Raw genomic sequence first — 279,749 nt, forward strand, 5'->3', positions numbered from 1 at the left:
GGTTAATTAAGATAAATCAGCGTGGGGGGTGGTGGTGGTGGTGGGATGAATTGGGAGATTGGGATTGACATGTATACACTAATATGCATAAAATAGAGAACTAATAAGAACCTGCTGTATAAAAATAAATAAATAAAATAAAATTCAAAATTTGGAAAAAAGAAATCGGCGTGTTGTGACGTAAATATTTTAAATGATTATGATTTGTTATGATGTTATGGGATGTCAATTGTGATTATTATGATATCACATGGGAAATATTTGTGATATAATGTTCAGTGAAATAATCAGAAGATATAGCTGGTATGTGGCCCAAGCGCACAATTTCACAGCAATATTTCTGTATATGGACTTGCCAAGAGGGTGTCACAGAAAAATGGAATTAGTTGTTTTAAAGTAGTAAGAATATGAGCAAAAGTTTTCTTTGGGGACTTCCCTGGTGGTCCAGTGGTTAAGACTTTACCTTCCAATGCAGGGGGTGCAGGTTCGATCCCTGGTCGGGGAGCTAAGAGTCCCACATGCCTCGAGGCCAAAAAAGCAAAACAGAAAACAGAAAAAAAAAAAAAGTTTTCTTTTGATGGTGCCGTATTTTTTAAATAAAAATGGAAACAAAAAGCAATGCAAATTTTAGTTAGCTCTCTGCATCAATGCATAATAACCCTTTTAACTCACAGGTAGTTCATCTAAGTACTAATCATTTCCATCCTCAGTTCTAGGGCCTAAAGACAGGCTCTGCAGAAGGAAAATTAAAGCGAGAGAAGGGGTGGGGAAAGAAGAGAGAACTGAGGAAGGAGGGGAGGCAGAGGAGAAAACGCAAGATGTCCAACCACCTCATCTTTGGTCTCTATTTGCTTTTAAAGTTTTGTCTTAAGCTGAACTTATTTCTTTAACTTCCTCAATCAATTCCTCCCCTGAATTACACTTTTTTTCTGATTTCATATCTCTCTCTCTCCAACCTGAATATCAGATTCTGTCTTCAATTAATATCATTGTAAACCAAGATCTATGGGTTTTAATAACTACTTGGTTAAAAATCAGCCGGGCAGGGCTTCCCTGGTGGCGCAGTGGTTGGGAGTCTGCCTGCCGGTGCAGGGGACGCGGGTTCGAGCCCTGGTCTGGGAGGATCCCACGTGCCGAGGAGCAACTGGGCCCGTGGGCCACAATTGCTGAGACTGCGCGTCTGGAGCCTGTGCTCCGCAACAGGAGGGGCCTCGATGGTGAGGGGTCCGCGCACTGCGATGAGGAGTGGCCCACACTTGCAGCAACTGGAGAAAGCCCTCGCACAGAGGCGGGGACCCAACACAGCCATAAATAAATAAATTAATTAATTTAAAAAAAAATAAAAAATAAAATCAGCCTGGCAAATGAAAGAGCAAGAAGATTGTCTTCTTTTCAAAGACTACTGCCTTCACCCAACAGTTTACTGCAGTAGAGATAATATTTTAAAACCTGGTAATATTTGATTTCTTACCTTCCTAACTGCATGACCTTCTCCCAGCCAGTCCAGAGCATCCAGGCACAAACTGGAAGAAGGGGATGTCTGGGGGAAGATTAAAAATGTCACAGAAAAAGTACAGAGAGAAAGACTTAGTTTAATATTCAGCTTTTCACATGTAAAGTAGGATTAACTACTAAGGCAATAGTGTTGCAACCAGGCTACAGCTTTAATAGAGGATTTTTAAGATATCTTTCTCTCCTCCACTGGAATATTAACCATCAAGCCTGGATGACTCGGGTCATGGAGTCATCCATCGAATGAAGAAAAGGCAAATCCATTTGTCCGTAACAACTAGGGGGTGGGGATAACCCTACAACTTGTGTTCCTCTATGGTAGAAGTGGAATAGTTAGAAGTTGAACTGTGTCCCCCTTCCAAATGTATATTTTGAAGTCCTTAAACCCCAGTTTATGACTCAGAACATGTCATAAACTGACACACTGCAGAAGTAATCAAATTAAAATGAGGTAATACGGTAGACCCTACTCTAATGCGACAGGTGTCCTTTTATAGGGAGAAATTTGCACACAGACAGCTATACAGGGAGACTGCCATATGAACATGAAGATGGTTATCTATAAGCCAAGAGAGAGGCTGGAGACAGATCCTTCCTTCACAGCCCTCAGAAGGAACCACTCCTGCCAACACCTTGATCTCAGACTTCTGGCCTCCAGAATTGGGAGACAATAAATATTCTGTTTTTAGGCTACTCGGTTTGTGGTACTTTGTTACAGCAGACCTAGCAACTTAATACAGTGCCCAAAGGAAGAGAAAAAGAAAATCCCTGCTTTCCACTCTGAGGGGCAATGGGAAGAAGAACAAAAGGATGCTATTCCCCTCTCCTCATTTGGGGCTCTGGAAAAAGGCCCAGTAGGAGGCTTCCCTGGACCAACCTCGATGCCACCACAGCAAAGCAAACCTGCCACACAGGATGGTCAGGTGAGCAGGCCTTGGGCACATGTTGGCTGGGCTTTCCTCAGTTCAAGTGAAGTATATTGTAGGGGAGGAAAAATAATTTTCCCTCTAACCTTCTAGGTTCTAGGCTGAGATGCCCCCATAATAAAAGACAGATTAGTAGAAGAAAACCAGAAGCTTAGTAACATGTAACTGAATAGCTCCCCGAAATGGCCCAAGCCACCACCTTAAATACCATCTCCACCTAAAGACAAAAGGAGATGTTGGCGGGGGGGTTGGGGGGGGCCAGTTACAGGAGGTTATCAAGCAAAGCACAGAAAACAAGCGCATGGTTGTTATGCAGGTTTAACTTGCTGTTTTCTCCATTGATAAGCGTTTCCAATGATTGAGTCATTCTCCCCTTCCTGGTACAACCTTACAAATGGAGATTTCCCTTGTAAATATAAACATCCCGGAGGACCTTCAAGATGGCGGAGGAGTAAGACATGGAGATCACCTTCTTCCACAAATACATCACAAATACATCTACATGTGGAAGAATTCCTACAGAACACCTACTGAACGCTGGCAGAAGACCTCAGACTTCCCAAAAGGCAAGAAAATCCCCAAGTACCTGCCCACGTGGCTGACAGGGTCTTGGTGCTCCAGCCATGTGTCAGGCCTGAACCTCTGAGGTGAGAGAGCTGAGTTCAGGACATTGGACCACCAGACACGTCCTGGTCCCACGAAATATCAATCGGCGACAGCTCTCCCAGAGATCTCCATCTCAATGCTAAGACCCAGCTCCACTCAAAGACCAGCAAGCTACAGTGCTGGACACCCTATGCCAAACAACTAGCAAGAAAGGAACACAACCCCATCCATTAGCAGAGAGGGTGACTAAAATCATAATAAGTTCACAGACACCCCAAAACACACCACTGGAAGCGGTCCTGCCCACCAGTAAGACAAGATCCAGCCTCATCCACCAGAACACAGGCACCATTCCCCTCCACCAGGAAGCCTACATGACCCACTGAACCAACCTTACCCACTGGGGGCAGACACCAAAGACAGTGCCTGTGAAAAGGAGACCCCAAACACAGTAAGTTAAGCAAAATGAGAAGACAGAGAAACACGCAGCAGATGAAGGAGCAAGGTAAAAACCCACCAGACATAACAAATGAAGAGGAAATAGACAGTCTACCTGAAAAAGAATTCAGAGTAATGATAGTAAAGATGATCCAAAATATTGGAAATAGAATGGAGAAAATACAAGAAACGTTTAACAAGGACCTAGAAGAACTAAAGAGCAAGCAAACAGTGATGAAAAACACAGTAAATGAAATTAAAAATTCTCTAGAAGGGATCAATAGCAGAATAACTGAGGCAGAAGAACGGATAAATAACCTGGAAGGTAAAATAGTGGAAGTAACTACCGCAGAGCAGATAAAGAAAAAAGAATGAAAAGAATTTAGGACAGTCTCAGAGACCTCTGGGACAGCATTAAACACATCAATGTTTGAATTATAGGGGTCCCAGAAGAAGAAGAGAAAAAAAAAAAGGGACTGAGAAAGTATTTGAAGAGATTATAGTTGAAAACCTCCCTAATATGGGAAAGGAAATAGTCAAGTCCAGGAAGCACAGAGAGTCCCATACAGGATAAATCCAAGGAGAAACACGCCAAGACACATATTAACCAAACTATCAAAAATTAAATACAAAGAACAAATATTAAAAGCAGCAAGGGAAAAACAACAAATAACATACAAGGGAATCCCCATAAGGTTAACAGCTGATCTTTCAGCAGAAACTCTGCAAGCCAGAAGGGAGTGGTAGGACATATTTAGAGTGATGAAAGAGAAAAACCTACAACCAAGATTAGTCTACCCAGCGAGGATCTCATTCAGATTCGATGGAGAAATTTAAACCTTTACAGATAAGCAAAAGTTAAGAGAATTCAGCACCACCAAACCAGCTTTACAACAAATGCTAAAGGAACTTCTCTAGGCAGGAAACACAAGAGAAGGAAAAGACCTACAATAATGAACCCTCAACAATTAAGAAAATGGAAATAGGAACATGCATATTGATAATTACCTTAAATATAAATGGATTAAATGCTCCAACCAAAAGACACAGACTGGCTGAATGGATACAAAAACAAGACCTGTATATATGTTGTTTACAAGAGACCCATTTCAGACCTAGGGACACATACAGACTGAAAGTGAGGGGATGGAAAAAGATATTCCATGCAAATGGAAATCAAAAGAAAGCTGGAGTAGCAATTCTCATATCGGACAAAATAGACTTTAAAATAAAGACTATATTACAAGAGACAAAGAAGGACACTACATAATGATCAAGGGATCAATCCAAGAAGATATAACCATTGTAAATATTTATGCACCCAGCATAGGAGCACCTCAATCAATACATAAGGCAAATGCTAACAGCCATAAAAGGGGAAATCGACAGTAACACAATAATAGTGGGGGACTTTAACACCGCACTTTCACCAATGGACAGATCATCCAAAATGAAAATAAATAAGGAAACACAAGCTTTAAATTACACATTAGACAAGATGGACTTAACTGATACTTATAGGACATTCCATCCAAAAACAACACTTTCTTCTCAAGTGCTCATGGAACATTCTCCAGGATAGATCATATCTTGGGTCACATATCAAGCCTTGGTAAATTTAAGAAAATTGAAATCGTATCAAGTATCTTTTCTGACCACAACGCTATGAGACTAGATATGTTACAGGAAAAAAAACTGTAAAAAATACAAACACATGGAGGCTAAACAATATGCTATTAAATAACCAAGAGATCACTGAAGAAATCAAAGAGGAAATCAAAAATTACCTAGAAACAAATGACAATGAAAACACGACAGCCCAAAACATATGGGATGCACCAAAAGCAGTTCTAAGAGGGAAGTTTATAGCAATATAATCCTACCTCAAGAAACAAGAATAATCTGAAATAAACAACCTAACCTTACAATTAAAGCAATTAGAGAAAGAAGGACAAAAAACCCCAAAGTTAGCAGAAGGAAAGAAATCATAAAGATCAGATCAGAAATAAATGAAAAAGAAATGAAGGAAACGATAGCAAAGATCAATAAAACTAAAAGCTGGTTCTTTGAGAAGATAAACAAAATTGATAAACCATTAGCCAGACTCATCAAGAAAAAAAGGGAGAAGACTCAAATCAAAGAATTAGAAATGAAAAAGGAGAAGTAACAACTGACACTGCAGAAATACAAAGGATCATGAGAATTTACTACTAGCAACTATATGCCAATAAAATGGACAACCTGGAAGAAATGGACAAATTCTTAGAAAAACCCAACCTTCTGAGACTGAACCAGGAAGAAATAGAAAATATAAACAGACCAATCACAAGCACTGAAATTGAAACTGTGATTAAAAATCTTCCAACAAACAAAAGCCCAGGACCAGATGGCTTCACAGGTGAATTCTATCAAATATTTAGAGGAGAGTAAACACCTATCCTTCTCAAACTCTTCCAAAATATAGCAGAGGGAGGAACACTCCCAAACTCATTCTACAAGGCCACCATCAGCCTAATACCAAAACCAGACAAAGATGTCACAAAGAAAGAAACTACAGGCCAATATCACTGATGAACATAGATGCAAAAATCCTCAACAAAATACTAGCAAACAGAATCCAACAGCACATTAAAGGATCATACACCATGATCAAGTGGGGTTTATCCCAGGAATGCAAGGATTCTTCAATATATGCAAATCAATCAATGTGATACACCATATTAACAAATCAAAGGATAAAAACTATATGATCATCTCAATAGATGCAGAAAAAGCTTTTGACAAAATTCAACACCCATTTATGATAAAAACTCTCCAGAAAGTAGGCATAGAGGGAACTTACCTCAACATAATAAAGGTCATATATGACAAACCCACAGCCAACATCGTCCTCAATGGTGAAAAACTGAAACCATTTCCACTAAGATCAGGAACAAGACAAGGTTGCCCACTCTCACCACTATTATTCAACATAGTTTTGGAAGTTTTAGCCACAGCAATCAGAGAAGAAAAAGAAATAAAAGGAATCCAAAATGGAAAAGAAGAAGTAAAACTGTCACTGTTTGCAGATGACATGATACTATACATAGAGAATTCTAAATTTGGTACCAGAAAACTAGAGCTAATCAATGAATTTGGTAAAGGAGCAGGATACAAAATTAAGGCACAGAAATCTCTTGCATTCCTATATAGTAATGATGAAAAATCTGAAACAGAAATTAAGGAAACACTCCCATTTACCATTGCAACCAAAAGAATAAAATACCTAGGAATAAACCTATCTAGGGAGACAAAAGACCTGTATGCAGAAAACTATAAGACACTGATGAAAGAAATTAAAGATGATACAAACAGATGCAGAGATATACCGTGTTCTTGGATTGGAAGAATCAACATTGTGAAGATGACTATACTACCCAAAGCAATATACAGATTCAATGCAACCCCTATCAAACTACCAATGGCATTTTTTACAGAACTAGAACAAAAAAATTTCACAATTTGTATGGAAACAGAAAAGACCCCGAATAGCCAAAGCAATCTTGAGAAAGAACAATGGAGCTGGAGGAATCAGGCTCCCTGACTTCAGACTATACTACAAAGCTACAGTCATCAACACAGTATGGTACTGGCACAAAAACAGAAATATAGATCAATGGAACAGGATAGAAAGCCCAGAGATAAACCCACGCACATATGGTCACCCTATCTTTGATAAAGGAGGCAAGAGTATACAATGGAGAAAAGACAGCCTCTTCAATAAGTGGTGCTGGGAAAAGTGGAGAGCTACATGGAAAAAAAATGAAGTTAGAGCACTCCCTAACACCATACACAAAAATAAACTCAAAATGGATTAAAGACCTAAATGTAAGGCCAGACACTATCAAACTCTTAGAGGAAAATATAGGCAGAACACTCAATGACATAAATCTCAGCAAGATCCTTTTTGACCCACCTCCTAGAGAAATGGAAATAAAAACAGAAATAAACAAATGGGACCTAATGAAACTTAAAAGCTTTTGCACAGCAAAGAAAACCATAAACAAGACAAAAAGAGAACCCACAGAATGGGAGAAAATATTTGCAAACGAAGCAACTGACAAAGGATTAATCTCCAAAATTTACAAGCAGCTCATGCAGCTCAATATCAAAAAAACAAACAACCCAATCCGAAAATGGGTGGAAGATCTAAATAGACATTTCTCCAAAGAAGATATACAGATTGTCAACAAACACATGAACGTATGCTCAACATCACTAATCATTACAGAAACGCAAATCAAAACTACAATGAGGTATCACATCACACCTGTCAGAATGGCCATCATAAAAAAATCTACAAACAATAAATGCTGGAGAGGGTGTGGAGAAAAGGGAACCCTCCTGCACTGTTGGTGGGGATGTAAATTGATACCACCACTATGGAGAACAGTATGGAGGTTCCTTAAAAAAAACTAAAAACAGAACTACCATATGACCCAGCAATCCCACTACTGGGCATATACCCTGAGAAAACCATAATTCAAAAAGAGACATGTACCACAATGTTCATCGCAGCACTATTTACAATAGCCAGGACATGGAACCAACCTAAATGTCCATCAACAGATGAATGGATAAAGAAGATGTGGCACATATATACAATGGAATACTACTCAGCCATAAAAAGAAACGAAATTGAGTTATTTGTAGCAAGGTGGATGGACCTAGAGTCTGTCATACAGAGTGAAGTAAGTCAGAAAGAGAAAAACAAATACCATATGCTAATATATATATGGAATCTAAAAAATAAAACTGGTTCTGAAGAACCTAGGGGCAGGAGAGTAATAAAGATGCAGACGTAGAGAATGGACTTGAGGACACGGGGAGGGGGAAGGGTAAGCTGGGACGAATTGAAAGAGTGGCATGGACATATATACACTTCAGAAGGGCTACGTCCTGGCTGGACCCTCACCAGGCAGAGAGAGACCAATTCACAAGTTATGCAGCTGTAGGTTTCAGCTGCAAATGCTAGCAAAGTGAGCAGCTCCCAGATGGACAAGAAACATCACCCCCAAAGACCAGAGCACCGCTAGGCACCCCGATCCCCCCGCCACACGAGGTGTGCGTTAAGCCTCACCCGCTCCATATACCATCGTAGAGAGAGAAGGGGGCAGAAAACATATCTGAGAGACGGAGCATTTTTAGTCAAGAGGCGCTGGGCAAAACCAAATGATCAGATCAGACTAAACTTCAAGCTGGGATGGACATTTAATTATTTTTGTCCCACCCTACCAAGTTGTATTCTGAGTTTAAATCCTACAGCATATACACAAAATGCTTCATGATCAGAGGACTTGGGGGCAGTGGGAGAAGTAAAGTGGGACCATTTAACATCAAGGTCACTATTTCAACAAAACAACTTTAGAAACCCCCTCCGGGGGATGGTCATAGTGGCTCCTCTTGTGGTTTCGAGAATGGGCTGGATGGATTCCAAAGATTCTCAAACTGTTTTGGTGTCACTAGCTTCAAGTCTTGGAGTTTCACAGCCTGCAGGGGTGCTAATTAAAGTCAATATCAGCTCTGCGAACCTGCTGCCACACCCCCAATAAACAAAGGCACGCCCTGGTCTGTCAGCCACATTGGACGCTCAGGCGGGGGACTGAACTGTAAGTGAAAAGCTGTCAGGGCTGAAATTGAAGTGGGCAGAGCTGTGAAGGGCTAGTGAAGCGTGAGCTGGGGATGTGCAGGACGTGGAGGCTGCCCTTTTCATCTGGGCATACCCGGGAGCCCCGGTGCACTTCCTACCTGGGATGAAGAAATCCCTCCCAAGAGGGAAGTGCACTAGCCCAAGGCGTTTTCAGGTAGAGGAGTTGAGTCTTTGATGATGCAACGTTCATTGTAAAGAAACAGAATGGTTTTTTAGATATGACACCAAAGTGAACAGCCTGACTGACAGATGGGTCGCTGTCTTCAAGAGCCCTGGGAATCCCAGCTCTTAACAGAGACCTTGCCCTAAACAGGCCCCCATCACCCAGTCCCACTTCATATTAATAAAGGCAGCCAGTAGACATGGTCATTGCCCAGGTAGTTACCTAGTAACTACTAACAGGCCAAAAGGCAGCTCTCAGTGGCTGGCACACAGAAGGAGCACACAAGACAACAGTTGCTTTTCTTCCGGGCATTTGGGTCTCCCCAAGTGGGAGGCAGTGTGCGGAGGCACAGGAGGGAAGAGAGTGACATGCAGATGTTCAGACCCAAAACCCGAGGAAAAGAGAAGCGCACGGTGCAGTGATTCATTCTTATGTCCATTCGACATGCATTGACTGGACACTGGTCATGTGCTGGACACGATCGAGGTATGGAAGGTACAGCAGCGGACAAAGCACCATCCTTGCCCTCGCGGAGCTGATGCTCTAATATAGGAGACAGACAGTAGCCGACATGGACTCAAGTAGCGACGTGTGTTAGAAGAAAGCCAATCTGCAGGCTAGACCGTGATGGAGTGGAGGAGAGAGGAGCTGCCCTTTTATGAGGTGGCCAGTAACATCTCTCCAAGGGGTGATATTTGAGCAGGGACCTGAATCTCGCTGGGGAGTGAGCCACGAGACCCTCTGTGCGGAGAACATTCCAGCAGGAGAGAGCAGGACCAGGGAGGCTGGGGCTGAGAGCACGCTGGGAGATGAGGACAGACCCAGGGGCCGGGTCCCACAGGGTTTAGACCTGATTCTGGAAGAGAGAAGTCATGGAAGGGTTTTGAGCCACAAGGCTTGTAGTGAACGCCAAGCAGAGCGCAGGATGCAGGGGCAAGAGTGGGAGCACAAGTGCCATTAGGAGACCGTGGCCGTGACTCAGGAGATGGGTCCAGGGAGGCAGAGGGGCATGAGAAGGAGCTGGGCTTCTCGATGGGGTACATTTGCTGAGAGAGGCAACTGCACATACTGATGGATTGGGTGTGGGTGTGAGAAAAAGAGAAGGGCAAGGGTTGGGGGCCTGAGCGTGGAGGGGTACCTGGCTGACGCGGGGATGGGCTGGGGGGCCGTGGTGTCTCCAACGAAGGTCACTGAGCATCCAAGAGCAGAGAGAGAGACAGAGAGAGAGGATTATATCCATGTCTCTCCCCTCTCTTCTCCCCATTCTGCACCAATTCCTCTTCCTTCATCCTTCATCGGTCTTCACTAGCTCTTGCTGTCCTCGCTCTCTTGCCCCCCGCACGCGTTTCTCCATCTCTCTGTGGCACAAGTTCCCCCGGGGACACACCTGTGTCCCCACCCCACCCCGCAGGGCGCCTTCTGTGGTGTCTTCACAGGCGCTTAAAGCAAATTTCCTCTCTCTGGTGAAATACAAATGGTCGAGCCTGAAACGTCCTTGATGTGAACGCTGCTCTTCCCTGTGTACAAGCCCCTCCCCCAAACCTTCCAGACAGGTTTCTAAGCCTCAAGGCTTTGAGGAAGACTTGGTGCCCACTGTCAAAGCATGAAGTTTACAAAGGTGGGAAGACGGGAGGACTAACTCCCTACCCCACCCACAAGACACCAGTCTTTTGATTTTCCTTCATCACCCGTTCCTTTCTCTCTTTATTCCTTCATCTCCATGTCAGTATTTGACAGGAACAAGAGTGAGTCATGAAGTTTCCTTCCATTTCCAAAACAAACCTTTAACTTTGGAATGAAGAGGAAAGAATATTTCTTTTCTAAACCAAGAGTGTAAACCGGCTGGACTGTTTTGTAATATGATCACACCCTCTCAACACTTCGCAGATTTGCCTGCTACCAGATGAGCGTTTTTTCCCTTCTTTCAATCAACTCAAGTAAATACACAACACTCAGCCAAATCACATCCGCTAGCAGGAGGAGAGGTTTTGAGATGTTTTCTTGTGAATTGTTTACCTTCATCTGAGACAGAAAAGGTGGCTCATCAGAACAAAGTTACTAAACGGATTTTCAGGGGCTGGCAGGGGACTGGCGGCAGCTGGAGGTCTGTTATGTAACTTTTGTTACATGTCTCTTTCCAATTTCAAGGTGTTCAGCAGACCCTGACTAATTAAGACAGGAATTGATTTATGTGCTTGGGCATCCCACCCAGCTGCGACAAGCCATTTCAAGCTCTGCGTTGGAAGACATTCTCATTGCTTCTTTGGTAATGCTGAGCCCTCGTTGGATGATAACGACAGTCCTCTGTTGTCACTCTGTGAATAATGCAGTAAATTAGAACATGACCCACGGAGCCTCGGTGCTCATGTGATCCTCTGGATGGAGGGACTCTGGTCCAATGACTTCAATGTATCCTGACTCTCCCTGGACACGTCCAGTGAGAGCCAATTCACGACTGTCGGGTAGCTGTTTGCTGTAGTTCAGCTGGGTCGGAGTCAAAGGCAGTTATTCACACAGGTTATTTCCCCCTTTGGGGATCCCTGTGGGGACACGTAACTCCAAGGAGCAACTGGAAAGATGCCCATCCAAGTCTGTTCTCATCCAAGGTCAGAATTCTCCAATTAGAGCTTGCTCCTTTGAGGTTAAGAGATTGTCACGATCTTTTCATTATTATTTATTGAGCAAACGTTTTGTGCCAGCCATTGTGTTATCTTCCAGGATGCAACTTCAGTAAGACCTATTCTTGGTCCACCAGGGGCTTATAGTCTAGTTCATTACATTTTAATTACTCTGAAATGGACAAAACAGTATCGGTCATTTATAACTTTCATCAATCACACACTAATTTATTCAATGAAAATTTATTGACTAGAAGTGACAGTCTAGTAGGGAGAGAAACATGAGTAAGTCATTGTAACAGGAAGTTACAAGGGCTATAATAAAGCACCACTTATTTACTTGATCCTTTTTAAGGTAACTGGGCAAGGAAAGCTTTCAGAAATGTTAATGCAGAAAACCTAAGGGCACTGAACACCTGTAGCAGTGGGAGAAGGATGCTGCCAGAAAGATCTCTTCCTTTCTGATTCTGGTCAAGGGTAGTTCAGCCTGTTGCCAGCTGATGGACTCCAGGAGTCTCTGCACAAGACCTATAATCATTCTCACCTGTGAAGGTGGTGTGGCTAATGAGAGGTCTTGTGGTATTGGCTTAATGAGGTGAAACGATTAAAATGTAATTAGCACATTTATTATTTTAATATGAATCAGTGCTTCTAAAGCCCCTGAAAAGAATTTAATCTCCAAAATAATTTAAGCCCTTTCTACAAGCTCCTTCATACTATTAAACACACCAATTTTTTTTCTTGGGATAAGTCACAAACTTCAGCCTCCAAATAGTCCCAAGCATATGAACAGCCAGGCTAAAAGTAATTAAGTTTTATTGTAAATTGTTCTTTGGGCTTTTCTGAGAATCCCAAGGAAAGGCAAGGAAGAGCAGACCTCTTGCTAGAATCAAATTCTGATGGATTGGGATGAAAGAACTATGTGTTGGGTAAAACCAAAGATGATGCTTTCTGGCCAGAAGTCCTGCCTGACCCAGCCCGATGCAGGCAGACAGGCAGGCAGGCAGGCAGGCAGGCAGGTTTGTGTTTTCTCCAATCACTTGTTGCCTTTGCACCTTCATGCATCAGGCTGAACAGAGAATCAATAACTAGTTGCCTAGCAGGATTTTTTAAGGTTATCACTCCCAATCCTTCATTTGATGGATGCTTAACGTTGATCATATTGACTGAGTTGAAAAGTTGCCTTCTGCTGCAGGTTTGATGAGTTACCATTTTCTGCCAGTTAAAGAAGTTTCTACAAAGGAAGAAAAATTATTTTTCTGGGATCTTCTCTTGCTCTACAGAAACAGAAATGTAGCTAAGAGGCTTAAAGTGGAAACACCAGACAATTCAGCCTTCACCGAGGGCTATGCCTACTTATTTCTGACAGAAAATTCCTCTTGTTCCATGCATATATTTTGCAAATCACTTTTCCTTTCTGTAAGAAAGAATTTTTAAGGTGTATTTTCTTTGAAAACTCCAAAGCAAACCAAAATCTATTAAATACCTGGGATATGGTCTTAGAATAACCCTAAGCAAGAATCAACATATGTCAAAAGATGTCACTATCAAAATTCTGATTTAATTTACAATAAATTCCTATTTATCCAAAATGTTTCTAAATTCCTGGATATTTTTTAAAATTCAGATTAAAAAGAGATACAGAGAGTGCCAACTTTGGCAATAGTCATGCCTCCTTTCCATATATGTAACTGTTTTCTCCAACAATGAAAAACATGTTTTACTAACAAAAGTAGTGCTTGTTTCAGCTTTACTGCGGTATAATTGACATATAAAAATTGTAATATATGGAAAGTGTACATGTGACAATTTTTTTTTTTTTAATTCTACACTTAGATTTTTGGTTTGTCCTTTTTTTTGAAGGATTGGAAATCTTTTTTTTTTTTAATTTTATTTATTTATTTATTTTTGGCTATGTTGGGTCTTCGTTTCTGTGCGAGGGCTTTCTCTAGTTGTGGCAAGTGGGGGCCTCTCTTCATCGCGGTGCGCGGGCCTCTCACTATCGCGGCCTCTCTTGCTGTGGAGCACAGGCTCCAGACACGCAGGTTCAGTAATTGTGGCTCACGGGCCCAGTTGCTCCGTGGCATGTGGGATCTTACCAGACCAGGGCTCGAACCCATGTCCCCTGCATTGGCAGGCAGATTCTCAACCGCTGCGCCACCAGGGAAGCCCACATGTGACAATTTGATGTACATATATTGTGTTGGCCAAAAAGTTTGGTCCAAAAAACCCGAACGAACTTTTTGGCCAATCCAATACATTGTGAAACGATGCCCACAATCAAGTTAATTAACACATCCATCACCTCATACAGTTATCTTTTTGTGTGTGTGTGAGAACACTTAAGTTCTACTCTCTCAGTAAATTTCAATTGTACACTATAGTATTATAACAATAGTCACCATTTTATACATTAGATCCTCACACATTATTCATCTTATAACTGAAAGTTTGTACCCTTTATTCCCATTTAGCCACTTCTGAGCCCTTGGCAACCACCAGTCCACTGTTTCTATGAGTTTGATCTTTTTTTTAAAGATTCCACTAATAAGTGATACCATGCAGTATTTGTCTATTTTGTCTGGCTTATTTAACTTAGCCCTCAAGTTTTGTCTATGTTGCTGCAAATGGCAGGATTTCCTTTTTTATGACTGAATAAAATTCCAGTGTGTGTGTGTGTGTGTGTGTGTGTGTGTGTGTGTGTGTGTGTGTGTGTGTATCTCATACTTTCTTTATTCATTCTTCTGTCAACAGACACGTTGTTTCCATACCTTAGCTATTGCAAATAATGCTACATTGACTATAAGGACTTGGAGGTAGAGATATTTCTTCAAGATAATGATTTTATTTCCTTTGGCTAAATACCCAGAAATGAGATTGTTGGATCATATATTAGATCTATTTTTAACTTTTTGAGGAACCTCCATACTGTTTTCCACAGTGGCTGTACCAATTTACATTCCCTCCAATAGTTTACTAGGGTTCCCTTTTCACCACATCCTTGCCAACATTTATTGTCTTTTTGATGATAGCCATTCTGACAGGTAGAAGTGATATCTCATTGTGGTTTTGATTTGCATTTCCCTGATGATTCATGATGTTAAGCACCTTTTTATGTGCCTGTTGTCCATCTGTATGTCTTCTTTGGAAAATGTCTATTCAGGTCTTCTGCCTATTTTTTAATCGGTTTATTTGGTTTTTTGATATTGAGTTGTTTGAGCTGTTTATATATTTTGGATATGATTAATCCCTTATCAGACATACCATTTGCAAATATCTTCTCCCATTTAGTATGCTGTCTTTCATTTTATTGATGGTTTCCTACACTGTGCAAAAGCTTTTAAGTTTCAGGTTCCATTTCCCTTGCCTGAGGAGACAGAACCATAAGAAAATTGCTAAAACTTATGTAAAAGACTGTACTGCCTATGTCTATTTCTAGGAGTTTTAGGCTTTCTGGTTTACAATTTGGTCTTTAGTCCATTTTGAAGTTATTTTTGTATATAATGTGAGAAAATGTTCAAATTTTGTTCTTTTACATGTGGCTGTCCAGTTTTCCCAACACCATTTATTGAAAAAACTGTCATTTCCCCATTGTATATTTTTGTCTCCTTTGTTGTAGATTAAATGACCATATGTACATGAATTTATTTCTGGGTGCTCTTTAATTAATTTGGTTCCATTAATCTATGTGTTTGTTTTTGTGCCAGTACCATATTGTTTTGGTAACTGTAGTTTTGTAGTATAGTTTGAAATCAGGAATTATGATACTTCCAGCTTTCTTCCTTTTTCTCAAGATTGCTTTGGCTATTTCAAGTCTTCTGTGGTTCTGTACAAATTTTAGGATTATTTGTTCAAGTTCTGTGAAAAATGTCATGGGCACTTTGATACTAATTGCATTAAATCTGTAGATTGCATTGGGAAGTATGGACATTTTAATAATATTAATTCCTCTAATCCATGAACATGGGATATCTTTCCATTTATTTGTACTGTCTTCAATTTCCTTCATCAGCATCTTATAGTTTTCAAAATATTGGTCTTTCACTTCCTTGGTTAACTTTATTCCTAGGTATTTTATTATTTTTTGATGCAATTATAAATGGGATTGTTTTCTCTTTCTGATAAGTTCATTATTAGTGTATAGAAAGGCAGCAGATTTCTGTACACTGATCTTGTATCCTGCAACTTTACTGAATTCATTAGTTCTAATAGTTTTTTTGGTAGAAACTTCAGGGTTTTCTGTATATAGTATCTGCAAATAGTGATGGTTTTACTTCTCTTCCTATTTGGATGCATTTTCTTTCTTTTTCTTGTTTGATTGCTATGGCTAGGACTTTCATTACTATGTTAAATAGAAACGGCAAGAGTGGTCATCCTTGGCTTGTTCCTGGTTTTAGAGGAAAAGCTTTCAGTTTTTTACCATTGAGTATGATGTTGGCTGTGGCTTTGTCATAAATGGCTTTTCTTATGTTGAGATATGTGTCCTCTATACCAATTTTGTTATAGCAAAAGCTAAGAGAATTCAGCACCACCAAACCAGCTCTACAACAAATGCTAAAGGAACTTCTCTAAGTGGGAAACACAAGAGAAGAAAAGGACCTACAAAAACAAACCCAAAACAATTAAGAAAATGGCCATAAGAACATACATATCGATAATTACCTTAAACGTGAATGGATTAAATGCTCCAACCAAAAGACACAGGCTTGCTGAATGGATACAAAAACAAGACCCATCTAGATGCTGTCTACAAGAGACCCACGTCAGACCTAGGGACACATACAGACTGAAAATGAGGGGATGGAAAAAGACATTCCATGCAAATGGAAATCAAAAGAAAGCTGGAGTAGCAATACTCATATCAGATAAAATAGACTTTAAAATAAAGAATGTTACAAGAGACAAGGAAGGACATTACATAATGATCAAGGGATCAATCCAAGAAGAATATATAACAATTATAAATATATACCCACCCAAAGAGGAGCACCTCAATACATAAGGCAACTGCTAACAGCTATAAAAGAGGAAATCGACAGTAACACAATAATAGTGGAGGACTTTAACACCTCACTTACACCAATGGACAGATCATCCAAAATGAAAATAAATAAGGAAACAGAAGCCTTAAATGACACAACAGACCAGACAGATTTAATTGATATTTATAGGACATTCCATCCAAAAACAGCAGATTACACTTTCTTCTCAAGTGCGCACGGAACATTCTCCAGGATAGATCACATCTTGGGTCACAAATCAAGCCTCAGTAAATTTAAGAAAACTGAAATTATATCAAGCATCTTTTCTGACAACAACCCTATGAGATTAGAAATGAGTTACAGGGAAAAAAACGTAAAAAACACAAACACATGGAGGCTAAACAATACGTTACTAAATAACCAAGAGATCACTGAAGAAATCAAAAAATACCTAGAGACAAACGACAATGAAAACACGACGGAGGCTTCCCTGGTGGCATAGTGGTTGAGAATCTGCCTGCTAATGCAGGGGACATGGGTTCGAGCCCTGGTCTGGGAAGATCCCACATGCCGCGGAGCAACTAGGCCCGTGAGCCACAACTACTGAGTCTGCGCATCTGGAGCCTGTGCTCCGCAACAAGAGAGGCCACGATAGTGAGAGGCCCATGCACCGTGATGAAAGAGTGGCCCCCGCTTTCCGCAACTAGAGAAAGCCCTCGCACAGAAACGAAGACCCAACACAGCCAAAAATAAATAAATAAATAAACAAATTAAAAAAATATTCTAAAAAAAAAAAAAAGAAAACACGACGATCCAAAATCTATGGGATGCAGCAAAAGCAGTTCTAAGAGGGAAGTTTATAGCAATACAAGCCTACCTCAAGAAACAAGAAAAATCTCAAATAAACAATCTAACATTCCACCTAAAGGAACTAGAGAAAGAAGAACAAAACCCAAAGTTACCAGAAGGAAAGAAATCATAAAGATCAGAGCAGAAATAAATGAAATAGAAACAAAGAAAACAATAGCAAAGATTAACAAAACTAAAAGCTGCTTCTTTGAGAAGATAAACAAAATTGATAAACCATTGGCAAGACTCATCAAGAAAAAGAGGGAGAGGACTCAAATCAATAAAATTAGAAATGAAAAAGGAGAAGTTACAACAAACACCGCAGAAATACAAAGCATCCTAAGAGACTACTACAAGCAACTCTATGCCAATAAAATGGGCAACCTGGAAGAAACGGACAAATTCTTAGAGAGGTATAACCTTCCAAGACTGAACCAGGAAGATATAGAAAATATGAACAGACCAATCACAAGCACTGAAATTGAAACTGTGATTTAAAATCTTCCAACAAACAAAAGTCCAGGACCAGATGGCTTCACAAGTGAATTCTATCAAACATTTAGAGAAGAGCTAACACCTATCCTTCTCAAACTCTTCCAAAAAATTGCGGAGCAAGGAACACTCCCATACTCATTCTATGAGGCTATCATCACCCTGATACCAAAACCAGACAAAGATACTACAAAAAAAGAAAATTACAGACCAATATCACTCATGAATATAGATGCAAAACCCCTCAACAAAATACTAGCAAACAGAATCCAACAACACATTAAAAGGATCATACACCATGATCAAGTGGGATTTATCCCAGGGATGCAAGGATTCTTCAATATATGTAAATCAATCAATGTGATAAACCATATTAACAAACTGAAGAATAAAAACCATATGATCATCTCAATAGATGCAGAAAAAGTTTCTGACAAAATTCAACACGCATTTATGATAAAAACTCTCCAGAAAGTGGGCATAGAGGGAACCTACCTCAACATAATAAAGGCCATATATGACAAACCCACAGCAAACATCATTCTCAATGGTGAAAAACTGGAAGCATTTCCTCTAAGACAAGGATGTCCACTCTCACCACTATTATTCAACATAGTTTTGGAAGTCCTAGCCACGGCAATCAGAGAAGAAAAAGAAATAAAAGGAATCCAAAATGGAAAAGAAGAAGTAAAACTGTCACTGTTTGCAGATGACATGATACTATACATAGAGAATCCTAAAGATGCCACCAGAAAACTACTAGAGCTAATCAATGAATCTGGCAAAGTTGCAGGATACAAAATTAATGCACAGAAATCTCTTGCATTCCTATACACTAATGATGAAAAATCTGAAAGAGAAATTAAGGAAACACTCCCATTTACCATTGCAACAAAAAGAATAAAATACCTAGGAATAAACCTACCTAGGGAGACAAAAGACCTGTATGCAGAAAACTATAAGACACTGATGAAAAAAATTAAAGATGATACCAACAGATGGAGAGATATACCATGTTCTTGGATTGGAAGAACCAATATTGTGAAAATGCCTATACTACCCAAAGCAATCTACAGAGTCAATGCAATCCCTATCAAACTACCAATGGCATTTTTTACAGAATTAGAACAAAAAATCTTAAAATTTGTATAGAGACACAAAAGACCCCGAATAGCCAAAGCAGTCTTGAGGGAAAAAAACAGAGCTGGAAGAATCAGACTCCCTGACTTCAGACTATACTACAAAGCTACAGTAATCAAGACAATATGGTACTGGCACAAAAACAGAAATATAGATCAACGGAACAAGATAGAAAGCCCAGAGATAAACCCACGCACCTATGGTCAACTAATCTATGACAAAGGAGGCAAGGATATACAATGGAGAAAAGACAGTCTCTTCAATAAGTGGTGCTGGCAAAACTGGACAGCTACATGGAAAAGAATGAAATTAGAATACTCCCTAACACCATACACAAAATAAACTCAAAATGGATTAGAGCCCTACATGTAAGACCGGACACTATAAAACTCTTAGAGGAAAACATAGGAAGAACACTCTTTGACATAAATCACAGCAAGATCTTTTTTGATCCACCTCTTAGAGTAATGGAAATAAAAACAAAAATAAACAAATGGGACCTAATGAAACTTCAAAGCTTTTGCACTGCAAAGGAAACCATAAACAAGACAAAAACACAACCCTCAGAATGGGAGAAAATGTTTGCAAATGAAGCAACTGACAAAGGATTAATCTCCAAAATATATAAACAGCTCATGCAGCTCAATATTAAAAAAACAAACAACCCAATCCAAAAATGGTTAGAAAACCTAAATACACATTTCTCCAAAGAAGACATACAGATGGTCAAGAAGCACATGAAAAGCTGCTCAACATCACTAATTATTAGAGAAATGCAAATCAAAACTACAATGAGGTATCATCTCACACCAGTTAGAATGGGCATCATCAGAAAATCTACAAACAACAAATGCTGGAGAGGGTGTGGAGAAAAGGGAACCCTCTTGCACTGTGGGTGGGAATGTAAATTGATACAGCCACTATGGAGAACAGTATGGAGGTTCCTTAAAAACTAAAAATAGAATTACCATATGATCCAGCAATCCCACTACTGGGCATATACCCAGAGAAAACCATAATTCAAAGAGACACATGCACCCCAATGTTCATTGCAGCACTATTTACAATAGCCAGGTCATGGAAGCAACCTAAATGCCCATCGACAGACGAATCGATAAAGATGTGGTACATATATACAGTGGAATACTACTCAGCCATAAAAAGGAACGAAATTGGGTCATTTGTTGAGACGTGGATGGATCTAGAAACTGTCATACAGAGTGAAGTCAGAAAGAGAAAAACAAATATCGTATATTAACACATGTATGTGGAACCTAGAAAGGTGGTACAGATGAACCGGTTTGCAGGGCAGAAATTGAGACACAGATGCAGAGAACAAACGTATGGACACCAAGGGGGGAAAGTGGCAGGGGGGTGGTGTTGGTGGTGTGATGAATTGGGCAATTGGGATTGACATGTATACACTGATGTGTATAAAACTGATGACTAATAAGGACCTGCTGTATAAAAAAAATAAAATAAAATTCAAAAATTAAAAAAAAAACTGCCTTTTTTTTTCATGTGGAAGTTTTATCTCTTGAGAATCTAAAGGTAAATCAAGTCTGTCTTTAAAACCAACAATCCAACCCAACATTGACAAAAAAATTAGCCTTTTGTACCCAAATAAGCAAGTGGATTCTGCTTCTATGGATGTTCAAGTTCACAGGTATTCTCATCTGTATTGTAAAGATACCCTGCACCTGGAAAAAAAAAAAAATACGTGTAAAAATGTGCTACTAAGCACTCTCACAGTCTGCAGATTGAAACAGCCTTTTGGAAAGCAATTTGGTTAAACACACCAACAGTTTTCAATGTAATGCTCCTTTGAGTAATTCATTCTTAGGATGTTCTCAGAGATGTGGACAAAGGTGTAGTGTTCATTTATGCTCACACTTTTGTAACCTACAATGGTAAAAAGTTAGAAAGAGCCAAACGTTCCACAAGGAGGAATGGTCATATAAGTTATAGCATGTATTTAGAATAGATTGTTACATAGGCTTAAAAAAATCTTAGAAGAATTTGATTTAAAACAAGGTGGAAAAAAAGTAATATAAAAATAGATATGTATAAGCCATAATGAGACACCACTTTACACCCATTAGGATGGCTATTATCAAAAATAAAATAAAATAAAATAACAAATGTTGGTGAGAAACTGGAGCCCTTGTGCACTATAGGTGATAATGTAAAATGGTACAGCTGCTGTGGAAAACAGTATGGCAATTCCTCAAAAAATTAAACATAGAATTACCAAATGATTCAGCAATTCCACTTCTGGCTATATACCCAAAGGAAATGAGAGCAGGGACACAATCAGATATTTGTACACCAATGTTCATAGTAGCGTTATTCAAAATAGCCAAAAGGTGGAAGCAACCCAAGTCTCTATCAATTAATGAATGGGTATAAAAATGTGGCGTATTCATACAATGGAATATAATTCAGCCTTAAAAGGGAAGGAAATTCTGACATATGCTACAACATGGATGAACATTTTAGACATTATTCTTAAGTGAAACAAGATAAGTCACAAAAGGACAAATACTGTATGATTCCAAATATATGCGGTACCTAGAGGAGCCAAATTCATAGAAACAGAGAGTAGAATGGTGGTTGCCAAGGGTTGGGAGTAGGGGGAGAGGAAATGGGGAGTGACTGTTTAATGTGTATACAGTGTTAGTTGGGGAAGATGAAAAAGTTCTGAAGATGGATGGTGGTGATGGTTGCATAACAATGTTAAGGTACTTAATGCCACAGAACTGTACACTTAAAATGATTTAGATGGTAAATTTTATGTTATGTATATCTTAACCAAATAAAAAATAACACTGGTACAAGGATATATACAATATGTGTATATTATATATATAATATGTATGTGTAGTATATATAATATGTATGTGTAGTTTTATATATACAGTAACATATAAGTCATATTATAAAAGGTATATGGTAAGTAGGTTGATAGGTATAAAAATTGATACATTCATGGTATATTCATTTCCTGTCACTGCTATAACAAATACCATGAACTTTGTGGCTTAGACAACGTACATTTATTCTCTTACAGTTCTGTGGGTCAGAAATCAGTATCACTGGCCAGAATCAAGGTGTCAGCAGGACTGCCCTCTTTCCAGAGGCTCTGGAGAGAATCCATTTCCTTGCTTTTGCAGCTTCTGGAGCTGCCTCACTTCCTTGGTTCATGGCGCTTTCCTCCATCTCCAAAGCCAGTGGCACAGTGTCTTGCTTCAGTGGTGACTTTGCCTTCCTCCTCTGTGTCAAATCTCCCCCTGCTTCCCTCTTCTAAGGACAGGTGTGACTGCACTTAGGCCTCACCGGATTAGCCAGAATAATCTCCCCATTTCAAGTTTCTTAACCACATCTTTTGTCATATAAGGTAATATTCACAGGTTCTGGGGACTAGGATGTGGATATCTTTGGGGGCCACTACTCAGCTTACCCACACATGGATGGACAGAAGGAAAGAAAGAAGGAAAGACTATGGAAAGAAATATAATAAAACATTAATACTAGCTAAACGGGGATTATAGAACCATGAATTGTTCTCCTCTGCATACTTTTATAGAGTTTACAAGCTTTTTGCAATGAACAAGTTTTGTAATGAAAAATGCTACCTATTGTTATATGAACTTTTAAAATAATGCAAATATAACGTAGTGTATTTGGGGTGCTTTTCCACGTGTGCTGTGGATTTCACTAAACTACTCATCATGTCTGATAATTCTCCTCATGACTGGAATAATCCATTTGTAAAACGTCAATCCTGTAACAGGAATATTGTCTATAATTGTAGAACCAAAACAAGTTTCCCACTTATGTCTATTCAGGACTCAATCCAGTCAAAATTAAAATAAAATTTCTATAGAGAAGGTTAATGTACAAAAATGTGATGCTACATTTGATAAGATACTTGACAAAACCCAAATCACCTTCTCTTAATTAGCAATGGCCTTGATTTGCACCCAGTTGGCTCATCCGTGATATTTATAGCTCCCTCTGGAAAACTCCCCATATCATCACTATTAACGTTGCTTGCCCCTGAACTCCCTTTGTGCCTCTGGTATTCATAATTAGAGTCACACACACTGTCTATAAATGAGGTATGTCTGATGTGGTGTTGCATTCATTTTTCCATAAAGCATGGAGAAAATCAAACATCTCCCAAGGGTCTTCATTATCATTCTTCTGTTAATGAAGATTTTTTTATGTTAAGCCAGGCACATGCTGGATGCCTTCTGTGGAGGACTTCATCCCAGCTCCTGCTCTATCCTGCCAGGTGAGTGCCAGCATCACTGTCATCTTAGAGAGGGAGAAGCCGCAGCTTACAGAGGCCATGTAGGCTGCCCAATGTCACCCAGCTGGTAATTGTTGGAGATGTGGGGGGAAGGCATTGCTGAAGAGTACAGAACTTACGCTACAGCTAATCACACACTTGTCCACTGAAAGACAAAACCATTCATCTCAGGCCAGCCAGTTCATTAACAAACACCTAACATCTGCTCTCCTCAATCTCTTCAAAGTTTCAAAACATGCAAAGAAAGCAGAAGAGATGGCTCTTGCCCTTTTATTTTTTAAGTTTATTTTATTTATTTTTAAAAGTCTTTATTTGTTACAATACTGCTTCTGGTTTTCTTTTTTCTTTTTCTTTTTTTTTTTTTACGTTTTGATTTTTTGGCCCTGAGGCATGTGGGATCTTAGCTCCTGGACCAGGGATCGAACCCGCACCCCCTGCACTGGAAGGCTCTAGAGTGCAGGCTCAGTAGTTGTGGCGCACGGGCTTAGTTGCTCCGCGGCATGTGGGATCTTCCAGGACCAGGGATCCAACCGGTGTCCCCTGCATTGGCAGGTGGATTCCCAACCACTGTGCCACCAGGGAAGCCCCATCTCCTCTGCTTTTGAATCTGCAGTGAAGGATGTTCAAGATGTGAATGATACAAAGTCCTGGAGGGAGTCAGTTCACTACTACTCTCCATGAGGCCAGGGAATGTGACTCATTGTATACCCAGCCCTTAGAACAGGACCTGGCCCAATAAATGTTTGATAAATGAACATATAAATGAATGGATTGAATGAATATGAATGAAGGCACAAATGCCACATGACAGTAAATTCTTCCCCTCTTGGGGATCTCAGCCAAAGCAAAAGGAGAGGTCATTTGTGCAATCAGCATTTTCTCTCTCTAATATCATCAGCATTGTTTGAGCTCATGGAAAAAAAAGTTTAAAAGGTAGATATAAATGGTTTTTCCCCTATTATAGCAAATTTTAGCAGTACAAAATAATCAAGGTTTTTCAGATTTTTACCTTTCAGGAGTCAGCGAAGTGGCCTGTATTCGTAAAATCAAAGTGATTGGCAACACACCCATCCCACTAGAGTAAGCACCCACGTCTTTTCCCTACAGAAGGAAGGCTTGGTCCCACTAGAATCCTTTCCACTCTCTCCCCATTTTTAAGGCAGTCGTGACTCCGTTACTCTTTCCTATTTTTCCCCCTGCTCCCCACCCTCAAATGTGCCCACAAATGTTGGCTACTTATACTACCAAACCCTTTGTAAAATTCGTTTTTGCTCTCCACCATCCAGAAATCTCAACCTCCCCACCACACACTTTGTGAGTCAAAATTTAAAGGTGGCATCCAAAGCCAAACCTCACTTTTCACTTAATAAAACCCAATAATTACTGTGCTTTCTGAAGTCAGATCCTCCTGCTAATCCGATACAAACCATCTAAAATTAGCGTTTTCCTTCCCCCTCAATGCCAAGGGTGGTAAGTGACTCAGCCCTGCCAGGCACCAGCCCCTTCAGCTTCCAGGGTCTGTGCTGACACCCCGTCATGACACACTCCCTCATTCTGTGACATTTCTTCTACATCTTTTCATTCACCCCAGTGAACCTCCTTCATGACACACTCCCTCATTCTGTGACATTTCTTCTACATCTTTTCATTCACCCCAGTGAACCTCCTTCACTTCAGCACCCACCCCCCTTCTCTAGTTTAAGCTACGTCAGGCTTGGCTCTTTTGCCACGGATGAGAGCAGAAGATACTCTGTTATCTGACAACGGGGGAAGAATTTCTCTTCATCTATTTTCTGGTTAAAGGAAAGGAATCACCCTTATCATCCTTGGGTGGCCAGCCTTCAAATACAGTAATTCGCACGGTAAAATGTACCTAATACTGAAGCTATACCGAATTTTCATGGGTCTTGGATGATGAAGGCTCTTGTGGGAATACTGGAATACTTTCGGCTCATCATTATGAATATCACTGATCACTGAATTTAAATTGTATTGGTTTTGTAATTGTATTTGTATAACTCTATTCTGGTTGTATATCAGTATAGGTAAAATAAGCTTGAGGAATTTATCCCTGATTTTATGACAGTACACATGCAAGCAATGTCATAATAAAACTAGTTTTAAGTCACGCTGCAGGGGAGGGGGGATTGTCTGTGAGAACATGTACTCTTTCAAAGGGGTCCAGGCTTGAAAGACACTGATCTACATATGCATTTCCTTTTTAAAATACATTTGCTGCTTTTGAATCTTATCACTGGTTTAACAGCAATATCTACGATTTCATTCTAAATATACTGAGTTTAGTATCTTAATAGCAAGTAATTCTAAGAAACAGTTAAAGATGATGACTTTAGTGTGTACTATATGTTTTATGGTGGCTGAATTTTATATATTACAGTATGTATTATAAGATTTTTAAATTAACCTGCTTTTCACTCAGAACCTCAGGGTGTTTATGTGTATTCATGCATTGTGCATTCAAGTAAGTGAAACTGAAAATCTGGATTTTATACTCATTATTCAAATACAACCTATATTAATAAGCCAAATTATATGAAACTAATACAAATTTCAGAAAAAGTATCTTACTGAACTATTAAAGGTTTATCAGTGAAAATAAAGAGTTTCGCAAATACAGCAGACAGTGCTTTGGTCTAGATTTCAATACTGGTCCTCTGTTGCCAGGTACTTAGATTTCTTTCAATTCTTCTGTTTGCCGTCTTCCTTGAGAAGAAGCTGATCTTGGTTATAACAATTGAGGAGGCTAGCTTTACACTAGAGGGAGGAAGAAATCCTTTCATCATACTCCGGGAGAGGCTGTCATATAGAGAAATCTTCGCATGTGTATCCTCTTCCTTTGCTTTTGCTAAGATCCACCCAGCCAATTTTCCACCATCAAATGTTTGTGTAAAACATACTTCTCCTCTAGGTTGAGGTGTCTTATATTTAATCTCTGAGGAGAGTTCACCTTCGTTAACATCAGTCTCTTCTGAATTTTCCTCAGTCTTTCATCTCAAACACCATCATCCATAAATTCTGCATAAATTGTGATAAGAAGATGCAAATGTAGCCCAAAGCCTTGGAAACACTTATTATCTGTCTCGTGCGCCCATTTTCGGCAGGGGCAGTTCAGATGTCTTTGTCGCTGCCACTTGGTCCATGTATCTCCCGAGACCTAAAGTATTTTTAATTAATGATATTTAACACTATTCACCAAGACAACCGGATTTCATATATTTGCACTGAAAACACGCACAAAATAAATGCCTCTTCTTTCCTCAAAGAGGATTATGCCTCATGATTAAAGACAGGTAACCACTGAAATTCTTTCAGATAATCTGGAATGAAATGTCATTTTTCTCTATTCTGGTTTCTCTCTGGGTGAAAGAACAAACAGAACTGTAAAAAGTTCAAAGTGCTTTTCTCAGCTTCTGCAAGCTTCATACTCTATAGGTTGCCATATGTATTTGCGTTATGGAAGGCAAAGACTGTGATAAACATCATTCATGAGTCTGTCTGGTTTTTGTTTCTTCCATTTCATGGCATATCTGCTCTCAAGGTTCTCAAAAATCATTTAATCCAAGATCCTTTCCTAGACAACAGTTCCAGAGATTGCTTGTTTTATGAGTCTCCAAAAGGCTATAATAATACTTAAAAGCAAGGGAGGAGGCAAAAGATATCTTTGAAAATTATATTTGAAGAAGGGAGAATGTAAATGGAATTAGCTATTCCAAGTGTTGAGAAATATGACCAAGTTTAGGAGTTAGTTCACTTAAGTGCTAACTTTTCACTCAGATTATTCAAAACAGCATCTATTTCAAGTTGGATTTGTTGCCGAGCTAACCTTTTTTAAAGTACAGTAATATTTATATCTTTGTTGTAAAAATTCAAAACAGTGCAGAAAGAGTGAGAAATATCCAAACCATGAGGCCCTCACCCCTGGTCCCCCAGTCCTATTGCCCAGAGGGAACCACTTAAGACATTTTGTGGGGCTTCCCTGGTGGTGCAGTGGTTAAGAATCCGCCTGCCAATGCAGGGGACACGGGTTCGAGCCCTGGTCTGGAAAGATCCCACATGCCAAGGAGCAACTAAGCCCATGCGCCACAACTACTGAGCCTGCGCTCTAGAGCCCACGAGCCACAGCTACTGAGCCCACGTGCCACAACTACTGAAGCCTAGAGCCCGTGCTCCGCAACAAGAGAAGCCACCACAATGAGAAACCTGCACACCACAACGAAGAGTAGCCCCTGCTCGCTGCAACTAGAGAAAGCCAGCACACAGCAACGTAAAGTAGACCCAACGCAGCCAAAAATAAATAAATAAATTAATTAAATAAATTAAAAAAAAAGATATTTTGTGTATCTTTGTAGACATTTTCACTGCATGTATTTCCTTAACACACACACACACACATAGAATCATGATATACTCTCTCTTCTGTAATCTGACAATACATAGAGCTGATCAATAGCAACTAAGCCATTGATAAGCTATTGTAGTGAGGTGGTTTTTCTGCAGGGCTGCCAGTGCGTTGTCTTCATGGGCAGGAAAAAAAAAATTGTGAAGATGGGTGTGGAGGGTGCTAGGGCTTTGATGCCCCGGTCTCTTTCTGAGCAAGAGAAAAACATCATGGCTTCCCCTCTGCTCACTTAAAAACCCATGTACCAAACTACATTGCAGGGGCTGAGTTAGACTCTGGGGACTCTGAGCCCAGTCAGAGAGGCATGGCCCTTGCCCTCATGGAGCTCTCAGTCTGCTCTCCTTACAAACCACTGTTCCCAGGAAAGCATCTGCTCATCAACTCATTCAAGCCAACCTTTACTGAGCACCTATCATGAACCAAGTGCTATTTTAGACACGACAAAGATGAACAAGATTCCAAACCTACCCTTCAGGATCACAGTCTAATGGGGAGATAGATTATTGTTACCACAAGAGCACTGTGAAATATGCATGATGCTATTAAGGAGGTAGGATGAGGTGTCACTTCACTTAGCCCTGAGGGGGAGGAGGGGAGGGGAGGGGAGGGTTGGGAAGCTTTCCTGAAGCCCGAGGGTGGAGTTGGGGTGAGGTAATTTCAGGTGGAGGGGACAATGCAAGCAGACACCACCGTTAGGACATGTGGGGAAACTGCAGCATTTTAGGGCTGCTGGAGCGTGTGGAGCAGGGTCAGAACGTGGAGAGCTTTGCACACGTCTGAGGACTTCGGGTATATGTGAGGCAATGGGGGGACGGGGGGCTTGTTTAGGCAGAAGGATTGGGGTGGGCTTAAAGGATCACAGAGCTCACTCTTACAGCTGTAGGAGGCTGGGAAACTAACCCAGAGACTGTGGCAGAGGGGTCCAGAGGAGAAATGATGAGACCCTAAGCCAGGCAGGGGTATTTAGTGGGTAAAACTATCTGGGTGTGAGAACAAATTGGATATGAAGTTTGAAAACAATGGGCAGGTTTCTGGGACTTCCCTGGTGGCGCTGTGGTTAAGAATCCGCCTGCCAATGCAGGTGACACGGGTTCGAGCCCTGGTCCAGGAAGATCCCACATGCTGCAGAGCAACAAAGCCCATGTGCCACAACTACTGAGCCTGCGCTCTAGAGCCCGTGAGCCACAACTACTGAGCCTGTGTACCACAACTACTGAAGTCCACGCACCTAGAGCCCGTGCTCCACAAGAGAAGCCACCGCAATGAGAAGCCCGCGCACTGCAACCAAGAGTAGCCCACGCTCGCTGCAACTAGTGAAAGCCTGTGCGCAGCAACGAAGACCCAACACAACCAAAAATAAAATATAATAAATAAATTTTTAAAAAGGGACTTCCCTGGTGGCGCAGTGGTTAAGAATCTGCTTGCCGGGCTTCCCTGGTGGCGCAGTGGTTGAGAATCTGCCTGCCAATGCCGGGAACACGGGTTCGAGCCCTGGTCTGGGAAGATCCCACATGCCGCGAAGTGACTGGGCCCGTGAGCCACAATTACTGAGCCTGCGCGTCTGGAGCCTGTGCTCTGCAATGGGAGAGGCCGCGATAGTGAGAGGCCCACGCACCGCGATGAAGAGTGGCCCCCACTTGCTGCAACTGGAGAAAGCCCTCGCACAGAAACGAAGACCCAACACAGCCATAAATAAATTAATATAAAATTAAAAAAAAAAAAAAAGAATCTGCTTGCCAATGCAGGGGACATGGGTTCGAGCCCTGGTCCAGGAAGATCTCACATGCCGCGGAGCAACTAAGCCTGTGTGCCACAACTACTGAGCCTGCACTCTAGAGCCCACGAGCCACAACTACTGAAGCCCGCGCGCCTAGAGCCCGTGCTCCGCAACAAGAGAAGCCACAGCAATGAGAAGCCCACACACCGCAACGAAGAGTAGCCCCCACTCGCCGCAACTAGAGAAAGCCCACGCAGAGCAATGAAAACCCAACACAGCCAAAAATAAATAAATAAAATAAAATAAATTTATTAAGAAAAAAAAAGGTCAGGTTTCGGGACAACTCCCAGGTTTAAAATGTTGGTAATTGGTTGATGGAAGTCTAGTCTGTCTGGAAGTCAGATTAAAAGATATTAAAAAAAAATTTTACCTGGTACTCACCCCTCAGCATAAAAGCCTTTTTCTTATCTTAAAATAAACACTGGGACTTCCCTGGTGGCGCACTGGTTAAGAATCTGCCTGCCAGTTCAGGGTACACGGGTTCAAGCCCTGGTCTGGGAAGATCTCACATGCCATGGAGCAACTAAGCCTGTGTGCCACAACTACTGAGCCTGTGCTCTAGAGCCCACAAGCCACAACTACTGAGCCCGCGTGCCACAACTACTGAAGCCCATGCACCTAGAACCCATGCTCCGCAACAAGAGAAGCCACCGCAATGAGTAGCCCATTCGCCGCAACTAGGGAAAGCCCACTCCAAGCAACGAAGACCTAACGCAGCCAAAAATAAATAAATAAATAAACTTATAAAAACTAAATAAATAACCACTCAATTCTACCTTCCCATCCCACCCTGTTAAGATAACCAAGTAACCTGCCTCTCCTCCTCCTGTCTTCAACCCAGCACAGCTAGTCCCCAAAACGCCCCTGAAACTGCTCTAGTGAGGGTCACCCGTGAGAGGGGTCCTGTTCCCAGAGCTCTCGGCAGCACCAGGCTCCGTGGCCAGGCCTTCAACTCTCTCTTCCTTTGCTTTGCCTGACGTGGCCCCCTCTACCAGTCTCCTTTACCCCACACGGCAGCTCCTCCCTTGGCTTCCCCACCTCCCCGGTCCCTGGTTCTAGAATCAAGTTCCATCTTTTCTTCAGATTCTCCAGATGCGATCCCGTCTGCACCTCCACCACCTCCACATGGAAGTCTCCCAGTTGTAACGCCATTCTTCCAAAATCCCAAAGGCAGGCGTCCAACTGCCGGTATTCAGCCACAGGAAACTTGTCCAGAGCTCCTTTCTCCTCCCCGCCTACATTCCCTGCCTGCGCCAACGGCGCCAGCAGCCATCATCCTCCAAAGCCTGGTATCTGGAGCCACGCTTAGCTCTGGCTGGACAGGGCACAGATGCTCCATTCTCTGTCCCCACCTCTGCATTGCTGTGCACTCTGTCCTTCCTTTCTTTAAAAAATACATTTGACACACACAAAACATTATCTACAAAGTCACCATCCCAGATTTTGGCTTATTATTCCCTTTTTCCTTTATTATTTTTATGTTTAATACATTACATACAACATATTTAATACATACAGAATTCTACAATATACATGAGTTATAAAGCATCATATAATAAACCATAAACCTACCATACAACCCAAGAATGAGAGAACATTACTAATAACTAGCAACCACCCACGTGTCCCTCTGTTATCCGTTCCCTCTGTTTCCCTCTCAGAGGTAAGCAGTAGGCTAAATTTTGGTTTATCATTGTTTTGTTTTGTTTCTTACAGTATAGTTTTTCCATTTATGTATGCTTAGACAATGTACTCTTTGGTTTTGCTTGGTTTTGAGCTCAATAAAAATAGTCTCAACCATACCCTGGGACTTGCTTTTTTTTCTTAATATTTTCTGAGATTCATTCTTATTGTCAGGTATAGCTGTAGTTCACCTCTTGTCACTACAGAATAATATCCCTTAGTGTGAATATACCTAATTTACTTAAACATTCTCTTGTAGACAGAATGGCATTTCAGTTTTTCCAGTTATTAACTATTATGAAGATGTTACCATAAACATTTTTGTACACACCTGCTGGTACACAAATGCAAGAGTTTACTGGATACACAACTGGGAGGTGGAGTCATAAGCTAGATCCTAAAGTATGCAAATGTTCAACTCTGTGAGGTGTAGTTGTTTCCTAAAGCAGAGGTGCCTGTCTACACATCCACACAATGATGAGCTCACATTTAGCACCTGGTGCTGCCAGACTCCTTAATTTTACAAATCTTATGGATGTAAATTGCAAGCTCATTGTGGTCTTAATTCATATCTCCAAGGTTTCTACTCATTTATAAGCCCTATGTATTTCCTCTTCTTGTGAAATGTCTTTTCAAGTTTCTTCTATTTTTCTTTTCTTTTTTTTTTTTTGTGCTTTCTGATTTTTTTTTTATTACTCAAAAAGGGTTCACTTTTAAATACAAAAGCTAAATAAAGCTTTCTGACTCTGTGCTTGTACTTTCAACACTTTCACAACAATTTTCTGCTCCTCAATAAGGAAAGTGTGTTCGATCCTGTCACGGACACATTTAGCACACATGGAACCACCATAGGCCCGGCTGACATGTTTTTTTGTTTTAGACGACCTCACAAGAACTTAAAGTCTCACAGTGCGAAATCCTTGAAGTCGGCCTGAGCACACGCCACAGGCGGATTTTGGTGTTTTCCTAACCTTCTTGGTATAAAGGTAAACAATTCTATTACCAGGGGTTCGGGACAGGCTAGTTTTGTTAGAGGCTTATTGTAGGACAGCCTACGATGGTATGTCAAACGCTGGACCCTCCTGAATGCCTCTAGATACCGTCCCTGGAAGAGGAAGGCTATTTTTCTGTTTTTTTAAAAAATAGGAATTCTCTATATATTCTGCTTACTACTCCTTTGCCAGTTAACTGTATCGTAAATGTCAAGTCTTGGTTTGTCTTTCCACTACACTAAATTGTTTGTTAGCTTAACTTAAGTGCTAGTTTTAATATATTTGATTTAATCATCTTTTCTTTTATGATTAGCATATGTCTCAAGAGATTCTTTCCGGCCCTAAGGTTTTTTTCCATGCAAACATTTAAATATTTGCTTTTCGTAATCAAGACCTTAATGTATTTGGAATTGACTGCTCGGTGAGGTGTGAGGCAGAAATCCATTTCATGGTTTTCCACAAGGATAACCGTTGTTCTAGCACTACTTATGGAGCCACCCTTCCTGCCCCCACTGACCTGCCATGCCACCTCATCACATCTCAAAGGGCAGCATTACGCCTGGGCTATTTCTCAGGCTCCTGAGCTCGTTGCACTGCTCAGAGCGCCTACCTCTGCACCACATACAACACAAACTCTGTAATAAAACTTACTGTCTTGTAAAAGGTCCCCTCAACCTCCTCATTATAGTCAGAAGCATCCAGCCATCTTAGTCCTTTGCTATTCCACAGACGTTTAGATATCTGCCTGTCACATCCAACAAAACCTCTGTTGGAATTTCTGCTGGAAATGGCATTGAATCTGTAGATGATTTTTGGGAGGTTTGATACCCTTACAACCTTCATGAACAAAGATACTGTAGTTCTTCATTTGTTTCTACCTTACTTCTTCACCTTTATCCTTCAAATCCTCAATCAAGACTTAACCTAAACACTGCCTGCCTCAAACATGTCTTTTACCTTCTCAACTAAAAGGAAGACAAGCGTGTCTTTCATGTGCAAGTTTTTTAGATAGCTGCAAGAATCCAAGAAAAAGATGGGGTGGGTTTGAGATTTCTCGCTGAGTACACTGAGAATTCGCGAGAAGAGTAAGATGATACTGGTCTGAGACACATTGAGTCTTTGGTGTGCTATGTGCGCTTCAGCACAGAGGAGTCTGGATAGATTGCCCACTGAAACTGTATGACTAAGAAGGTAACTAGTGACAGGCTCATGAGGACCAGGCTTTAAATGGGCAGAGGAAGAGAAAACTATGAAAGTAGCTAAGAAATTACAAGAAACATGGAAGGTAAATCAGAAGAGTGAAGTCAAGGGGGAACCAGGGAAAGGAGATTTTTGGAGAAGTGGTCAGTATTGCCCAAACCCAGAGAAGAAAGATCACTGGAAAGGCCACGGGATCTAACAATTAAGAGGTCATTAACGACAGAAGAGATGGGTAAAACAAACAAACAACAACAACAAAAAAAACTAACTTCACTGAGTTAAAGAGAGAATGGGAGGAGAAGGTGGTTGGCACAGAGTAGACACTCGGATATTTGTCGAGGACAAGCCTGAGAGAAATGGAAAGAGGGCAGACTCTTCTCTAAATGAGCTCAGCTGTGAATAGAGGGAGGCTGATGGCAGAATATCTCAGATGAGAAACGGGGCGCTGTAGGATCTGACCTCAACCACCATCCCACACACCAGCCTCCACGTTACAGACAGCAGAGTAAGCAGCAGAGTGCAGAAGGTTCCGAACAAGTGCTTCTTTAGAGGGAAAAAATAAATATGGGATCCCTAATGGAAATGATGAGAGTGAGTGAGTGGATGTGAGAGCCACGGACGTCGATGCCAAGGAGAGGTTCTGGACGTACCGGCAGAGACACAGAAAAGACCCCGGCTGCAGAATGGTCACCTTCCTGCCTTTGAGGTCACCTGACATAAACTAAGGTAGGGGTTTTCAAGCTATATTCTGTATTATTTAATGAACATATAGGCACCCGAACTTGCACAAATTGTTTTTGTCTTTAGATAAAAGGCATCCATCATGGGATTAGATCAACAATACACTTAAGGAAGCCATTCCGTCACATAACTAGTTGAGAAAAGATATGGTACATACTTAATGAAACTGGGAGACTCTTAGCAACTGTAATTCGGATAAAATACATTAAAATATTTGGAGGGGGTTATTCTTTCTTAAAGAAGGATGTGCCAACACCTAGAATAACATACCTGCTATGGAAGAGAAAATAAGTCCTCCATCTGAGCATCTCGGGGAAAATGAGTCCCAGTCTCAATCTAGCACAGATTAAATGGACCTAAAGAAAGCATATAATTCTCTTCACTTTAAGGGCACGTGATGCCTAAGAAGGCATGTTACTCTGCAGGTAAACATGTATATGCTACAGTTATGCAGGATTATCGTTTGCTAAGTTTTTTTCCCCTTTCACCTGAATGTACCTGAGTGTATATTTGATATAACTGCTTTGGGGCAAGGCCAGCTTACATCATGAGGGGAGGGGGAACTGTCTCACAGAAAATGAGGGCTGATGGTGCTGATGACATAGACATTAGCTTCTCTCTCCAGTCACTGTGTTCAGTGGGGCTCTAATCCCAGAAAGGGTACCTAGTATATTCAACGCGGTCGTTCCCATATGCATTTCCCCAGTATCTTTTCACCTCCATTAATCTCTTATTCTCTTTCCATGAGCACCTACCCTGTGCTGAGCTCGGGGACCCCCTAGAGAGCTCTACAGAAGCTGCCATCTATCAGGCTCTCACTGTGTGCCGCAGCCCATGTTCCCTGCCTACGTGCATCGTCTCCTTTAATCCACACCTCAGGCCTGTGAGAGAGGAGCTAGTCTCGCTGTCTCCATTTCACAGATGAGAAAATCGTGCTGATACTTCAGTCGCACGGCAAGGACGCGGCAAACCTGAAACGCGAGCGAATCTGGGTGTGTCTGACTTCAAAGCCCTGGTTCTTAACCATCTCCCCGCGATGACCACAAACAAGTCCACGCGCTGTTCCCACATCATGCGAGCCTGGAGCTGGGGCAGCGCAGAAAAGGAAGCGCTGAGTGGAGTGGTGCTGCTCACCTATCCACGCTGCAGGGACCCGCGGCTGAGCCGACGGCCTGCTCAGTTCTGCAAAACAACCCGAGGCTGTTAACCACCCTCAGCGGCCACTCTCTCTGCCCACCTCCTTTCTCCCCGCTCAGGGTGCGGGAATATGAGATCACGAGCGGACAAAATGCTTGGAGAACGTGACTGTATCCGACCTGCCAGGGCCAGCAGCAGCCTAAGTACCTGTGATAAGCCGGAGGGGGAGAGCATGCCTCCGGCCGCAGGGACTTCTGCAGGCATCTAATCGAGGCTTCAGAAAAGGAGGTCTCGGGAGAGAGAGGTCTCAGGAGAGCAGAGCTTCTCCCCTGTCGGAGTAACTGCTCTAACCACTCAGATTAAAATGCCCCGTTGCTCACAGCGTCACTCTGCCACAGGGCCCTATTCACATCCCCCTATTCAACTGACTTTCAGGCTTTTCTCTGAGAAATAAGAAAGAAAGAAAGAAAAAAAAAGAAAGAAATGGCCTCCTAGGTCTGCGGTAAAAATGAAAAAAGCAAGTTGACTTGCAAAAGACCTCCACCTCCGGCTTGTCCTAGTCCCCGAGGGACCGGGGACACCCCCGGAGTCTTGCTCACTGCTCTTCATTCAAAGTCCCCTGGAAAACAGCCGCTTGTTTTCCAAGAACTGTAGGAACACGCTGTTCGTCCACAAGGTCCCACCAAACGTCCACAACCTGGAGCGGCACAAAGGTCAACCAGATGCAGATGGGCTCGCGGCCGCTGCGCTGTTATTATTAAGGCACTTTTGACTGTGTTTCCTTGAGGAAACAAGTATAGACAAGGTTAAAAAAAAAAAAAAAAGTTAGTCTGTATCATATCCCAGAATGGGTCCCAGCCATTTCTCAACCTCGGCCACAGACATGTTCTTCCTCAAAGCATAATCCTCAATCTGCAAAAGATTAAAAGCAGTTTATTAAACCAAAATGATAAGACTTTTTGAACTCAAGTTTCCGCAGCATTTGCCAAGATACATTAAGTACGTTTTATGTCTTTTGCCTTAATAGTAATCCACTGAGTTAAATGGAGACAGATATTTATCTATTCATCGAGGTGCCTTATTTTCTGGGCAGAAAAACAACATGTCGTAACTACCTCAGGCTGAGAGCCTGGCTGGGGTGTGTGTGTGGCAGGGCTGTGGGAGGGTTGGTCTCTGTGTAAACGGCAGGGCGAGAAATGGGGCAGTGGGCTGAAATCAAATCAAGACATAAACTGGAGTACATTTCTTCATCCTTTCCCTCTCATTTTACTCTCACTCACATGTAAAATAAAACAGGTTTAACAGCTCCATTCAAAACAAGACAGGCATCTAGGGATGCCACACACAATGAAACAGCTAACCTACCTGATCCTTGGAAATTTTCCCCACGGCAAAATATCTGGACCTCAAATTGGAGAAGTAAAGGCCGGATACTGCTGAAGCAGGTGCCATGGCCAGCGATTCTGTTAACCTAATGCCTGGGGAGAGCAGCATGGGGAGAAACGCTCGTTTATTCAGTGCTGAGACAGGCCTGCCAAGTGGTAGGCTCCCAGTAAATTCTTGTTTACAAGTGAATGAGAGTGAGCGTGTGCCTTCCAGGTGGACACATGACACAGAGTGAAAGATGTGAGCAGACTCGTCTAGCAAATTCCTGCCGAGGGGATGAACAAATTCAGGATGTGCGGCTCTCCTCTAACCTGGGGGGAGAGGCCTGGAAAAGACTCTCTACATTCTTATCCCTGCCCTCCAAGATCAGCCATGGAGGCTACGCCAGGGCCTTCTAGACAAGGACTCCAACCGTGCAGATGGGGACACCACCTGGACCTCCAAGCGCACCTGTGAGGCCAAGGCCACTAGGGGAATGACAGCCAGCCAGGCCCCATTGAGGATGAGCCCACACCAAGGCTATCTAGTCTACGCCATTCACTTTCTGGACAAGGCAACGGAGCGACGTAAAGGCTCGGTGCTTTGCCAAAGATCGCCCAGCAGGCTTACGGCAGAAACGGGTCCCAAGGCCCCGTCTCGTGTCTCCTGGAGCCAGTGCCATCCCTGCCAGCCCAGATTCAAAGAGCCTCACAGCAATTCATGTCCATCTACATTCCTTTAACGTCTTCGGCGTGGATGGCACGCTTTTGACGAACTCCACTGGAAACAGTGCACTGTGTTCGCAGTGGTGTAGAAGTAAAGAGAGAGGGAGTGGAAGGGAAGGGTGGGAATTCTGTGAGACGAGGGTCCAGAGACACTCCTAGAAGTGGTGGAAGGAGAGAGCCACGTGAAATACGTTACTAAAGGTTACAAAGGTCACTTACTAGTGGAGAGACTGAAAACAGTAACACACGTGTAATAGGAAAATGGGGCAGGGGATGTACCGGCTGGTGTGAGTCAGCCAAGCTCCCATCTATTGTAGGTGAAGAGAAAATAATGAAAACTGATAAACCTGAAAATGGTGATGAAAGACCACTACTCAATAATAATGCTACGGGGCCTCCACGTGCACGAACTAAAATGAGTTTCTTTTCCTCCTGTTAAAATAATAATAATATGGAGGTGAAGGACTAGAGCACACTGCTGGAGGTGAGGAAGGGTGGGGTCAGGGGTCTCACTGTAAGCCTCTCCGTGGCTTCCACCTGCTCCCCCCACGCGCCTTCCCTTCGCTACCGTGTGTGTAACACGAGGCAGGATGCGCGCCTGCCCGGCGCTGACCTGTGTGCCGCTCCACGTCCGCCAGCCTCCACATGGTCAGCTTCTCGGTGTGGTCGGGCTGGCTGGGGTAGCCGGGCGCCGGCCGGATGCCCTCGTAGCGCAGCCTCCGCAGGTCGGCCACGGCCAGCTGCTCGTCGCCGCAGTAGCCCCACAGCTCCCTGCGGACCCGTGCGTGCAGCTCCTCGGCAAAGGCCTGGGGCGGAACACGCGGTCAGATGGAGGCGGGAGCCCTTCTCCCGCCCTCCCTCCTGCCCTCCGTCCCGCCCGCAAAAGCACCTCCCTGACCGGACAGCAGGCGGGGGAACCGGCGAGAGGGATGGGCCGGGGGCTCAACTCATGTGTACTGTCATCAGCTGCTCTGCGGCTCGGTTCTGGCCTCAGCCCGGGCTCTCAAGGATCATATTCAATGACCCGAGGATCCAAGGCCCTTCAGACCTTTCCCTGACGCTCAGGCTACAGCTTATGGTGGCCAGAAGGAGGAGCGGGGACCATGACAGCAGCCAGCGGCTCTGCTGTGAGCCTCGGGAAGAGGGGAGCGGCTCCCACAGCTTAGGCTGCCCCACCCCACAGAGGAAGATGAGGGATCTACAGGGGAGCCCAACATCAGAACGAGAAGCTCTGAAACGGAACCTGTTTGGCTTTTTGCAGGCTCCTCTGGAAAACATCAAATCACAAGCACAGGGCGACACCAGAACCAAGACAATGAAGTCAAGGCTCCACGGGCCACTCCAACTACAGCGTCGCTGAAGCCTACTCTGTGCCCAAAGATGAGGCGTGAGAGTGACTCGAAAATACAGGATTTAAGAGTATGTGTGCTGTTAGAGCCAAACACCCCCCACCCCCCCCCCACACACACACACACGTGCGCGCGCACTCTGGCCTCAGGGCACCACGGCTCTACCTCGGCCAGCCGGTCGCCCAGCGCCTTGACCATGATGCTGCTGTAGTCGTCACACTCTTCCTCGTAGGCCTTGCTCAGCTCCTCCACCCCGAAGCAGGCGACGGCAAACAGACCCAGGTAGTCGGGGACGCCCGAGTGCAGAGGGGCGATGAAGTCCGAGAGGCAGAGGTAGGGGTCCGCGCTGGCAGAGTCCTTCTCGGCCTTGAAACGCAAGGAGTGGGCAGAGTGTCCATTAGCATGGAATTGGCACCAACACACAGAGAAGAGCAATCGAGCGCCTTCCAATGAATACAGCTTCAAATGGGGCTGCCTGTCTGTTTTGTTCACTGTTACATCCCCAGCACTTAGAAGAGTGCCTGATATGTAGTGAGTGTTCAATAAACATGTGTTGAATAAATAAATGGAACGAGAGTTTTAGAAAGATATGACATGAAATGACATACACAGTCGAGAAGCCAGTTAACTCGCTCACTCACACACTGACCAAACATTTACTGAATGCCTACAGGAAGTGGAACCCTAAATATTCATATAAAAAGGTTTTCTTTTCCTCCAGAAGTGTTTTCAGTTCAAGACCCACATTAAATCCTAAAGTTATGTTCAAAAGGGGCCCACTGAGTGTGTAAGCCTCTACTTTGCATCGACAGAAGCAGTTCAACAAACGGCTAAGGTCAGCAACACAGGGCCACGTGCTGTCCACCACGGGCGGTGGGTCAGGGGATGGCGAAGGACACTGCTGGGCTGGCCTGAAACCAATCAAAAAATTGAGCAGAATCTGCTTCTGGGGTTCTCTCCTCAGGCCAGGTGGCCATCCTCGCCTGCTTTCCATCTTCAGCTGATGACTGACTTATCCCTGCTACTGAGCTGACAAATAAGGTCTCCAACGTACTTCACAATCAACACATGTTTGCTGAGAAGGTAAATAACAAATGACTAATATTTACTGAGTGCTGACTGTGTGTCAGGCACTGGCCTTGGTGCTTTATACGAATTAACTAATCCAATCCTCTCAACAACCTTGTGAAGTAAGTGATACCACCAGCTCCATTTTATACAAGAAATCCGAGGCAGCGAGAGCTTGAAGAACTAGTTCAAGGTCAGACAGTGGCAGGCCCATGGGTCTGATCCACAGCCAATGCTCTTGACCGCTATACAACACTGCTTAGGATGGATCAATTAATGAGCAGTCAACCCAGAAGCTTCACAGCTATTTGCTTGCCAGCTCTGGAAACAAGTACAGTCTAATGGACACTGGGCAGAAAACAGTTAAGTGGCTGCAGACAAGAAGGTATTTGACAAAGGCACGTGGAAATGTCACAGAGCCAGGGCCAGCTATGCAGGGAGGAGCTGCCTTCCACTTGTACTCTGCCCATCAACTGGAGATACAAAGTTTCCCAGCACCACAAGGAGAGACAGGTCACAGAGCCACACAGCTCTTTAAAATAGACAGCGATCAGAGCCACTCAGAACAGAAGACTCCCGGAGCAGTAAGTCGCTGCAGCCAGAATTTTCCAGCGTACTAGAAAAAAGCACATCCTTAGAAATAGCTATCTGGGTAGGTAATACATGTGCATTGAAAAGTCATTATATTAAATGTCCTAATACAGTCCCTCACAGACTGCCTGGACATGAATGGTGTTGGATGTAAAAAGAGATCAGAGGACACAGGACTTGAAGGATGGAAATTCAGGCCAGGGTGGAGGTTTCTGACCTTAATTACTTCTTTAAAAGAAAAGTCACCAGTTCCCTAGTGAGGAGGGGCTAGAACTTAACATGAGAATCCTCTTGTGTTCTGAGGTGTCTGAGCCTGAGTGCACGGAGTGAGGATGCACCAGGCCTGGGTGCAGAGAGTGAGGACGGACTGGGCCTGGGTACACACAGTAATGGTGTAGCTGCCCCCGTTTAACTTGTTATGATACTGTTTAATGTCCCAAGTTTAAGGATTCCCTCAGACGTTGTTATAGTTAAAATATCTGACATTATGAATTACATTGTGATTATGATTAAAAGCAATGCTACCACTCCTGAATGACTGAAAATGGTAATAAGACCACGCGAGAGTCATTTGTTAATGACTGGTGAATTCTGGCTCCGATTCTTGATCAGGGCAGCTCATTTTTTATAGCAGCTAAAGGGACATGCTTACAGATTTGCACGTTTAAAGGTGGGGTCACAGGAGAGGGAGCCGTGTGGAGGAGAGCGTGTTCTATGAGCCGGGAGAAGCCAGTGGCATGAGAGAACAGCCACTGGGGTGTGGGCAGGCTGGGCTCTGCCCCCCGAGCTGCGCGGCTCAGCGCACTCCCCATCAGCTTTCGTTTTCACCTCTGCAAAACGGAAACACATAAACTGCCCGACAACAGGTTGTGTGGAAATGAAACAAGATGGTCCATTAGGTGCCCTGCTAAGCAGCTGGCCCCCGGTAGACACCCAGCGAAGGTCTGCTCCCCGCTGTCTTCGCCTTGAGAAAGGAGCCGCCAGCCTATTTTAATGGCAGGCCCGGACGCAAACCAATGTTCTTGAGCAAGTGAATGTCCACCTGTGCGTGACCCCCCAAGGCAGCAGCAGTGTTTCTCCTCACCCATCCAACCCCGAGAGGAAACACCTCCCTCCTGCTGGTGCCCGAGAGGCCCATCTTCTAAATCCACACTGGCCCCTTCTCTCCACCACAAATGCCTTGGGCTCGGGGCTGTGACTGGCCATTTGGGGTGAGGTGTGGCAGAGCTACGCGTACACAAAGTTCAAACTTACACCATTCTTATTTATGTTTTTTGAGTGCTTAAACCAAAGAGTAGGGCAATGTGTCCGCTGGCCACACGGCCTCCGCACCTGCTGCCTGAGTCCGTAGAAGGTGGCGATGGGCTCCACGGCCTGGGGTGCCGCACCCTCCGCATACAGGTGGATGTCGTCCTGGCTGCTCTGCGCTGGCCAGAACCCAACCACGCCCCTGGCGTGGAGCTGCTTCTGACGAATCAGTGCCTGCAGCATATTTTGGGCATCATCATAGACTTTTTTGGCCTCTTCACCTGTTAGGAAAATATCGTTAAGAATTCACTTAGAGGTGCCAATAATAACCAGCAAAGAATGCTTCTTTTTAAAACTACTACCTCTCCTCAGTCATCTTCTCTCTTCACCCCTCTCTTTTCCCCTCAAATACTTTAAAAACCAGTGTTTGCCATCAGCACAACCCCAGGTGCAGGAGCTAAGGGTTTGGCAGTTCTGCTACGTGCAGCTCCCGTACACAGTCTGCTTCGCCAGCTCAAACCACTTATTTTTCCGTTCAGCAAAAGGCAGAGAGCCAGCTCTCGGCTCCCCGTAGCAATGTGTCAGACAGAGAGCGAGACAAAGCAGGCCAGACCCTTCCACCACCACATTCCTCGTGCACAGACAGCTCCCCTGACCTCGCCGTGACCCCTGGGGGTGCAGGACAGCCTGAGGAGTGGAGTGTGGCTTCGGTGCTGCTCTTGCACGGCCCAGCCCAGGGCCCGTCAGGCCCTCACCTGGCTACGGCGGGAGCCAGCGGGGTTAGGGTTAGGCTTTCCGTCCGGGCCTGGCCAGCCCTGCTTCAGCCACTCAACTGCTCATCTGTGATCACTCGGGAGCAGATCAGAATGAGAGCCCCTTGCCCACTGCTGCACCCCAGCTAGCCCGAGAGCCGCTGAGTCACAGCACCTAGCACACACCCCAGGGCCCCCCCCAGGAAGCGGGCAGGGGCCACTCTCCCAGGCTCCCCTCAGCCCTAACCCCCCACGTCCACCAGTCCAACCCCACCTCGCTCTGAACTGGCTGCTACCGGACCCTTTGAAGGGCTTAGTGTTTCGGTCCCATGTCTCTGGGGGCAGGGCTGGCAGCGAGACGCGGGGCTAGCAGTTTATCTATCGACTAGCTTGTCACCCCCAGCCCCTCCCCAGCAGGCACAAAAGCCTCCTTGCCGGTCCCCAAATCAGCCCACGTGTCTGCGCCTTCCCACTCGGTCTCCTCGGCCTGGAGTGTCCTTTTCTTCATCACCACCTCACGTTCCCAGTCCCAGGCCCAGTAGCTCCCACTAATCTTCAAAAAGCAGTTCAAACACCACCTCCTCCAGGAAGCCTCTCCTCATGTCCCACTCTGAGGTCTGTCTCATTTCCCTGTGTCCACAGAAGCCGGGCCTTGGTCCCGCAGCAGGAGCTCGGCCTGCTGTATGGGAATCACCCTCCAGTGCTGCACCAGCCAGCCGGGTACCAGATGGCAGCGATGATACGTCTACTTTTGTTTACCCCCAGTGCCTAGCATGTAACTGATGTCAATAAACATTTAGTAAAGAATGGATAAATGAAATGTGAAATGTAGTCCGTAAATAAGGACCAACCCAGCAGTTTAAAAACTGTCAAAGAGCTGAGCGGATGAAACAGTATCCTACATCATGTCATAACAATAAACTCTATCCTGCATAATCCACCCCGCTGCTCACCACCTATTCTTGTCCTCAAAGTCCCAAGACCATGTCTCGGATACCAGAGCAGGATGGAAGGACTTATTGAACTAACCTACAGCTTTGTCGTCAAATATCTTGGGAAAGCCTCGGTTCGGGTATTTGCCCCGGAGCTGCCAGACATCGAAGAACGGCTTCCAGTCAATGTAGTCCACCAGCTTCTGCAGGTCGTAGTCTTCAAAGACCCGAGTCCCAAGGAACGTGGGCTTCACTACAGGACAGAGTGAGAGGCGTGAACCCTGGCGCTGGCCTGGGGCTCAGTGCCGCTCATGCCTGGTGCCGCCTGCGGGAGGCTGTCCCGCTCTGTTGGCTCCCACGCTCCGCCTCCCTCCTGTCACCCGGAGGAGTTGTTTTACAAAGAGGGGGAACTTGAAATTACTGTGGAGAAGGAGTAATTCGTCAGCACATCTTAAAAAAAACTCTTCTTCCCCTGCAGCTGACTGACTGCACCGCCCTTGGAAACTCTTCCCTCAACCCTTCCCACCAACACCTCTGCCCAAGAAATAAGACAGACTGGGGTTGATCTCACTTGTACAAATGAAGACGATACTAAAAGAAAGAGCACTGGAGAAAGACACGTGTAACAGGCCACTTCCATAAAGTTTAAAAACATGAATCAATAATCGATCAATGTATTGCCTACTGAACATATGCACGTAATCAAAGTCTGAGGAAATGCACGGAAATGAGGCATCAAATTCAGGATCCTGCAGGGGAGGGAGGGGCTCACAGGAATTCCCACATGTATGGTTTTGTCTTTTTTAAGTGGGCAGTAGCTTATTCCGTAAGTGCCTGGTGGAGGTACACGAACGTTCAATACAGTCTTCTTTACACCTCCTTGTGAATCTAAAAAAGATCCTAAGTGAAATACTGGTGAAGACTTCAGAGACAGACGGTGCCACTGGGCTTCCTGGGGCACCAGTACTGCCCCACGCCACCAAGCCCCTGTTGGTTAGGCTGGGGTCCAAGGTGACTCCTCCGCTGCCCGCTTCCCAGCCCTCACGCCCTCAGTTTCCTGATCTGCAAATAAGGATCAGAGAACTTAAACTAAAGCACCACGCTCAGGTGCTCAGGGATAACACGGAAGTCTCAAGAGTGTTTTTCCCTCGTTAGGCAGTAACAGTGAGAGGTGAAAGTATAGGAAAAGAAAAGTATGCGCAGCTTCTTAATTTTGCCTGGAAATCTCTACCTTTTGACATAGTTCATGGTAGCTTTTTCCCATGTGTTCCTGGTCATCTTTTTATTATACAGGACAATCCTTTCTTTGTAAATATTCTATTATGCTGGTTTGTTTGGTAATTAAAAAGAAATTACAGCTATTCTCCTGACTGAAGTGTGCCCCTGCCTGGAAAGTCAGGGAAACGCTCTGCTTCCGGGTCACTCAAGGGTGTTATTCTTGAATGAGCTTGTCGGCCAGAGTTGGAGATGTGTTTGAGGCTTTACCACCAAAGACCTAGAGAGAAGAACTTTTCCTTCTCTCTTTATCAACTTCTTGCAACTACGCTAAGGCTGGGTTGTCCTTAGGGGCCCTACAAGGGGGTTAAACAGCCACTTGAAAAGTGTCACCACTGCCACCTGGTGCTGCAAGCCTTCAGTGGACTATTGCCACTGAGATGTATTTTGGACGTTTGGCTTGGCTAAAATGGACTCCCCCTTGTGATATTTTTCCAATTTCATACTGAAAGGAAAAGAGAAAATAATAGTTTGGACTATATAGTGATTTATATTTTTCTAAGGTTTACATGTTTTATCTTATCCTCACATTTCCATAAAGTAACTCCTTTTTTACATATTAGAAACTGTCAAACATGGAAGCAATATGCTCAAGGTCACTTGGGATCAGAACCCAAGCCTCCCAACTCCCCATCTGCCTTCTTCTCACTAAACCGCACTGAACTCAGCAGGACTGAATCTAGAACCCAGCTCACCTATGTTTCCAATTTAATCCACTCTGCTGAGCGTGTGCAGAACACGGGGGTCATGAGCAATGAAAGTGGATTTGAGATGTTACCTGGGAAATACAGATTCAATTAATATAACCCCTGTTCACCCTGTCTCGATTTTGCATTCGTATCACATGCTTCTTTGAACCTGTCAAAACGTCTTACACATTATATTCCTTCGTGAACACCTATGCAAGGCAAGAAAAGTGGCTAGAAATCAGAAGCGGAAGAAACCAAATGAAAGAAATCAAAAGAGGGAAGCATCCAAGAGAGAATGAGAGTGAACAAAAATAGGAGAGCCTGCTTCGCTGCAATGTTTTAAGGTCTGTTCAACGCGCAGGCCTTTTCAATTTCAGACATTCCACGTCTGCACTTGGGCCCGCCTGGGACCTGGGCCAAGGCAGTGACAGCACCACCCAGGCAGGTCTCTAGAACTGGCTTCAACCTGAAGGAGGCCCACTCAAGCAAAGCACAGAGGCAAGAGTATGGGTTTAGAAGACAGATCAGAGATAGAATGCTAGTAACCTCCCAAGTTATTACCCGAAACTCAGTTTCTTCAAGTAAGAGTGGGGATAATAGCACTCTCTGTGCCAAGGACTCAGAGCCGCTGCAGGTCAACCTCAGGACAACGTTTGGTTCTCCATAAACGGCCCCTATTGACTTTTATTTTTGATCATCACTGTCCTTCGTCATCACTACTGAACATAATTAATAGTTTTTAGCTGCCTGTTTGATTCTGCTGCTCAGTAAATGCAAACATCTCTTCAGCGCAAAGTTATCACACGCACTTTTCTCTAACCAATAGCCAAACAGACCTGGGGGAGGCTCTGACAGCCAGTCAATATGGAAACCGCTTTCTCTAGCTTGCCTTAAGGTTAAGTATCTTCTTTCCTATGAAAAAAGGAAAAGTTATTCAGTCAGAGACTCAGCGTTTCAGCTGCTACTATGAAAGCATACCCAAGGAAGCTAGTAAATAAGTTTTGCAAGAAAACATATGCTTTTATTCATGAAAATTCATATCCTAGAAAGCTCTTCCTTTTCCATCTAATATGGCTTCACATTAGCACCAGAACAATAGAGAGTAAAGATGTAATGAGCATCCGTTACATATGGATACGTAAATGCAAGGCGGATCTGCAGCCTTCACCGTGAGGTAAGCGTGCGATGGGGTGGCCTCCTGCCTGTACTTCACGTGAGGCTGGGATTAACTGGTGGCCACTGACCACCCTGAGGCCCAGAAGGCAGAACCAAGAAACAGCCAAAAGTGGGCAAACTAAGGAAGGGAAAGGCCAACCACAGTGCCCTGGTCCAGCTGACACCTCAGAAACTTGTTCCGCTGTCTGTTATCCCATTTCACTTACCTGGCCACCCCTAAAATACACCCCCCGCCTCCCCATACACAAGGCCCGGCAAGCAGATAACCAGGAAGAAAGAAATATCCCAACGACCTCTAAAGAGTAATCATGCCTAGTCTCCATGGATCTCCTGAAGCTAATCTACAGAGGGACAGTTCTTGAAACATTATTCTGCACAGAGAGCTTCGGGCGATCAGGCAGAGAGACTTACAGTGGTCCTGTCTAATGTCTTCATTCTCTTCCATTATTTCCTCATGCATAAGGATCTGTGGGAGTCACCTCAGTACACTCAGTCCCCGTCTCCCTGCTGCCTATGAGCTCATGTTTTATTCATTCTCATAAGTGGTAGCCAGCACAGCACCCAATACCTACTGCTTACTCAGTACATGTTTGGAGGAATAAATAAAATTAACCTTAATATAACCCAAAATTACTGGGAACACTGAAGAACGCTGATGTGAACTAGAAAGTAGGACTTCCCTAAAATGATCCCAAACCTTCCCCTCCTCCAAACAGCAAAGTCACATTAAAAACTGTAGGATCGGACTTCCCTGGTGGCCCAGTGGTTAAGAATCCGCCTTCCAATGCAGGGGATGTGGGTTCAATCCCTGGTCAGGAAACAAAGATCCCACATGCTGTGGGGCAACTAAGCCTGTGCGCCACAACTAGAGAGCCCGCGTGCTGCAACGAAGATCCTGCATGCCGCAACTAAGACCTGACGCAGCCAAAAAAGCCAAAAAACAAAAAACTGTAGGATCGTTTTATTACCCAAACAAGTGGGGACCTGTTTTTGTCACTTACCTTGAGAGACTCATAATGGTCTTGTCTAATATCTTCATATTCTTCCATGATCTCCTCAAAGTACTCATCTTTTAGATTCTCATCTAACAGTTGAGAACACTGAAAATGCAAGATCAGAGTTCAATAACCATAGAGCAGCGAAAGAAGATAAAACATGAGTAATACTGGTCAGTCCTAGGGTCACCTCCTTCAGGAAGCCTTCCCATACTAACATCATTTCCTCTCCCTTCACCAGTTGTGCTAATGCCTGCCTGGCTTTACTGTAAAGGGTTAACTCAGCAGGCCTGGGATGCTCCAATGTTGTACATTACAAAGAAGAGACTGGACTTTGACTGCTCCTGGGAGATAAACTCTAAGCCCTCAGAATATCCTGCCTGATAAAGAATGTCTTTGTCTACCTGGGGCCTCGGGCCATCCCAGAAAGTTTATGCTTACAATGTGAATTATGGGGGAACTTGGCTTACGTGCTATCTAACCTCTGGAGGGGTTGAAGCTTGAGTACCCCATAAGGTACTCAGACAGGTCAGACAGGTGAGCATGCCCTGCCTATGTGACTGGCTTCCAATAAAAGCCCAAGACACTAGGGCTCAGGCGAGCGTCCCTGGTTGGCAACACTCCGTACATGCCGTCACACATCATTAGTGGAAGAATTAAGCTCTGTCCGTATGACTCCGAGGGGAGAGACACCTGGATGCTGGTGCCTGGCCTTTTCTAGATTCCACTCAATTTTAATCTGTATCCTTTCATGGTTATAAACCGTGATTGTGAGTATAACAGTGTTTCTGAGTTCTGTGAGTCCTAGCAAATCACTGAAACTGGGGGTAGTCTTGGGGCCCCAAAACACACTGGTTAGGTACCCCCTCTTCAGGGTTTCAAAGATACTCTGTTCATCTCTCCATCACTGCATTTACCACAGGCTTCCAGCATCTGCCTAGGCATCTACCTCCCTGACTAGAGGACAGGCCCTGTGAGGGTAGGATTGCACCTTAACCACCTTCGTGCCCCTGGCTTCTAACGTGGGGCCTGGCACCTAGAAGGTGCATCCTCACAAAATGTTTGCTGATGGAATGAGGCTGATCTTCACAGTCAACCATGAGCTTGTGCTAAAATAAGGAAACTGATCATCTGAGAAAAGTGAGGCTACTCAGTAAACTGTAAAACTAGAATCAGCTAAATAGTATTTATGACTATGATTATCAAATAGGTAGAATAGCTGCCACCAAAGCTCAAAATAAAATCACAAAGGAAGAGGAAATGGCTGCTGCTGGTCACATCAGTTCCAAAATCACAGCACTGCCCCAACCCTGCATCCTCCAGTGGGATTTTCTAACACACAAAAAGGCACGGAAGTTCAATACCATTATCTGAAATGGAGGAAGTTCGGCTGGATGATGGCTAAGGTGCCCATCAGCTTTAAATGTCTATAATTCTGTGTGAATTGTCTAAGTATCTCTAATAACAATCCAATCACCTGTGAGTTAGTATAAAACCAAATCACTTTATTAAGAAATATAATCAGTAAAGGCCATCGTGATAAGCCTAAAAACAGGCTCCCAAATGGTATGCATACCAGAGTAATTCCCAGTCTTACGTGAACCTCACCTCAATGGAGTCCTCATTTAGGAAATCCAGCAGAGCTCATGAAAACAAGAAGGGATGTCTACTCCTGAGCTCCCCCAAAGTACATGCAATCAATGTTTTAAAACACTGTTGCATTCTGCTAGAATTTAAACTCTGAGAAAGTAACCCCCCGATTTCCAGAACTTGAAAGCATCCAGCACAGGAACTACCTGGAAAATGGAAGGGGTTGCTACAGTTGGCTGGTCCCTTCCACAACTCCCGTGGAGCTCCTGCTGCCAGAGCTGCGGTGACAGGCCCCTCCCTGCCCAGGCTGACTTGCTCAATGGAAACAAGTTCATGGCCAATTATATGGGCTAATCTATGTGGTCCTTCCATCACAAAACCAGAGTCCATCCTGTGTTTTCTTGCCAACCATCAAACATAGTAGGGCTTTTCTTTTCCTTTTTTTCTTTTTTCTTTCTCACGGCAAATTGCAGCACAATTTACATTGGGAATACGGTGAAAATTTATTTTCTAATTTAAAGAGGACTGAATATTCGCACCTTGTTTTTTATTTAAAAAAAAAAAAGGGAAGAAAGTAAGGGGGCATCCATTGTCTGGTCTAAATCTCCAACTACTATGTAGTTGCCACATTTTGGAACCTTTCAAATAAATACATGAGACAGTAGCCAGAGTGTGAGCCTGCGTCATGATCACTGCAGTGAGGTCAAAAGACTCTAAACCAGCAATCAACCTAAACAAACTGTACCAGTGACTCCCGAAATGTGTCACTGGCAATTACCCAAATGATTTACCATCAGACTTATGTCTGAGTAATTTCAAAAGGCGGCTGTTTCTTTGTATATGAGACGAGCCAACTACTGCCAGCTGCCTGCCTGGACCAAACGGTAAAAGGCACAGACACCCACGCCTCATCCTCTGCTGGCTTCCAGCTGGGCCCACGGTGCTTTAGCTCTTCCAGACGGTGGAGGAGTGTCCTCGGAAGAGAATCAAGGGACCAAGTCCTTCCCAGCTAAAGTCTTCCCCGACCTGTGGGGGCAGTATTACCACTGTGCACGCAAACGGGCCCAATGGCCTGGTCTCCAAATGGGAAATGTTCACAGTCATTCATTAGCATTTGAAAACAATGCTTTTCAACAAGGCTTTAAGGAATAAGCCTTAAAGAGAGGCTCACTGGTTACTCAACCGTGGACCTGACACAACCTCTTTATGAAACACTATCCAAATATAAGATCCAAAAAATTGTTTTTAAATTGAGTTGTAGAAATGTAGTTTATTTGCACGTTAGTCTATCTCAATGGCAATTTAAATAACTGCAATTTTATGACTCCAGCCCGATTTAATTTTATCCTTCTTAATAAAGGAGACTCATTAAATATTAATGGAAACAAGTTTAACTAACGCCGCACAGAGTACGAGCACCTGCATTCAAATCCACACCTGTTGCTTCAGGGATGTGTGGCCTCAAGAGTTACTAATCTCTTCGTTCCTGTTTCCTCACCTCTAAAATGGGGATAATGAAAGTATCTACCTCATGAGGATTAAATAAAAAATCCATGTGAAGCACTTAGCACAGTGCTGGGTACACTATAAATATTTAATAATGTTAGCGATTATTGTATAATTTTCATATAAGTAAATTCACAGATCTGAAAGAATTCCTTTGGAAAATGGCTCAGGAAATGTGTCATCCTGGTCCAGGCTGCGTGACAGTGCCTGGTAGTGTCACAAGTCACCAGGCCCCTCGCCTGCAAATGTGAAGGTTGGACTAGATTAGTGGTGTTTAAATTGCGCTCTTTCAATGAGAACCAGGAGTGGGATGAGGGGTGGAAGGGGCCGCTCTTATTTGTATTCTACTGAGTGTGCAGGGGAGACATCACTTGCAAACAAGGTTTCTGTGGCTAAAACAAACTTGGAAACCACCGGACCACATGGTCACTCAGATTCCCACAACCTATTATATCCCATTATTCAATGAAAATAATGAAACACATAACAAGAGATGATGTTAGGCTTCACTGATGGAGAAAAGCAGGAAAAACCACTTAGGTAAGTTGTTTATTATATTTACCGAATTCTGTGTTTTCAACATATACCTGTGAATGCTTTTCTGCCCTTGGGTAGGGTCAACTGGCCCATTCCAGATTAAACGTTTTTCTACCTGGAAATGGGTCATTTAAAAAAATTCTACATTCCTTACTACTCAGCCATAAAAAAGAACAAAATAATGCCATTTGCAGCAATATGGATGGACCTAGAGATTTTCATACTGAGTGAAGTAAATCAGAAAGAGAAAGACAAATACCATATGATATCACCTATATGTGGAATCTAAAATAGGAAACAAATGAACATATCTATGAAACAAAAACAGAATCATGGACATACAGAACAGACTGGTGGTTGCCAAGGGGGAGGGGGTTAGAAGATGTAAGCTTTTATATAGAGAATGGATAGACAACAGAGTCCTACTGTATAGCACAGAGAACTGTATTCAATATCCTATATTCAATAATGCAAAAGATTATTAAAAAAAGAATGCATATATATGCATAACTGAATCACTTTGCTGTACAGCAGAAATTAACACAACCTTGTAAATCAACTATACTTCAATTAAAAAATATATTGATTAAAAAATTCTGCATTCCTTTCAGCTCTGGCACAGAGTTAAGAAGGTGCCCATTCATGTTTGTAAATATTTGTAAATGGCTGAAATCTCTCTTTGGGTTGGTGTCAAGGTCCAAGTGTCCTGGGACCATTCCTATTACTCAGGCCAGCACAGCTGCAGCTGGCTCGGGGAGGGGTGCCGGAAAGCAGAGGACACACTCACCCGTCCTCGTTCAAGCAATGCAGACACACCCAGTGACCACGACAAGAGCCCTAGGATATTCTTCCACATTTTAAAAGCAGAATTTAACAAAAACCAATAGAAAGTCTTGGGCGATACCCTCAACTCTCAGCGCTCTGTGTTTCACCTTCACAGCAACTCTGACTCTCACTGCTCTCTGTTACTCCTTCACAGCAGCTCTAACTCTCAGCGCTCTGTTTCCCCTTCACAGCAGCTCTAACTCTCAGCGCTCTCAGTTGCCCCTTCACAGAAGTTCTGACTAACTCCCAGCGCTCTCTGTTGCCCCTTCAACGCAGCTCTAACTCTCCACACTCTCAGTGGTCCCTTCACAGCAGCTCTGACTAACTCTCAGCGCTCTCTGTTACCCCGTCACAGTAGCTCTAACTCTCAGCGCTCTCTGTTGCCCCGTCACAGTAGCTCTAACTCTCAGCGCTCGGTGTTGCTCTTTCATAGCAGCTCTAACTGTAAGCGCTCTCTGTTGCCCCTTTACCGCATATTCCACGAACTCTCACCGCTCTCCGGATCCCCTTTACAGCAGCTCTAACTCTCACCGCTCTCCGTTTCCCCTTCAAATCAGCTGTAAATCTCAGCGCTCTCTGTTGCCCCTTCACAGCAGCTCTAACTCTCAGCGCTCTCTGTTGCCCCTCCACAGCAGCTCTAACTCCCAGCGCTCTCTGTTGCCCCTTCACTACATCTCTAACGCTCATCGCTCTCAATTGCCCAATCACAGTAGCTCTAACACTCAGCGCTCTCTGTTGCCCCGTCACAGTAGCTCTAACTCTCAGCGCTCTCTGTTGCCCCTTCAACGCAGCTCTAACTCTCAGTGCTCTCTGTTGCCGCTTCAACACAGCTGTAACTCTCAGCGCTCTCTGTTGCCCCTTCACAGCAGCTATTACTCTCAGCACTCTCTGTTGCCCCTTCACAGCACCTTAGATTAACTCTCAGCGCTCTTTGCTGCCCATTCCCAGCAGCTCTAAGTCTAAGCGCTCTCTGTTGCCCCTTCAGAGCATCTTCGACTAACACTCAGCGCTAGCTGTTGCCCATTCACAGCAGCTCTGACTAACTCCAGGCGCTCTCTGTTGCCCCTTCACACTACCTGTGACTAACTCTCAGCGCTCTCTGTTGCCCCTTAACAGCAGATCTGACTAACTCTCAGCGCTCTCTGTTGCCTCTTCATAGCACCTTCGATTAACTCTCAGCGCTCTTTGCTGCCCGTTCCCAGCAGCTCTAAGTCTCAGCGCTCTCAGTTGCCCAATCACAGCAGCTCTAACTAACTTTCTGCGTTCTCTGTTGCCCGATCAGAGAAGCTCTAACCCTCAGCGCTTTGTGTTGCTTCTTCACAGCAGCTCTAACACCCAGCGCTTTATGTTGCCCCTTCACAGCACTCTAACTCCCAGCGCTCTCTGTTGCCCCGTCACAGTAGCTCTAACTCTCAGCGCTCTCTGTTGCCCCGTCACAGTAGCTCTAACTCTCAGCGCTCGGTGTTGCTCTTTCATAGCAGCTCTAACTGTAAGCGCTCTCTGTTGCCCCTTTACCGCATATTCCACGAACTCTCACCGCTCTCCGGATCCCCTTTACAGCAGCTCTAACTCTCACCGCTCTCCGTTTCCCCTTCAAATCAGCTATGAATCTCAGTGCTCTCTTTTGCCACTTCACAGCATCTCTAACTCACAGCGCTCTCTGTTGCCCTTTCACAGCAGCTCTAACTCTCAGCGCTCTCTGTTTCCCCTTCACAGCAGCTCTAACTCTCAGCGCTCTCTGTTGCCCCTTAACAGCAGATCTGATTAACTCTCAGCGCTCTTTGTTGCCTCTTCAACGCAGCTCTCTCAGCGCTCTCTTTGGCCCCTTCACAACATCTTCGACTAACTCTCAGCGCTCTCTGTTGCCCGTTCACGGCAGCTATAACTCTCAGCGCTCTCTGTTGCCCCTTCATAGCACCTTCGATTAACTCTCAGCACTCTTTGCTGCCCGTTCCCAGCAGCTCTAACTCTCCGTGCTCTCAGTGGCCCCTTCACAGCAGCTCTGACTCTCAGCGCTCTCTGTTGCCCCTTCACAGCAGTTCTAACACTCAGCGCTCTCAGTTGCCCAATCACAGCAGCTCTAACTAACTTTCTGCATTCTCTGTTGCCCGATAGAGAAGCTCTAACCCTCAGCGCTTTGTGTTGCTCCTTCACAGCAGCTCTAACACCCAGCGCTTTATGTTGCCCCTTCACAGCACTCTGACTAACTCCCAGCGCTCTCTGTTGCCCCGTCACAGTAGCTCTAACTCTCAGCGCTCTCTGTTGCCTTGTCAGAGCAGCTCTAACTCTCAGCGCTCGGTGTTGCCCTTTCATAGCAGCTCTAACTCTAAGCGCTCTCTGTTGCCCCTTTACCGCATATTCCACGAACTCTCACCGCTCTCCGGATCCCCTTTACAGCAGCTCTAACTCTCACCGCTCTCCGTTTCCCCTTCAAATCAGCTATAAACCTCAGGGCTCTCTTTTGCCACTTCACAGCATCTCTAACTCACAGCGCTCTCTGTTGCCCTTTCACAGCAGCTCTAACTCTCAGCGCTCTCTGTTTCCCCTTCACAGCACTCTGACTAACTCCCAGCGCTCTCTGTTGCCCCGTCACAGTAGCTCTAACTCTCAGCGCTCTCTGTTGCCTTGTCAGAGCAGCTCTAACTCTCAGCGCTCGGTGTTGCCCTTTCATAGCAGCTCTAACTCTAAGCGCTCTCTGTTGCCCCTTTACCGCATATTCCACGAACTCTCACCGCTCTCCGGATCCCCTTTACAGCAGCTCTAACTCTCACCGCTCTCCGTTTCCCCTTCAAATCAGCTATAAACCTCAGGGCTCTCTTTTGCCACTTCACAGCATCTCTAACTCACAGCGCTCTCTGTTGCCCTTTCACAGCAGCTCTAACTCTCAGCGCTCTCTGTTTCCCCTTCACAGCAGCTCTAACTCTCAGCGCTCTCTGTTGCCCCGTCACAGTAGCTCTAACTCTCAGCGCTCTCTGTTGCCTTGTCAGAGCAGCTCTAACTCTCAGCGCTCGGTGTTGCCCTTTCATAGCAGCTCTAACTCTAAGCGCTCTCTGTTGCCCCTTTACCGCATATTCCACGAACTCTCACCGCTCTCCGGATCCCCTTTACACCAGCTCTAACTCTCACCGCTCACCGTTTCCCCTTCAAATCAGCTATAAATCTCAGTGCTCTCTTTTGCCACTTCACAGCATCTCTAACTCACAGCGCTCTCTGTTGCCCCTTCACAGCACCTTCGATTAACTCTCAGCGCTCTCTGTTGCCCCGTCACAGTAGCTCTAACGCTCAGCGCTCTCTGCTGCCACCTCACAGCAGCTCTAACTCTCAGCGCTCTCTGTTGCCCCTTCACAGCACCTCTGACTATCTCTCAGCGCTCTGTTGCCCCTTCACAGCATTTTCGACAAATTCTCAGCGCTCTCTTTGCCCCTTCACTGCAGCTCTAACTCTCAGCGCTCTCTGTTGCCCCTTCACAGCAGCACTAGCTCTCAGCGCTCTCTGTTGCCCCTTCACAGCAGATATTACTCTCAGCGCTCTCTGTTGCCCCTTCACAGCAGCTCTGAAACAACGCGAGGCCCACACTTACCACCACCACGCTCTTAGACGCGTCCAGGACGTGGATCACAGGCGCGCTGTATCTTGGGGCTATTTTAACTGCTGTGTGGGTTCTGAAAAGAGGCGTCAGGGAGAAAAACACATCCGTCAGGCCTGACAGTTCCTCCACAAGTCTTGTGCAGAACCATTAGAGATAATGTGCTCTTACAGTGCTTTTCAGAGAAAGATTTTAAGGTACTTATAAATACTGAACTCCAAATTTCCCTTGGAAAATGAGAATGACTTTCTCCCCACCCTAAGAGGGGCAAGCCAAGGGGAAAAGGCATGGATTTTTGGCCCAGGCTACAAAGAAGCCTAGGAGAAAATGAGAAGGATGGTGTCCTCAGCTCTCTGCACTAGCAGCCTTTCTGAACTAAGGGAGCCAACCGGCCCGGGCAACAGCACTTTGCTGTCATAAAGGTCAAGGGGAGTTTCTTCCTGCAGACGAGCTGGGCCACCAGCCAGGACCCCTGGAGTGCCAGACACTGACAGGGGCCACGGGGCGCCACTCCCCAGCTGCTGCTCACTGCCCCCGGAAGACACCAACACTTCTCCACCCCAAGCCCACCTGGTACTTGTAGGAAGGAACCTCGAACCGTAAATAAATTCAACACAAAGTAACACAGAGAGGCCAAAGCAACAATATCTTATCGTAACACTGGCTCAGCCCAAAATCCCTTTTGCCAAACTTGAAAATGTCAGTTCTGAGGAAGAAACACGCTTTAATCCTTAAAATTACCTAATTTTACCGCAAAATTGCCCTCTGACTGCTGAATGTTTATAGCAATAGCATAGGCTACACATCTGCTATTATTTCATTACGGAACATAACATATTAAAGTGAGAACTGAAAATGTATACACCCTCCCCTACTGTAGTTAAACCAGTACCCTGAAGCTGGGACAGAAGTGTGGACTTTGCCACAATTCCACATAAAAGCGTGACAACAGTAGTTTCCACAATATGGGCAGTGTTTCCAGTCTTTTCTCCTCTTTCCTTCCCCCTTAAAGTAGCAGCAGCTTTCCCCAAGTCAGATCCTTTCATATTCTTTCCCCTCAACTAAAATGTATTTTCATTTGGAAAGATGTCCAGAATATGCTACTTTATGAGGAAAAACCAAAGTAGCAAAACAGTATGTTTAATACAATTTTATTTAAAAAAGAAACAAAACAGGGCTTCCCTGGTGGCACAGTGGTTAAGAATCTGCCTGCCAATGCAGGGGACACGGATTCGAGCCCTGGTCCGGGAAGATCCCAAATGTTGTGGAGCAACTAAGCCCATGCGCCACAAAAACTGAGCCCACATGCCACAACTACTGAAGCCCGCACACCAAGAGCCCGTGCTCCGCAACAAGAGAAGCCACCACAGTGAGAAGCCTGCGCACCACAACGAAGAGTAGCCCCCGCTCGCCACAAGTAGAGTAAGCCTGCACGCAGCAACGAAGACCCAATGCAGCCAAAAATAAAAAACAAAACAAAACACTACCACCCTCAACCTGCCCCAACCAACCAACTTGCATATAAGTGTCTGTATATTTAGAAAACACGGAGAGACAGACATCAAAAAGTCAGCACTGGTTATACGGAGGTTAGAACTGGGACTGAAAGTGGGAAGGGAGAGACTAAATTTTACTTTCCATTCCTCTGAATTGTTTGACATGTTCTAATAAGTGTGTATTACTGAGGTAATTTTTAAAAACCAAGAGAATATTAAAGGTGCATTATTTGTGTGAGTGTGTTTATAAGAGGCTTCTAAGGGAAGGCTGTAAAGACTTATTCATAATGAGACAGACAAGACCTCTAACATTTCACCTGTCCCCTTTCTAAGCATATTTCTGTGCATAAACAGGAAGCAAAGGACTAAAGCCATAATCCACCAGAACTGGGCTGTGAGATGGAAGTTGAGGCCTAGGCCAGTTAGCACAGGAGATGCCTTCTGGACTGGGAGGCCCACCAGCAAGGGGAGCTGCATCTCGGCCCTGGAGCCGCCTAACGGACACCACTGCCTCCTCAGGACCCGTTTTGTGCCTACTGTGTGCTTGGGGACCAAAGATTCTGAAGATACCTTGGGTAGTCTATGAGGGGGTGAAGATTTTCAAACAGTAGGAAAAGTTATAAAGAAGAAGTTGCTTCCAGTTTCAAAACACAAGTTAGACTCTGTATGCGTCCTCTTCCTCAGATGCTTCCTTAGCAACTTGAGACACACAAATATACCTCAGTCTTTCTTCTGCATGAAGTTCCCCCAGGAAACAATGTTTTAAGCCTGCTGTAACTTCAGTGACATTTCTTTTAAAGACAGCCAGTAAAATTTAAAATGTTTAAATCAATATAATTGGTATTTATTAAGTATCCAAGGGTTCTCAGTGTAATTCTGGCCATTCTCTCTTTGATGAACCTCTGGAAAAGGGAACTGAGAAGAAATGGATGGATTTCATGATTGAAAAAGACAAAACAAAACAAATCAACGTGCTCCTTTCCAACGCAAACACTGTCCAAGCTGGATGAGCACAGGCATGAAATTTGAGCTTGCCCAGCTATCAAAGAGTGCTTCCGGGGACTTCCCTGGCGGTCCGGTGGTTAACACTCCACGCTTCCACTGCAGGGGTGAGGGTTCCATCCCTGGTCGGGGAACTAAGATCCCCCATGCTGCGCAGTGCAGCCAAAATAAACAAACAAAATACCTCATCATTACTTAAAAAAAAAAAAAGAGTGCTTCCAGTTTGACATTGATTCCACTTTTTTCTAAGCTTCCATTTACATGAACTTCTCCAGCTGAAAGATTTCTTTCTGAAGTCTGAAAAGATGCAAAACAGTGGAATCTCTCCTCCCCTTCCTATGTACCTAGGGCAAAGGGCTAAATGCTGAGGCTGAATCCCAAATCCATCTCTGCTAAGTCACTAGTCAACATTTAGGATTTAATTAGTCACCTCCCACACTTGCCAAATAGGCATGATCATGTTAGCCTTAGAAGATCTTTTTTAACACTCTGAAAAAGAACAAGCACTCCAAGCACTTATTTCATGTCATACCCTATCTCAGAACTAGTGTTTTACATAAATGCAGCAAAACCAAAACTTAAAATTTGATGAGAAAAAATGAGAGAAAATGGGAAATAAGGATGGGAAAATTAAGATGGAATCAGGAGGGTTTCCCTGGTGGCGCTGTGGTTAAGAATCCGCCTGCCAATGCAGGGGACACGGGTTTGAGTCCTGGTCCGGGAAGATCCCACATGCCACAGAGCAACTAAGCCCGTGTGCCACAACTACTGAGCCTGCACTCTAGAGCCCACAAGCCACAACTACTGAAGCCTGCGAGCCATAACTACTGAAGCCCACACGCCTAGAGCCTGTGATCCACAACAAGAGAAGCCACTGCAATGAGAAGCCCACACACCACAACGAAGAGTAGCCCCCGCTCGCTGCAACTAGAGAAAGCCCGCACGCAGCAACGAAGACCCAACGCAGCCAAAAATAATAAATAAATTAAATTTAAAAATTTATTAAAAAAAAAAGAAAGATGGAATCAGGAGTGAGATTAGCATGTAAAATTCATTCCTTGAAATCCTATACAAAGGAAAATATTATCAGTTATGTAATTCAGCACCTTACTTCATAGCAGTTTAAAAAAAAAAAACAGAAAACTCAGAAAATTACCTCCACCTTTGAGCAATGTGACTTCCTGTTGAATTCTCCAAGTTAAACTACACAAAACATAATTGAAAAAGACATTTTGCAGTTATTGGCTTTAAACCAGTTAAAAATTGAGAGCTAGGGCTTCCCTGGTGGCGCAGTGGTTGAGAGTCTGCCTGCCAATGCAGAGGACACAGGTTCGAGCCCTGGTCTGGGAAGATCCCACATGCCACAGAGCAGCTAGGCCCGTGAGCCGAGCCACAATTACTGAGCCTGCGCGTCTGGAGCCTGTGGTCCGCAACAAGAGAGGCCGCGACAGTGAGAGGCCCGTGCACCGCGATGAAGAGTGGCCCCCGCTTGCCACAACTAGAGAAAGCCCTCGCACAGAAACGAAGATCCAACACAACCATAAATAAATAAATAAAAAAAAAAAAAAATTGAGAGCTAACTGCCAGACTTGTGCCCTTGAGAAGTTCTGTAGCTAAAAGGGCCAGATTTCCATTAAAGTCATTTCTCGTTTGTGATACAAAACCATCTGTATTACAGACAGGAGAATATTCAGTTTTCTAGTCTCTTATAGCTACAGGTTAAAAAGGGCCATTCCAAGCAGATTTCTACCCACATATGACCCCAAATCTGTATAACCCTTTCAGCCTCTCCAAGGATCCATCCTCAAGCCTCATTTCGTGTCTTGGGGGTACAGTTCTAATTCTCTCATGCTACCTACCGCAGGCCCCTGAGGTTTGGAAAAACCATGCTGCTATTCCCCTCACAGATCTGCTTTCATGAGAATTTGGAAGTCCTGAGCCTCCATTTGCTCAAAAACAGCAAAGGAAAGAACTGGGCCTCTGCTGAGCCCTCCATAGGTCTGTAGGAGGTGACGATAAGCGTTCTCAGATGACTTCTGAGACATTTAAACTCCCGAATGCTTTCTAGCAAAGCTGATTCTCCCAGGGTAGAAGGCTTCTTATACAGATGCGAAAAGCACTAACCATAAAGAGATCGATAAATCCGACTTCATGAAAATGAAGAACTTTTGTTACCCAGAATACCACTAAGACAGCAAAAGGTAAGCCATATTGGAAGACTCTATTTGCAATATATATTTCTGACAAAGAGTCTTGTCTCTAATATAAATAAAGAATGCATACAAATCAGTAAAAGAAAAAAAAAGGCAGAATACCTAATTAAAAAAAAAATTTAAAAAGCATATCCAAGTGGTCAATATACACATGAAAAGGTACTCAACATCATTAGTCAGTAGAGAAATACAAATGAAGACCTTAGCAAGATACTGTTACACACACACTAAAATGGATAAAACTGAAAAGGGTGTGGAATAACTGGAAATCTCATAATTGCCGGTGGGAGTATAAATTAATACAATCACTTTGGAATAAATATCTAATGCCGATGACCATATGCATATTCTGTGACCCAGCAAGTCTGCTTCAGGGCAGAAATACATACATAGCAGCATTCCGTGTAATAGCCCCAAACTGGAAAAACCCAAATGTCCACCAACACTAGCATGGATAAATAAGCCAGAGGGCACAATACAATGCAATATTATACCACAATGGGAAAAAAAACAAGAACGAAAACACTACTGTAATAATGAGTTTAGGCCTTAAAGACATAATGTTGAGAGGGACACAGAAGAATGAATATATACAGTAGGAGTCCACTTACACAAAGCTGAAATGCAGACAAAACCAAACTGTGGTGATGGAAGACAGAATGACTCGGTCGGGGGATCCAGTGAAGTTCCCGGAGTGTCATTAATGTTCTATTTCTTGATCTGGGGGCTATTACATGGGTGGTTTCATTTTTGTAAAAATTCATCAAGTTGTTTACCTGTGACTTGTGTACTTTTCTACGTGAGTGCTATACTTCGCAAAAGTGCTTACTTAAATAAGAGGGCTTGACGAAGCAAGCCTCCAGGTCTGAGACCTCACCCACTGTCACCACTTTAAAATGAAGGCAGAAGGGGGAATTTTACACTGACATTCCTGGAGGCTGCACGAGAATCTGTTTTTCAAAGGCTGCTCTTGCACTCCAATGGAGAAGGGGATGGTTACCTGGAAGCACCACTACTGGCTTTTATTTTCTAAGTAATTTTTCAGAAACTGCAACAGGCATGGAAGAGAATAGAACCAGAAAAGCTCAACGAGAAACAAAACATCAGAGAGTTAAAGAGACCTTGGGAGGTCATGGGATCCAGATTTCTGTCTCCTTGGAGGAACACATTCAGTTTCCCAGACGATGAGAACAGATATTCTACAATAGCACTAAGACTGTGGGTGATTTCTGATCTGATTAATTTTAACTTGATATACCAGGTTATAACTGGTATAGAGTCATAGCCATAAGAGTCCTTTATGGCTAAGTTTGCCAATGATGTATCCCGAGAGGCTAGTCATGTTACTTCCGGTTATTTTTTAAGAAACCTCTTTAATCTGGTGGCTCTTACTTGGTAAGAGATATAGTAGAATTAACTATTGGTAACATTCCAACTTGCACAAGTAGCAATATGTGGTTTCCTGGTATTGAACTCCCGAGTGCAGTGTCCACATAAAGTGGTTCTTATTTGGAAACCAGCATCACATTTACATAACTCATAATGCATTTCATTACATCTTTTCATTTAAATATTTATTTATCCTCTTTTACAACCATGATTTTAAAAGGTCTTTCATTTTGACAATAATCTGTAGATTCCCTTACCATTCTCTTTGCTAAGCTAATGAACATTCACACTATAATCATCAATTACCCACAACCACGCTCACTGAAACCTCAGTTATCGATGGTTGGTCAAATCCCTGGAGAACGGTCTGTCAGTATCCTAGTGGGTAAGTCCTTCGTGGAGAAGCAAACCTAGTTTTCTAATGTGAGCAACAATAGCCACACTACTGAGTCCTTCAAGTATGAAAAGCAATTAGTGGATACATGACATAGAACCCTGACTACTCATGAACATGGTCCATTCAGGTTATAAATGGAAGGATGGTCAATTTTATGTGCCAATTTGGGTAGGCCATGGTACCCAGTTTTTGGTCAAACAACAATCTAGATATTTCTGTGAAGGTATTTTTTAGATATGATTAACATTTAAATCAGTAGGCTCTGAGTAAAGCAGATTGTCCTCCGTGTGGGTGAGCCTCATCCAATCAATTAAAGACCTTAAGAGAAAAGACTGCAGTCCCCAGAGGAAGAAGGCCTTCTGACTCCAGACCACCTTTGGACTCAAGATGCAATAGCAACTCTTGCCTGGCCTCCAGTCTGCCCACGTTCCCTGCAGATTTCAGACGTACCTGCCCCCATATCGCATAAGCCAGTTCCTTAAAATCAATCACTCTCCCTCCCTCCTCCCACACCCCCTGTATGGACACACACACACACACACACACACACACACATGCACGCACACACACACCCCTTACTGATCCTGTTTCTGTGGAGATCCCTAATACAGATGGCTTAACATACAGTTGTTTCCAGAGTGAAAGGAACTCTGGAATAGCTTTGTCCCGCATCTACTGTATTTTGTATCAGAAAGGTAAACTGCATGCTTGTGCGACCATCAAGGTCAGTGCTCCTCCTGGGCACTGCTCCCTGCCCAAGTGAACTACATGGGGCATAAGGAATGTGTCATAAGAAGTCTAATATCCATGCAACTCTGCTCAACATTATATAACAACCTAAATGGGAAAATAATTTGAAAAAGAATGGATCTACGTGTATGTACAACTAAATCACTCTGCTGTACACCTGAAACTAACACAACATTGTTAATCAACTACACTCCAATATAAAATAAAAATTTTTTAAAAAGTCTAATACCCATAATTAACATACCTCTCACCAAATATCATTATGATCGTGACCCCAGGAGAAATCCGACAAACTGAATAATAATCATGTGACCAAATTTGAACTTTCTCTTCTTTAAATTATTTGACCCAAAGGTCTCTCTTTCAGAAACAACTTCCCAAAGTGATCCTCTGATTCATTCTCTCTAGGTCAGCTTTCTATCTCAACTATTACAAGGTCGGAGTTTCTTCAAGAGAACCTGTAATTATTCAGTCAGACACCTGCTTCAAGACAGAGAGTGGGCTAAAGTTCAAGCAGTGTTTTTGTGCCAAAAAACACAGCTTCTCCACTCAGTTTGATTTCAAGAGGGTAAGTGTTCGTTAGAAGTCTCAGGAACTGACTGGGAGGTGAGAAGATGAAGGAAAAGAGGACTGCAGGCCAAAGGAATCCAAAAACAGGGAGAGGCGGGTAGATGACAGAGGAGTTTCCTGCAGCAGGCCCCCAAATGATTCTGGCTCTCATGGTGTGAAGGCTGGAAAGTTCGTGTATTTATATGATAAGGAGCCAATGCACTATGCATAAGAAAAAAAGTCAGGTTTTATCACTGTTTATAAACACTGGCATTTAAGAGAATTTAAGGGAAGCACAAAGCTCATTAGCATGACTTACCTCGAAGTGGTAGCTCCTCCAATCAACAACGGAATCTTTATAGCTAATCTCTCCATTTCCTTAGCAACGAAAATCATTTCATCCAGGGAAGGAGTGATTAGTCCTGACAGGCCAATTATATCTATTATTTAAAAAAAGAGAAAAAAGGACAGTGAGAAGGAGGATGAGAGGAAAAGTATGAAGACTCATTTTCAAAACTTTGTAATAAAGACCACAAGACAGAAGATAAATTCCTAATTTCTAATTCTGAGGCTTCTTTTCTGACTGGGGGTTTTCAATGTATTGTTTGCTTTCAGGAGTAAATATGATTTGCAACTTCAAGTTGCGATAATATGCTTGCCACAGTTTCGGGAAGCCACGCAATTGTTAGTTCATGATTTCCCAGACTCAACATGTCACAGTGTCAGAAGAAACATAAAAGCAACTACACACAGAGGAAAAAAATCTAATAAAACTGTTCTCTTTTAAGAAGCCTGTCCCCATTCCCCTTCCTCATAGCTAGAAAGGAGTTTCACGGTTACCTAGTCACCCCTTCGACCTCCATTATAAACGGCAATGACAGCACCCCCAGGCAGAGCTGGCACTTGAATGCCTGAATGTCCCACCATCCCACATGGGCTGCGACATGACTATTCACCGATAGACAGACATTGGGAGGAAATGGTATTTACTGAAATGCCCAGGAACACCGCTGCACAGTACCTGCTTTGTGGTCGAGAGCAGCTTTCAGTATCTTGTCACATGGAGTCATAACTCCTAAGTCAATAACTCTGGGGCACAGAAATGAGATGTGAGAAAATTAATGAGAATCCACTGGCGAAAAAGCTAAATGAACATTTTTATTTAGCCATTAAATACTGCTCTAACGTAAACTGGAATCACACTGAAAAGCTCACTAAATATCAACCACCAACTCAACGACGACTGCCATTTATTAGGAACTGACCATGGGTCAGGGACTATGCTGAGCTTTTTTAAACACCTTTGCCGACTTAATCCACAGAGCATCTAATCCACCTATTTAAAGTAGACAATTCAATAATTTTTGGTAGAGGACACTATTATTTCCTAAGCTCTGGTAAAATACATATAACACATAATCTGCCATTTTAACCTAAGTACAATTCAGCATCACTAATCAGTCAGTCGCAATGTTATGCAATCATCACCAGCATTTATTTTCAAAACTCTTTCATCGCCCCAAAAGAAACTGTAATCTCTCAGCAACAATCCCCGATCGGCCCGCCCCAACCCCTGGTAACCTCTACTCTACTTTCTGTCTCTATGAATTTGCCTAGTCTGGATATTTATACAAGTGGAATCATACATTATTTGTCCTTTTGTGTCTGGCTTATATCACTTAGCATAATGACTTCAAGGTTGCTCCACGTTGTAGCCTGTGTCAGAACTTCATTCCTTTTTAAGGCTGAATAATATTCCATTGTATTAATGTGCCACATGGTGTTTATTCATCCATCTGTCAACGGACACCTGGGTTGTTTCCACTATGCTAAGCCTTCTGTATAAATAATCCTGTTTAACCCTCACAGGAACTCTACATGGAAGCACTACCATAAGACCCATTTTCTGCGGTCGGTTTCATATTTTACTTCATGCATTTATCCAAATATATACACTGGATGGATTATTACAAATGGCATTATTGCATTAAAGAATATACATATTTTTATGATGCTTGCTTGATTCATATTTTAAACTCGATTTTGAGGCAGGTTTTACCAATTAATACTCTCTCTCTTTTTTTTAAATTCTTGAAAACATGAGTTTTACATTTTAATGAGGAAGGGCCCAGAGAAGTGTGGGCCCAGAAGTTAAGCATCTTGTCCAAACAACTAGTCAGTAGCAGAGCTGAGGTTTGAACCAGGATCTGACATCAAAATCCATCTTCTTAGCCATGTAGGCCAATAAAGATGCTGGGTAAGTTCACTCAATAAATATCCACTGAACAGTATACCCTACATGGAAGCCAACAAGGAGGATAAGCAAGAAGAGGTCAGTTCCTGCACATGAAAAGATGACGAGAAGGAATCTGGTGACTTAAGTCGAGGGAGAGGGAGACTGAATCAGAGAGCAGGTAACCACGAGAGATGGAGTGAGACTCAAAGGAAGAGCTGACCCTGGGCCGGCACACGAGAAGGGGGACGCAACTGGGCAGAGGAAGCCTGGAGCCTGTTACGCTCAGAGGACAGAGTAACACCAAGGAATTGTAACTGAGGGAGGAGACCGCTTTCTGGAACTCGGAGAAAATGGGACTTCTGCCCTGGAAGATGTTCTATAAACTACTCTTCTATTCTAGATTTAGAGAGTACACGGAATGTCAGTCATTTTGACAATTTAATTTGATCATAAGTATTTGTTTTAAAGATGTTTAAAAAATTACAGTATGCGTTTTCACTTGCTTCCTAATGTCAACAATTCTTATAACTAAATAGGCAAAATAATTTTAAATTAAAAAAAAAAATCAATGCTTAAGAACTACTACCTGACATCATGTCAGCTGCTAACAGGTGGGTGTAGTTGGACACCAGGGGCAGGAAGGAGCCTTGCTTCTCACTATATAGCTTTTCATACTGTTAGATTTTTTAGCTTGTTGCCATATTACTTAAATTAAAAAAAAATAATAAACTAGCACATATGGAATCCTCAGTAAGTACACAATTTCAAATCAATGCTAACTCTATTCAGGTCTGTTAGCACTAAGCCGGTAGAGAACAAATGCTGTAGGTGTTGATGATGGGGCACTGCAGGTTATAACAGGGGCGAAGTGGAACCCTTTTTTTTTTTTTTTTTTTAGCACATTGCACTCAGTCTGGCAACTGGATTTGTTAAACTGTGACTAAATACAGCCTATAAAACTAAGCAAAATAGCATATTGCTTTTATATCAAGACAAAGAGGCATGTATTTCAAAGCTGACTGCTTTCAGCATTGCATATATTTTAAAAATTCAATTAAAAATCATCAGTATGATGGCAAGAATCATCTTCCTCTCAATTCTTTTTCTTGTTTTAGGCACTGTATCGTTCAGGAACATCGTGTGATGCTTGCTTTTGTTTGAGGAAAAGTAAGGAGACCTCGTGGCCGGAAAGAAATGGAGGAAGGAGAAAGCTGTAGGGAGCAAGGTCAGAGAGGGAGAAGAGGGCATCTTTTTTTCTTTTTTAAATTTTTATTATTTATTTATTTTTTATTTTTGGCCGCGTTGGGTCTTCGTTGTTGCGTGTGGGCTTTCTCTAGGTGCGGCGAGCGGGGGCTACTCTTTGTTGCGGTGTGTGGGCTTCTCATTGCAGTGGCTTCTCTTGTTGCAGAGCACTGGCTCTAGGCGCACGGGCTTCAGTAGTTGGGGCAAGCGGGCTCAGTAGTTGTGGTTCGCGGGCTCTAGAGCGCAGGCTTAGTTGCTCCACGGCATGTGGGATCTTCCTGGACCTGTGTCCCCTGCACTGGCAGGCGGATTCTTAACCACTGCACCACCAGGGAAGCCCCGTAGAGGGCATCTTAGTGGCAGCGATTAGTTCGATTTTCAAAATATTGTTTCTTTAGCTATCCAAATGGAGCCCTTAGGTAGTCGTCTGGATAGGTAAGCCTGGAGTCCAGGTGACAGATCCATGCTGGGGATAAAACTTGGGACTTGACAGCCTATTAGATGGTGTTAAAAAGTCCTCAGACTGTGTGTAAAAGATGTAGAAAAATAAATTGCCAAAAGCGGGTGGAGGGTGGGGAGAAAGGGGGGAGGGAAGGCGGGGAGAGAGGAGGGGAAGGGGAGGGGAGATGAAAGGGGAGAGGAGCAAGAAAAAAAAAAGTCATGAGACTGAATGAGATGATCTAAGACTCTCTGACCAGACCCACTTTAACCCCATCTGACTTTTATCAAGATCCCAGGTGGTCAGAAGGCACATTACAGTCCGAGAAGCACTAACCTAGGTAGTGAGGACAGACAGAGAAGAGGTCCCGGGGCTGAGCCTCGGAGCACTCCCCTGTTCAAGGGTTGCACAGAGAAGGAGAAATCAGCAAGAGAGTGACAACCGGCAGTCAGGCAGGTGAGAAGAGGTCTGGAAACAGTGAGCCAGGGGTCTGGGGTACAAGTTCAACTTCCAATGTATTAGGCTGCCTTAAGAGGTCTTGCTGGGAGACAGTCAAATACATCACTGTATAGAGGAGCACTTCCCAATGTTTTCCACGCATAGAAAGTAGTATTTATGGCACTGGGATACAGGAAGGAGGCTGCTCACCACCAGGGACAACTAATCTAGGCCTGGGGTTGTCCCCAGCCCCACCCCAGAGGAAGGGGATCAGTTTCTGAGCATGTGTGAGTTGAGAAATCAGTTTCTAAGCACATGTGAGTTCATTAGAATATGAATTCTAATTCATATTCTGAATTAGAATATGGTGTGACAAGTGCCACAGAGGAGGCATTTACAGTGTGCTGTGGGAGACCATCTAATCTCGGTAATAACTAGAAGCACCCCAGGAGGGTGATTCCAGCTGCATTTTGAAAAAATACGTAGGTATTAGCTGGAGGAAGGAAAACAGAGGGCCACCCAGGCAGAAACTAGTACTATGATGGTCCAGAATCACAAACAACTGGCCCTGGGGAACCCTGGCTGAAGGACAGGATCTGAAGCCTGGGTCAGTCTCATCCCTGCCTTCCGTGGCGGCCGCCATTCTTCCCACCATCTCTTCCCATTTTCTCTCCCCTTTACTACAACTCCCTGCGTCCCCCACATAGCTCTCCACCTCCTTTGGCTTTCCCTTGGTTTCCCTTCTGTACTCTGAGCTATACCCCGTGTCTGTAGGCCTCTTATACACATTCTTATATTTTGCCACATGAGAGATTAAAGAAAATAAAAATGTTATGGAAAATTTTGTATTTTATAATCATCTTTCTAAAGTGCTTATAACAGAGCTGTAAACACAAGCATTTAATTTGGGTTTCTAATACAGAAAAAAATGTAAGCTGCACTAAATGCCTTAGCAAAGGCATCCAATACTATTTAAGAATTCATACAATTTAGAAAATAAATATTATAATATATAAAGCCCCTTTTACTCTGCAGAAGGAATTAAAATGGAATATAAAGCTAGCTTTGCATCTGCATCCACTTAGGGTGCCTCATATTTGCTGTTATTGTGAAATGAAGTTAAAGGTGGCAGCTTCTTCTGATCCTGCAATTCACATGTACCACCACTAGATGGGAGTACCGTACCAGTCTGCAGCCCCAACTAAGGTTTCCAAGCTGTGGTTAAGAACAGATAAATGGATAAAGCAGGAGTGATACATGCACACAATGGAACCATAAGAAGCCATAAGAAAGAAGGAAATCCTGCCATTGTGACATGGATGGACCATGAGGGCATTATGCTAAGTGAAATAAGTCAGACAGAGAGAGACAAATACTGCATGATATGCTCACACAGGGAATCTAAAAAAGCTGAACTCATAGAAACAGAGAGTAGGACCGGTGTTACCAGGGGGTGAGGGGTGGGGAAATGGGGAGACGCTGGTCAAGGGTACAAACTTCCAGTTGGAAGATGAATAAGTTCTAGGGATATAATGCACAGCACTGTGAATGGAGTTAACAATACTGTATGATATACTTGAGAGTGTTTAGAAAGTAGATCTTAATGTGCTCACCACAAACAAGAAATGGTAATTATGTGATGTGATGGAGGTGTTAGCTAACACTATGGTAGTGATCATACTGCAATATATAAGTGTATCAAATCAACACGTTTTACACTTTAAACAATGTTATATGTCAATTATATCTCAATTAAGCTGGAAAACGACAGACAGACACACACACACACACACACACACACAGACAGTTGAAAGCCTCCAAATAATTATAAAGAGAGCATGTTGAGGTGCTAGGAGAAGTCTCTAGTGCGCCCTTGACTTAGATACAGTCGTTTTCCTCACTCAGCTGAAAGCTCTAACATTATACAGTTTCAAAGTGTCCCCTTCTTAGCCATATATTGCGTATTATTTACCCATACTAGACAATTATATTAAGAACCACTGGTTAAAATGAAAATATGCCTCATTATCTGTTTCATCAGATCCATATTTTTTAAAGTACTAGATGTATATCTAATTTTAACATTTCTGTTAATATATCCTACTTTTTCTTACCCAGTTAAACAGTGTGCATTATCTGTTAAATGGGAAAAGTCCACATTTGTCTTTTTATATAATTATTGTTAAAGAGCATATCTAAAATCAACTTTCATGTAATCAAATATCTGATCAAAAATGTTTTTAAATATTCTAAATTATTTCTTCAGAGGAATTTAACTAGAATATTCATTTTATATATTACAGTTAAAGTTGTTTATAACTGGAATAAATACTGGAAGCTAAACTGACATAACACAGAATCCCGAATTTTGGATTCAGAAGCCCTGAGTACAGCCTGCCACTTGCTTGCTGTGTAAAATGAGAAATACAATAATTGAGGCAGGCAAAGCAGGATCAAAACCATAAAAAGAAAGAATGAACAAAAAGAAAGAAAGAAAGAGAGGGAGGGAGGGAGGAAGGAAGGAAGGAATCAGGAAAAGAATACCAAAAACAAAGAAAAATCAGTTACATAAAAGCACTATATAAATTGTGAAGCAGAAAACAAATGTTAGGTATTAGTAAACTCTTGGTGGACACATCCCCAGATCTATTTAAATTCTCAAATCTGCAAATTCTATTGCATCATCCCCATAAAAAATGTGTTTTCTGTCTAGACAGAACTATCATTTTCAGTCCTCTTTACTTCTTTTTTCCCCCACAAAGAACACGTCTTTTCATGAGATTTACTGCATCAACGACAAAGAACCAGGAATGAGAAAGTTGCATTAATATCTGGTACTGGATGGTTTGCTAGACTCACTCACTAGCTGGGTGATTCACCCAGGCATCAGCTGGAACATGGATACCCAGCAAAAGTATACATTTAACTACATAAAGCAGCTATCAGGGGCACCTGTCTACTAGCTGACGTCATAACATTAAACCCACCAGGGCCAACAGTCTATGTGTTACAAGACATAAGACCCAAAGGGGTGTTTGATCTGATAGAAAAAGTTTGCACGTTAACTTATTTTTTTTTTTTTTGCAAGAAGAATAAAATTTCATCAGAAGATGTTTCTCCAGTTACTCCAGATAAGTGACCCCCAGTGCACAAGCCAGAGGAACTGGGTATGCTGGAGGAAAGCCTCAGGTTTAATAAGCCGCTTTCACTGTTGACATTGGGCTCCAGTAGCACCCTGGTGAAATGCCACAGTTTTCCCTAGCCTCTTTTTTTTTTTTTTTTTTTGACTGCTTTGGGTCTTGGTTGCTGCACGCGGGCTTTCTCTAGGTGCGGCAAGCGGGGGGCTACTCTTCATTGCAGTGAGCAGGGTTCTCATTGCGGTGGCTTCTCTTGTTACGGAGCACAGGCTCTAGGCGCGTGGGTTTCAGCAGTTGTGGCTCGCCGGCTCTAGAGTACAGGTTCAGCTGTTGTGGCGCACGGGCTTAGTTGCTCCACGGCATGTGGGATCTTCCCGGACCAGGGATCAAACCCGTATCCCCTGCACTGGCAGGCGGATTCTTAACCACTGCGCCACCAGGGAAGTCCCTTAACATGTTTTAACTGGAGAAAAAAACATTCCTGGTATGATTCTCTCAGCTACTTGTCCATTTTTCATAATAAAAAATGATAAACACATGACAATGATATCTCAAGAATTGCTGTAGAGAGTTTGCCTACAAATTGCCTTTTCAATAGTTCTTGTCCCACTATCACCACTGAATATGTTCCTGGCTTTTTAGCCTGATAAACAGTAAAGTTCTTGAATGGAGAAAAGTCAACTAAATCACTTCGGTGTCTCTGATACAATGCATGGTATGTAGTAGATGATCTATAAACATTTATCAGCGTAACTGAATTTGAACTAATTGTGATGAATGCAAATAGAAACCAACAACATAGGGTTTGAAAAGATGAGACAACAGAAGAAATGTCAGAGATTTTAGGAAGCAAATACCTCATCCAAATACTTATTCCTCGTCCAAATACTTATCCTATAGGTAAAATCTCATTATAACAACCTCCACTGTATCTCCAGTATTTTTATCTTAAAAAAAAAATTAATATATTCCAAGAACAATATTCCTCATTTCCAGGACCAGGAGAGAATGCTAAGTCTTTGACAGTGAACAGGCAGCCAAACGGAAGTGCCTGTGAAGACAGTCAGAGGGAAGAAGGTGCCGCCCTGACACTGCTCCTCCATCTCCAGCCTTTCTGAGTGGTCCTTAGCTGCATTTAATTAGCCTTGAATGAACGCAGACATGGATAAACATTTTGAGAGTAGGCAGGGGGCTTAGAGGGTAATTATTATCTGACAGTGGGCAAAGACAACTCCAAGGGGGCCCGGCTGTAGCTGCAGTCAAGTCTCTCTTCTCTATAGAGAAAAACGCACATTGGAAAGAAGTCCATGACTCAAAGAGACTGTTGGTTGGACATGGACCAGAGAAGACATTAGTTATATTAGGCTTTTCATTACAAAGAATATGTTGAAATCTGAGCAAAACATGCTCTTACTGTGGGTCATGAGCTCTCACATAGAAATAAATTTGCGCTGAATAATCATTCAACTGTAATGAAAGATATAAGAAAGGGATTTCACTTGTATACAACATTCAAAAACTAGCTTCATCAACACCAGGAGGCATGCCTGGTTCTGTTCCAAGCAAAGCAAAAGGAACGGTACAGTCAAAGCCTTCTTATAAAACTCCATTTAGCCAAGGTCTTAACAAGATCTTGGCTCTAAAAATTTGGCAGTTCATTGAGAGGAAAAGGGAAATATGCTCAATGTCACGGGCCATGGGGTGGGACCCGATGTTCCAGCCTCTGGCCGGAGGTCAAATCCCCAGAAGCCTCTTGTTGTTTTGACCCTGCTTGAATAGTTTTTTCCATTCTTTTTGTCCTTACTGAACATACAACATTAAATAATTACTAACTTGCTTCATTTGAAAAGATAAGTTCAATGTAGAAAATTTGAAAACACAGTGAAGAAAAAGAAATTAAAAATAACCTCTAACATCTACTGCCCTACCACGCCCTTCACACCCAGTAAAGAATTACCCTGTTAATGTTTTTATTTTAAATAAGAAAGGGGGTGAAAATGACGGGTCTTAACTCACCTGAAATTATTGCAGCCAAGGACTACTCCAACTATGTTCTTGCCAATGTCGTGCACGTCGCCTTTAACGGTAGCCAGCACAATGGTACCTTGGTAAGGGTCCTGGAGAGGAAGCCAAGCAGCTAAGCATCGCTGTGGTCACTTCAGAGCAGATCACCCAGTTCTCTAAAGCCAGACAGGTGTCGGCACAGAAAGCAATTCAATACAACCAAGGCAACCTCAAAGATGGACCCGGGGGACTTCCCTGGTGGTCCAGTGGTTAGGACTCCAGGCTTCCAATGCAGTGGGTGTGGGTTTGATCCCTGGTCGGGGAACTAAGATCCCACATGCTGCGTGGCACGGCCAAAAAAAAAAAGATGGACCCAGAAGCCAAGTCCCGTGCTCTGTGAGAAGAAGGCTGTAAGCCCCAGCAGCTCGGAGGAGGCCCGCCCAGCTGGTTAGCTCAGGGGGCTTCAACCAAGATCATGCATTCCATCACCTCAAAGGACAGTTTAAGTTCAAATACAAAACAGTCCCATCGCTGAAGATCATATCCTTAACCCCCAAAACCTGTCTGATAAACGTTTGCTGTTAGCAGTAAAGGGAGAGGAAGGAGCTGGTGAATTGCACCTGTCCTGTCAGAATGGGAAGGACCACAACAGCCCAGTGCAGGGGGGCTTCAACACTGTTGCTCTATACTGTCAGCATTCCTTCCCTCAGAAAAAGGAAGGGAGGGAGGGAGGGAGGGAGGCAGGGAGGGAGGGAGGGAGGGAGGAAGGAAGGAAGGAAGGAAGGAAGGAAGGAAGGAAGGAAGGAAGGAAGGAAGGAAGAAAAGAAGAAAAGAGAAAAAGAAAAGAAAAAGGCACACAAGGCAAATGGGATTTTTATAAACACTATGCAAGAGCCATTCACAAACTCAGATCGATTTTAGAATTCAGAATCCTAGGGGCCAAAGTTGCCTGAGCTTCACACGGGGCTAAACAAGGTCAAAGGCTTAATGATTTACTGTGGTGGTACAGCCAGCAAGAATGGAACTGAATCCACAAGTGGTGACAAGAACATGACCAGCACACAGGAAATATTCAGTTAAGAGGTTAAGAGGTTTTCCAAAACTAAACAGCATCTCAAGGGTAGGGACCAATCTTTTTTAGCTACAGTATCGAGCACAGTACCTGGCACGTAGTAGGAGCTTTGTAAATAGTCAGTAGATGAATGAACAAACTGCTTTTGTCTTGAAATCATGGGCTTTGTTTGAAAAATTATGTTCCTATTAAAAATTTCATGAAGCCACATTTATGGGAAAAATCCCAGGGTATTCTGATATTTGGTAAAAGAGCTGGATCATTTCTCCCTTTCATCTTCAATGACAAACACAGCCAAGCCTGATGGCTTAGGTCCCTACCCACACCCCAGTAAGAGTGTGCAGAGCCGATCCCCACAGGGCCCACAGGCCCGGACAAAATGACTCACCTTGTCTTCTATCGTGCCAGTAAGCACTTTGGTTTCTTCTCTCTCTTTTTCCATGAAGGGAATAAGGTGACCCACGGCCTTCTTCATGACCCGAGCTGACTTTATAACCTGGGGTAAATACACAGAGTCAGGCATATTTACCAGAACACCTGGATGATTGCTACTGGCCACTTGAGAAATTTTAGCACAAATTACTATGCATGCTTTGTCCTCAGGTCAGCCACCCTGGAGTCCACTTATGACAGTGGGTCGGGTAAGGAAGGAGATCCCCGTGAGGAAAGTCAATGAATGAGGTAGAGCAGAAGGAAAACAAGGCTGGAAACCAAATGTTGCAGTTTCTGTCCTCTGAACTTCTGCACGTTATTTTTTCTCTGCCTGGAAGGCCCTCCATCACATCTCCATGTTCTATACATCCTTCAGGTGTCAAGCTTCTCCTCCCAGAGCCCCTTGTCAGCCTTCTCTTCCAATTCACTTACAATTAAGGCTTATGCAAAAAAGGACCTTTTAAAGCTTACAGAATTCGAGAAGAATTTTGCAAACATATATTGGATAAGCGATTAATATCCAAAATATATAAAGAACTAACACAACTTCATAACAAAAAACCAAATATTCCGATTAAAAAGTGGGCAGAAGAACTAAAAAGACATTTTTCCAAAGAAGATATCAAAATGGCCAGTAGGCACATGAAAAGATGCTCAACACCACTAATCATCAGGGAAATGCTAATCAAAACCACACTGAGATATCACCTCACACCTGTTAGAATGGCCATCACCAAGATAAGAAACAACAGATGCTGGTGAGGATGTGGTGAAAAGGGAACTCTTATGCACTGTTGGTGGGAATGTAAATTAGTCCAACTATATGGAAAACAATATGGAGGTTCTTTAAAAAATTAAAAATAGGTCTACCACACGATCCAGCAATTCCACTTTTGGGTGTAAACCCAAAGGATATGAAATCAGGATTTCGATAAGATATTTGCACATCCATGTTTATCACAGCATGATTTATAGTAGCCAAGATATGGAAACAACCCAAACACCCTTCAACAGATGAATGGATAAAAAAGATGTGGTACATATATACAATGGAATATTATTCAGCCATGATAAAAGAGGATATCCTGCCATGTGCAAAAAACATAGATGGACCTTGAGTACATTATACTAAGCAAGATAAATCAGATAGAGATAGATAAGTACTGTATGATATCACTTACATGCGGAACCTGAAAAAGGCAAACAGGAAAGAAAACACAAAACAAAACAGAGAGTAAAATGGTGGTTACCAAAGGATAGGGGATGGGAAGATAAGACTGATGGTATTTAAGGGTACAAACTTGTAACAAGTAAATAAGCCATAGAGATCTAACACAGTATAATGAATATAGACAATAATATTGTACTATAATGATACAGTGTGATAAAAATTACTTCAATGGCAATCATATTACAATATATAAATGTATCACTGTGTACTTTAAATTTACAAAACATAACATGTCAAATTTATTAAATAGACAAAAAAGAACAGGGCCTTTTATAAAATTCATCAACGTATGCTAAAATTCATGAGTAGAAGTAGGATGAGAAACAGGATATTTGCATAGTCTCAAAGTTTCTCCCCACAAGTCAATTTACAGTGGAGAAACATAGCAGGCACCATTAACCAAATGATCAAAGTTAACCTCACCAGTAATGAGACACAGCAACATGATGTGCCTCCTGATATGATCCACCGAGAAGGGCACAGCATTATACTGTGTTATTCTTGCCAAAAATGAGAAAACATCAGACAAATTCAAACTGAGGGACAGGCTACCGTTATCAAACTGTACTATACTATTCAAAAGTCAAGGTCACAAGGAAAGACTCAGGAACTGTTAGAAAAGGCAGGATAAAAGCAATGTGGGGTTGTGGAACACAAAGAGAACAGCAGCGGAAACACTGGTGAAATCTGAATAAGGTCTTTCGTTAACAGTATTATACCAATGTTAATTTCCTGGTTCTGATAACTGTACTATGATCAAGTGAAAATGTTAACATTAGGGGAAGAAGTTGAGTGAGGGATACATGGACACTTTAAACTACATCTGCAACTTGTCTGTAAGTCTAAAGTTAACTCGAAAATAAAAAGTTAAAATAATAAGTCAACATCATGAAAAATAAAGACTGCGGAACTGCCCCAGACGGGGGGAGGCTAAGACAGGACAACTGAATGCTCCTTATTTTGAGTGTGGTTATGGTTTCACAGGTGCAGACATGTTAAAGCTTATCAAATTGCATCCTTTAAATACGTGCAGTTTATTGTATATTAATTATAAAACAATAAAGCTATAAGAAAAGATGAATGCTATGAAGGAGACAGGGGAAATGGGCAATGAATAATTAAATGTAGAATGAGTTTTTAAAAAATCAACTATACTTTAAATTTTTAAAAAACTTAAATAAGAAAAAAAAAAAAAAAGAACAGGGACTTTTCATTTTTTTGTATGCCTCACAGACCTGAACCCAGAAGGTTCAACAAGACTTGTTAACTGATGTGGTCAGTAGCTGCTGTAAGTCAAAATAAGAGTAAGAGTACTGGGTTTACTTGAAATATATCATTAATGTATATCACTATTTAAAATGGTAATGACCTTTTCAAAATATTCATCCTTAAGGATGAGCACTGGCTGGTCAAATCAAACCTTAATATGATAATTTTACATTAATCTTGGGTTTTTTTTTTAAATTTAATTAATTTTTATACAGCAGGTTCTCATTACTTATCCATTTTATACATATTAGTGTATACATGTCAATCCCAATCTCCCAACTCATCACACCACCACCACCACCAACCTGCCACTTTCCCCCCTTGGTGTCCACACGTTTGTTCTCTACATCTGTGTCTCTATTTCTGCCTTGCAAACCGGTTCATCTGTACCATTTTTCTAGGTTCCACATACATGCATTAATATACGGTATTTGTTTTTCTTTATCTGACTTAATGCACTCTGTATAACTTGGGTTTTATTTTAATTTGGGGGTGGAGGAGAGACAGGTGTTAGGGTAAGAAGTGATACAGAAGCCCAGAACATGAAGACTAGAATGCTGGGAATATCCAGATGACCTCTAACCTCCACACCAGCCTAGATGGACTTTTCCAGACTACTCCTAAAAATGAATTTAGAGAAAGAATGACCAGAATCACATCTCAATGCCCCTGAGCTCTTGTCAAAATTAAAACCTGAGAAATATACCCAAACTTACTATGCATTAAAAGATAAAGGCTTTTTCTTTCAATTGTGAAAATTTCCCCCCCGCCGCCCGCCATTTGCCAACCTGAGGTAGAAACATTTTTCCAGCTCCAAAAAGATCACCAACAGTTTTCATGCCATTCATCAGTGGCCCTTCAATGATATTCAGAGGTCGGAGATATTTTTCCTGGTTTAATCTGGCTTCCTCAGTATCCTCAATAATGTATTTTTCAATGCCCTACACACACACACACAAAAAAATAGGAAAAATATCACAGAAAAAATTGGCTTAAGTTCAAATAGCCAACAAAGAATAAATCATGGAAATACTTAAGATTATGGGTTTTGGAATCAGACTGCATGGGTTCAAACCCTGGCTCCTATCACTAATTGAGACAATTCATTAAGCCTCAGTTTCCTCGATTAATATATCACACAGTATAAACCTCATGTGGTTATTCTGAGGGTTAAATGAGATAACCAGTGTAAAGTGCTTAGCCGGCTTTATTGATATAAAGTAAATATTGAGTAAAAGTGAAAAATTAGTGACAGAAGGAGTACTAATAAGTGAAGTTCAAATTCATAATAAAATACACTTTTTTTCCTAGTGGTTTAACAGGTTATATATTAACAAATATCTCCTGTGAAAACAGTATGTTTTCTCACTGTAATGTTACAGGGCTGGGTGGGGGGAGGGATGACAATGGGCAGGACACTTAGACGAAGTTCAGTCCATGAAGCTTCTACTGACTTGTCCTGCCTTCACTGCTCAGGCCCTAATCCTCCAGCATCCCCAGTTCAAGGATCCTTAGAGGTGGCTGACTAGTTCCACAACCTTAAGTAGGTGAATCTCAGAAGGTCCAGGAAATTAAAAGTTAAATCCTAGAGGCAAAAAAAGAACTCTGGGGCTTCCCTGGTGGCGCAGTGGTTAAGAATCCGCCTGCCAATGCAGGGGACATGGGTTCGAGCCCTGGTCCGGGAAGATCCCACATGCCGCAAAGCAACTAAGCCCGTGTGCCGTAACTACTAAGCCCGTGCTCTAGAGCCCGTGAGCCACAACTACTGAGCCCACGTGCCGCACTACTGAAGCCCGCATGCCACAACTACTGAAGCCCGCGTGTCACAACTACTGAAGCCCGCGCGCCTAGAGCCCGTGCTATGCAACGAGAAGCCACCGCAATGAGAAGCCCGCGCACCGCAACCAAGAGTAGCCCCCGCTCGCCGCAACTAGAGAAAGCCCGCACGCAGCAACAAAGGACCCAACACAGCCAAAAGAAATAAATTAATTAAAAAAAAAAAAAAAAAAAACTCTGAAATTTTCCAGACTCACAAATGTGAAAACTGAAGCCAAGAGATTATTTATCTGGCCTAAAATTCCAATTATAGCAGAAGAGCCAGGATTGGCTTGTTGACCAAATGACAGCAACTTGGTCTCGGACAGCATTTCTCAACCTCGGCATTTCTGACAGTTTGGACTGAATAATTCTCTGTGGTGCAGGCCTATCCTGTGCATTGTAGGATGGTCAGTTCAGCAGCATCCCTGGCCACTGGATGCCAGTAAAAGCTTCCACCGCCAGTTGGGAAAACCAGAAGTATGTCTAGATACTACCAAAGGTGCTGGAGGTGGGGGGGTGCGTGGAGGGCAAAATCACCCAGGGTGGTCCAGGGAACCTCCTTTGTCAGCTGCTGCAGCACCTCCCCTCCAGCCACATCATCGGCCCCCAGGACGAGCCCCAGCCTCCAGCCCACACTCACCTTCACAAGAGCGTATGCAAGGCGTTCTTCGATGGGGCCATTCCTCCACTCATCGGTCTGGATGACTTTCTTCCCTCCCTTGCCCTGAGTCTGGATTGAAATTTGGACAGAGAGATGATACAACAGGTCACTTACTCAGCTAATTGGCAGAAAAAAACTATGCCTTATTCTTCTTTTACATTTCAAGGCCCTAGTAGAGTATCCAGCATGAATTAAGATCTTGGTAAATGTTTGAGGTAAGGAGAGATGGAAAGAGAAAAGTCTTTTAGGATTTGAACTTTTATTTTTAAAAAAATGTTTTCCTTCCCGTTTTATTAAAATAGAATTGACATACATCAATCATTGTGTAAGTTTAAGGTATACAGCATAATGAGTTGACTTACATACATCATGAAATGTTTACCACAGTAAGTTTAGTGACCATCCATCATCTCATATAGATACAAAATAAAAGAAAAAGAAAAAGACATTTTTTCTTGTGATGAGAACTCTCAGGAGTTATTCTCTTAACAACTTTCATATATAATATACAGCAGCATTAATTATATTTATCATGTTGTACATTACACCCCTAGTACTTACTTATCTTACGAGGTCTGTATCTTTTGACTGCTTTTATCCTGTTCTCCCTCCCACCATCCCTGCCTCTAGTAATCACAAATCTGATCTCTTTTTCTACGCGTTTGTTTGTTTTTAAAGCATAATCGACCTACAACACTATGTTAGTTCCTGGCACACAGCATAGTGTTTCAATATTCCTATAATTACAAAATGATCACCACTAGGATTTGAATGCTTAGTAGAGAGACAGAGGCTCCATTTTTTTTCTTTCCTTTTTTCCCAAAAGATAGCATCTTAGAACCAAAGATTTCCAGGACAGTAAGAGAAGCTAGCTAAACCTCATATCTGATGAGCTTTTAAAGTTCTCAACAAGGACCATCACTACCCACAGATATGTGCAGAGAGGCTGTAATGAAGCTAAGCCAGAAATCATCCCGGAGGTGGGCACACAAGACACAGACTGTGCTCTCGGGGACTGTGCCGTATCATAAGGGAGGTGGAAATACACAAAGAAAGGTAAGCTAAAGAGAAAGCACGTGCCAAGGGCTGAATGAGGAGATGACACAGACGAGGCTAGGAATTTTGCGGATCATCGCAAACTGGAGTGGTGAAGAGAGACCTCGAAGCAGCTGACAGATTCAGCAAAGGGACAAAAGCACAATGATCACGGTATGGAAGGTGAATGGCATGCTGTTTCCTCCATCTCGACTGATGGCACTAGTTGCCCAAACCATAAACCTAAGTATCACTCTTGACTCTCCATCCATTCCTCACATTCAATCAATCGCCTAGTCCTAATGATTACATCGTCTCAATTTTTCTCTCTACCCCGCTTCCACTTTCATACTGCAAGCAGCTAACTGGTCTCCACAGGCCAGGATCACCCTGGTCTCCAACGCATCTTCCACCCTGTAGCCAGAGGGGCCTTTCCAAAATGCAAACCTGATCAAACTGCGCCCATGGGAAAAAACTCACCGTAAGTTCCCTATTTCTCTCCAGATACGGTACCGACTCCTCTCCACGCCATACAATGCCCTGACCTGACTTCCTCCCAGCTTCACCTTCTGCCACTCCTGAGGAGCTCAGCCGTCTTGGACGTTTCAATTCCTTACACTCTCCATCATCTCTTTCACCGCCCCCCGGCCTTCACTTCCGTTCATCTGACATTTATTCAGCACCTACCAGATGCCAGGCCCCAGCTAGATGCAAATACTCCTCCTCTGGCAGGCAATACCAGTACAGTCCAACCCCAAACCTTAGCCTGGCTAACTCCTATTGAGCTTTCAGGTCTCACCTGACCCAGCATTTCTGGGAGGCTTTCCCTGACCACCTCTACCTTTGGGTTCAGTGTCCTTTCCAAGCAGTCTAGAGCATCCTATACATGCCCTGTCACAGCACCTACCCACCACACTCGATGACAACTGCCTCTACACACTTTTGCATGTCTCACTGAGCTGCAGGCTCTGTAGGGGCACGTCTCTCTTACTACTTAGATCCTCTAAGTACAGAAAGCACAAAACAAGAGTTGGGTAAATATTAGCTGAATGATTTAATCCTGAACAAGAACAGATTTTCCAGAGCAATGTTTGGGCAGGATAGTAGAGGCCAAGTCACAGAGTGCCAGAAATCCATGCTCTGGAGTTTGGACTTAACCTTCCAGGCAGTGGTGGTAGGGGTGGAGGTGGGGGAATAATGCAATACAAAGTTCTGAAGCTGCAGAGTAACATTCAAAGTAGTAATTTTTCTTCTTTTGGCCACATGGCTTGTGGATCTTAGTTCCCCACCCAGGGATTGAACCCGGGCCCTTGGCAGTGAAAGCACCGAGTCCTAACAACTGGACCGCCAGGGAATTCCCATCAAAGTAGTATTTTTAAGAGAACCCTAGAAGGGGGAGAATATTTTAACAGTCCATGATGAAGGCCTGAACTACAGCGGTAGGAACAGGAAGAGGAGGAAAGGACAAACATAAAGGCATCAAGTAATGGACAGTGTGGTAGGAAAGAAGGAAGGGCCTGGAGGGAGCTCCAGGGTTGAGGTCTGGGGTAACTGAATGACGCAGGGCTTTGTCACATGTCGAGAGACCAATGCCTCTCTCGCATGCTGAAAAACCTTAAAGATGGCAATAAAAAAAATATATGTATATATATATATATATATATATATATATATATATATATATATATATATGTATTGCAGCATTATTTACAAAGATGTGAAAACAACCTAAGTGTTCATCAGTGAATGAGTGGATATAGAAAGTGTGGTGTATATATATATATATACAATGGAATATTATTTGGACATGAAAAGAGGAAATCCTGCCATTTGAAACAGCATGGATGGACCTTGAGGGCATCATGCTAAGTGAAATAAGTCAGACAGAGAAAGACAAATACTGTATGATCTCACTTATATTTGGAATCTAAAAAAAAAAAAAAAAATGTGGTGATGGACGTTAACTAAACTTACTGTGATGATCATTTCACAGTAGATGCTGATATCAAATCATTACGCTGCACACCTGAAACTAATGCTACAGGTTAATTATACCTCAATTAAAAAGACTAAAAATTCCAAAATCCATGGACTATGTACTCTGACCTTTATTTAAGAGAAAATATGAAACTAGAGCTGTGTGACACCACAAAAAAAAAAAAAAGGAAAGGAAAAAACAAGAAAGAGTCCTTCTAAAGCTCACATTCACATCACCTGATACATGTAAACACCATTTGTTCTATTAGCCACACAGTCAGGCAATTCCTGCCTGCAGGATGGAGTCTGATAAGTAAAAACAGGGCAGAGTGTTCCAAACACTCTTGGAAAAAAGACGTGGTGTGTTCACAGAAAAACACCAGTGCTCTGCACAGCAGGGGTGGGGAGGGGTCGATACGTGTGTGATTATGAACAGTGGGAAACGAGGATGCAGTGAAGGCCAGTGAGGATTTCACTACAGTGTCAGGGATTTCACTACCCCACCTCATAAATGATAAACATGCTTCAGAAAATCAATATTTTAAATGGTACCATTTAAGAGCAGCTATTTCAGAAGTACGACCTGGCATGCTGTGCCCATCTGCTTTCCAACTAGTTACTCGGTAGGACACCCTCCATGATCTAAACACAAGTTGCTGCAGTTTCACACACTAAGTCAGCCAGACACCAGACACACCGAGGAAGCTCACCAAAACAGAAAGCTTCCAAGCAGAGTGGCCACTCAACTGCCAAGTCCATTGGCTACACCAAAACAGAAAGCTTCCAAGCAGAGTGGCCACTCAACTGCCAAGTCCATTGGCTACACCAAAACAGAAAGCTTCCAAGCAGAGTGGCCACTCAACTGCCAAGTCCATTGGCTACACCAAAACAGAAAGCTTCCAAGCAGAGTGGCCACTCAACTGCCAAGTCCATTGGCTACACCAAAACAGAAAGCTTCCAAGCAGAGTGGCCACTCAACTGCCAAGTCCATTGGCTACTCCTTCAACTCCTTCATCTACTGCTCGAGAGCAGCTCCCGCTTCACAGGGTCCTCGTGGGGACATGTGTTTTGGTTTTGATATTAAACTGGACCAGCATCAAAGGAGGAAACTCCTCGAGAAGAAACCAAAGGGGAGCGTGAGTGCCCACTGGCAGTCAGAAGCACCAAGTCCGGATCAAGGAACAGATGGCCTTTTTTCCAGAAAAGTATCAAGAATACTTCGTCCGATAAACCCATCATAAATTGAAAATACAGTAAGTCGAAAACACAATTACACACCTAACCTTGAACATCATAGCTTAGCCTAGCCCACCCTAAACATGCTCAGAACACTCACATTAAACTATAGATGGGCAAAATCATCTAACACAAAGCTTATTTTATAATAAAGTGTTGAATATCTCATGTAGTTTATTGAATACTGTCCTGGAAGTGAAAAACAGAACGGCTGTGTCGGTCCAGAGTGGTTGTAAGTGTAGTGGTTGTCCCCCTCGTGATGGCGGGCTGACGGGGAGCTGTGATTTGCTGCCGCTGCCCAGCATCAGGAGAGAGGATGGTACTGCATATCGCTCGCCTGGGAAAAGACCAAAATTCAAAAATTCAAAGTATGGTTTTTACTGAGTGCTTACTGCTTTCGCACCATCGTAAGTTGGGGACCTGTGTATTCTCACAATGGATGGCCATTCAAGAGCCATCCCACCCAGAGCAGAGATCCTCCCCGTTCATGCCCAAAGAGTACTGCCTAATAAACTCCACGGGAATTGCATGGTCTCATGACACCTGGAACTTACTCGCCACAGTTCAGCCTGCACCAAATCAGGGGAATTATTTTTCAATAAAGCCCATTAGAGAGTTTAGGAAGATCAGAGACAGGACTCTTTCCACCCTTTTTAATAATAATATTGAATAATCTATCAGATGAAACTTGGGTGCAGAGTTCATCATTTCATAAGAAAAAGAAATAATCATTCTCTTATATAGAAAATAATTCCTCAACCCTTATTTGTCTCATAATATTCCTGCTTTTCACGCTCCCTTTGCACTCGGTGTATCCTGAGGAATGGCTACAGAGCTGACGACTCCTGGCAGTGATGAAAGCATACCTGTTTTGGTTATTAATTCCTTACTGGTAACAGAAGTCACCTTGAATGTAGACAGCCTACTTGACAGAGGGGTCAATGGCTTGTGATAAGTCCTTGTGCTTACATGAAGAGGGAGGCACTTGTTTATACGATGGATTGTTGAACTCTTGCAATTTTTTTTTTTTCTTAATTAATTTATTTTTGGCTGCATTGGGTCTTCGTTGCTGCACACGGGCTTTCTCTAGTTACGGCAGGCGGGGGCTCTCTTCATTGTGGTGCATGGGCTTCTCATTGCAGTGGCTTCTCTTGTTGCGGAGCACGGGCTCTAGGTGCGCGGGCTCCAGTAGTTGTGGCACGCGGGCTCAGTAGTTGTGGCGCACAGGCTTAGCTGCTCCGCGACATGTGGGATCTTCCCTGACCAGGGCTCGAACCCGTGTCCCCTGACTTGGCAGGCAGATTCTTAACCACTGCGCCACCAGGGAAGCCTGAACCCTTGCAATTGTGATGAAGATTTCCCCCTTAATCTTCAGCTGTGCCCCAGGGGCAAAACCTCTCGGTAGCTCAGCAAGATATAGAGAAACAAAAACTTGTAAGCAAATACTGAAAGTGAACAAAGACCGAAAAGAATGACTGATATAAAATACAAGACCAGCAAAACCGTATATAAGAATAGGCTTATGGAGCCTTACCTTTCCTAAGCGAGAGCTGTCTCATCTGAACAGTAGAGAAGATGAAATAGCACATCACTTTATGGGTTAATTAAGAACGCTCTAGTATAACTTCCTGATATAGAAGCTATGATGCCCTTCTGGCCTTCAGCAGAAGCCTGTTTTAGTCAGTGATTCATGAAGGATCCCCCGCTAAGTGGAAGGCAGGCTAAGACAAAAACTGAATAGTGTTTCACACTCACGTCTTGGGCTAAGCACTTTGTCTACCTGAGTAGAAACAATCATGGAAATAGTGAAGGAAAGCTAGGCACTGTTTCTTATGTAATGAGCTGTGATGCAGAACTTGATTATATTTGCAACAGTCAAGACATTCCGTCCTGGGTCCACATGAGAAATCAGAAATGTCCCAAGGAACTGAGAGGAGGGTCATGTGCTCACTGGCACTGAGTCTGAACTCCACTCAGCCTTGCTGAATGAACCTAAGGCTAACATGAGCGGTTTCAGAAATCTAAATCTTGTCTCCCGTGAGGCTAATAAATCAAGGATGCAGTTAATCCTAAATTGTCCTATCCTTCTTCTAGAACATTTCAGTACTCTTCGAAGGAAGAGGAAAAGTTAGGAGTTCTGCCAGAGATGAATTCAGATTTTAACATGGAAAACATTAACACAGGTGGCAACACACACAAAAGCATTCTACCACTTTCCCAACGTGCTTTGTGAGAAAAATGTCTTCCCTTGCTATCACTTTCTGAAATAAATTAAAAAGTAAGTTTTCTTGAGGTAAAGATCTCATCTTTCCTTAAACTGAGTTCTAGGAAGCAGCACCCATAATAGATACTTAATACACCTAGGACTGCCGAACACATAATAAATGGAAACAAGGAACTGATTTTTGGATTAACTAAAATTATTCTCATGTCTATAGATCAAATGTGTACAGACCTCAAACCCTGAACTGTAGAACTGTGCCACAACTGGACTAGATCCTAATATAAACAGGTATAAATACAAATATAAAGCTGTAACAAAATATGCAAAGTAGCCAATTTACATTATGAGGTAGAAAAATATCCAATAAAATGGAAAGATGTTCCCAGTATACTGCTAAACAAACGGGTTATCAAAAAAGCATTGAGAATATAGTTAACATTTTTATTAAAAATGTGAGTGTGCGTGTATGTGTGTGTGTGTGTGTGTGTGTGGACACACCTATTAGCACATATTCGTACTGAAAAAAACCAAAACCATGACTAGAAGGTTGTAACAAAATCTCAACAGTGGTTAAAAATGGGTAGTAGGATTATGAGTAATTTTTATTTTCTTCTTTTGCTTACCTGTATTTTGTACATTTTCTAGAGTTAATATGTGTTACTTTGGTATGAGAAAAATTAATTTTACATTTTAAAATAAACTTAAAGAAATATAAATTAAGAATACTGAAGCAGATGGGTAAGGCCTGCTTCTCCTTCCTTGCCCTAATGAAAACACCTTCTCTAGAACTCTCTGTAGAAACTTTCAATGATTCAAAGACACGGCTGGATCCTTGCTTCTATTCTACAACGAAGGTCTAATAACACTAAGTGAATGAAAGATTCAAAGATAGGAAAAGCCGTCCATCGGAACACCTCTCCCTACCTGGGCGTAGTGTAAGAGCTTCTCGGTGGCCTCAGGGTCTCTGCTCCAGATGAGGTCCTCACAGAGCTGGAGAAGTTCCTTGTGGATGTCATCATACACAGGAAGGCTTCCAGCATTCACTATCCCCATGTCCATACCAAACTAAGGGCAATAAAAAGAAAAATGAGGATTTCTAGGGATACTCTAAATCGGAGTCAGCGACTCTTTCTGTGAAGAACCAGATAGAAAATACTGTAGGCCACAGCTTCTGTCGCAACCACTCAGCTCTGCTGCTGTAGCATAAAAGCATCCATAGACAGGATATGAGTGAGAGTGTGTGACTTTGTTCTAATAAAACTGTATTCACAGAACTCTCTGAATAAAGCAGAGCAGAGTTAGTTTGTGGGCCGAAGTCTGCAAACCCCTGCCCTAAGTAAAAGCTGGTGTCAAAGGGTTAACAGGTGTTCCACTATACCTTGATTGCATGGTAAAGGAAAACCCCATGCATTGCTTCTCGAATGGCTTCCATTCCTCGGAATGAAAAGGACAAGTTGGAAAGACCTCCACTTACTTTGGCTCCAGGTAACGTTTCCTGAAAAAAATTTTAAAATGTGAAAAGATTTCCCTACTTTGCCAAAAGCAGCAATCACATCCCTTAAGCTTTATTTATAACAGTGGAAAGTAAAAAAAAAACCAAACATAGAGTTCAAAGTATTTCAGAGCTTCTTTTAGCTAGACGTAGACCACAACTTGCATATCAGGACATCACAAAGGCAGTGCTTCATAGTTTTTCCTACTAGACTCTAATCTCCCTAAGGGAAAGTAAAAAATTCTGCTTTATCTCTGTATACTTCTGCAGGGACCATGATAGGGCCACAATACATGGTGAGTATGCCATAAAATATTTGCTGGAGAGGGACTTCCCTGGCAGTCCAGTGGTTAAGACTCTGCGCTTCCACTGCAGGGGGCATGGGTTCGATCCCTGGTCGGGGAACTAAGATCCTGCATGCCGCACCGCACAGCTAAAAAGAAAAAAACTTTGCTGGATAAATAACAGAAAAAGAAAGAAACAGAGACAGATAACAGAGAGAGAGAGAGAGACAGACAGAGAGAACAAACAGAGAGACAGAGAGTAGTTGGTCATTCACGGAAGGCACAAGCTACTAGAAGGCTTCCATTGCCTAAATGAACAAACTCCCAGGTTCACTATAAACTTGACTAATTTTAAAAGGGCAAAAGGAAATTGAGGTTCCCACCACACCTTATGACATATCAAGCATTAGTATGCATGTGGAACAACAGGAACTCTTACTTACTGTTGGTTAAAGTACAAACTTGCTCAAGCATTTTGGGAGAGAGCTGGTCACTGTCTGCTACTGTGACCCAACCCTTCCACTTCTGGGTATATTTTATAGGGAAGCTCATGCAAGAGATATATACAAGAGATATATACAAGAACGCTCATGGCAGCCTTGCTCATAACATACCCAAATTGGAAACAAACCAAATGTCTAGGGACTTCCCTGATGGGGAAGTGGTTAAGAACCCACCTGCCAATGCAGGGGGCAAGGGTTCAAGCCCTGGTCCGGGAAGATCCCGCGTGCCGCGGAGCAACTAAGCCCGTGCGCCACAACTACTGAGCCTGCGCTCTAGAGCCCGTGAGCCACAACTACTGAGCCCATGTGCTGCAACTACTGAAGCCTGCATGCCTAGATCCCGTGCTCCGCGACAAGAGAAGCCACCGCAATGAGAAGCCCGCACACTGCAAGGAAGAGTAGCCCCTGCTCTCCGCAACTAGAGAAAAACCCGCAGGCAGCAACGAAGACCCAACGCAGCCAAAAATAAAACATTAAAAAAAAAAAAAAACCCACAAAAAACCAAATGTCTATCAACAGCAGAACAGTTAATTATGAAACAGGTATATGATGGAATATTATACATTAATTAAAATGAACAAAGTACAGCTACAACAACACAGGTGAATCGTTAAAATGAGACTGGGTGAGGAAAAAAGGCATTAGAATCTTAAAGCTCAAAAATAGGCAAAACTATACTGTTTATACAGTTAATTCTCATTATTTGTGATAGTTATGTTCTATGAAGTCACTGCAAACACTGCAAATTGGGGAAAAAAAGCACTGCTCCCATGGGAAATGCAGGGTTAGGTTCGTGAACCTCTGGTCCCAAAATTATCATCACTGATCAACATATAACCCTGTTTTATATGTGTTTCCATTTAAAGACATCTTGTTTAGTATATATTGTTGATTTCCTACCACTGAGCTCACAGCCAACAGCACCACAACTCGTGTCTAAACAAAGTTCATCTAACACACATATTTTCTCCATAAGGCACATAACAGCCTTCTTGCACATAGGAACACTAGACAACACTTCAGCACAATGCATGGGGGCCATTTAAATAGAGAAATCAATCACCAAGAAAAAGCTCAAAAATGTGAAAAACATGGCACTAAACGGACCATGAAAAGGGCACTTGTTTACGGAATGAGGGCTGAACCAAGAGGTTCAACCCTGTTGACTCATCTGGAACACGTGGGTCAGGCACTCAGCTCTCTCACCACTCTGCACATGCATATGCCTGTGAATGATGCAGAAGCACCATCAGTATTGATTTTGGGGTCACAAATAAATTTTAGTGAGTAGGTGAATTTGCAGATACAAAATCTATGGATAATTCAGATTGACTGTGTATACAGAAGTGATAAAATTTTAAAGAAAAGCAACAAAGTAGAATCATAAAACTCAGCCTGTTGAAACATGCATAAAATTCAGAATGAGGGTGTAATGAGAAAGGGAGAGCCATGGGGGCACTACCCATGTTCCATTTCAGGACACAAGTGAAAGTGAAAGCTATTACATGCTTCATAATTAATTATTTATCATACTCTATTATTTTTTCTATATTTCCCGGTATGTGTGCTTTACTTCACAGTATAAAATAACATATAAAAGAAAAACAATAAAGGCCCCTAAATTTCAGAAAACCAATTTACCACCTAAGAATAAGAATGTCAATATTCCTTGCCAATAAATATATATGTTAGCTCAAACTATTCACTGGAGCCATGTGATAAATCTAAGCAATGTCTTGGGTAGAAAGGAGAAAAATACTCATACTCACTTTAATGACTTTTGTTGCATTGATAAAATTAACAGCATACAAGTTGTGTTCTTCCATCCCAGTACCAATGGTGAGGATATTAGGGTCAAAGATGATGTCATTTGGATTGAAGCCCAGTTTTTTCAAAAGGAGATGGTAGGCCCGGGTGCACACTCTGACTTTGGTGTCTGTTTCTGTTGCCTGGGCAAAGGAGTAAAAGATGCAATTTGAAATAGAAAAATGAGGTGTTATCTATGAAAACAGAAGGACAATTCACTTGTTGAAAGAGCTTAAGTATCAGTGCTTGGATTTCATAGAAATCCAAATGCCAAGCAACCTCTAAATGTTTATCAAATTATCTCCAAGGAGGAATTGGTTTAAAGTCCCTTTGTGTTTTCATCAACACAAACAGCTACACTACTTCTGTAAAGATCAAATCTTACACACACGTATGGTATATTAATAAACAGGCTTCTTAAAAATACACACATATGATAAAAATTCTACTACTACTGAAGAATAAATTTAAAAATACGTGCCCTAAAAAAAAAAAAAAAAAAAAAAAAATACGTGCCCTTTCTCTCTGGACCTGCCTGCAGTGCCCTAACCCTGACCCATCACCCAGGCTTTCTTGGACCTTCCTGCAGTAACAGTCTACACAGATTCATAGATGTGTATTTATTCCCCACCTCCAACCCCACCCACCATAGCATTAGCTAACTAACTTGTGCCTTAAGTCGTAAATATAAATATTACTTTTCAAAACAGTGACCCTAGAAAGCCAAGCACGGACTCCAGCAAATCCCAGTTCTCCTGTTGCTTCCCATCATCCTCAGAATCAGGTCCCATGCCTCCAATTCTGTTTCCTACCATTGCCCCCTCATCTACTCCACTCTCCTCACACTGCTCCCTTGATGTTCCTGAAACCCACCAAGCTTGTCCTCCCTCAGAACCTTTCTATTCATTACTGCCACTGCCCGGAACACACTGTGACATGGCTTTGTGCTTTGCATCACTCAGGTCTCCACCCAAATGTCCCCTTTTCAGAGAAGCCTTCCTTAATCACCATCTCTAAACCAGCCCCCTGCCACCCCTCTTGCATCCTCCACTCTTTTTCATGGTATCTCTCCTTCTAGAAAATATATTTATTTGGCAACTTGTTTATTCCTTTTTGTTTTGTTATTTATTATTAATTTGTCATCGTGAGCTAGAATCAGTCTTGCTGTATCCCCAGAGCCTAGGGCAGTGCCTGCCAGAGGATGTGCTCAATATTACTGTTGAATGAATGAATGAATGAGGCTTTGACTCAGGGCATTTTTCTTTCTTTTCTTTCTTTCTTTCGTTCTTTCTTTCTTTCTTTCTTTCTTTCCTTATTTATGGCTGCGTTGGGTCTTCGTTGCTGTGCACAGGCTTTCTCTAGTTGTGGCGAGTAGGGGTTACTCTTCCTTGCAGTGTGCGGGCTTCAGTAGTTGTGGCATGCAGGCTCAGTAGTTGTGGCTCATGGGCTCTAGAGCACAGGCTCAGTAGTTGTGGCACACGGGCTTAGTTGCTCCGTGGCATGTGGGATCTTCCCGGACCAGGGATCGAACCCATGTCCCCTGCATTGGCAGGCAGATTCTTATCCACTGCGCCCCCAGGGAAGCCCCGACTCAAGGCGTTTCTGAACTTGGTCATGGAAACTGTCTTCAGGTCAAATTTACAACCTCAACGCGAGGCTTATTCAACGAATTTCATGCTGAATGATTTCTGTTTGTAGAAAAACAACAAATCTGCTCTGAAGAAAAAATGAATACTTGCAATCACTACAGTGGTTCCAAAAAAATAAGTCACATACAGTTCTGAATCAATGTGCAAAACGTTCTTGAAAAGTGTCCAACACCACTGAATTAAGTGTTGAGTCTTCCAGGCTGACCCCTTGGAGGGAGGATACCCTTGACCAGATGTGAACATGAAGTATGGTCAATAAGCTGCTGATCACACACATCCTGACCTCTAGAGCGAGCTCTCAGGCGACCACAGGGATAAGGGGTGCGGACACTGCAGTAGTTCAAGGACATTTAGTGAGGCCCCAGCCTCCAGAGAAAGGCGTGGCGGGGGAATTATAAAAAGAACTCCCTCAGATCTAGGTTTCTGATTGCTCGCCTACTTTGGTGTTCTTTTTCAACTGTTCTCCGTGATGTCTAATCTATCCCTGCTTCCTGCAGCTGCTGGGGTTAGAGTTTACCTCCTGCTGGGGATGTGTTCCCATGACTTAGCAGACCAAGGGGCCCAGGGAAAGGACCACAAGGAGTGGGCTCTGCAGCCCCACTGCTCCAGGCTTCAGGGAAGGTGGCAGGCTCTCATCTTCCTTAACTGAATGTCTTCAACAAACTTCTTCCTTCTTCCTTCAGTTAGCGATAAAGTTAAGGTTAAGATCAAGATGTGGGCCCAGAAGAAAGTGGCCAAGAGCAGGTCACCCAGGGTCACCTTCAGTCTTGGACTTTATTTCCCCCTTCACAGAGAGCCAAACAGAGTTCTAGGCTCTAGGTTCATGGCCCAGCTAAGCTCACTAAGAGAAAAGGCACAGGGGTTTGGGGCTACCAGTGCTGTTAGTATTTCTTCATCACCTAGTTTGGTTGGTAGGTCCTGGTCATTTCTTTCTCTGAGCCATGAATAACATCTCACAGGACAGGAATTCATTTCTAGGTCAGAACTGAATCATCAACTATCAGCTCTGCAAGGATGAGGCCCCTGTCAAATTGTTCTCCCAGCACCTAGTATGCTACCTGCCACATTAACAGACAAACAGCTACTGTCTTCTGAATAAACAAGCAAATCTAAGAATGCACAGAGTTTCGATGGACAGCCCTTTGCCAGGAGCATATCATGTTAGATTCTCCAAGGTTCTCTTTGTCCTGTTCCTCAGCCAGGGTTGTGAGATAAACATACTAATAAGCTTCAAGGCTTGAGGATTTCAAAGATCCAGAAGCTCTCAACTCTGGTGGCACATTTTAATAACCCAGAGGAAATTTCGTTTTCTAATCCTAATACCTGAACCTCACTCGAGACCAGTTCAATCAGAATCCTGAGACGACCTAAGCAACAGTATTTTTAAAGAGCCCCTTAGCAATACTAACATACAGCCCAGGTGAGAACCACTGAAGAGTGAGAGGCACCTTCTCAGGCTGAGCTAGAAGAAACCTCAGGGACAATACTGCAAATCTAAGGGCCAAGAAGGAGGAATAAATATCTTTTATGATTTTATGATTTATCAGGTTTATTCTTAAGCTGTAGTAAAGCTAGGCAGCCATCAGTAGGTAGGAGGCTTCAGTTAAGAAATCCACTGCTCAGGCTTTGCTAGATTATCAGACACTTAGGGAAAAATGAGATAAGAGTAAAACAATTTTTGATTTAGTCATCGAGGCTGATACTATGAGAAAGAAAGAAAAAGGATCAAAGACACCTAGGTTCTGTGAAAATGCACCCTGACAAGGAGCAGAGAAGGAACGGGACCAACTTCAGAGGCAAGTTAAAGGTTTCAAACTTGACTGAACCAGCTTAACGTGGGCCACGGAACACAGCAGAGTTCAAAACGGAAGTGATGGAAAGGGACGTGTGTGCCACCATCAGAAAGGCACTGACAAGTCAGAAAGGAAAAAGCTGAAGAAGGGAAGTTTCCAAGGGAAAATACAGGACAAGGCACCTGTTGGCTTAAAATCACTCAGGGCAAGGGATTGGTTCAGAAATCCTTGGAGTGACTTCTCTACTGGGGTAAATGTGTGGGCGTAAGCAGCTGCAGGTTAGGGCACCCAGAGGCCGGCAGAAGCAGCAGGCCTGCGGGCAGAAGTGGAGGCGTGGGATGAAGGACAGGGCAGAGCACTGAGCTGGGGTCGTAGGAGACGCAAGGTCACCTTGGAACGCCTCCTGGCTCACTCTTCTCCTGAAAGAACGGAGGCTGTGCCCTGGCAGAACTCACACTTAAGACAGAATGTGGATGCCAGGAACTCAGGATTATAGAGGAAATGGATAGGATTTCAGACATGGAATCGACACCGAGAGGCGATCTGGTGAGGAAAAAGGGGTGTCAGTTGCAATCTAGAAACTGCAGGTGCCACCACACTGAAAACTTCTGAACTCTTTAAAGAAGTCAAGTTGTTTTAAATGTCACCTTCTAGGAGAGGATGCAAATCCCGTGCGGGGTGAAAGGGAGGAAAGAGAAGGAAATTCTTAATATGTTTATCGATCCCTGGATAGAGTGGAGGATGGGTCGGCTTTAGTACATTCAAAGGGAGAGCTAAGAAGGGGATACAGTAGAAAGAGACAGCTCATAGGAAGAGCAAAGAAAAAGACTGACCTACTATCCAGAGATGTATTTAAAACCAATACCCAAAAATATTTAGATAAGACCCATAACCTATCTAATTTTGCCTTCCTTTTAACAATCGAGCTTTAAATATGAACTCTTTCCCTGCCCTTCAGATCTTTCTGGAATCCCACCATGCTAGATTTTCCCTGCTTCATCAGGTCTTTCTTCCACTTTCACCAAAACCTCTGAAAGGCACTGAATCTTGCAAGGAGCTGGGCCTTCTGCTAACCCTTATTTATCCTCAGTGCCCAGAGCCCAAGGCCTGGCACAGAGGATTAAAATACGAAAACCATATTTGTCCTTTCCCCATCAGCCAGACAACATCAGAGAGAAAAACAGGTAGCAGAAAAGAAGCTGCCCTGGGTTAAGAATTGGGTTACTCAACCTTGACACTGTTGACAATCTGGACCAGAGCATTCTTTGCTGCGGGGGCCGCCCTACGCATTGGAGGGCTTTCAGCAGCGTCGCTGCCCGCTCCCACTAGATGACGGAGCACATCCCCTCCCAACAACCCAGTCATGACAGTAAAAAATCTGTCTACACATCGCCAAATGTCCCCTGGGGTGGCAAAATCACCTCCCCCCACTTGAGAACTACTGGTTTAGAGGAACCACAGGGGATACAGCAGGTGAGGAGACCAGAAACCAGACTCATCTGCAAGGTCATTATCATGAGCCAACGGGTGCTCGTGGCTTTTCTCTAGAACCTGCAGAGAGAGCCTGTTTGCTGGAAAATCCTACTCTGCAAAGCCAAATACTAAGGCCTGGATGAAGCAACGCTACGTCCCAGCAGGGGCAAATGAACCCACTCAAATCTTCTCTCTCACAGCGAGGGGTGCCAGGCACATGCCGGGGAGCTGGGACCCTCAGCATAGGAGGTATGCCTACTGTATGCTGTGCTGTTATTCCTGTAGGACAACTGAACACCTCAGGCATGGAGGTCTTGAGACCAGGCATGGCTCAGAGGCCTATGTTCCTCATATCCCTACCACAAACTCCTACCTCTGAAGGCAATCTGGACAAGTCTCCTTCTTACAAACAGAAAATTTAAAATATAACTACCTTATAAGGAAAGGTCCAAGGAGATAAATACTCAATCATGGCATCTTAACCGGAGAGGGGTGACCTCTCTATAGCCACTAAAAAGGAGGCCCCTGAAATGCAGAAATATATGTCGGATTTTAACAAAGCTGGGAGAGCGTCAGAGCAGAAACTCTGAGAATCAACTCCTAGGCTTGGGTCAACTACCTTCACCAAGGAAAAAAATAAAGGGCAAACTAACAACTATTGATTTTGGTTTCCTGCAACTATGTGTTTATCATACTATGGTGCATAACCTACTGGAAAATATAAGATATTCAACTCGAAAACAGTGTCAACTTATCTAAGTTTTAAAAAGAAGTTGCTATGAAATAAAAATCTAAAATATTACTACCAAAGGAAAAATATTTAAGAAAGGAAAAATAAGCCAAAATCACAACAACAAAACAACACAAATACCTAGGAATGTTCTTGAGGTTTCCTATTTAAGAAAAACTATAAAACTTGATTGAATAGTAACCAGAAAGATATATCATGTTCCTGAATGTCTCCCAGATACCAATTCCTCATTATTTTCTAGGTTAGGATTTATTACATTTTAATCAATATCCTAATGGAGTTTTATTTCTCCATAAATTAGAAAATTATGTTCAAATCATTTTAATATAGGAAAATGTGCTGAATATAGTGGATCTTTTATAGGATGATATGGATTATTCTTTTACATAGTTTACACAAGTGCAAACAAGAATAATATAGTCTATTCTACTATGTGATAACTGTATTTCTAAGAAAACTTACATTATCAAAAATTGTCATAAAAATAATCACTTCAATTAGAAAAGGAGAATTAAATCTAGAGGTGAGTAGTAATTTTTCCCACAGAAATTTCAATAATGAAAGTGTTCTTCATATTTTATATATTATTACAGATATTATGTATGTATTTTGTTGTTGTTGTTATTTAGAGTTAAAAGTAACAGCCGATCAAAACTACTAACATCAACAAAAAACACAGAAGTACTTCCTTATTTGCCTTCTAATCCAGAAGTCTCAGGGCCAGTCCTCCCTGTCATATCTGGCCTTGACCTTGCAGTTTTCATTGCACTATGGATCACAAACATAAAGCAAAGACAGTCGCCATGTTCTGGAACATAAGCACGTTGTATGTTCCTCTGCTTTGTTTAGTTGCAACAGTGGTCTTCCATTTAAGACAGCTGTTTTCTCCTTACAACCAGTGGTGTCATCCAAGCAAAGCAAATCTTGGTTCTTACCTGATTGTCACACTCAAAGGTGTTACGAACTCAGTTAATAGAAGAAATGCCTTTGCATCAAAATATCTGTATTGTTGATTTCTGAACTGTTCAAGTATATGAGTTTTTTACTTTGTTCTTTATAATTTTCAATACTACAATCCTTCAACGAGCATATGTACGTCTATAATTATATAGAAAAATTACTTTTAATCAGGAAAAGCAGTTTTTGAAAAGGGACCTTTAATCCCACCACCTTTACTCTAATAGCTATTCTCCTTAACAGCATTTTCCTCCAATCTTTATCAAGTGTGGTTTTTATGTAGTTGCATATACAGTGTCTTTATAGCTATTGGTTTTTAATTTTTTTATTTATATCTTGTAAGCACTGTCATGCTGCTCCATAATCTTCATAATTAATATTGAAATACTCTGGATAATATTACAACAGAATGATAACCTAAGTTATCACTTTCTCTCCAGTTGGGCGTTTAGGTTGTTTTATCTTCAGTAAAAAGCTGGTGAAGGGACTTCCCTGGTGGCGCAGTGGTTAGGAATCCGCCTGCCAATGCAGGCGACAGGGGTTCGAGCCCTGGTCCAGGAAGATCCCACATGCCGCCGAGCAACTAAGCCCGTGCGCCACAACTAGTGAGCCTGCACTCTAGAGCCCACGAGCCACAACTACTGAGCCCACGTGCCTGAACCGCTGAAGCCCTCGCGCCTAGAGCCCGTGCTCCGCAACAAGAGAAGCCACCGCAATGAGAAGCCCGCACACCGCAACGAAGAATAGCCCCCGCTCGTTGCAAGTAGAGAAAGCCCGCGCGCAGCAACGAAGACCCAACACAGCCAAAAATAAATAAGTAAATAAATAAAATTAAAAAAAAAAAAAAAGCTGGTGAAAAACCTTGGCATATATAGAATTCTTATGCTGCTGAATGCTTTTATTGGGATACTTTCCCAGAAATGAGATAATTACCTCAAAGGGTATGAACATTTTCATGTCTCTCAATAGGCATTATGGGGTCTTTCAAAAGGACTGTCAGTTTTTACTACACTTTACAATGAATGAGGCCTTCTGTTTACCACTGCTGTACCAGCACAGATCTTGATCATTTTAAAATTTACTTTTGCTAACTTAATAAGGACAAAACGTCACTTTAATATTGCTCTAATGTGTGTTTCTCTCATAACTAGCAAGTCAAAAAATTTCCCCTACATTTGCTTATTTGTGGACTCATTCAAATCTAAATTGGGAAAGCTTGTTCTCAGCCAAGATCAAGCACTCTGCAGGGGAGGTAACACAGGATTTGGAAGCATGCATCAGTCTTCAAACTAGGCAGACCAGGGCTCCAACACGTCCTAGCCATTTGACCTTGGCTCACTGTAAAATGGGGCGACAGCTACCCCACATGGTTACTACGAGGACTAAATGAGATGAACTCTGCTGGTGGTTTTCAGCCAGAGTATACAGGAAAATCACGTCTAAGGCTTTAAAATTACTGAAGCCAGGTCTCACCCCAGACCAAATGAGTCAGAAACTCAGGGGGCGGAGCCCAGGGGTGTGTATGTGTTTTAACAGCACAAGCAGTGACTACCCTTCCTCACGGGAGTGCTTCTGCTTCACACTTCTGGTAAAGCACCAGTACACGAAGCAAACAACGTTCCATTCTCATTCTCAGGGCGGACCTTGCCTCCTGCTTCACTGAGAAAATAGAAGCAGTCAAACTCCCCCCAGCACTCCCAGCTCTGCCTGCTGCTGCTGCTGCGCTGGGAGCACGCTGCCCCGCCCCCTGCACACTGGCTGCCAGCCCCTCCAGCCACGAGGTCATGGACTGAGCAAGTGCCCCCTTTCTCCTGCGCACCAATTCCTCCTTCTCTCTACCAGGTCACTCCCACCAGCTTACAAACACATACTGTCACATCACCTGTCTTCACACACACACACACACACACACACACACATACACACGCACGCACCCTTTCTTAACCTCATATCCATCTCTGGTTTCCACCCTATTTCTGTTCCCCTTTATGGCAAAACTCCCCCAAAATGGTTTATAACTGCTGCCCCCAATTCTCCTCTTCTCTCGTGAACCCACTGCGATTAAGCTTTCATCTCCTTGGAAACAGCACAGCAAGACCGTAAACTACCCCATTTCTAAATCCAAGGGTAAATTCTTGATCTCCTCCTCCCTGATCTACGCACAGCTCTTTAAAATAGCTCGTCACGCCCTTCCAGAAGCTTCCTTTTCACTTGGCTTCCAGGTGAACGCTCTCCTCTGGTTCCTCTCCTACCAAACAGGCCGCTCCTTCCCAGGTTCTTCTGATGGCGTCTCCTCTTCTCCCTGACCACGAAGCACTGTGGCTCCAAGACTCACTTAGTCCTAGGGCCCCTTCTCTACTGTCATTCCTTTGGTGAAGTCAGTCTCACTGCTTTAAATATCATCTAGGAGTAAATAATTCCCAAGTAAGGCAATCCTATCTTCAAGCCAGACTTTGCCCATGGAGCCCGGACTCATCTACACAACCACATCCTGAGCATACCACTGAAAACATACGGCCAGACCGAACCTCTCCTCAGCCCGGCCCAAATCGGCTGCTCGCCGTCCTCCTACCTCAACTGCCCAGGCCAAAAAAGCTGAATATTACCTGTGGTTCCTCCTTCTTTCACAGCTCACAACCAATGCGAAGGCAAATCCTACTGGCTCTTCTTAAAGACACATCTAGAAATGGATGACTCCTCACGTCTTCTGTTGCTCCCGCCTTGGTCCCGGCCACCATCATCCCTCATCTGCGCTAAGCAACAACCTCCAGTGGCTCTGATTGGTCCCCGCAGACCATTCTCCCCAAAGAACCCGAGTGGTTTTGAAACATAAATCGGACCATGTTCGCTCCTCTGCTCAAAACCCTTCAGTGGCTTCCCAGCTCACTCACAGGGAGAGCCAAAGTGTTAACAGTGGTCTCCCAGGCCCTACACGATTTGGTGGCTGCCTTGTTTTTTTTTGGCTGCGTTGGGTCTTTGTTGCTGCGCGCGGGCTTTCTCTAGTTGCGATGAGCAGGGGCTACTCTTCGTTGCGGTGCACGGGCTTCTCACTGCGGTGGCTTCTCTTGTTGCAGAGCACGGGCTCTAGGCGCGCGGGCTTCAGTAGTTGTGGCATGTGGGCTCAGTAGTTGTGGCTCGCGGGCTCCAGAGCACGGGCTCAGTAGTTGTGGTGCACGGGCTAAGTTGCTCCGCGGCATGTGGGATCTTCCCGGACCAGGGATTGAACCCGTGTCCCCTGCAGTGGCAGGCGGATTCTTTTCCACTGCGCCACCAGGGAAGCCCGCAGCTGCCTTTTTAACCTCAGAACCTCTCGATCTCCTCTTCTCCCCTCTGTTCCATCCCAAACCATCCTATATAAAAGAGCATCCTCCACCCTCATCCTGGTACTCCTACCACCCTTATCCCTTCCATATCCCTTCGCTGTATTCAGTACCATCCAGGGGTGTGTGTGTGTGTGTGTGTGTGTGTGTGTGTGTGTGTGGTGTGTGTGTGTGTGTGTATCTTTATGTTTTTTCATTTCTTATTCCCCTTGCCCCCTAAGAACATAAACTGCACAAGGGCAGGGACTAGGTTTGTTCCCTGCTATCTCCTCAGGGCCTGGCACATAACAGGTGCTCAAGATATATTTCAAGGAATTTGAGAAGATATCTGCCTCCATTAAACAATAACAGGTTGCTATATAAATTTGAAAAAGAACATTTAGGTAACAAAAAAGAGCTCCTGGAAAAAGAAGACATAAATACAGATGTAGAAATCTCACATAGAGCAGAGCAAAATGTCAGCACTGAAAAACAGGAGGGAAAAGGTAAGAAAATTAGGCGATCTTTCTAAAACATCCAGTTTCTGAATAATACACAGGCCAAGAGAGGATAAACAATTCAAGGAAACTTCCTGCAACTGTGGCTATAAGTTTCCTGACTGACAGCGCCTACTGAGTGCCCAGCACAAGGAATGGCTCATAATCACTAGATTTCAGAATACCATGGACACAGAAGATCCAAGAAGTATCCAGAAAATGAGACAATAAATAGGTTTAACAAAAAGAATCAAGGGTTAGAATAGCACTGGACTTCTCACCAATACCAATGGAAACTAGAAGACAATGGATCAATTAGTTCAAAACATAGAGAAAATAATTTCAAGCTTGTACTCCTATACCCACACAATTGTTAATTAAGTATAAAAGTAGAATAAAGCCGTTTTCAGACATGAAAGGTTTCAAAAATATTTACTGCCATGTCTTCTTAACCAGAGGACACAGTTCACTAAATGAGAGATTAAACCAAGAATGAGGAAATTATGAGATCTAAACACCTAAGAGAGAGGTGAGAAGAACTGTCCACATGATGGAGAGGGACATCTTGCAGTGACAGCTGTGCAGGTGGGCTACTGAGCAACCTTTCCAGATTATGTCAGAAGACTTGGAGAGATAATTCTTCAAGAAATTAAAACAACAGTCTACTTAGTGTCTCTGGATACATTGGATATTGGACATTTACACAACTAGGGAACAGTTTGAAAGTACATAAGAAGCAAAGCAAACGCAAAGATAGGTATTAACTTCATAGAAAAGAAAGAGGGTGCAGGAAAGGAAAAGGAATCATGGTATACTACATGGCTCAGCTTTTACACAGCTTAATATAAGTGCCAAAAATAGTTACAACTGAAATTAACCATATTGGAAGGATGGGGGGATTAAAAGTAAAGATGTGTGGAGTGGGGAGTAGAAGATGGAGAAAAAGTCAAATCCTTAGCCACTATAGAAAGGCAACAAATAATAACTAAAACTGTAATTTGAAGTTAAGGAGGTAAATGATACAAGAATCAGCTAACTTGTAAGTGGTTGCCTCTGGGGACCTGGAGGCTTAGGGCTTCTGTTTCTCATTAAAAGAACTATTTGTCTCTTTCACTATCTGCATATATACCTTTGGTAAAAATTAAAATTATGTCAAATGGTCTTACCACACTGAACTAGTAGCAGAAGATGACTAGATACAACTTTTCAGAAGGACAATTTAACGATGTGTGTTAAAATGTCAAATGTGCACACCCTTTGATCCAGCCTTTGACTTCTTCTGTGAACTAAGAAAATCACTCTACGAGAGGAAAACAGCTGCACAAATTAGTATATTCACTGGCCACTGTTCATCCTACTAAAATTTTAGAAACAATCACAAGTTTATGCAATAATAGACTAAGTAAAACATACACACTGGAATATAATGCAACCATAAAAGATGGAGTTATAATCCATATTTACTAAGATGGGAAGACGTCAACATTTTACTGAGTCAGGGCAAGAATTAAAGAACAGTAGTTCATACAGAATCTTCAGTTTTCTAGAACCTCTTCTCTTCCCCTAAATGGCCACGTGGCTTTCTCATTTTATTCAGGTTTTCAAACATTTCCCCCTCAGAGGGGCTTTTCAAGACCACCTTCCCTAAAATAGCCAACTCTTCCCTGACAGCCTCACCCTGGATTCTTTCACCCACCCATTTCGCACAGACCCAGATCTCCTGGGTTTGAATCCGAGCACGACTGCTCGCTACCTGTGTGACAACAGACAGTCAGGTAAAGTCTTTGTGCTTTGGTTTACTCACATGAAATACAAAAATAATAATATATACCCAACATTTATATGTTGGGAAGAAAAACTGATTTAACATGTGCGTGTGCTTGCTTGGTGCAAGTAAAGGTTCAATACATGTTTGTTATCAAAATTAACTCTCTTTTGTCCTCTTCTGGACTATGTGAATTTCTTTTTTTTTTTTTTTTAAAGTGTGTACTTTTATTTACTTATTTATTTATTTTTGGCTGTGTTGGATCTTCGTTTCTGTGCGAGGGCCTTCTCTAGTTGTGGCAAGCGGGGGCCACTCTTCATCGTGGTGCGCGGGCCTCTCACTATCGTGGCCTCTCTTGTTGCGGAGCACAGGCTCCAGACGCCCAGGCTCAGTAGTTGTGGCTCACGGGCCCAGCTGCTCCGCGGCATGTGGGACCCTCCCAGACCAGGGCTCGAACCCGTGTCCCCTGCATTGGCAGGCAGATTCTCAACCACTGCGCCACCAGGGAAGCCCCAATGTGAATTTTTTTCATGAAGAAAATATATATTTTGCACAAAAACAAGACACTTCTGTTACAGTTTTACTTCAAAAACACGAGAAAACAAAGAAAAGAAAGAAAAATAACATATAACCCCACCACTTATCAATTATATAAATAAGAAGTCAATTCATCCCTACCCTCCAGTTAACAACAACCATATTTTTTTCTCTGTTTACAGACACACATATATTCATATAAATCCTTTTTTATTAAATAAAACCAGGATCGTGCCACTTGGTGTTTTGGTTTTTTTTTTACTTTTCAATATATTTTAGGGACTTCCCTGGTGGTCCAGTAGTTAAGACACTGTGCTTCCCCTGCAGGGGGCACAGGTTTGATCCCTGGTTGGCGAACTAAGATCCTGCATGCCACATGGCGTGGCCAAAATATACACACACACACACACACACACACACACACACACACACACACACACACACACACACATATATATATACATATATATATTTTAGACATGGTTCCATCACCTCATTCTTTCTAACTGCTACACAGTATTCTATATGACATGTAGGCAGATTTAAGTATTCCCCTATTAATGGACATTTAGAGCCTTCTCAATTGTTTGCTACTACAATGCTACAATGAGTAGGAACATATGCTCAACCTAATAAAGATTCCCAGAAGAAGGCTGAATTATAAGGTATGGATTTTTTAAAATTAATATTTAATCAAATTAAATATGGAATAGATATGAAAGTATTTATAACATTATAAAACAATACAGTAATCACCACACACCCATCACCCAGGTTAAACAATCATTGTGTTTGAAGCCTCCCATCGCCCCTCCCTGATTCTGTGGCACAGACAACATTGGAGTTGCCATTTCTCAATTTTTCCCCTTTTTTTCTCTATTTGATAAAGGAAACTAATATCTCATTATTGTTTCATTTTTTATTTATAGAAATATAATTATTAGTAAGTATAACTTCTCATAGGTTTATTGGTTATTTGTGTTTCTTTTTCTAAAAATTGCTTGTTCTTTTCCTTTGTTCATTCTTCTACTGACTTGATTAGGGCATTTTACTTTCTGATTTATAGAAACTCTTTGCATAGTAGGGATATTAACCCACTGCTATTAGTCATGAGGCAAATAATACCATATCTTTTGTCATACAAAGTTTTACATTTTTAGGTAAATAAGTCTATCAGTTTTCTTTCTGCCTTCCCAAGTTTCAGTGAATATTTTCTCATATATTCTTTAGATTTTTTTTACATTTAGATCTTTAATTGATGTATATTTTATATTGGTATATGGTGGGAAATGGGGCTCTAACTTTTTCTTCCAAATGCATAGTCAGTTATTCCAATAGCGTTTACTGAATAATTCCTTTCTCAACTGATGTAAAAACCTTATTGTGTCTTATGTAATTTTCATATATATATATATATACACACACATACATATATATATGTATACATATATATATATATGTATGCACATGTGTGTATGTACTTGTGTATACACACATACACACACGTGTATCTATAGGCATACCTCGTTTTACTGGCCTTTACTTTATTGCACTTCACAGATACTGCATTTTTACAAATTGAAGCTTTGAGGCAACCCTGCCTCAAGCAATCTATCGACACCATTTTTCCAACAGCATTGCTCACTTCACGTCTCTGTGTCACGTTTTAGTAATTCTCGCAATATTTCAAGCTTTTCATTATTGTTCTACTTGTTATGGTTACCTGTGGTCAGTGATCTTTGATGTTACTACTACAATTCCCTGAAGGCTCAGATGATGGTCAGCATTTTTTAGCAATAAAGTATTTTGAATTAAGGTATCTACATTGTTTTCCTAGATATAATGCTATTGCACACTTAATGGACTACAGTATAGTGTAAACATAATTTTTACATGCACTGGAAAACCAAAAAATTCATGCGACTCACTTTACTGTGATATCTGCTTTATTACAGTGGCCTGGAATGGAATCCGTGGTATCTCTGAGGTATGCCTCTGTGTGTGTGTGTACACACACATATGGTATATATGGTAAACACATTTGTTCTGGACTCAGTTCTCTTCCACTGCTCTAAGCCTGTGTAACACAATGGAGCGAGAGCAAAATAAATCACTCACCTGTCCTTCTTCATCAAAAGCCATAACCACCACAGCAGCTCCAAACTTTTTAATCTTTCTGGCCTTCTCCAAGAAGTCATCCTCTCCCTCCTTCAGGCTGATGCTGTTAACAATGCACTTGCCCTGGCAGCACTTTAACCCAGCTTCAATCACAGCAAAATTGGAAGAGTCGATGCACAAGGGCACCTGAGGTCAGAAGGGTAAGGTGATCACAGAAAGACTGTAAGTCACCACAAATCCCCTTCCAAGGACCCCCAGATATTCCCTCTTTCTTTCTTCCTTAGGGAAACAAGAAACAAATAACAGTAGTGTGATAGAGATACAATTTTAATCTGATTTTAAGCCCTTGTTCCTAAAGCCCAAAAGACTTGGTTGGAGTAATTCCAGTCTCACAAGAGACCCCACGCATGGGCCAGAAATTGATAACTCAAAATATCACAGCTAAACATCAGAATGAAAGCACTGAAGTCACTTCATGGGCTCCTCGTCTGATTCAGACTTTGAATAAGTCATTTAGCTTCTCTGCACCTTAAATTCGCAAAATATTTACTCCCAGAGGACTGTGGAGGCTTTTAAGTGAGGAGTTGAATTCAAATGAAGGACAGGTTAATGTAATTCACTGCTTACCACAAGACTTCTAACTTACACATTTGCTGAAGCCTAACGAAAAAACGACAGCCCTACCTCCTTAAAGCACTATAGGAGGTGTCTTTCAAACACCACCACCAACAATAAAACCAACTTCATAAATCACTCATCACAATTTCAATGGTAGAGAAGTGAAGTGAGACTTTTAAAGTTTTTAGAATCGATCTAAAATTTTTGAAAAGATGGACACAAAAATTAACTTTCATCTCTTAAAGAAATGTAAAAGCTGACATTAATACCTTGATTTAATCTTGTTTTATAAGTCTGTCTCACTCTGATAAACCTAAAAAGGTCTCTTCTTCCTGCAATAAGGAAGGATTAACTGAGTTCCCTTGTCTGCGATAGGAAGAGAACTAATGATTCGGTAGGAACAGGTAAGTATATCCTTCAGAGACATGAAAAGCTGGTTCCTAGCCTAGCCAGACATCAGAGGAAACTCAGTCAATCCTTGTGACCAACTCCAGAAGCCTTGGAAACAGCCACACTGAACTCACATCTCTCTCCAAAGTCTGGTTTCTATCGAAAGGTTGCCATTAAGTGAGAAAACTGACAATCAGAAACCACTGGGCTTTCAACACAGGACAACAGAAAACCAGTGTATGACATGACAGATGAAGGGAAAAGTGACAAAGTTAAATGAGAGACAGAGCAGCACATGCAAACTCCCTTGATGAATCAAGGTTTTGTACGACCTTGGCAATGTCAGGCTCGGAAGCGATGAAGTTGCAGAATCTGGTCATTGCGCTTGGTCCATCCAGCATGCCATCATCCACGTTGATATCCAACACCTGCGCTCCCATTTCCACCTGCATCTTGGCAACGCTCAGAGCTTCCTGGGGACGGGATTCAAGAGGAACGAGCGTTGGGAGAGGGTGACTAAGAGAAGGCTGACAAAAGTAGTCCTTCACCACCCCCAGCAGGCAGTCCTTTTAGATTCCACTAGACTGCCTGGCCAGCACCCACGACCCTGAGCCTGCTCTCAACCATCCCAGATGAAGCTTTCTTACACATCGCTTCCATCACAGCGGGGTCACTCCTCAGAACCCAGCGAAGCTCCACTCTTCCTGTAAAGAGCCTCAAGCCCTCAGCCTGGTGTTCTGGGCCCTCTGGGACCTGCCCCATCTTCTTATGCAACTGAACTTCTCCCCCATCGCCCACTCCCGGCACCCTCCACCCAGCCAAATCTGTTTCCACCTCTGTGTCACACATCATGATGTTCCCTCTGCTTCCAACACAATCCCCTTCCTTCCTGTACTGTTTAAGATCCAGCTCAAGTCCCATCTCCTCCAAGAAAAGTCCTTAGAGAAAGTCCGAAACTTATCTAACTCTTCAGTGTTTGCCGAAACATGCAAAGCAGTCATTGTAGGCTGTTGGTAGAAGTTACGTGAAATATGCGTTTAAATAAACTTCTTCTGTGCTAAAAGGATTTTCAAATCCTTTGATACACTATTATACACCGTAAATCTCCAAGGACAAGATACAATACACAGCATTTCCCACTTACGGTCATTTAAGGAATATCTTGTAGGATCAGTGTTCCAGAGAACATACTTTGGGAAACACTGCTTATTCCGCAATGACCGGCTGCCTCTAAACATCTGTAACTATTATAAACATTATCACATGGTGTATTACATTATCATTTCCTCACGATTTCACGAGTATTAGCTTATTCTCCGAAATAGATTTTAAGCGTTTGGAAATCTAGAAAGGTCTTAGGTATCTCCCACTCTCATTTGAACAATACTGGGCAAAACAGACATGTTCAATAAGGCTTTCTAACTGACTGGTACAGCAGAGACTTTAAGTCTTTGTTGCACACTTCATAGTGTCATAAAATAAGCAGGGATAAAATCAACGGTAGATTCTGATGTTGTCCTAATTTTTTCTTAGCCGAAGAAACCAAATAGAAATTTTTAGCAATCACTGCAAAAGAATAGGCATGAGACCCTTTGGCACAGGCCGCAAGGAAAGACCACTCGTAATGACACAAGGTTACACAGAGAAAAAGGATCGCAATAAAATTCAGCAAAAAATGTTTTCGGTATCAGCAGTATGTTAAATATTAACACCATAAAGAATAAAAGGAAGTACAAGTCACAGTCCCTGTTCTTGAAGGGCTTTCATCTAGTTGGGGGCATATGATGCAGTCATATGAAAAGCTACGGGCACTGCCATACAACGTACGAGTCAAATGCCCTGCCTAAACACCAGGAAGGGCAAGATCTCTGAGGACTGAAGTGGAGGAAGCTACCTGAGAGGGAGCAGCTTCAGCTGCCCCTGGGAAATGGACTGCAGGGAGGACAGGGGAGACAGCAAGCGACCTGGTCAGACCAGAGGTCAAAAGACACACAACACAGATGCCACTGCCTGACCTTTCTACATCAGAAGAGCCACAGAATCACAGCTCGGCGCTCCAACCTTCCCAAACAGGCTCCGAGAGATGAAGTGATTTGTTTAAAGGTGAACAAGTTGGGCACAAAGACAGGACTGGACCTTCTCTCAGGTCATTCCCTTGACCACAGAGCCTTGAGGGGTCACTAACTATGGGGAACTGGAATCCAGGGAGGAGCCATTCCTCCCCAACCCCCTCCTACTTCCCAGCCTCCTTCCCGTGTCCTCCAAGCCAAGACAGCAGAGCGGTGAAGGGTGTGGGCTTGGAGGACTTAGGGTCTATCATTCACTTGCTGTCAAACAGTAGGCGAGTGGTTTAACCTCCCGCAAGCCTCCAGCTGCACACCTGTAAAATGGGGATAATAGCAGCACCTAGCTCACAGGTCTGTAAAGATGACACGAGCAGCGCTGTAGAGCGCTCAGCACGTGCTGGCTGGGCAGCAGCGGGAACGAAGAGAACAGGACGGACGGGAACTGCGAGGAGCCAGGTAAGCAGGCCGTACTGGCGTACCTGCAGAGGAGGTCGCTGAGGGGTGTCGCGGAGCGCTCACTGACAAGTCCATAAAGGACGATGAATGAGCCCTTTCTTTGTGATCAGAACTAAGTCTGCTTCCATACTGGCTGCTGGGAGATCTGTTTCCTAAAGGCTGCAAAGGCTATCATTAAAGCCCAGATCAGGTTCCTCCATTTTTAACTTTGTATTTGCACAAGAAAAAAAAATTTGTCCAGGTTTTTAGAGTGGGCTCTACTTGGATTAAATTTTGCTCGTCCTTAGAGTGACCGAGTTTAAGAATCCTATGGTGAAACTACCTTGCAAGCTTTGTGTTTGTTTAGCTTATTTTACAGTGAACAGAATCAATAATACCACATTAGTCAGTGTCTGATGTGGTCATGAGGAAATGAATAGGAATTGTCCTGGCTTTCCCTTTTCTTGGAAAGATTTGTGAGAAGCCAAAATGAAGAGTATCCTCAAATTTTTAAATGTATTTCACAATTAACAGAAATAGCTAGAACCTGGGTGCCTCCCATCTCATCCCACTTCATACCCTGAATGCATTTCTTTCAGAAACACTGACAAGGGCAGCTATGACTTTCCGAAGCCTCATCCTCCCACCAGCGCTGCCAGCTACAAACACACTTTTCCATTCTTCTCACACTTCCCAGCAGCTCTGCTAATGATTATCAAAGGCAGAGCTGTTTCACTTGCGTGCTGTCTTAGCCAAAAACCTGGCAGATGCCTCGAGGGTCTTATTAAGATACTCACTTCATAATTTCCTGCCATGATGAGTTTAGCAAACTTCCTGGATCCTGCAACGTTACAGCGCTCTCCAATGTTAACAAAGTTGGTGTACGGGCCGATCCTGAAGGGCTCTAGACCTTAAAAGGAGAAGCATTTTGAAAATTTTCTGAAAATGCATGTAACGACATGAGACAGACAGAAAATAAATGTTTTCATGAGAAAGAAAAGAAGTTTCTGTGCCACAGCCCGTCTGACTAGCTAAGGAGACCCAATGTGGAAAAAGGGTCATGGCCAACCCCCCTAGAGATACTTAAACACAACAAAAGGCTCTACATTTATAACCAGAACGCTCAAAAGAAGAAATATTTCAGGGTTTTAAATTGCAAATTTCTCTCAAGAGCTGAATCATATCAGCTCTGAGAAACAGGGAAAAATTATCATCATACTCTTATGTAACCAAGAGTCTGGGGCAAAAATCATGAAGTTAGAATCTAAAGTACTGCTCCACAGCTGTCCATTCAGACATCGGCTTGAAGCCTGATGGAGCAAGCGTTCTTAATCCCACCAACAGTGTGTTTAGAGCTTTATCTCGTCTCTTTGATCCAGAGGCCAAGAACCAGTAACCAGCAAGGCCTAACAGGGTCACGAGGAAGGACATGGGCTGAGCCCTGGGAGATGGCTGACTCTGGGCAAGCCACTTGGGCTTTCTGCTCCTCCTTCCTTATTTGCAAAGGGACAATATCATCTCCACTGTTACAGGCTGATTTAGGGGCAAATATCAGATAACTAACGTGGACACATTACACTGAGGTAAAAAGCAACATGCAGCATAAAGTACCACTACAGGAAAAGGCCTTTAACTGGTTTTGTTCTACTCATTATATTTACAGTATTAGGAGCAGGAGTCTTGCTAGATGGTGACAAGCAGGCTCTCGGGAAGCCAGCCTTAGGGTATGAGCCCTGCACAGCCGACTCAGTGAACACTCTGGGGGACTTCTCTCAGAGTCTCTGGGCTTATAAAATAGAGACAGCAGAAGTATCTGCCTCACAATGTTACTGTAAAAATGAAACCAGATAACATTGATAAGCATTATCAAGCTTATAAAATTAGCACCAGCAATCATAGCTGTTCTTGTTAATAAAAGGAAATGGCTTTTGAGTCCTTTCCCAAAGCACTGGTTGAGGAAGAAACAGACACGAGGGAGAGGAAAATAATGAAGATAGGTAATTACAAAACTATTCCAGGTCTTCTGTTCCCCGACTGGGAAGACTATCATTTCTCAGTTTGGGCTGTGATTTCCTTTCCCATTGGTAACATCCTCACAGCCCCTCCCCTCCATGTCGACCCTTAGTCAGACCCTGGGGTTCCCAGGGCAGACAAGCAGGGCTGCCAGCATTTAAATGCCGAAGAGACCCTGTGGTGTTGCCCTAAAAGCATTTCACACAAAGCACTTCTGATCTATTATGAATGTGAAGTATCTGACATAAAAACTGCATTGTTCTCAGACTCCCCTGGTGGCGCAGTGGTTAAGAATCCGCCTGCCAATGCAGGGGGCACGGGTTCGAGCCCTGGTCCGAGAAGGTCCCACATGCCGCGGAGCAATTAAGCCCATGCGCCACAACTACTGAGCCTGCGCTCTGGAGCCCGCGAGCCACAACTTACTGAGCCCACGTGCTGCAACTACTGAAGCCCGTGCACCTAGAGCCCGTGCTCCACAGAAAGATAAGCCACTGCACTGCAACGAAGAGTAGTCCCCGCTCTCTGCAACTAGAGAAAGCCCGCGCACAGCAACAAAGACCCAGCGCAGCCAAAAATTTTAAAATAAATAAATAAGTTAAAAAAAAAATCACATTGTTCTCAAGTCTGCAATTTATAAAAGAACAATTAAAAAGAGTGTATTTGGTGTCATTCTTTTAAAATCTGATTGAAAGTGATTTTTAAAACAATTTAGAAATAGCACATGAAATTCAAATCAGAAGAAAGAATTCTTTCATTCTTACACATAAACTCTTCAAAAATCATAACTAAACAGTTCTTTCATGTTTCGATTTTGGCCAAGGCTAACAATTTCAACTTAGTCCTTGGCTGAAGTCAATTAATAGCTTTAAGATCTAAGGTTGAAAGAAACTATCCTACCACACCTTTCTCTGATAAAAGCCACTTTTTCAGGGTAGGGAGTGTGTCATAAGTCACAAATCCCTCTTCCTCTAATCTCATCCCGTCTTCTGGAGTATAAATGGAAAATAAGGGTAGCCTGAAGAGGCATATGTCTAACCCAACTTTATTTTCACTCACTGGGAGTAATTCTATACAATATGTTCTGAGTGAGAAAAGTGGGAATTACTTTTGCTGTCACTTTTATTTTATTTCACTGTCATTTTATTTCATTTTTCTTAGGAGAACATATGGAACAAAAATACATCAATTTAGAGAAATGTTAAATTCTCCATTATTAGGGTGCATAATTCCTCATGTGTGCTATTTGCAGGTTCTCTCAAAATCTGTATACACTTTTTTTTTTTTTTTTTTTGCTTAAAGATACTACCTAAGAATACATCGTTAAAGTATTATGCGAAAAATATAAAATTTAAAGTTATTTTTCTAATAGTTGGCATGATAATCTATTTTACTAATGTTCCTTTTGCGAATATCAGAACTCATTCTGAAAAAGGGAAGCTCCCTACTCCACAGGGCTGTTGAGCACAAAACAGAATAATAAATATCACAACTCTCTGTAAAGCCTAAACCACACAGCCAACATAAGAGCATGACAATAATGTTATAGAAGCAAACAAAATTTTCTAGGAAGAGGCTACCATCATTAAAAAACCTTGAGCCTGGGCTAGATTTTTTACGAACTAGCAGCAAATCTGATGATTAAAATTGTTAGGCTGTGGCCTATGTACGTTTTCAAAGCAGTGCACAATAAGTCTGACCAAGGCCACTACCTGTGCTTTCATTCACATTTCCCTGAAGTCAGTATCTTCCCACTCTCACCCCTAAAAAAAACCAAAGCGTCCTTTACTAGAATTCATTTAAGTACCAAGAAAAATATGTACACTTCTTTGACCTAATAAACAAGTTCTTTGGCAGAAACATCACTACGACGTAGACTAAACATACTAACAATCTACAAACGATTTCTGAAATCATAAAAAATCATGTCTTTACGACTTACCAGACAGTAGCATATGCCCTTCAAAAACAGTGGCAGGTGGAACTCTAGGCTTATAGTTTTTCACAGCTTCAGCAATTTCTCTGAGTTAAAAGAGAAAACACGATATCCATTAAATCCAAACAAAATTCAATTAAACTAATTTCCACCTATGAAATTAAGTCTGTTTAATATAATTATATACCTAGTTCCAAATGTGAAGCAGCAACTGTGCTTTTCAGTTTTCTCAGTAATGCAGAAAATGAATCTACAATCTTTAACATTTCTGTATCTGCCCCGTTGCTGTGTACTGATTGTACCAGGTTCTGTGCTCACAGATGTGAACCTACAGACGTGATGGTTTGCACAAATGCTAACAGCAAATCTCCTCCACTCCTTCCCAAACCTGAAGATATCCTTAACTCCATCAAATCCACATGGTAATTTAAAAGAAAAACAGGTTTCATTGTTGAGAAGGAAGAGCAAATAGGAGAGGAGGTGCCAGGAGTGAAGGAAATTAAATCCTTAAGGCCTGTTTTTTTCAAGCACACATACATGGTAGAGAGGGTAAAGAGTAATACATCACTGAAACTCCAAAATAATTACTCCTAAAAATTTGTTTTAATTATTCATACTCTTTTGAACCTTTATCAGCTTCGATGAAATATGTCTTCTAATCAGCCTAGAAAAACCTGGCTGCTCTACTAAATTTATCAGGACCAGTATGAACTGCTCACTCTACTGCCCCCCAAATGAGTATGTGAATGGCAAAGTAAAAGCAGCAAATATATATGCAGAGATAGACATACACACACAAACCCACACACACAGGTCTTTTTAAAACAACTGTTTCTATAAAGGAGGAGATAATCTTAAAAACAAAAAGAGATCCAAAGATAAGCTATCCTCAACTACTGATAACTTTCAGGTATTATTTAAAAGATGTTTAAAAAATTACAGAGACTCTTCATAGAGTCTATCATGGAAGTCAACAAAATCAGTGCAACATTAGGCAGTTCAGTACAGTGAACATATTACAGGCATGCAAGCAGACGAAGAACAGTAAGATGACTGGCTCAAAATATGATCATCAGTCACTCTAGGGAAAAAAAACAAATACAAACAGTCCTCAACTGTGTTTTATTCCACTCAACTCCAATCTTCTTATAAACCATGAAACTGCAGGGACTTAAACACACCCTTCGCCATGCCCTTGTCTCCCACCCCCTTCCTTCATGCCCTCACTCTACAATGTGGGTTAAGCAGTGACTGTGTCAGGCGAGGTGAAGACGCTCCTCTTGACCTCAAGGTACTTGTTGCTTATTGTCTTTTCCTTTCATGAGAGAATCTAGTGGAGGCAGGTATTCGCCCACAAAAAATATCAGCTGTCCCTCCTTGAGCACTGGAATATTATTCAGGTATTTAAGGGTAGAATGTTAAGATATCGAGGATTTGCTTCAAAACTACAATGAGGTATCACCTCACACCAGTCAGAATGGCCATCACCAAAAAAATCTACAAACAACAAATGCTGGAGAGGGTGTGGAGAAAAGGGGACCCTCTTACACTGTTGGTGGGAATGTAAATTGATACAGCCACTATGGAAAACAGTATGGAAGCTCCTTAAAAAACTAAAAATGGAATTACCATACGATCCAGCAATCCCACTACTGGGCATATACCCTGAGAAAACCATAATTCAAAAAGAGTCATGTACCACAATGTTCATTGCAGCTCTATTTACAATAGTCAGGACATGGAAGCAACCTAAATGTCCAACAACAGAAGAATGGATAAAGAAGATGCGGTACATATATACAATGGAATATTACTCAGCCATAAAAAGGAACGAAATTGGGTCATTTGCAGAGACACGGATGGACCTAGGGACTGTCATACAGAGTGAAGAAAGTCAGAAAGAGAAAAACAAATATCGTATATTAATGCATATATGTGGAATTTAGAAAAATGGTACAGATGATCTTATTTGCAAAGCAGAAAAACAGACACAAACATAGAGAACAAACGTACGGATACCAAGGGGGAAGGGGAGGTGAGATGAATTGGGAGATTGGGATTGACATATATGCACTACTGATACTATGTATAAAATAGATAACTGATGTGAACGTATTATATAGCACAAGGAACTCTACTCAATGCTCAGTGGTGACCTAAATGGGAAAGAAATCCAAAAAAGAGGGGATATATATATACGTATAGCTGATTTACTTTGCTGTACAGCAGAAACTAACACAACATTGTAAAGCAACTATACTCCAATAAAAATTAATTAAAAACAAAAAAAAAGAAAAAAGATATGTAGGATTTGCTTTACAATACTCTAAGGGAAAAAAAGTTGGAGAATAAATAAAGTAAGAATAGCAAAATGCTGAAAATTATGGAAACTTTGCGATAGGTGCATGGGGGTTCATTTTATTATTTTTCTACTTTAATTTTTGGAATCTTTCATACTATAAAGTATCTTAGTTTGCTAGGGCTGCCATAACGAAATACCACAGACTAGGTAGTTTAAACAGCAAAATTTATTTCTTCAAGTTCTGGAGGTTAGAAGTCTCAGGTCAAGGTGTCAGTAGGACCGGTTTCCTCCTAGGCCTCTCTTTGGTTTGTAGCTGGTTATCTTCTCCCTGGGGGGGGGGGTCTTCACATGGCCCCTTCCTGTGTGTGTCTGTGTCCTCACCAGTCACAGTGGATCAGGATCCATTCATATGACCTCATTTTACCTTAATTACCTCCTTAAAGGCCCGACCTCTAAATACAGGCACATTCAGAGCAACTGGGGATTAGGGCTTCAACCTATGAATTTTGGGGACACAATTCATCCCATAACAAAAGGTAAAAATACTTAGAAGGGATTATCACCTGATATGATCTGGTGTCGTACCACAGCACCCGCCAACTATATTGACCAAGCCGTCCATAGCAAAATCCTGCATTTAGGAAAAGAAAAAGTTTCAGAGAGTTCATCTGAATTCTAAGCTCACCACTACCAATTCAGCAGAAAATCTGCATTTCCTGAATACCTAATTTTCCATTTAAAAGAGAGCTAAACATACTTAAATCTAGATATCAAGTTTTCATAAGCCTTAGACATAAGGTTAAAAGCAGAGACCAGTTCAGATATTATGAAATGCTATGAAATGCAATGAGATATTTGCCTATCCGATCACAATAAAGTTTTTTTTTACCCATATGCTGAGCAGAATGAATGTGAGCTAAGTAATGCATTTTCCAATAATACGTATTCAGTTTTTAAATTTAAATTCAAATGTTTAAAGAATTAAAAATTCAGTTCCTCAGTCACAACAGCCACATTTCAAGTGTTCCAATGACCACATGTGGTAGAGGCTACACATGTGGCTACACATATTGCACAGTGCAGGTCTGGAGTTTAACCACAGTTGGTTTGAAAGCTGAAGTTTAACCACAGCTGGTGTGAAAGAAGGACAAGATAACCTAGAGAGAGGAAGTCAAGGAAATGAGAAGTCAGAGTATTGAAAAGAGCATCTACATAAGGTACCGAAAACATAAGAATTAAGTGAGAAATAGTTTAGGAGACAATGTCAGTAAGCCAGAAGCTAAAAATTCAAGGAATGAGGGAAAAGAGACCCAGAGGTCTTAGGGACACCCTAAGGAGGGGTGGTGGGTAGTATGCTTTCGTGACCTGGGATTCAAAGATGGGAGGTGTATGGGAGAGAAGGAGAATGGGGGAGGTGACAATGCGGAGCAAGGAGACACAGACTCCACCCAGCAGTCTGCGGGGTGGAGGGGACCACTTGGGAGGGCTGCAGAGGAGAGCTGAGTTTCAGTTAGTTTGGGCTGGACCTCTCTGAGAATTTCCCAGTAGCCACTAGTACCCACCGTGGAGAAGGATGCTGACAGCGAGCCCCCTCCCTCTGCCTCCGTTATTTTAATTCATCTTAAGCTTTTATCTTTTATATACACACTGGGATTTCTTTAGGGGAAAAGTCTACTTCTAGATATTCTAAATCAAAAATTCCATTTCTCTATCTCTTAAACACCAAGTGAAAGAGGATTCTTGACCTTTAAGTGCATGGCCATCATGTGCGGAGTTTCATCATATTCACCGAAGGTATTGGGAAGACCTAAGAAAGTATATTTCAGCCATTACTGGAAACTACTTTAACAAATGACATAGTATTTATAAAGGCTTTAGGTTAAAAGGTTAGAAAAATATTTATAATTAAATCGTGATTACTTGCAAAAGCAGGTAAGAATTCTTAACATTAAACATAATAAGTACAGAGACGCCATACCAGACAAAAACAATAAAATCACAGAGGAAAATAAACATCCATTATTTCTTTTCTATTTGAAAGAAAAGCATCACTACTGCATGAGACAGAATTCCCCCACCCCTATCCCTCCCTTTCCTGTAAAGGAAATTCATTCTTGTCTCCTAGACGCCTAGGGGTAGGGGTTGGAGGAGTACCACACGTGCTTGAACTAATGAGCACCGGACATGCAACTAAAAACAAGCAAAACACAACCCATCTCCTTTCAAGTAAGTTTTCCCAAGTAAGACTTTAGCATCTAATTATCCAATTTCCTGTTTTACTTATTATCCCCTTCCAGTTATCTTACTCCTGGTGGGAAATAAAATTTACTGCACATTAAAATGTATATATTTGGATAAAGAAGGCTGGAAAATGATTTTTAGCCCCAAGTAGTTAAGTGGTGCTCAAAAACATTCACCAGGAAATCTGGTTAACGCAGAATGGATTACCAATATTAAATGGATAGTCTGAAAATCATCTACATTTATCTTAGGAATTTTTATATACCGTTAAGTCCTAACTTTTAAAAAGGAGAAAAGTAACAGGCTCTTTTGTCGATACAGTGCAACAAAGAAGAGGGCTCTCTCTCTCACGTTCTTTGCACTCGTCTCTTTGGCCACGCCCACATGGCGAGCACTGTCACCAATTCCAAGGCTCTGGTCAGTTAAGTCATGACTAGGCTTCATGCCCCCAAGTTCTGTCCACTTCTGACCCTTTCAGGCTGAGCCAAACTGTTCCTTCAAGTCTAGAGGGAAACAGTGGTCTAGACCCAAATACTCTTCATTTAGAAAATTCCTATTGAAAGTCAACTATATACTAAGACCTGCAAAACAAACTCTTTTAATCCAGACCTGTTACCCTATCTACCCATGTCTTGTGTATTTGCATTTTCCTATGTGTGACTCCCTTGAAACACACACCTGCGTTGGGATAACAGAGGACATAGGCTGTTGTACATTTTCCAATTGTTTCAATAAAAGGTCTCATTTCAGCTGCACCCAGAGCACAATTTAATCCAATGCTGGAAAAACAAAAAGAAGGTATTAGAAGTACCCTCTTTTATTCTAAGTATTTATACATATAAAAAGTTATGATAAAGAAAGGAGTATATTTAAAACCAAGCATATAGTAAGTCTCCTGATTCAAATCACGTTTATTCAGCTCCAGTCAGAGCCACCTCACTGAAGTTCCCTGCAACACTAAATATTTCTGCCCATGTCTCCAACATTAGATCCTGCCTACGGATGTGACGCCTTAAATAAGTTCACCGTTTAGTTAATGGTATAGCATGAAACAGAAATGTCTGCAAACTACCACTGCTAATAAACACTGGAAAGCAATACTAGAAAAAGGAAAATCTTGGAGGTAGAAGGAACATTAATGGCACATGGAAGCCACTTCAGGGGTCTTAAAGACCAAGACTCAGTCCTTGCTCCAACTGAATTGCAACGTGACATTGGACTTAGAATTTGTCCTCTTATAAATTAATTTGTAACCAAGGGGCTCTCTGTTTTGCAAATGAAACTTACTGCAGACTAAAATAAAACAAATCAAAGCAGAGCTGCTAAACCCCTCCAAAATCACACTCAGTGGGAGCTGCCGAAGTCTTCAGGAATTCAAGAATTAACTATGAAGTGACAGGACTATGTCATCTTTTATTTTTTCACATTTTACTTTTTTTCTTTTACTGTGGTTTCTAAGTGCAATGTGATATACTAGATTAGATCCTGGAACAGAAAAAGGACATTAGTGGAAAAACCTGAAACCAGAATAAAGTCAGGAGTTTAGTTAATAGTAATATACTTTTAGTTTTGACAAAAGTACCACAGATAATGCAAGATGTCTCATTAGAAAAAACTAGATGAAGAGCATATGGGAATTCTCTGTACTATCTTTGCAACTTTTCTGTAAATCTGAAATTATTCCAAAATAAAAAGTTTATTTAACAAACAAATACCCAACTCCCATTCCTGATAAAAACTCTTAGTAAACTAGGAATAGAGGGGAACTTCCTCCACTTGATAAAGAACATCTACAAAAAACCTATAGCTAACATCATACTTAATGATACAGAACTAGATGCTTTCCCCGCAAGATCGGGAACAAGACAAGGATGCCCGCTTTCACCTCCTGCTAAACATCATGCTGGGAGTCCTAGGTGAGGCAATAAGAGAAGATGGAAAATAAAAGGTATAAAGATTGGAAAGGAAGAAAAAAATTTGTCTTTGTTCACAGATAAGACTATCTATTCCAAAGAATCATCTAAAAAATTCTTAGAACCAAGGTTGTAAAGCACAAGCTTCATACACAAAAGTCAACTGTTTACCTATACACCAGCAATGAGCAATTGAAATTTGAAATACGAAACACATTATTTACAATGGCACCAAAACAAATGAAATACTTGTGTATAACTACAAAACTCTGATGAAAGAAATCAAGGCAGATCTAAATAAATGGAGATCTATACCATGTTCATCAACAGGAAGACTTAATATAGTTAAGATGTCAGTTCTTCCCAATTTTATATACATTTACACAACGCCAGTCAAAATTCCAGCAAGTTATTTTGTGGATATCAACAAACTGATTCTAAAGTTTACATGATGAAGCAAACAACCCAGAATAGCTAATACAATTCTTGAAGGAGAAGAACAAAGTCAAAGGACTGGTACTACTCGACTTCAAGACTCACTGAAAAGCTAAAGGAATCTCTGGTATTGATGAGAGAGCACAGACAAACAGATCAATGGTGCTGAATAGAGTCCAGGAACAGAATCACACAAATACAGTCAACTAATCTTTGACAAACGAGCAAAGGCAATCCAGTGGAGAAAGGATTGTATTTTCAACAAACAGTACTGGAACAACTGGACATTCACATCTGAATACATTAATCTAGATAAAGATCTTACATCTTTCATAAAAATTAATGCAAAATGGATCACAGATCTAATTGCAAATTGCAAAACTATTAAAGATATAAATATATATATAACGATTACACAGGAGAAAAATCTAGGTGTCCATGGGTTTGGAGATGAGTTTTTAGATACAACACCAGAAGTAGGATCCATGAAAGAAAGAAAAAAAAAAAAAAATGATAAGCTGGACTTCACTAAAATTACAAACTTCTGCCCCGCAAAAGATATGGTTAGGAGCATGAGAAGACAAGCCACGGACTAGGCCCAAATATTTGCAAAACACATATATGGTATCCAAAATATTTTCTTTAATTTTTAAAACTCAACAGTAAGAAAACCACCCAACTAAAACAATAAGCAAAAGATCTGAAGAGGAGCAGCTACCTCAAGGTGTTGTTGCCAAAATTAAAAGAGAGAACTCTCATAAAGCACTTAGAACCGAGCCTGGCACACAGCAAACTCTCAGTAAATGTCTATGACTCTTATTTTTACGGCCAAGGCTATAATAACAGTGAATAGAGTGCTCTGAGAAGAACATCGACCTGGGCTGGTAAGAGAGGGATGGGTCCCCGGAGAGGACCCTAGAGATGGGTCTGAAAGGCTCATGTGGCGGGGTGACCCTGCAGGGCAGGCACGGCCTCCAGGCAGGAGTAGAACGTGCACGGAAAAGGCACAGGAGGAAACTGTATAGACTCTTGGAGCTTCCATCTCACTCATGGTACAGAATTTAAACCATTTTCATCAGAAAAATAGAGAGATGTTTCAAACTAGAATGTAAAAGCCATGTTAATTTTAAAGATAAAAATCTGAGCTTTAGAATTCCCACCTTATTTCAAACTACGCTACTTCTGGTTGCTCCGCATGCAGGGAGTGAAAAAACCTTGCAAAGTTTTTAAGTGCTGATAATAGATTTAAAGTGTTGTTAGTGGGCCAAGACAGTCTTAAACCATAAGGGGGACACTTACAGACAAAAAGGCAACTCTCTGGTGGGCCCAGGGGGTATGAGAACTCTCCCCCTCCCTCAAATCGACCCATTTAGGCAGCGTCTTCTGACGTCCTCAGGGCAGTCAGAATGTACTTCAAGGAAAGACAACATCTCATGCAAGTGGTACTACAGAAATACAGAGAAGCAATCCCCTCCCGGGTCACAGTCTGTAGTCATCAGAAGAGATCCCCGTTGTGCTCGCTTCGGCAGCACATATACTAAAATTAGAAGAGATCCCCGCAAAAGGAATGGAGTCAGAAAAGAATGATCACTCACCAGAGTGGGTCTGCATGAGACACGCTGATGACAAACGCCTCCCCGGTCTGGCCAGAGAGAGTCCGCCCACTTTTATCAACAATTGTCCCTGAAATCTGAATTGAACAAAGTAAACTCCGTCAACAGCATAGACCTGAGTTAAGAATACAGTCACAGAAACAAAATAAAATGAGCAAGCTGACTTTCTTTGTTTTTTTACAAGGAAGAAAACTGTGGCACTCAAACTCCAAGGCAGCACTGTTTTCTTTAACGGTCAGAACAGATAAATGCACAGTGCCCAGGGGAGGGGTTGGAAAGCCACAGAAACAGAGAAAAGGGAAAGTCACGGTGACAAAAGCAGTGTCCAAAAAAGCTTTAGGATTCACACCTCCAGTCCCATTGGAGAAGACTTCCCCACAGATACCTCAGGTTATCCTGGTCTCCTGCTGTTCAACATCTGATTCATCTGACACCCCTTGTTTGACTCTATTCTATTCTCACCAAGCAATGGGGGCCTGCCTGTTGCATTACTGAACCGGCAGCACGCTGTCTCTGGTGCTGGACGCTTCATGGTCAGCACGCCAGTCCGTCCGCCCTCGGGCCCTAACGAGAGTGAGCCTTTGGCTTCGGGGGACCGGTTCAGCCAGGCTTCTTTGGAATAGCCCGCCTTCCACAAACCACCGCTACATTCATTTTCTGTACATTTCCACGGATAAGACTGCTAGGGGTCTAGAGGTGGTGGAAGAAGGGAGGTGAACCAAGCAAGTAGCTGGTTCCTAAAAGATACTGTCAACAGTTCCATGGCAGGAAAACAAAAACCCCACCCTCAAAATGACAATATTAATAAAAACCAAAATTCATCATGCCAATATTTGAGAACTTACAAGGATAGGCCGGGGAGCATATTCCTCTTCAAAAAGTCTGTGGACTGCAAACAAGGCTGCCTGTCGGAGAAAAAGGACACCTTTGTTTCTGAGAGACTGCGACACAGGTCAGCCTAACTGGCTGATGAGAATGCTTCCTTACCCAGACCTCTTCAGATAAGATACAAATCACCTTCCCTGGGGAGGAGGAGGAGAAACACGTCCTCCTGATAACACAAAACCCCAGGGCCCCTTTCTCAGGGGTAACACTGTACATGTTACAACAAAACAAATGCTGACTGAAAGTCCCTCCACGAACTAATACTTCCTCTGAGGAAAGGCTGAAGAGCTACTCTTTCTGCTTTCGCTCAGTCAAAATTAAAAATAGATAAATAAGAAGCCTCTGCTTTCCACAGCCTCATATATACATGGTAGGTATATGAACCAACAGTGTATGTCATTGCAAAAAAGAGCATGAGCTAGAATGGGCTGTAAAGGCACAAATCCCATGTTAATCTGTACCGTCCATGTTTTATTAAGTTCCGGGACCAGACATCAAGGTCCTCCAATGCTCAAGGTCGTTCCACATCGGAACCCACTGACACGGAGGGCCGACGGCACAAATTAAAACTATAGTGAGGTAGTATTTTTCAGCTATCAGATTGTAAAAGATCAAAAAGTTCAACAGAGAGGGTGTGGTGAAAGCAGCACTACTGTGCACTGCTTGCTGATTGGAGGATAAATGAGTACAATCTTAGAGGGAATTTGACACTAAAAATCAAAATTAACAGTGCCCAGACCCTTTAAACCTTGCAATTTCACTTGTAGAAATTTATCTTCAGAGACACTGTGCAAAAACGTATGTATGAGGATATCTGCTTTTTATTCCACACACTTATGTACCTTTGTACATATACAAAGAATATAACCACATACACATACGCACACGCATCACGCATGCTTTTATCTGCATGGAATCTCTGTCAGGACCCTCACACCAGTAATAGCAGTTGTCCCTGGGGAAGACGGCTGAATACCCACGGAATAGGAGACAGGAGGATATTTACTTTTTACTCCATACATTTATATGTCTTTTTTTTTCTTTTCTGGCCGAGCAGCACGGCTTGCGGGATCTTAGTTCCCCAACCAGAGATGGGACCAAGGCCCTTGGCAGTGAAAGCTCCAAGTCCTAACCACTGGACCACCAGGGAATTCCCATTTATGTATCTTTTGAATTTCAGAACCATGCATATATATTTATTACCTATGCATCTATGTACATATAGTAGCTATATATGAAAATATTTACTTTCATAATTAAAAAAACATTTTTTAAAAGTTAGAAACATAACCTTTTGAAGTTTCCTTCATTCTACTGGACTCAGTTAAAAATATTCAAGAATAAAATGGAATCAAGGAATTTGATTTAACTTTAATAATGGCTATTACAGTCTCCTCACTACATTAGGGGATGCACCCCAGCCCCCAGCCCAGCCTAGCCGCTTTTTTCTCCTTTAACTCACCTTGGCATTGGCGGTATCAAAAATAGTTTCAATGAGTAAGATATCAACCCCACCATCCAGAAGCCCTTTGGCCTGCTCTTTGTATGCTTCAACGAGTTCATCAAATGCTGCAAAAACCAAACCACACCCAGGACATTAGTCGTGGACATCCTCTGAAAGCCCAGGACACACTGAGCTCAGGCCTGGTGCCAGGTGAACTGACCACTGCTGGTCTATAATGCATAATTTAAGGGCAACAAGAGAAACATGGCAGTGATGGAAGTTAAAGCAGCAAACTGAACACAGATGCTCCTAAACACTTAGCACACGGGCTCACTTCCCATGTGTGAGCCGAGAATGAGTGGCTGGGTGGAAAGGTGTATGATTTCTTGAGCCCTGGCTCTTACTTTTAAGATCTTTAAAACAGATCTTTCTGGGGATGGTGTTAATCAATTCAGGGATGAGTGTGAGGAACAACTAGAGAAACGTGTCACACTCATCTGGATACAACACCGGTTGCATCACATTCTCTCACACCCTCTGGGGTAAAAGTCTGCGGTGCTGTAGATTTTGCTCCTGCCCTCTGACACCAACTCTGTCAGAGAAGAAACCTGCCTGGGGGGCAATTTCACTCTCAAACACAAAAGAGTCTAATCACTCCTAGATAAAATTTTTGTTAGAAATGTCTTGTCTTCTTCCATCTGAGAGGTCACCCCTCTCCCCACATTTGATCTCTCACCCAAGAAAGAAAAGATGCTCATATATTCAATAGAGAAGCCTACTTCATCCTATTCAGCACAAGAGACAGGAAACGTTAGCTCCTCACTGCCACACCTAGACCAGAGGGAGGACTGGCCACACGTCAGCCCAGGATGAGCAACCCCCAGTGGAAAAGTGTGGTATGTCACCAAAACCTACAATCCACACTTGCCTGAACTTGTCTTCTACACAGAATTCATTACCACACGTAGTATCATTATTATTCTGCTCTGATCATTTAATACTTTTTGTTTTTTTGTAGTCTGATGCTTAAGAAATTGACCTAGATTTCTAGACTTTTCATACACTCTCAACGCAAGTATGCTTATAGATGGTGGTTTACAACGTTTACAATGCTAGTATGCATATATAGCTTGGACTGCTTTCTGATAAATAAAGTGGGAGTCTAGTGGGTTATTCTATAACTGACCAAGGCCTGGTGTCTATATTTGCTCAACTTCTCAGTCTAAAGTTTTATTTTGATTGGTTTCATTTCTGCAGCTGATAAAGAAGCCCAAACACAACAACATGCACCTTTGAAAGCAGGCTCAAAATGCGTAATACTAATACTATGACTAATAATAGCTCACTTTTTTTTAAATCCAAATTTTGCTGCAAGAGACCATAGTTCTTTTTTTTTTTTTTTTTAATTTTATAGCTACTTTATTTATTTATTATTTATTTTTGGCTGTGTTGGGTCTTCGGTTCGTGCGAGGGCTTTCTCTAGTTGCGGCAAGCGGGGGCCACTCTTCATCGCGGTGCGCGGACCACTCCTCATCGCGGTGCGTGGGCCTTTCACTATCGCGGCCCCTCCCGTTGCGGGGCACAGGCTCCAGACGCGCAGGCTCAGTAGTTGTGGCTCACGGGCCCAGCTGCTCCGTGGCATGTGGGATCTTCCCAGACCAGGGCTCGAACCCGTGTCCCCTGCATTAGCAGGCAGATTCTCAACCACTGCGCCACCAGGGAAGCCCAGCTCACTTTTTATTTTAATGTTTACTACATTCCAGGGACTGCTGTAAGCCCTTAAGTCACAATAATCCTTAAGTAGATGTTGGTATTGGCCCCATTTTACAGATTTATAGATTACTGAAACACAGAGGTACTTGCCCAAGGTCAATGATTATATCTCATACTCACTGATGTTCCTGTAATCTGGTCTTTCCACAGATGGGGACACAGAGAGTGTCTTGTTAGTTGGACCCAGAGCTCCTGCCACATATCTCTTAATTCCTTTAGGAAAAGAAAAACAAGTGTGAAATCTCTAAACAGCTCATAAGTTAATACGCTATCAGATTTCCCCTAGAACACAGGTATATAATCCTTTGTCCGTAACTCTGAAATCCAAAAAGCGCAAAAGCCCCACTTTTTTCCTTAATTCATTTGACAACAAAACTTGACCTCTCCTAAACTACAAGAGGCTATTTACAGTCTTTACCTCACTTAGTGGACGATTCATAGATTTTACTGCAAACAGATGTTTGATTATGAGGCTGTCTTGGATCCCACTGAGGAAATGATGAAATATAAAGTATGTGCACATGTTACCGCCAAGCCAACCCAAAAAACTCTGAATTCTCACACATGTGGCTTCAAAGCATTTCAGTTAGTAATCCTTTTCTATCACCATAGCTATGCTTGGACAAATGCTCTCTCTCCCTACTGTTAAGAAACCCTGAAGGTCGTGAACATAGGTTTTGCAAAAGTTCCTCACAGTAGCATTGATCTTGAAATGCTCTCCACTGCTGTACTGCAGGGCCTTTGCTGGGGGAAAATATTAAATCACGATGAACAATTATAAAGTCTGAAATTCAAGTACGAAGCAGGTCAAATCTCACATTAAAACTCTTTCAAGAATGTTTTAATAAGCTTTCCTCTAGGCTAGAGTCTAGGTGCTTCTAAAGAAGCCGGAGATGTTGTGTTCCTTACATATCGGAACACAGGGCAGGGCCATAGTGCTCATCACCTTTGGTGGTTTTAACCAGGTGGTTATGTTTTACCATCTAACTGGAGCCAACTACCCACTAGCTGATAGCCCAGCCTTTGAACAGCTTACAAGCCCCGATATTCTTTATCTTCCCCAAAGCTGAACAATAACGTGGGTGTAAGAAAAACGTCCTTGTCTTTCCCTGCTTCAGCTGGTTTGATAGCCTCTGACCTGTGACTTTGTTGGGGCAACAGTCTATGCCCTTCCGATTTCAACATTATCTCTCAGAAACGGAGCTCCTATAAATTGCTTCAGTCTTCATTAGTATGCTGTGTCTAACTTCCCAACAATTTTGCTTTACGTCTTCCCTGTTGGCAACAATTTCACGTTTCCAAATCTTCAGGGGCTCCATGTATTTCTTCTATTCCTTTCCCGCCCTCAAAGCCTCCCCTCCAGCTGGTGCCCAAGTGTTCTTATGGCAGCCAGCCAGGAGGCTAGTTATTTCGGGGAGGCACTTTTCAAATCCCAGCAAGACTGACTCTCATGCCACCCTCCTTGTGTGCTACACAGCGCCTTCAAAGACACTAGTGGTATGAAGTAGAACACGCTCAAAAGACAATCTCTCTTTACCTAAATAAGGCAAAATCACAGGGATGAGGGTAGCTTTCAAGCGAGAAGATCAAATATCTTAATGATCACCAATGTAACCAAAACAGCTGTGCCTCAATAACCAAAAGACATACTTCCAAAGGGAGACAAATCATTTTAGCTGTAAATGTACAAGGAAGTCACGGTTCTAGCTACAAGGTTAGGATAAAACACCCAGCAGAGTAAACACAGCGTAAACCCTGAGCCCAAGGCCCAAGGAAACAGAGTCAATTCAGAGGGACACTGAATGCTTGACTATGAAACTGCAGAGAAGTAACCTACAAACAAGTACGTGATGGTGTCTGCAGTGCTGCTGTAGGCCAACTGTCGCGAAAGGAAAAGGGGCAGTAAGGACAGTATATTATAGCTGAGGATGTCAAAGGAAACAGCTTTGTAAAAAAAAGAGAGAAAACTGTTCCTTACCTGTCTGGAGAGTGATCTCCTCAGCTGCTTTTCTGGCCACTCCCGCAGAGCACTTGTTCATCCTATAGGCCTAACACATCAACTGCAAATGTTAGTTTGTCCTTCTTTCCCTCCATAAAATAAATAAGGAATTCATGACCTTCTAAAACACAGTTTTATTCAGTAAGGAAAGGTGGAGTGAATTAGTTTGAGGTCTGAATGAAAACTTAGTCAAAAAGGCCTACCAGCGGCCCCAGCCTTGAGGGCAACAGGAAAGGCAAGAGTCTTTGGGAACTGCTTTTACGGTCTTCCACAGAACCATGAGCCATCTGGCAAAAAGGGCAATCTCTGGACGTCTGGCATGTCAGAATAAGCTGATGTAGTGAAATATTCGGAGAGTTAGAAAATAGCATAGTAATGGAAAAAGCAGGGGCTTCAGAGACAGAAGACCTGGGTTCTAAAACCAGCTCTGTCACTACCTGCCCGGGTGGTTCCCTTAGAACTCCTCCAGGTCCTGGCTTCCTACACCGTACAATGGTTGGAATCAGTGGGTCTTAAGTTTTTGTAGATTATGAAACTCTTGAGAATTTGGAGAAGGGCCATGAACCCTCTCACTAGGAAATAAAGCAAGCATGCAGAAACACACAAAGTAGTGCCTGCAAGTTTTACCGAAATACACTCAAGCCCATTCATTTACGTATTGTCTGTTGCTGCCTTTTTTTTTTTTTTAAACATCTTTATTGGAGTATAATTGCTTTACAATGGTGTGTTAGTTTCTGCTTTATAACAAAGTGAATCAGTTATACATATGCATATGTTCCCATATCTCTTCCCTCTTGCATCTCCCTCCCTCCCACCCTCCCTATCCCACCCCTCTAGGTGGTCACAAAGCTCCGAGCTGATCTCTCTGTGCTATGTGGTTGCTTCCCACTAGCTATCTATTTTACATTTGGTAGTGTATATATGTCCATGACACTCTCTCACCCTGTCACATCTCACCCCTCCCCCTCCCCATATCCTCAAGTCCATTCTCTAGTAGGTCTGTGTCTTTATTCCCATCTTGCCACTAGGTTCTTCATGACCTTTATTTTCCCTTAGATTCCATATATATGTGTTAGCATACTGTATTTGTTTTTCTCTTTCTGACTTACTTCACTCTGTATGACAGACTCTAACTCCATCCACCTCACTACAAATACCTCCATTTCATTTCTTTTTATGGCTGAGTAATATTCCATTGTATATATGTGCCACATCTTCTTTATCCATTCATCCGATGATGGACACTTAGGTTGCTTCCATGTCCTGGTTGCTGCTTTTGCACTATAATGCCAGCATTGAGTAGTTGCAAAAGAGACTGTACGTAGCCAACAAAGCTTTAAATATTTACTGTCTGGCCCTTAACGGAAAATGTTTGCCAACTCCTGCCCTCAAATAATTCCCCTGATAACCCACAAGGCAAGTGATTTCACAAAGCCCCATCACCAGCAGCGAAAACAGTGTCAGAGCACTCAGGACTACATGCATGAACACAGAGGCACGTTCTGGAAAAATCCCACCCAGATATGGGGACCTCAGCATCTACCATATATTTTCATCATTATCAGTTTACAAAATTTGAATATGGAAGCATCCTGTTGACTAAAAAGAAATGAAATCCTTTACCCCACACCCACTAGGATGCCTACTATCAGGAAAAAACAAAAAGAGAAACAGAACAAATGCTGGCAAAGATGTGTAAAAACTGGAAACCTTGTACACTATTGGCAGGTATACAAAATGATGCAGCCACTGTGGAAAACAGTATGGTGGTTTCGCAAAAAATTAAACATTGAATTAGTGTATAGTTCGGCAACTCTACTTCTGGTTATGTATATATACTCAAAGGAAATGAAAGCAGGGATGAAGAACAGATTATCTGTACACCGTGCTCATAGCAACATTGTTCACAGTAGCCAAAAGGTGGAATCAGCCCATGTCCCTCAACGGATGAATGAATAAACAAAATGTGGCATATCCATACGGTGGAATATTATTCAACCTCGAAAGAGTACGATATTCTGATACATGCTACAACATCAGTGAACCTTGGGGACATTAAACTAAGTGAAACAAGATAAGTCACAAAAGGACAAAAACTGTATGATCCACTCATATAAGGTAGCTAGGGGAGTTAAATTCATAGAGACAGAAAGTAGAATGGTGGTTTCTAACGGCTGAGGTGGAAGGGAAAATTGGGAATTATTGTTTAATGGGTACAGAGTTTAAGTTCTACAAGGTGAAAAGAGTTCCACGGACAGATGGTGGTAACGGTAGCACAACAATGTGAATGTACTTAATGCCACTGAACTGTACACTTAAAATTGGTTAAAATGGTAAATTTTATGTTACCTGTATTTTTCCACAATTTTTTTAAAAAAGGAAACCAAATCTGTCACCCGACTTAAAAAGGCTTCACAGAACTGTGCACATGGCCAATCATTATGCTTTTATTCACAGTCACTGCATAATAAGTATCGTTTTTATTTGATTATTACTTGCCCATAAAGAAACCAGCTGGAAAATGAATGGGCTGTTGTGTTTATAAGCAGAAGCGATTCTAACCATTTTCCCCATCTGACCACAAATAATACATAACTAGGCATTAGCTTGACTCTGCAGCTTTGGCTGGTTTTCTCACTAGCAATTACCAGTGCAGCAAACGCTCATGAATATCTTAGATACAAGGAAAAATGAAATCCTTACCAAGTGTTCGAGGCCATAGTCAGCTTGGGCAATAGCAGTGCTGCTAAAAGTATTTGTTTCAATGATATCTGCCCCAGCCAGCAAGTAATCCTGCCACGAGAGAAAGTAATGTCAATGCTATGAGTTTTAGAATCCCTGTCCCCCAACAATAAACTAGTCTTTTCCTCACCAAGGCCACCAAACATCTTTTGACCACTTACTAAGTGCAAGGCACTGTACTAGATAGAGGCCGGGGATGCAAAAAGACCTACGGATTTCATAGAAATGCCTGTGGTATGAATAAATAAACACAGAACTTGAATTCAGACAAAGTTCACTTGCGGTGTGAATTGAGTCAAGTTCCTTAAACTCTGTGAGTTTCAGTTTCCTCATTTGAAAGTAGTTTAACCTTACTTCACCGGGTGGCCAGATGATGGTACAGATCACACGCCAAGCTTCTAGCACACGATGGCCCTCAACAAACATTCCTTCTGTTCCTTTGCCAGCTCTCTGCTTCAGCGCGGTCAGAGCCCCGCTGAGAAGGGCTCTATCTCTGCAATCTTGATTCTGACCACAGTCGCTTCAGTCCACAGCTCCTGGTCCCTCTGAGCCACATCTGCACCCTTACGAAACCCTGAGGACCTCGGTGCCCTCTGGTTCTCCCTGTTTGAAACCTTTCTGTCTTGTTTCACTCTTTGGACACCATCTCAACCTCAATCCGATGAAAATTCTGGAATCTCTTGATCTTCCAATAGTAAGCCCAACCCCACCTAAGCAGATGGACACTGTTTGCAGAAGAGCTGGGAAATGAAAACCAAGGTTCACACATTTATAGTAAGTCACAAACATCCCAACTATCTATCACTAGGGAAATGGCCAAATAAACTATAATATGTCCATTTTATTACATGCTATGTGGCAGCTAAAAAACAGTGTGCACATATATCTACATATACTAACACAGAAAATCTCCAAAAGTATTGAGTAGAAAAACAAAATTGACTGATATGTAAACCATGACACCATTAAGTTTAAAACATACATACACACAAATAGTACTGAGTTTTCTACAGATATCTATATGTATACACATACATACATAATATATACATATACATAAATGCATAACAAATGATCTGGAAAGACATACACCAACTAGTATAAGTGGTTATCTCTGGGGAAAAAACAGAAATTTGCAGTAGTGGTTAAAAGGGAATTTATTCTTATCTATGGGTTCTGTTTTATAAGAACAAATTAAAATTTAGTTTTTCAACAAAGAGCAAGAAAAACTGAAAACAACCTTAATGTCTAAGAATAAGGTTAGTTAAGTAAATGATGATATATATGTAGAATAGATTATTATGAAGTTATTAAAACCATGTCTCAGGATATTTAATGCTCATGGTATTAAGTAAAAAATGCAAATTATAAAATAGTATGAAGTAATAATAATCCAAATTTAATTTTAAAAAGCCAAACACAGAAAACTAGACTGAAATATAAATTAAAATATGTGAATGGCAATTATGTCTTGGTATCGATATTACAGGTGGTTTTAATTTTCTCCTTTATGCTTTCTACAGCATCTAGCTATTTTATTTTTGTAACAATGAACACATATTGTCTTTATAATTAGGGAAAAAATATTTCTAAATTCCTAGTTATTATTTTCTCCAATTGTGTGTAGATTTAAAATTTTAAATAATATAAAGTTTAAAAGGTGCTTCTTCTAGCTCTTCACCCTTTCTCTCCACCTTCTTTCCCGGAACAATATCCCACTCATGGGCTCCGGATATGACACCCCTGAGATTACAAGCATATTCTCACCAATTGAAAACACGTGTGATATGGGCAAGCTACTTAATTTCTCTACTCCTCAGTTTTCCCATGTATCAATAGAAAGCTGTCAAGATTAAAGGAGGCCATTAATGACAGCAAGGCCGCAGGCTACCAACAGGTGTTTTAAATATTGGTTCCTGTTGGTCTCAACCTATCAACAGTGATGAGCTAGGAATGCCTGATGCACTCACATGGGCCCTTACCGCCTGTGCTGAGCCAGGACCAAGCCAATGCCACAGCTACACTGGCGCTATTGGTTCTTATTATGATTGCAAGACTCACCTCAGCAACAACCATCAGGGAACTTTTGAAAACAAACAAGGTTTATTGCTCACGGGTCCTGGAGAGTACAGGCATGCCCGGGCCATACAGTGAGGTAGCTGGGGAAGGCATGGGTTGGGCAGGAATGACCGAGACAACCGGGGGTTCTGCCTTTACTGGGGTCAATGAGGGGGTGCCTAGGGCTTTGTAGGTTCACTCTTTATTGGAGAACTTAAAACCTAAGAGCAGGGATTAGGGCTCAGGAAGGAAAAAGCAGGGTAATTCATCGAGGTTACCCAGGGCTTTCTAAAAAGGGAATTTCATGGCTGGGGGAAGCCTGGTTCCTGGTCTGGCTGTTTAGCTAGCAGATGTGTCACACAGCTGGCAGGGTGTTTACTGACATAGATGCCTCTTAAACAATGCCTCCGCAACCAAAAGCTTAATGTCAGGTGCTTACATTACAATCAAAAAAGCTTAGTGTCAGACACTTGCACTTCAAATAGAACCTGGCCATTCCATTAAAATTAAGTATCAGGGGATCAGCTCTATGGTCAGTAACTCCACTAGAAATAACTAAGTGGGAAAATAACCCAGTCTTTTTCCCTTCCTCACCCATGAACACGACACGGTCTCTACATCCAGAGAACTACAGCTAATCAATATTCCCCCACGAATGGGACAGCTAGGTTACACCTTATGGTATTTACAGTCATTTTTGCTTCACGTCCCTACCTTGGGAAACTTGCTGTTCTATCTACATGCCTATCTAACTCACAGGACAAAGATTCATTCCCTCTAAAAACATTTACTGGGACTTCCCTGGTGGTGCAGTGGTTAAGAATCCGCCTGCCAATGCAGGGGACAAAGGTTTGAGCCCTGGTCCAGGAAGATCCCACATGCCGCGGAGTAACTAAGCCCGTGAGCCACAACTACTGAGCCCGCATGCTGCAACTATTGAAGCCCACACTCCTAGAGCCCGTGCTCCACAACAAGAGAAGCCACTGCAATGAGAAGCCCGCGCACCGCAATAAAGACTCAAAGCAGCCAAAAATAAATAAATAAATAAAATTTATTAAAAAAAAAAATTTACTGACTTACTATGTGCAAGATACTGTTTTAGGCAGTAGGGATTCAGCAGTGAAAAGCAGACCCAAATTCCTGCCCTCAGGAAGCTCATACTCTAGTGATAATCCACTTGAATAAGGACAAAACCACACGTCATGGGCTGGGCTGGGTGTCGGGGGTTGGGGGAGGGTGGTGATTTCACCAACTGCATAATAAGAACTGATGTTTGTAACCACGCCAAGCAATTCATACCCATGATGGCATTCCCAATCCACAATATACTGGAATTTTATAATGCTATTTGACTACATACTCTCAGGCCTCGCAGAAAAACTCGTAGAACCAAAACTCTTCAAGGATCAATTTAAAATCTTCCAGTAACTACAATTTCCATTATGACCAAAGGAAAGGCATTCCTAGCTCTTCTTCAAATGAAAACCATTCTGCATCTGATCTAGAACAAAGTCTTGATCACCCAAGAGAAGGATCCCTTCCACCCTCAATGAATCATTTAATCACTGATTCATTTGAGTTTTTTTTCTTTGAGTCTGAAAGGTAACAAAAGCAAAAAATAAACAGGTGGGACTATATCAAACTAAAAAGTATCTGCACAGCAAAGGAAACCATCAACAAAATGAAAAGGTAACCTACTGAATGGGAGAAAATATTTGCAAATCATGTGTCTGATAAGGATATCCAAAATAGACAAAGAACTCATACAACACAGTAGCAAAAAAAAAATCCAAACAATCTAATTCAAAAATGGGCAGAAAAAAAAAAAAAAAATGGGCAGAAGACAGGACTTCCCTGGCAGTCCAGTGGTTAAGACACCACACTTCCACTGCAAGGGGTGCAGGTTCGATCCCTGCTCGAGGAACTAAGATCCTACATGCCTCGCAGCACGGCCAAAAAAAAAAAAAAATGGGCAGAAGATCTGAATAGACATTTTTCCAAAGAAGACATACAGAGGGCCAACAGGTACATGAAAAGATGCTCAACATCACTAATCATCAGGGAAAATGCAAATTAAAACCACAAAATATCACCTCTCACCTATCAGAATGCCTATTATCAAAAAGATAAGAAATAACAAGTGTTGTTGAGGAGGTGGAGAAAAGGGAATCCTCTCGCACTGTTGGCAGGAATGTAAATTTGTGCAACCACTATGGAAAACAGAATGCAGGTTCCTCAAAAAATTAAAAATAGAACTGCTATATGATCCAGCAATTCTATTTCTGGGTAATACCCAAAGAAAACAAAAACACTAACTCAAAAAGATAGATGCACCCCCATGTTCACTGCAGCATTATTTACAGTTGCCAACATATGGAGACAATCTAAGTGTCCACTGATGGCTGAATAAAGGAAATGTTATATGCATATGCAATGGAATATAACTGAGCTATAAAAAGGAAGGAAGGTGGTTGCCAGAGGTGGAGGGTGGAGGGAAGGGGAAATGGATGAAAGGGTCAAAAGGTACAAACTTCCAGTTATAAAATAAATAAGTCATGGGGATGTAATGTACAGCATGGTGACTACTGTTAATACTACTGCATTGTATATTTGAAAGTTGCTAAGAAAGTAGATCTTAAAAATCCTCATCACAAGGAAAAAAAATTTGCAACTGTGTAGGGTAACAGATGTTAGCTAGACTTACTATGGTGACCATTTCACAATATATACAAATTGCAAATCATGACGTTGTACACCTGAAACCAATGTTATGTTCTTTGTCAATTATGCCTCAATTTTTTAAAAAACGTCTGAAACACCTATAACAATGTCCTTCTCCAAAAGATAAAACTTTACTTCCCTGGTAAATATGTTTGTCCTTCAAATTGAATCCAGACCAGAAAAACAGATTAAATCACCTTATTATCTCTTCTAGTCATAATCCTATGAAATTCCCACGATAAGCTATGAAACAGTTAAGTCCTACACTTATTCTTAAATTTTAAAAGTCTAGCAATACCCAGTTACTTACTTCTGATTTATGTTGGCTAGCCATTTTTTTAATTTGTTTTTTGGTCATGCCACACAGCTTGCAGGATCTTAGTTCCCTGACCAAGGCTAGTCATTTTTATTAAAGACAGGAAAATGGCATGAAAGAACACGGGATTTCAAGTCAGTAAACCTCTGTAACGTCAGGCAAGTTATTTAAACTCTAGAGGTGCTCAGTTTCCAAATCTACAAAATGAGAATAACAACTACCTTTCAGTTTTACTTCATCAGGGCTGTTGTGGTGACTTAAATAAGTTAGTGTAGGTAAAAACCCTAACTTGTCCAGGATTTTATGGTTTTTCACTGTCGTTGAAATGCCTCAAAAGGCAGAAAACCTGCCCTCCTCATTTCCTTATCTTGAATGCTCAATACCGTGCACGACTTTTACATGGTGCCCAAAACCTGCTTTCTGAATAAGGCACCTCTATCTGAACAAGTCACCCCTTTCTTCTGTCTCCCCCAGAGCACTTGGCCCAGTGGTCTGCCCTCAGGACACCAAAGGCCTTTCGGAATGACAGGATGAAAATATAAGAACCTGGGGATGCTTTACCTTGTGGATTTGGTAAATGACATTGGGCTGAGTTATACTTAAAATGTCATTGTTGCCTTTCAGGGGCCTGGCGTGATCTTTAAATTCTCGTCCTCGGAAGTCGTCCTCACTCAGCTTGTGCCGCTGGATCACGGTCCCCATCCCGCCGTCAAGCACCATAATCCTCTCCCGCAGGATGGCGTCGATCTCATCCTGCAGGGTCTTCTTCATTCCTGCTTTAAGGAAAGTGAAAATCTGACTTTACAAAATGAACGGGGGAAAACGTGTGTGGAGAGGGAGTGTAGACTAAATTATACTAATTCACAACAGGGAGTAAATGGGGCTCATAAAACATGAGCTTGGGGCTTCCCTGGTGGCGCAGTGGTTGAGAATCTGCCTGCCAATGCAGGGGACACGGGTTCGAGCCCTGGTCTGGGAAGATCCCACATGCCACGGAGCAGCTGGGCCCGTGAGCCACAATTACTGAGCCTGCGCGTCTGGAGCCTGTGCTCCGCAACAAGAGAGGCCGCGATGGTGAGAGGCCCGCGCACCGCGATGAAGAGTGGTCCCCACTTGCCGCAACTAGAGAAAGCCCTCGCACAGAAACGAAGACTCAACACAGTCATAAATAAATAAATAAATAAATAAGAACGTGAATTTCTAAAAAAAAAAAAAACATGAGCTTGTAACCTTGTGGCATTTGACAAATGCTGCCCCAAAATGTTTACATTAAATAACAATGCTTAATGAAATAGGACACTGTACACAGCACAGAATCACTGGTAAAGCACCACACCAAGGTTAAAGTAGGCTCTAGTTGTTCCTGTTTCAAAGGTGAGCAAAACAGGCAGCAAAGAGCCAAGTGTTACAAGGCCAGGCCACCTGCCGGAGAACATCTTTAGGGCTCTCTGTTGGTTCTGTGCTTGCGTCCCCTCAATACGGAGATTTAGCTTGATAACTGAAAGCCATCAATAATTCCAAACTGCCATTTAGACTGTTAACTTTGACCGTCTCTCCCACCTACTGCCAGAACTCACATAGCCTACACACAGGGTTTTCCTCACCCCTGCTCCATCTCTGGACCGATGACTGCCTAACACCCTGGAGCTTCTCAACTCTCCCCGTGCCCTTGACTTCTCCTAATTCCCAGTCCTCAAAAGCCCCAAGGCCTACTCCTTCCAATCCTACTTTATGGTCTCCAAGAACTACTGGAAAGCCACAAAACCATGCTGTTCGGAGCCACTGAAAATTCCTAACATCGAGCCTCTTGTTTGGTTCACCTTTTCTCGGCTCTCTCTACACTTCCCACACCTGCTGTCCCAAACCTCTGCTTGCTTTTGGCACCAAACCCTTCTCATCCTTTTCACTCACAGGTGATTTCACCTAATCCTGTACAGAAGAGTCTTCTTTGAGGAGCTCCTCAAATTCACCCTCCTCCACCTCAAAATTCTCTTGCAGCTCGGCTCCCTCTGCACCTAAGGAAGAGCACATGACCAGCTCCACCCACACCTCCCACTGCTCTTCCCTCCCCCTCCCCCCCACCCCCGACCCCGGGCAGCTCTAGCTCAACCTCTCTTCTGGCTGTGGCTTCCTCCTAGCCTCTCTACCGCAATTACTCTCCAAAGGCACCCCATGACCTTCGAATTCTCAAACACTGGGCTCCAATCTTAGACCCAGATTTCAAGATGTCCACCTGTGATGGCCCCCTAGAATACCCACCTGCCCCTCAATCTATCATCCAAATCCAAACCTGCCAAATTTCCTGTCTGATCTCCCTGCTTCTGTGAATGGCACCACCTTTCCCAGAAGCCTGACCTGACAACCTCAGTGTTATCTGACTCCTTACTCGCTCTGATAACCAGCATCTACTCAGATCTCAAGCCCTATAGATCTGGCATCCAAAGTGCCATTCACGGACTTCCCTGATATTGATTGACCATGATGTGGTTGTCCTATCAGCTAATAAGCACCCAGAATTTGACATGATTAAGTTAATGGTGATGACAAAAAAAGCCAAGAAATCAGGGTTTTAGTCCTAGCTCTCATAAGTAGCTACGGGGTTTTGACAAGACTATGTTTCTGAAAAACGGGGAAATATCTGCCCTGCCTTTATCATAGAAAGTGTGATAATAGAATGAAACAATGTGCTTGAAAGCAAATTTCAGATGATAACAGCTGGGACTCTCAAATCACACAAGTCATGAAATGAGACATATATCCTTCACATAAACAGCCCGTAAATGTTAACGACTCTTACTATGTCATTATTATTGCATAGCTGATAAAAAGTGGAGCTGGGCTTCAAACTCTAAAGGTTGCTTTCTATATACTACAGTGTCCAGAGGACCATGAAAAAGCATCACGTAAGCCTGAAGCTCTCAGCTCTGTTCATCTTGGGGCAGGAAGCAGGGATGGCATGTTTACAGGTTTGGAAATGAACATGAATGTGGCAGAGGGAAAACAATACTCAGTGAAAACTTTTAAATGGAGATCCTTTCAGATGGGGAATAAGAAGAGAGAAGGTTAAAAACTTTAACCTATATGCTCAACTGAGTTCCTTTTTTCTTAAAAGAATGCAGCTGCAATCCACCCTGAAATGAGAGCATGTGGGCTTAAGTAGGTGTGACTGAATCACCCGACTGTGGGCGCACAGGGTGTGGACATGGTGGCGGGGGGCGGGCGGGGGGCGGGCGGGGAGGGGGGGGAAGTAAGTGATGCATCTGAAATTTAAAAACTATTCAAAACTTCTAGGAAAAAAACCCAGTCTTTTCCACAATGAAATATGCCTTTGGCATCAGCAAAATGGTCAATCAATATCATATTATTTACATGTCTTTGTCCTTCTATCTCCTCCACTGACCAAGTGCACACATGCTTAAGGGGAAAGGAAGAAGAAAGGAGAAATTAACACAACGACGTAAGAAATGCCCCATCTCCTCCCACCCTGGTCTCGCTCATCAGTGTTGGTTTGGCTTTTCTCTACTCACTGCAAATCTGACAATGGAGTGCACCCCACTTCTCCCATTTTCATAAGAAGTCTAAGCATTTTTCCACGAGGCCTCTACTGTATTCACTTCTCAAATCAGAAATATAGATTGTTTTCAATCTGTTAAGACAGTTCACTATAGGGACTTCCCTGGCTGTCCATTGGTTAGGACTCTGGGCTTCCACTGCAGGGGACACAGATTCGATCCCTGGTCAGGGAACTAAGATCCTGCATGCCACGTGGCAAAGCCAGAAAAAAAAAAAAGATAGTTCACTATTTACCATAAAACAATCCCATCCCCACACATACAAATTGTGATATCTTGTTAAGAGCCATCACATATGTAAGAGATCAAAGGTTTTTTGTAAACTCTAAACAAAACATGTGATTTTTTTATGAGAAACTTGATAAACTTACTCTGTAATTTATGTGGAAGACTAAAAGTCCAGAAAGAGCTAAGTTAACTTTTAAAAATTAGGAAGAGATTATTTGGCCTACCAAATATTATGATACACTACAAAACAATATCATAAAATAAGGAAAGTAAAATACAGAATATCTTTATTACTTAGCATAGGGAAAGACTTCCAAAGACTCAAAAAGCTCAACCTATAATGTTAAAAAAAAAAAAGGTGAATTTGATTACATAAAAACTAAGAATTTCTGTTAAATGAAAGTCACCACAGACAAAATACACAGATTATGAATTGAAGGAAGATTCTGCAATGTCTATAACTGAAAGGGACTGGGAATTCCCTGGCAGTCCAGTGGTTAGGACTCTGTGCTTCCACTGATGGGGGCCCAGGTTCGATTCCTGCTCAGGGAACTAAGATTCCACAAGCAGCATGGCACGGCCAAAGGAAAAAAAAAAAAAAAAGTGTAAGTGAAAGGGACTAACATCTATAATGTACCAGGAGCTCCTACAAATCAATAAGAAATCAAATAGAAAAATGGGCAAAAGATGCGAATAAGCAAACCAAGCGAAGGAAAAACTGAATAATCAACAAGTATATGAAGAGATGCTCCAACTCATTAACTATCAAAGAGACAGGAATTAAAACAAGACAAAACCAATATATACACAATGGATGGGCAATAATTAGAAGACTGGATAATGCCAAAGAAAATCTGAACTCTTGCTTTTTGGAACACAGATACAGCCATTGTGGAGAGCAGCCTAGCAGGAGTCAGTAAAATTAAGCATGAGGAAACCCCAACAATCTCACTCCTGGTATTTCCCAAACAAAGTCTCCATCGATCCATAGAGAACATATCAGAGGATGTTTATAGAAGTGGCAAGCTGCAGACAACCTTGGGAAATGGCAAAGTCAAATGTGCAAGATGCTCACGCGGAACACTACTGGGTGGCAGCCGGATCTACCTCTGTGTTGCTCTACTGTACGGACAGAATATTGAGGGAGAAAGTTAGAAATGACTAACTACCAGGTTTATATTTATATGAATTAAAAACACATACACAGACTAGAGTCTACAAGGAAATGTACAAATACGTGGAAATATGTGAAACAGGAGCAAGAGAATTGTGAACAGAAAATAGAGGCAAAAGGGAACACATAATACAACAAATATGAGTGGGAATTGTAAGGATTGAATACAAAACTCCTCTGCAACTGAGGTCCTTAAAAATCCAATGCATCTACCTTTTCCACATGATTATTTATCCTTTGGGGGATAACGTAAGATTTACGGTAAGAGAAACTAAAAGATCCTCCTCCCATATTTGTTAGCATAAGTGTTCACTGTTCTAATCTTTATGTGTTCCCCAAGACTTTCCAGTAGGGGATTATCTTTCACTGGCTTCACCATTGCTCCTCCAGAACCTTCTCATAAGAGTTAAGTTGCTTTAACAATTCTCCTTTCCCTTGGCAGGGTGAGCATTTGTTGAAATGCTGCTCTTCCATAAACAACAAAAACAACAAAACAAACCTCTGGTATTTATCTGTATTCAGTTCATTAGATCTAGAACATTCTGTACATTTTAGTCATGTTCTAAACAGAGCAGATTCTCCCTAACATCTTTCACAGTAGAAGTTTTGCAGGTCCTTCATTTAACTGACTAGTTACAACACTGTCTCAGAAATATTTTTAAGTTTAACATATATATGTATTATATAGCTACGCAGTCCAGAAGAGAGAGTCCTTGTCTAGCGAGCCTAAGAGATCACAGTGTTTTTCCCAGTTTGAGAGGACCTAGCCAATGTATTTTGTTTATTTGGGTGATTTTTTTTCTACCATTAACGTTTTATTTCCCAGTAATAATACTGTGATTCATAATAAGTGTTCCAAAGAATAAACAAACATGGGTTAACTGGTTAAAACACCAATTAGATGTTGAGGTGGGTAAGTCAGATAGTATCACCTTTAAGAACCATCCTGAAGAATGACAAGATGAAGGCATAAACCAATAAACCCCTAATACACAGGATTTTAGGTAATAAATTAGTGTCAGGAACACATTTCCTCTGGAGATAGAATGATCCCATGTAGCTGATTTATTTAGGACTCCCATATCCATGGCACTAACTGGGGAACACATAGAGCAAGGAAAAGAAGTTTTCATTTTCTGCATTGTAAACAAATGATCCCAACACATTCTCAGCAGTTTCCTAACTTTACTATATCAAAGACTATCTTACTGCTGCCCTATAAGTCCCTTGCAAGATACTTCATTTCTGAATCTCTAACTTCTAGGTTGCACCAACTTGCTACACTTTGTAGACATCTCTTTGCTTGCGCAATGTTCCATTTCTGAAATATACTATTTCCGCTTTGATTTTAATAAGACAGGGAAGAATGAGAATCAGGTAACTGGCTGATATCAATTCACTGGCTCATTTAGTCATTCTTTCATTAATCATTTAACAACTGAGTTCCAGATAACATACATAGCAAGGATGAAACTAAGCAATGTTTAGAAGCTGTAAACTTTTCTCACAAGAAGTATTTGCTAGCTCACCAGCCTCTTTCCTAAGGGGGTACAACCATGGTCTGAGGTCATGGACATTTAGGCTTAAGGCCTGACATCGAGATTCAAGAATTCCCAGTTCTTCATTAAAGAGCTTCACTAAGACTGGACACCAATAAGCAACTAAGTAAGGGTTTTTAGGAAGTTAAAACCTGATTCTCACCCCAACATACAGGCTGCCCACACAGAGAGAAGCTGTAGAAGTGAGCCTTGGGGTCAGGGAGCTGAGCTAGATTCAAATACTCTACTACAATTTTCCTTTCATCTGCTGTACAAAGATCACTCAGTATTCCAACTATTCTAAATCTTTAGAGGCATTTTGCTGCTGGATAAGGGAAATCACATACCTCCTTTTTTAATTAAATGGGGAGGGGAAGGCCAGAAGTCATCAGTAAGAGATAAATTTATTTTGTTCAAATAAATAAATGACACCCCTGTGAGAGATATAGGTCTTACTTTATAGCAACAGTGATCAAATGTTTCTCAGTCACAGTTCCACTTGTTTCATGAACAATTCTAACGGTCCCATTTATCGGGACCTTACAATCTACAGGGTCACTAGCTCACCTCTGAAAAATTTCCCTGAGTTATGAATTCAGTCTTCACGCTCCTCCCTGAGCCGAACATCGTCATCTGTCATAGCATTGCTACTGTTCCGTCCTTATTACCGACTCTCTTGTTTCTTCATTTTCTACTTCATACCTCACATGTTTTTATGGGTGTATCTGCCCACAAATTACAATCAGGGACGGCGTTAAAGGCCCAGAGCTCATTTTAAAGCTGAAAATATATTCTGTTCTTGGGCTAGTTTTTCTTTTTCCCCTTCATTGTTGATGCCAGAGCCACCAACATCAAAATCACTCAGGATTATTACTCCACATCCCGACCTACTGTGTACCTGCTAATCTATTTTAACATAGTGATTCTATGCACACTGGAGTTTGCAGAACTACTGCTCTAACCCCGAAGTGGAAAATAAAACTTCAACGCAGTTTTAAATAGTTCTCTGGGCTTCCTTATCTCTCAGCGCCTGAACCTTCTTTGGCTTGGGTGCTCAGTAAACATGCTGAATGAGAACGTTCAATCATGCAAAACTTCCACAGGGCCCTGCAGGAATATGCTACGTCAAAGTGCAAAGTGTAGTTACCTTGACGTTCAGAATGTGTTTCGGGGGCACTGCGGGGAGGGGGTGTGCTCTACGGATTTGATGGTTTGTTTGCCTGCGGAGGAAGGGGGAAGTGGGTGGAGGGAAGGAACGCAGCAAGAAAACGTGGGACCTCACGGCTCCTCCGCAAGTTCAAAGGCGCCGCCCGCCCACGGGGGAACCTAACCACGTGTCTTCGGGTGGTGAGTGAATCACCCCAGGGATTAGGAGGCAATAAACCACCGAAGCGCGGAGAGCGGGTCGCAGCGTTACCGGATGGCGTCAGGTCGTGGAGCGCGGGGGACATGCTGCGGAGTCCTCTCCTCCTCGGGCCGGGGACGCGGCGGGGAAGACGCACCCTCCCTCCACACGTGACGGCCCAGAGCCACGCCAGCCAGCGCGGGGCCAGTGGTTCACACAAGGCAGGAGTCCGGGGGACACTGAGGGAGGGGCCTCCCCTCAGGACCCGGGCGCGGCGCGGCGACGACAGGCGGACCCCTGGCCCAGACCACTGCTCAAGCACGTGCTTTCTTCTCGGCCACCTGGCCTGTCCTTGGCAAGGGCCTGGCGGCTAGACCCGCGCGACCGGAGGCTGGGTCGCCGGGAGGGCGCGGGATAGACCCGAAGAGGAGGACGACGTGGCGGCTGAGGCGCGGGCCGAGGCTCACAGCCCCCTAGGGGTTTGGGGCAACTCAGAATACTGTTAGTTTGTGCGCGCACTCCAGCCTCAGCGTGGGAGGTCCCGCCCTTCAGGCCCGTGATTGGTCTGTAGGAGCTCGTCGCGGCTCTATGGGCTGCTAGATCTCAACCACTCACCTGAGGCTTTGCCTCAGGGGTTTCTGGGAGATGTAGTCCAGGGTCCCAGGTGCCCCTCTTGAGGCTTTGCGCATCTCAGCCCAGCGCCCCAAAGTGCGGCCGCAGGGGGTCTCCCCAAGTTTAAATCCTGGTGTGAAGTTGGCGCTGACCTCAACATGTTGTATGATGTCAAGAGCCCGGTACTTGGGAGTCTTGGAAGACCAGGTACGAGTCACTCTTTACTCTTGACTGGCGCGGGGCAAGATACTTAACCTCTTCGTCTCCACTCTACACTTTATAAAATAGGAAATGATAGGGTGGTGATAATTACTATTTTGTAAGGTTGTAGTAGGGATTAAATAAGATCGTGTGAACGCGCTGGGAAAACTATGAAGTACATATATGCGTGTTAATTGTCACTTACTGACAATAAACGTTTATTGAGCGCTCACTATGTGTCAGGCTTTGGGGTACACACTTGGAATGCAAAGACAGACAAGGTACATCACCCCCCCACACACACACCTTTGTCTTAAGAGGAAGAACTCACAGTCTGGTTAAGACTAGTAATTGAACAGGGAAAAAATAAAATAAAAAGAATGACATACAGTGTGCCAAAGGAACTCAGAAACCCAAGGGTGTTGGGGGAAGGTTTCGAAGAAGACGCTGAGTTCTGAAGGAAAGGTGTGTGCCAGCTAAGACCATTCCAGCTGGGAGAAACTCCCAGCTAGAACACAGCACTTGAGAGAATTTGAAAATAAAAGACAGCTGTGTAAGGCTAAGCATGCTAGGAGGAAAAACAAATTAATCTAGAAAAAATAAAAGAGACAAAATTATGAAGCCTACTAACTTTCAAAAAGAGCACAAATTTGCTTGCCCTTCTCATTTTGCTGTATGTAATTGTACCTCAATTGTTTAAATCTACAAAATTATAGTAATGTGTATAGCATCCTTACCAAAGACGGTCATACCTGGAGGGGGGAAAATGGAGTGAGTGGGGAGAGAATGAAACAAGAGTGTGAGAGGGAGGGGATATCCCTGAAGAGCTGAAGGTCTTGTTAAGATTGTAAGGGCTAGTTTTAAATTTTTCACCTATCTCTCCAAGTTTGTTGATGTCTCTCTTGAAAAGTGATCTTAAAGGCATCTAGTCATTTACTATCCCCTATCCTAGTAACAATTCCAGGTATTGTATATCAGTCTCTGTTGTTAGCAAGTCGTCAGAAGTTTACTTTCTCAGATAAAACTGACCAAATTCACCATTTTCTTAGTTGTAAAAGGGGAACAAGATTTAAGGGATACATAATGCCTAAAGCGGCAGTGAATTCCTACTACAAAAACTCACACAACTTAAAAGTTCCAAGAATACTCGTGTGGGTTGAATTGTGTCCCCCCCAGGAAGATATGTTGAGGTTAGTCCTAGACTCCCGTACTTGAGAATGTGAACAAATTTGGATATGGGGTGGTGGTTGATGTAATTAACATGAAATCATACAGGAGCAGAGTGGCCTCTTTATAGGAAAAGGAGAGAGATGCACAAAAAGAAAACAGTCACGTGACAGTGAAGGCAGAGATTGGTGTGATGCAGCTACAAACTGTGAAGTAAAATTCATAGTTTATGGCCAGACAAGAAAAATGTAAACATAAAAAATTCTTCTCTGCCCTTTGGCCTCCTCTCTCCCGGCACTGTGCATCGTGTATCTACATTATGCATGGACCACACCTTCTGCATCAGTAGGTTGCTGCTCCACCATAAAGAGCAACATTGTCCCAGCACCAAGACAACTCCTTAAAAGATAACATGCCTTCTTGAGCTTGTAAGGGGTCACATGACCCACCACCTTGTACTTGCAGATCCGGATTATGTAAACTGTCAATAATAGGTCATTTCATGTACAGCACTCTGTCTCAAAAAACGTAGGTAACAGTGCCTTTACTTCTAACCGGCGGAACAGTTCTCAGAGCTTTCTGAGATGCTTTTCCCCAGTTATATCCTCAAATTTGACTCAAATAAAATTTTCTGTTTCTTTCTTAGATCGACTAATTAATTTTTTGTCGAGAAAACCAAGGAATGCCAAGGATTGCTGGCAAACATCAGAAGCTGGAAGAGACAAGGAAGGATTCTCCCCTGTAGGTAATTGTAAGAATTATTTTTAAACTTTCTCAGAAAATGCAATGTGTGGCGGGTTCTGTATTTTGGTTTCTGTTTTTTTCTTCTTTGATTTGGATTTTTTGGTTTCGGGGGGTGGTTAGTTGTTATTGTTTGGGGGGGTTGGTTTTGTTTTGAATTTGTTCTGTTTTTTTTCTATTATTTTTTTCTTTTGGTTTTGCCTACGAGTAGTCAAATATTTTTGTTTAATAGACAGGAATCTGGTACTTAAGATGTTGAATTGAGAGCTAAACTTGATAATTGCTAATCTATCGTACTTATAAATGAGGTATAAGGAGGGGAAAGTGCTCTGACAAACACTTTTTAAAGTTCTGTCTTTGAATCCTGGAAATTTGTATCCTAAACACGGAAGGAAATCAGAAATAATTTTTATTTTATTTTATTTATTTATTTTTTAAAACCTACACTTCATTTAATATGGGTGCTATTTTTTTTAATTATTTATTTATTTATTTATTTTTGTTGCATTTGGTCTTCATTCCTGTGTTTGGGCTCTCTCTAGCTGTGGTGAGCAGGGGTACTCTTCATTGCGGTGCACAGGCTTCTCACTGCGGTGGCTTCTCCTGTGGCAGAGCACGGGCTCTAGGAGTGTGGGCTTCAGTAATTGTGGCACATGGGCTCAGTAGTTGTGGTGCACAGGCTTAGTTGCTCCACAGCATGTGGGATCTTCCCGGACCAGGGCTCGAACCCGTGTCCCCTGCATTGGCAGGTGGATTCTTAACCACTGCACCACCAGGGAAGTCCCATAAATAATTTTTAAATTGAAAAGAGTACATGAAGAACGAATTCTTTTCTCATAACCAAAAAGGTAACTGGTTAAAGTTCAAAGCGATCTAAACTAATCTAAAGTTCAGCAACCTAAACCAGTTAGTATTTTGCTTTGGTTTTCTTTTAAAATTTCAACATACAGGTGATTTAAAAGAATTAAGTGAACTAGCCAGTATTGTTTTCTGGCTCAGACTGGAAAGTGAAGTGCAATTAAGATAATCAAGTTTTGGGGAATTCCCTGGCGGTCCAGTGGTTAAGACTTGGTGCTTTCACTGCCTTGGCTGGGGTTCAGTCCCTGACCAGGGAACTAAGGTTCTGCAAGTTTCGTGGCATGGCAAAAAAAAAGAAAAAAAAAAGATAATCAAGTTGAAACCTAGAAATTCTATGGTTTGGGGGACATAATCAAACTCATTAAAAGATAAGAGTTCTTGTTATACTGGCTTTTAAAGACCTAATTGTTGAAATCCTATGAATTGTTGGGGCATTTATTTATTTCACAAATATTTATTGACACTGTTATCTGCCGGGCATTGAAGCTAAAATAATGAGACAAAACAGATCAAGGTCCTGCAGCCTAGAGGGTATGACAAATGATAATCAAATATATCATTATAAAACAAGATCAGTGCCACGGAGGAGGCTCTTTATAAGCTAGTTTCTGTTATCATCCTTGTTTACTGATGAGAAAACCAAAGTAAAGAGAGGTTGGCTGGTCAGAGTGCAAGAGTGCAACAGTGTTTACAATTCACTGATCACAGACAGGTATAGATTTGTTTGTTCCTTCTCCACCCCCACTGCTTCGCTTAACTAACCAAGAAGAAAAAGGGAAAAAAAAGGAAAGAGAGAAGTTAAACAACTTGCTAAGAGGTGGTACAGCTGGGCCTCAATCCTGGGAAAACTGGTTTCAGCATTCCTCCTCTTTATCTGTAAGCCAGTACTTCCCCTTGAATAGCTGATGAAAGACCCCTCTAGGCAGAAAAATGGACACACGGAATTGCTTGCAATTTCAGTTGTTACTCAGATTCCCTGGCCTTAATTTACAGAATAACACGAGTTTATAAAATGTTGCCACGTCATTAGAATTGAACAACTGCTATCTTCATGAAACCATGGAATTTTAAGTATACTACATTTTCAATGGGAGATATTCCTACTTGGCTTTTGGGAACAGATAAACCTTTAATGTTTAAAGGGTTCATGTTTAAAGGTCACCAAACGTCATCCCCAGAGTGTTAGTACAAGACCTTCCTGAGCTCTGGTAGGCCAGGTGCCTTGCCTGCTCTTTTGCCTTGCTTACTTAAGTCTTTAAAGTCTTATTTTAGTACAGACTTTTTCTGGCTTGGTCCTAGCTATAGCTACAGCGACATTTAATACCTGGCACACGGTGGCATGTGAGGAAATAATGTTTGCAAGAATAAATTACTGGAGAAATACTGCAGTCATCATTCTCTGGACATCACCACTAGCTCAGTTTTCATAGCAGATGCTTTACTGGCAGAAAGAGAGATTTTTGTTTTATTTTGTCTTCACCAGGATGTAATTTGAAAGCTATAATCATTCTCTAAGATTGGAAATATGATTCCCTAATTAGCCAATGGTAAGATAAATCTCACTAAGGTTAACATTAAATAAAGCAAAATAATCCCCAGGCCAAGTGTAATTTGGTTAAAGGTATTAATCCTGGTGAAGAAACACCTGTCTGTCAGCAAATGTGGGGTTCGGGGCCGAGTACTGGTTAGGATTGGAGGCATAGACTAGGGAACTCGGGAATGTTCACCTGGTTGCTGGGATCTTTAACCCTGTTCCTGAGATGAAAGTGCAGCTGGTATCTATAATGGAGATTGCATACCTCAGGTTGTCCTGGTTTGATAGCATTAGTCTTCAAAGGCATTCAACTATTGCCTGGGTCTTTATAGAAAGCTAGTCTTTCTCTGGTGACAGACAACTGTGTTGGTATTGCTCTTCACATTTAAAGTGGAAAAATACTATACTTGGTGTATGATTAAGAATAGCCACGTATAAGTATCATGTACTTCTAAAACTATGTGAGGTAGCTTTTACACTTGGTTAGCCAGTTGGTATTAAGAACCTTAATATAAGGGTTCTTATTATAAAACCATCAATTTGGATGTTGCACAGAAATAAACTATAGCCTGAAAACGTTAAAATTAAATAATGTATTTTTCTTCAAGTAAATATTTAATCACCAATTATTCTTTCATTCTATTTGTCAAACATTATTAAGGTACATTGCAGGATTAGTTCTGCAGTGTGTTCAATCTTGGAATTTTTGTTATTAGGAATTAAATTAATTTCAAAGAAACTGAAGCCTATAGCCTTGTTCAGATTATCAAAATATATAATTAATATTGACAGCAGAACTTTAGAAAATTCAATAAAACAAGTGCCAATTAAATACCTGAAGTGGATAAGCACCATGTCAGGTGCTTTGGGGAATATAAAGATATTCAAAATAAGATTCCTTCCCCAAAGACCCTTCAAGACAAATTATGAATGAATAAGACAAAGCAGATCATAATAAATGGAATAACGGAAATACAAATGAAAAGCTACTGACTAGGGAAAAGGAAGTAAAGTTCATTCAAAATATGAAGAACTGAGAAAGATTCATGGAAGGAGGTGAGTTTGGACTACAAAAAATGGTGCTATGGGCTGAATGTTTGTGTTCAGATTCATATGTTGAAATCCTAATGCCCAATGTGATGGTATTAGGAGATGGGGCTTTGGGAAGTGGCTAGGTCATGAGGATGGAACCCTCAAGAATGGAATTTGGGGTCTTATAGGAGAGGCCCAGCAGGGCTCCCTTGTCCCTTCTGCCGTGTGAGGATATAAAGGGAAGTCTGCAACCAAGAACAGGGTTCTCACCTGACCATGCTGACACCATGATCTTGAACTTCTCAGCCTCCAGAACTGTGAGAAGAAATATCTGTTGTTAATAAGCTACCTAGCCCGTGGTATTTTGTTAGAGCAGCCCAAACGGACTAAGACAAATGGGTAGGAAGGAAAAGGGTATTACTTGGCTGCAAGTAATTTTTTGAAGAAGGGCACATAGATAATAGACGTTCTAAACTCTGCCATATGTAAAATGTCTTTCTACTGTTCATTTACATGCACAACTAACTGGCTGCCTATGAAATTCTTGATACACAACCTTTTCCCCTCAAAGCTGATTGCTGCATTGTCTTCTTTTTTTTAACAGCTTTATTGAAATATAATTCACATATCATGCAGTTCACCTATTTAAGGCATATAATTAAGTGGATTTTGGTGGTATTGGTATAGCTTTTGGAGGAACTTCAAACTGTTTTCCATAGTGGCTGCAGCATTTTACGTTTCTACCAGCAATCTACAAGGGTTCTAATTTCTCTGTATCCTTCCCAACACTTGTTATTTTTCATTTTATTGTTAATAGCCATCCTAATAGGAGTAAAATGGTATCTCATTGTGGTTTTGATTTGCATTTCCCTAATGATTAGTGACGTTAAACAACTTTTCATGTGTTTATTGGCCATTTGTATATCTTCTTTGGAAAAATATCTACTTAAATTCTTTGCCCATTTTTGAATTGGGTTGTTTATTTTTTGTTGTTGTATTGTGGAAATTATTTGTGTATTCTGGATATTAATCCCTTATCAGATACATGATTTGTGAATATTTTCTCCCATTCTGTGGGTTGTCTTCTCACTGTCTTGATAGTGTCCTTTAATGCATAAAAGCTTTTAATTTTGTTGAAGTCCAGTTTATCTACTTTTTTTATTACTTGTGCTTTTGGTGTCATATCTAAGTCGTTGCTAAATCCAGTGCGATGAAAGTTTTCCCCTGTGTTTTCTTCTAAGATTTTTAGAGTTTTAGCTATTAAGTTTAGGTCTTTGATCCATTTTTAGTTAATTTTTGTGCAGGGTGTAACATAAATGTCCAAATTTATTCTTTTGCATGTGGAATCCAAATTTTCCCAGCACTATTTGTTGAAAGGACTGTCCTTTCCACATTGAATTATTCCTCAATTCTCTATTCCATTGGCCTATATGTCTGTTCTTGTGCCAGTACCACACTGTTTAGCTTTGTAGTAAGTTTTGAAATCAGGAAGTATGCGTCCTTCAACTTTGTGCTTTTTTTTTCTAAGATAGTTTTGGCTATTTGGGGTTCTTTGAGAGTTCATATGGATTTTAGGGTGACTCCTTCTGTTTCTGTAAAAAAAAAAAAATGCCATTTGAATTTTGATATGGATTGCATTGAATCTATAGATTGCCTTGGGTAACATTGACATCACACAATATTCCAGGTCATGAACATGAGATTTATTTGGTCTTCCTTAATTTCTTTTAGCAATGTTTTGTAGTTTTCAGTGTGCAAGTCTTTCACCTCCTTGGGTAAATCTATTCCTAAGTATTTTATTCTTTTTAATGAAGTTGTAAATGGAATTACTTCATAAGTTCCATTTCACATTGTTAATTGCAAGTGTGTAGAAATACAACATCAACACCTCAAAATCAGTTGTATCTGCAACCTTGCTGAATTCATTTATTTGCTCTAACAATGTTTTTGTGGATTCATTAGGATTTTCTACATCCAAAATCATATCATCTGTAGAACAGAGATAATTTCACTTTCTTTCCAATTTGAATGTCTTTTATTTCTTTTTCTTGCCTAATTGTTCTGGCTACAACTTCCAATTCTTTGTTTAATAGAAGTGGTGAAAGAAGGCATCCTTGTCTTGTTCTTGATCTTAGAGGAAAAGCTTTCGATCTTTTATTGTTGAGTATATTAGCTATGTGTTTTTCATTTCATATGGCCTTTATCATATTAAGGAAGTTTCCTTCTATTCCTAGTTTATTGAATGTTTTTATCATGCAAAGGTGTTGCATATTATCATATTCTTTTTCTGGGTAATTTCAAATGTCTTATCTTCAAGTTTGCTGATCCTTTCCTCTGTCGGCTCAAATCTTCTATTAAATCCCTCTAGTGAGTCTTTCAATTCAGTTATTGTGCTTTTCAACACTAGAATTTCAGTGTGGTTCTTTTTGATCATTTCTATATCTTTACTGATACCCTCCTTTTATTCATACACCATTTTCCTGATTTCCTTTAGTTCCTCTGTCCATGGTTTCCTTTATCTCATTGAACATATTTAAGATAGTTGATTAAATGTCTTTGATTAATAATTCTAATATATGAATTACTCAGGGATGATTTTTGTCCAATTCTTTACTTCCAATGAATGGATCATACTTTCCTGTTTCTTAGTATGTTTTGTAATTTTTTTGTTGAGAACTGAACATTCTGAGTATAATGTTTTGGTAATTCTGGAAATCTAATTCTCCAACTCCACAGGGATTGCTAGTTTTTGCTTGTTGAGGTCCACAGCCATGTGAATTTTCCAAACTAATTTTGCAAAGTTTGTATTCCTTATTAGGTATGATCACTGAAGTTTCTCTTCCATTGTCTCTGAGGTCAGTCTTTGACCTTACAAAGATTTCCTTAAATGTCTGGCTCCCACGAGGGGAAAAATAGATCCTGTTTCTTTAAATCTCCTCCTTGCTGGGAAGTCTTTCCTTAAAAGTCCAGTGTCCAGTGAGATTATGGAATTCAAGTTCTTTATCCCCAGTAGACTGCAAGTTCTTTTTTTTTTTTTTAATTTATTTTATTTATTTTTGGCTGCGTTGGGTCTTCGTTGCTGCGCGTGGGCTTTCTCTAGTTGCGGCAAGTGGGGGCTACTCTTTGTTGTGGTTCACAGGCTTCTCCTTGCGGTGGCTTCTTTTGTTGCAGAGCACGGGCTCTAGGCACGCGGGCTTCAGTAGTTGTGGCACGTGGGCTAAGTAGTTGTGGCTCGTGGGCTCTAGAGCACTGGCTCAGTAGTTGTGGCGCACGGGCTTAGTTGCTCCGCGGCATGTGGGATCTTCCTGGCCCAGGGATCTAACCCGTGTCCCCTGCGTTGGCAGGCGGATTCTTAACCACTGCGCCACCAGGGAAGCCCAGACTGCAAGTTCTTTGAAGACAGGGACCATGCCTTATTTATCCTTGGATCCCCACTCTTTATCACAGTGCCTGCATACAGCAGGAGCTCAGTAAATCTTTGTGGAATAAATGATAATGTCTCAACTCCTAAGCTTTTTTTTTTTTTTTTTTTTGTCAAGGGACATATGGCCTCAGTCAGTGCTTGCACCTGCTTCACTCTAGTGCCCACCACTGGCCAAAGCTTGTCTGTCTCTTTCTACCCTAGGGCTTAGGTCCCCAGAAATTTCCCAGGGACCGTGGTCCCTGGGTGAGGGCTGTCTGCAGGGCAGCTCACCGGCAGAATAGACATGATGGATACTCCTGAGCTTGCTGCCAGCTTTCTCAAGGTTGATCTCGGCCAGATAAGAGGAGGGCTGGTTGGTACATGAAGGAGGTGCTTGATGAAAATGTTTGATAGGAGGACTGGTCTGACAGTGAGCGGTATGCAGGTGGAGTGACTGGGAGAGAGTCAAAGACCAACACCCACCTTCCACCCCCATAGAGAGCTGAGGCGGTTTTATGACAGAATATTCTTTCATGCATGGTAATAACAATCACTGCAAGATCCACGGAAGAAAACGAAGACATGATTTTGAGGAGGCTGTTGCAATAGTCCAAATAGGAGATAAGGGCCTGGCCTAAGGCAGAGGCAGAAGAACAGAGACACCTCAGATGGGTCTTCTGATCCTAAGTTGAAACCACTCAGTTTAGTGTCCCTGCCTAGTTTTATCTTCTGTGCCTGAACGTGAACTAGATTGACACAGACTCCTTTTGAAAGTTGATATTAACTAACATTGGATGTCCCTCTTATTTACTGAAATTCTCTCTTTTTTGGCTGCACCACAGCTTGTGAGATCTTAGTTCCCCGACCAGGGATCGAACCTGGGCCCCTGGCAGTGAAAGCGCCAAGTCCTAACCACTGGATGGCTAGGGAATTCCCCTGAAATCTTCTATCTTTAAATTGATATATCCCAAAACGTGGTTAACAAGAGAATTTTAGGTATGTGAAAGAACATTCCTTCTTTTGATAGATAGGACAGACAAGGAAGAGTTGACAAGGGCCAGCACTGCCCAGGCTACACTCCTGAGGTCTGGTGTCGGATTTGCTTGACCTCACAAACCCCAGCTGCCTGCCAAGACTCCACCCCAGAGCCTTCCATAGTTATCAAGAGTAAGTGGGGCAATGAACAGTTAGTTTATGATAACCATTTGGGGGCTGCCAGATGTTGGAAGAAGAGGCAATAAGCATATAATTCCATAGCAACAGCTTGGTGTCCACACAGCTCCCCACTGAAAAGAAATGCAGTGGTTGTAAAACGAATGAATGAATGACTGTGTTGAATTTGGTACAAAATGTCATTATCTCTCATTATCAAAACTCATACAAAGATACGTTGAGAGATTAAAAAAGAAATGGAAGTGAAAATGTTTAGTACAATCTAAAATATCCTAAATGTAGCTATACAACCAGGTCAGGAAGCTGTCAAGGTTAATACCATATTATTTAGGGTAAAGCTAAGCTGTAGTAACAGAGATTCTAAATATAATAGCTTAAAACATACACAAGTTTTTTTCTCCACATGGCAGTTTTGAAGAGAGCAGCCCATGTCACTGGGGCCATCTGTCAAACAGGAACCCAGATTTCTTCTAAGCTGTAGCTGTGCCATCCCTTCGACTTACCAACTATGAATGATGCCTACTATTTTTCCCTTAAAGACTCCTTATTTAGTCCAATATACTCAGGAAGAGTTAGGGGAAATTAATTTGAACACACCTTAGACAATTCCTTTTTTAAGTAAAATGTTTTTATATTATCATGTGCTTTAATTATATTTTCATCAAAATACTGGAGCCACAGATTTACAATAGATAATTGAAAAAATGGAAAACGTCCCCCATGTAGCCTAATTACCCAAGTCAGGCTAAATGATTAACTAAATCAGCCTTACTTTCTGTTGTTAAATAATAATAATAATAATAATAATAATAATAATAATCTGACTTCATTTTCAATTCAAATAAACTCTTAACACATTTTGAGGAATAGTATAAAAACCAGAGAAATAAATATTGCAACAAACCTTGTAAAGGCAGTTAAAATGCCATGTGCTAATAGAATTAAAATTTTCATTATGTAAATTTTTCTCATTTATGCAGTGTAATACGTACCTACACTTTTAAGTTATTCGTGAAGCAAGGGAGATGCTAAAAGGAGTGGCACTCCTTTGATAAGTGTGTGTGCTTATGTTTATGTGTACTGAAGTCGTGTTTGGGAATAATTAAATAAAAATCATGTATAAAATTAGGAAATAATTCCATTAATTTCCTTAGACATTCTGATCAAACTCTTTCAAAGTATTTAATGAAAGAGTAAAGTATAAACTGCCAAAAATTAATTACTCTGGTATCTAGCATGAATTTTATTTTTTGGCTAACATGAAATAGTACATACTGAATATTTTATAAGATGAAGTAAGTTCAAGATTGTCACAGGAAAATGTTGTAGGCTTGGATGACTGTGTTTTAAGTGCCTTTTTGTATAATACACATCAAATCTAAAAGAAATCATGTAAACAATTACCACAGGTTTTATCTAGTGAAATTTGAAAACCGTGGTTGTCTCAGAAAGCATTCCTACTACCGGCCTGTGCTGCCTTCTTTATTCAGTGGTGCTTTTCTGATTGGCTAACTCATTCTAAGGATTATTCTTTTTTTGTTTAATTTATTTTATTGAAGTATAGTTGATTCACAATGCTGTGTTAATTTCTACTGTACAGCAAAGTGACTCAGTTATACATATATACATTCTTTTTCATATTTTCCATTATGGTTTATCACAGGATATTGAATATAGTTCCCTTGTACAGTAGGACCTTATTGCTTATCCATCCTGTACGTACTAGTTTGCATCTACTAATCCCAAATTCCCAATCCTTCCCTCCCCTCCCCCACCCTTGGCAACCACAAGTCTGTTCTCTGTGTCTGTGAGTCTGTTTCTGTTTCATAGATAAATTCATTTGTGTCCTATTTTAGATTCCACATATAAGTGATATCATATGGCATTTGTCTTTCTCTTTCTGACTCACTTCGTTTAGTATGATAATCTCTAGGTCCATCCATGTTGCTGCAAATGGCATTATTTCATTCTTTTTTATGGCTGAGTAATATTCCATTGTATATATGTACCACATCTTCTTTATCCATTCATCTGTCGATGGACATTTAGGTTGTTTCCACGTCTTGGCTATTGTGAATAGTGCTGCAATGAACAATTGGAGTGCGTGTATCTTTCCAAATTATAGTTTTCTCTGGATATATGTCCAGAAGTGGGATTGCAGGATCATGTGGCAACTCTATTTTTAGTTTTCTGAGTAACCTCCATACTGTTCTCCATAGTGGCTGTACCAACTTACATTCCCATCAACAGTGTAGGAGGGTTCCAGAGGGTTCCCATTTCTCCACACCCTCTCTAGCATTTGTTAATTGTAGACTTTTTAACGATAGCCATTCTGACCAGTGTGAGGTGGTAGCTCATTGTAGTTTTGATTTCCATTTCTCTAATAATTAACAGTGTTGAGCATCTTTTCATGTGCCTATTGATGGCCAGGCATTTAAAACACTCTGATACTCACCATGAAAGGAATGTGTGTGCTCAGGGCCTGGGGAAATCCAAATAAAATCTTCTAAGCTCAGCAGTTGTGGCTCGCAGGCTCTAGAGTGCAGGCTCAGTAGTTGTGGCACACGGGCTTAGTTGCTCCACGGCATGTGGGATCTTCCCCGACCAGGGCTCGAACCCATGTCCCCTACATTGGCGGCGGATTCTTAACCACTGCGCCACCAGGAAAGTCCTGTCATTGTAGTTTTGATTCACATTTCTCTAATAATTAGCAATGCTGAGCATCTTTTCATGTGCCTGTTGGCCATCTGTATGTCTTCTTTGGAGAAATGTCTACTTAGGTCTTTTGCCCATTTTTCAGTTGGGTTTTTTCTTTGTCCTAAGGATTATTCTTGAAAATAGTTGAAAAGAATTGCTCATGTTTAAATAGATGACAAAAAAAAAAAAGCCATTTATTTCTTGTGGATGCTCTGATTTGCCATCACTTCTGCCCATTTGTTTTACCAACAGGGAAGTCTGCAGTGCTGTGGAGATAACTTCGGAAAGACCTTAAGGTCCCGGGGAATCCTTGGCTAGGAATTCTCACTGACAAATCACAACCACCTCCAGCTCCCAGCTTAAAAAGAATGATGGTTTGTCAGTTGCTTAAGTATTGAGTTATTAAGATGAACCGGTTTGCAGGGCAGAAATACAGACACAGATGTAGAGAACAAACATGTGGACACCAAGGGGGGAAAGTGGTGGTGGTGGGATGAATTGGGAGATTGGGATTGACGTGTATGCACGGATGTGTATAAAATAGATAATAAGAACCTGCTGTATAAAAAAATAAATAAAATAAAATTAAAAATAAAGTATTGAGTTATTAATGAATGAATCCAAAAGGGAAAAAAAAAATGTCTCCTTCTTTGCTGATTCCAGCTGAAATACGAGAACGCCTCACACAGGACAGTGCAATCACTGTGTAGGTTCCTACATCTGAGAAAGTTCATGGACACAGGCACACTCAATGCCTTCTTGTCAAATATTCCAAGGCAGCTGTGGGCAAATCTTTGTCAGCTTGGTAACAGTTAGCTACTACTTCTTAAAATACAAGTTTCTGACTTTATATCATTTAGATTTCTTTCTTTTCACTGAAAGGCTGTAGAGAGCTCATCTCCAGCTTATTTCACGAACATACACGAATCAGGTACGTAGCAGGAAAGAATATGAAGCCAAGTGTACCCATCTGAAGTTCAGCCATTGCCAAGCATTTGTATATTACCAACCAGATGGTGCAGGGGTTGGCCTGGCCATTCATACGGTCCTACCATTAAGCTTTCCAGTAAGAGCTTCTCTAATTGTCCGAGACTTCCTAACCCCATATTACTAATGACCCTTTCCATTACCTCTAATCCAGTGATTTTCAATTGAGGGTTATTAGAATCCTCCATGGAACTTTTAAAAAATGCAGATGTCCAGGTCATAACCCAGACCGTCACAACTTGAAACTCTGGGGTTAGGGCTGGGTATGCACACATTTTCAAAATACCTAGTGGGGACTCTGAAGTGATCTCCTGGGTAAAAATTTCTTCCTAATCCATTTAGTTTCCTAATCCATTTATCACTCACCTCTAACTGAGTCAAACCTTAATTCCTCATCTCAAATTTACCCTTTACCCAACAAGCCAGTCTCTAATAATTTAAGGGGGGCAAATACTAAACCAAATGAGAGTTTTTAATGATGATGGAAATTTTACATGAGAAAAGTTTGTGGTTAACCAAAGAAGCTGGTTATTCTTTGAAATAATAAAAAACAGGGATTCCTTTTCTGTTACAAATTAAGTTTAATAATTCAGCTTCAGAAATAAAAATAACTTCTAAAATGAGAGTATAAACATGTTAAGTGCTGTTTTCAGAGTTTATTTCCTTTTTTCATTTATTAGCAGGTAGTATTGATCCATTCTCTTGCCTGAATGTTGTAAAGAAATTAAAGTTTTAGGTAGATGAACTACCTATACCTATCCTAAAACACCACAAATCCCCCTAGTAGCCTCAAAGGCAGAACAACTTCCCATTTTTTCCTTAATGTTTATGGCTGGAGTATAGCACCTGCTCGAAGTAAAATAAGGAGTCACAGTTCATCTAAATGACACCCCAAAAGTGTTTGGCACTGAACTCAAGGACTTAGATATTTCAGGAATTTGTAAACTATCAACTATTTAATAAAATGAAGCAAATTAAATGAAATTTATAAAAGTTGAAGATTCTAAGTGGGCCAATTGTGTAAAGGTATTAAGTTACCAGACAGTCATGAATGGAAAATATCACATTTCCAACTACTGGTGGAAATCTACAAAAACCTGAGGAAACAAACTGTAGGTAACACGTTACTGCTTTTCTAGTAACACTTTAATTGCTGTTTACAACTGTTTTTGTTTATAATTCATGTCCTGATCATTAAGGACTCAGATATAAAAAGAATGCCTGCTTTATTCTCTACAGGCTGTCAACAAGATGGAAAAACTGGGGAGGTACACCATACGGTAGCACAAGCAGGAAAATGAACGAACACTGACAGATCTAGCTGATGGTGGGAGCCACTGGTGTCTTCTGCATGGGGCTTCCACGCGGACAGAGCCAGACTCAGGATGTGTTAGGATGCATCATCCAATCACAGCGGGAACATGCACTGAGTGCTGGCAGAAACATCTAGGAACTCCTACTACACGAAATGAATTCACCTGAAGTATGTAAAGGTTCTACAGTGAAAGAACTTACCTCTACTGTTGTTGAGAACTAGTCCTTTCGTACTAACTCTTCCTTCTGATGCCTTCTCTTCACCATATCATAAAACTCAAGGTATAAAGGAGAAGTTCTGCCTGGAGAGCTTATAAAGGTACCAGTTTTTGACTTGTCCCCTGTTATGAACTACTATCAACACCTGTTTGTTTAAAAACAGAGCACTTATGTACGGTCATCTCTTGAGAACCTAACATACTAACAAGCTCTAGACAAAGTACAGAAACCTGGAATCAATAAATAATCCTAAAAAACTCATTTTACCTAGTGATTCCATCTTCTTCCCCGGCAATTAAACTGACTTCCATGTTTCCTGAGGTCCCTACTTTGGAGGATGAGTAAGGCATTGAAACCCACTAATTAGACTACATAGTCCTAAATAATGAAGAGCTGACTATAACCTCTATCTAAAATGTTTTAAGTACTGAAGCTCTTTTGGGTAGTCTGTTTCTATTCCCTGGAAGTTCCATCTCACAATATTAAATTCGGCTAAAGAGGCGACAGTACCATTTATCTTAAATATAGCTAATCTTTGGATAAGCAAGAAAGTAAAACACCAGTATCCCAAATATATTCCCCTAGGGATAACCATATAAGCATATTATATATATGAAGAATATTTTTTAAAGTATCAAACATTTACTATTATTTTTCTGCTCTTGAATCTTGGGTATTTGGGAATTTTCCCATTTTGTACATTTCTTCTGTCCCTAGGTCTTCCTAATTTCACACTACTCAAGTAATTTGCTTTGTTTTATCAAAGAAACCAACAAAAACCCTGATATTTCATTGCATTTGGCTAGAATCTCAGAAATAAAGAAACTTATTTGTTAAGTACGCTATGTCATCTACTGGAAAAACTTCAGCCATATTACATTGCTGGCAATAACTGAGCTGCAAAAAAAGTTGTCTCTCTCTCTTAACTGAATAAAGCTTGTCAAAGTTTCCAAGAAACAAACTATAACTTGAGCTTTTATTGCATTCTGCTGGGACCAGCGATTACAGAACCCCGGCCTCACAGATCGCTCTCCCCGTAGAGTGCGGAGGAGAAGGCGGCGTAATCCAGGGCGCCGGGCACGCTGCCTGGGCCCGAGTAGGCAGGCATCCTCTTGATGCAGTACTGGGCCTGGTCAGGGGGCAGTTCTCTGCGCAGCTCCTCCGCCAGGATGTACGGCTGGAAAAAAAATACACACGTTTGCAAAATCAACTGCAGAAAACACAGGAACATAAATGGTTTAAATACACTGCTTGCATTTGTGTAATTTTAAAAAAGGACTAACTGAATCACTTTGCTGTATACCTGAAGTTAATACAACATTGTTAATCAACTATACTCCAATATGAAATAAAAATTAAAAGAAATAAATTAAAAATAAAAAAGGACTAAAGGCAGGGTGTCTAATGTGCACAGTACTGGACAACCAACCAAAGGCTGAGTTTTACTTGTAATTCATCATCTGGCCAGCAGGAAATTTAATATACTTCATAAAGGGAAAGGGAGCAGTACCGTCAGTACTTCTCGAACTGAGCCATAATGCAAGTGAAAAATACTATGACGTAAATTCCATACCAGAAAGATTAAGGGAAGGCTGGTTTACATCATATGCTGATGAAAACGCAGGATTATTTAATTTGAAATTATCAATGTGGTTGTTTTTTTTTTTAAATATATGTGATGTGCACTTCTAGAAAATGGAGTCACTTTCCTACACAGTTTATTAAAAGCTAGCGGCATGTTACCACTGGAGAAAAGCTCTTTCTAAAACAAAACAAAACTGACATTGAACAATGGAGTCTTTTTTTTTTTTTTTTTCCATGTCAAATGTCCAAGAGGAAATAGGGTAATTCACATAAAACAGATTGGCTGGGCTTCCCTGGTGGCGCAGTGGTTAAGAATCCGCCTGCCAACGAAGGGGACACAGGTTCTAGCCCTGGTCCGGGAAGATCCCACATGCTGCGGAGCAACTAAGCCGTGCGCCACAACTACTGAGCCTGCGCTCTAGAGCCCACGAGCCACAACTACTGAGCTCACGTACAACAAATACTGAAGCCTGCCCGCCTAGAGCCCGTGCTCCGCAACCAGAGAAGCCACTGCAATGAGAAGCCCACGCACCACAACCAAGAGTAGCCCCAGCTCACTGCAGCTAGAGAAAGCCTGCGCGCAGCAACAAAGACCCAACGCAGCCAAAATTAAATAAATAAAATAAATAAATTTATTTAAAAAAAAACAGATTGGCTGGTCAAGATAAATAGCAAATATCATATTGTAATTTATAGTAGGGTTTTTTGGGGGGTTAAATAAGCCTTGGTTTATTATCTCCTACATCAGTTGGACTTCTTCCCCTCCACCCCTATCCCCATGATAAAGGATTCATTTTAAAACAAACGTAATTATTTTAAAGATAGTTTATCTTGTCTGATAAGGGTTTTTTTTAAGGTAATAAACATGGCCATGTTGATGTGTTTCTTTTTTTTTTTTTTTTTTTGGCTGTACCGCACAGCATGTAGGATCTTAGTTCCCCAACCAGGGATCAAACCCACGCCCCCTGCATTGGAAGGTGGAGTCTTAACCAGTAGACTGCAGGGGAAGTCCCATGCTGATGTGTTTTAGAATCCTAACTTCCCTTCCCTCTCAGCTAGAACACAGGGTAAAGGAATCATAGCCCAAATTGAGTTTATACATACTGAGATGTTTTTATATTGTTTTGGGAAAGAGATTTAAAAGTTCTGTACTTGCAATTAAACTCCTACTTAATTTCTAGGCTTCAGATAATGAAAAAGTAGCCAATTTTTTAAATGAATGAATAGCTCTATTTAACTTTGCTCCAGGGGTGGGGCACAGTGTCAGGGTCATTGATCCTTGAGAGAAGGTTCTCAGTTTTATAACATCTGAATTGCATTGTTCCTTCTTTCCGAGTCATAGCTACCAACCCAGAATGTGAAGTAGGGTCGAACCAGAAAAACACACAAAAAACTGCAAAATACATGCTCTCGGTTCCTTCTATAAAACTCCCCGTAAGGACAAGCACAAATGCCAGGACAGAATGTCTGTGTTTAACCTGTTCTGGGTGCATCTCTGTTATGTTTATGTGCTTTCTGAATTCAGTGCTGATGTGATACAAAATGCAATACAGCAAAATGGTTATTATTTGCAACGCTGTTTCCTTTTTTATTAGAATGAAGCAGTGGGCTGTCACAAAAGCAGAAGAAAACATGTCCGTGCAGACCTTGTCGGAAGCCAGGATTCGGAAGGAGGCGATGACCTGCTCGGCGGTGTCGGTGTCGGCCGTCTCTCTGGTCATGAAGTCAATGAAGGATTGGAAGGTGACGGTGCCCTGCCCGTTGGGATCCACCAGGGTCATGATGCGGGCAAACTCAGCTTCACCCTGAGGCAAGGTTGCAAAGAAACATTTACTTCAACCGTACACAACTCTCAGCAGTGCCGTTCTCCTGCTTTTACCTGTTGGCATGCAAGTTCCTTTTTGCTTGAAAAGTTACATATTCCCTGCACTTCCCTTCCGTTTTTGGAACAGATTCCCCTTACGGGTGACTTAAGTTTACTGCCGTCAAATGATTTTTAAACGTTGCTGTAGCATCAACCCAGAAGCTCCTGAATGTCAGAATTCCTTCCTCTCTCTAACCCATGTTGCCGTTGGGACTTAATATAGTTATGGAAGAGGAATTCAGAGAGGGTTAGGCCTTTTCTCAGACTACAGTTGAGAAGAATAATACTGTCAGAGGAGGGTTCTCATGATGCTTATTTGACAGTTCTGAGAGGAATCAAAGCAGCTCATGTTCAACATTACACGTTAGCAGGTAATAGAGAAGTGAGGGTATAAGGGCACACTCAGAGCCCACAGGGAAATGTAAGATTTCTTAGCTGATTTAGTACTAAAAACTTTTTACCTTCTAAAATACTAGAGGAAAAAATGCTTTAAAAATCAGCAGGAAAAGACACTGAAGTGTATACTCTCAGTGGGTGAATTGTATGGTATGTGAATTATCTCCCAGTTAAAGCTGTTTAAAAATCATCAGGAAAGTTTATGTTCTCTTCCTTCACTAGAAAAAAACCAGCTGACCGATGACTGAATGAAAATACATGTTCTGGCTCTGTGAAGTTATTTTTATATGGTACCAGGCAAACCTTCAAAAATGTTACCCTAGACAATGTAAATCAACGAACCCCAAATGAACTGCCAGAGTTTAAGGCAGTTGTCTCCTATAATACAAATCTAAGCTCAATAGAATATCACATGGTAGTGAAATTTTCAACTTCTGTCTTACCAAGTCATAACCCATGGAGATCAGGCAGGCTCTGAAATCCTCATGATCCATCAGGCCATTCTTCCTCTGCCGACAAATACAAAGAACAAAGAAGTTGAGGGCTTCCCTGGTGGCGCAGTGGTTAAGAATCCGCCTGCCAATGCAGGGGACACGGGTTCAAGCCCTGGGCAGGGAAGATCCCACATGCCGCGGGGCAACTAAGCCCGTGCGCCACAACTACTGAGCCTGTGCTCTAGAGCCCGCAAGCCACAACTACTGAAGCCCACATGGCTAGAGCCCGTGCTCCGCAACAAGAGAAGCCACCGCAGTGGGAAGCCCGCACGCCGCAACGAAGAGTAGACCCCGCTCGCCGCAACTAGAGAAAGCCCGCGCGCTGCAGCGAAGACCCAACGCAGCCAAATAAATAAATTATATAAATAAATAAATTAAAAAGAAGAAGTTGAGAGTTAGAGGCAAAATAAAAAACTCTACTTGACCGGGGAACAAAGTCCAATACAAGAAGGGACACTTTGAGATTTGCCAAATAATTTGTAAATGTCATCATTGACTTAGAGGAAGGACAGACCCGACACAGGGATGTTAGAAAATAGTTTCTTAAAAAGGAAAAAGGAGGAAAGGAGGGTAAACAGTCAAAAATGAAAGGAGACCACACATTCAAGAAAGCAGGAGGGACTACCCAGTGCCAGTGAAAATGACCTCGTCAGGAGCTGCCCACTGCCACCCACCGATGGCCGAACACACTCTAAGTGTTCTGAGAAATGCTCACGCTCTCGCGGCCCCAGGCAGTCCTCACTTGTAAAATTCCCCCAAAGATGAAAGCATGGCTAGGACTCACACTGGAAAGTTACCCCGCAGCTACTCTCAGGCCCGGGTCCCTCCAAGACACAAAAATCCTTAATTTAAACTTTTAAACTTGGCAGGTTCTGCATTGTCTGCCTTTGAACTTTGGTTGCAAAAGACAGTCTCATTATCCTAGATTCAAATAAATTTGGGGGTTTTTTTCCTATGAGGTGGCCCAAATGATTGAGGGCTGTCTTCGCATAAGCCCGGGTGGATGTGTGTAGGGACGATGATCAATTATTTCCCTCCACGGGAGGAAAATGACTCAACCTGAAGGAAGTCAGGTCAGTGTTACAGCAGGTTTTGTACAGTATGGTTGTGCTGAAGCCAAGCTAACTTTAATGTCCTACTCTGTGTATAATTCTTTATTTATGCCTCAGCTCCCTGATCAGAAGTCTACTTTCTGAACTCTTTGATAGGCCTGAATATGGCTGGTCTAGAGCAGAGGCATTTTAGAACCATTTAACTGATATCTGTAAACCATAAACCGGGTCCCCAAGCAAAGTAATGAAATATACTTACTTTGTTACGGATCTTTTAACGAATGGAATGTGGCCTTAGGAGTCACTTTTAACTAGATGATAAGCAAACTGGGCATTTTCTTGTGAAGAACTGGTTTTACTCAATTGTATTCAAATCAAAATACTAGATAATATTTTAAGAGCTGCACTTAACTTTTTATATGATCACCATTTTGTTGGTGCATTTTCCTTCAACATTCCATGAATCAATTTTGTTAATTAAAAAAGAAAATTAAATTTTATGGCAAGAGTAGGCTAATTTTCATCAGGTGCTTCACCTAAATAGTTAATTAGGAAAAGTTCATTACAGCTTTGTATTTAAGTACTTAGAAAATGACCTAAATCCCAAAACCACATTTTGTTAAGGATACACTCTCACTTAGAACAAATCTAGTGTTGCCCCCAACTACAAAGGCATTCGTTAAGTGCTCTGTATAAAACTGCCCACAAACCTAGACTTTGTGTCACCTTGAGTGACATCAGAGCTTAGCACACTTCATTTCAGAGGCTCTTTTCCTTTGGCCTTAATCATCCTGTTTCCCCATAACCTTTAAGGACATTAAAACTTAAAATAATAGCATGAATATTATTTCAAATACATCTTTTGATGTCCCCAGTGGTGCCTTTCAAATAACTAGAGGGAGTGAGGTACCCTGTCGAAGTGGTTGAAGGAGGCTCTGAACTCATTCATCTGCTCCTGGGTGATGCCCTTCGCATCTCTCATCAGGATCTGGGTCTCCACTTCGTTGATGGTTCTGGCGATGGTCGTCAGCAGCAGCTCCCAGCCCACACGAATGTGCTACCGAGGGAAACAGCAAACGATCAGCTCCAGGTCCTCCCAGCACGTCAATCTTGCCTCCTCATTTTCATAACAAGAGAGTCAACCCAAAGGGAGATAAGTAGGGCTTCCCTATGCTATTTTTTTTTTAATTCTACTTTTCCACTTTTTTCGAGATTCTATAGTGGGAAATACTCAGAAGTGAGACCAGGGTTCTAACAGTGACAACTGGCACTGTGAAGATAAAATATACAATGTACAGTGTATTATTTGTCACTAGCGTTTACCAAATAGCAGGATGGGCCCTGGACTATACCCACTGGCCAATTTGCAAGATCAAATTGGGTCAAACTGGCCAAAACGTTAATAGTCCAATTTCGGTTCGTCTCTCCAAAGCAGTGCAATGAATTCCTTGTTGTGATAATAATGAGGATAAAGTTGTTGAGGATGGTGATGATAATTAACAACTATGTAGTGCCTGATCTAGTTCACAAAGCTTTTTCACATACAGTGACGGGAAAGGTTTAATGATCCCTTTTCATACTTCTAGAACAAAACAGGAACCGATGGAGACAAACGTGGGAGGAAAACACCCTGAGAAGGTGAAGTGGTCACAACCAAAAACCAGAGCAGCGCAGGCCTGCACGGTGCCTGTACCTCCATGGTGTAATTAGTGTGCTTGTTGTCAAAGACCAGGGCCTCCTGGATGAGCTGATGGTCGCCTTCCAGCTTGTCGATGTTGTTCTTGTAGTTAATGATGTTGTGCTCATACTGCTTCAGCTGATTCATCTGGTCCTCCAGGGCTCCCGTGATCTGGATGGAGCTCCGGGCAATCTCCTGGTGGAGGCACGAACAGGAGAAGAACACAAGGTGAGCCGGCCTTTCAGGTTGCCACGGGGGCCTTCCTGCTTCTGCTTCCAATGCTATGCCGGCATTAGGCGGCAGCTAGAGACACTTGCTTTTTCAGATAAAGTGGGAAACAGGATAGTACCGCAGCGTGAAACAAGCTCTAGTTCTAGTCTGTCTAGAGAATGGGGAAAAAACAAAACCAAACCACCAAGATCCATAAAAGCAAAGCAAGACGGGTAAGGAAGGAGCCATTTAGGCCTCTTCCAGTGAACTCAGAAGGCTCCCCGGGCTGGAGCTGCCTCTTCCGGAGGCGGCCAGGGGATGGTCTGCATGAATGCAGCTGCCAGGGAGATTTCAGACCACTGGATGCTTCATCACCGGTCAGAAGAATTTCCTAGATTTTTAGATGTCCTCCTCTTTAAGAAAAAAGTTAACATTTTATCACCAAAAGGGAGGCTGGGAGAAGAATAAATAGGCCAATAAATGTCTCTTGGCTGTTCTTGGTGATAAAATGAACCCAGCAATCAGTGTCATTCAAAGATTACTTTTCCCTGAATGTTCTGAAAATGCCAAGTATTTGTGACTCATTAGGGACAGACGGTTTAAAAATCTAGGTCCTGCAGAGGCTGAAAACTGAGAAGGAGCCCCGTCACCATTCTTAAGGACAGAATGAATGGATGGCAGCAAGAAGAGCCTCAACTTTGGTGCACAGGTGCCCTCCCTGCCCCCCACCCCGCACTGACACTCATGGGCGCCCAGGCTGCAAGAGCCCAGGGGCCATCAAGAGTAAGGCCCACGGCGAGCTGGATGGTGCTCTCGCGGCACTGAGTGGAGACGGGCCGTCGTGTCAGCTCAGGGACCGATTTGGAGGCTGTGACAGGCTCCCTCTGAAGGGCACTAACCCACCTCCATCTTGCTCTGGATCCAGGGCCCAATGGCATTGGCCTGTGCGGCGAACTGGCGCCGCAGACGCTCGTTGGCATGCTGGCGGGCCAGCTCCTCCTGCAGCGACTGGTCCCGGACGGGCACGAGCTGCTTTACCTGCCAGGGTTCAAGGGCAACAGGGGTTAGAGGCCAGCTGCGGTCCAGGAGGAGGGACCAAGATCGGTGGTGGTGGCTGAAGGGCAGGGGTGGGAGCAGAGAGAGAGGGAGGGGAGCGGGGGGAGGGGAGGGAGGGAGAGAGGGGAAGGGGAGTGGGGTCCCTACTTTAGGGACTAAAGAAAGAGCTCAGTCTAGCCTCGGCTGCCACCCAGTGCCTCCACTGCCCGCTGAAAGACTGGCTAAGTCTGCAAGAGGGACACTGACCATTCCTCTAGCCAGGGGCTCTCGGCCTGCAGTACTAACCCTGCGGGGAGCTGGGTCCAGGGTGAAGAGAATTTGTGAACTTGAATGAGGGAAAACTGGCATCCTTATTTTTTCACCACCCCTAATGGAAAATGAGCATTTCCTTTGATGATGAATGCAGGCACCAAATCCACTGTGACTTTATCACAATAGAAATCACAGACATTCTCATATACATCAGTTACTGCCTGCCTCTCAAAATATCATATACACTCATCACTACTCACAATTATTAGACCTGCTGTTAGATCTTGGTTTAAAATGTGGTAGTAAAGAAGCACATACATTACTATATCCCAACTTTAAATATATATATATATATATATATATATATAGCCTTTCATTAAAATTTATTTTTTATCGAAGTACCATTGATTTACAGTGTTGTGTTAGTTTCAGGTGTACAGCAAAGTGATTCAGTTATACATATATATATAAAATATATTTTAATAACTATTTTTAATGTAATTTATTTCCTTTGTAACCTTAAATTTTTTAATGAATTTACAGATATTATTATCAGAAGGGATCCACGGGCTTCCCTGACTACCAAGTGGATCCAAGACACAAAAAAGTTGAGAACCCCTGCCAGTTTCAGGAGCTCAGTCCTATATGATGCTGGACCACAGGAAAGTATCCTACCCCGCCTACATCTTTTCCATTCCATTTGTACCCTGTGATTTACACTTTAATGCTATGTCTCAGTTCTTTTTGAATCCGCAGACAAAAGAGCTACTTCAAGAAGGCTTTTCTGTGTGTTGGCAAAACTGCTGCTGAAGACATTATTATTCAATGTCCCTTTTACAAAACTCCCTCTGGCAAATTTTGCTTTATAACTTAGTGACAAGAGAAAAGTTTGTCTCACTTTAAGAAATGATACATTTTCCCTTTTTTTTCAAGGAAATTACTTAGCTCAACACGGTTCCCTTTTCACTCTGGCTGTCAGAAGAACAGAGATAATTTTAAGGTCAAACACAATAACTAATTATGGTCTCTCAGGTGAACACTCTTTCCCATATCTGTTTTTTTTTTTTCCTCTTTGCATCGTTTATAACTAAACGATTGCTGAATGTGTATTTTTATAGCAAGCCACTTCAAATGCACGTTGTGGACTTCTTAAAGACTATGTAGTAGCATACTAAGATGATCGTGCCTCAATTTAAACATGAAAATAAATCTTTCTTAAGAATGAGACAAGGGCTTCCCTGGTGGCGCAGTGGTTGAGAGTCTGCCTGCCAATGCAGGGGACACGGGTTCGAGCCCTGGTCTGGGAAGATCCCACATGCCACGGAGCAACTGGGCCCATGAGCCACAATTACTGAGCCTGCGCGTCTGGAGCCTGTGCTCCGCAACAAGAGAGGCCGCGATGGTGAGAGGCCCACGCACCGCGATGAAGAGTGGTCCCCACTTGCCGCAACTAGAGAAAGCCCTCACACAGAAACGAAGACTCAACACAGTCATAAATAAATAAATAAAAAGAACGTGAATTTCTAAAAAAAAAAAAAAAAAAAGAATGAGACAAAAAGGCTCAAATGATCCCCCTGGACTATAATTAAATCTGTACGTTTTCCCAAAATATAAGAGGCAGCAAATTAGCAGGAAGTCCTTTGGTTCCCCAGATACAGTTTTCTAAGTAATTTTCCCACATTTAAAATTCACACACACTTGGGACATGTCTACCCCATATTGTAAAAATTCTTTAATGAAGTACTAGTGGCAAGCCGATTCCATCAAATTTTCAGTTGGGGTTTTAAAAGTAGTTTCCTTTATGGTATTAGTATCATAACCTGTACTGAGTTTGCCAACACTGATAAGGTTTTCCTTAAGGACAATCATTTCTACTTTCTTTCCTTACAAATCACAGAAGCTGCTGAATGGTATTTAAGAGTATAACATATTTCATCTGTTAAAAACAACAGGCCCAAAATAGAGTCGAGTGCTAAATCCCACTCCACCAGACCAAGACTTTATTACAGTTTCCGCTCTCCCAGAAACAGAATCTTAGTCAATCAGTCATCTGGGTAGACCCCTTCCCTCCCCTAAAGGAAAGTAACTCTGCAATAACCAATCCGCTTTTTGCTGGCCAGATAACTTCCCTGTTCCTACTCCCTTCTGCCTATAAAAGTCTTTCATTTTGTTCAGCTCCTTGGAGTCCCTTTCTGTCGGCTAGACTGGATGCTGCCCAATTCGAATAGATTTTTGCTCAAACACTTAAAATTGTTACTGTGCCTCAATTTCTCTTTTAACATGTCTGTGAAATTTGGGGTGAAGGACGACCCTGATCGTGAGGCAACGTCACGCAGCCACTCTAACTCCCCCAGGGGTTCACCTCTTCCCTCCACCTCAGCTTCGAGAACGTCAGCCTCGCCCCCTCCCCCTTCAGTCGCCCACCTTGTCCCACTTGGACCGGATCTCGTCCACGGTGACGGTGCTATAGGGGTTGCTCGAGCTGATCCTGATGCTGTAGCTCTGGATCACCTTCTCCACCTCGTTCTGGATGGCCAGGATGGACTGCCGCTCGCCGTCCGCCTCGGGAAGCGTGGCCCTGAACTGCTCGTGGGCGGTGATCAAGCTCTAAGCCAGAGACAGAGCGGAGAAAACCCGACTTACTTCAGTGTGAATTTTACAGGCTTGCTGTTCCCTTCAGCACGTGTATAAATGACTTTATAACTGCGGGAATCTCCAGTGGAAGACAAATTCTGGATGTCTTAGAAAAGCTATCTGGTGCACAAAAGTCAAGTTCCTCAAAAAGGGAAGAGAAGATCTCCTGATGACTCCTTGGCGGCTATTAATCCAAAGTCTTCAAAAAATAATTGTTTTCTTTTAAAAAAATTATGTTTGATTTCATCATATATGATCCCCAGCTATTGTTTAGGTCTTACTCGCCACTGACATACAGAACTTAAATCAGGGCTTCCCTGGTGGGGCAGTAGTTAAGAATCTGCCTGCCAATGCAGGGGACATGGGTTCGAGCCCTGGTCTGGGAAGATTCCACATGCCGTGGAGCAACTAAGCCCGTGCGCCACAACTACTGAGCCTGCGCTCTGGAGCCCGCGAGCCACAACTACTGAGCCCACGTGCCACAACTACTGAGCCTGCACACCTAGAGGCTGTGCTCCGCAACAAGAGAAGCCACCACAATGAGAAGCCCACGCACCGCAACGAAGAGCAACTCCTGCTCACCGCAACTAGAGAAAGCCCGTGCGCAGCAACGAAGACCCAACGTGGCCAAAAAAAAAAAAAAAAAAATGTGTGGCTGTGTCCCAGTACACTTAAAAAAAAAAAAAAAAAAAGAAATTAGCTGCCCTTTCTAATGACCAGGTTTACCTATAGCCCAAGAAAAGAACCTCACATTTGCTGCCTTTATACCTAAAGATCACCAGGAAGTACATCCCTTTCTCCAAAAGAAAAGGCCACAGAAACCAACTTCTTCCCCTCAGGCTTTATAAAACCTCCACTTAACAACCCTATACCCTTGGACCCTAAAGTATAAGACAGCAGCCCTTTATGCTCAGCTGTAGGAAGGTGCCACGTGGACCACCTTCCAGGGCGAAGCTAACACTCAGTTCAGATGCTACAACAGATCAGCTGCTAGCACACCTTTCACTAAACAGACAAACTACTTCATGCATCAAGTATGGCTTCCAAGGCATACTTAGACATCTCACTTATTCCAAAAATAAATGGTTTTAGGTTGCCAACCTCTGCTTAAGAGTCTATGCAAGAAACACCATCACAGCCTCTTTCAGAAGACAAAGGCAATGTTCAACAAATTTCTTTCCTCTTACACCCCGGTGCAAACCCTTCTAGAATGCTCCTTGGCAGGGAGATATGGGTTCAAATCCCAACCTTCAGTATTTCCTTTACATTTGGATTCTTTTCGATGACCTATCTATTTTACAGAAAAAAAAAAGAATCTAAAAGTATTTTCTCTATATTCCATTATACGTCAAATTCAGTATACAATGGTCTCTAATATATTGGGTCCTGGCTATTGGAGAGGAACGCTCCTCCCTAACTCGATCACTTAGAGGTCTTATTTACAATCTGAAGCTCCAGCAAAAATCAAAAGCAGAACATTTTGGATGGCGGGAAGCAGAGGGTACTGATTTGTGGCTTCTTATGCTTTATGATCTGGCAAAACCCTATAGATCTTAATGAAGGGTAATATGCAAACATTTGCAAAGTAGTTAACTCAGCAGCCAATAAACTCATAACTTGCTGTGACTAACTCCAAGAGCATATGTCTATTTTGCTCATATGATTCCACATTCCATTTTAGAGAACAGACCCTTTTAGATATAGTCACCATTATCTGGCTGATGTTAATTTAGTTGCATTAAAGAGTGGTATACACATTTTTAAGCTAAAGGCCAAAGGGTAATATGGGTTTTCTAACCACATTTTTTTTTTTAAGTTAAAAAATGAAACAAAACCAAAAAGAGAACTCTAAGTTTTTAAAATTACAATTCATTTCTGGTACAGTGAGAGCACAGAGCTGGCTTCAGTTACCTGGATTTCCTCAATGCTGTGGACAATGAACATATCTTGCAGATCCTCCATGGCGCCTTCCATCCAGTTGTTGAAAGGAGCAGCTCTCTTGGCAAACTCCAGGTGAAGCTGATCGATGGTTTCCAGCAATTTCTCAGTTCTCTGGAGATCAAATACAAACCAGTGTTATCATAGGTTAAATCATAAAAATTCTCTGAACATGTAAAGAGGCACTCCAGAGCAGTAAACTATTATCTGACGTTTTGATGGTCACAATCCTCTCATCATTAGCTTGTGTACACAAAAGATTAACTGATGTTCAAATGATTAGGCTGAGCCCTGCAGGTCTCCGAAGTGCCTTCTGCATCAGAGATGGATTTAACAACATCCAGAGTCACACTGTTCTGAAAGTATTTAAAATACTCTACCACATGCTACTCTTTTGAAAACTGAGACTCCACGTAGGGTATATAGGCCCTTGCTTTCAGCTAAAGCAGTACTTTGTAAGTTATAGGACCTGATTCCCTAACCGTGCTGGTTCACAGAAAATTCACGGTATCTTCCTCATTTTATAATCAACAGTGTGCCTTTCCCAAAAGTCGCCTAGAGAAGACAGAAGGAACTACAGTTCCACATTCTTAAATCCGCATTCAGGATTTCACACAGAGACCCTCTTTGCCTTTCTGAGCATATGAAAGCACAAGGCTTCAAGCCACCGAGAATGGTACTACGCGTTTCCTATGGCAGAGAGGATGGGGAGCTGGCACGGAAGCGTCTGGTATCTTCAAGTCTTCTATAATTAGATTCATTTTTCCTCCTGTTCTAAAATATTTGAGCTGTCTCTGCTATATGCCTGGTCCTTCCTTTCTCTCAGCCTTTTTCTTTAGGTGGATATGTTAACAGCTGGCTGGCATCCAGGAAGCTTGGTATCACACGTGTTAAAAGTTTCATCAGAGTCAGGGTGAAAAGACTCAGAAAACTGCTAACTGCTTCTTTCTGTCACGTCGTCTGAGTCTTCCGTGGTGAGAGACGATTAGGTTCAGCTAAAAACCAGCTGTTTCTCCAAGCCTTATACTTGAACAAGGCCAAATTCATCCTGATCCTGTTTCATATCCATATTTCCTTACTTCAACATGTGTTGCCATTTTCCCTTTGCACATCTCAACTTCCGTTCCTCCTGATTTCCTGACTCATTCATGGCTCAATTAACTCTCAGATAAGGACTCTGGGGAATTAACTGCCATTACTACTTCACACACAAAATGAGTTTATACCGTTATCTCATTACTACTGGATTTTTGTTTCTTTAATTCAAAAGGATGCGTCACTGCTGTATGGATAAATTACAGTACAAAACTACCAACTTTCCATTTCCCTCTTTCTCCTACTTTTCATGTTCTCTTGTAGAAGCTCCTTTCACTAGATAATCTGTTTCGATTTATACACACCATACCACAGAAAAACAAAGTTAGTAACAGTGACTTATTGAAAGAGCCCCTATTAAAAGATTTCGTGCCAACGGGTGGCTTGGAGACTCACCTCCAGGGCCTCTCTCCTCTTCTGAGTGAGTGTTCCCAGCCTGTCCCACTGGTCACAGATTTTCTGGCACCGATCATTGATGTTCACAGCATCGTGATAGTCCAGTTCACTATTAGAAGGGAAAACAAAGATTGACTTTCCCAGATGACGTGAATAAAAGTGGACATGGGCTCAAAATAAACAGATGATAATTTTTTTTTAAAAAAAGATCTGATGGGGAACTGGCAGGGTATTTCAGGGTTTTGTTCATCATCACCATCGCAAACATGATCACTATTCCCTTACATCACGGGAAGAATTAGTAAAACTCTTGGTGGTCAACAGATTTCTAAACAGAGAGAAAGGCTGTCTTCTCGACGCCTCAGGCTAACTTTATTCTCCCTTCGTTTTCTTGGCCAGGCCTCCGGAGTGCATTATTTTTAAGTGGTGATGTACCTGTAAATGAAGCCAAGTATCTGACCTGGAGGACAGTCCCAGGGGCTGTGCTGAAGCCACGGTGATGGGAACATCAAATGAGTCATGAGGGAGGGAGGGAGGGAGGAAGGGATCAGCTTGCACCCCATCGTGTCCTTGGCTGCTCTCAAAGGGCACAGGGCTCCACGTCCAGGAGGGGCCCCGGGACTCAGAGCCCGGCAGGACACAGTCCTTCCTCTTCTGACAAAGATTCCGACTCGTCTTATGCCATTCGTGTGACAGCAGGAACAAAATGATTTCTCACTCCGTAGTCCCTCTTCCTCTCCAGCCCCATCTGTACCTCCTAACGGGATCTTTGTGATGTGAAGTAACTTGAACTTAACATTCAAGCAGATTCTCGACTAGAAGGTTAACCTATTCTCTCTGGGGGTAAAAAGTTTGAATCCTGGACAAAATGTAATCACCCTTTTAGTTAAAATGAAAGCAAGACTCAGGGAGGTTTAAAGACATCTTCAGGAGACTTCTCCTTCAAAAATGGTCCAAGCTGAGGCTTTTAGGAAATTCCCTCCTATCCATCCAAATCCATTTCCCTGAAGCGTAAGTTTATTTCTTCTTCCAACTCTAAATGAAGGCAATGGTTGTTTATTACTTGTTTTTTCTCTTAAGTGATATTAGCTTGTCCTTATGGAATGTTACTGTTTCTGTTACTGAATAAAGAAGATGCATACAGTTGTGATCTGAGTGTCATTTCAGTGGGTAAGAAGCTCCCTATCACCTAATGAAAGCCTGTCCAGTTCTTAAGAGCAGCTTTCTCCATACACACACTTCACTAATTGAGATGGACTGAGATTCTGTGCTTATTATTATAACCAGAAAACCAAAACCAACCAAAATACACCAGCAATGTGCACAGCCTTGAATACAAAGTGAAAAGGCCATGGCCCTGCAAAATGCAACTATTAAAGAACAGAAAGATTTCAAAAACAAAAACCTAGGAACCGTCTACTGATCCACAATGGAGACATCAACGCTCATCTCTCCGTGGTTATCTTTAGGGTGTACATTTTTCCCTCTTCTCTCTAATTCATACGTACTAGCTCTACACCTACTTGCTTTCAAGGACTTAGGGTTTGCATAACTGTGCATACTATTTTTATTTTTTGCACTTGAAGAACTGCACAAACACGTTCGTTATTTTAGAAAAGGTAAAAAGGAAAGGGAGACTAATAACAGTAAGATGAGCACAGCTTTAAATTCTGTGGTTCCTCTCTTGACTGTGTAAAGAAATACGCATTGAGGATACCGAGAATAATAATAATATAAAATTATTACTTAAATTTTAAGGGCAACACTTAAAACCATTCCAAATTACTTATGGGAGCTACGATAGAGCATTAAATTGCTTGAGTTTCTCCCCCTTATTTTATTTGTAATTGTTAACAAGCAGCCAAACGGCCAACATGCAAGAAACATGAGAAATAAGAGTAACGCCACAAACACAGTGAACAAATTAGATATGAAGACCATAAATAATTAAGAATATATTTAGGCAAGGCCAAATAGGAAGATACTCTTAAAAGAGGCCGTCTCTGTTAATTAAGGCATTTGCTCTGGTTAAGAGTGAGCAACATGGGGGTCTTAAAATGTAACATATCATAATAAACATTTATTATTGGTTGTTTAAAGTTATCATTATGTGACAGGCTCTAAAAATTGTGCAGATATATCCGTGGTTATAATGAGAGACAGAGAAGTCGGGAATGAAATTCTGTATTTATCAAAAGGAAGCAAGGGTCTTAAAAAAAAAAAAAAAAAAAAGCTTAGAAACACTGCAGGGAGGCCCCTCTCCCGGAGGGTGGCCACAGCCAGAGGCAGCACCACCTGGACCAGTAGGACCTACAACTCCCACTGGGTAAACCAGCCTGGGCTCAACCTCGTGCTAGCCCCTCCCATAAAATAAAAAGCATGAAAATGAAATAGAACTTATTTGACGACAAAGAAAAGTGGGGCCTTAATGTTTCTTCCTTCAGAGGTGTCTTGTTTTTGGTTTCTGGGCAGGCAATGTGGTCCCGTCTCCTGCACCCAGGCCTGGGTGAGGCCGCCTTTGCGAGCCGTGCTCTGTCCTGTTACTTGTTTCTCATTCTCTTGGATATGAAGCTGCCTGTGCTGGGGCTGGGGGTGCTGCCCGATGGGAGGACACAGGGACACTACCACAATCAAAGCACCAGAGCAGAAGTCAGTGCATCTCTTTAAAAAAAAAAAAAAGGATCTTTCTTTTTTTTAGATTCCACATATAAGTGATATCATATGATATCTGTCTTTCTCTGTCTGGCTTACTTCACTTCTTCACTTAGTATGATAATCTCTAGGTCCACCCATGTTCCTGCAAATGGCATTATTTCATTCTTTTTTATGGCTGAGTAGTATTCCACTGTATACATGTACCACATCTTCTTTATCCATTCATCTGTCAATGGACATTTAGGTTGCTTCCATGTCTTGGCTACTGTAAATAATGCTGCTATGAACACAGGGGTACATGTATCTTTTTGAATTATAGTTTTCTCCAGATATATGCCCAGGGATTGCAGGATCATATGGCAACTCTATTTTTAGTTTCTTAAGGAACCTCTGTACTGTTTTCCATAGTGGCTGTACCAATTTACATTCCCACCAACAGTGTAGGAGGGTTCCCTTTTCTCCACACCCTCTCCAGCATTTATTATTTGTAGACTTTTTGATGATGGCCATTCTGACTGGTATGAGTTAGTACCTCATTGTAGTTTTGATTTGCATTTCTTTAATAATTAGCAATGTTGAGCATCTTTTCATGTGCCTGTTGGCCATCTGTATGTCTTCTTTGGAGAAATGTCTATTTAGATCTTCTGCCCATTTTTTGATTGGGTTGTCAACAAGGACCTACTGTATAGCACAGAGAACTATACTCAGTATTTTGTAATGACCTAGAAGGGAAAAGAATCTGAAAAAGAATAGATACATATATGTATAACTGAATCACTTTGCTGTACATCTGAAACTAACAAACACAACACTGTAAATCAACTATATTTCAATTAAAAAAAAAACAAAACAGGACCAATCCCATCACAGGGTCCTCTGGCTTGGTTCTATTGATACATCTGGGACAGGACAGGAAAGGCACGCTCCCCTGCCCTTCCCTGGGAATGCCTGGGGAAGCTCTCCACCGAGTCCTCGCTTGGACCCAGGGCTCAATGTCAGCACTGGCACCCACACAGAGCACGTACTTGAGCTCCTGCGCGATGGCCGCGATCTGCTCCACGCGGTCCTGGTGCGCCGCCAGGTCGCTCTCGAATGCCTCGTGCTTCCGCAGCAGAGCCCGGACTTCGGTCAGAGACGCCGACTCGTAATCCTTCTGCAGCAAGATCTGCTCTTTGCCTGCAATGGTTGTAGCAAGGGAGTGTGAGTGCTGTCACACTTCAGCCTCTTTGCAAAGTCCTGGGTGATTCCAGAGAACCAAGAGGAGGAAAGAAGGACAGCCCCGAGAGGCAGAGGCCACATTTCAACTGGAATTCAGGCTGTCACTCTGCTAAGGCCCCGAGTCCCTCTGTGTTCTGAAAGCTCGTGTCTACAAATACAGGGCGGAGAGCACGCTGAGCACTTTCTAAATAACAAGTCTGTGATAAACCTAAGAAACAAGTATCTGACCTTCCCGTGAGAGGCTCAGTTAAGTCAGTAATTATTAGCTCACAGAAGTTACCTGGGATTATTAGGTAAAACACTTGTACTCTCTTTGTCTGCCCATGGGCTCAACCTTTACTCCAATTCTTTTTGTTTGAAAGCTTTATTTTTTTAATGTGGTTAAATGCAGCTTGTGATTTTTTTATCTAATAACATTAGAAAAATTTCTCTCCGAAACTCCACCTATTTCCCTACAAATATTTCCTAAGTTAAGCGACTGCTGTGGTTATAACTGGACCCATTTTTATTCCCTGGTTGATGACCTTTAAGAATTTAATTCCACAAAGCTAGACATGGAAAGCAAACGTTCATATATTTAATGATGACAACATAGCACTTACCATCTGCCAGATACCAATTTTACTACTTTATAAATACAAACTCATTTAAGTCTTCATCAAAACCCTGTGAGGGAGGTATGATTGTTATTCCAATTTGGAGAGGACGCTGAGGCCCTGAGAGGTGAGAATGCATCCAAGGCCCACAGCTGGGAAGTATCAACTGCATGTCTGTGCCTGTGACCGTCTCGCTGTGCAACACCGACAATCAAGCAGTAAGACAGCAAAAGGGACCCAAGGGATAAGGGGAACCTCCCTGCCCTTTCTCGAAATAGATTACCATGTGTTGAGGTGAATGTTTCGTTCTTTAACCTCAGCAAACAGCAGAGCCAAAAAAAAATATCATGACCATAGTATCACAGCCATGGAAACAGGTTATGTCTGCAAGGTCTGAAAGGAGTAGATGAATCTAAGTGAAACAAAGGAGTTAAGACTATAGAAAATCACACCTCGTGTTCTTCCTTTCCAAGCAGATTTTCTAAGTGGGCAATTATGCTTTGCGGCATTTAATAAACCTTGTATCAGCAGAAGCTAGTGTCTGGGCCAGGGTTCTCTGACCCGCAGTTAGGGAATAAACAGATGCTTGTGGAATCAGATAGAAGAAAGCGGGGGAGTCAGGAGGAGGCGGAGACCTACGCAGGTAAGTGTGGGAAGAACGCATTGTGAGTCCTGTTTTATAAAAACATCCATCTTCATACCCACCTCTTTTTTTTTTTTTCTTTTTTTTTTTTTTGGCTGTGCCGTGCTGCTTGCGGGATCTTAGTTCCCCAGCCAGGGACTGAACCCGGGCCACGGCAGTGAAAGCGCCGAGTGCTAACCACTGGACCGCCAGGGAATTCCCCACACCCACCTCTTGAAGAACCGCAGTACCTGGGACAGCAGACGAGAGAGGGGCGAGGGCAGCTGCCCGCAGGGTCACAGGCGCCAGGGACAGTGGTCATTGCACATGGGGCTCTGTCCATAGCTCAAGCCCAATTCTCCAGGAGCCCCGCCGCATCCTGTGGACTCACCGTAAGCCCAGGTTTCGTGCGTGGACGCCTTCTGCCGGAACTTCTCTGCCAGGTGTTCCACGCGCTCCAGCCTCCGGATCTCATTCAGCAGCCATTCCTCGTAGCCCTTCTCCGCCTGCTCCAGCCGCTGCCAGGCACCCGCGATGTCCTGGGATGGTTGGGGACAGGCAAAGGCGCGTCCGTCACGCCCTGGCCTCCTGGGCCTCTCTACGAATCCCCTCCACCACGTCCAACAGTGTTTTCCTTTGTGTCTTCTTGTCTTTCCCTCACCCCTGTGCCTCCACACCCGCCCCAAATAGCCATTCAAATGTTTTGGCTTCTAAACGTCTTCATTATCTCTGCACCCTTTTAGAACTAAGATCACGGTTCTCATCGGCAAACAGATAACCTGATGCTTCTCCGGATGTGGACAAAGGCTAATGGGGCTTTAATTTTCTGGCTACGAGAAGATGAAGCCTCACAGTGACTCAGCCCAAAACGGCTCTGACTCAGCGACCGGGTTCAGTCAGCCGTTAACTGTTTCCCCGGCATCACGCACGTGCCAGGCACAGTGAGAGCCTTTGATATAAGAGTGAACAGCACCTGTAAAGTTCCCTGGGCCCCTGTGCAGCTTTCATGATCGTTGGGGGAGAAAGACATTAAATAAGGAATTCAACAACAAGTGTAATTCCTATTTCCGATTGCGATGCACTTTGAAGGAAAAACAAATCACGGTCAAGTGGTGCTGATGAGAGCACGGTCGGGGCAGTTCCTTTAGGCGGGTTACTGAGAGGAGACCCCTCTGAAGAGGTGGCACTGGAGCCCAGACCTCACTGATGGAAAAGCCAGGTATGGGATGAAGTGGGGGACGAGCTAAAGCCCTGAGGAGGGGGTGCACTCCACGTAGGGGAAGGACCACAGCAGGCGCGGCGGCCGCATAGTGGGTGAGGGGTCGAGCAGCCAGAGATGCGGTCAGCAGGGTGGCCGTGGGGTCAGACCACATCAGATCCCAGATAAGGAATCTGGATCTTATTCTAAGTATTTCGGGAAGTCACTGGAGGGTTTTGAGAAGAAAGGAGACACGCTCTGATTTATATTTTAAAAAGATGACGGCAGCTGCTACGTAGAGAATGCATTTTAGGGGAAAAAGAACAAGAAAAGCAAGTGAGAGGGTTACTGCAGGGTCGAAGGAGAGACACTGGTGGCTTAGCATAGGCGACAGCAGCCGAAGGGCTGCTCAGATTTAAGATATAATCCAGACGCAGAGCCAGCGGCACTGGCTGAGGAACCAGGTGCGAGAAAGGGACAGAATAGGAGGATCAGTGATGACACCTGGGTTTGGGGCTTTAGTCACTTAGGGGATGGTGATGCTATTTACTAAGACAGAGATCACTGCGGGAGGGCTCTTGGATGTTAGGTTTTGAGACATCCAAGCGGCTCTATGAACCTGGAACTGGAGGAGAAATCAGAGCTGAAGATGTAAAATTTGGGAGGTGTTGCCATTACAGCTGGTAGTTAAAGCCACGGGCCTGGATGAGGTCACCTGCAGGTGTCAAGACAGAGAAGAAGGTCAGCATCCCTGTACCCACGAACCATCCACCTACAGCCCGGGGACAGGAGGAGGCAAAGCTGTGAGCAGCGACGGGAAGGACTCAGTGGTCAGCTAAGTTCAAGGGTGGAAGGAGTTTCAAGAAGAAGGCCATGGTTACAGCTACAGCGAATACGAAAATAAAAGTGACCACTAGGTTGTCAACACGGACGCTGTTGACTTTGAACAGAACAGTCTGTCTCAGGCTGGACAGAAGCCGGATTACTTACTGCAGGTTGAAGAGTAAAAGACATAAAGGAACGGGAAGCGACCAAAAACCAGTACCATGAAGAACTCTCTCTAGATGTCCTGCTAGACATAGAGGGGAGCCGAGAAATAGGACAGGTGCTGTAGGGAGGCGTGGAGTCACAGGAGGTTTTCATTTTCGTCTGGAAGATTCTAGAGTGCTTCCTATGCGGATGTGAAAGCTTCAGCAGAGCGGGAGAAACTGATGGTGCAAAGAGGGATGTAAATATGGGACTGAGCCCTGGAGAAGGTGAATCGGGGAGATGGTGACAGGAGGGAACAGAGGGCCTGTGATCTAGATGCTGGTCCACCTGGAGGCGGGGAGGAGAGGAAGGGGACCATCATCATTAGGTGTTTGTCAGAGGCCTGTTCTGTGTGAGGCACCAAGAGCAGCCAGAGTCGAGAACTGCATGACGGCAGGGAGAAAAATAGCCAGAAGGAAGTGGTCACAGGGCCAAAATTATAGTCAATGCCTCTTCTCAGTGGCCCATCAGAGGAAGGACTTCGGGAGAAAAAAAAAAAAAAAGGGGGCTGCCCCCGGGGCCAGGGGGCTACTCACCGACACCATCTTGCCCTCAGAGGGCATGAAGGCCGGCCGGTTGCTGATCCTCAGCTTGGTCTGCAGGGTGTTGAAGTTGATCTCCAGCTGGCACTTCTCCTGCACCTTGGGAGGCTTGTGCTTCCGGCGGTAATCCCGAAAGTCCTCCAGTTTCTTCTGCATGGCCTGCATGGTCTTCTCAGGGGTCCGGTTCTCTAGCCACGGGATCGTGCGCTGAATCCATTCCAAGAGCTGTTCCCAAAACACACACACACACGCACGCACACACACACACACACACACACACACAACTGCTGAAAGCACCAGCAAAGTGCCCCCCAGTTAAAAAACAGAGGCACCCAACGATTGGGAATGGATTGACTGAATGCTCCCGAGATTACAGAAGTGTGACTGTAACGGCCCTGACTGGAAGGAGGGCATAAATACAAACGTCTGTGCTCACCCAGGGCCACTCACCATCGCCCCAGTGACACCACGCACAGGTCGAAAATTCAGAGTCAGCACGAGTCATGTTTTACAAAAATGGGACATTTACAGGAAACTCGGGGACCAGACATTAGCAGACAAATGCTGGATGGAGCTTTCAAATGAAAAAACAAAAACCTCACGTGGTGGAATAAAATCAGGAAAGAACTGGGTTTAACTCAAAATGTATTTCTAGTTTAAATCAGCTTAAATCTTACGGGTCTACTTACGAGATGAAAGTATCGTAAATCTGGGACTGACTCAATGCCAAAGTATATTTTATTTTAATAGCTGGCTTTCAAGGAAATCCACAGGATGAAAGTGAAAATGGCAGTGACTCCAAGGATTAAGTACGCCCCCTTCTCTTGAATTACTACCAAGGCCTTACAAAGGCCCTGCATAGTCTGTTTGAGGGGTATAAATGAAGGACCAGGTAAGAAAAGGAAGGCTATCATCACTGAGGAGCATCTGTCCTTCGGTCCTGGTCATACTTCAACCCTGATGTTGATCACTGGCATTAAACAATGTTGCCAAATGGAATTTTCCCATAGCAGCAGGAAATATAAACAGTATCATTAGCTTGGACTAATACACGCCACTACTTGGGAAGATTGATTCCCAGTGTCCTGATACTTTGCACAGTACAGACCAAGTATCAGCCAAAGTAAGTCAGAGCAAACATTATTTGGTCTCTGACATTGTCACTGTGATTGAGTTCAATCCAGAGAGAAGGTGGCTGTGGACCTCACTCAGATCCTGCTTAGTTAAGATTTGTGCTATAATAAGAACGAAAAGAAAAGCAACGTGGAAAGTGCTATTCTAACTGAGAAATCTAGCTGAAGAGCTGCAGAAAGGCATCCTGGATACTCATGCTCAAATGTCTTGGACGGAGGGCTCTGCCTCTCCCGAGGTTCCCTCTAGATATTTAAATACACACACAAGGCTGAGCCTTGTCTCACTGGGCATGTTCCTTAGATGCTGAGTCACCGCGTGGAGCTGGGATTCTGAATACGGAGCTCACCCTACGTGATGTCAGTAGCCGATGAAGCAGGAAAAAAAACAAGGAAAGCAATGTCATCTAGGGGAGGTGCAGAACTGAGGATGGAATCACATTCTACGTTTTGTAACATGCAAACTACCTCTGTGCCTTGCAATGCTTGGAAAGACCAGCAGCACTACCTTTGTGCCAATAATTAAGATGAACAACCCCTGAGAGCGAGTGTACTTTCCTACTTTTATTCTGTCTGAGATGAAAAATGCAAAAAAAAACAAAAAACAACAACAACACTGACAATCTGTGTTCACCCTCTGTGCCTCACCCTCAGGGTGGGGATGGACAGGACCGCGGGGACCCGTTTCCTTTACCTCACTCGCTAGCCTCTCATATTCTTCCATCAGCCTCTCATTCTCTTGATTCACAGCAAGAACCTTACATATCCTGTTAGCCGCTGTCTCGGCCTGTAAAACACAATAGGTAAACAGGACGGCTCTGTTGACAGGGACGTGCATACACAACGTGGAAGGTGGCAGGGCAGGGGGTGACCAGGGAGGCGGCATGTGCTGTAAGTGGTGCAGGTTCTGGGTTCAGGTGGGGTAAGCCTGAGGGTACAGCTCTTTCACACTACGGGTCATTTCACACCTTTGGGACAGTTTTCACACAGACTTACATGGCAGGCTGAATATACTGTAGGGAAATAGCATTAGTCACAAACACAAGCTTTGTGAAACATCAAGCAAGTTAGTAACAGAAACTGATGGGTTGAGGAAACAACGGTCCCTGGGCGTCCACCTGAGCCCCCTGCCAACCTCACAACTACAGGGAGAGAGTTCTCTGAGTTACATTAGCCTTTGGAAGTCAAAGCAGACAGGACTGGGTCCTGAATGTATATCTGTCATTGCACTGAGTTCACAAGGGCCTCTACGTATTCATTCCTGAAATGAATACGTCGAATGTGCTAGATGGGATCCTTCCACGGGGCAGAACCTGCTTTAATACTTTGTTTAACCCATGTGAGTAGCTGCTGAGGTATCAATAATTCCCGATCATTGTTTTGTGGGGAGCTTGAGCTGGGAGTGGCCAAGTGCCTTAAACCGTGACCATGAGATCCGTCCAGATTCCGGGCCTGCAGCCTGGCCCCCAGCCTTGCCTCTGAAGCCCTAGTAGGGGCCGATTTCCAGTTACCATTGTTTGCTGGTGATGGTCTTTTTTTGTTTGTTTTGTTTTTTTGGCCCCGCCAGGCGACTTGTGGGATCTTAGTTCCCCGACCAGGGGTCGAACCCGCACCCCCTGAAGAGGAAGCGCGGAGTCCTAACCACTGGACCGCCAGAGAAGTCCCCCAGTGATGGTCTTAAACGGATCACAGAAATGATACATACTCTGTCCAACCCCATCTCTCAGGACTCTGCACGTAGAGATAGGGGGAGGGGCGGGAAGCAGAAACAGGGGAACGTGGGGAAAGCAGAGGGACACCCACCCATGATGTCCCTCAGGCTGTTTATCTTAAGGAGTATAAATTTTTTTGAGGTTTTAACACTGTTAGACTTTCACTATTTCAGTTAAATTCAGATTCATCTTGCAAGATGTCTGAACACATCACTGAACAGTGAAGGCAATCTCCAGGCAGAGAACGGGGAAGGGGCCCTGGAAAGGCGTTCACCTCTCCTTGTCCAAGTCCCCCTTCACCGCTCAATCAGTGTGGCTCAATTTTCATGGCCCTTGTTTTCTCCTGAAGCACAAATGTCTCCCACCATTGATTAATGAAATAAGAGCAATATCTTAGAAAGACAGAGAGCTAAGAACACTTCAGAACTGTCTAAAGGCAAAGCTGTTAAATAGAAAAGCATTCGCAGTTTGGAACTTGCCATATTAGGTCATTACAAGACACTTAGAAAGAGTCCAAGGTAAGATGTGAAGCGCGCGAACACACACCCAGGTACGCACACGTGCGCCCACACAACTAAAACCGATGCACAAGAGCAGCCCGGCAACCGGACGGACGAGGGTTAAATACCTGCTCCGCGCCCGCGAAAGCATGGTAGAAGCAGGAAACGTATGTCATGATAGCTCTTTCATCGGGTTTGGGAGTGTTCACAATGTCTGAGGGAGGGAAAAATAACACAGAAAACAGACACATGCACAGATGAAGAGCAGAAACCAGGGTGAACAAAGGGAAGAATGAACTAGTTTACACTTGACTTTCTGTGTTTCTCGGGCCCACACTCCTGACCTTCAGGAAGGCTGTACGGAACTGACACACTCGTAAACAGAATGCTTTCAACCAGCACGTTTTTTTGTTTTTACATCATCAAACCAAGGGCTTCCCTCCTCCCCTACCCTGGATGGCTTTTTTTAAAGTGCAGGCGAGGTATTCCTATGGGAACCCATGGGCTGCCTATCAGGGCTGGTACCCACTTCCTAAGGACCTGGGGGATCCCGTCTTCTTGTCTTTTGACTGGATCAGGTCATCTGCCACTTTGGCTGTGAGCAAGGCATGTCCCTCTGCACGATGCGGGGACACACGCAGACCTCTCTGGCCCCATCTCGGATGCCACTCCCCGCCCCCACCCTCATAATCCTTGGCTTTCTGCTCTGTGCACGGCCCTGGCTTGTGTGGGGATGAAGTTCATTGAAGATGGCATGTTTTCTAATCCTTCTATACATACTTGCCATGCCATTGCTAGAAACTACCCAGAGTAACAAAGCATCTAAAGAGAAGGGTCTACACGGCTTGTACTTATTAACTATGACTCTTGCCACTATTTGTATGAGCTGCCGAGACAGCTACCAGGAAGAGAGAAAACAGAACCACGGGAACACACACCCTTCCTTCCTCACCTTGGCCTCACCCCATTTTTGGCTGAATTACTTTCTAACTTCAGACTCAGTTCAGTCACTGGACAGAATGCAGTTAAAAAGGTGCCTCGTAATTCCCTAAGGTGGAACCTAGTCATTGGGTTTCCAGAGGATATTGATAGAAAGGACGTGGGGATGTGGAACAGCATGGAATCTTCTGGAAAACAAAGACGAATGGCATACTACTGCAGGGACAGGAAGTAAGTTTCAAAGAAAACTGGACTGAAAAAGACAAACGACTGCCTCCTCAGAACCAGACGGGTCTCCTTACTCAGAGGAGTTGCGGGGGAAAAAGAGAAAAACAATTGAAAAAAAAATCAAGACACAGAAGGTAAAGGGTGAGTGGTGACTTGTGTTTTACCTCCTCACCTTCTGTGCACCAGCAAAAGCATGATAGTAACAGGAGACATAAGTCATTACGACTCTTCGGGTCTGGCGGTGTATACTAAATCTGTGTGGAAAAAAGGTTAACTGCTCAGATGTTCCGACAGCAGCAGGCTCCTGCTAAGGGCTGCCTCCGAGAGGCCAAGGTCATGAACCTTCCCGCAGCAGCCCCACACACTTGTGTTTTTCAAACTTTGGCTCAAATCAAAGAAGTCACATTTGCAAAGTCATTACTCTGTGTGCACTTCTAAGAACCGCCAAAGAGAAGGGCACGGCCAGCTCAGAAGAGCCCTAAACTAGCAAGGAAGTCACATCCATGGCCAGAGTTGGACCTCCAGAATTCCACAGAGTGCACGCAACAGCACTTTCTCTCTCTGGACAGATGGAGGGCCCAGGGGTCAGCAAAGGTCCCTCCTGCAAGTCCGCACAGAACACGGGCACCCACAAATCTACAACCGGTACTCACCAGAGGGAGGAAAATAGAGAAACAATTTTCATAACCTTTTAAAAAGCATGCAAGGTAGTTAAGATGAGGAAGAGTTTCACCAGTTTTCACTACAGGTTTATGGGTGAGCAGCCCAATTAGCCACTTGAATATCCCCATTCAGGGTTCAGAGACTATCACAAATGCCAGGAAGTAAGGTCAACAGCAGCAGGCGGTGGAGAGGCAAGGATTCGCCAAAGGGATTAAGTGATCTGAGGGGAGGAGACCAGTATAAGACATTACAGTAAAAGAGCAGCAGAAGAAAGAACACATTCATAGGAAGCTGTGGGGAAGGTAAGTCCGGATGCAGGTGGCAAAGATGCAAAGGGTAACTAACACATGGGGGCTGATCTGCTGGGGAGTTGGTTATACCACAGCTCGCCCCTCACCCAAGTCAGTCAAGTTCATAACTCTTTCACCAGAAGACTCTTACAGAAATTGCTCTGCAAAGAAAATAATAGCGTATGCAAGCATTTTTCCGAGCCATTAAAAAGGAAAGAAAAAGAAAAGTAATAAGAGACTAGGATGTGTCACAAGGGAGCAAGAAATGAACAGAGTGCTAACGCACCCCATCCACTCAGAGGATAAGCAGAACATACGCCCAGACCAGGACTCAGAGACTAAGGGAAACCCCGGAACAGGAGGATGGTTAGCCTGCCGGAGGAATAATGACAGTAATCCTGAGCTCACCGTCAACTGTAGGAAATCAGGGAGGCATCAATGAACGGAAAGATGAATTTACTAAATGTGGCCTGTCTTCTCCTGTCTTCAGTATCCTAGCTGTTGATTCAAGTGGTAAACTCTGGGTAGTTATTTATGGCATGGAAAGGTCAAAGGACAGAACACCCAAATGCAAACTTAGCTTAGAGAGGACAGACAAGAAGGAAAGGTATTTTCCCACGTGGCAACTTCACTGTTTTATTGTCTTTCTCCCTCTAAAGGGTTTTTGAAAAAAGTAGATTCTGAAGAGCCTATTCAGGTGTGTTCAACACCCAATAATACAGGTGTTTGATAAAATGGCTAAATTAACAAACGGGCAAAATCAGAATCCTAATGGACAGACTACTGTCTCAGTTGCACTGTGTCCCCAAAAATGATAGGTGGAGTCCTACCTCCTGGTACCTGTGAATGTGACCTTATTTGGAAGTAGGTCTTTGCAGACGTGATCAAGTTAAGATGAGGTTGTGCTGGAGTGAGGTGTGGCCTTAATCCATGATGACCGGTGTCCTCATAAGTAGAGGGAAAAAGATGCAGAGACAGACGCAGAGGGAAGATGACATGTAAAGACAGAGTCAGAGACGGGAGTGATGCTACCACGAGCCAAGGAACACCTGGGGCTTCTAGAAGCTGGAAGAAGCAAGGAAAGGTCCTTCTCTACAGACTTCGGAGGGAGCATGGCCCTGCCAACACCCTGATTTCAGAGTTACAGTTTACGGAACTACAAGAGAATAAACTTCTGTTGTTTCAAAAGCCACCTACTTTGTGGTGATTTGGTACAGCAGCCGTGATGCAGTCACCAAAAATAAGGAGGAACAGAAGACTGACAACTGACCAGAATCAAGGTCTTTGCTTTTCCCCAACAATGCTAATTAGCAGAAGCAATGAGCTGATAGAGAATAATAAGATTAACAGTAATATAAGTCCTTGAGGGCCGGGCCCTGCCTTATACATCGCATCATCTCCTGCAGCATCTCCAGGGTCTTATACATAGTAGGTGCTCGGTAAGCGTCTGCTGAGTAAGAGGTGACTCATGCATAAGTGAAATGAAGGAATGGTCTCCACGTATCTGTGCTTTAAATGCTGTGCCAGGGCGAAACTCACATGAACTCATCTCCGATAAAGGGCACAAGAGGTACTGAAACTAGTCTCCAGCATGAGGGCCGCTAAAGCTGCAAAATATTGAGAGGTTCTAGCTCTAACAAAACTAAATTTAATTTGGACAAATTAAAAATGAAATGTGAAAGTTTGAGAGGCACATGATGAATGACCACTCCATAGTCTAGATTGAGATTCTATGACTTCCAGTTGGAAGGAAGCATTTTTTTCCTTGTGGAGTCTTAAAGAACAAGGAGATTTATTTGTTAAATTTCTATGTGGTTTAAAAAAAAAATGTTGTTAAAATAAAAATAGGAAGCTTTCCATTGAAAATCACAAACCAAAGCATTCTGTCTCTTTGCCAAAGCTGAACCTTTTACCCAACTCTTTCATTGTAGTTTTGCTGGCTTGGTTTTGAGCAGGATTCTAAAAAATAATTTTGAGCAAGCTACATATGAAATTCTCTAATATTCATGAGGCCAATGACAGAAACTTCTCAGGAATCCTAAGTCCTTCAGATGTAACCTGGCTATAAAGTTTACAGGTCTTTATGTGTGGTCATAACATAGGGAGGCAATAGATTTTCTGTAAGCCAATAAACACAATTTTCATCTCACCTTCAGCATCCAACATTTTGGGAATATCCAGGTGTTTCTCTGCAATTTCCATGGCCAAGTTGATATTTCCTATTGGGTCATCCTGCATGGAAAACAGCACAACCAGCTTTTTAGCATATTTTTTTGAACAGGACTTACGACTGTTTTTTATATACCTCATTCTGGGGAGGAAACTTTCCCATCCACACATAACCATAATAGGATAAGATTTTCCTTCTTATCTTTTCCCAAACATTTCAAACATTTAGAGAAATATCAAAAATGACATAAAAATCACCCAATCATGCACACTCCAACTTCATAAAATGTGAGCAAAAGGTTGAAGAGAACAGATACTGTGCAGCTAGAAGGAAAGTTGTGAGGTATTTTCTCATGAATGGAAAAACACCTGGATACCTCAGCGCTGCGCTTCAACCCTGGGTAACAAAAATCTAGATGATTCCAAAAGGAAGCATGAAACATACATTGTCCACATCTGGAAGGTGATCATGGAGAATATTTAGTACCACACTAACTTTGTTTATTTTTGTTTTAAATATAAGAAAACACGCTGCTTTCAGCATGTTTAGGTGAATGTTTTAGGTCACTAAAGAATATTACAAGATGGCTACAAAGAGCAAAAGTTAGGCTTCTAGGATGTTAAAGACCACAAGAGATGAAAGAAACTTAACATTATAAAAGAAAATTGTGAAGAAATTTTTGTTCGTCAGATTGCGTTTGTCTTCCACGGTAAAACTGGTTAAATACATACGTAACGTAACAAAATACATTGAACCAGAGGTGTATAACTGAAATACTGAAAAATTAAAAGAGGTATTTAATATTTCCTGTTTTAATCTTCTAAAGAGATTAAGTGTTGTGAATCTGAAATGGGATGGGGTTATGCAAGACAGAAAAATCAAAATGAAAAGTAGCGTTAGTCCAGGGACGACTGTAATGAATTTTAACATCAAAGCCGTTTAAACATTTCAGAAACCGCAACGCTTTGCAATGAGCACAATCATTTTAATACAGTGAAACATCTAAAACACAGAGGCTTCAAAAACATTCGGTGCTCAAGGAAGAAACCAAAGCAAGCTTCCTGGCCTCTCAGAGTTTACTATCATTTCAGGCAAAATGTTTCTTCAGCTCCATGTTATTTTAACAAAGCATAAAATCATTTCACTAAAAGCAGCCATATAATAAGGTGAGTCTTACCTGTATATTTTATGCAAATGTTTAGAAGACCAAATAGCTGAGTAAAAGTTTCCTTTTGTTCTTAATATATAAGAAAATTTTCAGCATTAAAAACAGAGTAATGATTCTGAGTCTTTGTGAAAGCTATCTCACTTACACTGTAACTTGGATAAAATGTAGCAATTAAGTGTTTTCTTGGCTCAGCTACTGGTATGTGACCCTGGGAAGATTAAAGAATTCCTCCCTTCTTCATCTGTAAAACTGGGATAATTAGTACCTCCTTTATAGATGCATCATATTATATAGTTTACTGTGCATTATGAAGATTGAATGACTGTGTATGTATAACATACATAAAATATATGTATTAATATTAACATACATATATGTATATAAAACATTAATATATGTAATATCCACATATGTAACACACACTAATACATATATATAATACACATATATACTTATTTATTAACAATGTCTAATCTAGAGCTATAGAAGTATTCACTGCTGTGGTTAATTATTATCCTTTTTCCACCCATCATAGGTGGCCAATTACCATGTCTTTTGACCTTTTGTAATAGAAACTGACCATTATAAACTGCTAATGAAATGAGGTCTATCTAGTATAATCCCTTCATTTTGCAAATGAGATAAAGAGTAATTGAAAAAAATATACACCGTCTCTATGTTTGAAACGTTTCAAAATAACTCAGGGATGAGAATATATGCTTGGGGAAGTCGAGAAACTCTGGCTGCCCCGTTCCCTTAGGCAACCTTCCGTTCGTGTACGGTAGCTCTCATCTTCAGGATACAATACAAGTACATTTTTCATGTGCTATCCTGTCGTCAGTGGAGAGAGGCCAGGGGAAGGGTGGTGAGCACATGACAACTGCAAAGGTGGCAAAAGCCAGGACACTCTTCCTACTACCCCCTGTGCCACACGGGGAGGGCAGCATGCAGCAGGACCGGATTCCACACCAAACACAGCGACACGAGGTGCACGGCCAACGAAGCACACCAGCAACCACAGGAAATGTGCCCCACTACTCCTGGCAGGAATGGTCATGGGGCGGGCAACACTTTCCATCTTAAGTCTCTACACGGCATTATTTCTAGGACAGATGGAGTGTCCACCACAAGCTTTAGAAGGGGCCAGGATTTCTTTTTTCCATCACAGATCACATGTGCAAACTACTTTTAAAGAAACAACGTGCAGGCTATTTGAAACTTAAGCACAATAAAGCTTAAGCTTAAAGGGAGAATGAAAGTTTCCTAAGCTGAAAACATAAGTTCCCTAAGTTGAATTTTCTGAAAAGAGAGAGAAAAAAAAAATCCCCCAAACTTCTTTTCTAAGGGTGCAACTAATACCTTGTATCAATAGCAAGATAAGCATCCCTTGTGTGACAAACAAGTTAATCAACTCTAAGTAAATATGTCGGCAACTAAATCCTTCAGAAAAGGTAAGAGGAATTTAAAAAGAAGGTTTGGGGTATTTGAACCGTTCTCTCTCCCCACCCCCTCTCCCCGGCCCACCCACCCTGCAGCAAAACAGACACTTTTCTTCTCATATTTACAACCTGGGAATGTAAAATCTCTGAGAAACATGTATAAAAGCTTTCATAGGAAATCAAGCCAAATCAACAAACATATCGTAATGTGGGCAAAAAGGTGACTTGGCTTTGGGTCTTGTCCTGCCCTAATTATAACAGGTGAGTATTTTCCCGCCACCCTCCCTGTTTTCATCCCGTGCCAGGCTAGCTGGGAGGGCATGCTGGCGGCAGCCTAGGTGTTGGTGTGAGTTCAAGGCCGATGGGCTCACTTCCAGGACGACATGCTGGGGGCAGGGCGGACACAGCATGCCGGGCCCCCCAAACGACCTTGTTCAGCTTTGAGTAGTCAATGAGGTCGGGCCGGTGTCTGTGGATGAGTGCACAGAGTCCAAGGCCGTCTTTCCAGCTGCACGACGGTCACGGTCGGGAGGAACAGGAACACGGGTTAATGGACAGGCAGCAGCAAGGGGCTGACCTTGGTCAGTCGTTGGCCTGAAATCTCGGACCTGGGGCCCCAAGGACCTCCCTCCCTCCCCCACCCAGTGACACCCTGGCCCCTTCCCTGGACTCTCGCCTCCCTCCCAGGGTCTGCCACCCCCTTACCAGTCTCCTTTCCATCTACAGCTTCAGGCCCAGCCTTGCCTGGGACTCACTCCCCCTAACCTCCCCCCACCCCCGCCGCATCCTGCCCCGGTCCCTGCCGTGCTGGGAGAACTGGCAGGGACTGCAGGGAAGGTGCCCCCTACTGTCCCCCTCCTCCCTCAGCGCCCAGCAGGCCCGGCTTCCTCCTCTCTTCCCCAAGTCTCCATTCTAGACCTGACCCCCAGAGTCTGCCCGACAGACAGACACAAGGACGTCCACCCAGAAATGCCCAGGACACACTTTCCTCCAAGAGCACGCCCCTTAGTATACTCAATGCTCCCCGGTTCTCCTCTATCTTTCTTCATAAGGTTCCTTTTTGTTTGGGATTTCTTCTTTTAAAGGCAAAGACGTGTAGGCAGCTGAGGGACTTAGCAGGGAGGGTTTGGATTTCCAGTCTGTCTGCCCAGAGACACCAGCGCTCACCGTTCCCAGACACCCCCAGGCTACGAGCTCCCAATTGATGGGCAGCGGGCTCACTGAAGACCAGGAGCCTGTGCCCCGAAGGGTCGGGGAAGACGGAAGCCCCTGGGGCCACACTGTCGAAGGGCTCGGGCCCATCTCGGGCCAGAAGAAGAAAAGCAAGAAGGTGAGTGGGAGGCCAGGCTGGGCCCTGAGACATTCACCGGGCAGGTCCCACACCCTGACGGCATGATGTACAAACAGGAAGCCTCCTCCTCACCTGTGTGCACTCAGGGTGTGGCTCAGGGCCTAATAATACTTATCTACCTAGATAACCTCCCCAGTCTGTCCTGGTGGCTCGTCCATATCCTTCATTTCTTTTCTCTGATCTATGGGGGCCAGGGACCCATTTATATTCACGGGTAACCCACCACACAGAGGGAGAAAATATAAACACTTGACAAAAGATCTGCACGAGAAAAAAAGACTGAAGCAAGGGACAATATCATGCTCTCAGATTATATCTGGATTTCCTTCATCCAGTTCCCTATAGTTTTTCAAACATGATTTGCCTACTTCTCTCCAATCCCAGCCTACAAAGCTGACTGACGAAGCATCTTTTGGGCACGACAGAGAGGAGGGATGGGGTGGAGCTCGTATGTGGGATATGCAGACCCTGCTACGGTGTCTCCTTGTCACTGAGAATCCATCCCTGCCGCATCCCTGCATGATACTCACTTATAAACAGTGCCAGCCTCCCAAACCTTAATCCAACGTTTTCCCCTGAGAGACCCTAAGCATAAATCGTTCTAGAGCCTGAGTTCTGCTACATACAGAAAACGCGCGTCAGACAGGAGGAGGAGACACAGGAGTAAATAAACATTGTTCTCCCTGCCAAACTGGATTCCAAAGAGAATACAAGGACCCCAGGGCCCTGGTTGCGCACCTGGTGTGGAAGTTCTGAATGTTCACATTTCTATAAGGAGCGGTCTTCCTTTGACACCAAAGCAGCAGACCTTCTTTGGCAGAGGTTTCTGTAATGACAGCCAAGAAAAAGTGTCCACAGGGAAACACTCACCCTTACTGCTCACTCACCCAACTTCTAGTCACTTGCTAAAGAGACCTCCCAGGGGGCCAACGCCAAAGGCAACCTCTCTTCTCCAGTCTCTGCAAGAGGATGGAGCTGGAACCTTGCTCCCCGGGACTGACCTCTGAGGCCACTTGAAGGGACTTGAAAAGGACAGTGCAGGAGCAACAGCAAGTTATGACATGATGAATACAAAACTGGACTTCAGGGTTACTGGTAACGTACCTTTCGGATGAAAATTTGTTTTAATGTGCATAATTTATGACCTAACTATCCCTTCATTTATCTCATTTATAATTTATATTCTTAGGTAAATGGAATTCACAGAGGCCACTGTGTCTGAAATGTACTCCCTTACCCAATGATTTTAAAATACTTGAAGGCTTTTATTGGCAAATTCCAAGTTTGGCCACTTGGGTTCTGACCAAGTTAAGAAAGCAACCACCCCTGTGGCAGCCATGAAGACGTGCTGCTCAGATGTCCCGCTGCAGGGAACACAGGACAGAACTGATGTCCCAGCTGCCACACTCTGAATCCGCCCCTGCATTCCCCAGAGGCCACACTTCTTCAGGGCTAATCCAGCCACAGACCGAGTGAGGGAGAGGCACCAGAGCTGGGCCATTCCTGCCACACATGGGACCCCTCTGAGAACAACTGAGGCTGAAGGACTCCCCATTGGCCCGCTGACCCTGCCTGAGGACCACTTTGCAGAATGAGATTCTTCTTTCTCAAGCCTTTCCTTCCCCAGCACGGGTGTCAGCCAGGCGCTATGCCTGAAGGGACTCTGCCATCTCCTGCTTCTCCCTACCCTTATCCTCTACAGGCATTTCCCCCAACAAATCTCTTGCATTTCTGCTATGGATGGAATGTCTGTGTCCCCCTCAAATTCATAGACTGAAGCCCTAACCCCCAATGTGATGACATTTAGAGATGGAGCCTTTGGGAGGTAATTAGGGTTAGATGAGGTCGTGTGGGTGGGGCCCTCATGATGGAATTAGTGCCCTTATAAGAAGAGACAACAGAGTGCTTGCTCAATCTCTCTCCCTCTCCCTCTCCCTCTCTTCCCTCCACCCCCCTTCTCCCTTCCCTTTCTTTCTCTGCCCTGTGAGGACACAGAGAAAAGGCAGCCATCTACAAGCCAAGAAGAGAGCCCTCACCAGAAACTGACTATGCTGGCAGCCCGATCTTGGACTTCCAGCCTCCAGGACTGTGAGAAAGTTAATTTCTGTTGTTTAAGCTACCCAGTCTATGGCATTTTGTATGGCAGCCTGAACAGACTAAGACAACTTCTAACACCATCTTAGCACTTGCTTCTTAGAGGACCCAAAGTTTTATACATCCAAACAGCTCCTCAAAGCCACTTACATAACTGGGATTCTGCTTGTATTTACATCTTAACAGTTTAGAAAGCTCCTATGAACATGTGGACTCCTAACCAACTTTGGGACCTGGCCTTCCATTTCAGTAAGAGCTTAAGTTGATTTTTTTCAAATCAAAGTAAGTATTCTGTAATTATTTACCTAAATTGTCCATTTCTAGTTCAGATTTTTCTTTGACCCATAACCCATATGAAACACCCCCCCGCCCCTCGCAAACTTCCACATGCTCTAAGAATCATTTGAATGATTCTTGATCATGTCTCTTATCTAGCAAATTCCTGTTAAGGAAAACGACTTAAAGTTCTAAGACTTTATTAAAATATTAACTGGTATAGATATTGAAATATGGAACTCCATACCCAGTTGTTCTGCTATACACACAACTGCCTGCCTTTGGGGTCCCAGCCAACGGAATTAGTAAGAAAAAGTATAACAGGAGGAAATAATCCAAACTTTTTTATAAAGTTTAAATGGCACTTAGATTATAAAAGTAAACAGAGGTAAAGTAGATCAATACAAGTTTACAACTGCCACTTAAGCTTAGATTTATAAGTCATTGAGTTTCACTTAATTTCTGTCTGAATACGCCTGAACACTCTTAGGCTATGAATGTTGAACAAAGTTTTTTCCTTATTGAATTGGCTACTCTAACAAAGCTGACTTTCTCCCACCCCAAGTCCATTCTGAGGCATTCAGCAAAAGGTTACAAGCCTGTGCCAAATAGTACATGACTGTGGTACCTCCACCCCACCCCCGCAGGTGTAGGTTAAACCTGAGAAGCCCACACACAGAACCCTGACGGTGGGTATAAAAAGCATGTCATAAATAGGTAGTGTCATTGGTTATTCCATCATGAAAAAACCATAGGATGCACCAAGGAGCCCCATCTACTTGGGCATCTCTGCACTGCCCTCACCAACAGGTATGTCAATCTCTCATTTTCCTTCTTTGAAGAGGTCCATCATTCTGTTGACGGAGCCTGGCTCCTCAAAGAATTCAGTTTAATAACAATGTCATTTTCCTACATAATATACATCATCAAAATAAATTAGACAATTTTTCTGTAGATTTACAGAAATTAGGTGAGGTTGTTAAGAAATGACTCCATGGAAGTAAAACAAATAAAAATATAAGTTAGCAAACTAACTTCATCTGCTGTGTGGGACACTGGAAGACTTCTGCTTGAAGAGATTTAAGCACCTTGTCAGTGATATCACACTTTTGAATGTTTATTTCTTAGTCTTTTGAAAAGCAGATTAGTATATCTTTCTATCATGATGTTTTACAAAATACTATGATTTGATTATCTTATCTTGGGCACATAAATAAAAAATCGGGGAACCTCTAATGGATCACACCATTCATAGTTACATTTGAAACAGAATTAAGTTTTCAATTAGTATTATCACTAATTTGAAATCTGTAACCAATCAGAAGAAAACCTGAGGTCAAGCTCACCTCTGTAATATTTGTGGGAAAAGGATTTGCCAGTGTAGCAAATGCAGTGGTGTGAACAAGATTTTTAAAAATAATATTTGTTCTATCAAGTGGGCTCAACTGCTTAAATATTTAAATGCCGAAGTATATAAAATTGATTAAATGACTACAAACTATTCTTTTTTAATAAAGCAGGAACTTTTAAAAAGCAGGTTATTATTTTCACTAGCATGAAAGAAATGTACTTTAATAAGAGTACATTGTATGAAAGTTTTCAAATTCAGACTCTTCATAAATTCAAGCTGGCTGTTATTCCTGAGCCTGAATTCTTGAGGTTTTAATATCATTATATCTTAGTTTGATTTTTAGAGGGCATAAGTAAATTCCTGGACAGAATTATGAACCACGCTCCCAGCCCTGACCATTTGGGGGCGTGGTTGCCTTCTAGGTGACAAAGTTAGAGGAGACTGCCTGGTTGGACAAGTTAGACCACCCTGAAGTACGTTCTTTTTTTTTTTTTTTTTTTAATTTATTTATTTGGTTGTGCTGGGTCTTAGCTGTGGCATGTGAACTCTTAGTTGCAGCATGCATGTAGGATCTAGTTCCCTGACTAGGGAACGAACCCAGGCCCCCTGCATTGGGAGGGCAGAGTCTTAACCACCGTGCCACCAGGGAAGTCCCAAGTATGTTCTGCAGCTATACCTTTTGTGATCTGAGTGCTAAATAGGCCAAGTTCTAATATTAGGAATGTCAATTTGACACTTTCGACAGTGCTGAATTCATCAAAATATTCTGGAGTGCAGTGGGCGTAAAAGACTAAAGATCTGCACCTTCAGTGGCAGTGCCGAGGATTAGGGTTATGTTACAATGATGGAACAGTTATTCGGCCAAAAGACACGATGACAATAGAGATTTTGTTTAAAAAAAAAAAAGGGGGGGAGGGAGGGAGGGGAGAGAGAGAAAGAAAGAACAAATGAACAAACTCAGATTTCAATCGATTATCTTTCAGCACTTGAAGGAAAGCGTTTCAAGATATAACAGTCTAAAGAACTGTTGTAGTCATGAACCTACTAGTATAATAAGCAATAAAGAAGCTCAAAAAATGCTCATTTTAAAAAGCGACTTCTGTTCTGAACATGTACTCAATCTTTTCCAAAATGACTGCACCCCCATGAATGAAACAGCATTGCTGGGGTCTTTTTTTCATAGAGATAGAAAATTTGTGAAAACCCAAGTTGCGTATCTTTCATTCAATCCTGTCAGTGACTGTTCAATTTTACAAAAGCCTATCCCAATTCAACTTCATCAGCTCAATTTACAAATTACGCTAAGTGTCTTAATACGATCAGGTTTTTAACCCTGTCCTTTACCTTCAACGGAAATATCCTGAATAGCAAAGCGCAGGATGATGGTCCAGATCATACCCAGCGTCATCTTCACGTTGCCATCAACAATTTCTTTAGGTAAGAAAAAACATCAACAAGTGAGGGTAAAGATAACATTATCAGCACATAAAGTTTTCCTATGAGTCTCCTATAAAGTTTTGACTTCAGAGCTACTGGAAGATATACATATGGAAAGACCAGTTTCTGTTTTTGTTAAGTGTTGCAGCGTGTCTAGTTATAAATGTGGTATTCATAACCAAACGTCTCCAGTTTAAATGAGTTATGAGTTAATAATGAACACAAAGCTTGCATATGCAAAGTCACTGAAAACAACCCAGGGGTTTCCAAGGTTTAAAGACTAGATGAGCCAAGGTCCTAAATAATCAAACAGAGAGAACACTGGATCATCTTTACCCCGATCCCTCTTCCGGAGCTCCCCAGTTGGCAGGTTCTCGGGCTCAGTTGTATAGAATGAGAGGTAGGGCAGTCTCAGCTCCTGCCAGACTCACCAGGACTCCTAATCTCCCACAGAGAATGGAGATCCTTCCTATTAGTTCTAATTAAGAGTCACTGGGATGTACAAGTTCTTTCTCATTTGGATGATCAGTTTGAAAAAGACAGCATCATATTTGACTCTTTTTTTTTTGTCCACACCATGCAGTATGTGTGATCTTAGTTCCCCAACCAGGAATCGAACCTGCGGCCCCTGCAGTGGAAGCTCGGAGTCTTAATTAACCGCTGGACCACCAGGGAACTCCCTTGACTCTATTCTGTACAAATGATCCTAGAGCCTTGTCTCCCGTTCATGGTGCCTACGGGGAGCCTGGCAAGAGAGGCTGACACAGGAGATGGGGGGAAGGAAGGGGGGAGGGAAGCAGGCACCCAGCTGCAGGCCCACTGCCCCACGGGGAGGTCTGTGCATGGTCAGGGTCATTCCCATCACACCCCATTTACCTTCCGCCCCGATGGACACCAGCTTCACGCCTTTGCTGGCTATGTAATCCAAGGCTTTGTTGACGTTAGCGATTTTGTGGAATCGCATTTTTCCTCGGTCAGGTTTGGGCAGCCTTTCCCCTGTTGGATGAAGAAAGAATCGTGTAGACACAGAGAAAGGAGACCCTTGATGCAGAATCAAGATGCCAAAATTCAGAGTCCGTGCCCTCCTTAAATGGGAATCATTATTTGACTGTTCCTTATGTGTTCTCGGTTTCTGTAAATCACAGTACTTTCAAGGTCAAATGGACCAGAGGGGAGCTGTGCTATTAAGGCCATATGCTTTTCAGATCTGCTGGGAGAGTCCGGTTTGGTCTTTGAGCCAAAGTACGAATGAGTAAGTAAGAAGCTGGTTGGTGCCCCTGCAGCATTCAGAGGTGCGGACCAGCTGTGGGAGAAAGTCAGGGAGCTTCGTTCAAATCACAGGGCTCATCTCAGACGTGGAGTTACGAAGATACCTGGATCAGGGCCGACCTGCCTTCATCCTTCCCACTCACACCTCTTTAATTAAGCCTGATCCACTCTCCAGTCCAAAGTCTAAACCAGCCAGCTGAAATTCAGGGCAAAGGATAACCCCTCGGGGACTTTAACTCCTGTTTTCAGAGTTAAGCCAACATGTACACTGGCCTTTGGTGTGAAAGACAATTTCTGGAATACACAGTAGCTGGACTTAGTGGAGAGGGCAGCCTGGTGGGCAGTCATATAAATGTCATTTTCTCTTCTCTTATTCTGTTTCGAAGTGGGTGGTAGAAACATGATTTTAATAAGTCAATTTTAAACAGAATTCACTCCTTTTTTAGAACAGAAAAATAACTCCAGGCAGACTGCTCTTTGGAAAGGTTTGCTTTGCCAATAATACCATCTCCCCCAGCCAGGTTCAAAGGGAGCTTTTTTTAAAAAAAATAAAAAATAAAAAAACAACAGATGCGTATCTACTGCTCGGACATAGAAGTACGTGTAAGACTGGGTATAACACGTGCAAAAAATGTTTAAGACTCACCTGAGATGACTTCCAAAAGCAGCATGAGCTTAAGGCCATTCCGGAAGTCTTCCTCGATGTTCTCGATCTGAGTGCCAGCTTTCCTGAGGTGGGAGTTACACCAGGCAGTGAAGGTCTGCAACGAGAAGCAAACAGTGCTGAGTACAGCCCCGTCAGCACTCAAGAGCCCCTCCACATGGACCAGGCCTGACATCTTACACATCCTGGGGAGAACACGAGGCTGGGGCATCTTGGACCTTCGAGAGAAAGCAGACCGAACTGGATGGAAAGCATGATTTGAGGCTTGAAGGTAAGATTTTAATAAACTTTCCTCTTTAGAGACAAAAAAAAAACTTTTATTGGGTCTAACCACCTGAGGAATTTTTGCCTTCAGTTTAGAAAGGTACCACATTTGGGATTAACATATACACACTACTATATATATAATAGATAACTAACAAGGACCTACTGTATAGCACAGGGAACTACACTCAATATTTTATAATAACCTATAAGGGAAAAGAATCTAAAAAAGAATATATATATATTATATATATACATATATATATATATAACTGAATCACTGTGCTGTATACCTGAAACTAACACAACATTGTAAATCAACTATACTTCAATTAAAAAAGTAATAAAAATTTTTAAAAAAGATACCATGTTTACACCTATGCCTTTGCCTTCTGAAAACCTCTTATTCTGTAGGAAATTAGGATGTGCTTATTCCCTGCATACAACAAAAATCAGCGTGCTTGCAGAATGGATGAATAAATTATGCTTAAAGAATGTTCAAAATGTCGTACTTTAGAGCAGAGGGTGGGCGGCATTGTGCAGTAGAAAGGGGAAGAGAAGAGGGACCCATAACCACTAATTATCTACAACTAGTTTATCCTGGATGAACAACAGTTTCAAAAAAGTAACTGAATTAATCAAATTTGCAGTATAGTCAATCATTAATAATAATAATAGTAGTAGTAGCAATAATAATGAACTCCTACTGGCATATTCCAGGTCCTGGGCTAGAGCCCGGATTTCAAAGACAGTTAGATACAGCCCTGCCCTGGAAGGGCTCAGAGGCTAGTCATGTTAACAAATAACTAGGGCAATATTAAGCAGAAAGATGAACTATGTACTAATTAAGTGGCATCCAAAGTCATTCTGTTTATTTTTCAAACTTCTTTTAACTTGGTTTCCACTTGTGCACTATTTCCTGCCAAAACCAGATTAGAAATGCTTCTGGCAGCTGCTGGCTAAGAATGCAAACTGTGCCCTTGTCACACAACAGCTGCTGGGCTCCGGAACAAAGTGCCGGCACATTACGCTGCAGAGAGACAGACAAACAGGGTTTGTGTTATAGATGAGAAGATGAACCTCTCAAAAATAGAGTTTTTCCAAGTAAGACTACAAAAAGACACAGTTTTCCATAAAAATGATTTTTCTAGGTAATAAAAAGGATTTTCAAATCTGACTGATGGGCACTTATTTCAAGAAATATGTGATGGTATTTGCAGCAACATGGATGGACCTAGAGATGATCATACTAAGTGAAGTAAGTCAGAAAGAGAAAGACAAATACCATGTGATATCACTTATATGTGGAATCTAAAATAGGACACAAATGAACTGATCTACAAAACAGAAAGAGACTCACAGATACAGATAACAGACTTCTGGTTGTCAAGGGGGAAGGGAGCTGGGGGAGGGATGGATTGGGAGTTTAGGGTTAGCAGATGCAAACTATTATATAGAGAATGGATAAAGAACAAGGTCCTACTCTGGGATGAAATGAGAGAGTAGCATGGACATATATACACCACCAAATGTAAAATAGATAGCTAGTGGAAAGCAGCTACATAGCACAGGAGGATCAGCTCCGTGCTTTGTGACCACCTAGAAGGGTGGGATAGGGAGGGTGGGAGGGAGACTCAAAAGGGAGGGGATATGATGGGGATATATGTATACATATAGCTGATTCACTTTGTTATAAAGCAGAAACTAATACACCATTGTAAAGCAGTTATACTCCAATAAAGATGTTAAAAATAAAGGTCCTACTGTATAGCACAGGGAACTATATTCAATATTCTGTGATATACCATAATGGAAAAGAACATGAAAAAGAATGAATATAGATGTATAACTGAATCACTTTGCTGTACAGCAGAAATAAACACAACACTGTAAATCAACTGTACTTCAATAAAATAAATTTAAGAAAAAGAAATATGTAATGGCATTAAATTCTAGGACAAAAAGAAAATGTAGGTATTTTCTTGGATTTCCAATAATAAATGTTATTGTGAGAGCCGAAACTAATAGTTATTTCTCCTAAAACACATCTAAACTTTAGTCAGGTCTAAACAGAAGAGATACTCTAAGTCATATACTCTATGTCTGCACCCAATCAATATGGTAGCCAGTAACCATACTTGGCTATTTATATGTAATTAATTAAAATGAAAGGAAAATTTTAGTTTCCCAGCTGTACAAGCCATCTTTCGAGTGTTCAAAAGCCACATGTGTACAAGCACATCTGTACTGGATGGTGCAGATGTGTACGCAACACCTCCAGCATCACAGAGAGTTCTATTGGACAGTGCTACTATACATAATCAAATTTTGTTTTTTGAAGCTAAGATTATTAACAAGAGTCTATTATTACCTGGGTTCAAAATTCAAGTGGTACAAAAAGGCATAAAGTGGAAAGCCTCCCTCTCACTCCTGTTCCCAGCCACCGGGTTCCCTTCCCCAGAGGCAACAACATAGAGATTCAGTGTCTTGTGTTTCTCTTCAACAATATTGTATACATACGTAAACACACAAACACACACATCTTTTTTCTATCCCTTTAACACAAATCATAATATACACATTGTTCTGCACCTGGCTTTTTTATATTTTTTAAGAAAACTATAACCTAGGGTCATTCAGTATCAGCAAAGAGCATTCCTTTTTATGGCTGCATAGTATTCCACTGTCGTGACTATACCATACTTTATTTTCTAACTAGCTCCTTGGATGGACATTTAGATTGCTTCCAGATAACTAAGTTCATACAGTGAAAAACTTCCCAGGCCCCATTTTCAGCAAGCAAAACTACTTTAAAGGTTTTCTGTTTGTTTTTCTTTTTTTCACAATACCAAGACTAACCATATACCTAACCTTTTGGGGAAGGCACAAGAGAACAGTACGTTATGGAATTGACAGAGAAAAAAATACAATGATATAAAATATTTATTGAATTATCTTTATCTATACTCTAATTAAAAATGGACAAATATTGCTGGTGTAAATTACCTTAACTTATTACCATGTTATTTAAGCCCCTTCATAATATAAGTATCAGAAGCACTTCTGGATAGAACCCCAAAGCTTTTCATGAAATCAGTGCAGGTTTCCTGACCCCCACTATGGAACATTGTGAACATCTGCTGGATACCACCTTCTTATAGGCATGCATGTGATGAAGGTAACTTACCACAGGTAATTATTCAGCTGTGCAAATGCAGAGAATGAACTGAATCTACCAGGTCAATTTTGTCAGTTAAGCCTAATGAAGTTTCGCTTTCTTTAATGAGTATTCCGAAGAGCCAATAAAGGTGGTAACTAACCAACTTAAATGTGAAAAAGGACCCCAAGGCTCTGTGATAATAGCTTGCAAAGAGGCCAGTGCACTCTGAAAAGGAATTTTAAGCTTTATTAGACTGTTTAATTTTCATTCTATTTACAGTTTCCATTACCATGGCCTACAGAGACTGTTCCTATGCCTTCCCCATTGTCCTCCGCTTCTGTGAAAACGCTAATCGTGGAGGAGATAAAAACAAAAGCCACCACAGCAGCAACAAAATCCCACACATTGTACCTAAAAGACTTCTTTGTGGGGACTTCCCTGGTGGCGCAGTGGTTGGGAATCCGCCTGCCAATGCAGGGGACACGGGTTTGAGCCCTGGTCCGGGAAGATCCCACATGCCGCGGAGCAACTAAGCCCATGCGCCACAACTACTGAGCCTGTGCTCTAGAGCCCGCCAGCCACAGCTACTGAAGCCCACGCGCCTAGAGCCCGTGCTCCGCAACAAGAGAAGCCACTGCAATGAGAAGCCCTCGCACCGCAACGAAGAGTAGCCCCTGCTCACCACAACTAGAGAAAGCCTGCACGCAGCAATGAAGACCCAGTGCAGCCAAAAATAAAATTAATTAATTAAAAAAAAAAAGACTTCTTTGTGGATTTTCTTGCTCTTTGATGGCAACATGCATCTCTAAGGTCCCTGTGAACTAAATCTGGGAGAAATGAAATGGAACCAAGGTAGGTCCAATGTGGTTTTGGAGGGAGGCTCCTTGGTTCAAACCAGATTAGGAAGGCAGGTGTCCTTTCTTAAGAGACATGGTGTTACAAACCAGACAGAGACCCTCAAGGAAAGAGGCCAACGTCTCCCCAGCCCAGAGCTCACCTCAGAACCTGCCTCGTCACATTTGAGGTCCTCCAACCTCCTCCCTTGCTTCCAACTCAAATCTTCCTCTACCTCTCTCCTAGAGAAGAGCTTCTTCCCTGCCCCTGTTCACCTAGTGATAAATACATACACTTTTTGCATCTTGAAAATAAGCACATAAAAAAAAGCTCTCAGAGCCACACAAAGAGAACCAAGATGGGAAAGCACGAACCGTCCACCTGCCCACAGGAAGGGTTGACGCCTCCAGTTGTTCTCACCCTTCAAAGACACGCACGGCAAAGGTAAGGGAAAGATGGGCCTAGAGATGATCATACTAAGTGAAGTAAGCCAGACAGAGAAAGACAAATATCATGACGTTGCTTACGTGTAAAATCTAAAAATGAAAAGTGATACAAATGAATTTATATACCAAACAGAAGTAGACTCACAGACATAGAAAACAGACTTACGGCTACCAAAGGGGAAACGGTGGGGGGAGAGATAAATTAGGAGTTTGGGATTAACAGATACACACTACTATATCTAAAATAGATAACCAACAGGGACCTATTATATAGCACAGGGAACTCTACTCAATATTTTGTAATAACCTCTAAGGGAAAAGAATCTGAAAAATAGATACATATGTATAACTGAATCACTCTGCTGTATACCGGAAATTAACACAACATTGTAAATCAATTAGACTTCAATAAAAATAAATAAATATATATGTATATATTAAAAAAAAAAAAAAGCTAAGGGAATGAGTGTTCAAGTCACAGAGGAAAAGACGGAAAGGCATGGGAGTCACTGTCTCACTTTGTATATTCCTTAGGCAACGGGAGCAAATATTAGCATATCTTCCTGAAACATACAGAATCATAACCCATGAGTCACTGGCCAGGATGGACAGTCCTGTGGGTGCAGACTGGTCTCCCTGCTCATACAGGACCCTCTCTGGTCATGGTACTGAAACTCTCCAAACACAGGGAGCAGAGGAAGAGGGCCTGGGGGTTAAGGTCATGTGCCTGTGACTTATAGTATTATGTTTTCCTGGGATAAGTCTGAAGGATACTCAAACAATCAGCGGTCGCTGCCCCGTTATCTTCCTGAACATAATCTAGAGATCCAGAAAATGCTCCTCAACCCCTGAAACACGGTGGTTGAGAAAAATGTCAGTTGGAATAACCAACACACGGAAGCAGCCTAAATGTCCATCGACAGAATAAAGGATAAAGAAGATGTGGTACATATATACAATGGAATGTTACTTAGCCATAAAAGAGAATGAAATAATGCCATCTGTAGCAACATGGGTGGACCTAGAGATTATCATACTAAGTGAAGTAAGTCAGAAAGAGAAAGACAAATATCATATCACTTATATCTGGAATCTAAAATATGATACAAATGAACTTATCTACAAAACAGAAACAGACTCACAGACATAGAGAACAGACTTTTGGTTACCAAAGAGGAAAGGTTGGGGGGAGGGGTAAATTAGGAGTTTGGGATTAACATAGACACACTACTATATATAAAACAGATAATCAACAAGGACCTACTGTATTGCACAGGGAACTCTACTCAATATTCTGTAATAACCTATATGAGAAAAGAATCTGAAAAAGAATGGATATGTGTATCCGTATAACTGAATCACTTTGCTGTACACCTGAAACACAACATTGTAAATCAACTATACTCCAATATAAAATAAAAATTAAAAAAAAGAAAAAGAAAGAAAAATGTCAGTTAGAGGAGTTTTCCAGGAATATCTGTTAGCAAGAATTGCTATCCCCATTCAGAGGTCACACCTTCTTCCTTGAAGAACATACTAGCAAAGTCCCAAGTCCATAGGAATCCTAAGACCACTGTCTTTTTCAAAGTTAAATTATATGCCATGACAATCAGTACAATGTGCTTAATGGCAAAAAAGCACTTATTAAAAAAAAAGGGACTTCCCTGGTGGTCCAATGGTTAGGACTCTGTGCTTCCACTGCAGGGGACGCGGGTTTGATCCCTGGTCAGGGAACTGAGATCCCACATGCCGTGCAGAGCAGGAAAAAAAAAAAAAAATCACTTATGTCCTCACTGAAATATTGAGATAAGCTTGAGTTACTGAACGTTATGCATTTGTATTTGGTTTCTCTTTAAGTTAATTAAGTCAATGAATTCTACAGACACAACAACCTACATTGTAGACTATTCCAAAGAGAGAAGGGAAAACAAGGTCTTTTAATCAACATGAGTAATATCTGTGATTATATATATTGTTTAAATAACACAAGTTTGCATCTCTACCTGGAAGAGATTATCACCTGGAGACACAAATAAGGACCAAAAAGATCAATCCTGAATCTGACACAGTTCTCTGAGTTTGAGTCCATTTCATACCATCAGTTAATTATTAATTCTTCTAGCAATAAGGCTCTAGGGTTGGGCTGGCTCCTATAAGACTATCCCTGTTCAATTTACTATTCCATTTTCTCCAAACAAAAATCTGGCAACACAACAGCTATCAATTTCTTTTATACTCTGTTAACCAGCTTTGATTTTCATAATAACTGCATAAAATACTAATTAGAGGTCACATTTCCTAACACGGAGACTCACTACAGCCACGGGGCGTTTCTGAACAAAATAGAACAGGGTTTACTGAGCGCTGGGACGGTCGGGCAGAGCCTGCAGCATGAAGCTCAGGGTAGGCAAGCCTGAATGATTTTCAGCTTTTAAATCCACTAATTATAGAACAGCATTGTCACTGGGAGTCTGGGGTTAGCAGATGCAAACTATTATATATAGAATGGTTAACAACAAGGTCCTACTGTCTAGCACAGGGAACTATATTCAATATCCTGAGATAAACCACAATGGAAAAGAATATAAAAAAGAAAGTATATATATATATATATATATATATATATATATATGTAGCTGAATCACTTTGCTATACAGCAGAAATTAACACAACATTGTAAATCAACTATACATCAAAAAAAAGAAAAACAGCATTGTCTATCAGGTCTAAACAGGTTTGGGGCACCATCAGAGTGTTCTACAATTTTGAGTTTGCTTATCACTTACTGTTCTCAGAGAGTAAAGACATCAAGTGGCTAGCTAGCATGGGGATTCCTGGCCTGCATCCTATGGGTGGGACAACTGAGCCCCAGGTGAGCAGGGGGCAGTGGTCCCTGAGAGGGAGCAGGGAGGGCAGGTGGAGCCCTGTCCAGCCCACAGTCGTGGCTCAGAACTCGGATTCTATTTCTGACTCTTGACACCATGCAATTATGTATCCTTCACGTCCTGACACCTTCCCAGCTACCAAAAAATTGTCATGATCAACTTTATGAAACAATTCAAAAGGTTATCAGGAGGAGAAGAAATACAAAGGCCAGCCGGGCCACACGACCTATTATCACAATGGTTCTGAACAGCCTCCCATGAAAAACTGTTGAAAACCACAGCTCTGTTAAGTTGATTTTCTAAAAACGCTCCATTCGTTTTTCTATTTACAATAATCATTATAACAGTGTCTTCTTTTCCACTTCACAAATTCTCAATTTGCCAGGATCCCTCCTAATCGTTTTCCTCGTTCTTTTTAAATATTCAAAAAGTAAGGCGGGGTGCGGGTGTCTGGAAAGATGCACACATTTTGTAAAATCTCCAGTTAAGGGAGGAGAAGGGGGGCAGCTCCAGCATTTAAGAAAGGACACACTGCCCTCCTGAAGGGCAGGGAGCCGCTCCTTTGAGAGGGCAGAAATTCCTGCAAAGCATGTGGCTGGCAGAAGCAGGTGTGCTGGTTCACCACAAAGCTTCACCATCCCTCAGCCAGAAAGACCCTGACCCACAAATCACAGGGGGAATAGCACTGGGTGAGCCTGGACAATGCCACAATGCCCAGAAAAATGGGCCACTCCAGCATCACATCAGAAAAATCAGCAGAATGACCTTAAATTGAAAGATTCAGACACTCAACCATCTTTAAAAATATTTAAAAGGTGTTTCTCAGGATCACAGACATAGAGAACAGACTGGTGGTTGCCAAGGGGGAGGGGGCTGGAGGAGGGAAGGAGTGGGAGGCTGGGATTAGCAGACGTAAGCTATTATACATAGAATGGATAAGCAACAAGGTCCTACTGTAGAGCACAGGGAATTATATTCAATATCCTATGAGAAACCATAATGGAAAAGAATATATATGTATAACTGAATCACTTTGCTGTTCAGCAGTAATTAACACAACATTGTAAATCAACTATACTTCAATTAAAAAAAAAACACCTAAAAAATTTTTTTAATGTAAATTGCAAAAAAAAAAAAAAAAAGGTGTTTCTGCTGGTGTTTATACTAACATTAGGATAGTTCTCTGGACCCAGCAGTCACTCAACAGTCGTCACCGACTGTTCAGCACAGTGAACGTTGAATAATCATCTGATCTTGAAAAAATTCCAAACCTTCAAGGTTACCAAGCACCCAAGTAGACTTCTCAACTACAGACATTTAAAAAATTGAATCAAAGCAAGAAGTACATAAGTAGAAGAGTGTTCCTTCTAAGGATGCTGCATGTGCTACAATCAATTACCAGATATCTCGGAAGTCCATTCGGGGCCCTCCTGTTCTCGTAACTGGCATAACCAGGCAGCTAATGACACGGTGGGCAGCCCTTTCTTCTCCACCCACAGATCTCTGCTTAGTCTCCAAGATCCTGCTGGATAACATGGCATGCAACAGCTCAGTTTAGCAGTCCCTAAAAAACAGCGACCCTAAAATCCAAAGCCTGGCTCTGTGACCAGCTCAGCGTCTGGTGTGGGCAAGTCAGCTCATCTCTCCTGTGGCTTATTTCTTTCCTTTTCTTTTTTTTTCATTTTATTTTTAATTTTTTTTTAACATCTTTATTGCAGTATAATTGCTTTACAATGTTGTGTTAGTTTCTGCTGTATAACAAAGTGAATCAGCTATAAGTATACATATATCCCCATATCCCCTCCCTCTTGCGTCTCCCTCCCACCCTTCCTACCCCACGCCTCTAGGTGGTCACAAAGCACGGAACTGATCTCCCTGTGCTATGCGGCTGCTTCTCATTAGCTAGCTATTTTACATTTGGTAGTATATATAAGTCCATGCCACCCTCTCACTTTGTCCCAGCTTACCCTTCCCCCTCCCTGTGTCCTCAAGTCCATTCTCTACATCTGTCTTTATTCCTGTCCTGCCCCTAGGTTCTTCATAACCTATTTTTTTTTTGATTCCATATATATGTGTTAGCATACGGTATTTGTTTTTCTCTTTCTGACTTACTTCACTCTGTATGACAGACTCTAGGTGCATCCACCTCACTACAAATAACTCAATTTCGTTTCTTTTTATGGCTGAGTAATATTCCACTGTATGTACGTGCCACATCTTCTTTATCCATTCATCTGTCGATGGACACTTAGGTTGCTTCCATGTCCTGGCTATTGTAAATAGTGCTGCAATGAACATTGTGGTACATGACTCTTTTTGAATTAGTTTACTCAGGGTATATGCCCAGTAGTGGGATTGCTGGGTCATATGGTAGTTCTATTTTTAGTTTTTTAAGGAACCTCCATACTGCTCTCCATAGTGGCTGTATCAATTTACATTCCCACCAACAGTGCAAGAGGCTTCCCTTTTCTCCACACCCTTTCCAGCATTTATTGTTTGTAGATTTTTTGATGATGGCCACTCTGACAGGTGTGAGGTGATACCTCATTGTAGTTTTGATTTGCATTTCTCTAATGATTAGTGATGCTGAGCATCCTTCCATGTGTTTGTTGGCAATCTGTATATCTTCTTTGGAGAAATGTCTATTTAGGTCTTCTGCCCATTTTCGGATTGGGCTGTTTGTTTTTTTGATAATGAGCTTCATGAGCTGCTTGTATATTTTGGAGATTAATCCTTTGTCAGTTGCTTCATTTGCAAATATTTTCTCCCATTCTGAGGGTTGTCTTTTCATCTTGTTTATGGTTTCCTTTGCTGGGCAAAAGCTTTGAAGTTTCATTAGGTCCCATTTGTTTATTTTTGTTTTTATTTCCATTTCTCTAGGAGGTGGGTCAAAAAGGATCTTGCTGTGATTTATGTCATAGAGTGTTCTGCCTACGTTTTCCTCTAAGAGTTTTATAGTGTCCAGTCTTATATTTAGGTCTCTAATCCATTTTGAGTTTATTTTTGTGTATGGTGTTAGGGAGTTCATTCTTTTACATGTATCTGTCCAGTTTTCCCAGCACCACTTATTGAAGAGGCTGTCTTTTCTCCATTGTATACTCTTGCCCCCTTTATCAAACATAAGGTGACCATATGTGCGTGGGTTTATCTCTGGGCTTTCTATCCTGTTCCATTCATCTATATTTCTGGTTTTGTGCCAGTACCATACTGTCTTGATTACTGTAGCTTCGTAGTATAGTCTGAAGTCCGGGAGCCTGATTCCTCCAGCTCTGTTTTTCTTTCTCAACATTGCTTTGGCTATTCAGGGTCTTTGGTGTTTCCATACAAATTGTGAAATTTTTTGTTCTAGTTCTGTGAAAAATGCCATTGGTAGTTTGACAGGGATTGCATTGAATCTGTAGATTGCTTTGGGTAGTATATTCATTTTCACAATGTTGATTCTTCCAACCCAAGAACATGGTATATCTCTCCATCTGTTTGTATCATTTTAAATTTCTTTCATCAGTGTCTTATAGTTTTCTGCATACAGGTCTTTTGTCTCCTTAGGTAGGTTTATTCCTAGGTATTTTATTCTTTTTGTTGCAGTGGTAAATGGGAGTGTTTTCTTAATTTCACTTTCAGATTTTTCATCATTAGTGTATAGGAATGCAAGAGATTTCTGTGCCTTAATTTTGTATCCTGCTACTTTACTAAATTCATTGATTAGCTCTAGTAGTTTTCTGGTGGCATCTTTAGGATTCTCTATGTATAGTATCATGTCATCTGCAAACAGTGACAGCTTTACTTCTTCTTTTCCGATTTGGATTCCTTTTATTTCTTTTTCTTCTCTGAATGTTCTGGCTAAAACTTCTGAAACTATATTGAATAATAGTGGTGAGAGTGGACAACCTTGTCTTGTTCCTGATCTTAGTGGAAATGGTGTCAGTTTTTCACCACTGGGAATGATACTGGCTGTGAGTTTGTCATATACGACCTTTATTATGTTGAGGTAAGTTCCCTCTATGCCTACTTTCTGGAGGGTTCTTATCATAAATGGGTGTTGAATTTTGTCAAAAGCTTTTTCTGCATCTATTGAGAGGATCATATGGCTTTTATCCTTCAATTTGTTAATATAGTGTATCACATTGATTGATTTGCATATATTGAAGAATCCTTGCATTCCTGGGATAAACCCCACTTGATCATGGTGTATGATCCTTTAATGTGCTGTTGGATTCTGTTTGCTAGTATTTTGTTGAGGACTTTTGCATCTATGTTCAACAGTGATATTGGCCTGTAGTTTTCTTTTTTTGTGACATCTTTGTCTGGTTTTGGTATCACAGTGATGGTGGCCTCGTAGAATGAGTTTGGGAGTGTTCCTCCCTCTGGTATATTTTGGAAGATTTGAGAAGGATAGGTGTTAGCTCCCTTGTAAATGTTTGAGAGAATTCACCTGTGACGCCATCTGATCCTGGGCTTTTGTTTGTTGGAAGATTTTTAATCACAGTTTCAATTTCAGTGCTTGTGATTGGTCTGTTTATATTTCCTATTTCTTCCTGGTTCACTCTCAGAAGGTTGTGCTTTTCTAAGAATTTGTCCATTTCTTCCAGGTTGTCCATTTTATTGGCATATAGTTGCTTGTAGTAATCTCTCATGATTCTTTGTATTTCTGCAGTGTCAGTTGTTACTTCTCCTCTTTCATTTTTAATTCTGTTGATTTGAGTCTTTTCCCTTTTTTTCTTCTCTGAGTCTGGCTAATGGTTTATCAATTTTATCTTCTCAAAGAACCAGCTTTTAGTTTTATTGATCTTTGCTATTGTGTCCTTCATTTCTTTTTCATTTATTTCTGACCTGATCTTTATGATTTCTTTCCTTCTGCTGACTTTGGGGTATTTTTGTTCTTCTTTCTCTAATTGCTTTAGGTGTAAGGTTAGGTTGTTGAGATTTTTCTCGTTTCTTGAGGTATGACTGTATTGCTATAAACTCCCCTCTTAGAACTGTTTCTGCTGCACCCCATAGGTTTTGGGTTGTTGTGTTTTCATTGTCATTTGTTTCTATGTATTTTTTATTTCCTCTTTGATTTATTCAGTGATCTCTTGGTTATTTAGTAGTGTATTACTTAGCCTCCATGTGTTTGTATTTTTTACAGTTTTCTTCCTGTAACTGATATCTAGTCTCATAGCATTGTGCTTGGAAAAGATACTTGATATGATTTCTTTTTTATTTTTTTAATTAATTTATTATTTATTTTTGGCTGTGTTGCGTCTTTGTTGCTGCACACGGGCTTTCTTTAGTTGCAGTGAGTGGGGGCTACTCTTCGTTGCAGTGCACGGGCTTCTCATTGTGGTGGCTTCTCTTGCTGCAGAGCATGGGCTCTGGGTGAGCAGGCTCAGTAGTTGTGGCTCACGGGCTCTAGAGCACAGGCTCAGTAGTTGTGGTGCACGGGCTTAGTTCCTCCATGGCATGTGGGATCTTCCCGGACCAGGGCTCGAACCCGTATCCCCTGCATTGGCAGGCAGATTCTTAACCTCTGCGTCACCAGGGAAGTCCCTTGATACGATTTCAATTTTCTTAAATTTACCAAGGCTTGATTTGTGACCCAAGATATGATCTATCTTGGAGAATGTTCCATGAGCACTTGAGAAGAAAGTGTATTCTGTTCTTTTTGGATGGAATGTCCTATAAATATCAATTAAGTCCATCTTGTCTAATGCGTCATTTAAAGCTTGTGTTTCCTTATTTATTTTCATTTTGGATGATCTGTCCATTGGTGAAAGTGGGGTGTTAAAGTCCCCTACTATGATTGTGTTACTGTCGATTTCCCCTTTTATGGCTGTTAGCATTTGCCTTATGTATTCAGGTGCTCCTATATTGGGTGCATAAATATTTACAATTGTTATATCTTCTTCTTGGATTGATCCCTTCATCATTATGTAGTGTCCTTCTTTGTCTCTTGTAATAGTCTTTACTTTAAAGCCTATTTGGTCTGATATGAGAATTGCCACTCCAGCTTTCTTTTGATTTCCATTTGCATGGAATATCTTTTTCCAATCCCCTCCCTTTCAGTCTGTATGTGTTCCTAGGTCTGAAGTGGGTCTCCTGTAGACAGCATATATACGGGTCTTGTTTTTGTATCCATTCAGCCAATCTGTGTCTTTTGGTTGGAGCATTTAATCCATTTACATTTAAGGTAATTATCGATATGTATGTCCCTATTACCATTTTGTTAATTGTTTTGGGTTTGTTATTGTAGGTCTTTTCATTGTCTTGTGTTTCCTGCCTAGAGAAGTTCCTTTAGCATTTGTTGTAAAGCTGGTTTGGTGGTGCTTAATTCTCTTAGCTTCTGCTTGTCTGTAAAGGTTTTAATTTCTCCGTCGAAGCTGAATGAGATCCTTGCTGAGTAGAGTAATCTTGGTTGTAGGTTTTTCCCTTTCATCACTTTAAATATGTCCTGCCACACCCTTCTGGCTTGCAGAGTTTCTGCTGAAAGATCAGCTGTTAACCTTATGGAGATTGCCTTGTATGTTATTTGTTGCTTTTCCCTTGCTGCTTTTAGTATTTTTTCTTTGTATTTAATTTTTAATAGTGTGATTAATATGTGTCTTGGCGTGTTTCTCCTTGGATTTATCCTGTATTCTTTTCATTTTATTGAAGTACAGTTGATGTACAATGTTGTGTTAATTTCTGCTGTACAGCAAAGTGACTCAGTTATACATATATGCTTTTTCATATTCTTTTCCATTATGGTTTATTATAGGATATTAAATATAGTTCCCTGTTCTATACAGTAGGACCTTGTTGTTTATCCATCCTATATATAATAGTTTGCCTCTGCTAATCATGTGGCTTATTTCTTCCCCTAAGCAATGCACCATGAACCTAATTCGATGAGTTGGCTGGGAAGTGTGATGAACTGTAAAGGACTGTAAAATATTTTGCAAATATAAATGCTACAGGAACACACACAAAAAAACCAGCAGTCAGTGATGGCAATTCACAGAAACTTGAGGTGCTTACAATGGAAATGGAAGTAAGTCATCGCATAGAAAAATAAAGACAGCCCATGGTCACAATTTATGTCTACTTGAACAGAGGAGATATTCCACCTCTGATAACTGAACATAAACATGCTGTCAGTCAGCACATTTCATAGACTACTGCTGTACACAGAAAAGGATGCAAGGAGGTCTGTGATCCAAGAACCCAGAACCATGCCAGGTCTCCATCTTTGCTGGTTTATCACAAGTACTCACCCCACCATTCAAAGAACCAGAGACACCCACTGGCATATCTTAACTTCCTGAAGGTACAAGGTGCTCAGAACACTAGTTTTTGTTCATAGAGGGTAAAAATATTTTGCCCATGAACTTATAAAATTAACTCGTGTAAAAACACAAATTCCAGGCTTCCCTGGTGGCACAGTGGTTAAGAATCTGCCTGCCAATGCAGGGGACACGGGCTCAAGCCCTGGTCTGGGGAGATCCCACATGCCGTGGAGCAACTAGGCCCGTGCACCACAACTACTGAGCCTGCGCTCTAGAGCCCGTGAGCCAAAACTACTCAGCCTGCATGCCACAACTAGTGAAGCCCGTGCACCTACAGCCTGTGCTCCACAACAAGAGAAGCCACCACAAGAGGAAGCCCGTGCACTGCAACGAAGACCCAACTCAGCCAAAAAATTTTAAAAAATAAAATAAATAAAATTTTTTTAAAAAGACAAATTCCATTGTATTCCATTGCAAATGGAAGGCCCACAACTGGTTCCCCAGGCTTTTATATGCCCGCAGGTATACATATTATGAATCAAAGAACCACAAAGTGAACACAGTAGCCCCTAGTCTTCTCTTATTCACCTTTGTATCAGCACCCAGCAGGGACACCTGTATTCACGCACACAGAGCTAGCACTCATTCAAATTTTTAATACTTCAAGCTTAAACTGTGACAATTTCAGTCATGAATGAACTGGAGCCTCAACAGTAACAACGCACTGCTTTTAACTTGAGTAACAGGAATACTCATAAATACAAATTTGATTACTCAAAGACAAAGTAAGAGAAAAAAACAGAGGCAGCCTTCTCCCACTGATTCATCCCCAGCAAATACTGCCTTCAAGCAGGATTCAGGATCTCTTTCTAGGCAATGTGAGAATATCTAACAATTTCGAATTAAGGAATATCAAAGCCTACAAACAACTCAAGTAGGGCTGTCACCATCAGAATTCTTTAAGGACTTGGTAGGGAAGCAGGAATAATCCTCTCAGAAATACCTGGTGGGTGACACCACCACCTGGAACATTCTAATAATGTCTGTGAAAGTGCCACACAGAGAAGCTGGGATTTTTGTTTTGTGTTCTAGACAGTGCCCGGGACCTAGTGGCAGTCAGTAACTATTTGCTGAATAACATCTTATTTGACCTTCTGCAATAGATCAAAGAAGATAGCAATCAGATTTTTTAAACTGAAAAAATAAAAAACACCGCAGAGCTAAAAATCTCTATCTGCTCAAGTTCCAGGCTTTTGAAAAGTATTATTATCATGTCAAACTTAACTAGAGAATCCTTAAACATTAAAAAAGAGGAGTCTGTAATCTTGCTCCCCAAAAAACACCTCATAAAAAGTAAAAGGCAACCTTACTGCTGAGGGGACCTAAAAATAGAATCAGGCTAATGGATGACTGAAGTGGGGAGGTTAAAGATGGCTCTCCCAGCCTCTGAAAAGACAGTCCTAACCAGGTCTGGTTTTCATCATGAATTTTAGGCTTCAATCACCAGGCTCATAAGACTGACTTCCATTTAGTCCCTGGATGTTCAGAATAGATAAAGAAATATGCTAAAAAGCCTTGAGGCTGCCTAACAGGACAAAAATACTTTTCACTTTTTTTAACAAAGCCAAGTCTAGCCAGGACTAATTCCGGTTTAAGGAATGACCTGTCTGGGACTTCCCTGATGGAGCAGTGCATAAGACTCCGCACTCCCAATGCAGAGGGCCTGGGTTCAATCCCTGGTCAAGGAACTAGGTCCCACATGCCGCAACTAAGAGTTCGCATGCCACAACTAAAGATCCCACATGCCACAACTAAGGATCCCATGTGCCGCAACTAAGGAGCCCACCTGCCGCAACTAAGACCCAGCCTCAACCAAATTAAAATAAATAAGTAAATAAATAAAAAAGGAATGACCTGCCTAATATGTGGAGTCTCTTCTGTAACTTCCAGAAAGGATGCGATTGAAAGTTATGGAATTTGGAAAGAGGAAATAGCTAAATAAGGTACTTTACGTTGGGAAGCATCTGAGCTCCAACGGGAAAGTCGTGCATTGTCTACGGCATCACTTCTACACTCTTCTACAACTCATCTATCTAAGCCAAAGATCATCAAGAGCAATGCAAAGTCATTCTTGTCTACAGACAAGGAATGCATTCTGTCCAGTTCAGGGACAACCCTCCTTCCACCCACAGAAAAGTATCTGCCACCATTTGGACATTAATTTCAATATTACCAATCTATAAATGTGACTGTTCTTCAGACTCTCTTTTGAACTGGCTGGAACACCTCTCCAGTTTTCTCATTAGTAAGTTAAATAACATCTTTAATGTGTTTATTTTTCTTCTTGTATGAGAGTCGTGGTTTTACCTTTATTTAAGAAGTATCTTTTAATAGTTTTAGTCTTCTAAAAAGAGGCCAACATTCACATGTGCTAAAATATTCACTATTCTGGTCTAAATTTTACTGATTTTGATGAAGACAAATAGTAATTAATGCACAAGAATGATACACATAGAAAACAAATTTATGGTTACCAAAGGGGAAAGGGGGTGGGGAAGGGATAAATTAGGAGTTTGGGATTAGCAGATACAAACTAATATATATAAAATAGATAAACGACAAGGTCCTACTACATAGCACAGGGAACTATATTCAATATCTTGTAATAAACTATAATGGAAGTATATAGTTATAAGTTATATATGTATAACTGAATCACTTTGCTGTACACCAGAAATTAACACAACATTGTAAATCAACTATACTTCAATAAAAAATAAAAATAAAAAAGGACATGAGCAAAAATTTTACAAAAAGAATGATACACCAAAATAACTGAAGTCTATCACTTGCTGATGTTAATAACAGTATGCTTCTCTTGTCCTGTGAAAATGACAACTGTCTGAAGTCTCAGCTTACTGCATTCCTTTTTCATTTAAAACCCAATGTGCGTCCCCGTGTTCCCTCTTATACAGATCACCAGAAATAATATTGGATTTGGGTTGAATTATTTAGCACTTTTCTGTTTCATAAAAAATCTTACATTTCTCTAGAAGCTAAAGTACCTCCATCTGTTAATTTCCTCCCAGCTCATGAAATTTCCTACAAACATTTTATTACCACTTACAGGAGTCCTTATTACTCATTCTCTTAATTCTTATTTTTCAGCTGCAATTACTCATCTCTGCATCTCTGTAGTCCTCAAGGTAGAGGGAAGCAACCTAGCAAGGACATCAAACACTTCTGTGAGCCACTGACTCCCAATACTAGTTTGCAATCCAAACTACCTCTCCTTTAATTCCAAGGGATGTTTTGCAATGCTTGAAACAAAATCTTAATTAAAAAAAAAAAAGTTACAGCCTTCTGTCTTCTAAAGGACAGTTAAATGATCTTGATGAAACTCCCCATTTTAACTGTTAAATGGGAAAAAAAAAAAGTTAAGGTAAGAAATATGCAGCTACTTCCCAAACAATTGGAGGCATACGCTAACCAAATCAAATCTCTACAGAATCAAAGTTTTGGTCATTTTTGCTCTAAACTATTAAAAACAAAAACAAAAAGTGGTAAGCTCAAAGAACCACATGAAAGCTATTGGTGCCTGGTCATCTGAGCTTAAAGATTTCCTGAGGTCAAGAGCCTGACTTAGCCGCTGGCTGGGAGTTTTGTGGGGTCACACCTGCCTCCCCCAAGCTGGCACAACCTCCGTGGAGAATTCCTTTGACGACTTTCTGGTAAGCAAGCATTTAAGGCTCCCAACAGCCTTACATATGATTGATCCTGAGTTACGCTTCCCAAAATAACTTGCTCCCTTGGAGCCTGGCTAATTATGTGTAAGACGTGGCTCTGGGACAGGGCAGAACCAACTGTTGCTCGGTTATAGGCAAGAGCAACATTAATTGTACTTTCACGATTCTCTTCTTGAGGATGAATTCAAGTTTAAAGAAAAGCACACTGATGTCCCCCTCCCCAGCCCGGCCCATCCCAGCAACTGGGGAAGCAGCTTGTACTACCCAGACACCAAAATAAATATTCTTTAATTCAAGCTCACCATACTGTTACTATTTTCAGGGACCCAAACAAATGGCTGCCTGCACAGAGAAATTAAAGTGTTCATTTCGAAGGGAACAGCTCTCTATAATACGCCAGTCTCTGCGTTGGTAGTTTGGACAAGAGCACAGTTCTAAGTGAGGAACAGCCCCCAATCAGGTCCGTCTACAGGTTTGCTCTACATATGCGGAAAGCTCTGGAAAACAGAAGGGCTAAAAAACAGGGAAGCTGGTCATTTCCAAAGTTCCTGCCCACTCCGCCCTGGGGGAACCAGGCTGGGATTTCCTCCATCGAGAAGTTCTTCCCTAGGGCTCATGCTGACTAAAAAGTGTTCATAAAAAGAGACAATAAAGTCTTCGTATCCTGAGCCATTTCAGACAGTTATATATTATAGTATAAAACACAGAAATATATGCCCTTCTAGTACAGCGTCAAGTCATCTAGCAGGCAATATGGCAAAATGTTAACACTAGTTTTCTCTACGGTATGACTTTTTAAAATTTCTTCTCCATATTTTCTGTAGTGAAGACATATGACTTGGGTGATTATTTGAAAATGTATCTTAAAAAGGTAGTTTGGGAAAGTCTATATAATTTGTTAGGCTAGATTCTTCTCCCTTCCCTGGTTATCTGTAATTATGTTAGCTAGCTTTCTTTCACTCAGCCTCCATCGTTTTACCTGAAAAAGAAAAACTACTTACATTGGATACACTCCAGCAAGCCTACATTTCTGAAGTTAATCAGTTGGTGAGGTGCTACTTCAGGACTTTTTTTAAGTTTGACACTAAAATCCCTATTTCAACATGAAGTTTGAAAATGCCCATGGAGAAGGTACACACTGTCCAAGTCCAAGGACCGCAGCAGAGAAATCCTTAGTATCCAGTTACCCAGACACCAGTGACAGCAATAGAACCCACTGTCACTCCCCAAGTATTTCTGACAGCATTCACCCTGCTTCCCGACCAAGACCTTAATGGACTCGAATGGTGACAGCCCCACCTGTGTCTCATGACAGAAGGGACAATTTTACATTAAACACGATTTTATCCCACAGTAAATATACGTATCACCACTTCACTTCCAGACTTTCAAGTGTCTAAAGATATATACAATTTTATTAGAAAAAGACTTAAGCTGTCATAAGAACAAACCTAGAGATCCAACCTTGGAAATTGGTCCAGATATTTCAATAAAGTCTAACCCTTAGTTTTTTAGATGTGCAAAATAAGCATCCTTAAAGCCTAGCACATATTAATAGCAAGCTATCTGAAGTATGAGTATATATACTATTTATAAAACCACACAGACGGCATACAAACTACCATAAGGACGACGACGATGTGGATTTCAGAGGGAAACCTGGCCCACAGTAGGCCTCCAGCGGGGTCCGTGGTCCCATACCCTCCAGACGCAGGGCTCACTCCCACCGCTGGCTGCAAGGCTTGGTCTTCTAAAGGATTCATGAGTTAGAAGATTCAGAAATTACTAGACAGTGATATTTAAAACTGTCAAAGTTTTAGAACTCTCATTTCACCAATATTTGCATTTTTTTCAAGTTCAGAAATAGGCCAGTACTTTGAGAAAAGGCATTACTGTCCAATATACAAATTATTTGGGTCTCAATATTATGTTAACCTTCTCGGAGGTGGCCTTGTGTATCTCCTCTGAACAGTGACCACAGAATTTGAAGTCTAAACTGGACCACTTCTGAGAGTCAAAGGTGATGCTATTTATAGTCACTCTGGGACAAAGCCACAGCTGGGACTGCCCTGGGCAAACCGGGATGAGGGGTCACCCTGCCTCTGGAATCAGTCCACCCTCCTTCCTCGTTTCCTTTCATGAAGAATAGAGAACCTGAGAGATGGGCAAGATGTTGTAACCCTTCAGCTTACACAATGTTACATGTCAATTACATCTCAGTAAAGCTGGGAAACAAATAAAATAAAATAAATCTTCACAAGGAAGGAGGTGGCCTGGAACTGCTACATGCAGGCAGCCCCCATCCCTCCCAGGGCTCCCCTAGAAGTTCACATACCTAAGCAGGTGAGGGTGTGATCTGTACCTGAAGAAAAGCTGCCGAAGCAGTCTTAGCAAGACTGCCCCTAAAAATAACCTTTCCCCAAGAACACTTAACATGTGTGTTCTGCTCCTTCCTCCCGCTGCGCTCTGGGGTGGTGGAGGAAACAAAGATGCAGAGGTATCAAATTCAGCCTCTTCAGACACGGTGCCCACCTCCTGTCTCAAATTCAGGCTCCCCACTCAAAGAAGTAAAAGCAGTGGTCGCAGGAGCTAGACCAATAAACCTGAAGGAGGTTATGGGGTCAGTTTATCAGATCAGTCTGCAGCAGGAGAAGAGAAATACCCTATCAGTACTGACTTTACACGGGGCCACAAACAGCAGTTAACCATCCCCGTTTACAGGATGTTAAAAGGCTTTGCCTCTGCCAACAGTGCTTTCTTAGCACGATCCTGTCCTCTTCTCCTACAGAGCCTGAAATTCACCATCAGGGTCCTTCCTGGAATTAGACAACAGCGTTATTGTCTTAGAAAGGTCACCTTTAAAATATTGATGATCCCTGGAAAAGCAGGTCTTGGCAATCTTTGGTTTTTAGAAATAGCCAATTGTAACATTAACAGCATGAGAAATTACTAGGGGAGCTGGGGGTTAGGAGAGGTATCCCAGCAGAGCAGGGAGGAGGCCTGGACAGCCAAAAGGGGTAGCAGGAAGCGTGGGGTCTGGCGGGGAGGAGACTGGAGTTTCAAAACAGGGAAGGCAACTGTCGTCTTAACTGGCAGTTTTGATTCAAAATTTCGTTTAGAGAATAAAGCATCTATTGGACATAAAAACTTTTTTTTTCCTTTTAGGATTGGACATCCCTGGTAATTATTTCACAACGTATACATTTATCTAAACATGTGGCACACTTTAAATATATAAAATTTTTTATTTGTCAATGACATCTCAATAAAGCTGGGGTAAAAAAAGAACCAGGCGTCCCCTATTCATGAAACTCTGGTTTTCCTTGGCCAGTGGGATTCAGAGGGATTCGCTATATGTTCTCTCTGCTTTTATGTATCTTTGAAATTTTCCATAATAAGAAGTTAAAGGGCTTCCCTGGTGGCACAGTGGTTAAGAATCTGCCAGCCAATGCAGGGGACACGGGTTCGAGCCCTGGTCTGGGAAGATCCCACATGCCGCGGAGCAACTAGGCCCATGAGACACAACTACTGAGCCTGCGCGTCTGGAGCCTGTGCTCCGCAGCGGGAGAGCCCGCGATAGTGAGAGGCCCACGCACCGCAATGAAGAGTGGCCCCCGCTCGCCGCAACTGGAGAAAGCCCTTGCACAGAAACGAAGACCCAACACAGCCAAAAATAAATAAATAAATAAATAAATTTATTTAAAAAAAAAAGTTAAAAATAAATAAAAGGCAGGATTTTTTTCAATGTAAAGCGAAGGGAGTCCTTGGCACTGCCATTGGCCAAATCTCTGTGGAGCCCAATCTTGGAGAGCATCCCTTTCCACTAAGGCATCACGTCTGCAGGAGGATGGCTCTAATCTATGCTCTTGCCTCTGGAAGTCTCCTTTTCTAGTTCCAAAAGGGAACTGACTCAAATACTAGGGCATCCTGAACTCCGGCTTCTTTTTGGAACTGTGTCAGACAGACCAGCAGGTAATTCCAGAGATGTGCCCTTAACGGCATGTCCTGTAAGCCTCCATTTGAGAGGTGTAGTTGGCTTTTCCTGTGGTCCCTTTCCTCCTCCTCTGGCACTTCTGTGGGTCAGAGTGATTGCTAGGCCCTCACTTGGGGTTACCTTGGAAGGACAGTATTTTCCATAACTCAAAATTGAGTCTTCTCATTCTCATCAGATGTTCCCCCTGGACCCATTTAGAAATTAAAAATTCAGACACACACACCCTTATGCATGGGCAGTAGGTTTTGGATAAGTGAAAACTTAGGAATACTGAATTCCAGGCTTTTGCTCTGGGTTGTTGGTTAAAACTCTGAGCAAAAAAGCAACAAAAACAGAAAAAATTTAGTGGTTAAAAAGCAACACCTTTGACTACTCACAATAGCCAAGAAACAACCTAGATGTCCATCAACAGAGGAATGGATAAAGAAGATGTGGTACATATATACAATGGAATACTACTCAGCCATTAAAAAGAATGAAATCATGCCATTTGCAGCAACACAGATGGGCCTAGAGATTATCATACTAAGTGAAATAAGTCAGAAAGAGAAAGACAAATACCATATTGTATCACTTGTATGTGGAATGTAAAACAAGACACAACTGAACTTATCTGTGAAACAGAAACAGACTCACAGACATAGAGAACAGACCTGTGGCTGCCAAGGGGGGAAGGAGACGGATTGAGAGTTTGGGGTTAGCAGAAGCAAACTATTATATATATAATGGATAAACCACAAGGTCCTACTGTATAGCATAGGGAACTATATTCAATATCCTGTGATAAACCATAATGGAAAAGAATATGGAAAAGAATATATATGTCTAACTGAATCACTTTGCTGTACAGCAGAAATTAACACAACATTATAAATCAACTAAAATTCAACAAAATGAATTTTAAAAAAATAAAAAATAAAAATTTAAAAAATAAAAAATAAAAAATAAATAAATAAAAATAAAAGCACTGCCTCTGGAGTTAAGCATCCTGGATCCAAACTTCAGCTCTGCCACTTGCAGACCAAAATATGCAATAAAATAATTAGCATCTCCATGTGTTATAAAATTTCGATTGTGAGAGAGAATATCTTTGTAATTTAGACAAAATTCTGTGTGCATGTTCCAGCTACCACTTCCTCACCCTCAACCACACTTAGGTAAGTTACTTAGCCTTCCTGGTTGAAAAATGAGAATCACAATACTCATCTCCTAAGACTGTTGTGACGTTCGAATAAAATAATACGTATGGTCAAAACAGTGTCTAAAAATTCACAATAAATAGCTGCTCTGCCCTATATACTGAATAGTTTGGGATACTGGCAACAATATGCCAAATCCCCTCCCATTCTTTTTTTAATCCACTGGAAAAAATCCATATATTAAAATATCACTTTTACTGTCTTACTGGAATATTTTTGTTCTGCTGTTATACCGAAAAAATGAAAATAAACATCATTTTGTCCCAAAATTTAACAGGAAAGGTAAGCAATGAAATATTCAGACACTTCCTATTTCATAAACTGCAGTAACAGAATAGAAATTGTACGGTTTACAAAATGTAAAACACATGGTTTGCATTTTTCCAACGAATATCCCCTCCTCACGTCCCAGACCAACCTGATCCTTACCCTTGCCGCCCCTCCAAAATAGATTTGTTTTTAAATAGAAAAATATTACCCTCTATGGGTAATCTCGAAACTGATTGTAATTCTGTTATGTCTTTTACTATTTTCATGACTGATACACCCAAAATATCAATAATATTTTTTTAAACCTTAAAACAAAACCCCTAAATGAGGACCATCACTCATCCTATTTTCTTAATTTTATAAATGATAAAACAGAAAAGGGAAACCCTCCTTGTGGTTGAATGCTACACTTGGTATGTTAAGATGAAACCAATTCTTTTCAGTAATGAAACTACTTTCTTCAGTAATCCTTACAAATTTTCAATAAAGTCTTCCTCAATAAAGCCCAGCCTTGGCCATTCCAGCTGCAGAAGGATTTTATGTCACAGACTTGAGCACACCACCATAAATAGTTTCTTACAGCTTTTCACTTCCTTTGCAAGCATAACTTATCTCATGAGCTAAAAGATCTCCCATTTCACGGTGCCAAAGCCCTGGGTTTCTGTTCCAGCAACTAAACGGATTCAAATGTCAGATTCAGACGGACTGGTGAAGTTCCAGAGAAATACCAAGGTGAGATTTCTCCCGGAAGAAAATCAAAGACATTTCGACAGTTCATCTAGTTTTAAGTCGTCCAATAAATGCATGTTTTCATCCAGAGAAGCGATGCTTCCACGTTCTGGTAATCACTGCTTCCTCTGGGAGCCCTCGATGTTAGCTCACCTCAGCACCTGGCAGGTAGATCTTCCACTTTCCCCTCCTTACCGTTTCAACCATGGCCTCTGAGCAGATAACTCCCACACCTAAATCTCTAGGCTTTACCTTCCTTCTCGATATTTCCATGGGCTGTCAAGCCCTCAATCCAAACCTCACATTTTTAACTTCTACAAAACCTAACCATCCCTTATTTTCCCAAATGAATACCAAAGGCATTAGAGGTAAGACTAGAAACAAGCTGAACTCAGTTTTATGGCTTGGCTGTGGTGTGGTCTTGGTCAAGTACCTTGAATATAGTGGGACAATAGTGATAAAGTGGTTTTATTGGGTTGAGCCATAAGAAACTGCAATTTTTGGAGGTCAAAATGGTCAGTGTCAAAAATTTCCTACAGTTCAACCTAATGCATACAAAATATCTTAAAATCCTAATAAAAAACAATGAGATTAGATTACCTACCTTCGAAATAATTATTATCTTCCCATCCTGTTGGACTATAATGAAGGAACTTAAAGACTCCTCATGACTCTAAAAGATAGGATTTCTTTTTTTTTTTCTTTTTTTTGGCCGTGCTGCGTGGCATGCAGCACCTTAGTTCCTCGACCAGGGATCCAACCCGTGTCTCCTGCAGTGGAAGCACGGAGCCCTAACCACTGGACCGCCAGGGCATTCCCGGGGATTTCTTGAGTTGCCAATCTCAATTATAATTGTCTGTATAAGACTCAGTCATACCTTCAATATCAAATACTGTTCTCATTTCCCCTCAATCTCATATTCACCTACTTGCCCACTTGATCCTCACAATCACTAAAAAAATAAGAGTTTTTCCCGAGATAGCATGCCTTTTAATGAAAAGGTTGTAACGGAGGCTAATGAGAATCTATTTTCATTAGATAGTAATTTCTAGGAATGATGACTAACACATTTATCGCCTAGCAAAAACAAACAAACACAGCAAGACAACTCAAAGCCATGCTAACTCTGTAGTCTTGGGTTCGGCTTATATCAATACCGCCCAGGCCAATTCTTTTCCAGGGTCCACACGCTCTGCAGAATCATCTGCATCTCTTCTCTCTTTTCCATTCCCACTACCGTGAAGCCTAGCATGTCTTCCAAAAGTTTTTGTCTTACCAGGTTTTACATTCAGAAGAACAAATTTAAATGTATACTTCTCTGAATCTAAATGAATTTGGAATTTTCTCTATGATGTGGGTAAAGGTTTTCAATCTGGACAAAACAGTCATTTCAAATCCAATTTAGGCTACCAGAGCTTTGTTCATTAATATGGTGACACATTTTATTATCATTTAAATAAATCTACATGTATGATTTTATTTTATTCCCCAAATCTCTAAATTACAAATTATTATTATTTTTTTAATTAAACAGCTTATCTTTGTAGGCTCAGTCTGAGAATAAGGGCTAAGTCGGAGAAGTCCATCATTTGGGGAACTTGAGAAAATGCTTTGAGAAAACATCTTTAAGGAGCATTAAACAAGTATGAGCTGGAGTTAATACATTTGTAGCTCAAGGAGTTGCAAAGATTGCAAAAAAAAAATTTAATTGTACTAAATTCTTTTCAGAAATATGACTTATAATTCCTGCATTGCACAAATGCGAGTGCAGACTCTAAGCAGGACCACTGCAGGGCCAGGGGGCCACAGGACAGCGTCTGCTCATAGGGGAGACCAGGACAGTACCCAGGGACCCATGTTCTAGAGGAGGGGCCCAAGGAAGAAGAACTCCCAGGGCGGGTAGAGGAGGTAGTCTCGGGTATAAGCAAAGAGGAGAATCAAACACGTGGGCTCCAGGAGCTCTGGGGGCAGAGGCGGAGCAGACAGAGGCTGGCTCAGGCCTGGCTCCCAACACCCTCCTGAAGGCAATAAAGAACCACATAGGGGCTTTAAGCAGAAATACCATGACCAGGCTTGTGTTTTATACAGATCACTCCTGCAGCATCAGGCAGAAAAAAGCCTGAAGGCAAGCACGGTGTGTGGAAGGGCGACAAAGCAGGGGCCACCACCCCCATCCAGGCAGGAAGTGCAAAGGCCCTGAAGGCCTTCAAGCACATGACGGGAGGAAGGGGCAGGGTCCAGAGGACTTTAGGAGGTGGGCTCACAGGAGTTGAGAGAGAGGGAAGCCTCAAGGGTAACTCCCAGCTTCCCTGCACGGCGCCAGGGAGGAAGATGCTTCCAGGCACCGTGACAGGGGACCATGCAGGAGGGGCTCTGGAAATGCTCTCCACTCCCTTCCACCGGCCAGGGTGAACTGCGCGTCCCTCCTCTGTACTTCTCACTGCCCTTTCTGTCTCTTGAACTAAGCTGCAAGCTCCTTAAAGCCTGAGGTGGTGTCAACTCCATTGCCTAACCCGGGCCTCTAGCGGGACCGTAATAAACGTCTGCCAAAGGAATGAAAAGAATAAACAGCCGTGCCTGTGCTCCACTTCTATTCTGCCCTTCAGTACGGCTGCAGGAGAAAACATCTAGTTTCTGATCAAGAAAATCGTGGGGAGGGGTACGGGTGTGGTGTGGGCTCAGAGGCGAGTGTGCAAGTGCTCAGACTGACACGTGCTTGTGTAAAACATGTTCCTCAGCTTCTTTAGAAAAACCCATTTCTGGCACTCAAGATTTTCCTTCCTTTGAACTAAGTCTAGCACGGTAGTTAGCAAGCGTTTTCCCCCTCGTCTTTGCGTTCTGTTCTTTCTGGAAGAACTAGTACCGTTCCCAGGGAAACAGCGGTACAATTCTGACTGTCCTCCAACGTATTCCGTACCAACTCCTCTGCTCACCACGGGAGTGCCTCCACCCACCCCAGAGCTGCGCCTTTTCTGTAGCCCAGCTGCAGCAACCGACTGCAGCGCTTTCTGACAGTTTTCTGAAGCTGCTGTTCTTTAGGCTTCCCAGCTAAGAGTTCTATTCCTCCTCCCACGCTCCCGGAAAATCGTATCTTGGGTTCAAGTTTCTTCCTTGGTGAATGTGGCTGAAGGGGTAGGGCAGACCCCAGGACACACTGCAGTGCCTAAGAGAAGACGCAGAAATCACAAAGAGTGATTTCTCCACCTTACGACTCCTGCACCTGTGGTTCTCCATAGCAAACCAAGGGCATCTTGAGAACAACAGCCCTTCTGGGGGCAGAGATTTCTTAGGGCTCATACAAGATTCTGCCTTTGCAAGCCTGCCCATCAGCAACTCTCTGTGGACATCAAAGGCTGCCTGAAACTCCAGCCCTGCATGTAGGCAATGGCCACCTGGACACACAACTTGCCCCTCAGCACTCAGCCCCTGCACTGAATGATACATCCTGTAAATGGTTAGCTTTCCACCCAGACACCTCTCCTGCCTAGATAAGCAGACACTCCTCATTAGTTTCTTTGTTACTTGTCAATATCACTATCTTGAGTTTTAAGCCCAGGAGCTCTAATGGTGAGATCATGTCTGCTTAACTGGATTTATACAACAGCCTGCCATGCAACAACATGGCATCATTTAACACTTTTTATAATCCCTCCTGATCACTCTCAGATAGATGGCTTCCTCACCACTGCTTCTAATCCTCACCGCTTTAAACGTATCGTCCCCGTAACGGGCTTCTACCTGGGTCCCCCACTTCAGGCCTTCACCCACTCCGATTTATTCTGCAAACAGTATTCGACTTCCTGGCTCTTCCTGGCTCAAATATTCCCAGAGCTCTGCACTGCTTGAAGAACGAAGTCCATGCTCACCCTGGCATCCTAGGTCCTCTGTAAACTGGCCCCGGATTACCTATGCAATTTTCTCTCTAAATCTGAATCTGTATCTTTAGCTTCAGTTAAGCCTAGACTGTTCACTCTATTTCTCTAGCCAGGAATGTTCTGTTTCTCTCTCCTCGCCACCCAGCTAGTATTTAGTTATTCCTCAAATTAAGGCCCACCCCAAGTTCTACTCCCTTGTAAAGCTGTTTCCCCATCATCCTCACCCACAATGGTTTTCCTTATTTGATCTCCTAAAATTTTTGCTCTTTATACAACAAGCACCTGGCACTTGTTATTAAACAATTTCTTGTTCTAAGTGTGGAAGCGTGTAAACCCTACCTTTAAAGGTACATGGGGGGGAGGAGGTAATAGGAAGTTACTGTTTAATAAACACAGTTTAACTTGGGGGTGATGGAAAAGTTCTGGAGATGGATGGTGGTGATGGTTGCACAACAACGTGAATGTATTAACGTCACTGAATTGTACACCTAAAAATGGTTAAAATGGTAAATTTTATGTTATGTACATTTTACCACAGTTTTTTTTGAAAAGTACATCCAAGTCACTAAGGAACAAATCACGTGCTTCTTCATCCTCACAAATTCAATCACAGTGCTAATTACTACGACACCACCTGCTGAAATTAATACGTATTGGCTGCACTAGGACAGTAATAATATTTGAACATTTACAGATCCCTCTACAGCATACAAAGCCCCTTTGACGTAAACTAGTTTGACCATTTGATTCTGAAAAACTCTGAGGCAAGAAAGACAGGAATCCCTTATCTTTATTTTCTAGATGAAGAGATGGAACTCGAAAGTCTTAGTGACTTGATTACGGCCAAACAGAGGGTAGGTACCAGGCAGAGCTGAGATTCATCTGGGTCTCATGAGTCTGAGACACTTCCCAGGCCCCTCGTTAATCATTCACCCTCGTTGGAACAATTCGTGCCTTTTTTTCCCCAGGAAAAATTCCCGCAAGAGAGTACTCCACTGTGCAGGGGAGAAGAGCCTTGACCTGCACCCTTAACCAGCAGTTGCTCCTTGAGACACGAAAAGGGGCAACTGGCAGGTTCTGGATCCTCTATTTAATCCAACCTGTGCGCAGCTGCTCCCACACAAGCGTCCTTCCCCCACCGCCTGACCCCACGTGGCAACGTTTCAGCCTGATGACAGGACAGGCAGCAGGTGTGCTGAGGTGAACGGTGAGCTGGTCCATCTAAATTGTGACTATGCGGAAGAACTTGGATTTCTTTAGGAACAATGAAAACTAATCAGAATTCTGAATGTGGAATAAATGAACGACTCTCTTATGCTCTCCACAACTGGTGAAAAAGAGTATCGATCACCTAGCCCCGTACAGATTAAGGAGGTAAGGACCCTTTATGTATCGAAACACACAGTCATTTCCTTAAAAGGTCTGTTCTAGCCTCCCTGAGTGGTGAAGGACAGCGTCCTGTGCCCACGGAGATAGCACACATATTCAGCATTGCTGTTCTGACAAGTCACCTCCCGATTAGGCCGCAGTTGAATTAAAGGCTGAATGTGCTCTTTGCTTCCAGGAGAAGCTTACTTCTAAACACCAAAGCTCTAGAAGTTTCAGAAGTCCACTAAAGACAGCTTCATTTATGTGACTATAAATATTCTTATACACCCCTGAAAGAGGAGAGCACTTTGAAATGCCTGTACATACTCATGCTAAATTCAACATCTTCTAAATTGCCTTCTTTTGGAAAAAGCACTGCATGTCCTCAAAAAACTGAAAACTAATCACTGCCACAAGATCCAGAAATTCCACTCCTAGGTATCTAACCAAAAAAACCCAAAGGCGGGGACATGAAGAGATATTTGTACACCCATGTTCACAGCAGCATTATTTACAATAACCAAAAGGTAGAAGCAATCCACGTGTGCATCCATCAATGAATGGGTAAACAAAATGTGGTCCATACAGTCAGTGAAATATTATTCGGCCTTAAAAAGGAAGGAAATTCTGACACATGACACGACGTGGATGAACCTTGAGGACATTATGCTAAGTGAAGTAAGCCAGATGCAAAAGAACAAACAGTGTATGATTCCACCCATATGAGGTCCCTATGGGTCAAATTCATGGAGACAGAAGGTAGAAGGGTGGTTGCCAGGGGCTGGGGGGTGGGGAGAATAGAAAGTTATTGTTTTATACAGAGTTTAATTTTGCAAGATGAAAAGACTCTTGGAGATTGATTGCACAACAATGTGAATGTACGTAGCACGCCTGAACTGGATGCTTTAAAATGGTTAAGATGGTAAATTTTATGTAAAAAAAAAAAAAAGATCTCCCATCACACACACACACACACACACACACAGCACTACAGTTTTACTAAGTTCTTCTGTAGCAAGGCATTCCATACCAGAGCAAGGTTTACCACAGCCCATGAGACTCTGTGAACTGTGGATATAATTAGGTCCCTCATCCATTATAACGCTACAGACGTCATCATGTGTTACCAGCATCTGTTGACAGATCTCATACCCGGCATATCATTGAAATGGCAAGTGTGGAAAAGGTAGCCCACAATAGAAACAATGGCATTTTATCCCTGTCCTGTTCCAGCAGTTTGGCTCATAGGACATAAATAGAGGCTACTGCTCTGGCTGCCCGGACCTCACAGTTCAGTATTACTTGACCGACTTGAGTGGGTTCTCTACCAAAAGTAGAAACAGAGGATCTTCTGGATCTGTTCAGGTCTGTGTCCTAATGTAATGTTTGGCTCTGTTTTGTTTGTCACTAAAGTCACAACACAGCACTCAACCTACCTGAGAAAAAAAATGAATTCTCACTTTAAACTTTTTAGCATTATTTTATACAAGGACCAGGACATATGTCTGTTTTTTAATATATAATAATATATTCACACAGGAACCCCAAACTTTAAAAAAAATCACAGCAATGAAATTATATCCAAAAATACTGTGAATAAATTAAAAATATAATTATACATCATATATTAAAAATAATTTTAAAATTATATGTATATGACAGAAGACATATATCAATGTGGTCTTTGGAAACTAAAATTAACTCTATCCTGTACTGTAATTTTAAAAAATCAACAGAAACCACTGTGATTAGACTATTACTTTCAAAAACGATGGGCAGACTACCCTTCCAATTCCTTAGCTATTTCTGCTCTTCTTCATGAGGGAAAAAAAAAAGCAATCTCTGCAACAAAGACTTTTTTAAAAATCCATGAAAAAAATGTAGTAATCAAAATTGTGGGAAAAATTTTTAAAAAGAAACACTCACTGTTAAAAATTAAAGCGACTATTTAACTTCTTTCTCATTGATGATGCAGCAATTAGCCCAGATGACAAACTAATAATAATAATAACAACACATTAATAATCCTCAAGCCAGGTGTTTAAAAAATTGTAGAAGGTTTGAAATTTTATTCTCCTTTATAGACTCAGCTTCTACTTATCACTCCAATTCTACTGTTTCCAAGAAGACAGGGATGATGGAACTAAGGGGGAGAATGAAATGTAGCTAAATTAGAGCTTTAAAACAGTAATAGTAAGTGGTTTTAAAAGAGAGAATAGACAACAAAAGAAAAATCTTGATTTGAAAATATCATGGTTATTTTATAAATAACAACAAAAAACCCTAAAATGGTTATCTGATAATTATCCAAATATGGGACCTCTCTCCTTCAGCTAACACTGTTTGTTGGGAGTATGTGTTTCCTACAGTCAGACACATTCACCAGTCACTATCAGATAACCACCCACAGTGGCAGCTACACAGAGCATTCCCAGGCACACAGATGGTCAACAGACGTTATCCACTTAATGGCAGGCCCTTATAAGGGAAACCCACTTTGCCCCAACCCGAGAAAAATAGGGGGGAAAAGCAGAGGGCACTTTGCTTTTGCCAGGACACTGTCATCATAAGGTTGGGTGAGCAGGTCTCGGTTGGCATCTCTGACCCGGCCAGGCTCTATGCCCAAACAGGAGGCGGGATTTAGCCTCCTGGTGAGCAGTCCCTAGAATTCTAGCCAAGGGGATCAAGAAGAAACCTTGAGATAGTGGAATGTTCCACTGGGCCCCCAGAGAGCGCCAACCAAGATGGGAAGGGAACTTTTAAAGCTGGCTGACTCCCTCGTCCCTGTGCGCTTACCTCAATGAACCGTAAATAGAGTGTGAAATAACTATTAATTTATCGGTGAACGTCTAGTGTTCATACAGCATCTCTCTCCAGGGAACCCCAAAACATGTAATAAATGATTTTCAATTATTCTCTGGGGCAGCCCTCTGAAAATCGGAATGAAGCCGATGTTCTTTTGACCTCTTTTATTTGGGGAGAGACGGGTTAGGGGGAAATGGGACACAACGGGACCAGAAGACACAACTCTGTGGCCAAGGTCACAGACTCAGGGGGTCAGGAGCAGACCTGAGACTTTCACATTCTGGTCTAATGCAGGTTAAAACAGAAACGGCTGCACTGTTCTTCCCCTAACATTCTTCGTTTTGTGACTCTTATGTGACACACGCGCGCACCCACGCACACTCGCGCGCGCGCGCACTCACGACGCCCAGTTCCGTGCCTGTCCCTGGACTTTTCCCGGGCTACGAGGACATGGGACAACGCGACCCTCCATCAAGCTCCCTCCCGCTAGTCCACACCGTCGGCGGCGCCCCCGGGCGGTCGCCCCCCCGGGGAAAGCGACACAGACACGCGGGTCCAGCCCGCAGACGGCGGGCACGCGGCCCTGGCTGACCTTCCTCTGCTGCTTCTCCCAGGCCGGGTCGAGGAGCAGGTCGCGGTCCCACTCCTCCTCCTGGATCATGTACTCGTCATCTTCGTAGACGTAGTTGTACTGCACGCCGGGCTCGATCTGGTTCATGGCGCTCGGGTGGCCGGGGCTGCGGTGGGGCGCGCGGGGCTCGGGCGGTCGGACGGGCGGGCGGAGACGCGGCGGGGCCGGCGAGGCGCGCGGGGCTCGGCGGAGGTGCGGGCGGCGGACGGGCTGGCGGGCGCGGGGTGACCTTCGCGCGGTCCTCTCGGGGCGGCACACCTGGGCGCTGGGTCGCGGGCGAAACACCAGCTCGGGCGGCGGAGCAGCGGCCGCGCAGCTTAATACTCGCGCCGCCCGTCACGTAGCCGCCCGGCCGCGCCCCCACCGCCCCGCCCCGCCCCGCCCCGGCCTCCCCCCGCCCCCGCCCCTCCGAGCACTTGCTGGCGGGCAGCGGGGCTAGGCGGCTCGGGTCCGCGTTCCCGGTGCTGCCCCAAACTTCCGGCGCTGCGAGCTGAGGCCGCCGGCACCAGCCCACGCCTCCCACCCACCCTCTGGCTCGCTGCGCGGCTGGACTTGGCGGGCGCCCAGGTGGGTTACCCGGGTGGGTGGATGTTCGCGGATCAGAGGAGGGACACACACGGCCTGGGCTCCTGACCACCCCCAGCACATCCAAGTTGTCCAGCGTATTCACGTTTTCCATATATTCCCACGTATTCATAGATAGCCCACACATACACCCCTAAAAAGTAAAGTTTAGAAGCTACGGCACCCCCTTTCTTCCTCCTCTCCTCCCTGCCCTCACCTGCGGAAACCGAGGCAAGGGAGTTGGCCCAGCCACTTTAAAAAGTCAGGAACCAAACCAAAGGCAGGAAGTGTCTGCTCTCACCTGCCAGTCTTAAAACAACTGACAATTGAGGACAAGCAGCCAGCTTCATGTTACATTTCCATCTCCCCCTGATGTGTTGCACTTAAGCCTTTTCCTCCCTACCATCCTGGCTGGCTGTTTCCTGTCCCTTATGCCGCTGTAGGAACCAAGATGAGGTCCCTTGAAGAGGAGGTTGACATTTTTTCATCACATATGTGTTAGACACTGGGAATCCAGAGGCCAGCTGACAAGCAGGGCACTTGCCTCATGCAACTTATGTCCAAATTGAATAAAAGTTGCCCACCGGTGCTACACAACTGTGGTTCAGGGCTACTAATTTGTTGACAAGCCAACAAATTGGCTTCAATTTGTTTGAAGCCAGGTTTCAAGCCAAAAGTATGCCTGGATTCATCATTGTTCCTTAGAATTTTTACATCACTTGGTTTTATTTTTTTGAGCTTTCTGCAAAAAAAACTTTGACAAATTAGCAAATACATCATGCTAACATTTTTTTAAAACATGCCCACTAGAATATGAACTCCATGAGGCCAGGGCTCTTGTCCTGTTCACAGCTGTAATCCCCAAAAACCACTAGGTGCTCAAGTATTTGTTGATGAAATAAGTATCCTTAGAAACAGTGACTGAGCTAATTTGCTTGGATTTAAATTTAAAATTTAAAGTTTAAATTTTGGATTAAAATTATAATCTCTGAACAAGTTTATGAGTAAATTTAATTATTAGAAACTGGACCAGCAATTACAAAAACTGTTAATGTTATGCTTCAAAAATTGTGGTGACTTCAGGTTCCAGATGAAATGTATTAAAAGACACCAGATTTACAATCCTGCCTGAAACAACTAAAATCTGGAGGAAAATATATTAAGCAAAGCTTTTTAAGACATTGAGCATCAGGCAATGAAAGATGATGATCCCTGAGAGGCAGGAAACAAATGACATGAGCACTCTGATTGCCCCAGGTTATTGCCTGGAGAAGGTTTCCAAGATGTACCAGAATAAGGGGAACCCAGGCATAGCTCAGTGGTCTCCCTCAACTGTGAGTTCAGAGAGACAAAGGCGGGTAGAGTTTGCAAGCCCAGTTGCAGAAGAGGCGAGAGCTGCAAAGAGAGAGAGAACCCTGGAGATTTGCAGAGGGTCTCCCTTGAGTCTTATCAGTGAATGTGTGGGAGAAAAACACCTGAGGCCAAGGAAGGAAGCACCCAAAAAGATTAGAAGGAACGATTCTTAGAATTTCCAAAGGGCTGGAAATAGTTCCTGTTTCCATTGACCAGAGTGGAAAACCTCATAATTCACAGGGCATTAGATAGAGTGTTCAGAAGTGGGGGAGTGGGGAAAGGGGCATTAGGCTTAAACTAAATGATGTACTGGTGCTACCTGAAAAAGCGCAAAAGCAAGACCTGAAAGAGTCAAACTGTTTCCAAGTCACATAACTGTGTCCCCTTGTTGGGGGGTAATCCACCATGGGTCCTGATTATGCCTGCACATTCTTGCAGGTATGCCAAAATTGCAGAACCCTGGCCGCTTTATCCAGGCAATTTCACCGGGTTGTATTTGCAGTGAGCAATCTTGACAGATGAGGTAATGTTCACCCCTTTGAACAAAGAACAGTCTTGCTTCTGCTTGCTATGAAAGTCATGAGTCCCCAAGCTCAGTCTTCCTCTCCTATAATGAAACCCACAGTGTGTGCAGGCTTCCATTATGGGTCCTTTGAATCACCCCAATGGGACTTAGGAATTATGGAAAACCAGCATGAGCAGCAAGATAGACCATATTCAGGGCCATAAAACAACTCTCAATAAATTTATAAGTATATAAGTCTTACAAAGTATGGTCTCAGACGACAATAGGATTAAATTAGAAAGCAGAAACAAAGAGACCTCTAGAAGATCCCCAGATATTTGGAAATTCAATAACACATTTCTAGGTAATCCAAGTATGAAAGGAAAAATCAAAAGGGATATTAGAAAGTATTTTTTAACTGAATGAAAATGAAAACACTATATATCATAAGTTGTGGGGTGCCATTAAAGCAGTGCTTAGGGGGAAATTTATAGCACTAAATGCCTATATTAAAAAAGAAGAAGGATCTTACGTTAGTAACCTCAACTTCCACCTTAAAAACTAGAAAAAAGAGCAGAGTAAACCCAAAGTAGACAAAAGAAAGGAAATAATAAAGATCAATATAGAAATCAATAAAATAAATAAAACAGAAACCCAGTAAACTTAAAGCTGGTCCTCTGAGAAGATCAATAAAATTGATCCACTTCAGGCCACACTGTTGATCAGGAAAAAAAAAGGGAAAAAACACAAATTATCTGTATCAGGAATGAAAGAGGTCTCATCATTACCAATTCTATATACACTAAAATATAATAACAACTATTATTAATACTATTAACAACTATATTCCAATAAAGTCAACAGTTTAGATGAAATGGACAAATTCCTTTAATGACACAAGCTACTAAACTCACTCAAGAAGAAGTAAAAAATTGGAGTAGCCCTATATCTGTTAAAGAAACTCAATTTGTAGTTTAAAACACCCCTCTCCCCCAGCACAGGTACACAAAAACTCTTAAGGCCCAGATGGCTTCTGTAGTGAATTCGATCAAACATTTTTTTAAAATTTTATTTACTTACTTATTTATTTATTTATTTATTTATCTTGGATGCGTTGGGTCTTCGTTGCTGCACGCGGGCTTTCTCTAGTTGCGGCGAGCCGGGGCTACTCTTCATTGCAGTGCGCGGGCTTCTCATTGCAGTGGCTTCTCTTGTTGCAGAGCACAGGCTCTAGGCACGTGGGCTTCAGTAGTTGTGGCACACGGGCTTCCATAGTTGTGGCTCACGAGCTCTAGAGCACAGGCTCAGTAGTTGTGGTGCACGGGCTTAGTTGCTCCGCGGCATGTGGGATCTTCCCAGACCAGGACTTGAACCCGTGTCCCCTGCATTGGCAGGTGGATTCTTAACCACTGCACCACCAGGGAAGACCTGGTTATACATAACCAGGAAACTGAAGAGAAGGGACTACTTCCCAACTCATTATAAGACCAGTATTTGTCTGATACCAAAGGTAGGTAAAGATGTTACAAAAAAAGAAAACTACAGATCAATATCTCTCATGAAAATTGATGCAAAAATCCTCAACAAAATTTTACCAATTCAATCCCTGATGATCAAGTGGGATTTATTCCAGGAATTCAGGGTTGGTTTAAATATTCAAAAATCAATTAATTTAATTTATCATATTAGCAGACTAAAAAGAAAAACCATATGATCATCTCGAGATACAAAAAAAATTGACAAAATCCAACATTCATTACTGATAAAACCCTCAGCAAATTGGAATGGAAGGGAACTTTCTGAACCTGAAAAGGGGCATCTATTTAAAAAAAAAAAAAACTATAGCTAACACCATACTTAATTTTGAAAAACTGAATGCTTTCTCCCTAAAATCAGGAACTAATCAGGAACAAAACTGTTACTGTCTGCTCTCACAACTTCTATTCAACATTGTACTGGTGATTCTAACCCAGGGCAATCAGGCAAGAAAAAGAAATAGTCATCAGGATTGGAAAAGAAGTAAAACTGTGTTTTTTAAAATAAATTTATTTATTTTATTTATTTATTTTTGGCTGCGTTGGGTCTTCATTGCTGTGCCCAGGCTCTCTCTAGTTGAGGTGCATGGGCTTCTCATTGTGGGGGCTTCTCTTGTTGCAGAGCACGGGCTCTAGGCACGCGGGCTTCAGTAGCTGTGGCACGAGGGCTCAGTAATTGTGTCTCGTGGGCTCTAGAGCATAGGCTCCGTAGTTGTGGCGCACGGGCTTAGTTGCTCCGCGGCATGTGGGGTCTTCCTGGACCAGGGATCAAACCCGTGTCCCCTGCATTGGCAGGCAGATTCTTAACCATTGCACCACCAGGGAAGTCCCGTAAAACTATTTATTCACAGACAATGATCATCTATGTAGAAAATCCAATGGGATCATCAAAAAAGTTACTAGAACTAATAAGTTAATTTATCAAAGTTGCAGGATACAAGATCAATATACAAAAAATCAACTGTATTAAGACATATCCTCATCCAAATGGCTTCACTGGCAAATTTTAACAAAATTTAAAAAAGAAATACCTCTAATCCTACACATTCTCTTCCAGATAATAGAAGAGGCAGGAACACTTCCCAGCTCGTTTTATGAAGCCAGCATTATCTTGGTACCAAAACCAGACAAAGACAGTACAAAAAAAAAGGGAGAGAGAGAAAGGTATTCTAATTAGTCTATTCCAATTGGTGTCTTCCAACTAGACCAGTTTCCCTCATGAACTTAGATACAAAAGTCCTCAATGAAATATTAGCAAACTGAACTGGTTATATATAAAAAGAATAAAAACATTTCCAAATCACATATCCAACAAAGAGCTTATATCCAAAATATATTTTTAAAACTCTCTTCATGCAACACTAAGAAAACAATCAACCCAGTAAAAAGATGGTCAAACGGCTTGAACAGATAACTCACCTGAGAGGATATACTACCAGCTTACCTCGTTTTCTTGTGCTTCACTTTGTTGCTCTTTGCAGAGACTGCATTTTGTTTTTTACAAATTGAATGTTTGTGGCAACCCTGCATTGAGTAACTCTATTGGTGTCGTTTTTTTCTGACAGCATTTGCTCACTTCATGTCTTTGTGTCACATTTTGGTAATTCAACATTTCAGACTTTTTCATTATTATTATATTTGTTATGCTGATCTGTGATCAGTGATCTTTGATGTTCCTGTTGTCATTGTGTTGAGGTGCCATGAACTGTGCCCAGGATGGCAAATTTAATCAGTAAATGTTGTGTGTGTTTCCTGACGACTCTGTCTACTGGCCATTTCCCCATCTCTCTCCCTCTCCTCGGGCCTTCCTATTCTCTGAGACACAGCAATATTGAAATCAGTCCACTTAAACCCAACAGTGGCCTCTAAGTGTGTTCAAGTGGAAGGAAGAGTTGCACATCTCTTATTTTAAATCCAAAGCTAGAAATGATTAAGCTTAGGGAGGGAGGCATGTCAAAAGCCAAGACAGGCTAAAAGCGAGGCATCTTGTGCCAAGCAGTGAGCAAAGGTTGTGAACGCAAAGGAAAAGTTCTTGGAGGAAATTAAAAGTGCTGCCCCAGTGAACACAAGAATGATGAGAAAGTGAAACAGCCTTATTGCTAAGATGGAGAAAGTTGTAGTGGTCTGGATAGAAGAACAAACCAGCCACAACATTCCCTTAAGCCAAAGCCTAACCCAGAGCAAAGCCCTAACTCTTCAATTCTATGGCTGAGAGAAGTGAGGAAGCTTCTTCTCAGATGCCATCTCCATAACATGAAAGTACAAGGTGAAGCAGCAAGGGCTGATATAGAAGCTGCTGCAAGTTATCCAGAATATCTAGCTAAGAGAATTAATGAAGGTGGCTACACTAAACAATAGGTTTTCCATGTAGATGAAACAGCCTTATATTGGAAGAAGACAGCACCTAGGACTTTCATAGCAAGAGAGGAGAAGTCGATGCCTCACTTCAAATTTTCAAAGGACAGGCTGACTCTCTTGTTAGAGGCTAATGCAGCTGATGACTTTAAGCTGAAGCCAATGCTCATTTACCATTCCAAAAATCCTGGGGCCTTAAGAATTATGCTAAATCTTCTCTGATTCTATAAATGGAACAATAAAGCCAGGCTGACAGCACATCTGTTGACAACATGGTTTACTGAATATTTTAAGCCCATTGTTGAGGCACTGCACAGGAAAAAAAAAATTCCTTTCAAAACATTACTGCTCAATGATAATGCACCTGGTCATGCAAGAGCTCTGCTGGAGATGTACAACGAGATTAATGTTGTTTTCATGCCTGCCAACACAACATCCATTCTGCAGCCCATTGATCAAAGAGTAATTTCAACTTTCAAGTCTTATTATTTAAGAAATATATTTTTTAAGGCTATAGCTGCCATAGATAGTGATTGCTCTGATGGATCTGGACAAAGTCAATTGAAAACCTGAGAAGGATTCACCATTCTAGATGCCATGAAGATCATTCACGATTCATGGGAAGAGGTCAAAATATCAACAATAACAGGACTTTGGAAGAAGTTGATTCCAACCTTCATAGATGACTCTGAGGGGTTCAAGATTTCAGTGGAGGAAGTAATTGAAGAGAACTAGAATTTGAAGTGAAGCCTGAAGATGTGACTGAATTGCTGCACTCTCACAATAGAACTTTAACAGATGAGGAGTTGCTTCTTATGGATGAGCAAAGAAAGTGGTTTGTTGAGATGGAATCTACTCCTGGTGAAGATGCTATGAAAATTGTTGAAATGACAACAAAGGATTTAAATATTACACAAATTTAGTTGATAGAGCAGCGGCAGGGTTTGAAAGAACTGTCTCCAATTTTGAAAGCAGTTCTACTGTGGGTAAAATGCTATCAAACAGCATTGCAGAGAAATTGTTCATGGAAGGAAGAGTCAATTGATGGCAAGCTTCCTTGTTGTCTTATCGTAAGAAATTGCCACTGCCACCCCAGGCTCAGCAACCACCACCTATCAACATCAAGGCAAGACCCTCCACCAGCAAAAAGGTTACAACTTGCTGAAGGCTCAGATGATGGTTAGCATTTGTAAACAATAAAATTTATAAAATCTCTACCCTTCCTTTGGCCCCTTCTCCCCAACTCCTCCCACCTACATGTAAAGATTGGTCAAGGACAGATGATGGATAAAGAAGATGTGGTATAGATATATATATACACAATGGAATATTACTCAGCCATAAAAAAAATGAAATAATGTCATTTGCAGCAACATGGATGGACCTAGAGATTATCATACTAAGTGAAGTAAGTCAGAAAGAGAAAGACAAATATCATATGATATCACTTATATGTGGAATCTAAAATATGATACAAATGAACTTATTTATACAACAGACTCATAGTTATAGAAAACAAACTTATGGTTACCAAAGGGGAAAGGTGGGGAGGGACAAATTAGGACCTTGGGATTCACAAACACACACCATATATATAAAATAAACAACAAGGACCTACTGTATAGCACAGGAAAGTATATTCAATAGTTCAATATTTCAAAGAATTTGAAAAAGAATACACACACACATATATATAAAACTGAATCACTTTGCTGTACACCAGAAACTAACAAAACATTGTAAACCAATGATACTTCAGTTAAAAAAAGATTGATTGTCACGAAGTTAAATCAACATTATTGAGACAAAGCTGCCTTTAGGAAGAATGGTCTACATGCAGTGATATAGAAACATATCCAAGATAGTGTTACATTAAAAAAAGGAAGTTGTACAATCGTTCATATAGTTTAATCTTATTTAAATTTTAAAAACTTATGGAAAAGCATCACATTTTTAAATGTACATTTATAAAAAAACAAACAAATTGAAACACCCCCAGCACAGTCAAATAGCCCTACCTGCACACGCCACCCACCTGCGCTTTTTCACTCTCTTAAGAGACTCTGAACCTCATGGTAACTCAAGGAAACCGTAAACATCATCAATAGGAAAGAGAATGTGGGTTGATGCATGAATAAATGTTGGAAATGCCAAGGATTTCATCTTGTTTTAAGTCTGTTCTTAACAATAAGTAACAATAATTGGACTGAATTTTATCTCTTGTTTTTTTACCCACACTGCTTTCTGGTTCTGTGAAAAAGACCTAGGTGTCTTAACTGACAGCAAGTTCAATAGAAGCCAACTGTAGGCGGACCAAAAAAATCAAATGCAAAGTTAAACTGGATTAATAGATGTGATATTCAGTTCTACATGATGCATTGTTCTCTGAGCTGGCGAGAACACAGCTGGAGTAATAAAGGCTATCATTTATTATAAATGTGATGCACTCCCTGTAAAAAAACAAATAGTACAAAACGGTATGAAAAAAATAGTCGAAGTACCTGCATCTTTCCACCCCCCCAACCCACCCATTTGCCATGGTTTGCTGATATGAAGAGTTTGGAGTGTTTTCTTCTAAATACAAACATTTTATAGACATATGTAATTTTCTTCCAGAAATGAAATCACTTTTGCAACTTGCTTTTCATTTCTAAATCACAGACATCAACATTTAGAGATGTTCCATAATTTCCTTAATCAACCCCCTACACATGGACATTTGTCTGTATCTGTAGGGCAGGTTCACAAAAATGGAATTTCTGGGTCAAAGAGCACATTTACAATTTTTGATAGGTAATCTCCAGAGAAGAGACCCTCTCCCTGCCAGAATTGCCCTTCTGGATTCACTCAAGCCAAGTTCACCCCAGGACAGCATTCTTCCACACCTGGTGGGGGCATGGTAGAAGGCCAGAGGACACACAGTGTTAAGTCTACCTGTTCATAAACATCCATTTGTGCCAACTGTTTTACTGAGGCAATGTCTGAGATGGTCTTGTGAATTTGAGTTTAGGTTCTAGGTAGCTAGGTTTAATTTGGACTTTTGGAAAATGGGAACACCTGGGTGGGTGGGATGTAGGATGTTAGATGGTAAAGGACAGAACACAGTGCTGGAAGAGAAGAAGGAAGTGAGAAAGGTGGGCGAAGACTTATATACTTCGTAATTTTGATAGAACTTGGGTAATGGCTGGAATAATTCCTTAAAAGCTCTCTAATGTCATTGGCAGATTTATGGTTCTATAGGGTGCCAGGGCCTGAATTTTGGATCTTTCTAACATGATAATCCAATTATGAGCCTTTAGTAAATTCTCCAGTAGCTCCCCCCTGTCTTATAGACCAAGTCTACACTGTCTAGTGCAGTACACGAGGCCCCTCCTCAGGGTCTGCACCAGCCCTCGTGTGATGTGTCTGCTTTCACTTCCTGCTCTACCCCACCCCACCACCTCACATTAGATTCTCACGCTTAGGGCTCTAACAGGCATCCGTGCCTTTGCATGTGTTTTTCCTTCTTCCTAAATACTGACTCCAGCTTAGGTACCTGGAAAACTCCTGCTCAACTTTCACATCTCAGCTCAAACCCCACCTCCTCTGTAAAGTCTGCCTTGTCTCAGCTGATCAGAACCGAGTCCCATCTTCCTTTACACCCATGCATTTGTACAAACTCCCATCACAGCTACTAAATGATTCTGCTGTTTCGCCCTTCATTTGTGATTCTCTCCCCTTTAGTCTGTGAGCTCCTTGAAGGTAAGAGCAATTTGCTTTCTTCTTGGTATCCCCAGCACCTACCCAGGTCCTTGGTACTTAGAACCTGCTCAAGTAATATTTGCTGGATAAAGGAGTGACCTTCTTGACCTGCCTTGTCTGGATTGTTTGGCTGCAACAGAGCTGATTCAGAGAACAAAGGAACTTTTGGAAGTTTCTCACTTGTTGTATGGGAGTATCCTAAATTGAAGTGGCCCAGGGAAGTGGGTCATTCAAGAACAAGAGGTGAATCTACTTTTCCTCAAGCACAGGTCTGGCAAATTCTTTTGCCTTGGGTTTCCTTACCCTCTCTTGGGGAGAATCACTAAATTCAAAATTGCATCAGACTGCAACTAGAGATTATCATACTAAGTGAAGTAAGTCAGAAAGAAAGACAAATACCATAAGATGTCATTTATATGTGGAATCTAAAATATGACACAAATGAACCTATCTGCAAAACAGAAACACACAGACATAGAGAACACACTTGTGGTTGCCAAGGGGAAGGGGGCGGGGGGAGGGGGAGGGAAGGGCTGAGAGTTTGGGATTAGCAGATGTAAACTATTTTATATAGGGTGGATAAACAATAAGGTCCCACTGAATAGCACAGGGAACTATATTCAATATCCTCTGATAAACCATAATAGAAAAGAATACCAAAAAAAGAATGTCTCTATGTGTGTAGCTGAGTCACTTTGCTGCACAGCAGAGATTGCCACAACTTTGTAAATCAACTATACTTTAATTTAAAAAAAAAGCAAAATTCAAAAAAAAATTGCATCAGAGGATATTTGCCTAGCTTGGATCAGAATCTACCAGTTAAAATGAGATAGACTGAGATTACTGCCTTGAGAAAAGCAGTATACCACAATAGCTAAGGAGTTTGAAATCAGAAAGATCTATGTTTGAATCCTGACTGCAGCATTAACTAGTTGTAGGTGGATTTGCTCATTGATTTGACAATCATTTTTTTAATGGCATCCTATTTTCATTAGTAGAGATTCAAAATAGCTATTGTTGGTTTGAATTTAATCAGGATGCATGGATCTACCAAATATACCAATAGGCTAGCTGTTTTTCTTTGGCAAAAAGCCAGAAAACTTTCTATTCTATTTTAGTCTCCTTTTTCTTTATTTTGTATGTGGGATTGAGTAATATGGTTTCTTTTTTCTGAATGTTCGTACAAATATGCTTTTTTTCTAGAAAGTTATAAAATCATTAGGAACTTTTATTTTTATCTAAAAGAAATCTTCAAATACATCTTCTAAAGACCAATTCCACTCTCTTTCCCAATCCCTAGTAATGGACCCTGACAGTTCAAACAAAATAGGAAGTCAAGCAGTGGAGGAAATGTAGGAAGACCACACCTGAAGGGCTATTAAAGCTCCCTCCTGGGAGGTCTGGCAATGGTAAAGGAATAGGATGATGAGTTTTTGTTATCTCTTTGTCACAAAAAAGAAGCCAAGTTCCAAGCCCACCCTATAATTTAGTCCTTAAGGCAACTCAGCTGAAAATAACACAAGTGCTTCTAGGCAAAAGGCAAAACAATTTTCTCACTTGACAGAGACTGAGAATCAGGGTACTTTCTTCTAACAGTGGAAAGAGTACATTCCCACTTGAAATTTTATTTTAAACAACACTTTGTGCTTGGGTTAATTGCCTTAGGTCTAAATTGCTACAGTAGGAGGGGGGACCCGTCTCTCGTCCTTCTATTCTTTTCCAACGTGAGAAGTAAAGGAGATACAACTTTCAGAGAGTATTAGAGGTAGTGGGATCGTAGTGATCATGTCTAACCCTCTCATTTTACAGGTGAGGATATACTTACTGAGGCTGATGGATTTTAGGGGCCTGCCCTAGGGCTAATCATCACTGGTGTCCGGAGAGGCCATGTGTGGTGGCAGAAAAGAACTGGTACTAGATAGAGCCAGTTTGACCCAGCTTCTGGTCCTGCTCTGAGACCTCAGGCAGCTTTAGTTACCTCTCTGAGCTAGATTTCCATCCATGTAAAAAAGAAAAACCTGGGTTATAAAATCTCTACTATCACTTCAAGTGATAGCATCCTGAAAATGGTTTTTCGTTGTTGTTGGTTGGTTGATTGGGCTTTTCATTGTTGTTTGTTTATTTTAATTGTGCCTGCATGCACAGTGGTGCACCACCATGTGAACTTGGGGGGGGGGCGTGCCACTGCCTCAATCACATGGCCACCAAGGTCTTGGGGCTGGGGAGGCGCACACTGGGGAAGGGTGTGGGGAGCAGCCAAGTGGCCTTTTTTTTTTGTCATCCCGACCAGGGATTGAACCCATGCCCCCTGCATTGGTAGCACAGGGTCTTAACAACTAAACCACCAAGGAAGTCCCCAAGTGGCTTTTTTAAGATCGGAGTCAAAATTACCTGGTCCCTCGTCCAGCACATTTTAACAACACTTTACTGCCCCTCACGCCGTAAGTTCTTGTTTGCAAAAATTGTGAAACACTTGCTACTCAAAGAGTGGTCTGTCTGCAGACCTTCAGCTACACCTGGGGGCTTATTATACAGCAGAGCTTGTGGCTCAAACCCTAGACTACACCTTGTGAATCAGACTCTGCATTTTAACAAGATCCACTACTGGCTTAGAGTTTGAGAAGCACTGTGTTTAAATACTCTGTGCTGTAGTGTTGAGCATAAACACTCTAATTATATTAACATTATATGTATATGTATATTATTTATTTTTATTTATTTATAGTTATATTATTTCTGTATTATATTTATATTAACATTACACTTAATGTGTTTACACTTAAAAAACGTAAATTAGAAGCATACATAAACAAATTACTTACTGTACAGATCAAATTCACATTTCACATCATCAGGACTTGAGAATTTAGATTCAAGGCCCAGAATTATTACTTATTATTTGCGTGATGCTGGACAAATTATCCCCCAAGCTCCAGCTTCCCCAGCTGTAAAATGTGAATAATTCCTGCCTTGCATACTTCATCAGGGGTATTATGAAGAGCAAATGAAATAATATATGCAAAAGAACTTCGTAAAAATTTATAATAGAGAAGCAACTTTTAAGAAAGGGGATAATCCTGACTCTATTGATAGTAGAACAAAGTACCTTCGAGAAGTTGATAGGATGGGTTTTGTTTATAGAGAGAGGTAATTACCTGCACAGTGAGGTTTATGAAATGATGGGAAGGCTTCTTCCATCTTCTTCATTCTCTCATCTGGGAAATGTCAGAATTTTTCTAATGGGAGCCTGGGATTGAAAGAAGTCCAATACAATAAATCAATTAAGAGACTGTACGTAATATTTTAAAACATCTTCGTAAATGCATTAATGAGCTGGCATTATTATGTTAGATATGACACCAAAAGCATTATCCATGACAGGAAAAAATTGACAAATTGGGCTTCCTCAAAATTAGGAAATTCTTTTTTCAAAAGATACTGGTAAGAGAATGAAAAGACAAACTACACAGGAGAGAAAATATTTACAAATCCTATCGGTAAAATACCTATATTTAGGTATACCAGCAAATTCCATAAAAAATGGGCAATATATTTAAACAGACACTTCACCAATAAAAATATAGGGGTGGCAACTAAGCACCATAAAATATGCACAACATCAGTTGTTACTATGGAAATGCACATCAGAAGCATAATGAGATAACATCACATGCATGTTAGAATGGCTGGAATTAAAAAGACTTACTATACCAAGTGTTGGCCAGGATGTGGAAGAAACAGAACTCTCAGACATTGCTGATGAAAAATGGTTTGGACGTTTCTTTAAAAGTTAAATATATGCTTACCATATCTTCCAATCAATCCACTCCTCGATATCTACCCAAGAGATATGAAAGCATATGTACATACAAAGACTTATACATGAATGTCCTTACAGTATTTGTAGTAGCCAAAAAGCTGAAAATAAACTAAATGTCCATCAACAGGTGAGCAGATAAAAGAATTGTGGTATATCCATTCTGCGGTAGGCTGAAAAATTGCCCCCCAAAGACACCCAAGTCCAATGCCTGAAACCTCTGAATGTTACCTTATTTGGGAAAAGGGTCTTTGCTTTTATGATTCAGTTAAGAATTTTGTGAGGAAAAGATAATCCTGGATTATCCAGATGAGCCTTAAATACCACCGTAAGTGACATGATAAGAGTGACATGAGGAAGAGAAGACAAACAGAAGAGGCGGAGGCACTGTGACCACAGAGGCAGAGATTGTGATGCAGTCACAGGTAAAGGAATGGAGACTTTCCCCACGAGCTGGAAAAGGCAAGGAATAGTTTCTCTCCTAGAGCCCCTGGAAAAAGAGTGGTCTTCCTGGATTTCAGGCTTTTAGCCTCCAGAACTGTGGAAAGAATACATTTCTGTTGTTTTAAGCTGTTCAGTTTGTGGTAATTTGTTGCAGAAGCCCCAGGAAACTAATATACATACAAGAGAATATTATTCAGTAATAAAAAGAAATGAACACTTCGTCCACATAATAAGATCCCACATGCCAAACACCTCCCTCCCCCAAAGAAAAAACAAAACCCAAAGGAATTTAACAACAGATTAAACACAGCTGAAAATATACTTTGGTAAATCAAATAATATCCTTCCCCTCAAATGTCTATACCTCAGTCCTTAGAACCTGTGACAATGTTATGTTACACGGCAAAAGGGATTTTGCAGATGTAATTAAGGTTATGGATCTTGAGATGAGAAGATTATTCTGGATTCTCTGGGTGTGTCCACTGTCAACACGGGAGCTTGAAACTGAGGGCAATTAGTCATCAGTGAGATCTCTTACACCTGTGACCCGCCTTCACCGATCAAGCTCGCTTTAATTGTTGCTACAAAAGACTTGCCTGTCCTCCAAGCGTCAAGTGGTGAAAACAATAAGATGTTTGCCTGAGCTGATTTTTGGGAACCTGGAGTCAGCTGTGTCCAGTTGGAGCTTGAGCTGGTTAAGACTGGTTAGGACCACCGACCCCGCCCCCGCCCCAACCGGGCATGCGCGAGTGTCCGCTCCGTGACCTTTTGACATCAGAGGGCTGAAAGCTCCACCCTCAGGTCATGCTAATGCCCAAATTTCTGAACACGTGTCCTGTGAAGATATCTGTAGCTTAGTTGCGCCTGCGCAAAACCATGATTACCTCCCCTTTTTCCTATTTACATTCACCTTGCCACACGCCCCCGCCACCTCAGCCCATCCTGCTCCTTATCCCATAAATATCCTGAGCTCTGTGCCTTGACGGAGGACAATTTGATATTTGTTCTCCTTTCTCCTCGCTTGGTTGCCTCGTGAATAAACCTTTTCTCTGCTGCAGACCTTGGCATCTCAGCATTCAGCTTGCTGTGCTCAGGTAAATGAACCTGGTTCAGTAACAAGCCTTTAATTCAACTTAATTAATTTATTTTTTTATTGAAGTATAATTGATTTACAATATTGTGTCTGTCAGGTTTACAGCAAAGTGATTCAGTTATATACATATATATATTTTTCAGATTATTTTCCACCCTAGGTTATTACAAGATTTTTTTTTAAGCTATGTTGTTTTTGTTTTGTTTTGTTTTTAAATTAATTAATTTATTTATGGCTGTGTTGGGTCTTCGTTTCTGTGCGAGGGCTTTCTCTAATTGTGGCAAGCGGGGGCCACTCGTCATCGCGGTGCGCGGGCCTCTCACTGTCGCGGCCTCTCTTGTTGCGGAGCACAGGCTCCAGACGCGCAGGCTCAGTAATTGTGGCTCACGGGCTCAGTTGCTCCGCGGCATGTGGGATCTTCCCAGACCAGGGCTCGAACCCGTGTCCCCTGCATTGGCAGGCAGACTTCTCAACCACTGCGCCACCAGGGAAGCCCTATTACAAGATATTGAATATTGTTCGCTGTGTTATACAGAAAATCCTTGTTGCTTATCTGTTTTATATATGGTAGTGTGTGTCTGTTGATCCCATACTACTAATTTATCCCTCCCCCCCCCCCCCTTGCCCCTTTGGTAACCAAAGCTTTGTTTTCTATGTGTGTGAGTCTGTTTCTGTTTTGTTTTGTTTTTTTAATTTATTTATTTATCTATTTTTGGCTGCATTAGGTCTTCGTTTCTGTGTGCGGGCTTTCTCTAGTTGTGGGAAGCAGGAGCTACTCTTTGTTGCAGCGCGCAGGCTTTTCATTGTGGTGGCTCCTCTTGCTGCGGAGCACGGGCTCTTAGGTGCACGGGCTTTAGTAGTTGTGGCTTGTGGGCTCTAGAGCACAGGCTCAGTAGTAGTGGCACACGGGCTTAGTTGCTCCGCGGCATGTGGGATCTTCCCGGACCAGGGTTGGAACCCGTGTCCCCTGCATTGGCAGACGGATTCTTAACCACTGTGCCACTAGGGAAGTCCTCTGTTTCTGTTTTGTAAATAGATTAATTTGTATTATTTTTTAGATTCCCCATATAAGTGATATCCTGTAATATTGGTCCTTCTCTGTCTTACTTACTCCACTTAGTATGGTAATCTCTAGGTCCATCCATGTTGTTGAAAATGGCATTATTTCATTCTTTTTTATGGTAACAAGCCTTTTATAGTGGGTCAGAAGGGTCAGAAGTGGGTCAGAAGGGTCAGAAGTGGGTCAGAAGGGTCAGAAAGACTCAGCCCACGGTTGCTTGCTTGGAAGACAGAAGGGAACCATGAGCCATGGGCTGAGGGCAGCCTCTAGAAGCTGAGAACAATCCTGATTACCAGCCAACCAGAAAATGGGGACATCAGTCCTGCAGCCACAGGGAACTCAGTACTACCAACAACCTGAATGGGCTGGAAACAGATTCTCCCCTGGAGCCTCCAGAAAGGAGCACAGTCCTGCCAAGGTCTTGATTTCAGCCTTGTGGGAGTTGGGCAGAGAAAACCAGCCAAGCTCAATGGATTTCTGACCTACTGATTGGTGAGACAATAAAGTTGTGTTGCTTGGAGCCACAAAGTTTGTGGTAGTTTGTTATGGCAGCAATAGAAAACGAATCCAGATGTTCTGAAGAGAAAATAAATAACCTAGAGATTGATGTGGGGGGGAAAAAAGAAACCAGAATGCAGCATAGAGAAAAGGAGATGGAAAATATGAAAGAAAGTTTAAAAAATATGGAGAGTGTGAGGCAGTCTAAGGTGCTACCAGAAGGAGTTGCAGGAGGACAAAATAGAGAATAGGAGGGAGGAGGCAACTTTCAAAGAAGTCGTTACGTAAGACTGTCCCAACTGATGAAAGATCCTAATCCTCAGATGCTGGAAATTTATTGAATTTCAAGCAGGATAAATGAAAAGAAATCCATCCCTAGACCTCTCATGGTTAAACCGCAGAGCAACAAAGAGAAAGAGATGCTAGTCAATTAGAAAACCCAGTTAGTTTACCACAAAGAAACAACAATTAGATTCACAACTACTCAACATCAACAATGGAAGCCAGGGCTTCCCTGGTGGTGCAGTGTTTGAGAACCCGCCTGCCAATGCAGGAGACACGGGTTCGAGCCCTGGTCCGGGAAGATCCCACATGCTGTGGAGCAACTAAGCCCATGCGCCACAACCACTGAGCCTGTGCTCTAGAGCCCGAGTGCCACAACTACTGAAGCCCATACGCCTAGAGCCCGTGCTCCGCAACAAGAGAAGCCCCCACTCGCCGCAACTAGAGAAAGCCCGCTTGCAGCAACGAAGACCCAAAGCAGCCGAAAATAAATAAACAAAAAAAAATTTTTTTAAACTGTGTGAAACAAAAATAGTAATGTCTTGATGGTTAAAAAATCAAGATGGGGGGGTGGTGTGATGAATTAGGAGATTGGGATTGACATATATACACTAATATGTATAAAATGGATAACTAATAACCTGCTGTATAAAAAAATAAATAAAATAAAATTCAAAAAAAATCAAGATAGAATACACATACAATGGAGTAGTATTATAAGTACAAAGTGTAAGCACAATAATTATATTATTATAAGTACAATAAGTTGACTGGTTGCAACACAGACAATATATAGCCAATAAAGCCTAAAATATTTACTATCTAGCCCTTTACAGTCAAAGTTAGCCATCTCCTGCCCTAAAGAACACACAGGTAACTGGAACACAATTTCATTGTCCCTTTATTACCCAGAAGTCACTTGATCTTACAAAGCCCCAACCTCATGAGGGAAATCAGTGTCAGAGCACTCAGACTACCTGCCTGAACACAGAGGTATGTTCTGGAAAAATCCCACATAGAAATGAGGACTTCATCATCTACAGTGTTTTCCATCAATAATGTTTTACAAAATTTGAATATGGAAGCATCATGTTACTTAAAAGGAAACCAAATCTGCCACCCCGCACGCGGAAAATAATGTGTTGGTAAGGATGTGGAGAAATTGGAACCCTTGTGCAGTGTTGGTGAGAATGTAAAATGGTCCAGCCGCTGTGGGAAACGGTATGGAGGTTCCTCAAGTAATTAAATATAGAATTACTATATGATCCAGTGATATAGAATTACCTTGGATCCAGTATATACCCCCAAAAATTGAAAGCAAAGATTCAAAGAGATACTTGTACATCCATGTTTATAGCAGTTTTGTTCACAATAGCCAAGAGATGGAAGCAACCCAAGTGTCTATGGACAGATGAATGGATAAGCAAAGTGTGAAATATATACACATATATATTTCATCCTTAGAAAGGAAGGAAATTCTGACACATGCTACAACATAGGTGACCTTGAGGACGAATGCTGAGTGAAATAAGCCAGGCACAAAAGGACAAATATTGTATATTTCTATTTATATGAGTTACCTAGAGGAGTCAAATTCATAGAGACAGAAAGTAGGATGGTAGTTGCTAGAGGCTGGGGGAGGAGGGAATGGAGAGTTATTGTTTAATGAGTATAGAATTTCAGTTTTGCAAGATGAAAAGTGTCTGGAGATGGATGCTGGTGATGGTTGCACAGCAATGTGAATGTACCTAATGCCACTGAACTGTACACTTAAAAATGGTTAAAATGGTAAATTTTATGTCATATATGTTTTGCTATATATTTTTATGTCATGTGTATTTATTTTTCTTACATTTTTAAAAATTATTTTTATTTTATTTTTTGGCTGCGTTGGGTCTTCATTGCTGTGTGTGGGCTCTCTCTAGTTGTGGCGAGCGGGGGCTACTCTTTGTTGCGGTGCGCAGGCTTCTCATTGCGGTGGATTCTTATTACGGTGGCTTCTCTTGTTGCAGAGCACAGGCTCTAGGCACGCGGGCTTCAGTAGTTGTGGCACGTGGGCTCAGTAGTTGTGGCTCGCAGGCTCTAGAGAGCAGGCTCAGTAGCTATGGTGCACAGGCTTAGTTGCTCCGCGGCATGTGGGATCTTCCTGGACCAGGGCTCGAACCCGTGTCCCCTGCACTGGCAGGAGGATTCTTAACCACTGGGCAACCAGGGAAGTCCCTGTCATGTATATTTAAAGGCATGAGAACAATAGCATATAAATCAGGAACAGGTGCTCAGCATTACAGTGTTCTACAGTCCTTGCATGGTCCAGGAGGAAGTTAAAGATGTTGTATAGCTTTAGAAGTTAGCATTTATCATGTTGTAATTCCCATCTAACTGCTAACAGAACAGAAATATGGTGTACAACTTTCAAAGTAGTAAAGGGGAAAAATTGGATTGAGGAAAAAAAGAAAAAATGTTATCCATAAAAAGGCAAGAAAAAAGAAAGGAAAGCAGAAAAGTAGAACATATTAGAGCAAATTTGAATGTGGAGGGAAACAATGCAGACGAGAGCAGGAGAGGAAGCATTCGAGGAAGAAATGAGAAATCGGGAGGAAGGTGTGTGTGAAAGGGAAGGGAATGGGATCGGAGCACATGAGGATGAGGCAGGGGCTCCCAGGGTGGGGGGATGGTGAAGACGTGCACAGATGCTGGGTGGCTGTGGGCATGGTCCCCGGAAGATGAGGCGCTTCTGTCTGATGGCTTTTTAGAGTCACCAGTGAAGTGGAGGAAGCAAGGACATCTGCTGAGAGGGAGAGGGAGGGGGTCGGGGGGTATGAGAGAGTTCAGCAGTGCTGCCCAGAAAGGGCAGAAAGTACCACAAATGGCAAGAGAGAAAAACTCGCCCCTTCACAATTGTGTCTCGTTTCCTGGAAGTCTGCTTCTATCAATAGACTGTGGAGACATTTAGAACTACAGCTGAGCTGAGCCCACCTTGAAATGATAAAGCAGAAAATGCTTTATCCATTTCATTTTTGCTTCATTATCCATCCAACCTTCCTGTTTTGCAAACATCCCTGTCAAATTAAGTCACAGAATCATGAAGCTTGGTATCTTCGAGCTTGGAGGAAATTGGAGATCATTTTCAGAGAGGAGAAAGTCCCAGAAATATTAATCAAATTTTCCTTTCCCAGACCTCTGTTTTATTAATTATTTAATTGAAGTATAGTTGATTTACAATGTTTCAGGTGTACAGCAAAGTGATTCAGTCATACATCTGTTTTATTAATTTTATTTAAAAAGAAGACTCTGGCAATACAAGATGATTGACAGTATTTCTGCAGGACTTTTTTTTATTGTGTTAAAACTTAAAATTTAATATTTTAACTATTTTTTTTAAAGATGTGTTTATGATGTGAATGATATATATCTAGTATAACATGCTGTGGTTTTGTTTGTTTTTTTTTTTAAAGAGAGCGGTTGCTTGAGGATAAACAGCTAGTTTTTTGTTTTGTTTTGTTTTTTTAATTAATTAATTAATTAATTTATTTATGGCTGTGTTGGGTCTTCGTTTCTGTGTGAGGGCTTTCTCTAGTTGTAGCAAGCGGGGGCCACTCTTCATCGCGGTGCGCGGGCCTCTCACTATCGCGGCCTCTCTTGTTGCGGAGCACAGGCTCCAGACGCGCAGGCTCAGTAATTGTGGCTCACGGGCCCAGCTGTTCCGCGGCACGTTGGATCTTGCCAGACCAGGGCCCGAACCCGTGTTCCCTGCATTGGCAGGCAGATTCTCAACCACTGCGCCACCAGGGAAGCCCCTATTTTAACTATTTTTAAGTGTACATTTCAATGGCACAGATTACATTCACTTTGCTGTGTACCCATCACTACTATCCACCTCTAGAAGGTTTTCATCTTCCCAAATTAAAGCTCTGGACCCATTAAACAGGGTATCATTCTTTTTTTTTTCTCCTTACATTGCCTTTATTATTATTTTTTTAATTGGGGTATAGTTGCTTTATAATGTTGTGTTAGTTTCTGCTGTACAGCGAAGTGAATCAGCTATATGTGTACATATATCCCCTCTTTTTTGGATTTTCTTCCCATTTAGTCACCACAGAACACTGAGTAGAGTTCCCTGTGCTATACAGCAGGTACTTACTAGTTATCTGTTTAGTAACTAGTAGTAGTAGTTACTAAACTACATATATAGTAGTGTATATATGTCACTACTATATAGTGTATATATAGTAGTGACATATATAGTAGTGTATATATGTTAATCCCAGTCTCCCAGTTCATCCCACCCCCCCCCCATTTATCCCCTTGGTGTCCATACGTTTGTTCTCTACGTCTGTGTATCTATTTCTACTTTGCAAATAGGTTCATCTGTACCATTTCAGGGTATCATTCTTAACCCACGTACTGACTGACTCAACAGCATTCATATGCATAACAATGGGGTCTCAGCCCCCCTCAAAACATCTCCCAGCTGTTTTTGGAGAATTTAAAGAGTGATTGTCAAATGCTCATAAAGCAATTTGTTACCTTCACTTCCTCCCAGTGCCAGACCTGCTTTTCCTTGGCCTCTTGGCTGGTGGAATGGCCCTGAAAGACACATTCACTGATTGCCCATCCGTGGACCACCAACCTCCGAGCCCCAGTGCTTCCAGGACTTGGGATGTCAGAGCACTGTTGGATTCTGTGCAGAGGCCAGGGGGTGGGCTTCCTTTCCAACCTTCTCATCTGGAATACCACATAGCTCTGCTTGCACGCAGAGGCTCTGTTCTTGAAGAGTTCTTTCAACTTCCAGGCTTCATTCTCCCACCTAGCATACTTCAAGTCCCCTGCACACACCTGAGTTTATAAACGGAAGCTGGTCCATCCTTTCCCTTCTTTTTTTGATTCCTGCTCCCTCTTCTTTCTACCTTCATCAGAAAGCACAGTCTCTAACTGCATATCGGTTGAGGCAGAAGGATGTGCGCATGACTGTGTCTATGTCTGTGTGTTTGGGGGTGGGGGGAGGGTGGAAGTGGGAAGAGAGGTGAGCTGTCACATACCTTGGCAACAGCCCTGTCGCACATCAATCACCCTTGGACCAGTTGCAGTTGGCTCTCAGAGCCCTATCTCCATCAGCAAGATAAAGTTAAGTTTTCTAGTCAGTGCTCATCTTGAAGAGGTTCCTGTAGACAGAAAACTAAAAACAGTTATCAATTCCAATGTAGACAACATGGTTTTATTTTTCTATTGTTTCCTTCACTGTAAGGTTATATGATGCTGTTAGCACTGAGATTGCTTTCAATAACACTGTATTCTAATGCTACAAAATGTCACATTTGTAAAAATTAAGAAAAATTATAGACTGTTGGAACTTGAATACACCTTTAGAGATCATCAGTGCAATCCCATATTTTATTTTATTTTATTTTTTTTTTTTTCATGCAATGTCTGAAACATTTATATTAACATATTTCCATACATATTTCCATACAAATACAAATATAAGATTTTTAGAAATTTCTTGTAATGTCTGAAACATTTATATTAACATATTTCCATACAAATAACCCAATGAAATTTTAGTATGAGTTGTTTTGTTTGTTTTTTTATACTGCAGGTTCTTATTAGGCATCAATTTTATACACATCAGTGTATACATGTCAATCCCAATCACCCAATTCAGCACACCACCATCCCCACCTCACTGCAGTTTTCCCCCCTTGGTGTCCATATGTCCATTCTCTACATCTGTGTCTCAACTTCTGCCCTGCAAACTGGCTCATCTGTACCATTTTTCTAGGTTCCACATACATGCATTAATATACGATATTTGTTTTTCTCTTTCTGACTTACTTCACTCTGTATGACAGTCTCTAGATCCATCCACGTCTCAACAAATGACTCAATTTCGTTCCTTTTTATGGCTGAGTAGTATTCCTTTGTATATATGTACCACATCTTCTTTATCCATTCGTCTGTTGATGGGCATTTAGGTTGCTTCCATGACCTGGCTATTGTAAATAGTGCTGCAATGAACATTCGGGTGCATGTGTCTTTTTGAATTACGGTTTTCTCTGGGTATATGCCCAGAAGTGGGATTGCTGGGTCATATGGTAATTCTATTTTTAGTTTTTTAAGGAACCTCCATATTGTTCTCCATAGTGGCTGTATCAATTTACATTCCCACCAACAGTGCAAGAGGGTTCCCTTTTCTCCACACCCTCTCCAGCATTTGTTGTTTGTAGATTTTCTGATGGTGCCCATTCTAACAGGAGTGAGGTGATACCTCATTGTAGTTTTGATTTGCATTTCTCTAATAATTAGTGATGTTGAGCATCTTTTCATGTGCTTCATGGCCGTCTGTATGTCTTCTTTGGAGAAATGTCTATTTAGGTCTTCTGCCCATTTTTGGATTGGGGTGTTTGTTTCTTTGATATTGAGCTGAATGAGCTGTTTATATATTTTGGAGATTAATCCTTTGTCCGTTGATTCATTTGCAAATATTTTCTCCCATTCTGAGGGTTGTCTTTTCGTCTTGTTTATGGTTTCCTTTGCTGTGCAAAAGCTTTGAAGTTTCATTAGGTCCCACTTGTTTATTTTTGTTTTTATTTCCATTACTCTAGGAGGTGGATCAAAAAAGATCTTGCTGTGATTTATGTCAAAGAGTGTTCTTCCTATGTTTTCCTCTAAGAGTTTTATAGTGCCCAGTCTTATATTTAGGTCTCTAATCCATTTTGAGTTTATTTTTGTGTATGGTGTTAGGGAGTATTCTAATTTCATTCTTTTACATGTAGCTGTCCAGTTTTCCCAGCACCACTTATTGAAGAGACTGTCTTTTCTCCATTGTATATCTTTGCCTCCTTTGTCATAGATTAGTTGACCATAGGTGCGTGGGTTAATCTCTGGGCTTTCTATCTTGTTCCATTGATCTATGTTTCTGTTTTTGTGCCAGTACCATATTGTCTTGATTACTGTAGCTTTGTAGTATAGTCTGAAGTCAGGGAGTCTGATTCCTCCAGCTCCCATTTTTTTGCCTCAAGACTGCTTTGGCTATTCGGGGTCTTTTGTGTCTCCATACAAATTTTAAGATGATTTGTTCTAGCTCCGTAAAAAATGCCATTGGTAATTTGATAGGGATTGCATTGAATCTGTAGATTGCTTTGGGTAGTATAGTCATTTTCACAATGTTGATTCTTCCAATCCAAGAACATGGTATATCTCTCCATCTGTTGGTATCATCTTTAATTTCTTTCATCAGTGTCTTATAGTTTTCTGCATACAGGTCTTTTGTCTCCCTAGGTAGGTTTATTCCTAGGTATTTTATTCTTTTTGTTGCAATGGTAAATGGGCAATCCCATATTTTAGACAGAGAAAATGTGGCCAGAGGATTTAAGTGTCTTTTTTTTTTTTTTTTAATATTCTTTAATTTTATTTATTTATTTATGGCTGTGTTGGGTCTTCGTTTCTGTGTGAGGGCTTTCTCTAGTTGTGGCAAGCGGGGGCCACTCTTCATCACGGTGCGCGGGCCTCTCACTATCGCGGCCTCTCTTGTTGCGGAGCACAGGCTCCAGACGCGCAGGCTCAGTAATTGTGGCTCACGGGCCTAGTTGCTCCGCGGCATGTGGGATCTTCCCAGACCAGGGCTCGAACTTGTGTCCCCTGCATTGGCAGGCAGATTCTTAACCACTGCGCCACCAGGGAAACCCAATTTAGGTGTCTTTATGGAGGTCACATAGCTGGTGTTCTGACACCAAATTAAATGTTCTTTTCAGTACATCATGCTGCTGTCTAAATTTCCAATCTTTTCTGTGAAAGCAGAGCTTCTCAACCACTTTTTTCATTATTATACCCCCAGGAGTCTTTTTTGGTCTTTTTCCCCCTAAACCTGTCCCTTCTCCATGAAATTAAAATACGAGAGAAAATCTGTAAATCTGTTTAGACACTGTGTGTGTATCTGTGCTTTACACATAAAAAGAGTAAGATTTTCTTCACCCCTTCATTGAGAATGAATGTGTTAAAGCAATACAGAGTGGTGTAAAAGGCATAATTCTAAAACACCACTGAAAACGAACAAAAACTTTATGTTGGGGCACTTTGGGCTACCAGTAATAGAAATTTGACTAGAAGTCACTTAAACAAGGAAAATGTATAGCCTCACATAACCAGAAATCCAGAGGTAGGCAATTCAGGCTTGGTTAATCCTTTATTCTATTGTAAGTTTATATAATCTTTTAATTAATAGACATTTTTTGAGCAGTTTTAAGTTTACAGAAAAATTGAGCTGAAAGTACAGAGTGTTCCCATCTACTCCCTCACCTATTTCCCCTATTAATACTAGTTTCCCCTAATACGAACATCTTGCGATTGGTGTGGTACATTTGTTACAATTGATGCACCAACATTAATACGTTATTAGTAACTAAAGTACATCATTTACATTAGGGTTCATACTTGGTACTGCAGCCTTTGGATCTTGACAGATGTGTATAATGACTTGTGTCCATCATTACAGAATAATACTGAATAGTTTCACTGACCTAAAAATACCCTGTGCTCCACCTATTTATTGCCTTCTCCCCCCAAATCCCTGTCAACCACTGATCTTTTTACTATCTCAATACTTTTGCCTTTTCCAGAATGTCATAAATAGTCATATAGTATGTAGCTTTTCAGACTGGCTTCTTTCACTTAGTAACACGCTTTTATACTTTCTCCATGTCTTTTTTTTAAAAATTAATTAATTAATTTATTTATTTATGGCTGTGTTGGGTCTTCGTTTCTGTGCGAGGGCTTTCTCCAGTCGCGGCGAGCGGGGGCCACTCTTCATCGTGGTGCGCGGGCCTCTCACTATCGCGGCCTCTCTTGTTGCGGAGCACAGGCTCCAGACGCGTAGGCTCAGTAATTGTGGTTCACAGGCCTAGTTGCTCCGCGGCATGTGGGATCCTCCCAGACCAGGGCTCGAACCCGTGTCCCCCGCACAGGCAGACTCTCAACCACTGCGCCACCAGGGAAGCCCTCTCCATGTCTTTTTATGCCTTGATAGCTCATTTCTTTTTTATCACTGAATAATATTCCACCATCTGAATGTACCATAATTTGTTTATTCATTCACCTTCTGAAGGATGTCTTGGTTGCTTCCAAGTTTTGGCAATTATGAATAAAACTGCTACAAACACTCATATGCAGGTTTTCATATGGACATAAGTTTTTAAATTATTGGGTAAATAGTAAACATTACTGCTGGATCCTATGGTAAGAGTATGTTTAGTTTTGTAAGAAACTCCAGCAGTCTTCCACAGTGGCTGCACCATGTTGCATTCCCACCAGCAATGATGAGAGTTCCTGTTGCTCCACATCCTCAGCAGCATTTGGGTTGTCAGTGTTTTAGATGTTAGCCACTTTAACAGGTATGTAGTGGTATCCCATTATTGTTTTAATTTGCAATTCCCTAATGACAATATGATATAAAACATATTTTCATACACTTATTTGCCGTCTGTATATCTGGTTTCTTAAGGTATCTGTTCAGATCTTATTGTTGAGTTTTAAGAGTTCTTTGTATATTTTGATAATGGTCTCTTATGAGAGATCTCTTTTGGAAATATTTTCTCCCAGTGTGTGGCTTGACTTTTCATTCTTTTAATAGTAACTTTCACAGAACAGAAGGGTTTTTTTGTTGTTGTTGTTTTTTAATTATTTTATTTATTTATTTTATTTTTGGCCATGTTGAGTCTTCGTTGCTATAAGCGGGCTTTCTCTAGTTGGCGGCGAGCGGGGGCTACTCTTCATTGCGGTGCGCGGGCTTCTCGTTGCGGTGGCTTCTCCTGTTGCGGAGCACGGGCTCTAGGCGCGTGGGCTTCAGTAGTTGTGGTGCACAGGTTAGTTGCTCCATGGCATGTGGGATCTTCCTGGACCACGGCTCGAACCCGTGTCCCCTGCATTGGCAGGCAGATTCTCAACCACTGTGCCACCAGGGAAGCCCCAGAAGGTTTTTTTTTTTAATGTTAATGAAGTCCAACTTATTTCTTTAGAAAAATTTTTTTATTGAACTAGAGTTAATTTACAATATTGTGTTAGTTTCAGGTGTACAGCACAGTGATTCATATCTATATCTATATCTATATCTATCTATCTATATATATATATTCTTTTTCAGATTCTTTTCCCTTATAGGTTATTACAAAGTATTGAATATAGTTCCCTGTGCTCTACAGTAGATCCTGCTGGTTATCTGTTTTATATATAGTGATGTGTATATGTTAATCCCAAACTCCTAATTTATCCCTTTCCCCCTTCCCCTTTGGTAACCATGTTTGTTTTCTATGTTAACTTATTTCTTCCTTTCATAGATAACACTTCTGGTGTTGTATTTAAAACTCATCACCAAACCAAGGTAACCTTGATTTTTTCTGTATTATCTTCCAGGAGTTTTTCATTTAGATCTGTGATACATTCTATTTTCTTTTTTGATTAATACTCTTCATAATTTCCCATTTTAATTATTGCATTGGTGGCTATTTTCCACTCACACTATAAATTGCGCTCTGAAAATTGTGTTCTTCTTACTTTCTATTCCACTATGTTTTTCTGCTTCCTTTCCATTGGTATTTCTTCTGCAATAATCCTTTTATAATGTCTATATGGTTTGGACTTGTACAATCACTTCTTTAATCATGAGCATATTTTGCAATTAGTAAGTCAAAGATTTCTCATTTTAAAATGGGAAATAATTCAGACCCTAAATGAAACTAACTTCATATATACCTAACTCAATATGTATCACCCAACCCAAGTGAAATGGCACGGCTGAAAAGCTGCGAAGATTCATAAAGTATCCGTCAAATGGAACGTTCAAAGAAAGCATGGTGTTCTAAATGAGCTTGAGCTGGGATCGTGTGATTCATGAAGCTGCACTTGCCCTTTGCAGCCTAACACACATGGTGACAGGTGGAGAAACTACAAATAGCCTTGGCCTAAGAATGGAAAAAATGATAAGCTGGGGCCAAAGCTTTCAAAGTGACTGAATGCCAGGAATGCAAGGGGCAGACCTGAGGATACAGAAGAGGGTATTACAGGCCTCCCGAAGAACCTTTGAGTGCAGAGGACTTAGGCTGCATCCCTCTCCTGCTGGCTGCTTAGACTAGGGTAGAAAACTCCAAGACTCACTTCTGTGCCAGTGCTGAGATCCACGAGTACACACAGCGTGAATCACAAATACCAGCTTCTTCAAAACAGCCAAGGCCCCCGTCAGTCATTGTCATGACACTGAACTGAGCCACTCTGAGCTGCACATTTGCTGGGCCCATGGGGCTCTGTTGGTTGGTGTTGGGTTTTGTTTTTTTTTTTTGGTGTTGGGTTTTGATGCTGGTGGAGAGTGGCTAGCCGCTTAGCTCACCTGTATCATGTTACCTGTAGGCCGAGCAGAGGACAGTGGGCCGGAGATTTAAGAACTCAGCGTTTTAATCCCAGCTCCACTCGTCGGCTCATTGAACACTTTTGGCATTTTGATTTCCTCATCTTTAAAACTGGGATATGAGCTGGCTTGACTGGGAAGGTGACCATGAGTGATGAACCGTAGACCATTTGGTGCTCTAAAAATTATTCAGCGGATGAGTAAAGAGTTAACCACGAACTCTAGGCCTCGCTCTGCTTCACCCTGCCCTGCATTTCCTCAGTACAAGATAGTTAGGCCACACGATCCCTAAGATTGCTTCCATTCCGAAATCCATCATTTTATTTTATTTTTACATGGTATTGTATTTTATTTCATTTTATTATTTTTATTTTTTTATAGAAGTATAGTTGATGTACAATATTATACAGGTGTACAGCATAGTGATTTATAATTTTTAAAGGTTATGCTCCATTTACAGTTATTATAAAATATTGGCTATATTCCCTGTGTTGTACAATATACCCTCATAGCTTATTTATTTTATACATAATAGTTCGTACCTGTCAATCCCTTACCCCTACCTTGACCCTTCCCCCTTCCCTCTCCTCACTGGTAACCACTAGTTTGTTCTCTGTATCTGTGAGTCTGTTTCTTTTCTGTTATATTTGCTAGTTTGTTGTATATTTTGGATTCCACATGGAAGTGATATCACACAGTATTTGTCCCTCTCTGTCTGACTTACCGAGATCCATCATTTTAAACATCGAATTCCATCACGTGGCAGTGGTTCTCAAACTTGAACATGAGACAGAATCACCTGGAAGGTTGATTAAATCACAGACAGGAACCCAAGATGGGCATGTCCAACAAGTTCCTGGATGTCGCTGATGCCACTTTCTAGGGACTTCACGCCTGAGAACACTAGATTTCGGCAGTGGAGAAAACTGGTCCAAGGAGAGTTGGTGAATAAAGCCTCTTCATGGGCACACAACCTGGGCAGCACCCCAGGCTCCCCGCCTCCCCTCAGAAGCTCTCGTGCTTGGTTTAATGCTCTGCTCTCACCAACCACTGGAAATTTTAAATTTTCCAACAAGAGGCCTTGCATTTTCATTTTGCTTTGGGCCCCATACATTACATAGCCGGTCCTGTTCATAGTTTTGGTTTTACAAATAAACTTTGGGTAATGAACAAATGTCATTTGGAAAAGGCATCTTAAAAAACCACTAAGAACTTTTCAGCTGCTTCTACACCCCAAGAAACAGGCTTATTGAAAAATTGTTCTTCGAGTTACAGGCATTTTGCCAGTCTGCTAATCCACGTGCATAAGCGGGGAAGCCCTTGGCAAAATTAGGGCAAGGTGAAGTCCAGTCTTATCCTCCCCCTTCTTTTGCTCCTTCCTCTCCTCTGTACACCAGATGGGCTGGGCCTTCCTCACTGCCCCAGGCAGAAAAGCTTTAACAGGTTGTAGCAGGAATGCCTACGTTTCAGAAGGTGAATACAGTTGATCTTTAAACAACATGTGTTTGAACTGCGTGGGTCACTTATACATGGACTTTTTTCAGTAGTAAATACTAAAGTACTACGTGGTCCAGACCCATGCTTGGTTGACTCCAAGGATTCAGGACCAGGGATACAGAGGAACCACAGACATGGAGGAACTGCCTATACGGAGGACCAACTATAAATTATACGTGGATTTTTCAACTGTAACGGAGGGTGGGCACCCCTCACTGTCTGTGTTGTTCAAGGGTAACTGTACTTACAGGGAGAAAGCAATATTATTATATAAATAGACATATTTTTTGAGGGTAAAGGACTTCACCCTTTGAATCATAACAGGCAAGCGCTGTCTGCCCAGCCTGTCTCTCAGACTGGGCTGCCGCATTATCTTACCCCTAAGAGGAGAGATCCTTTAGGGGCCTGACCTGAAAATAACCCAAGTGAGACCAACTACATGGCCAAGCCAACTGACTGGATCAAGGTTGGAGTAATAAAATGAAGACATCCGGGGCTTCCCTGGTGGCGCAGTGGTTGAGAATCCGCCTGCCAATGCAGGAGACATGGGTTCGAGCCCTGGTCTGGGAAGATCCCACATGCCGCGGAGCAAATGGGCCCGTGAGCCACAACTACTGAGCCTGCACGTCTGGAGCCTTTGCTCCGTAACAAGAGAGGCCACGACAGTGAGAGGCCCGCGCACCGCGATGAAGAGTGGCCTCCGCTTGCCGCAACTAGAGAAAGCCCTTGCACAGAAACAAAGACCCAACACAGCCAAAAATTAATTAATTAATTAATTAAAATGAAGACATCTACTTCCTTTTTTATGTCTACCCTGGAATACCTCTTGACGTGGGTTTTATTTATTTATTTTTTGGGGGAAGGGGAGGCAGGGGGTCAGAGCTAATAATAGCATTTGGGTTTTATACAGTCCTATTACTGTGCCTGTCAACAGTGTAGGGAAGTGTAGAGCCAAAATCTGTTTCTTTTGCTTCTCTAGGGTAACTGGCATTTAACTGCTAGAAGCAGATAACCTACACAAGTTTTGGCAAGAGGACAAAAAACATGGGAGATTGGAAGAGTCATTGCCTAAATTAAGATTTTCTTGGACTGACTGAGAAAGATTCTTGGTCTCAAGGTGGTAGGAAGAGGACAGGACACGCTCACTAAGAATGGAGTGACTCAGCCGGTGTTTGAGTTACCAGGGTTAGTAAAGAGTTTCTGGGATGATAGAATGTTAGCAAACTAGAAATGAAAGGCACTAGTTAGCTTTCAGCAAACGTGGAGCAGCCCCTCTAAAAATACCAAGAAATTTAAGCGTCTTTTCCTCTGAAGGATCATGTACCCGCCACCCCACTTTTTGCATACAGGAGACTTTGTGCAATTTAGAAAAGGGATCCCCTTCTTAAGGACATTTTACAGCTTCTTGTCGTCCTCACCATATAAATTTGTGGTGCCCTGAAGTGCGTGGCGCTCCTTGCAGTTGGGCCAGCACAACTTACCCAGACTTTAAACAAAGGCCATTTCTAAGGATCCAAAGTCCTGGGGATGTTAGACAGGTCTGTTAGCTATTATCTCCTTGCGGGTAACAGTACAGATCATTGTTAAGAATTAATACTTATTGTCTATTCACCTTGGTATGGCTGTGTGATAAGAACTCAAAAGAACCTAGCATTGCTGTTAATCATCATTTCTTCGCTGGATGGTTGTACGATCATACCTGCTTCCTGGGGGGAGCAAATCCATTCCATACATACTGACCTTCCCAAAGAGCAGCTCTGGTCACATCACCTTCCCCATTCAAAACCTTCCTGTGGTTTCCATTGCTTTCCTAATTAACCATAACCCCTACCCAGGCCTGTAGGACTTTCCACACAGAAGGGTCCCAATTCACTCTAATTCACACACACCAAATAGAACTCAAGGTTTGCTGGATCTGCCCTTGATGCTTCCTCACTTTTTGCTTTTGCCCCTGCATTTCATTCTACACATCTTAAGTTCACTCAACAACATCCAGTTTGTCCTTCAGGGTGCAGATTAAGTACTAGAACCACCGTGAAATCTATTCTGATCATCTCCAATCAGATATAATTATTCACTCTGCCATTGAAAAATACCTCCCTTCTGACACCCATCTTTCTTTTTTTTTTCCTTTTGAAGGAGAAATATTATAATAATTTTCCACAGTTAAGGAATTTTCATAGTCCAGACAAGTGCATAGGAACATTTAAATATCTCTTTTAGATTCAATTTTATGGTTTATAAACAAATCTTTTTTTTTCATATTCTTTTCCATTATGTTTTATCACAGGATATTGAACATGGTTCTCCATGCTATACAGTAGGACCTTGTTGTTTATCCTTCCTATATACAATAGTTTGCATCTGCTAATCCCAAACTCCCAATGGTTCCCTCCCCGGCCCCTCCCCCCTTGGCAACTACAAATCTGTTCTCTATGTCCCTGAGTGTGTTTCTGTTTTGTAGATAAATTCATTTGTGCCATATTTTAGATTCCACATATAAGTGATATCATATGGTATTTGTCTTTCTCTTTTCGACTTACTTCATTTAGTATGATAATCTCTAGGTCCACCCAAGACACCCATCTTTCTTTATATGGTAGTACAGTAATCTGTGTTCTTGCCATATTTTACCAATAAAACTTTACCAAAGATTAACAATTCTCCAAAGGGTGGAAACTATCTAGCTCTTCTTTGTCTCTCCAGGGGCCTAGAACAGTGTCTTGCCTTCGGTTGGTGGGTGATTTCACCAACTTCTTCAGGAGACAGGATACTCTTTGCAGAATCCCATGGTGCTTTCCGGGAAGACCATGATGTATTCATCCCATAATCAGACATTCAACAAACATTTATTGAGTGTCTGCACTGTGCTAGGCTCTGATACCTACTGATATATTCAAATCCTTCACCAAAACCAAGATAATTTGACTAAAAGAAAGGATAACTCTATTTAATAGATGCATATACAATTGCAACAATCAATATGAACTTCAAAAAGGAAAACAGGAAATGCGTGAGTTTTTATTTATTTGCTAAATTTTTATTCATTTTGTCTTTGGTCCACCCAAGTTCTTAAGTGTGAAGAAAAGTAGGGAAAAAAATAATTTGAAGTTGAGAAAATCCTGTCCATTAAATTATCATTTTCTGAAAGTTAAGAAACAGTTACCATTCTTTGAATTTACCAGCAGGACACTTGAGTTCAGCATTGGAGCAACAGAGTTTTTGCAGGAGCATAGATTGAGATCCACCTCAGAATGTGGGTCTTACATGATGTTTGTGGGGCACATAAGACATTTTCCAGAAGAAGGTGACCAAAAATAGAAGCCAGAATCAAAATTCAATCAAACCGAGTCACAAGAGGATTAACATTTATATCAGCATGCTGGTACCTGGGGTAAGATTTATCTTCCAAACCAACAAGATATTATTTAGGTTCCAGCAAAGAGTTGGCTTTTATTCTGGAGCACAGGGTTAATTGAACATACCACTCACCTCTGAAACTTTGTGCTTTTTAAAATGTATCTAAGCATACTGAACACTACCATAACATTGCCTGTACCAAAAATATACATACTCCAGGAGGGGAAATCTGGCCACAAGAGTCAATTCTGAATCCTCCCATCCTGTAACAGTTTTGTCTCCTCCAAGTCTGAACTGAGTGCAGTTCTCACATGAAGGGTTCTTAGACTCACACAGGTACCCAACTCAAAGGCAGCCCTCTGCACATGGAAGATAAAATGGCCTCCACCACTGCCAAATAGAGATTTCTCACAAATTGTGCTTATTGTCAAAAGGGCCATGCTAAATTCAGATCACAGCAATGTCTGCTATTTTCAGAGGAATTGAAACCAGACTCTAAATCCTCAAATCACATTGCTTGGGTGGATCACATCTTAACTGACTGCTTAGGGACTAAATATAATTTTAATTTCTTAATCCCCTTGATACCAATGATAATTGACATCCGAAAACACATCTTCCTTGTGCCAGTCATTATAATGGTTTTAAAATATCAGAGAATTAATTGCTGTCTTATTGTGTCACCTGCTGATTTTACACTGTGCTTACATTCAGGCTCAAAGGGTTAGCTCAGGCTACTTGAAGAATATCAAGTTTGTTCCGGGTTGCCTCTGTGCCATCCTGCTTCTGCCCTTGTCTCCCCATCAGCTAGGCTGAAAGGAGAACAACCATATTTTGCATACAGCTTTTCAGGAGATGATTCTCTCATCCTAACATACTGCTGGACTTGAAAGGAAAATTACACTTCTGTATTTCTATGTGAAAGAACCGCTAATGAATGCTTTTGTTTTGTTTTCAAAAACAAACATCAAAAATCTGGCTGTGACATGGAGAAAGGAAAGGAGAGTGGAAAAAGAAGCCAGATAAAATGCAGCATGAAGGGTGCTTCTGCACCATGTTCACCATCCACAATCACTTATTCATAGAGTGACCAGAATATTTGTTGTCCAAACTGGGATACATCTGAAAGTGAAAGGGGAGGCTGTTAATGGTTATGGTAGGGACAAGTACCCTACTGATGGAGCGTTCCTTGCATGCAGGGATTGTGTTACATGTTGGGATTTACAAAGAGGACACAGTGTATTCTCTTCCATACAAGGTTAAAATTTAGTTGGGGAGAGAAGATATTTACAAAAAATAAACACACCATGAGGCAGCTAAATCAGGTACATTGACCATAAGAAAGTGATTATTAAAAGCTGAGAAATTTTTTGTTGAAGACACTTTTATTCGTTTATTAGATTTCATTATCTTACAATTGTTATTTATACTTTTTAAAACCCCTACATTTTTTATAGCAGTGAAACAACATAGAAGCAAACATCAAGGCGCCTTAAGAAAATATAAGGCACAAAAGGAAGTGTTTAGCGTGCAGAATGTGAGTGGAACCGGAAAGGGGATGCTGGCTCACCAGCCGTCCCATGCTACTAAGATACCCGCCAAAGATCACAACGTGGGACAAGAGTGATAATAACATGTGACTAGGTGCCTCTATTTCCGGCATTATTTTCACACATCGTTTTTCAGGATGATTGCCTCCGGTCTTTGAAGTGGCCATATTCCCTGCTCCTCCCCTTTACAGGGGGGCCGGGCCTAGGAGGTCCTATGGGGGCTGTTAGGTCCCCAGCACCACGAGCAAGAGGCTTTCACCGAGATTGATGGAAGATGGAGGAGAGCGTGAAGGTAGAAGGACCCTGAATGCCATATGCTGAGAAGAGTTGAGAGCTGAGATGAACACCCAATGAGAGAAGCCATAATCAGAGACGAAGGGCTCGGCCTGTGGAACCAGAGTCCTGGGTCCCAGCAAAGCAGCCAAAGCTCATCCAGGGAGACACTGGTCTCGGCAGTTTGGGTCTCTGGGTAGCACTTCACAGGAAGGGCACCATTGCAGGGTGCTGGGGTTTGGCAGGTGCGAGCAAAGAGGAGGATGCGTCTCGCGCCCTTTCCCTGGCTCTCCCCACACTCTGTCTCTGGAGCCCCAGCAGCTCTGCTCTTGCCAGAGATGCGGGGACAGCTCTCCCACCTTCTGCCCAGCCACTGATCTGTCAGCAGCTCTCAACACACACACACGCTCCTGCCAGAGTACACGTTTTCTTTTTGTGTGTGGTTTTATGTTTTAGGCACGGAATAATCTCTAAGTATATGTAAGGGGGAAAAAGGAATAAAACATTTTCCTCAAGGCAACCAAAATTCGCAGCACTGCCTGCCACAGGACATTTCGAGCTTTTAGGTAACTGTATCCATTAGCCATGCTTTGGATGCTAAGAACAGGAAGTCATACTAAAACTTAAACAAATAGCGTTTCTTTTTCTGAGGTGACAAAAAGAATAAGGAGACTCCGCAGGGATGCCATCTAGGCCAGTTTTCCCATGCTGTCATCCAAAAGGCCATGTGTGCGGCCCCTCACAGTTGCAATACAGCTGCCTCAGCCCAGGCATTCCAGGCAAGAGGGAGAAGACAGGGTCATGTCAGCATGTCCTTGTCTCCTACCTGGACCTTTTGGGAGGAAGCAGAAGCTTTCTCAGAAACAACTCTCACCTACTTTTAGGTCTCACTGGTGAGAACTCAGACGCCTGGCCACTGGATGCAAGGATGCTGGATGCAAGGTAGCCAGGAAAGCAAATATCTGTTTCCTGTTTGTTTGTTTTCCCCACTTTCTATAGTGGAACCATAAAGAGCTTTTATTTATGTGGCTTATATCTCTCAATATTTACCATAGCAGATATAAAAACTGAGAAATTCTGTGGTATGTACTTACACTGGAATATTATTCAGCCTTAAAAAGGAATGAAATTCTGATGCAACACAGATGAATCTTGAAAACGTTAAGTGATGGAAGCCAGACAGAAAACGACAAATACTGTATGATTCCACTTACATGAGGTACCTGGTATAGTCACATTCATGGAAACAAAGTTGAATAGTGGTTACCAGGGACCGGGAGAAAGGGATATTGGCAAGTTATTGTTTCATGGGGACAGAGTTTATTTGGGATGATGAAAAAGTTCTGAATATGGATAGTGGTGATGGTTGTACAATAATATGAATGTACTTAATGCCACTGAACTTGCACACTTAAAACAGTTAAAATGTTAAATTGTGATGTATATTTTATCAATAATAATTTTAAAAAGAAATATCAAATTTTAAGAATATTTAATTCATTTTAGAATAACGATAACAAACCCATAATATAGGTTTCACACAAAGAATATATTTTTATGAAACATAACTTTTTTTTTAATGATTTTTTTCTTTAATTAATTTAATTGTTTTTATTTTTGGCTGTGTTGGGTCTTTGTTGCTGTGCACGGGTTTTCTCTAGTTGCGGCGAGCTGGGGCTACTCTTCGTTGTGGTGCACGGGCTTCTCATTGCAGTGGCTTTTCTTGTTGTGGAGCGCGGGCTCTAGGCGCGTGGGCTTCAGTAGTTGTGGCACACAAGCTCAGTAGTTGTGGCTCGCAGGCTCTAGAGCGCAGGCTCAGTAGTTGTGGCGCACGGGCTTAGTTGCTCCGTGGCATGTGGTATCTTCACAGGCCAGGGCTTGAACCCGTGTCCCCTGCACTGGCAGGGGGATTCTTAACCACTGTGCCACCAGGGAAGCCCCATAACTCTATTTTCCAAAAAAAAAAAAAAAAAAAAAAAATGGGTAGGTACAGTAGCATTGTTTTGCCTTTTTTGCACATCTCTTTATTATGTATCTTAATAGAAGACAGCTGGATTCTCGTATCGGCTCCTGCAGTGTTTCATTATCACATGTCATATAACGTCAGGGAAATGTGACTGTACGCTCGTGAAAGGATGGGAGTGGCAAAGGCAAGTACTGTCCTCGTGTTGGAAGAAATAGTTCCAGCTTCACAGACCCCCTGAAGGGGTCCCAGGACCACTTTGAGAACCAGTGCAGCATAGATGTGGTCTTTAGTTGGGAAGCCCTGTGTTAGCCATCGAGGGGTGTCTGCCATGGTCTCATTTTTCAATTTGGGGCTTTGCCTTTTATTTGCATAACTAAATGGTCAATTCAAGTGTTAGCCTCAGAACCAAGGAACAGTCTTCCCCACGATTATGTGCAGCTCTTCACGGCTTACCAAACAGAAAACGACCGGCAGTTTTGTAAATACAGACTCATTTTGGTTTCCCTAATATGCATTTGGATTCAGAAAGTCATAGGGTCTATTCAGTCACGGGTCAAATAAATGTTGCCTGTGCTTTCCTTCTTCCCAGGCATCTCTGCAAGAAGGAAGCTTCCCTCCCAAGCTCGTGGCATGAGAGAAGGATATGGAGCAGGAAGATGTATCTAAGATGGGACAGTAGAAGGACGCATCTGCCTCCACCGTCAGCCCTTTGCTCCAGGCTGTGCAACCATCCCTGTTCTGCAGGGATTATGGAAGACGTGATTGATGACATCCAAATTTACATTTGAAATCTTCGGCAGCTCCAAGGAACAAACCTAAGACATTCAGTCAACTGTTGTCAATATTGAATTATACCCACCTCATTCTCTGTATGCTATTCAGCCTCCTTAGCTATGCTCTCCTAAGTGTGAGAAAGTTCACAGGGCAGCATTGGGGGAGGGAGGCTTAGGTCATCTTCCCTAAGTGCTTCAGAAGTGAACTCCAAAATGTCAGGAGCATTGTGGGCAAATTGCAGAAAAAGCTAGAGAGGCCCTCCACCAGCATCCAAGATCTATGCCAGTGGTTTTCTGAAGAGGCATTGGGGTTTGCAGGTGGGATACAGAGTCACCTGGGGAACTTTCTCAAAGTACACGTGCTGGTTCCTTCCCCCAACCCCCCTGGAGATGGATCTTGTCTCACCACCAGCCCGGTTGAAAATCACTGATACGGGTTGTTAGGAAAGAGCTTCATTAAATTTAAATTTAGCATGTGAGGCTGTGGATAACCCCATCTCTGTTTCTGAGAAACAACTGTTTACTATTCTAGCACTCTGGAAACCTGGCAGCCAGCTAAGGGAGTGCTGGCAGCCCCGAGCTCCTGAAGCTTCTGTGCAGCTGCTCTGTAAGGGACCCCTGCCCTGAGAGCTCCCACCTGCCCAGCGTGGTGTTCAAGTTAGGAGGGGTACAAGACCGAGAACTTTGCAGGACCCAAAAGGGCAGCCGGGACCTATTTTCGATGATCCTGAGGATTATTAAGAAAGGAAATTCCACAAAGTCCATGTAACTCTCAGAAAGTATTTTGTTACATCGCTTGCTTTCTTTGTCTCTCCGATTTTATTTCTGGATTTCCCTCTTTACGTTTCTGCGTCTGGAACTGAATAGCAATGAAATGAAAGTGATTGTCCTAAAGAGATATTCCCGGGTGGAAAAATAGGTTACTAAAAATCCCTGCCGCTACCCATGGGATGGTAATCTTGATGGAATTGCAGGAGGATTTGAAGGACAATTGGAGCCCTGGCTACTCAGAGGGGGACTTTTTATCCTACTGTCTCTTATTGTAGGGAAAAGGTGATGTGGGTTACAGCTACCTAGGTATTTGGACTGAATTTGTTGCTGAACACTGAGAAATTGCCTTGCTCACACTTTCTTTTTGTATTTATTTTTTTTATTGAAGTATAGTTGATTTACAATGTTGTGTTAGTTTCAGGTGTACAGCACAAGTGATTCAGTTATATATATATCTTATAACTATATACTTCCATTATAGTTTATTACAAGATATTGAATATAGTTCCCTGTGCTATACAGTAGGACCTTGTTGTTTATCTGTTTTATATTTAGTAGTGTATATCTGCTAATCCCACTCTCCTAATTTATCCCTCCCCCCCTACCCCTTTGGTAACCATAAGTTTGTTCTCTATGTCTCACACTTTCTTTTTGAAAAGTTTGCTGCAGGCAAAGCCTTCAGCTCAGATGCCCTTCTTCTAAATCACACACACGGTACATGACACGGGGTGTTGGAGTGGGGGCACTGGACGGTAGACGCAAAACAGTCCTGGTATCTCCACAAGTGACGTGATAGACACACCGCGTGATCCCTGCAGCTAAAATGGGACTCCAGGCGCTGGAAGGAATGGAAAGTGATGACGCGGGACTCCTGAACGGTATCCTAACCTCAGAGGATGTTCACAGCCAGTGCTATACAAGCTGAATGGACTGGAGCCCAGTGCGTATGACGCCATCATGGACAGAGAATGTAATGACGTCGCCTGTTATTCCCTGCTTGAAGTGTCCTGTCTAACGAACCTACTCGTTAAGGAGAAAATAAAATAAAGCTTTAGTTCATCACCATTTGATGTTGGAAATGCACTCTGGAAGAGGATAGAGTTTACTCACTTAAAGGGTATGTTTTAGCCACACTTGTCCAAACCCATCTTTTCTGTGGTCATCTTTACCATTTTTGTCCAGCAGACCACACAGCAGGCAACAAACACCTAATTAGTCCTAACTATGGTCAAGGCACTGTCCTAAAAATCAGACAAATATACAAAGATAAAACAGACATGGAACCTGCCCTAAAGAGGATCACAAGCCAGCAGGAGAGGACATATGCATAAAGTGTTATTCTGCATGTACACATATAAGTATATACTTATATATCTGACATCTCAGAGTAGTGGCCACAGCACCTTCCATCAAGTGGGTTGTACACAAACGAATGAATCATATACATGTGAGCAGGGCTATTTTAATGGAGGGTGCACAGAAATAACGCTTCTAGAAAAATTTTCCCCAAGAATTCTGGAAGCCAGGGCAAGATTCCAGAACCTTCTTTTTAATAGATAATTAGTTGCTAGTATAACAAAACAAACCGTGAAATATAATGCTCAAAAAATTAATAAACTCTATTTATAAGCTTATGTATATTCCTTATATAATTGAATGGATAATATCTTTTATTTTTGAGGTTTTTTTCTCTTTCTCCATCTGTCTTTTTTTAACCATTTTTTAAATTGAAGTATAGTTAATTTACAATGTTATGTTAGTTTCAGGTGTACAGCAAAGTGATTCAATGATTCATATCATATATATATATATGTATATATTCAGCTTTACTGTTTCAATTCTATGAAAAAGTACTGGTATTGTATAACCACATAGTTCTTATACTTTGACTTTAAAATATATATATGTATTATTTTTATCTAAATACCGTTCATTTATGAGGTTTCAATAATTAAACTGACTCCATTAAAATTTAAGTTTAAACAGTTAACTTCTAATAGTAATGGAATGAGGTCTTGGTGGAGAAGGCAACTTTCGCAACTTTTGTGCTGTTTTAGGAAAACAGTGCATAGAAGTGGAACTAGTCTAGGAGTTTGGTGAAAAGGCTTAAAAGCAAATTTGTAATATGTCTTCTAAGCTTCTTAATTAAAAAAAAAAAAGCAATCTGACCAGCAAATGACTAGCATACTTTTCTCTAATTTACACCCTCTTGGTCCTGCCATAGGGGAGCACTTCTTTCCACTGAAGGCTAATACCAGTCCTGTGGGAGTCCATCAAGAAGTTCTTGGCAAGCACCTCAGAAGCCACTGCAGTAGAAGCACGGAGCCAGGTCATGTGCCTTCCCATCTGCTAGGTGGCTCCAGCCCTGGGCTGCCGGTCCCTGATGGCATGACATTAATCTATGCTGCCCCTTGTACCTGCCCCTTTCCCTTCCACCCACCCCCCCAACTGGGTGATTCCAGAGATTCCCTCTCCCTCACTTCATAACTCTGGAGGTGTGCGTGCATGCGCGTGCACACACACACACGCTTTGCCTCTCTTTGCCCAGTTCCTTTGCCATTGCAGAATCATCGCTGCATCACACCATGTCTGAGGTTAGCCATGTCTCCCACGTGACAACCCCTCCCCCAACTCCTCTCCTGGTTCTACTGTGAGTATCTGTTGGAAATAGAACCGGACTTCCCTGGTGACGCAGTGATTAAGAATCCACCTGCCAATGCAGCGGACACGGGTTCGAGCCCTGGTCCAGGAAGATCCCATATGCCGTGGAGCAACTAAGCCCGTGAGCCACAACTACTGAGCCTGCGCTCTAGAGCCCACGAGCCACAACTACTGAAGCCCACGCGCCTAGAGCCCGTGCTCTGCAACAAGAGAAGCCACCGCAATGAGAAACCTGCGCACCGCAACGAAGAGTAACCCTCGCTCGCTACAACTAGAGAAAAGACCGCGCGCAGCAACAAAGACCCAACACAACCAAAAATAAATAGAAAGATAGATAGATAGATAGATAGATAGATAGATAGATAGATAGATAGATAGATAAAAATAGAAAATAGGACCTTTGGTGGAGGAAAGGGGGGAAGAGATTCCCTCTCCACCTCCTCCTCCTCACCCCACTCCGTCTGTTCCTCTCTTCCCAACACTAGTCCCTGGTATTGAATGTGGAAAGCAAAGGCTCTCACCCACGTCCTGCCACTGCACCTCCCTCTCCTCCCCACCACCTCGTGCCTGCAACGTGTCCATGGTGAGGAGAATGAGAGGAAGATGGGAAAAGATTGACCCCAGGAGGTTGGGGCGCAGTGCTATCCCTCACGGCCCCTGACCCCCTGGACCATACCATTACTCAGCACCCACAGGGCCCTCTGCCCACCACCCTTGTCCAGTCTGCCCCCAGCCCTTCTTTGCTCCCACATCTCCTGCCATAGTCCCTTCCTCCTTAGGGTCCCCAATCCTTGTTCCCCACTTCTTCCCAGCCTCCGAGGCTCAGTAACTTCTGCCCTGGGCCATGAGGTCCTTGCTAGTGGTGTACACCTGGGAGGTTCTTAATCCATTTCTAGGACTGCAGCGGAGGAGACGCAAGTTCCTGACATTCAGAATTAGGTGTCTGTCAAAGTGGGGTTTGCTCTCATTTCTCCAATGCCTGCAGGACAAAGTACAGATTTCATTATGATCCACGGGCCTTTTATAACCTAGTTCTGCTCCTCGCTCCAGCCATAACTGATGCCCTCCCTCCTTCCTGCACCCTCCCGGCATCAAGCCAAGTGGTATCACTTGTATTTTCTTTCACACTCTTTCTTTTGCATGGAATATTGCCCTTCACCTCCTTACCATTTGCTACTTGTTCTTCAAGGAGCAACTAAAATGTCCTGTCTGTTGTTCTCCATGACCTGCTTCTCCAGACAGAATTCATTGCTCCCTAACCTGAATTTCCACCCTTCTTGTGTACAGTTCTATTAGAGTGTTTATCACATTACGTTAAAATTTTTGTTTATGTTCTGCCCTTCTCCAGACACCCTATGCAACCAGGGGGAGTGTTTGGAAGGTCAAGGAACATATCTGATCCATCTTCAACTCCCAATGAACTATTGTGTGATAATGTGTGTTTGATGAACAGAGTCAAATATATGATACACTTATTAATAGTTTGACAGGGACTTCCCTAGTGGTCCAGTGGTAAAGAATGTGCCTTACAATGCAGGGGATGCGGGTTTGATCCCTGGTCAGGGAACTAAGATCCCACCTGCTGTGGGGCAACTAAGCCCATGCGCCACACACTGAGCTTGCGCACCACAACTACTGAGCTCGTGTGCCTCAACTAGAGAGCCTGCGTGCTGCAAACTACAGAGCCCACACACCCTGGAGCCTGCGTGCCACAACTAGAGAGAGAAAACCTGCATGCCACAACTAGAGAGAAGCCCACACACCGCAATGAGAGATCCAGCATACCTCAACAAAGATCCCGTGTGCCACAACTAAGACCCGATGCAGCCAAAAATAAATTAAATAAATAAATAATAAATCTTTAAAAAAAGTTCGACAATGTAGGTGTATTGTAGATTATTCATTAGATTAAAATTTATACCTACCACATGCTGGGAACTATTCCAGACATCAGAGAAACAGCCATAAAAGTGACAGGTAAGCTGCCCATCATCGTGGTCATCACGTGGGGGGAGATGGGCAAAGAAACAAGTAAACAAACAAATAGAATCATTTCAGAGAGACTTCAGTTCTGTGAATGAAACACTACAGGGTGATGTGGTGGAGTGGCCAGGAGGCATACTTTACAACTGGGTGGTCAGGGAAGGCCATGCTGAGGAGATATTAGTGACATTTTCTCTGAGATGAATGATAAGAAGGAAACGGTGAAGGTCTGGGTGGCACAACATTTCAGACAGGGAGCAGCAGTTACACAGCCCAATGTAGGAATGAGTGTGTCATGTCTGAGAAACTGAAAACTTAGTGCTGTTGGAGAAAAATGAGAGGGAGTGCCGTGGACTGAGTTACATCCTCCCAAGATTCCTATGTTGAGGCCCTAACTCTCTTTATGATGGTATCTGGAGGTGGAGTCTTTGGGAGGTAATTAGGGTTAGATGAGGTCATGAGGGTGGGGCCCTCGTGATGGCATCGGTGCCCTCATAAGAAGAGACAGCAGAGAGCTCATGTGTTTTATCTCTCTGTCATGTGAGGACACAGCAAGGTGGCCGTCTGCAAGCCAGGAAGCATCCTCACCGGAAACTGAACCTTGACCTTGAACTTCCAGCCTCCGCAACTGTGAGAAAATTAATTTCTGTTGTTTAAGCCTCCCAGTCTGTGGTATTCTGTTATAGCAGCCCCGGCTAACTAGCACAGGGAGTAATACCAGAGGAAGTAAGAACAGCAGGCAGAGGAACAGATCTTTTAGGACCTTGTGCACTGGGGTAAGGAATATGAAAATGTCATACCATCTGTGTGCTGCCTAGGGCTAGGTATTCCAGCCATCTCTTTCTGCATGAAAACCACCTGAACCCTTAGTGTCTTGAAGCAAACACCACCATTTATTTGCTCCTGGTTTTGCAATCTAGGCAGGGCTCCGTGGGGATGACTTGGCTCTGTTCCATGAGATATTGGCTGAGGTCCCGCATGCAGCTGTGCTCAGCTCCCCTGGGGCTGGAACCACAAAGAAGTCTTCCTTAACTGTGTGTTAGGGACCGCACACTGCAGCCAACGAAGCTGGATGGCTGGGGACTGGCTGGGCCTTTTGCTCTCCATGTGGTTTCTCATCATTTAGTGGTCTATCTTGAACTCCTTTTTAGGCAACTGGATCCCAAGAAGGTGAAAGCAGAAACCACAGTGCCTTTTTTTTTTTTTTTAATTTTTGGCTGTGTTGGGTTTTCGTTTCTGTGCGAGGGCTTTCTCTAGTTGCGGCAAGTGGGGGCCACTCTTCATCGCGGTGCGCGGGCCTCTCACTATCGCGGCCTCTCTTGCTGCGGAGCACAGGCTCCAGACACGCAGGCTCAGCAATTGTGGCCCACGGGCCCAGTGGCTCCGCGGCATGTGGGATCGTCCCAGACCAGGGCTCGAACCCGTGTCCCCTGCATTGGCAGGCAGATTCTCAACCACTGTGCCACCAGCGAAGCCCCCACAGTGCCTTTTTAAGTGCTGAGACGGGAAGTCCCAGAATGTCATTTCCTCCACATCTGCCAATATTCAAAGGGGATGGAGATGCTGAAAATAAGAAATAGTTTTCTTTTCCAACCCAACAAATCGAGAAATGTCTCCTCTAACTTTTGCTTGAAAAGAGGACAGGTGTTTTTTGTTTGTTTGGTTGGTTGGGTTTTTGGCCATGCTGTGTGGCCTGTGGGATCTTAGTTCCCCAACCAGGAATCGAACCCACACCCCCTGCCGTGGAAGCTCAGAGTCTTAACCACTGGACCACCAGGGAAGTGGTTCTCTCTCTTTTGTTTTTTAAGTGGTTAAGATAGTCAATTTTATGTTATATGTTTTTTACCACAAGGAAAAAAGTGATACAGCTTCTGCCTGGTTCTCTTGGGATCCTTAGCCGTGTTGTGAGGAAGCCCAGAGCAGCCCTGGCAGAGGGACCACGTAGAGAGATCTCCCCAGGTGTGGGGTCCAGCCCCACTGAGGTCCCAGCCACCAACCAGCATCAACCACCAGGGTGTGAGTTAAGGCAACAGCAAGTCCCCCCTGCCTTCCAGGCTTCCCAGCCCTAACATGCTGGAGCAGAGACTAGCCAATTCCCTTATTAACTATAGACACCATGCTGTACATTGCATCCCCAGGGCTTACTTATTTTATAACTGGAAGTTTGTACCTCTTGACTCCCTTCACCCATTTCTCCCATCCTCCCACCTTCCCACCCCCATCTCTGGCAACCACCAATCTATCTATGAGTTCAGTTGTTTGTTTGTTTTTAGATTCCACATATAAGCAAGATCATATAGTATTTGTCTTCTCTGTCTGACTTATTTCACTTAGCATAATGCCCTCAGAATCCATCCATGCTGTTGCAAATGGCAAGATTTCCTTCTCTTTTTATGGCTGAGTAATATTGCATAATATTTTTATGAGTAATAAAATATAAATATATAAAATATACTTTACAACATAATATATAGCACATTTTTCTTTATCCATTTATCCATTAATGGACTTTTAGGTTGTTTCCTTATCTTGGCTGGTGTAAATCATGCTGCAATGAACATTGGGGTGCATGTATCTTTTCAAGTTAAGGTTTTTGTTTTCTTTGGATAAATACCCAGAAGCGGATTTGCTGGATCATTTGGTAGTTCTATTTTTAATTTTTTGAGGAATGTCTATACTGTTTTCCATAGTGGCTGCACCAATTTACATTCCCATTGACAGCGCACAAGGGTTCCATTTTGTCCACGTCCTTGCCAACACTTGTTATTTCTTGTCTTTTTTATAATAGCCATTCTAACTGGTGTAATGTGATAGCTCATTGTGGTTTTGATTTTCATTTTCCTGATGCTTAGTGATGCTGAGCACCTTTTCTTTCTTTTTTTTT

The 279,749-nt window shown here is 42.2% G+C and overlaps 2 protein-coding genes, 3 long non-coding RNA genes and 1 pseudogene across 9 annotated transcripts in view; 2 read left to right on the forward strand and 4 right to left on the reverse strand.

The window, feature by feature from the left end:
- Window positions 1-9,868, reverse strand: part of LOC309643158 — a 13,426-nt gene extending 3,558 nt beyond the window's left edge. The window contains exon 1 of the long non-coding RNA XR_014253589.1: window positions 1-9,868. This exon is cut by the window's left edge and continues 1,186 nt beyond it. This is a non-coding gene — a long non-coding RNA (uncharacterized lncRNA).
- A 20,292-nt stretch (window positions 9,869-30,160) lies between these two features.
- Window positions 30,161-35,944, reverse strand: LOC309642902 (large ribosomal subunit protein eL34 pseudogene; annotated as a pseudogene). The gene is made up of 2 exons: window positions 35,888-35,944; window positions 30,161-32,715 (listed from the first exon to the last, which is right to left on the reverse strand). The product of its transcript is annotated as a large ribosomal subunit protein eL34 pseudogene (transcript).
- On the reverse strand, window positions 32,345-143,020 carry MTR (5-methyltetrahydrofolate-homocysteine methyltransferase). Of its 3 annotated transcripts, none has more exons than XM_082425502.1 (33): window positions 142,887-143,020; window positions 135,519-135,733; window positions 129,824-129,913; window positions 127,100-127,169; window positions 125,242-125,334; window positions 123,367-123,473; window positions 121,865-121,924; window positions 121,002-121,096; window positions 117,737-117,837; window positions 116,563-116,624; window positions 115,381-115,448; window positions 112,522-112,601; window positions 109,367-109,479; window positions 106,401-106,541; window positions 105,061-105,246; window positions 90,185-90,364; window positions 87,515-87,631; window positions 87,061-87,201; window positions 79,644-79,733; window positions 77,974-78,126; window positions 74,642-74,749; window positions 73,194-73,294; window positions 64,707-64,774; window positions 64,005-64,125; window positions 55,884-55,965; window positions 47,852-47,950; window positions 46,511-46,586; window positions 43,808-43,963; window positions 42,111-42,307; window positions 39,285-39,485; window positions 38,384-38,576; window positions 37,046-37,158; window positions 32,345-36,592 (listed from the first exon to the last, which is right to left on the reverse strand). In XM_082425502.1, exons 1-33 carry the CDS (start codon window positions 142,918-142,920, stop codon window positions 36,506-36,508), a joined length of 3,798 nt encoding a protein of 1,265 aa, XP_082281628.1. In that variant the 5' UTR covers window positions 142,921-143,020; the 3' UTR covers window positions 32,345-36,505. The 3 variants fall into 3 exon arrangements, with proteins under 3 accessions (XP_082281628.1, XP_082281629.1, XP_082281630.1); XM_082425503.1 differs by having other exon boundaries at window positions 135,519-135,730; window positions 142,887-142,985; XM_082425504.1 differs by lacking the exons at window positions 117,737-117,837; window positions 135,519-135,733; window positions 142,887-143,020 and having other exon boundaries at window positions 129,824-129,886.
- Window positions 143,021-143,502: 482 nt separating this feature from the next.
- LOC309643146 lies at window positions 143,503-159,481 on the forward strand. The gene is made up of 3 exons (XR_014253572.1): window positions 143,503-143,633; window positions 145,441-145,539; window positions 156,485-159,481. It is a non-coding gene; the product is annotated as an uncharacterized lncRNA (long non-coding RNA).
- Window positions 159,482-159,698: 217 nt separating this feature from the next.
- Window positions 159,699-233,692, reverse strand: ACTN2 (actinin alpha 2). 2 transcript variants are annotated; one of them, XM_082425515.1, is made up of 21 exons: window positions 233,354-233,688; window positions 199,925-200,039; window positions 198,886-199,005; window positions 197,917-198,003; window positions 193,590-193,677; window positions 191,930-192,008; window positions 188,874-188,955; window positions 184,732-184,817; window positions 183,086-183,178; window positions 181,256-181,486; window positions 178,884-179,031; window positions 177,082-177,232; window positions 173,402-173,510; window positions 171,884-172,024; window positions 169,763-169,945; window positions 166,934-167,068; window positions 165,836-166,015; window positions 165,053-165,199; window positions 163,040-163,105; window positions 161,983-162,141; window positions 159,699-159,929 (listed from the first exon to the last, which is right to left on the reverse strand). In XM_082425515.1, exons 1-21 carry the CDS (start codon window positions 233,477-233,479, stop codon window positions 159,771-159,773), a joined length of 2,685 nt encoding a protein of 894 aa, XP_082281641.1. In that variant the 5' UTR covers window positions 233,480-233,688; the 3' UTR covers window positions 159,699-159,770. The 2 variants fall into 2 exon arrangements, with proteins under 2 accessions (XP_082281641.1, XP_082281642.1); XM_082425516.1 differs by lacking the exons at window positions 159,699-159,929; window positions 161,983-162,141; window positions 163,040-163,105; ... (3 more) ...; window positions 169,763-169,945; window positions 171,884-172,024 and having other exon boundaries at window positions 173,432-176,795; window positions 233,354-233,692.
- A 36,988-nt stretch (window positions 233,693-270,680) lies between these two features.
- Window positions 270,681-275,231, forward strand: LOC309643174. The gene is made up of 2 exons (XR_014253606.1): window positions 270,681-273,338; window positions 274,446-275,231. It is a non-coding gene; the product is annotated as an uncharacterized lncRNA (long non-coding RNA).
- Window positions 275,232-279,749: the final 4,518 nt, after the last annotated feature.

The sequence above is a fragment of the Balaenoptera physalus genome (assembly GCF_965194825.1).
Source record: "Balaenoptera physalus genome assembly, chromosome: 14".
NCBI classification, from domain to species: Eukaryota; Metazoa; Chordata; class Mammalia; order Artiodactyla; family Balaenopteridae; genus Balaenoptera; species Balaenoptera physalus.

Coding starts and splice junctions, on each gene's coding strand:
- MTR (XM_082425502.1), bottom strand. CDS start 142,920: ATGTCCCCCGCGCTCCACGACCTGACGCCATCCG. Junction 78,127..79,643: donor TTGCATACGCTCTTGTGAAG/GTGAGTGTGGGC, acceptor GTGTGTGTGTAG/GGCATTGAAAAATACATTAT. Junction 38,577..39,284: donor TGGGCGACCGGCTGGCCGAG/GTAGAGCCGTGG, acceptor GTTCCGCCCCAG/GCCTTTGCCGAGGAGCTGCA.
- ACTN2 (XM_082425515.1), bottom strand. CDS start 233,479: ATGAACCAGATCGAGCCCGGCGTGCAGTACAACTACGTCTACGAAGAT. Junction 183,179..184,731: donor CTTTCGCGGGCGCGGAGCAG/GTATTTAACCCT, acceptor TGTGTTTTACAG/GCCGAGACAGCGGCTAACAG. Junction 167,069..169,762: donor TCCGGTCCAAGTGGGACAAG/GTGGGCGACTGA, acceptor GAACCCTGGCAG/GTAAAGCAGCTCGTGCCCGT.